Source organism: Drosophila serrata, unplaced genomic scaffold (assembly GCF_035046125.1).
Source record: "Drosophila serrata isolate PLE 108 unplaced genomic scaffold, ASM3504612v1 contig_293, whole genome shotgun sequence".
NCBI lineage: Eukaryota > Metazoa > Arthropoda > Insecta > Diptera > Drosophilidae > Drosophila > Drosophila serrata.
Window position 1 is genome coordinate 329,970 of NW_028257191.1, and position 288,358 is coordinate 618,327.

Genomic DNA, 288,358 nt, shown 5'->3' on the forward strand with positions numbered 1-288,358 from the left:
GCCATACGACTTTTTTGCACACGATTTTTTCGTGCTGGCTTTTGAACTGGCTCCAGGCTCTCTCACATTTCGTTCAAAAGCCAGCGAGAGAGCGCTCTAGAGCCAGCAGCTCTCTCATACGCACACAGCAACATGGCGTGCATTAAAATACCAATTTCGCGACTAAATTTATTACATATTTATACCCTTGCAGGGTATTATAATTTCAGTCAGAAGTTTGCAACGCAGTGAAGGAGGCACCTCCGACCATATAAAGTATATATATTCTTGATCAGGATCACCAGCAGAGTCGATATAGCCATGTCCGTCTGTCCTTCTGTCCGTCTGTCCGTCTGTCCGTTTCTACGCAAACTAGTCTCTCAGTTTTGAATAATATATGATACAGTCGTCCGATCCGGCCCGTTCCGATATATATACGAGTGAGAGTATATAGAAGAATAACTACAAAGTTTCATTCAGATAGCTTCAAAACTGAGAGACTAGTTTGCGTAGAAACGGACAGACAGGCAGACGGACATGGCTAGATCGACTCGGCTGTTGATCCTGATCAAGAATATATATACTTTATATAGTCGGAGGTGCCTCCTTCAGTGCGTTGCAAACTTTTGACTGAAATTATAATACCCTGCAAGGGTATAATAAACAAGGGATAAATGTGTAATAAATATAAAATAAATAAATAATTAATATGAAATACTAAATAAATAAATAAAATACTAAAGCCGATAAAAAATTTAAAAAACTATATATAAATAAATAAATAGTAAAACAGAAACAAAAATTTAAATTTAACCTGAAACCGAGTCGACCCTCTGCCGACTGTGACTTCTACAACGACGCTCTGCCCACGATACAGTTACGGCGGTAGTCTAGACGGCAGTCGTCGGCAGTACCATGGCCCGGCCGTTGAGAAATTTGTTGATGAAACATCGATGAATTGTTGATGAAACATCTATGAATTGTTGATGAATCATCGATGATTTGTTGATAAATTGTTTTGAATTTGTTGATGAATGTTTGATGAATCATCGATTAATTGTTGATGAATTTTTATTGATGACAGCCTAAGATATGCCCATGTTAAATAAATCAACAGTTTGTATGGCCTGTCATCGATGAAAAATCAACAGCACCCCCTTGACTGTTGATGAAACGTTGATGAATTACTGATGACAGGGTTGTTACAAATTTCTATTTAACAGCGGTTCTCATGTACATATGTTCAATGGCGGTTTTCGGAGCACATATGCCTGCAGAAACTCATCGCGGAGATTCTTGTTTATGTTTGAGTTTCCAGGTCTTATATCAGTGGCCACCAAACCGAACCAAGAAAAAAAATGGCTAGAATTATCCCTGCGAGGACTAGGTTTGGTCGAGCCAGGAAATGAGAGCCATGATATTAGGGCTTCACCTTCGGACCACGACCACTCACCTTTTGAGTCTCCTCGAGCTGGCTTCCCGTCCTCGCTGATCCTCTGCACACGTCCAAGTGACTCCCCAGCCTTCCAAAAAACTTATTTCACAACTCAAAGTTCTTTCTGTTGAGCGCAGGCGCACAGAATTATTTCCTTTTCTCCTTAAATTAAATTCTTATTTCAAATTTTATAAAACGCCCACTCACGTAGCTTCACACCAATTAACCGCTCTATCTCCTTGTGATTCGGTTTCTTTTACCTTCTCTGTCTTTTTCTGGTTGAAACCCGTTGTTTCAGGTTCGAGCCATTCCAGGTCAAGAAACTTTTCCCCCATTGGGTGGTGCATGCTACCGATCTGCTTTTAGGGCAGGGTGGCATCAGTGAGCTGACCGTATAACACCCCTATGTGGATATATCGATTGAGTTCTATCGATATTTACTGGGCCTAAAGTGGCCATAACACCACGCTGACAAGCAAAATTGAACAAAACAGGGCCTAATCCGATGCACAAACAGTGCCCAACGAGGGAGACCGCCCACTGATGCCTGGGCCTGATCCCTTCCTTCCGCCAGTTAACTAGACGGAATAATATATTGGTATCCACAACTTTGCGTGAGCTGGTGACCTATGCGTCTTAATCAGATAACCGATCTATACATTCTTCTTTCTTGCAGGTCCTCCTCGATGGATTTCCTTTTCTCCAGGTTCTAGGGTGTTGTCCACTTCCACGGTCGTATCGGTATTGCTTCAGGTCGCTGACATAAAACACTCCGCCCAACAATCCGTTCAAATCCTCCTACGGGCCTCCGAATCCGGCATTTAAAAAATTTTCGTGCGAATTTGGCGTTGAAGATCCTCCCAGAGTCGCTCAGCACACGATTCCTGCGAAACGCCTCTTGTCCGGGCTGAAAGGTTACTTATCGCGTCTGCCGATCAAAGTTCCTAGCGCTGGTTTCATGTGCCTCATGCAGGTTCCGTCTTATGGTGTCCCTCAGCAATGCGAACCTATCTCCTGGCTCTAAGCCCTCGAGCTCGTTGTCCTCCAATGCCCGAAGCTTCCGTGCTAACTGGTAATCCGCCCCATTGGTGTACATGTTCTGCCCAAACAAGTCAAAATACGGTGTTACCCCTATAGCTTGATAAACCGAGCTTCTTAATGCTGCCTCTATTTCCGGATACAAAACCACTCTCGGTGGTCACCCTCCAGGTATGCTCGTATTGCGTTCAGCACAGACTGGTTGACCCTTTTCGCCCCATTTGATTGTGGGGAGTAGACTGCCGTTCTTATGTGGGTGATCCGGTACTGCTCGATCATGTTTTGAAACCGCTTCGCCACGAACTGTTTCCCGTTGTCCGAATGTATGGTCTCTGGAACTCCAAACGTATGAAAAATACCCTTCGTCCTAAACTTGATCACTTCTGCTGTTGTCGAATCCTTCATTGCCTTCACCTTGACCTCGATAAAAATGTAAGCGTGGCCTTTTCTGGAGCGGGAATACTTTCCCAGAAAGTCAATGTAGCCCTTCTGTAACGGACGATACGTGATGGTTTCCCCTCCCAGTCCTGGCCTCGGACCTCCATACGATGTCTTTGTCTCCTTACACACCTTGCAATCCCTTATGAAGTTTCTCACCACCACCCTGCCACCATGCCCGGCAAATGGAACCATTGCCTTAAGCGATGCAGGGTTTTTGCCATTCCTCCATGGGCCTTCGATGGTGGTGTGTGCGCTTGTTCATTCAACGTCTGGCTCAACTACGTTGAAACCCACAACTTCCAGCTACTTTCTTCGAGTTCTGGTTTGCTGTTCGTCCTTACCCGTTAGAATACAAAGCCATCCACCGCCTTAAGATCTGCCCGCTTTTCTTTTTCTGCTTCAACCACGACTAGCAAACTCTACGGTCTGGAATCCCTACATCCAGTCGTCTTCTGCTTCCTGAACTTCTTCCACCATTCTCGAAAGGTTATTACCAATACATTTTCCAATTCTTTTCGGTGTTGGATGTCAAAGTCGTATGCTTGCAGTTTTAGGGACCATCTTTCTAGCCTTCCACTCAAATCCCTCAAGGACATTAGCCACTTCAGACTGCCATGATCCGTAATCACGGTGAATGGCATCAACCCTATGTATGGCCGGCTTGATTGCCACGTCGGCCGCAAAGCATTCCTTCTTCTTAACACTATAGTTCCGTTCGCACTGGTTGAGCTTTTGCGACATAAATGCTATTGGTCGTTCGCCGCAGTCTGCTTCCTCCTGGAATAATACCGCTCCCACTCCGGAATCTGACACATCGCACTGGACAAAGAATCTTCATGAAAAATCCGGGTGTGTCAGTACTGGCGCTGTCATGAGCGCCTTTTTCAGGGATACAATCGCTTGCTCAGCCTCCGGCGTAACGTTGAATTTTTTCCCTTTTTTAAGTGTATCCGTCAGCGGCGCCGCAAGCTCTGCGAAACCCATTATAAATTTCCTGTACCATACCGCTGTGCCTAGGAAGCTTCTCACATCCCGCATACTCTTTGGAATGCCCAGATTCTGGATTGCCTTCACCTTCCTTGGGGCTGTCTTCAATACGCCACCGCCTATGATGAAGCTCAAATATCTGAGTTCCTTAAAATAGAAATGCGACTTCTTCAACCTTATGGTCAAGCCAGCTTCCCTCAAGAATTCTGCTATTTCTCGGAGCGTCTCCAGATGTTTTCGAATTTGAGAGACACGACTAACAAGTCATCGAGATACATAAAAACGGTCTCCCTCAACCTCTGTGGAATCACTTTATCCATGAGGCGTTGCGCCGCATTTGTTGGGCCAAATGGCATCGTACATCGAAATGGTATAAGGGACGTCCCGGCACCTCCGGCTCTTCCCTTTAAGTTCAATCTGCCAGAAAGCATGCTTTGGATCCATATGAACCTGGACGTATTAATACGGCTCAGTATCCCTTCGATGCTTTGTTGTGGATAGGCATCCTTTAATGTGATCTTACTGAGCTTCCTGGCATCTAAACATAGAAAATTTTTCCCGTGTTTCCTTACGAGTATTATTATATTACTTTAGGTGCTGTCACTTTCCTCTATCACGCCTAAACGGAGCATCTCGATAGCGTGCCTCATTTTGCCTGTCCTTCCAAGACCATTCGCTTCAAACGTCAAGGAGGACTTGCAAATACTTTGCAATCTTTCCTTCTGTTCCTTGGTCAGGTTATGGGGCTCGGGTTCTCTCTTCTCTCTTCTTCTCTCCTTCTTGGATTATCTCCTCCTGAATCGACCCTAGATTGAAGACTTCCGGCGCTATCTTGAAACTCTTACAACCTTACAAAACCACTCCTAGGTTCAACTCTAGTTCCAGCGATGGACATAAAAACAAATTCATCACTACCGTGTCCTTTTTGTATGTCATCGGTATTGTGACCTTTCCTAGGATCAGTTGAGTTGCTCCATTCGCCGTTTTAACCTTGGCATAGTACGGTTTCCAGATCCAGAGTTTCGTACAGCTTCCTGCAACCTTTTCCCAGCAAGCTTACAGATGCTCCAGAGTCCAACAGCCCCCTTATGGTCCTTTGGGAAATCGGGATAGCTACATATGGCCTTGGGTCCGTCTCCCTATCCTGTCTTCCTATTACATTAATTTATTGCTGCACTTGGAATCGCTCTTGCTTTTTTCTTCTAAACCGGTCTCTGGCTTTCTTCACCCTTTTCGAGACAAGCGTCATCCCTGCCAGCTGATTCTCCCCGAATATCAGTGCGCGAGTTACCGAACACATTGCCGCCCCCAAACCTCAGCGACAACCAAATGGTCATTAACCCAAACTCTGGACACAAACGCTGAGTTTGGAAACCAACCGAAGTAACAGTTATGCAAAACCATAAACAAACCTACACATCAGATATGGCAAACCTGCCAACTATGCAGATTCTCATTCTCCACTCGAATCTGCTGGATATGCGAATTCCATCATACCATTTCATTCCCACATATTCCACTGTATCCCATAAGTTACTTTTAAGTTTGTAGAACAATAAAAAGATCATTATAATTCTGACCGAGTAAATAAAAAGACCGACAATAAAAAGATCATTATAATTCTGACCGAAGTCAAAGCAAGTTGTCATTTTATTTGAACGCAATATTAAATACATTGAAACCACTCATTGGGTTTAACTGGCAGTATCACTGGCAGATTTTATCCCCCCGGTATCCGCAGATACCGTAATTGGCGCAGCCGGATTCGGACTAAGGAGATCGCAAAATGCTCCAGCTCCTGATCATACTATACCTGTAAGATAGGTAAGTGAACAAATGGTGGTGAAACTAAGAGGACGAAAGAAAAAGAAAGGAAAAATGAAACAAATAAATTGGATAAAAATATAAAGGAAAAGTAGTGGAAAGTGAACCACACCACAAAATGAACCAAATTCATGCATGTGTACAAGTGTTACAAGTGTTAGTGTTCCCTCAACTTGCGGCCGAATACGTGCACATCAAACGCTAATAAGGCACCGGGTCCGCATTATTGAGAAAAATGACAAATTTATAAAATCACATACAACCAAATGCAAAGGAAAACTTCCAATTATACAGATTCGTGACTGAATATGTGCACATTAAACGCTGATAAGGCACCGGGATCACGTAGCTGAAATACAAATTTTGTTTTTCTCTCTCTTCACTTGAGTTGAAACTGCTGCAGTTTTCGCTTGATGTGGTGGAGAGCAAATAAATATCCCCAATTGTACACTAAGCGGGAAATTGGATTCAAACCATTACGTCATATTATACCTCAAGGAAAATAATAAGAAAACAAGAAAGCTAACTTCGGCACGCCGAAGTTTATATACCCTTGCAGATAGAACTTCTATGAATAGGAATCCATACAATATAAATTATATATATTTGTGTTAAAAAACAATGAAGTAATAGCTGCTTTCATTTCATTCACCTATACATATTATATTTGCAGTTTTACATACACAGACTTGCATTTTTCTTCTACATCAAACGATCGTTTGTATGGCACCTATAAGATATAGTCGTCCGATTTTCATAAAATTTGACACAAAATTTAAGACTATAATAAAATAGCTATACCTTAAATTTGATGAAAATCAGCTTAAAACTGAAAAAGTTATAAATTTAATTGTATTAATTTCTCGATCGTTCCTATGGGAGCTATATGATATATTAGTCCGATTTTCATAAAATTTTACACAAAATTGTAGAGTATAGTAAAATGGCTATATCTTAAATTTGATCCAATTCTATTGAAAACTGAAAAAGTTAAAAATTTTGTTGTAAAAATTTTACGATCATTCCTATGGCAGCTATATGATATAGTCGTCCGATCCGGCCCGTTCCGACATATATACGAGTGAGAGTAAATAGAAGGCTAACTACAAAGTTTCATTCAGATAGCTTCAAAACTGAGAGACTAGTTTGCGTAGAAACGGACAGACGGACAGACGGACAGAAGGACAGACGGACAGACGGACAGACGGACAGACGGACATGGCTAGATCGACTCGGCTGTTGATCCTGATCAAGAATATATATACTTTATATAGTCGGAGGTGCCTCCTTCACTGCGTTGCAAACTTCTGACTGAAATTATAATACCCTGCAAGGGTATAAATATATAAACCTCTTTCTTATAGTCGCCATATGTTCACTTGCCTATACTCAATTATATTATCAAATTTTAAACAAATCACTAACTCTATATAAATTAATAAGATGTTGTTCGACGAAGGCTTGCCGTCGGCAATTTCTACTCCGCCACGGATTATTCCTGGAGATATAGAGTTGGGGCAACAGGCCCTTTGGTTTCCTCTAGCCGGCTGGCCGTAGAGTATCTAACAAGGTAGATTAGGTTGAAGGGATGACTGTTACTCTTTATCTGCTGGCCTAGAGACTCAGTCAGATTTACAATGATAAATGTTTTACGACGGATCGTCGGAGTTCCTTGCATGAGCGATGGCTCTTTATTTGTCAAATATCAAATCAGAACTGAACTTAAGAACTAACAAAAGTGAGACTCATAGCGGCCACTCCAATGGGCAGTGCTTGCCGGCTATGCACGAGCTTCCGGCCAGACGCTGGGTCAGCAATTTGGCCGGAGCGAGCTTTCGGACGATCGGTCATTGCCGTCGCCCGGTTAACTTAGTTAACTACTCGCCCCTCAAGATTAAGGCAGCCCTCGGCCGATCCTATTTGAGCAATCACCTCCTTTGCGTGGAGTTCCTGGGCGCAAGATCTTCTCAGCACCAGTTGGCAAAATGTGACCCCTGATGACACGGAGCAGTTTTTTACCGTGTGGATTTCTCCGTCGCAATCTGCTATGACCTTGTCCTCCAGTCTGAGCATTGTGTCGTGATGTGACACGGGAAAAATTATAATTTTGACGCAATCTAACTTAATTTTAGGAAACTTAATAATGAAATGAATAATGTTAGTGGATTGTAAAACTTTAACGGACGCAACGGACAATATATCTTTGATGGGGGTATCTGTGGGCTCCTCTATCCACATACTTTCCAGGTCTGCATGATCTAGAATGCTAGGGCTAACTATATTGATATTGGCGAGCGCTATTGCAAGCAATAAATTTTGCAGCTCCATTGTAATCATCCAATTCCGAGACAATAATATCTCGTATAGGTGTCCCGAATCAATTTGGGATTCTTTAGCCGACCTCAGAATTTGATTGACAGTGCTAGTAATGTTATTTATCTGTTCCTGTAATTTACTGTTAATATTGACCTGTCTATTGTTTGCATTAATGAGTTGGAATTCGGTTAGTTTCAAAATTTTCGGATTTATTGTAGTGTTTTGCAAAATTCAAGAAGCCCACCACCAAACATATAAAATAAAGCGTAGAATAGTTTAAGTAGAAACAATGATAATAACAAATGAAAATAAGAAAACGTATGCCAAGTGGCTAGGAATGAAAAATATAAAAAAGGTGGTAAAAAATTATCAGACGAATCAAGTAAACATGACCATGCTTCGTCTACCTAAGGTTGTCCTTGTGGACCACCCTTCCCTTAATAAGGTCTGTGGTCCCCATGTCCGCTTCAACAACTTTCTCTTCACACAATGGAGAGAGTTTGTTGCCTAGTCGCCTGTTGGATTTTACCAGGACTTTTTCGCCAACTTCGAACACCCTGTTTTGTCGGGAAGCATTTTGCCTGTTCCTGAGCTTATCCTGGGCGATCCTAATCTTATCCTGAACCTCATACAGTGGTTCTTCCGACTGTGTCTGAATCACCTGGCTGTGGCCAGTAAGATTAGCTCGACGGTGTCACTGATGCCTTTATCAATTTTAAGGCATCTGGCGAGCTCCACCAGAGTGCTGTGGAAGCGCTCCACTTGTCCGTTTGAGACACTGTGGAGGGGCGGTGAGTTTGAAACGCTAACCCCGAAATGGTTTTCCAGCATGGTCAAAATGGTGTGCGAGTTTAACGATGGTTCGTTGTCGCAATATATGACCTTGGCTTTAGGGAAAACATTCATCAGGAGTAGTAATGCCGGTTTCAGATCCTCTATGGTTCTAGAGGGAATTGGTTGGGCCATGGCAAAATTCGAGAATTTGTCAATGCACGTAAGGAAATATTTTTTGTCCGTGGAGAAAATGTCTATGTGTAGCATTTCTCCTACATGAGATGGGAGTGGTGTCTCGCCAAGCTCATGCTTTTTGGGGTGTCTGTCATATTTCGCCTTAGCGCATGTCCTACAATTAGCGACTATTTCGCTCGCTAGTTTGGCCATTTTTAGGAAGTAGTATGCTGAAAGTACCTGCTTCACGTTTTCCTGGGCCGATCTGTGAGCCGTGTTGTGCTCAACAGTGAGGACTTCTCGCCTCTCAGCGACTGCAAAAATATCCTTCACGCGGTTTTTGCAGTGCCAAAACTTGGTGGCCGGGAATTGACGAACCAATTCGTCCTGTATCATTGCTAGCGTATGCAAATCGCAATGAATGTCGTTTACGCCTTTAGGAACAATAATATACGCGAGCTCTTCGAGCAATGACTTGTTGCAAGTGAAGTCGATGCTATGTCGTCTCTTGTTTCCAAAGAGTACGAAGCTGCGTTTCGACGGAAAGCGTGCCTCCTCCAGAGTTATCTGGTTTTGAAAGCAATTCAGGGGCTTATCCGTAGTTTCAATTGTGTGGGTGAGCGACAGGTCACTGTGAATTGTGGCTGCGCTAGAAAAAGCTTCTTCCTCTCCCAGAACGTTAAGTTGCTGTCTTGAGAGAGCATCCGCAACGAGGTTTTCTTTGCCGGGCTTGTAAAACATTTTGGCGCCGGACTCGTCAATGCGGGCTTTCCATCGTTTGATTTTCGCATTCGGATTGGATTCCGATACTGCGAATGTCAACGGTTGGTGGTCAGTATAGATATTTATATCTTTTACTGCATATAAGTAATGGCGTAATTTGGCCAGTGCCCAAACTATGGCTAACAGATCACGCTCGTTAGTAGCGTAGCTAACCTCTCGGTCCTTTAGGGTCCTAGATATCATAGTAATGGGTCTTCCCTCTTGGGATAGTACCGCGCCAATGCCAAATGCCTGGGCATCCGTCGTTAGATCGAACGCCTTCTTGTAGTCGGGATAGCTGAGGATGACATCCTCTGAAGCCAGAATGTTACGCAACTTATGGAAAGCAAGCCGTTGCTGCTCGCTAAATTGCACCTGGATATTTTTGGATCTGTGCCTACTGACACTTCCATGCTCCCCTTTAAGAAATTCAGATATAGGCCTAGCTATTGATGCAAAATCTTTTATGAAGCATCGGTAATAACTGGCCAGGCCAAGGAACGATCTCACCTCGAATACATTTTTGGGTTCGGGGAATTCCTGTATGGCCTTGGTTTCAGTTGTGGCACCTTTATTAGTGACAATAAAGCCCAAGAAACTAACGCTCTTTTTAAAGAAACGAGATTTTTGTGCTGACACCCTAATGTTGGCGTCGTGCAGGTTCTTAAGAATCCAATCCACATGCCGTATGTGGGCGTTTTCGTCTTCTGAAAAAACGATGACATCATCAACATAGACATAGCTAAATTTGCCAATCTGCTCTCGCAGTATGTCGTCGATGGTTCTTTGGAAGATGCTGGCAGCATCTTTGGTTTCTTCAAACCAAACGGAAGCCGGTGAAACTCGTACTTTCCTCCGTTAACGGAAAAGGAAGTCTTTTCGCGGTCACGCTCTGCCAGAGTGATCTGGTGGTTGCCTGACTTCAGATCGAGTGTCGTGAAGTATTTGGCTTTACCTAAATTCCCTAGTATCATAGAGATATTTGGCATGGGATAGCGATCGGGTATCGTCCTCTCGTTCAATTTGCGAAACTCCAACACGAGCCGCATTTTGCGGTTGCCCGCTTCGTCAGTGCCCTTTTTGTCTACTACCCATATTGGGTTATTGTAGGGGAACTTTGACTTTTATATTATGCCACTGTTTAGCAGCTCTTGGATTTCGCTGTTGTCAAAATGGGCTCCTCGCTAACCGTCCTGATGGTAGCTCCCACCGACGTGTTGTAAGGCAGGGCCTCGTTGGGGTTCGCAAAGGCTTTCTTTCGTTCGCCAAGCATTTTGATAAAGGCCTCTCTCGGCCCGAGCAATCAATGTTGGTAAAATTGACGTCGGGGCACGATTGGAATTCTAGCTTTTCTACTTCGGAGCCCCATTTGAGGTGGCCGGAAGCTAGACAAAGCGATGCCCTGCCTGTTTTAGCAGGTTAAGGCCAATTATGGCATCAAAGGAGGACAAATCTGGTAATATGAAGAACGTGGCCTTCAAGTTAAATAGAGAAACGTAACACTTTTTGTTGATGGTGGTGACGCCATGGATCGAATGTATCGTGAATGGCGATTCTACCGGGCGGAAGCCTTTCAATCCCTCGTATGGACGGATGAAATTTTTTACCGCGCCCGTATCTATTAAAAGTCTCATATCTACCCCCGCTACTCTTCGTCTGATGACGGGTAGCAGGGATTTTCCCCTAAAAAATTAATTGCGTCCGAATCGTATTCATGGACAGCATCGTCACTGATTTCTTGTGCCGTGCTTGAAGCTGCGGCGGTGTAATCTTCGGTTTTGTTTGGGCCCTGAGTAATGTGGTTCACCCTCTGCCGTTTGTGCGGGCCGGATCGAGCGGATGCGGGCTTTTGCCCGCACTCACTTGGGAGTGCCCTTGATAGGACGTTTGTTGGCGATCTTGCGGCTTTTGGAACTTGCTTCCTGTCCCTATATTCCAGGCTCTTTGCGAACGATGCCGCGAAGGTGTACCTCTCGTGGTTTGATTCCATTTCCTGAGCCAATGCCAACGCAGTTGGCATGTCCTTCGGCTTAGCCGAGAAAAGAACATCGGAGAGGCTGCGCTTGAGGCCCGAAATAAAAATGCGGAGCGCATCATCCCGGAATTTTTCGCACAAAATTCTTGCCGCCGATGCTTCGTACGACATGGTTGCCTTATTAGTAAGCAAGGTGAATTTTTTTTCAACCTCGTCTAAGTATTGCAGGAGCGTGAGGCTTCCCTGTCTGAGGGTACCCATCTCCTGCTCGATGACGTGAATCTGTCGCTAGTCACTATATGTGAAATCGAGGCGGTCTATAATCGCATCAAAATTCAATATTGTGCCGAACGACGATAGCACTGCATCGGCAGGGCCCCTAATCTTACTCCTAATTATGACTACCGCCTGATAATGGCGTCAGCTATTAACATAATTCCTAAAAATGTAATATGCGGCTACTGCCGCTTGCCGCCAAGAGACGTATGTTTCTTGTGCCTCCGTAAGATCAGGCAGGCATTTAACGGCATCTAAAGGCTCGTTGCATTGAACATTGCCTTTGATGTCAATGGGCTCATAAACCTTGATTTTCGGAGCCCTTGCTTGTGTGGGTGCGACTTGCACCGTTGCCACTTGGGCGGCCAACTGATCTATAGCTTGGCGCAATTCTTCTTTTTTGCCGACCCTTTTCGCCAGGGCATGGTTAGCCGCGGCCTGAATTATAGTTTTAAGCTGCTCCGGGTCCATAGTTCCTACTGTGGGGTTAGTACGCGGGGGCCCTTCACTATCAGACTCAGAGTCACTAGCGTATGGTTTGCTTTCCCTGTAATGCTGGAATGGCGAGCTCATATGTGGCCAAGTTAAATCGCACTGTTAGGGGAATGCTTGCTCAAGCTATTCTGCCCATGAAGACAGTTGGCATGGCATGGCCGCCGCTTTAGCAACAAAGTTTCTGAGCTCGTCGAATCGAGCCGGTGCCCTGTCAAGCAGCGATAGGGTCAGGGGTATGCGGGGACTGAGCCTCCGCTATGAGAAACAAAGAAACAAATAACAACAATTTGCCACACAAATGCATATGCAGCAGTATCGGGTTCCCAGCAGTGGAGTGGGGGCAATAAAAAAAATGTCTAAGCAAAAAGACACAACAAATAAATAAATAAATTCACAATTTATGAATATCCAAACGGCAGAATTAAACGCCGATATTTAGTGAAAAATAATTTTAAATAAATTCACGACTAATTTATTTGTTAGCGGCTGCCTAGTGGTTAGGCCGAGATATCTACTATCCGTACTTATTTTTGGCAATAAAATAAAATGCAAACAATACACAGACAGCATAAAACAAATATTATTATCGCACATGTAATTCACCATTAAATTGTCAATCAAATAATGGGTTAATTAATCTTTATTTAATATAAAGTTAACACAAAAATATTAAAGTGGAGCTGCAGAAATTATTCTGGCAGCGATTTATTTCATTTAGTTCGAAGCTAATCTAATGCAGATATAGGAAAGCATATAGTTGTTACAGTGGGTAGGGTACTTTTAGATGTTGGGCGCCAATTAATAAGATGTTGTTCGACGAAGGCTTGCCGTCGGCAATTTCTACTCCGCCACGGATTATTCCTGGAGATATAGAGTTGGGGCAACAGGCCCTTTGGTTTCCTCTAGCCGGCTGGCTGTAGAGTATCCAACAAGGTAGTTAGGTTGGAGGGATGACTGTTACTCTTTATCTGCTGGCCTAGAGACTCAGTCAGATTTACAATGATAAATGTTTTACGACGGATCGTCGGAGTTCCTTGTATGAGCGATGGCTCTTTATTTGTCAAATATAAAATCAGAACTGAACTTAAGAACTAACAAAAGTGAGACTCATAGCGGCCACTCCAATGGGCAGTGCTTGCCGGCTATGCACGAGCTTCCGGCCAGACGCTGGGTCAGCAATTTGGCCGGAGCGAGCTTTCGGACGATCGGTCATTGCCGTCGCCCGGTTAACTTAGTTAACTTATATAGTGAAGTGTCGATATTTACTTGAGTCGAATTAATGTCCCGTCAGTTGACTAAGGACAACGCCATGTTAAATTAATAAAACGAATATTTAGGTTCTTGGTACATAACGGAATTTGTGAATATGTCACTTCCCTCCCCTTAGAAGGGTTGCCTATGTTTGGGCTGGCATTTCAGGGTACAATGCAGGCAACTGGTTTTGTGCCGGTTCTATTTCTTGTTGTGGTTCTTGATTATTTTTGCTTGTTTTCTAAATTTTTTATATAAAAAGGTAAGTGGATTTAGTGTAAACAATTTTGATAGGACAACAAAAATAATAAGAACGATAACTACTAATATTATAATTACGTAAAGTGTGGTATTATTTTCTGAAATTAGTTTTAAAACGTCATTATGTTCTACTATCTTTATCTTAGTTACATTAATCGGTGAATACAAAGCTGTTAAATCAAATTCTGGATTTAACGAATTTTCGCTTAAAATAACATTTCCAATTTTAACTCTACATTGTTTTATTCTAATAATTTTGCTTCTATTTATTTTTATATCGCCATTTAATTCTTGACAATTTTGTTCGATTGTAGTTTCAGTTAGATTCCATGTAAGTATAATATTTGGTTCAATATATTGAATCATTTCCTTTGAAGGAGTTGGTATAAAATTACAAATTGGATTTTTACGCTTAATTATATTTTTAATGCATTCATATTAACTTTTTTATTGTCTTGATTATAAATTTTATTCTTATCTTCAAAATATGATTGTTGATCTGAATGGTCTAACTGATACCCATTATGGTCGGGATAAGGAATTATTTTAATGGTGTTAATGGTTTTGTGGTTAATAGGGATAAGTGAAATAAGTAACATCATCGTACAAAAGGTTCCTGTGGAAGTTTAACGGCATTAGTTTTCTTTTATTTCTTAAATTCTGTTTTGTAGTACAGTCGAATCCCGATAATTCGTACCCCTCTAAATCGAAAATCGCGATAATTCGTAAAAAATTCTGTCCCCTTGAAAAAAACTCGTTAATTCGTAAAAATTCCATACATTTTGGTCCCCTCGTTAATTCGTAGTATTTGGCGCAACGCAAAGAATATTGAACCTCTTATAAATAGTAATTTTGTTTCGAAACGTCTTATAAATCGTAATGCGATGCGAAATATTTTGTTAGATTTTGCAGAAATCAGAACAGAATTCCTCAACTTAAACATTAGTTTTCGACTCATGATGTGCCAAATAGTGTGTGACAACCTAATAGGTTTAGAAAACGCAATGGAAAAAATAAAAGAAAAAAACACGAAACAATAAAAAATTACCAATTATTTTAAAGCTTGAAATTTCGTTTTTAATAATTTAATGTTTCTGCTTAATTTTGTTTGTTAATTTTTTGTTTAATTTTCCTTTAATTTGAAAAACGTACACATGAATGTACATATTTATTATGTTTGTTTAATTTTAATAAAGCTAAACACATATGTAAACATGATGTGAAATGTAAGTACCCCGTTTATTCGACTCTTTCATTTTTGAGCCCCTTTAAATAGAAATCTCGATAAATCGAATTCCCGTCTAATTCGTAAAAAAAGTGATCCCCTTGCCATTTCGAATTATCGGGACTCGACTGTATTGGGTTTCCCTATTTCGATTAGTAATTTTGTAATGGACTTCGTCTATTTTTTCTACATTTTTATTTGCCTTAAATGGATTTTCTAATTTTCCCTTTTGAAGTGGACCTTTTCTGTATCTAGTGTCAATGTTAAATTCCTGTCGATCTTCATTTATTTTATCTATTTTCCTTTCTTTAATATTTTGAGTGTTTGATATTGGATGTCCAGCGTATAAGAATATTTGAGCAGGTGTTTGTCCAGTTGGTTGTATGTTATATGTAAAGAATTGTATCTATCTTGATTAATTGTACTTCTTCATCATCGGATGAGTTAATTTTTCGGTTTTTTTTTTATTTATTGTCTTATGTAGTCTTTCGACGTCTGTCCGTCTCCGTCTCTGTCTGCCTTTAGTAATTTGGGTTTACCTAACCGATTAAAAATGCACATTAGTGCGTTCCTGCATTCTTTTCAATCCTTTGTTTTAATATGTTCAAGTGTAGCGAATTTTGAATAAATGTCAATGCAACTGATGTAATGTTTTCCCTCAGATGAATAAATATCTACCACAAATTTGTCTCGACAATGTTCAGGGTTGGGTGTGATTTTAAAAGGCATTTTGGTATTTCTGTGTTCTGTTTTAGCCAAATTGCATTTGATGCATTCATTTATTATATTCTGAATTAATAGTTGGCTATTTGGAAAAAAGTGATTTTCTTTGAATAATTTAGTCATTTTCTGTATACCTGGACGTAAAAGTTTTTCATGTGATTGAAGTATAATTTCTTTGAATTCGGCGTATGAACAAACATTCTTTAATAAGTGGAGGCTGCGAATTACTTTAGTGTAAGTGGTATTAATAATTTCTCTGTGTGCTCTTTGAATGATTTCAAAATCTACATCGCTTTCAATATGAATGGTAATGTTTCTATGAATAAAATGATCAAGTAAAATTTGTTTGGCCTTGTCGAGTGTCATTACATTATATTGGATTGTTGCAATGGAGTTACCGAATATTGTTGAATACTCTACTTTATTGTTATCGGATTTAATGAAAATTATTTGTTATTATTATTAGGTTGCTATTATCTTCTTCTGCACTATGTTGAGTAACTTCACTGTGGTGATTTTCTTCAATTTTAATTCTTGATAATGCATCGGCAACTGAATTTTCTTTCCCTCTAATATAGTCGAATTTAAATTAGTATTCGTTTAACTTGGCTTTCCATCTTTGTAACTTGGCATTTGGTTCTTTTAAGGTATGCAGCCATCTAAGAGGTTGATGGTCACTACCCTGCAGTACCGCGTGTCATCAATAGCCACTGTCATCAACCCGTCATCAACGCGCCGACTGCGACTTCTATAGAGTCGACGCTCTGCCGACTGCGACTTCTACCGAGTCGACGCTCTGCCGGCTGCGACTTCTATAAAGTCGACGCTCTGCCGACTGCGACTTGTACGGAGCCTACGCTCTAATGCTGCCATGGTGATTGCCTATCTCACTGCCTCACTCACTCTTCAAACGAGTGAGATGAGCCAAAAGCAAATAAGTTAACAATTAAAATCGAACCAACTGTTTCGCACCCTAGAACTTTAGCATTTTTATGTGTATAATATATTATCATTAACAATTATAATGATGGTATTAGGAATAAATATTCTTTAAATATAAAACGCGAATGAAAAAATAATTGCATATCGAACAAAATTGTTTGAGCTGCAATAACATTTTAAGTAACTTGTTGCCTCGTCGGATATATCCTTTATACCCTGTTTACAAGGAAGCAAAACACTCGGACACAAGATAGCCAAACGGGACTTTGTGAAACGAAACGAACAATAAGAGAAAAAAAACGGACTTGAGGATCCGTTTTTCCGGATCGTGGTTCGTTTTGTTGTTGGAGGCACAGTCCTTTTTTTTCTATTGCTTATTCGTGTTTTCACTTGCAGTTAAACAGTGAACTAAGTGAGAAGCGTGCGCACTGCGCAGGCCAAATTAAAAAAAAAAATTTACATACATATGTACATATATAAATATTCTGTTTAGTTTTCAATAATTGAAATTATATATCAGGTGAGTTTTTATGTAAAGATTTAAAAAAAGTTTACTTTCGTATCAATTCTGTCTTCTATTTTGAGTACATCTTCCCGTCCTCCCACTTCGTGTCTGCATGCAGCTATTGTGATACATCGATGGTGCGAAGTGTAAGAAAAGGCTTCGAGACCATAAGAAGTTCTACTCTGCACTCTTAGGTAATTATGTATTTTTTTTTTAGATTTTGATATCAATTTATTTTCCAAATTTTCCTTTTCAGATGCAATAAGTCAAGTTGATGCAACGGAGCCGCTTGCCAACCGTTTAACTAAAAGCCTTCCTTGCGCAAAAAATTTGGAGGCGCAACATAAAAAAAGGAAAAGGGATGAAGACGTGTTAGAATGTGGTCCGAGCGTTTTTCAATACATTAATATTTAATTTTTAATGTTAATTATTATAATTATTATTATTGTATTATTATTTTTTTTTAATTTATTTTGTATTATTATAAGAAATATTTTTAATTTGATTATTTGTATTATTTTATGTATAATTTTAATTTTATTATGTTAGTTTTTAAGAGGATATAATAAAAGTGAATGAATTGAAATATGAAATCCCTTATTTATGTTTTTTAATTAATTTATTATTGATGACACATCGATGAATTGTTGATGAAACATCGATGTTTCATCGATGTTTCATCGATGTATCATCGATGTTTCATCGATGTATCATCGATGTTTCATCGATGTTTCATCGATGTATCATCAATGTTTCATCGATGTTTCATCAATGTTTCATCGATGTGTCATCAACAATACATCGATGAATTGATGATGAATTGTTGATGAAACATCGATGAATTGATGATGAAACATCGATGTTTCATCGATGTGTCATCAACAATACATCGATGAATTGATGATGAATCATCGATTTATTGTTGATGAATTTCTATTGATGACAGCCTAGGACATGCCCATGTTAAATTCATCAACAGTTTGTATGGGCTGTCATCGATGAATCATCAACAGCACCCCCTTCGCTGTTGATGAAACGTTGATGAATTACTGATGACAGGTACTGCAGGGTAGCAATGAGAAAATGTCGTCCTAGTAAATAATGTCGAAAAGTTTTAGTGGCCCAAACATTGGCAAGTAATTTCTTTTCGATAGCACTGTAATTTAATTCATGTTCATTAAGTGTTCTGCTAATAAAGGCTATATGATGACCATTTTGAGAAAGTACGGCTCCAAGGGCTAGATTTCTGGCATCTGTGGTTAAAGTGCATTTTTTTTCGAAATCGGGTAATTGGTTCTCTAATTATTAAAGTTTTAGGTTTTTTTTAATGCTTCTATGTAGTCGAGATTTTGTGTATCTATTTTTGCTCCTTTTTTTAAACATTTGGTCATTGGTTTTGCTATGTCTGCGTAGTTTGGGATAAATTTACGATAATAACCGGTTAATCCAAGGAAAGCTCTGATCTCTTTTATGGATATTATTATTGGATATGAAACTATGGCTTTAACTTTAGGGGGGCTTGGTTTTATACCATTGGGGGTTACGATGTGACCAAGAAAACTAGCTTCCTTTTTTAAGAATTCACATTTGTCTGACTGCAACTTTAAATTTGCTTCTGCAAGTTTGGAAAAAACTAGCTGTAATGAATTTAAATGTTCGGTAAGGGATGTGGAAAAAATTATGATGTCATCTAAATACACTAAACTGTGTTTATTGAGCAACGGTCGAAGGATATTATTCATGCATCTTTGAAAAGTAGCAGGTGCATTTCTAAGGCCAAATGGCATTCGAAGGTATTCGTAATGACCGCTTTTGGTGGAAAATGCAGTTTTAGATATTGATTCTGAGTCAAATTCTATTTGAAATTTGCCAAATAGTTGTAAAATATTGGCATTTACCTAGTTTACCAAGGATTTCGTCCATGTTTGGTATTGGATATCTGTAGGGAATAGTTATTTCATTTAGCTTTCTATAATTGTTCACGTCAGGAGGCCCTTCGCGGCGCCGCCTCTGCCCACCGAGATTCCAAAGTTTGCCGCTCTTGCACTCCCGCAAGTCGGCTCTTGGCGCACTGCTCATCGGGCCAGTCTAAGCGCTCCCGCTCCCACTCTTCGATGTTCGCGAACTCGCGCTCCCGAATTCCCGATCTTCGCTCGCTGCTAAGCGAGCTGAGGGACGGCTAGTTCGCGGGCCTGCTCTCGCACTGTTAAGCTTAGCTTATCGGTCGGGAGCGCAGCCCTTACGTTTAAGCTAATTAGTCTTATGTATGCAGCGAAATAGAGCTGACGATTTTGAATTGCCCACGACGCCCCCGCCTTTACTTTTCGACTTCGCTTGCGACGTGGGAATTTTTCACTGGGCTACGTTTTCCAGGATCTTTAGCGGCAGGATCGCCCCCCTACAAACATTGGTCCTTCGAGCCGGATACGGATATCCTTCCGTCCTTTCACCAGCAGTTCCCGGTGATTTTACCGCTGAGATAAGTATATGCTTGATTCCGTCTTGTTCTCGCTGCCGGTCTTAGACAGTGAGCCGAACATTTAATTTCGGTCGCACCGCTGCAAAATTTATTGTTGTGTTCGTGTCAACTCCCCGTCCGAATTTTCCTGACACCACGGCAGTGAGAAATCCCACTTTCTATTCGCCTCCGAACTTCGAAATTTTCCATCCGTGTCCGTTTTGTGTGCGCCGCCATCCTCCTCGCCGTCTCTTCGATTCCCCGTTGTTCATCCACTTGCCAACGGTCGAGGCCTATGTGCAGCCACATACACACACACGCATTCTAAACTTGTGCTAATATTTCCGTACAAAAAAAGTTCTCCGTGAACAGTGAAAGTGTGTTTCAAAAAGAAAGGCATAATTAATATTGGCCAGCCGGTGTGCGCTTGTTGCGGGAATTCACCCTGATTGCCGAACAGTCTGCCGCTGTCACGATATTTTTGTATGCTGTATCCATACACATTTTTCTGTTCGCACAATTCAATACAGTCCACTTCTCGACGCTCCACTGTGCCAATACAAACCCTAAAGTTTTTCAAGAAACAAATTTCGTGAGCCAAGGATTTAAAATAATCCGAATTTTATAAATCCTATTTTTTATTTATATCAATTTAAGATACATATATTGGGCAAGCTTCGCGCTATTCTGCGCTGAGCATCCAAGTTATTACATACATATATACACACGCCAGCATAAGGGCATACCAAGTAATTTCATTTTTTCGTCTCCTCTTTGTGCCTAGAGCGTGTACAAGCACCTGCACTCATACATTCCACAGCCGCACAGTGCCTACGAGACAAAATCCGCCATCTACAACTTTCAACAACTTCCGTGATCCAAGGATTTAACATTATCCGAAGTTTATAAATCCTATTTTTATTTATATCAATTTTTACATACACTCACCAGAAAAAGTGTGCGTACAAACTTAACGCGCAACTTTGATGTTAAATTAAAATAGTTGTATGGAAGATATTGACTTTATTTTTTTTTTAAATTAACGACACATCTATTATTAAAAATTATAGCCAGTCTTTATTTATTTCCGTTCACAACTTTTTTAATTAAAATTAAAAAACAAAAAATACCCATGTTTTCGGGCAAGAAAAAGTGTGCGTACAAAATTCAATTAAGATAAAAGAAACCATTTATTGTTAAGGCATTGATAAAATTAGTAAGAGGAGGATACCCATTTCTATCTATTGTCCCATTTAAGCGTTTTGGAATTGAATAACCCAATTTTTCGGAGAATTCAGGTGGTATTTTACTCCACTCATCCAAAATCACATAATTCAACGTATCCTTCGATGTAATTGTTCGAAGACGAATCCTGCGCTCCAGAAAAACCCACAGATCCTCTATGGGGCTTAAGTCCTGCGACTGAGGCGGTGAATGCAGTTTATTTTTGGTATAAAAAAGCAACCATAGCTTCAAACTAAGCGAAGTATGCTTGGGGTCATTATCCTGTTGCAACCAAAAATCATCTGCCAGACCCAATCTTGATGCGCTTTGATGCAACTTGTCCTTAAGGACTTTCATATAAGCCTTGTGGTCCATTGTGGGGTCAATAAAGACCAAGTGGCCAACTCTACTTGCTGCCATACACCCCCACACCACCACACTGCCACCACCGTGCTTAACTGTTGGAGCGAGCTTCTGCACATCAAGGGCTGTGCCAGGTTTGCGCCACACAAGTTTTCGCCCTTTTATGGCAGATAGGCAAAATTGGCTCTCATCACTAAAAATAATCATTTTCCCAAAGGCTAAAGGCTCTTGGATGAATTTTTTAGCAAAATCCACGCACTCCTATTTATTGACGGGCAATATGAGAGGCTTCTTCGGCGCAGCACAGGCATGAAATTCCTCCTTTTCAAAATTTTGCGGACTGTGTCATAATTTAAATCCTTCTTCTACTTCTCCTTTATATCCTGGCCAATTTTTGCGGCCGTTAACATAGGATTACGCCCACAGCCCATGATTTTTGGGTGCAACAGGATCGATCTCCACAATTATTTACATTTATACATACATATATGTATATTGGGCAAGCTTCGCGCTATTCTGCGCTGAGCGATCCAAGCTATTACATACATATATGCACGCGCCCGCATAAGGGCAAGTAATTATTTGTAATTTTTTTTCGTCTCCTCTTTGTGCCTAGAGCGTGTACAAGCACCTGCACTTATACATTCCACAGCCGAACAGTGCCTACGAGACAATATCCGCCACCTACAACTTTGGAGAAATTTCGTAAACCAAGGATTTTAAATTATCCGAATTTTATTTATCCCATTTTCTTTTATATCAAGGAAATACCAATTTACACACCTACATCCATACATTTGGCAAGCTTCGCGCTATTCTGCGCTGAGCATTGATTTCCACAATCTACTTACATACATACATATATTGGGCAAGTTTCGCACTATTCTGAGCTGAGCAGCCAAACTCAAACTCAAACGAGAGTGTTTTTTTTGGTTTTAATTGTCTTCAATTTAACCGGAGCAACGGCTGTGTTGTTGTTGCCCCGTAGTTCTTTGGGTCCCCATTCATCCCTGCTTTGCCGACGGCTTATCCCAGTAAGCTCTTTTCCGCGATCAAAAAGCGGATGTTTGTTTTTTAATTCTACCTTCCCGGCGCTTAAATAATTAAACATCTGCTGCTCATAGTTTAACATCCATCCAGATCCAGAATTTAAATTTGATTAATTAATTTAAGTTAATTAATTTTTAATTTAACCTTTTCAACTTAGCAGCCGCAACGGTCGTGTTGTTCTTGCCGCTTAGTTGTTTTGAGTTCCGCACATATTCACTGCTTTGCCGACGGCATGACCCATTGAGTTTTCTCTCAACAAAAGCCAAGGGTTTATTTCGACCATTTCGGATCCGTGATAAATAAATTTGGCAACAATTACTTCCGACCAATACGTTCCTAAATCCGTATTTAATTTATTACGGGATCCATCCACAATTCGTGCCCAATTTTCTGAGCAAAATATGAACACCTCCACGTCCGAAATATATTATATATTCTAAAATACAAAAAACTTTTAATTTCGAATTAAAATTATTTCAATAATTTAATTACGGCCGATTCCGTCAATTCGTTTGGGAAGATCCCAGCCTGCATCTCTGCGACCCTCTCCGCTTAAAACAAAGTCCACTGCTGTCCGCTCAAGAGCAAACAGCTTTAAATACTAGCCCAGCTCCATCACTCACGGACGACCACAAAAATGGCTCAAACCGCCATCGACATTGCGTTTAGGAAGTTTATTGCCTCGACAGATCGTGTGAGTCAATTTGAGGCACAGATCCAAACTCTAGGCGCCCCAGAAATCACCCAGCCCTCTCCGTCCACGTGTAAAGTGCGTCGAGACCAAATCCGGGCTTTGTGGGAAAAGGTGGAGAAGAGTTACGAGAGCTGCTCCGAACTGCTCTTCGTGTGCGACGACGGCGCGGACACTTCAACGGTGTTAGAAGCTAAGTATAGCTACTGCTACTCCGTTTATTCCAGGTGTGTGGCCCAGCTGCAACTCTGGCTTCCAGCAGCGTCCACACACCCCCTTCCACCGGTTGTCGTTTACCACCGGTAGACACCGAGGTGTTTGCGGGCGACTATCTTCGTTGGCCCACGTTCAGAGACCTTTTCACGGCGGTATATATCCACAACCCTCGTTTCACCCCGGTGGAGAAATTGTTCCACCTACTCTCCAAAACAACTGGCGAAGCGCACGCCATTGTTATCAAGGCCCCGCTCACCAATGAAGGTTTCGTCTCGGCGTGGCAAAGCCTCACCGACCGCTTCGAAAATCGAAGATTATTGGTTAACAGCCACTTGAAAATCCTCTTCAACATCCAGGCTGTCCCTCAAGAATCGGGAGTCGCGCTGAAAGAGCTGCAAGGCACCATCCAAAGCTGCCTGACCGCCCTAGAGATGTCCTCCATTCAAGTTCAGGCTTGGGATTGTCTTTTGGTGTATATGGTTTCCTCAAAGCTTCCCAAAGTAAGCCTTTCTCTGTGGGAACAATCCATCCATCAACAAAGACAGAATTCCGACTTGGACCGAGCTAGTCGCGTTTCTGACCGAACGCCATCGTACGCTTGAGGCCATCGATGATGTTACGCCTACCAGCTCACGGCAATTTCCGCCAAAGTTGGCGACTCCTAGGGCCCCAGCGCCCTGGCTACATTCTTCCGACTGCAGGGTGACTCTAACACCCAGAATGTGTGACCTGTGTTCCAGGGAAAACCACCCCCTGCGAAGATGTCCCCGATTCCTCAAAATGACCGTAGTCGAGCGATCAAATGTCGTCCGAAGAAAGAAACTCTGCTTGAATTGTTTGGCACGAGGCCATCAGCAGCGGGATTGCCCCAGTGTCAACTCCTGCCTTACATGCCGCAAACGGCATCACACCCTGCTACATCCCAGAAACTGTTCCTCCAGTGTTCAGATTGCTCCTGAACCTTCCAGCTCAGTAACCGCACAGATCCAAAGGATATCCGCGTTCTCCACGCAAATCACTTCTCCCAATGCCTTAAACTACTGGGTATCCTACGACATCAAGAGCAGACGTTCCCGAGGTAATTTATCCTACCCATGCCGAGTCTGCAGCGGAGTCCATCCGCTTCGAAAATGCCACAAGCTCCTCAGGCTTAATGCTGAGAAGAGGCTCAGCGCGGTGTCCACCAACCGCTACTGTTCGAACTGTTTGGCTCACAAACATTCCCAAGGCAAGTGCCACCGTGGTGACCGATGCAAGACGTGCAATCAACATCACCACACGCTCCTGCATATGCTTGGAAGTCCAGTTCCCGCACCCCGAACGCAGCATCGGATGACTCCGTCCTCCCAATTCGCGTTATTTACTGACCAATCTTTCAAATGATATATTTTTTCCAGTCCGCTTCGAGAAGATGCCACCGCTTCGCACCACGCGAACGCTCTGATCAGAGGTCCAATACAACCGATTCCGAGGTTGCCACCGAACTTCATCCGCTACTGACGTCGACGTCACCTCTAGGAACCTGCGCCTCCCCCCGGTACTCCTCAGCCACTCCACGGCCTTCGTCCACCGATCCTCCGCTGCACTCCGGTGCGGATATGCCGCTAGCCAGGACACCCTGAAGAAAGCGGCAGTGCTAATATGTTGCAACCCGAGTGATTGCATTCGATGTTCGCGAACTCGCGCTCCCGAATTCCCGATCTTCGCTCGCTGCTAAGCGAGCTGAGGGACGGCTAGTTCGCGGGCCTGCTCTCGCACTGTTAAGCTTAGCTTATCGGTCGGGAGCGCAGCCCTTACGTTTAAGCTAATTAGTCTTATTTATTCAGCGAAATAAAGCTGACGATTTTGAATTGCCCACGACGCCCCCGCCTTTACTTTTCGACTTCGCTTGCGACGTGGGAATTTTTCACTGGGCTACGTTTTCCAGGATCTTTAGCGGCAGGATCGCCCCCCTACAAACAATAATCAATTACTACTCTATACTTAATTTTTGCAGATGCATCAGGTTTTTTGGGTACTACCCAGGTAGGACAATTGTATGGTGAACTACTTTCCCTAATTAATCCCTGATTAAGCATTTCCTGTATTTGGTTACCGACTTCAATTTCGTGCGCTTGAGCAAGTGGGTACTGTTTTGAATAAATTGGGGAGTTATGTGTTGTATTTAGTACGTGTTTAATGGTATTTGTAAATGTTAGATTGTCTCCTTCTTCATATTGAAGATTTTTGAATTTATTTAATAAACCTTTCAACCTTGAAGTTTGCTCCTGATTCAGGTAACCTAATCGAAACAATCCAAAATCATTTTTTTTATTGATTCCTGAGGTGATTTTTGAATTGGTTCTATTGGCTTTTGGATATAAAAAATTTGGTTCTTCTCTGATTTTGAAGTTATTAATTTATGTTTTATCAAAAAGGGTAACTGTTCTATTTTTGTAATTTATAATTGATTGTGCATTTTTCAACAATTTTCTGCCAATTAGTATATCATAATTATTAGAAAAATTGTGTACATAAAATTATTCAGTTGTTTTAAAAATACTATTGCTGGGTAACATAATTAAATTGTTCAATGTAATAGGGCCATTTGATGTCAAAACTTCGCATATAGTATTTTGAATAGGAAGACAAAATATATTTTTATTGATCATATTTATTGTGGATCCTGTGTCTATAAGGCAATTGTCTGTGCAACCTTTGTATGCTATTTCTATGTATTGGTGTTGTCCGGGGCTGTTAACCGAAAATTTTCGTTTGGTTCTGAGCTATTTAATTTTTTTGTTCTTCATTATTTTGGGTGTATTGGACCTGTTGTTGCTGTTGTTGTTCATTAATCATCCTATGGTATTGATTGTGGTCATAATACTGTTGTTCATAATAATTAGGTTGTATTTCTTCGTATGCGAGTTCATGTGCGTCTTGAAATCTCAATTCGTCAATAGACATTTTGGTTTGTTCACTGTCCGATGGTCTTAGTCGTTTGGTAACCGGGAAGCTAGTATTTTTAGATGTAGAGGGTTGTTGTTGTTGAGGGTATGTATTTCCTTTAAAATGTGCTGTTTGAGGACTTTGAATTTTATTTGAATATTGTGGAAAAGGATTTTTGTGAGTAAATGGTTGTGTGTTCATGTATTGGTTGGGTCCGAAATGATTTGGCCACATAGTTTGGTTGTTAGGTATCTGTTGTGTATAGGTGGGTCTAAATGATTGCGTGTATTGATTAAAATTAGGTTGGAATGGTTGAGAATATTGTGGGTAACTTGGTCGATATTGGGTTTGTGTATTTGTATTGAATTTGTGTGGTTTAGAATTCTGATTAGGGGTTAAGTTTTTATTACGATTTTCTGGAATTTTATTTAATTCAAAATTAACAGGTTCTTCATATATTCCCTCATTTTATGCGATAGTGATTAATGATCTTAAGTCTTCAATGTTATGATGAGCCAAAATAGTGAATAATTGTATTGGTAATTTTCTGATCAATATTTTAATGGAATCTTTAATCGCCTGAATATAAATAAGAAAATCTGGCTGGTTACCTTCTAGAAGCAATTTCGAAATTAGTACTTGACGTCGTCTTTCTGCTTCTTCGCAGAGTGCTCTCAGATTTCCCTTGTAAGGTGTCTCCCTGAAGTTCTCCAGTAGTTTGTAGTTCGGTGTTTGGGGTTTAAATTCTGCAACTAGTCTCGATCTAAGGGTAGGCCAATCTTCAATTTTCGGAAGGCCCAATGATCGTGTTACGTGTCCGTCCAAGTTTCTTTCGATTGCTCCAAGAAGAATCCTCTGTTGTCGCACATCATTAGTTTGGTAGAGTGAAATTACATAGTCCACTCTGCTTACGAAAGTGTAGAGAGTTTCTGGATCCCCCTTAAATGGCATGATGTCTTTTAGCTGCCGACGAGCTTCAGCAAGTCGCTTAGTGCAACGATTTGGGGTGCGGCGATTACTGGTTGTGCCATTGTTATAGTACATTTGTTGTTATAGTAAAATAAACATTTATTTTAGTTTATTTTTGAGTTCACTTTTTAAAGTTGAAGTGTTTGTTTAAATTAGTTTTCTTAAAATTTATTTGTTGTTATTAACTGTTAGGTGCCGTTGGACTTATTGTGTTTTTGTTTTGTTTTGTTCTTCCACTTTTTGTTGGCCAACGGAATTGGAATTATAATCCAAGTTGAAGGGGTTTAAAATGTTTTGCGTAATTATTGTTCGAGAACTGAATTATAAAATTTAATTTATTTTTCACTCGAGGTTCTTTTTTATACCCTTGCAGGGTATTATAATTTCAGTCAGAAGTTTGCAACGCAGTGAAGGAGGCACCTCCAACTATATAAAGTATAAATATTGTTGATCAGGATCAACAGCCGAGCCGATCTAGCCATGTCCGTCTGTCCGTCTGTCCTTCTGTCCGTCTGTCCGTTTCTACGCAAACTAGTCTCTCAGTTTTTAAACTATCTGATTGAAACTTTGTAGTTAGCCTTCTACATACTTTCACTCGTATATATGTCGGAACGGGCCGGATCGGACGACTATATCATATAGCTGCCATAGGAAAATTAAAAAAAAAAATTTTTAACTTTTTCAGTTTTCAATAGAATTGGATCAAATTTAAGATATAGCCATTTTACTATACTCTACAAATTTGCATAAAATTTTATGAAAATCGGACCACTATATCATTTAGCTACCATAGGAACGATCGAGAAATTAATACAATTAAATGTATAACTTTTTCAGTTTTCAGCTGATTTTCATCAAAACAAATTTGTGTCAAATTTCATGAAAATCGGACGACTATATCATATAGGTGCCATACAAACGGTCGTTAGACGTGGAAAAAAATGCAAATCTGTGAATGTAAAACTGCAAATATAATATGTATATGTGAATAAAATGAAAGCAGGTATTACTTCATTGTTTTTAAACACAAATATATCTAATTTATGTATATTGTATGAATTCCTTGCCATCAAAGTTCTATCTGCAAGGGTATATAAACTTCGGCGTGCCGAAGATAGCTTCCTTTCTTGTTTCGGATACTTTTTGTATCCTACCGGCTGCGCCAGTGAAGTGTTGATATTTATTTGAGTCGAATTAATGTCCCGTCAGTTGACTAAGGACAACGCCAAGTTGAATTAATAAACCGAATATTTAGGTTCACGTCTTTATTCAAATGATCTCAGCTTAAGACTAAATTATTGCCCTTTGTTTACATAAGTTGGGGAGCGAGATCGCCCGCTTGGGATATTGATTGAAGAATTATTTATGTTATTGAGAAGCAGCATTGCCTGCTCCGGATGTGGATTGTTTACATTGGTTGAGCGTGGGATCGCCTAAGCTGCAGATTCAGATTTCTTGGTACATAACGGAATTTGTGAATACGACACAGGGAGCGGATATCAACAAATTATTAATACTAATCATATTATTTATAAAATATAAACATATTATTTTAGAATCATACAATTAAGATAACATCTCTATAACATAAGAAAGTTAACTAAATGTTGAAAAAGGTTAACGCAGCTAGTAGAAGATTAGGTTTGAGAAGTAAAGACAGTTCGTCAGACTTAGGAGAAATTGAGGAAGAAAAACAACATGACCAAATAAATCAACATGATTCAACATGAATCCTTTAGACTCCGGTAACGCATCGGGCTCCATCAGCCCCACAGTTAGTAACTCATTGACTATCATCAACACAACTTTAAACCCGAAAGATATATTGGCGTTTGTACAACATTTACCAACTTACGAAGGCCCCAATAATAATCTGGAATCTTTTATTACTAGTGGAGGAATTACTATTGCTCATTCGATCCATAGATCAGTCGACGTACGGGCAATTGATCCTCAGGTCTATCCGACATAGAATTAAAGGCAGGGCACATGAAGCATTGAACCTTTGTAATACACCACTCATCTGGGACGAAATTAAAGCAAACCTTAATCACTATACACTTGCAAGCAGACAGAAGCTATATTAATCCGAGAAATCCAAACCTATTTTTCGCAATAGCAAAGTTGAAGGGCCAACTGGTGTCATTGACAAAAGATTGGAACCGAGATGCTCAGAGTATCACGGCAAAACACGCCCTATACTCCGACATCTGCCCCAATGCATTTATTGTCGGATTAAACGGCCCATTAAAAACAATAATTAGATCTCGAAATCCGGAATCTTTAGAAAAGGCTTATTAGTTAGCACAGACGGAACAGAATTTTTATTACCAAAACTCTAACGGTAACAACAATAATCGTTACCGTGACAATTTTAATGAACGACAAAATAATAATCGCCGCGAAAACTCTTCTGATCAACAAAATTATCGCCACCGTGGAAATTTGGGCGAACGAAACCGCCCATATCAACGTTACGAACAGAACCAGAAACAATCAGACAACAATAACACTAAAAAGAACCATTCTCAATAAATTTCAAATCCAGGAATATACAGACTCTGTTACCTTCGAACAATTCGATTCAACAAAAGAACCAAAATTCTTTTTATTTGATTTCCACCCACATTTTAACGGTCTATTGGGTATGGACTTTTAAAGTAGCTTAGATGCAAAAATAAACATAGCGGACTCTGTTCTAGAAATAAATAAGGGCTTCCTTACTAATCCTAACAAGCACAAACCCGGTAGACACAACACATACCGTGCCACTAAATACGAAGATCAGATTGTCACTCCCTGTAAACATAATGGAGGGAGATTTCTTATTCGAGACCACGACCCTAAACATTGACTTATCAATCACAGGGGGACTATATGCTGCACTGGATGGCTTCGCACACTTCGAAGTTTGCAACACATCGGACTATGACCAAACACTATTCCTAGAGGAACCTTTACAATCCTCATAACTCATTTACGAGACTACGAGTATTTGAACTGCATGTCCGCGGGGGAAACCCCACAACCCACAGTGTAGTATGCACATATATTGAATACCCACTGTACCGAAAATACTTAAAGGGTACACACTGTAACACTTTGTTGCAGTGTTTACATATTTCAAAATCCCGGTCATAACTCCTAAGTGGCCGAAATATGATCCGATCGTTATGGCTTAGCCCACACACGGTAAATGCTAGCGTCGGCATAATTGCAACGAACGGACAGCATATGCATACCCCTCGCGCCTACACTTGAGAGCGCATAGCAATATACATAAGTATATAGATACGTAGCCGTCTCTCTGCCGCTGCCTGCGAGCAGCGCAGCTATGAGACTTAGCCTTAGTTAGACTTAAAGAATATTGTAAAAAGCAGAGACATTTCGATCGTTGGAGCGGCACCATTGCTGCTCCAATAAACCTAACTCCAATAAACCAAACTCCAATAAAATATACTCCAATAAAATAAACTCCAATAAAATAAAACCAAACGTATTTCATGGCGACCGTGACATGAGTCCTGGAGAACTTAGGAAGATATTCGGAACCAAGGCTAAAAGGAACCAAAGGATGAAAATGCAAAAGGATTTAAAGGAAAAATACAGCAAATGAAGAAAGTACGGCCAAACTAAGGGCATGGAATGGAACAAATTATACACAGAATTATCAAACATTAAAACTAATTTTGACAGATCATATAAGTCACTAACCCAGAATAGACCTATCCAAACGAACACGGTTAGGAAGCATGTTGAAATATTAGTAGAATGCTTTAATGAAGCACGAATGCTAATACATAAACACAGGGAAAGGTTAAATCAAGATCATTGGTCACAGGTATCGAAACTTTTGATTCGACTACGATCTAATTTAATATTTGTTAAACAAAAGTACGGTTTAGAAATATCGGTACCAACCGTTCTAAACACCCCAATAGCAGTTGACACTGCACCTGACTCAGAATCAACAGAAGCGAATGAATCAGAGTCAGAAGAGATTCCCAAAGTAAACCTCAAAATAGAGGATGAAGGTTTGAATAATCTTACTATTCCAGCGGTATACACTGATCTGGACAATTCAACAGATTCAGATACCTCCAGTGTAATAGAAAACAAAATAATTAACTCTGTAACAAAGGCACAATCAAATATTGATTTTATTAATACAGCATCCAAGCTTATACCAGTTTTTGATGGTAAGGCTGAAAATTTAACAAGTTTCATTGATGCTTTACAAATAATAGAATCGATAAAAGGCGAGCACGAAGAATTAGCTGTCACCATAATAAAAACAAAGCTAAAAGGTGTCGCCAGAAATCTAATCGGTAATGAGACAACAATTACTAAAGTGATTTCTAAACTAAGAGGCAACGTCAAGGGCGAAACTGTAGAAGTATTATTAGCGAAGCTGATGAACCTACAGCAGCGCAATAAAACTGCTAACCAATATACACAAGAAATTGAGCAGATGACGAAAGCCTTAGAAGGTGCATATATAACGGATGGTTTACCTTTAGAGCTAGCCAGAAGTTATTCCACGCAGCATGCAGTCAAAGCAATGACTAAAAATTGCACAATCGATAAGGTAAAACTTATCATGCAAGCTGGCAACTTTAGTACTATGAACGATGCTGTTTCCAAATTTGTCAATAGTTGCACCGAAGCAACTGGACAGTCAAATACTGTCCTATATCTCAAGAATTATCCACAGCGCGGCTCAAATCGCGGACGTGGAAATTATAGAGGTAATTCTCGTGGTAATTACAATAACTACAACAACAATTACCAAAATAACAACAAAAACTACAACAACCAAAATAACAGGGGAGGACGAGGCCAATATAGCGGAAACTATAGAGGCGGTGGAAGCTCGTACCAAGGCCTCTATGGCAATAATCAAAGCAATGTCAGAATTGCACAAAATACTAACCAAAACACTTCGGGAAACTCCCAAAGCCCTTTAAATACTCAATAATAAAAGAAGTCAGAGTTCACACCATTAATCTCAGTCAAAATATATTCGTTTCATTTTTCAATGTAGCTACTGGAAAAGAGCTTATCTTTTTAATAGATACAGGTGCAGACATTTCCATTTTAAAAGAAACTTCGGATAACTTCCAAAACATCCAAGATGATCACATCATAGACATAAAAGGCATAAGTCAAGAAATAACCAAATCCAAAGATTTAGTTTCTTTGGAGATACAGACAACTAAATACATAATTCCACACGATTTTCATATTCTAAATTCACATTTCCCAATTCCATGCGATGGAATAATATATATAAAAAAATTCAACTGTCAATTAGACTTCAAGCCATCTGAAGATTGGCTTATAATTAGACCCAATAACTTAAAATTTCCAATTAATGTACCAATAACTCATAGTTCTGGCAATAATTCAATACTTCTGCCAGCAAGATCCCAAGTTATTCGGAAAATTGAGCTTAACTCAAAAGAAGACTGTGTATTTATTCCAAATCAGGAAATTCAGCATGGCATTTATATTGCAAATACCATAGCAACATCTAATAATGCCTTCATAAGACTACTAAACACAACAAATACCGACCAAGTAGTCAGTACTGATAACCTAACATATGAATCACTTTCGAACAACGATGTAGCCAACACAAATTCAGACAATAGAAAAAAATCCGTACTATCACAACTTTCAAAAAACTTCACTTCAGATTTCAAGTCACAGCTTTCTAGCTTATGCACCCAGTATAGCGATATATTCGGATTGGAAACCGAATCAATAACCACAAATAATTTTTATAAACAGAAACTGAGATTAAAAGATGATGAACCCGTATATATAAAGAACTATCGAAGCCCACATAGTCAGGTGAACGAAATACAAAAGCAAGTAGGTAAATTAATCTCTGACGGGATTGTCGAACCGTCAGTATCTGAATACAATAGCCCATTGTTACTTGTTCCTAAGAAATCATCCCCCGGGTCAAATGTTAAGAAATGGCGATTAGTAATTGACTACCGCCAGATAAATAAAAAATTACTATCTGATAAATTCCCATTACCTAGAATTGATGATATTTTAGATCAACTAGGGCGAGCAAAATACTTTTCATGTCTTGACTTAATGTCAGGATTCCATCAAATTGAACTCGAAAAAGGCTCAAGAGATATAACGTCCTTTTCAACGAGCAACGGCTCATATCGTTTCACGCGATTACCCTTTGGATTAAAAATAGCCCCTAATTCGTTTCAGAGAATGATGACTATTGCGTTCTCTGGTCTAGAACCTTCTCAAGCATTCCTTTATATGGATGACTTAATAGTAATTGGCTGTTCCGAAGAGCATATGCTTAAGAACTTAACAGATGTTTTTGAGAAATGTAGAAAGTACAACCTAAAGTTACATCCAGAAAAATGTTAATTTTTTATGCATGAAGTGACTTTTCTAGGTCATAAATGCACTGATAAAGGAATACTTCCAGATGACAAGAAATACGATGTCATTATGAACTACCCAGTTCCGCACGACGCGGACAGTGCTAGACGTTTCGTAGCATTCTGTAACTATTATAGACGTTTTATAAAAAATTTCGCCGATTATTCACGGCACATAACAAGATTATGTAAAAAGAATGTTCCTTTTAAATGGACAGATGAGTGTGAAAATGCATTCCAATACCTAAAAACAAAACTTATGGAACCTACCTTGCTACAATATCCAGATTTCACTAAAGAATTCCGTATAATAACAGATGCAAGTAAGCAAGCATGTGGAGCGGTTTTAACTCAAAATCATAATGGTCTCCAACTTCCCATTGCATACGCATCAAGAGCATTTACAAAAGGTGAAAGTAACAAATGTACTACTGAGCAGGAATTAGCTGCAATTCATTGGGCGATATTACATTTCAGACCATATATATATGGAAAACATTTCTTAATAAAAACAGACCACAGACCTTTAATATACCTCTTCTCAATGATCAATCCCAGTTCTAAACTGACACGTATGAGGCTCGAACTAGAAGAATACGATTTTACAGTCGAATATTTAAAGGGAAAAGATAATTATGTAGCTGATGCTTTATCAAGGATAACCATCAAAGATCTACAAAATATAACTAGAAATATATTGAAAGTCACTACCAGATATCAAAGTAGACAAAAATTCCGCGCGGAAAATCAAAAACAAGAATTGCCTATGCAATCTTCAAATAAAGCTTCTAAGCCCAACGTATACGACGTCATAAACAATGATGAAGTACGTAAAGTAGTGACCTTGCAGATAAAAAATTCGTTATGTTTATTTAAACAAGGCAGAAAAATTACTGCAAGATATAATGTTAGCGATTTATATACTAATGGAGTTATTGACTTAGATCAATTTTTCCAAAGGCTTGAAATGCAAGCCGGTATACATAAAATCAGCCAACTCAAAGTGGCACCGTGGGAAAATATCTTTGAACATACTTCAATAGATAATTTTAAATTAATGGGCAATAAAATCTTGAAAACATTAAGAGTAGCGCTACTCAACCCGGTGACCCAAATAACAAATTTAAAAGAAAAAGAAGCAATTTTGTCTACATTTCATGATTATCCAATTCAAGGAGGTCATACTGGCATATCAAAAACTTTGGCCAAAGTAAAAAGACACTATTACTGGAAAGGCATGTCGAAAGATATAACTGAGTACGTAAAAAAATGTCAAAAATGCCAGAAAGCCAAAATAACTAAACACATAAAGACTCCTTTAACAATTACAGATACACCAATAATCGTTTTCGACAGAGTGATAGTGGACACCATTGGTCCATTGCCAAAATCAGAAAATGGCAATGAGTATGCAGTCACTTTAATATGTGATTTAACTAAGTATTTAGTTGCAATACCTGTTCCGGATAAAAATGCTAATACTGTCGCTAAATCAATATTTGAATCTTTTATCCTGAAGTACGGTCCAATGAAGACGTTCATTACGGACATGGGAACAGAATATAAGAATTCAATTATAGACGATTTATGCAAATATTTAAAGATTGAAAATATTACATCCACAGCACTCCACCACCAGACAGTTGGAACAATAGAAAGAAGTCATAGAACTTTCAATGAGTACATACGATCTTACATATCGGTTGATAAAACTGATTGGGCATATGGCTTCAATATTTTGTCTTTTGTTTCAACACGACCCTCTATGGCACACACTTATTGTCCATATGAGCTAGTATTTGGTAAAACAAGTAATTTACCGAAACATTTTAATAGCATAGATAGTATTAAAGCACTATATAATATAGATGACTATGCTAAGGAGAGTATGTGTAGATTAGAAGTAGCCTATAAAAGAGCTAGAGTTATGTTAGATGCAAATAAGAATAGAAATAAAATACTATATGATCATAAAGTAAGGGATATAGATATATCAGTAGGTGACCAAGTTTTATTAAAAAACGAGACAGGTCATAAGTTAGATCCTAAATATACAGGTCCGTATATAGTAACGGAAATAGGAGATAGAGACAACATTATAATAACAAATAATAAACATAGGAAACAAACAGTTCATAAGGATAGATTAGAAATCTTTATTTCATAAATTTTACTTAGTATGGCCATACAAAGACACACATATATAAATAAATAAATAAACATATTTTTTTAATAATTTCATTTTCTTTAATTCTAATAATATAAAAAAAAAAATGTATTAATTAGAAATTTTTATTATAAAAATAACTTCATTATATTACGTTATTTTTCAAAAGGAGGGAGATGTAGTATGCACATATATTGAATACCCACTGTACCGAAAATACTTAAAGGGTACACACTGTAACACTTTGTTGCAGTGTTTACATATTTCAAAATCCCGGTCATAACTCCTAAGTGGCCGAAATATGATCCGATCGTTATGGCTTAGCCCACACACGGTAAATGCTAGCGTCGGCATAATTGCAACGAACGGACAGCATATGCATACCCCTCGCGCCTACACTTGAGAGCGCATAGCAATATACATAAGTATATAGATACGTAGCCGTCTCTCTGCCGCTGCCTGCGAGCAGCGCAGCTATGAGACTTAGCCTTACTTAGACTTAAAGAATATTGTAAAAAGCAGAGACATTTCGATCGTTGGAGCGGCACCATTGCTGCTCCAATAAACCAAACTCCAATAAACCAAACTCCAATAAAATAAACTACAATAAAATAAACTCCAATAAAATAAAACCAAACGTATTTCAACAGACTTACAGACCAAATTAGATATTCAAACGGGACACTTAAACAACGAAGAAACACAAAATTTACTTAAACTTTGCAAACAATTCAAAAAACTTTTTTACAATGAGAATAACCAACTGACGTTTTCGAACGTTGTCAAACATTCGATTCCCACAGTAGACGACGTTCCCATACACACAAAATGCTACAGATACCATTTCATACACAAGGAAGAAGTTCGGAAACAAATTTCAAAAATGCTTCAACAGAATATCAGAATTTCTCAGAAATAGCCATTCCCCTTGGAGCGTACCTGTATGGTGCCTCTACCCAAGAAAACCGATTCGTCAGGTCAGGAAAAGTGGCGATTGGTAATTGATTTTCGAAAATTAAACGACAAAAACGAAGCCAGAATAGACACCCTACTCCCACACGCTAGAACAAAAAGAGGTTTAATTAACGGCCTAGGGACTATTCTCAAATCAATTTCGGGTAATTTAGACAACAGCGACGGACAAAACATATTCGCAGAAATAAATATCCTAAAAGTTACCTCCCAGACATTAAAAAATGATCAAGATAAACAAGAAAATTTCAATAAACAGGTCATTATTAGACTTAATATTACGAATCATATAAATACGAACAAATTAAAATACAAAAATTTCTAGACACAGCACAGAACACTAGCTTCAAATACCGTAGGGAAGATATGCAAAACATTTTTACACTACAATATATTAATCGAATAAATTTCCATATTGACACCTTGAAAGAACATATTAACAATATAGCTGAGAGCCTTCTGGCCAGCAAAGTGGGCTTAATCCAAAAATTCTTATTTAACAAACAAGAAATAAATACTATAAGAAATATGTTAACCACACAAAATATTACCCTACAATTAGATGAACACATCTATAATATACTTACGCCATCTTGCTTTACTTTTAATAAAAAACTATTGTTTAACGTTAAGATACCAATTTTCGATTCAAAAATTTATAAGTTCACCCAGGGGTATGATCCCCTACCGATAAATAATTCGCATTTCATCATTTCCCCCTAATAACAACAACAATTTATATCAATTTCGTGAAACCTGCCTCAAGGTAGAACAGGAGTTCTTCTGTCAGGGAATCCACGCTGACCCGACGATAAAAAACAACAAGTGCCTGGCAGACATCGTCAATAACGTAAAAGAGACAAAATGTGACATGATAGACACAGATCACGAAATGAATATATTCGAGCCAGAAAAAGGGTTTATTTTCGTTTTCAACGTAAGGAACACCACCCTTAAATCAACCTGCCACAATGAAACACTTTTAAATGGCTCTTTCATAATACGATATAAGAATTGTATCATACGGATAAATGGAATAGAATACAGCTACAAAGAACTAGTGGAACATGACCATTTAACCTTCGTACTTCCACCAGTCTTCAAGATAACCAAGAATCAAACCATCAAATCACTATCACTACACTTAGAAGCCCTTTTGACAACTAGAAAATTCATCAATATGGATAATATAACACACTACAAATTCACCGCCATATATTCAACAATATCATTGACCCTTATCCTGATCGTCATCCTCAGATTATGTCATAAACCACAGACCATCATCCTCCCACACCCGCCGACTGTCAATACTTTGGTGGAGCTGACCATTTCTTCGTTATGGCCCTCTCTCCACTCTAGGGGGGGAGGAGTTACCGCACACATTGCAGCCCCCAAACCAACCAATAGTCATTAACCCAAACACTGGACACAAACGCTGAGTTTGGAAACCAACGGAAGTAACAGCTATGCAAAACCATAAACAAACACATCAGATATGCCAAACCTGCCAACTATGCAGATTCTCATTCTCCACTCGAATCTGCTGGATATGCGAATTCCATCATACCATTTCATTCCCACATATTCCACTGTATCCCATAAGTTACTTTTGAGTTTGTAGAACAATAAAAATATCATTATAATTCTGACCGAAGTCGAAGCAAGTTGTCATTTTATTTGAACGCAATTGTAGTGTGCACATATATTGAATACCCACTGTACCAAGAGTACTTAACGGGTACACACTGTAACACTTTGTGGACGAAATATGAACTGCCCACTTATACATTGGCCCGCACACAAATAGTGCAAGTGTCAGCATAAATGCAACACGAGCGGACCACATGTATGTATGTGCATATACCTCCGCGCTCAGCCTAAGCGAGCATAGCTATGTATTTAAGAATATATAAGCCACGAGCTACGAGACTTAGACTCCTTTAACTGTAAATCCATATTAATGAGATCAGAGGAAAATGTGAGTTCGGAGCGACAAAAAAGGTTGCTCCGGCTTAAAACTGGAAATCAAATTGAATTAAATAAAGAATATAACAAGAAAGGAAGCTAACTTCGGCACGCCGAAGTTTATATACCCTTGCAGATAGAACTTCTATGAATAAAAAACCATAAAATATAAATGATATATATTAGTGTTAAAAAACAGTGAAGTAATGCCTGCTTTCATTGTATTCACCTATACATATTATATTTGCAGTTTTACATTCAAAGATTTGCATTTTTCCTCTACATCAAACAATCGTTTGTATGGCACCGTTATGATATAATAGTCCGATTTTCATGAAATTTGACACAAAATTTAAGACTAATATAAAATGCCTATACCTAAAATTTGATGAAAATCAGTTGAAAACTGAAAAGGTTATAAATTTAATTGTATTAATTTCTCGATCGTTTCTATGGGAGCTATATGATATAGTAGTCCGATTTTCATAAAATTTTATGCAAAATTGTAGAGTATAGTAAAATGGCTATATCTCAAATTTGATCCAATTCTATTGAAAACTGAAAAAGTTAAAAAAATTTTTGTAAAAATTTTCCGATCATTCCTATGGCAGCTATATGATATAGTCGTCCGATCCGGCCCGTTCCGACATATGTACGAGTGAGAGTATATAAAAGGCTAACTACAAAGTTTCATTCAGATAGCTTCAAAACTGAGAGACTAGTTTGCGTAGAAACGGACAGACGGACAGACGGACAGAAGGACAGACGGACAGACGGACATGGCTAGATCGACTCGGCTGTTGATCCTGATCAAGAATATATATACTTTATATAGTCGGAGGTGCCTCCTTCACTGCGTTGCAAACTTCTGACTGAAATTATAATACCCTGCAAGGGTATAAAAACACAAGAAACATACTACGGCTCTTCGATTTAATAATGGAGTTTGCGGGCATCACTTTTATCACATGGCGACCGTGACTATAAAAGGACCTCACATTCGGAAGGATTAAAAACAACAACCTGTACCGGCTGGGAATCATCAAAAAAATTGGATTGAACTGAAAATTTTGAAAAACAGAGGAAAACGGAAAAAGGCAAAAAAGCAGTGAGTAGAGTGTGATGTGCGGAAAAAAGTGGAGTGGTGAAAAAACTAAAGGCCAGAAAGGCTGAACTACTGAAGCTATTGAATAGTGGAAGTAGCTTAGAGTGGACCCACTCGGTCAAATTGCAAGCCGAGGTGGAGTACATTAAAAAAGTACTAAACGACCGAACAAAAAACCCACAAGAAACCACAAATAAACCCACAGTCACCTACGCTGCTATCAGAAACATTGCAAAAACTTACGAAAAATTACCCCCTCCAGAAAGAGCAGAAATTCCGAGATTTAAACAGGAGTGCCCCAAGGATTGCCGTGGACCTCTGGAGAGCCCGTTTTGCGAAAGCGACCTGCTGTAAGCCTGTCCGATGACCGGCACCGGCACCGCCTGAGCCCATAGGCCCAGGACAACAGCAGCAGACTCATCAAGCGTGAGGGGCAGGCCGCCCTTTACGCCAACGAAGGAGCGTCAGCGAAGCCAAGGCCGGCGACGACCAGCTGACGCGGAAGATAGCGGCAAGCAGAATTAATGATAATATCTAACCCTGCGTGGTAAAATTTTTTTACATTGCACTACGATGCATATTTTTATACCCTTGCAGGGTATTATAATTTCAGTCAGAAGTTTGCAACGCAGTGAAGGAGGCACCTCCGACTATATAAAGTATATATATTCTTGATCAGGATCAACAGCCGAGTCGATCTAGCCATGTCCGTCTGTCCGTCTGTCCGTCTGTCCGTCTGTCCGTTTCTACGCAAACTAGTCTCTCAGTTTTGAAGCTATCTGAATGAAACTTTGCAGTTAGTCTTCTATATACTCTCACTCGTACATATGTCGGAACGGGCCGGATCGGACGACTATATCATATAGCTGCCATAGGAATGATCGGAAAATTTTTACAAAAAAATTTTTAACTTTTTCAGTTTTCAATTGAATTGGATCAAATTTGAGATATAGCCATTTTACTATACTCTACAACTTTGCATAAAATTTTATGAAAGTCGGACTACTATATCATATAGCTCCCATAGGAACGATCGAGAAATTAATACAATTAAATTTATAACTTTTTTAGTTTTCAGCTGATTTTCATCAAATTTGAGGTATAGCCATTTTATATAAGTCTTAAACTTTGTGGCAAATTTCATAAAAATCGGACGACTATATCATATAGGTGCCATACAAACGATCGTTTGATGTAGAGGAAAAATGCAAATCTGTGAATGTAAAACTGCAAATATAATATGTATAGGTGAATGAAATGAAAGCAGATATTACTTCATTGTTTTTTAACACAAATATATATAATTTATATTGTATGGATTCCTATTCATAGAAGTTCTCTATCTGCAAGGGTATATAAACTTCGGCGTGCCGAAGTTAGCTTCCTTTCTTGTTTTTACTAATATATGTATAAAAATCTAATGTAAAATTGTGCGACATTAAAGTTGTTCAATTAGCGTGTGGCCTTAAAACCATACAAAAATTAGGCAGGTTAAAATGTATAAACTGATATATAAAAAAATATATATATACATATATATATATATATATATATATATATATATATATAATACCCTTATAGGCCACTAGGGCAAATGAACTAATATATGAGCCAAACCGAATGGCAAATTAATAATAATATAAAAATCACAGTTAATATACTAGAGTACGAAAAAACACCCAAAATGGGTCTAATGGATTTAAAAAATGTAGATTCCACTGCAAATGTAATTAATAAGGTTGAGACACAAAATATTGATTCCAATTTAACAAACATTTTATTATGAATTATTGTTTTCATAACGAGTGCTTACATTTTGTACAAAGCCTACATTTTCCATAATAAATGTATTGCAAAAGAAGCCATAAACAAAAGCCAGGCTAATGACCTGGACAAGATATAATAAGCGCTGACAATGATTGAAAATAAAATGTTTTGAAATAATATCTAAAAAAAAAAAACATATTTGTATAGCCTTGAAAAATACATTAAGAACTACAAAAAATGTATTTACTTATTCTCACACCTATCCTTGAAAACGAAATAAAATAAAATAAAAACACAATTAATATGAATACTAATGAGTGTATAAGAATCACAATTTCTAAGGACCCAAATTTCGAGAATAGGGTGTTAGAGATCATTAGAAATGCAGCAGAGCCCCTGCTAATTGCAGACTTTGAATATGAGTATGTGAATAGATTCAATCAGGATTTTTCACCTCTTTTTCATTGCAGCAATACGGAGAAAGCGATTGTATTGTCTACCGTACGAAACTGCAAAGTGTTCTCGGAAATAGACATACATCCAACACTAGGGCAAATAAACGTGCTAAAACAAAAGGGCACATCTAATAGAAAACAAGTAGGAAAATGTCTAGCGACAAGGCCGATATTCAGAGTACTGACATGAGTCAGGAAATGCAAAAAAGTGCCATTGATTGCGCAAGACAAGCTATTGAAAAGAAAACCACATTTAATCAGACATTGCCAAATACATTAAGAATGATTATGACACAAAGTTCAAACCAAAGTGGCATTGTATTGTTGGCCGTAACTTCGGATCATACGTATCGCATGAGCCGATTCATTTTATATATTTCCATTTGAATAACTTAGCAATTTTATTGTTTAAGAGAGGTACATAAGTTTATATGTATATACAAAAAATAAAATAAAATATAAAACCAACTATTTCACTTGTAATTCTAGCAATGTTCTCAATAAAATTCCATTAAATAATGGAATGGGATGAGCTTTATAAAGAATTAAATAACATAAAAGCTGATTTTGACAAATCATATAAGTCATTATCAAGGACACGGCTAGCACAGCAAAATACTGTGAATAAACACGCCGAAATATTAGTAGACCGCTTCAACGCAGCGCGTATATTAATACACGACCAAAGAGACCGGCTAGACAAAGCCCACTGGTCTCGAGTATCTAAGTTCTTACTAAGATTGAGAGAGAACTTAATATACATACGTAAAACAAAGATATAATTTGGCCATTTCAGTGCCCACTATATTAAACACAGCATTGAAAGTAGAAACTGCACTCATAAAAATATTTTTCTAGATTTAAGAAAAATCGCCCTAAAAAATAATCGCCTTTAAACTAAGAAAAATTTTCTAGAATTAAGAAAAGGTTTTCATACATTTAGTAAATGGCACCATAAAATCAAGACAAGCCGCCATAAACACAATTTTTTAGGGTTAATTTACTTTTTTTTCTAAAATTTAGGGCGATTTTTCCTGATTTTGTTCGTTTGGCGTCTTTCTCAATATACGGGCGAATCGCCCTAGTTTTGACGGTAAATTTTTCGTGTAACCAAGTCGAACTCGCCCTAGAACTACAGGATACAGATGTAAGTTTAAAGGGGAATGCATGAGAATGACAGAGACGGACATATTTTCGGTATTCTTCGGGAGGGCTTCGGGTTTTCAGTTCGTGTAAAGGGTTAGCTTCGGGTTTTCAGTGCGTTTTCAGTTCAAAGAGTGAAGTTGCGTGTAAAAGTCCAGCGATGCAGACATTTAAAAAAAAAATTTGAACGGGGATATGTTGCTCAACATTTTTGAAGGTAAGTTTATTATTATTGTTTACTTAAAGGAATTTATATACATAGATATATAATCTTAATCTTATAGAAGATGAAAAACGGAAATTCACAATTAGTGCAACTTGGGACCAACTTCGAGGGGAAATTCCAACGGAGCTTGTTGGTGTGGCCGTTGAGTTTTATAATCTTGAAAAAACTCAGGCGTAATGTAAGTAATTCAATATAAAACTTATTATTTGTACAAATTAGCAAAAAACAAATATGTACATACATATATGTACATGCATATATACATATATATGTACATGCATATACATACATATATACCTACAAACGTGTTGGTGCATGATTGCATAATCTTTTTTTGACACATGGAACCCTACCCTGCAGTACCTGTCATCAGTAATTCATTATCGTTTCATCAACAGCGAAGGGGGTGCTGTTGATGATTCATCGATGACAGCCCATACAAACTGTTGATGAATTTAACATGGGCATGTCCTAGGCTGTCATCAATAGAAATTCATCAACAATAAATCGATGATTCATCATCAATTCATCGATGTTTCATCAACAATTCAGCATCAATTCATCGATGTTTTGTTGATGACACATCGATGACACATCGATGAAACATCGATGCAACATCAATGAAACATCGATGTGCCATCAACAATTCATCGATGTTTCATCAACAATTCATCGATGTTTCATCAACAATTCATCGATGTTTCATCAACAATTTATCGATGTTTCATCAACAATTCATCGATGTGTCATCAATAATAAATTAATTAAAAAACATAAATAAGGGATTTCATATTTCAATTCATTCACTTTTATTATATCCTCTTAAAAACTAACATAATAAAATTAAAATTATACATAAAATAATACAAATAATCAAATTAAAAATATTTCTTATAATAATACAAAATAAATTAAAAAAAAATAATAATACAATAATAATAATTATAATAATTAACATTAAAAATTAAATATTAATGTATTGAAAAACGCTCGGACCACATTCTAACACGTCTTCATCCCTTTTCCTTTTTTTATGTTGCGCCTCCAAATTTTTTGCGCAAGGAAGGCTTTTAGTTAAACGGTTGGCAGGTGGCTCCGTTGCATCAACTTGACTTGTTGCATCTGAAAAGGAAAATTTGGAAAATAAATTGATATCAAAATCTAAAAAAAAAAAATACATAATTACCTAAGAGTGCAGAGTAGAACTTCTTATGGTCTCGAAGCCTTTTCTTACACTTCGCACCATCGATGTATCACAATAGCTACATGCAGACACAGACACATGCAGATACTCAAAATAGAAGACAGAATTGATACGAAAGTAAACTTTTTTTAAATCTTTACATAAAAACTCACCTGATATATAATTTCAATTATTGAAAACTAAACAGAATATTTATATATAGTGACATATCCACAGTCCCATAGACTTTAGCACATGCCTACTTATTCCACATATATGTACACCCATGAATCATCATCGAATGACCATAAAGTCATTGGACACCACAACTCCACACGAGTTCGACAGTAGAATAAACACAAGTCCCCAGTAGTAGACTAAACAATTTTATTGTCTAAACATCCTTTCCTATTTGTCGCGTTCACACGCTCAAAGTTCGAACCCGTTAGCTCGAAAACAAAATTATCAAATTTCAAAAGAGCACTTGTATCCAAGAGCGAATGCACTTGAATCCAAGAGAAATTAAATAATCAATTAAGCTCTCTCTTAGAATCTTTCGAAATCAATCAAGATCCACAAAAGCTCGAAACCGAGGTTTGATCGTCACCCATCCTAGTTCAATAAGTTGAGTTCAGTTTGAGACACGAAGTTATTCGGTCGGTGTTCTTCATACATACAAATATCTTGTAACTTATTTTGGTTAAATAAAAATAAAATATATTTTTTTTAACTTACAAAATAACAAGTATTTAATTGGCGCAGTCGGTAGGATCAAAAATTAAAATAATCCTTTCAGTACGGTATTGGTCAACTTAAAGGATAAGCTATACAACTAGCTATCCAGACCAACGAATTGAAATAGTGATTAAAAAATTGATCCGCAAAAGAATCTACGTGCAAGTAGTATTCTAAATCGAAAATCCCGTGCGGTCGGAAATAAAGTTCAAACCCGAATTTTTAATTCTGTGACTTTTAATACAACCAAACCAAAATCCCGTGCGGTCAGAAATAAAGTTCAAATCCGAATTTTTAATTCTGTGACTTTAAAACTAAACTAAAAATGGCAACAGTGCAACAACTCTCCGAACTACACCTAAATCAACTGCTGCACCAAATTAAGGAGCTGCATTATTATGATGGCACACCAGGGAAGCTTTCAATATTCATCAACCAGGTGGATCAGCTGCTAACTCTGTACCCAACACAAGATAATCGGCAAGCTCACATAATCTACGGCGCTATAAAACGAGTTATAGTGGACAACGCCTTAGAAGCAGTAATCCAAGCAGGAGCAACAACATGGAGGGAGATCCGAGAAGCCCTTGCTACTTCGTTCAAGGATCATAGGCCATATGTAACACTGATAAAACAACTGGAGGAGACATCATATTCAGGAAGTATCAGTAAGTTTATCCAGATGCTGGAAGCACAGCATCGTAATATCTTCGATAAGCTAGAACTAGAATGTAATCCCGTAATTAAGAGCAATTATTCCGATATGCTAAAATGGACTATCAAGTCTACTATCGATAAGAAATTACCAGATCGAATGTACATGTCGTTGGCTCGCAAGGATATTGACACTATCCCAAAGTTGAAACAAGCCACTATGGAACTTGGTCTTTATGACGCAAATCCTGAAGATATGTATTTTCAAAAATCTCACGATAATAATCGCAGGAATAAGGGAAATAAAAATTTAAATAATAATCAAAGATATTACAATAACAAACATAACATAAATTCTTATTATTCGTCTACGTATCAAAATAATAATCAAGCCAGTAACTCGAATCGAAACACCCAGAATCGAAATCCAAATAACTCTACTATTGTTGACCCACAAGTTTATCACAATTTTAGGAACAAGTTAAATCAAGGTAGGCAGAATAATCCATTAAACCATCAGCCCTCTACTTCACACAACCCGGGTAATAACGGCCCCGTTGAAAGACAAAGAGAAAGTAGTAGTGGACAGACTAAAATGGAGGTAGATGTAAATTTTCATCAAACAGCCTCGGAAATCTCGGACACGGGAGAAGAGGTAGAATCAGTCCATATGTAAGAATTACGTATGAGAACAATCTTTACAAAGGTATGATTGACACAGGTTCGTCCATCAATATCATTAGGGAGAATTTTTCAAATTTGAAGGAAACTAAAGAAAACCTCAAGGTATACACAATTAAGGGTCCAATAATACTAACGAAAAGCATAATGATTAAACCCAATGTAGTATGTCCATTTGAACAAAAGTTCTATGTGCATAATTTTTCTCAAAAATATGATTTCCTGTTAGGTCGTCAATATTTAGAAGATACCAAAGCAAAGATTGATTATGAGAAGGAGACTGTAACCTTAGGTTCAAAAACCTATAAATTCAGATACGAGGATGAGAAGGGCGAGACCGCATCAACTAGATGCCTTGACCCAATCAAAAAGGGCGAGACCGCATCAACTAGATGCCTTGACCCAATCAAAAAGGGCGAGACCGCATCAAAAAGATGCCTTGACCCAATCAAAAAGGGTGAGACCACGCTAAAAAAGTGTCCCAGTCCAAAAGACAAAAAGGTTAATCCCAAAATCAAACAGAAAGTGGAGAAGACCGCACCCCTAAAGTGCCTTACTCCCAAAAACAGTAAAGATGCAAAGGATTCAGATGCAATGCAATCCAATCCTACAACGATTACTGACGAAACAATCAACTTCGCGATCAATAATGAATTACGCGAATGTAACGAGTTTAGGCTCGAACACCTCAATGTTGAAGAAAAGGAATGTTTAAAGAAGGTCCTATACCAATATAGAGACATTCAGTACAGAGAAGGTGAGAATTTGACTTTCACTAGTACCATTAAACACGTTATCCAAACTCAACATGAAGATCCGGTTTATCGCAAACCATACAAATACCCCCAGAGTGTTGATCAGGAGGTAAATAAACAAATTAAGGAAATGATAGAGCAGGGCATTATCCGAAAATCTAAGTCCCCCTATTGTTCACCTATTTGGGTAGTTCCAAAGAAGGCAGACGCCTCAGGTAAACCGAAATTCAGATTAGTAGTCGACTATAGGAATCTTAACGAAATAACAATAAATGATAAATTTCCGATTCCTAGAATGGACGAAATACTTGACAAACTGGGAAGATGTCAGTATTTTACTACTATCGATCTAGCTAAAGGTTTCCATCAAATTCAGATGGAGGAAAAGTCTATTGCAAAAACAGCGTTTTCAACCAAACATGGGCATTACGAATATACCCGCATGCCCTTTGGCCTTAAAAATGCACCGGCAACTTTTCAGAGATGCATGAACAACTTGTTAGAAGATTTAATCTACAAGGATTGTTTGGTATACTTGGATGATATCATAATTTACTCCACTTCATTGGAGGAACATATTTTATCATTGAAGAAAGTCTTTGGAAAATTAAGGGACGCTAACTTAAAATTGCAGTTAGATAAATGTGAGTTCATGAGGAAGGAAACAGAATTCCTAGGACACATTGTCACTACTAACGGAATTCGGCCTAACCCAAACAAAACGAACGCAATCACAAAATTCCCATTACCAAAAACTCCTAAACAAATAAAATCATTTCTAGGATTATTTGGATTCTATCGCAAGTTCATTCCTAACTTTGCTAAGGTAGTTAAACCTATGACCCTAAAGTTGAAAAAAGGAGCGGTAATCGACACCAAATGCAGAGATTATGTAGAGTCATTTGAAAAACTAAAGGTATTGATAACTTCAGACCCGATTTTAATATACCCTGATTTCTCAAAACCCTTTTCCTTAACAACTGACGCTAGCAATATAGCAATTGGAGCTCTTTTGTCACAAAACCATAAGCCCGTATGTTACGCAAGCAGAACGCTAAACGAACACGAAATAAACTATGCTACTATCGAAAAAGAATTGTTAGCTATAGTTTGGGCAACTAAATATTTTAGGTCATATCTATTCGGAAGGCCATTTGAAATTTTGAAATATTAAGTGATCACAAACCATTGGTGTGGCTTAACAACATAAAGGAACCTAACATGAAACTACAAAGGTGGAAAATCAAATTGAATGAATTTGATTACAAAATTAAGTATCTTCCAGGCAAAGAAAATTATGTAGCGGATGCTCTTTCCCGCACAGTAATAGAGGAAGCCATGGTTGGCGAAAATGCTGATAGCATGGATGCAACAATCCATAGCGCTGTAGAAGATAATGTACAACGAAGCAAAATTAACAAGGTTGACCAGCTAAACAAAAACAGACATAATTATGATGTTGATACGAAATACAGGCAATCACCATTAGTCAAAAGTAAGGTGACCAACCCGTTTAAGAAAACAGGTCAGATTAGACAAGTGGATGATAAACACTTCGAGGAAACAAACAGAGGCAGGAAAATCGTACATTACAAGTCCAAGTTCAAAAAACAAAAGAAAATTAACAAAAGTAAATACGATAATTCCAGACCCGTCGAAGAAGATTAAAAGATGCCCCGTATCCCCCATAATGATTATAAGTCTGGCAATCATCGCTCTTATCACCGTAGTCCAAGGCAGTAGCATAGAAGTAAATTCAATAAGTGCTAAAAATGGATACCTATTATTTCAAACAGGAGTTACGGAGATACCCACGAGTTACGAATATCATTACTTAAGCATAAACATAACTAATACCATGTTAATGTTTGAGAACTTGTTGGATGAAGCGAAACATTTTCCTGACGTAATCCAAATAGATTACTTAGTTGAAAAACTAAAAAGGGAAATAAATGGTTTGAGAATAATCAAGAGAACCAAACGAGGTCTAGTAAATATTGTAGGAACAGCATACAAATATTTATTTGGCACACTAGATCAAGACGACAGAGATGAGTTAGAAAGCAAAATTAATAACTTGTCAGAAAATTCCGTTCAGAATCATGATTTGAATATGATTATTGATGTGATTAACAGCGGGATAGATATCATTAACAAATTGGAAATTAAAAACGAAAAACAACACCAGGTAGCAGTACTTATTTTCAATTTACAACAATTCACTGAGTATATTGAAGACATAGAAATGGGTATGCAACTCACGAGACTGGGAATTTTCAATCCGAAATTACTTAAACATGATTATTTAAAACAAGTAAATTCCGAGAAAATGCTAAAGATTAAAACATCCACTTGGCTAAAAACAGATACAAACGAAATTTTAATAATTTCCCATGTTCCTACTGAGATAACAAAAGTCCCAATATTCAATATAGTTCCATATCCTGATGAGTCCAACTACATCCTTACTGAATCCATATTTGATAAGTTTTATATTTACGAAGATAAGGTCTATAATACACACACAGGTAAACCAATTTTCGATAGGTGTTTAATAGGAATTATTAAACAAGAACCTACTGAATGTAAATACACTAAAACACACAAAGATTTCCAAATCAATTATGTTGAACCAAACATATTAGTCACCTGGAACATTCCGGAAACAATTGTTAATCAAAATTGTATCAACAATAGAGTTTCTATACATGGAAACAACATTATTAAAATAAAGAATTGTACTATGCAAATAGATGAATTCATAATTTCAAACAACCTTGCAGATTTTACACAGTCAATTTATATTGTAAACAACATTACCAAAATAGAACCTTTGGCATACATCCAGACAAGAGATATAATTGAATCCCATGTAAAATATTACAGCATGTTTCAAATCATATGTCTTACATCCTTTGTTATTACAATCCTAAGTTTAATATTGTATGTCAGTTATAAATTTAAGAGTATACCTAAGAAACTCATTGTTAAATATAAGAAAGCACAAGAAGAACAACCGATCCCGGAACAAATTGTAAATGATCAGATCATACCGGAAAATAACATTATGATTTATCCCACGTTATCCGCCTGAGGACAGGCTAAATTCAAAGGTTGGGGGAGTGACATATCCACAGTCCCATAGACTTTAGCACATGCCTACTTATTCCACATATATGTACACCCATGAATCATCATCGAAGGACCATAAAGTCATTGGACACCACAACTCCACACGAGTTCGACAGTAGAATAAACACAAGTCCCCAGTAGTAGACTAAACAATTTTATTGTCTAAACATCCTTTCCTATTTGTCGCGTTCACACGCTCAAAGTTCGGACCCGTTAGCTCGAAAACAAAATTATCAAATTTCAAAAGAGCACTTGTATCCAAGAGCGAATGCACTTGAATCCAAGAGAAATTAAATAATCAATTAAGCTCTCTCTTAGAATCTTTCGAAATCAATCAAGATCCACAAAAGCTCGAAACCGAGGTTTGATCGTCACCCATCCTAGTTCAATAAGTTGAGTTCAGTTTGAGACACGAAGTTATTCGGTCGGTGTTCTTCATACATACAAATATCTTGTAACTTATTTTGGTTAAATAAAAATAAAATATATTTTTTTTTAACTTACAAAATAACAAGTATTTAATTATATGTATGTAATTTTTTTTTTTAATTTGGCGTGCGCAGTGCGCAGTCCGCACACTTCTCACTTAGCTCACTGTTTAACTGCAAGTGAAAACACGAATAAGCAATAGAAAAAAAAGGACCGTGCCTCCAACAACAAAACGAACCACGATCCGGAAAAACGGATCCTCAAGTCCTTTTTTCTCTCTCAAAGTCCCGTTTGGCTATCTTGTGTCCGAGTGTTTTGCTTCCTTGTAAACAGGGTATAAAGGATATATCCGACGAGGCAACAAGTTACTTAAAATGTTATTGCAACTCAAACAATTTTGTTCGATATGCAATTATTTTTTCATTTGCGTTTTATATTTAAAGAATATTTATTTCTAATACCATCATTATAATTGTTAATGATAATATATTATACACATACAAATGCTAAATTTCTAGGGTGCGAAACAGTTGGTTCGATTTTAATTGTTAACTTATTTGCTTTTGGCTCATCTCACTCGTTTGAAGCGTGAGTGAGGCAGTGAGAGAGACAATCACCATGGCAGCATTAGAGCGTAGGCTCCGTACAAGTCGCAGTCGGCAGAGCGTCGACTCTAAAGAAGTCGCAGCCGGCAGAGCTTCGACTCGGTAGAAGTCGCAGTCGGCGCGTTGATGATGGGTTGATGACAGTGGCTATTGATGACACGCGGTACTGCAGGGTAACTAAAGACAATAGAATTTAAAATAAGCGCGCGAGTTACCGCACACATTGTTGCGGACACGTCGCCGCCCCCCAAACCCCAGCGTATCGGACGAATGGCCATTAACCCGAGCACTGGCTAACAACGCTGAGTTTGGAAACCAGCGGAAATAACAAACCATCATATCAGCTACGCCAAATCTGCCATCTATGCAGATTCTCACCCGAATCTGCCAGATATGCATATTCCCAATCACACCATTCCATTTCCATTTATTCCATTGTATTCCTCAAGTTACTTTTAGTTTTGCACAAGAATAAAGAATTATTATATTTTTGACCACAGACAAAGAAGGTTGTCTTTCATTGAAGTTCCATTATTACAAATTATATATTGAAACACATTGGATTCGAATGGAAGAACATTGGATTCTACCCCAGTATATACATACATATATACTGTAATTGGCGCAGCCGGTAGGATTAGGAGATCGAAAAATGCTCCAGCGCCTGATAATTCTATACCTGTAAGATAGGTAAGCGAACAAGTGGTGACAAAAATCAAGTGGAAAAATGAAAAGAAAGGAAAATACAAAAAGTAATTAAGTGAAAAATAAATAATAATGAATAAAAAATAAAAAAAAGAGGAAAAAAAGAAAAAAAATCGTGACCGAATATGTGCACATCAAATGCTGATAAGGCACCGGGATCACGTAGTTGAAATACAATTTTTCTTTTTCTCTTGAACTGGAGTTGTCGCATCAGCAGTTTTCGTTTGATGTGGCTTTGCAAATAAATAAATATATCCAACTGTACACTGAGCCGGAAATTGGATCCAAAAAATTACGCCATTATACCTCGCTTGAAAATATTCACCTCTTTATTTTAGTCACCATATGTTCACTTGCCTATAGTAATTATATCACCAAATTTTAAACAAACCACTAACTCTATATACATATATATATATATATATATATATATTACAGTCCACACTAGGAAAACGACACAGGAAATACACACCAACGAGAAAATACACTACAACCAATTACAAGTAACATTTACACAATACCAAACATATTAATAATAAGATATATATATATATTACACTACAATTACATATTAAGATACAATTATAATAAGTAACACCTACACAATACCAAACATATTAATAATAAGATATAAACTTATTACACTACAATTACATATTAAGATACAATTATAACAAGCAACACCTACACAATACCAAACATATTAATAATAAGATATAAACATATTACACTGCAACCACATATTGAGATACATCCTTATAACATAGGGAAGGTAACTAAATGTTAAAGAAAGTTAGTGCAGCTAGTAGAAGGATAGGGTTAAGAAGTAAGGGCAGTTTGTCAGACCTAAGTGTACTTGAAGAAGTAGAGCAGCACGACCAATTAAACAAACTTTCTAATCCCAACATGAACCAATCAGACTCTGGTAACGCTTCGGGTTCTATCAGCCCCACAGTTAGTAATTCCTTGACCATCGTTAACACAAATTTGAGTCCAAAGGATATATTGGCATTTGTACAACATTTGCCAACGTATGAAGGCCCCTCCGATAACTTGGAAACTTTTATTACTAGCGTTGAAGAATTGCTAATACTCATTCGATCCGTAGATCAGACAGCGTATGGACAATTGATCCTCAGGGCTGTTAGGAATAGAGTAAAAGGCAAAGCACACGATGCATTGACCCTGTGTGGTACTCCACTAATCTGGGATGAAATCAAAGCAAATCTTAAACGCCTTTACACTAGCAAGAAGACAGAAGCTATATTGATACGCGAAATTCAAACTTTACCAAGCGGACTCTCCGTTCATAAGTTATTCTTCGCAATAGCAAAATTGAGAGGCCAACTGGTATCATTGAATAATGACCCAAGCCGAGGTGACCAAAACACCACGGAAAAACACGCCCTTTACTCCGACATATGCCTTAATGCATTTATAGTCGGATTAAACGGTCCACTAAGAACAATAATCAGATCGCGAAACCCAGAATCTATAGAAAGGGCTTACGAATTAGCACAAATAGAACAGAATTTTTACTGTCAAAATTCTAATGGGCAACAGAATAATCGCTACCGAGAGGATTCTAACGACCGCCAAAATAATAATCGCCGCGGAAATTCTAATGACCAACAAAGCTATCGTCACCGTGGAAATTCCGGCGAACGTAACCGCCCATACCAACGGTACGACAATAACTACAAACATTCAGATAACAACACTAAAAGAAATGAGACACGACAATCATCCCAAAACCGACAGGAGAGTCATTCATCTAGAGCCCAAAATCCCTTCCGGGGTAATTCTAGATCGAATGACAACACTACTGCTTCTTGCAACATCAATGATGGTGCAAATTTTTCACAAGAAGCCTCGGACAACCCGTCGGCTTCTTAAACAAAAAGTCCCATGGAAAGTCTTTACCATATGTCCTCTTGTCCTCAAAACTTCTTACAACTAACCCACACAAATTTCTAATAGATACCGGTTCCACCTACTCTTTTATAAAACCGGCCCTAATATCAAGAAACCACATTAAGAAACTAAACACTCCCATTAGCATTCATACTGTTCTGAATAATTTTCAAATTGAGGAATATACAGACTCAATTATATTTGAACAATTCAACTCGACAAAAGAACCAAAATTCTTTTTATTCGATTTCCACCCACATTTTAATGGCCTCTTGGGCATGGACTTCCTAACTTCCTTTGACGCAAAAATAAACATAGCGGACTCTGTTCTAGAAATGAAACAGGCGTCTCTATCAATCCTAACAAGCACAAACCCGGTAGATACAACTCATACCGTACCATTAAATACAAAAATTCAATTGTCACTCCCTGTAAATTTAATGGATGGGGATTTCTTGTTCGAAACCACAACCTTAAGTAACGACTTATCAATCACGGGTGGACTTTATACCGCACTGGATGGCTTCGCATACTTTGAAGTGTGCAATACATCCGACATTGACCAAACACTGTTCCTAGAGGAACCATTAAAAGCCGAAATAACTCCTATACGGGATTTTGAGTACTTGTACTGCATGTTCGCGGGGGAAACCCCACAACACACAGACACACACACAAAATTAGACATCCAAACGGGACACTTAAATAGCGAGGAGACGCAAAATTTACTCAAATTATGTAAACAATTTAAAAAACTCTTTTATATCGAAGATAACCAACTTACTTTTCCGAATGTTGTCAAACACTCAATCCCTACAGTAGACGACGTCCCCATACATACAAAATCGTACAGATATCCTTTCATACACAAGGAAGAAGTTCGAAAACAAATTTCGAAGATGCTTCAGCAAAATATTATCAGGAACAGCCATTCCCCTTGGAGCGCACCTGTATGGGTAGTGCCCAAGAAAGCTGACTCGTCAGGAAAAAAAAAAGTGGCGACTGGTAATAGATTTTCGGAAATTAAACGAAAAAACAATTTCGGATAGGTACCCTATCCCTAACATAGCGGACATACTGGATAGTATAGGGAAGACAAAATACTTTACTACAATCGATCTGGCTAGTGGTTTTCATCAAATCGAGATGAATCCACGCGATGCAAGCAAAACAGCGTTCACCGTCGAGAATGGGCATTACGAGTTCACGAGAATGCCTTTCGGTCTCAAAAACGCACCTGCGACATTTCAGCGCGTTATGGATAACGTACTAGGAGACCTAATAGGAAAAGTCTGCCTTGTTTATCTTGACGACATTATCATATTTTCCCCTTCACTGCAAAGTCACTTGACAGACATCAAATCAGTATTCACTAAATTACAAAAAGGCAAATCTGAAAATACAGCCCGCAAAGTGTAATTTCCTAAGAAAGGAGATTGACTTTTTAGGACACATTGTTACCCAAGAGGGGGTAAAACCCAATCCCGATAAAATTCAAGCAATTCAGAATTTTCCCTGCCCAAAAACTGTTAGGGAAATCAAGTCTTTCTTGGGCTTATTAGGTTATTACAGAAAGTTTATAAAAGACTTCGCTGCAATAACCAAACCATTAACTAGACAACTCAAAGGAAAAAATCAATAGTGATAGACGAAGAATTTAAAGAAGCAGTGGCTTATTCTAAAAACCTCCTGTGTAATGACCCAATCCTAGTTTACCCCGACTTTTCGAAACCGTTCACTCTAACCACAGATGCGAGTAACTACGCCATAGGCGCAGTATTATCTCAAGGTCCAAACACCAATCTCATTTGCCAGTAGAACATTATCTGACACCGAAATCAGATATTCTACAATAGAAAAAGAAATGCTTGCGATCGTATGGTCTGTGGGACACTTTAGACCCTACCTTTTCGGGCGCCGATTCAAAATAGTGACCGACCACAAGCCACTAGTCTGGTTGGAAAATCTAAAGGGCCAAAACCCTAAATTACTTCGGTGGAAAACCACCCTGGCCGCCTATGACTACGAAGTGGTCTATAAAAAGGGATCGCAAAACGTCGTCGCTGATGCACTCAGCAGAATAGAACCCAACCTAAATATAAACGAAGACCCAGCAAGAATATCAGTTGTTCAGAAACCACTCAATTACTTTAACATCCAAACAATCTTCCAAATCGGTCCATCAATTCCGGTACAGTTAATTACTCCATTTCCCCACAAAATAAGACGTGTATTTTCCGAACCGGAATACACATTTGACGCAATCACAAAAATTCTCCAGACCATTCTAAAACCAAACAAAACACATGCCATATTGGCACCGGATAACGTCTTTCTTATAATCGAAGAAGCATACAACAACTATTTTACAGGAAACAACCTGTATAACATTTGTCGATGCTCATCACTTCTAACCGACCTTTCCGATTTACAAGAACAAAAGCAAAGGGTCCAGTCATATCATATTAACAGTAACCACAGAGGTATTGACGAAACCCTTAATCATCTTAAAAGAGACATTTATTTTCCACGAATGAAGGAAATTATTACACAAATAATTAAAGATTGTGACATTTGCCTAACACTAAAGTATGATAGACAACCTCACAGACCCTTCTTCCAAACCCCACCGGCACCAACAGGACCCTTGGATGTTATTCACATTGACATTTATGTAATCAACAACACAAATAATTTGACTATCATCGATAAATTCTCTAAATTTGCACAAGCATATCCGTTAACTAATAGAAATTCGATTAAAGTAATAGCAGCACTATCAAGTTTTTTCAGTACCTTTGGCCTACCAAAAAAAATTGTCTTCGACCAGGGTGCAGAATTTTCGGGAAATCTCTTCACCGATTTTTTTGACCCAATATAATATAGAAATTCATATTACTTCTTTCCAACAATCAACGGGTAATGCACCCGTCGAAAGACTCCATTCAACATTCACGGAGCTCTATAGAATTGTCGATAACCGCAGAAAGGAGCTCCAACTCCATTCTGAAAACGCAGAGATATTAACAGAAGCATTGACAACTTACAACAATGCGATACACTCTAGCACTGCCCATACGCCTTTCGAACTTTTTCATGGCAGAACCCACTTATTCGAAGAAACAATGAAATTCGACAGTCATCACGACTATTTGGCAAAACTGAATGAATTTAGGAAGGAATTATACCCCAAAATTCAAGAACAACTAGATAACCAAACAGGAAATAGGTTAAGCAAATTAAACAAAGATAGGGAACCACCTGTACAAGTCGAACCCGATGATGTTATCTTCAGGAAAGAGAATAGGAGAAATAAGATAACGCCTAGATTTTCTCTACACAAGGTTAGGACCGATAAAGGAGTTACACTACTAACAACCAGACAACAAAAACTACACAAGCAGAAAATAAGGAAGATAATCAGAAAAAATAATAACACTCAGTGAACTACTTCATTGCAGAACCACCTATTCCGCTACACAGTCCTTCTCTTTAGAAAGACTCAACGGATCTTCACCCCTCGCTTTCATTCATCTCGGAGATGCTCATATAACACAGAGCTATACAATCCTAACCCATGTCGTAGACGTCCAAGAATTTAAAGTATGCCTTTCCAGAATAAAAGACACATTAAAAGCCCTCAGACTAGATGAAACATTTGACATTTCACTAGGTATTATAAAAGGTAAACTACAACAATTAGAAGCCAGAATAGACACCCTTCTCCCACACAGTCGTACTAAAAGGGGTTTAATTAACGGCTTAGGAACCATCCTCAAGTCAATTTTGGGTAATTTAGACGACAATGACGGGCGAAATATACTCGCAGAAATCAATTCACTAGAAATTACTTCCAACGCATTAAAAGATGCCCAAGAAAAACTGGAAAATTTCGACAAGCAGGTCATTATTAGAATTAATAATATCACAGACCACATAAACAACGAACAAATCAAAATACAAAATTTTCTAAACGTAGCACAAAACTCTATCTTCAAGGAACTTAGGGAAGATAGGGAAAACATTTTTACACTCCAATACATTAATCGAATAAATTTCCACATTGATACTTTGAAGGAACATATTAATAATATAGCCTGTTGGCCAGCAAATTGGGCTTAATCCCAAAATTCTTGTTTAACAAACAAGAAATAAATACTATAAGAAATATGTTAACCACACAAAACATTATCCTACAACTAGATGAACACATCTATAATATACTTACACCACCATGTTTTACTTTTAAGAACAAACTATTGTTTAACGTTAAGATACCAATTTTCGATACACAAACCTATAAGTTCACCCACATCATACCCCTACCAGTAAATAATTCACATTTCATCATTTCCCCCGAATTCTTGGCACACGATAACTACACCTTACATCAATTTCACGAAAGCTGCCTTAAGGTCGAACAAGAGTTCTTTTGTCAAGGAACCCACACGGATTCGACAGCAAAAAACAACAAGTGTCTGTCAGATATCGTCAATAACGCAAAAGAAACAAAATGCGACATGATAGACACAGATCACGAAATGAATATATTCGAGCCAGAAAAAGGGTTTATTTTCGTTTTCAACGTAAGGAACACCACCCTTAAAGCAACCTGCAACGATGAAATTCTTTTAAATGGCTCTTTCGTAATCCGTTATAAGAACTGTACCTTATGGATAAACGGGATAGAATACAGCGACAGAGAACTGGTGGAACAAGATCATTTCACATTTGTACTTCCACCAGTCGGCAAGATAACAAAAAACCAAACGATCAAAACATTATCACTGGAAAGACTACACTTGGAAGCTCTTTCGACAGTTGGAAAAATCACCAAAATGAATAGTATGACACACTACAAATTTACGGCCATATACTCAGCGATATCATTGATCCTTATCCTGATCGTCATTCTCCGATTATGTCATAAACCACGGACCATCTTCCTTTCACACCCGCCGACCGTCACTACCTTGTTCGAGCCGGCCATCCCTTCGTTATGGCCCTCTTTCCACTCTAGGGGGGGAGGAGTTACCGCACACATTGTTGCGGACACGTCGCCGCCCCCCAAACCCCAGCGTATCGGACGAATGGCCATTAACCCGAGCACTGGCTAACAACGCTGAGTTTGGAAACCAGCGGAAATAACAAACCATCATATCAGCTACGCCAAATCTGCCATCTATGCAGATTCTCACCCGAATCTGCCAGATATGCATATTCCCAATCACACCATTCCATTTCCATTTATTCCATTGTATTCCTCAAGTTACTTTTAGTTTTGCACAAGAATAAAGAATTATTATATTTTTGACCACAGACAAAGAAGGTTGTCTTTCATTGAAGTTCCATTATTACAAATTATATATTGAAACACATTGGATTCGAATTGAAGAACATTGGATTCTACCCCAGTATATACATATATACTGTAATTCGCGCGCACACACACAAACACACACATATTCACACACACATGCACACTTGGTCCCCTTATTCAAAGACGTAAAAACTGGAGGAATATACAGTTACATACATACATGTACTTATGTATATATAGTGACATATCCACAGTCCCATAGACTTTAGCACATGCCTACTTATTCCACATATATGTACACCCATGAATCATCATCGAATGACCATAAAGTCATTGGACACCACAACTCCACACGAGTTCGACAGTAGAATAAACACAAGTCCCCAGTAGTAGACTAAACAATTTTATTGTCTAAACATCCTTTCCTATTTGTCGCGTTCACACGCTCAAAGTTCGGACCCGTTAGCTCGAAAACAAAATTATCAAATTTCAAAAGAGCACTTGTATCCAAGAGCGAATGCACTTGAATCCAAGAGAAATTAAATAATCAATTAAGCTCTCTCTTAGAATCTTTCGAAATCAATCAAGATCCACAAAAGCTCGAAACCGAGGTTTGATCGTCACCCATCCTAGTTCAATAAGTAGAGTTCAGTTTGAGACACGAAATTATTCGGTCGGTGTTCTTCATACATACAAATATCTTGTAACTTATTTTGGTTAAATAAAAATAAAATATATTTTTTTTTAACTTACAAAATAACAAGTATTTAATTGGCGCAGTCGGTAGGATCAAAAATTAAAATAATCCTTTCAGTACGGTATTGGTCAACTTAAAGGATAAGCTATACAACTAGCTATCCAGACCAACGAATTGATATAGTGATTAAAAAATTGATCCGCAAAAGAATCTACGTGCAAGTAGTATTCTAAATCGAAAATCCCGTGCGGTCGGAAATAAAGCTCAAACCCGAATTTTTAATTCTGTGACTTTTAATACAACCAAACCAAAATCCCGTGCGGTCAGAAATAAAGTTCAAATCCGAATTTTTAATTCTGTGACTTTAAAATAAAACAAAACCAAAATGGCAACAGTGCAACAACTCTCCGAACTACACCTAAATCAATTGCTACACCAAATTAAGGAGCTGCATTATTATGATGGCACACCAGGGAAGCTTTCAATATTCATCAACCAGGTGGATCAGCTGCTAACTCTGTACCCAACACAAGATAATCGGCAAGCTCACATAATCTACGGCGCTATAAAACGAGTTATAGTGGACAACGCCTTAGAAGCAGTAATCCAAGCAGGAGCAACAACATGGAGGGAGATCCGAGAAGCCCTTTCTACTTCGTTCAAGGATCATAGGCCATATGTAACACTGATGAAACAACTGGAGGAGACATCATATTCAGGAAGTATCAGTAAGTTTATCCAGATGCTGGAAGCACAGCATCGTAATATCTTCGATAAGCTAGAACTAGAATGTAATCCCGTAATTAAGAACAATTATTCCGATATGCTAAAATGGACTATCAAGTCTACTATCGATAAGAAATTACCAGATCGAATGTACATGTCGTTGGCTCGCAAGGATATTGACACTATCCCAAAGTTGAAACAAGCCACTATGGAACTTGGTCTTTATGACGCAAATCCAGAAGATATGTATTTTCAAAAATCTCACGATAATAATCGCAGGAATAAGGGAAATAAAAATTTAAATAATAATCAAAGATATTACAATAACAAACATAACACAAACTCTTATTATTCGTCTACGTATCAAAATAATAATCAAGCCAGTAACTCGAATCGAAACACCCAGAATCGAAATAACTCTACTATTGTTGACCCACAAGTCTATCACAATTTTAGGAACAAGTTAAATCAAGGTAGGCAGAATAATCCACTAAACCATCAGCCCTCTACTTCACACAACCCGAGTAGTAACGGTCCCGTTAAAAGACAAAGAGAAAGTAGTAGTGGACAGACCAAAATGGAGGTAGATGTAAATTTTCATCAAACTGCCTCGGAAACCCCGGACACGGGAGAAGAGGTAGAATCAGTCCATATGTAAGAATTACATATGAGAACAATCTTTACAAAGGTATGATTGACACAGGTTCGTCCATCAATATCATTAGGGAGAATTTTGCAAATTTGAAGGAGACTAAAAAAACCTCAAGGTATACACAATTAAGGGTCCAATAATACTAACGAAAAGCATAATGATTAAACCCAATGTAGTATGTCCGTTTGAACAAAAGTTCTATGTGCATAATTTTTCTCAAAAATATGATTTCCTGTTAGGTCGTCAATACTTAGAAGATACCAAAGCAAAGATTGATTATGAGAAGGAGACTGTAACCTTAGGTTCAAAAACCTATAAATTCAGATACGAGGATGAGAAGGGCGAGACCGCATCAACTAGATGCCTTGACCCAATCAAAAAGGGCGAGACCGCATCAACTAGATGCCTTGACCCAATCAAAAAGGGCGAGACCGCATCAACTAGATGCCTTGACCCAATCAAAAAGGGTGAGACCACACTAAAAAAGTGTCCCAGTCCAAAAGACAAAAAGGTTAACCCCAAAATCAAACAAAAAGTGGAGAAGACCGCACCCCTAAAGTGCCTTACTCCCAAAAGCAGTAAAGATGCTGAGGATTCAGATGCAATGCAATCCAATCCTACATCGATTGCTGACGAAACAATTAACTTCGCGATCAATAATGAATTACGCGAATGTAACGAGTTTAGGCTCGAACACCTCAATGTTGAAGAAAAGGAATGTTTAAAGAAGGTCCTATACCAATATAGAGACATTCAGTACAGAGAAGGTGAGAATTTGACTTTCACTAGTACCATTAAACACGTTATCCAAACTCAACATGAAGATCCGGTTTATCGCAAACCATACAAATACCCCCAGAGTGTTGATCAGGAGGTAAATAAACAAATTAAGGAAATGATAGAGCAGGGCATTATCCGAAAATCTAAGTCCCCCTATTGTTCACCTATTTGGGTAGTTCCAAAGAAGGCAGACGCCTCAGGTAAACCGAAATTCAGATTAGTAGTCGACTATAGGAATCTTAACGAAATAACAATAAATGATAAATTTCCGATTCCTAGAATGGACGAAATACTTGACAAACTGGGAAGATGTCAGTATTTTACTACTATCGATCTAGCTAAAGGTTTCCATCAAATTCAGATGGAGGAAAAGTCTATTGCAAAAACAGCGTTTTCAACCAAACATGGGCATTACGAATATACCCGCATGCCCTTTGGCCTTAAAAATGCACCGGCAACTTTTCAGAGATGCATGAACAACTTGTTAGAAGATTTAATCTACAAGGATTGTTTGGTATACTTGGATGATATCATAATTTACTCCACTTCATTGGAGGAACATATTTTATCATTGAAGAAAGTCTTTGGAAAATTAAGGGACGCTAACTTAAAATTGCAGTTAGATAAATGTGAGTTCATGAGGAAGGAAACAGAATTCCTAGGACACATTGTCACTACTAACGGAATTCGGCCTAACCCAAACAAAACGAACGCAATCACAAAATTCCCATTACCAAAAACTCCTAAACAAATAAAATCATTTCTAGGATTATGTGGATTCTATCGCAAGTTCATTCCTAACTTTGCTAAAGTAGTTAAACCTATGACCCTAAAGTTGAAAAAAGGAGCGGTAATCGACACCAAATGCAGAGATTATGTAGAGTCATTTGAAAAACTAAAGGTATTGATGACTTCAGACCCGATTTTAATCTACCCTGATTTCTCAAAACCCTTTTCTCTAACAACTGACGCTAGCAATATAGCAATTGGTGCTGTTTTGTCACAAAACCATAAGCCCGTATGTTACGCAAGCAGAACGCTAAACGAACACGAAATAAACTATGCTACTATCGAAAAAGAATTGTTAGCTATAGTTTGGGCAACTAAATATTTTAGGTCATATCTATTCGGAAGGCCATTTGAAATATTAAGTGATCACAAACCATTGGTGTGGCTTAACAACATAAAGGAACCTAACATGAAACTACAAAGGTGGAAAATCAAATTGAATGAATTTGATTACAAAATTAAGTATCTTCCAGGCAAAGAAAATTATGTAGCGGATGCTCTTTCCCGCACAGTAATAGAGGAAGCCATGGTTGGCGAAATTGCTGATAGCATGGATGCAACAATTCATAGCGCTGCTGAAGATAACTTAAATTACATTTTTAATGTACAACAAAACAAAATTAACAAAATTGACCAGCTAAACAAAAACAGACATAGTTATGATGTTGATACGAAATACAGGCAATCACCATTAGTCAAAAGTAAGGTGACCAACCCGTTTAAGAAAACAGGTCAGATTAGACAAGTGGATGATAAACACTTCGAGGAAACAGAGGCAGGAAAATCGTACATTACAAGTCCAAGTTCAAAAAACAAAAGAAAATTAACAAAAGTAAATACGATAATTCCAGACCCGTCGAAGAAGATTAAAAGATGCCCCGTATCCCCCATAATGATTATAAGTCTGGCAATCATCGCTCTCATCACCGTAGCCCAAGGCAATAGCATAGAAGTAAACACAATAAGTGCTAAAAATGGATACCTATTATTTCAGACAGGAGTTACGGAGATACCAACGAGTTACGAATATCATTACTTAAGCATAAACATAACTAATACCATGTTAATGTTTGAGAATTTGTTGGATGAAGCGAAACATTTTCCTGACGTAATCCAAATAGATTACTTAGTTGAAAAACTAAAAAGGGAAATAAATGGTTTGAGAATAATCAAGAGAACCAAACGAGGTCTAGTAAATATTGTAGGAACAGCATACAAATATTTATTTGGCACACTAGATCAAGACGACAGAGATGAGTTAGAAAGCAAAATTAATAACTTGTCAGAAAATTCCGTTCAGAATCATGATTTGAATATGATTATTGATGTGATTAACAGCGGGATAGATATCATTAACAAATTGGAAATTGAAAACGAAAAACAACAACAGGTAGCAGTACTTATTTTCAATTTACAACAATTCACTGAGTATATTGAAGACATAGAAATGGGTATGCAACTCACGAGACTGGGAATCTTCAATCCGAAGTTACTTAAACATGATTATTTAAAACAAGTAAATTCTGAGAAAATGCTAAAGATTAAAACATCCACTTGGCTAAAAACAGATACAAACGAAATTCTAATAATTTCCCATGTTCCTACTGAGATAACAAAAGTCCCAATATTCAATATAGTTCCATATCCTGATGAGTCCAACTACATCCTTACTGAATCCATATTTGATAAGTTTTATATTTACGAAGATAAGGTCTATAATACACACACAGGTAAACCTATTTTCGATAAGTGTTTAATAGGAATTATTAAACAAGAACCCACTGAATGTAAATACACTAAAACACACAAAGATTTCCAAATCAATTATGTTGAACCAAATATATTAGTCACTTGGAACATTCCGGAAACAATTGTTAATCAAAATTGTATCAACAATAGAGTTTCTATACATGGAAACAACATTATTAAAATAAAGAATTGTACTATGCAAATAGATGAATTCATAATTTCAAACAACCTTGCAGATTTTACACAGTCAATTTATATTGTAAACAACATTACCAAAATAGAACCTTTGGCATACATTCAGACAAGAGATATAATTGAATCCCATGTAAAATATTACAGCATGTTTCAAATCATATGTCTTACATCCTTTGTTATTACAATCCTAAGTTTAATATTGTATGTCAGTTATAAATTTAAGAGTATACCTAAGAAACTCATTGTTAAATATAAGAAAGCACAAGAAGAACAACCGATCCCGGAACAAATTGTAAATGATCAGATCATACCGGAAAATAACATTATGATTTATCCCACGTTATCCGCCTGAGGACAGGCTAAATTCAAAGGTTAGGGGAGTGACATATCCACAGTCCCATAGACTTTAGCACATGCCTACTTATTCCACATATATGTACACCCATGAATCATCATCGAAGGACCATAAAGTCATTGGACACCACAACTCCACACGAGTTCGACAGTAGAATAAACACAAGTCCTCAGTAGTAGACTAAACAATTTTATTTTCTAAACATCCTTTCCTATTTGTCGCGTTCACACGCTCAAAGTTCGGACCCGTTAGCTCGAAAACAAAATTATCAAATTTCAAAAGAGCACTTGTATCCAAGAGCGAATGCACTTGAATCCAAGAGAAATTAAATAATCAATTAAGCTCTCTCTTAGAATCTTTCGAAATCACCCATCCTAGTTCAATAAGTAGAGTTCAGTTTGAGACACGAAATTATTCGGTCGGTGTTCTTCATACATACAAATATCTTGTAACTTATTTTGGTTAAATAAAAATAAAATATATTTTTTTTAACTTACAAAATAACAAGTATTTAATTATATACATATATATATATAAAATTAAAAAATTTGTTAAGCCAAAAAAGTATTTTAATATTATATATTAACATCTGTACTTAATGTAAATAGCTAAGTGTAAATATCTTTATATAAATATATGTATGTAAATATTAATATAATAAAATACAAATAAAAACAACAGCAACCAAAAAAAAAATGTGTTTTTTTCAAGGCCTTTAAAAATTAAAAATTCACCCCAAAATCAAGAAAATAGATTCTTATATCTCGGGCCAGTTTTCTTAATTCAAGATAGCTTGCCTTTAAATTTAGATAAAAAAAAAAGTCGCATTTTAGTGGTCAAATAACCCTAAAACTAAGAAAAATCTTTCTAAATTTAAGAAAAATGTACCTCTTATTACAGAAAATTTTTCACATACTTAGGGCAAGTCGCCCTAAAAACAAAGACATTTTTTCTACATTTAAGAAAAATCGCCTTAAATCTGAGGAAGTTTCTTTCCCGATTCTAGTGCAAATTTTTCTAAAATTTAGGGCGACTCGCTTTTGGAGCCATTTTCAGGGCGAATTTCTAAATCTACGGGCGAAAAGTGTACTTTTTAGGGCGATTTCGGGTTAACATTTTTATGAGTGTGGAGACGAGCCAGAATCATCAGATTCGCCAGCCCTTGAGCCGGCTGAGATAGATAACCCCGTCTCTACAGATCCCGAAATAGAGGAAAAAGATATAAACAACCTCACTATTTCTGCAGTCCTCATTCAATCTGAATCATCAGATCAGGACCTCACGGACACGGATAATAACGACAGCATTGTAGAAGTAAAACCGACCACAATGGCTGACGAAACTATTGCCCAAAGGGCATACATAAAGGAAGTTTCAAGTGCCATTCCGGAGTTTAACGGACAAAAGCTTCACCTACACTCATTGCCCTTTGGGCAATAGTTTCGTCAGCCATTGTGGTCGGTTTTACTTCTACAATGCTTATTATCGTTATTATCAGTGTCTGTGAGGTCCTGATCTGATGATTCAGATTGAATAAGGACTGCAGAAATAGTGAGGTTGTTTATATCTTTTTCCTCTATTTCGGGATCTGTAGAGACGGGGTTATCTATCTCAGCCGGCTTAAGGGCTGGCGAATCTGATGATTCTGGCTCGTCTCCACACTCATAAAAATGTTAACCCGAAATCGCCCTAAAAAGTACACTTTTCGCCCGTAGATTTAGAAATTCGCTCTAAAAATGGCTCCAAAGGCGAGTCGCCCTAAATTTAAGAAAAATTTGCCCTAAAATCGGGAAAGAATTTTTCTCAATTCTAAGGCGATTTTTCTTAATTGTAGAAAAAATGTCATTGTTTTTAGGGCGATTCGCCCTAAATATGTGAAAATTTTTCTAAAATTAAAGGTACATTTTTCTTAAATGTAGAAAAGTTTTTCTTAGTTTTAGGGTTATTTGACCACTAAAATGCGACTTTTTTTCTAAATTTAAGGGCAAGCTTTCTTGAATTAAGAAAAAATGTAGTTACTTGTAGGGCAAGTAACCATTATAATAAGGGAAATTTGCCATCCTTTTAGGGCTTTCACCGATAAAAATAGTCAAATTTTTCTAAATTTAAGGGCAAGCTGCCTTGAATTAAGAAATGCTGGACCGAGATATAAGAATATATTTTCTTCTTTTCGGGGTGAATTTTCTATTTTTAAAGGCTAGTCGCCTTGAAGACAAACACAATTTTTTTGTTGCTGTTTTTTAATTATATTTTTTTATATTTACATACAAATATTTATATAAAGATATTTACATTTATTACATATATAAATAACTAATATTAAAAATAAAATTTAGGTTTAAACAATTTTTTATTTCCCAGCTTGTGCGTTTCGGTGGGGGGGAATTTGAGATCTTTTAGCTTAACAATTTTTTGCCCTACAGTTCCTAAAAGTTCATAACTTGTGAAGTGGTCATTTAAATTAACTTCCTTTTCATCGCACAAAAAGGATATTTCATTGTAATAGGTACAAATTTCTAAAATTTCGTACACTTGTATATTTGGCAGAAATGTATATACAATCATTTTTTGTTTGTAAATGATATTTTTTTGTTTAATATAAGAATAGCAAGTGACGTTTTCTAAATGTAAAAAAAATGTACCAAGTTCATTTCTATATATAGAACTTGTAGCTAAGCACTTAGACTTGCTTAATATTATGTCTTTAAAATTGAAATTTTGAATAAGGCCTGCAAAATGTAGGGACATTTTTTTGCCAAGGACGTTATTACATTTTTCCGCGAAGTTATATTTTTAGCATAGGTTTTCAATCCTTTGTGCTTGGCCTCAAAAGGAAAAGTCCACAAATCCTTAATTGGCCCTGATTCCTGAATAATGTTATAATAATGTAATAAAAAATGATGTTTTGGCTTGAGATTGTCATTAAATAGAATAGTATATTCTCTGTTGTGATATTTTATTATTTCTTTTAAAAGCTTCAAATCGTTTACTGTATATTCTGAGTATGTTATTATATCAATTAATTTGAGCAGATTTTTAACGAATTTCCAAACATCATCATCGATAGGAACTAAGTCACCGACCATTATTGGGAAGAAAGTTGTAAAGGTAAGCAGCTCACGGGCAGTGGCTTTTATATTACATTTTTTTAAATTATTTAATTGGAAAGGCGGACAAATATTTCCGATTTCAGATGTTCCATATTGAAAATTTGTCTTCCTTAGGTTCAACGTTTCTAAGTCAAATGTTTTTTTACTAATGTAATGCAAAATAATTTTTGAAATATCATATCGTAAAATACCTTCAAATACGTCATGAAGAATATCTACCGAAAAGTTTTTAATGGCTGAAAAGTGAGGGAGTTTGTTGAAGGCACACTCTGATTTTATTCCTGTAAGTGTTACGTCAGATTTTCCTAAGTCCTCTTTGTAATTATCTTCGGTTCGCAATGCTTCAAATTTGACTTCATAAGCTATTGCAGTCTCTACCTTACTCAATTTACAAAACCTACAAAAATAATTGCTAGAAAATGATGTAGTAAAACCTAAAACGCTGTTAAGCCCCAGATTATCCCCCAAAATAAGGCCCAGAACAAAATATAATTTGTGTAGCTCACCGTTAACTGCTACTTCTACCCCATCATTTTCTAGATCTTGTAAGAGCTCTATTAATTTATACAAACACCGTGAGTAGCCTAACGACTTAATATCTGCCGAATTGAATAGTGCAGCGCAAAAAATATTATTATACTCTATTAGAGCTGTGGGAAATGACAAATAAACTCCCTGAATCGGTGCACAATGTGGCCCCAAGGGGTTGTTTATCTCGAAGTCATCGAAATATAGGAAATAGGGTAAAAGAATTCCATTAGGTTTATTGAAATTCAACTTCACCTTTTTCCATAAATAGCCATTGACAAAATTGCAAAAGTTTTTTTGGTTTTCTAATAATTGAAGCCTTTTTACGAAACATTCAAGTACCCTTGGCATTTCAAAGAACTGTTTAATGTGAAACTGTAATGGAATAATCGCGCCTTGTGTTTTTTTAGACTTTAACGTCATTCTGTTCTTAAATCTCTGCGAACTTACTCTGTCAACTATTGTATTTATTAAAGGGTCTTGATATAAATTCTTTTCTTTCAGAATTTTTAATAATTTATGCTCACTGCTCACAGTTTTGAACGGATTTTGACAAAAATTTAAGATGTGCTCAATATTAAAATTTGAAGAATCTTTTAAATTGGAACGAACTGTTTGTAGTTCCCTTACTAACGGCGTTGTAATGTATTTTTTAATTTCACTTTGCAACTTGAATACGTCTTGACGAGGAATACTTAGTTTTGAGCATAGGGATAAGGTAAACTTTTCGGTGTTATTCATCAAATTTGTACTAGTCGGTTTGCAGTTCAAGGGCACATCTGTACTTAAATTGTTTTCTATTTGGAACTCAGAGATCTCATTTATACTCGATTCGGATGATTGGCTTTGCAAATTTGGGATATTTGTAGAAAATTCAAACACATTATTATTATGGAGGCTATTGCAGTGAATGTTTTTGTTCTGAATATGTTTGTGCAACGATTTAATACTGGAAAATGATTGATTGCACGTTGAAAAACAGCAAGGTAAGTTAATGAGGACACTAAGAGTATGAAATTCTCGCATATGGGAAAGAAAATCCTCGCATTCGGAAAAACTTAAGGAGCAAATTTTACACTTCAGTGCCATTTCAATAAAAAAAAGTAAACTAATAGAGAATTAAAAATAAAAACTTAAATCCTAAACTTCAGTGCCATTTCAATCAAAAAAGTAAACTAATAGAGAATTAAAAATAAAAACTTAAAGCCTAAACTTCAGTGCCATTTCAATCAAAAAAGTAAACTAATAGAGAATTAAAAATAAAAACTTAATAAAAAATAAGAATTCAAAATATATGAAAAAACATTAAGCAACGCTGTTCTTTAATACTAAATTATTAAGGTCATTAAGATGCTCTGAAAGCGCCCTGATTTTCAAGTCAGTGCTTAAGTCAATTTCATATATTCCTCTTTGAATAAATGTCCAAAATAGTTGGCATTCTTGTGGATACTCGATATTAAAGCAAAATATATCTTAAAGCATATATCTATACTTTTTTGAAAGCTTGGCAAACAATAAAAAATTCCAGAAACATAAATGTAAAAATTTGTTAAACTAAAAATACCACTTCCGATGCAGCAAATGAAGGGTTGAAGTTTTGTTCCTTCAGCGTAGCAATTTTCTGTTCGCTCTTTTATGTATGTTTGGAGCTCAGCTACAGAAGGCTTCACCACGATGAACGTATTCCTGGAATCGACGATAGTGTGCTTTGCTGCTGTTTTGTTACCTTCCGTTTTTTTCCCTCTTGTGGTCGGTATTAAAACAGCATGAATGCACATCCATATAATTATTTCCTTTAAAGCTATGTGAAAATTAAAATATATAAATAATTCTTATAATAATATTATAATATGAAAATATATACCTTCTGACTGCAACTCTATGCCACTTAAAAGATTTAAACTTTGTAGTTCTCGGACTTTGGACTTCAGCAAGGGCGCGATATTAAACTGAAACGCCTCCCATTTGTCCACAAAATTATGGGTTTTTGAAGGGTATAGCCTGTTAAAATCGTCTTCAATCTTAAAAAATAGTGTCTAAACATGTTACATTTATTACGTTACATTTCAACATTAGATTAAATTACCAGGTCATAACCAAAGGACTCGTTTAGTATCGGGAACTCCTCAAAAACCGTGGCAAGATTTGCTTTCGATTGTATTAAACTGAATCTCCACTGATAAGTTATCCTCCAATAGTTTGCTTCGGGCGTACACAGTTTGCAAGAAAATAGTCCACGATTACACGGCTCAATTCCTTTCTTGTTCGAGCGTTTAGGGTTTTCAGGTCGCGAAAACTATTTAGGATTAGTTTTCCCCTGTCACTCTCGGCAATTATTTTTGTAATTTCCACATGTGATGTAGTCGACTCTAAAGCAAAACTGTTAGCTGCGGGCTGAGGAAAACCGACTTCATCCTGAAAAAAATAAAGTACAAGCCTTTGAATTTGCGCATCAGAAAAGTGCAACAAGCCACCGGAACTACAAGTGCACCCGCGAAATACTCGGTGTATTTGGCTACTGCGTAAAAGGGTGCGAGTGAGTGTTGTGGCACAATGTCACCCGACACACAAGCGAAGATCGGTCGCAGGTCATTTTTTGTATGCATGCAAAATTATGCGTGCGAGCAAGACGGTCTAAGAAAAGAAGGGTGCAAGAAAACACCCAAAAAAAGGTCATATGCGTGTTTTTGTTTTTGCCTGTTTGACGAATCCGAGTTCGACTATAGATACATACATATATGCAATGTATAACTGTACTAATAAGAGTTCGAGACAAAAACACAAGGCCATGGCGTCATAAACACAACGACGCAATTATGCAGCAACACATATATAAGTTAACAACCAACTCCCAGCTTAGGCTGAGCAGGCCAGTTCTTATCTCCTTTATTAATATTAATCATTTATCATGTTTATCATTCTCTAGTATTAATCACTTTTTATTATTATTATTATTATCATTATCATGCATGGTCCACCCTAAAATTAGGTCGGGTTTATTGGCCCTAAAGCTGAGCCAGCACATTGTGCCATTCCGACCCGTGGCTCCCTCTTATTGGCTGACAGCGATCGTATGACTTCTGCAAAATGTGCAAGGTCAGCGGTCTGCCACGGGCAGCCGGATATGCATGAGCTTTTGTTCAATCTTGAGTTTAGTTTTAATTTGGATTTGAAATAAAGAGCACTTGCTCTATCACAAAACTCCGGCCTTAGCCGTTAAATCATTTTAATTATTGAATTTGGTTATCGTGCCGTAAAGGCCGTGACAACGGAGATAAGTATCTCCCACCATATACATACTTCGGAAGAAGCAAGGAGTCGAAGCGACCACCCGACTCCCCAGTGGCTGCCAACCTTGGCGGTCACCAATACTCAACCATCGGCAGTACCATACTGCCAGCCCCTCACGGATATATTACCTACCGGCTCTACTCCTGCCGCGGAGGCTCCGCCAGCCGGACTTGGACAATTAAATAATTGGCGCCCAACGGATTAATATTATTACTAATATTCGAATCCCACCCCTGAAGTTGTACATTATGTAAGTAGCTGAGTGCCGACAATAGCCAAGGTCTACACATACACAACACACAAATACCAGTGCATACAATTTCCTATGCCCAGCAATAGGAATTTTTTACATATACAGAAAAAGTGACTCGATTTTCGATTTCTGATCCAGATTTTTATGAGTGCGAGGCAAAAATAAATAAAATAAATAACTCAAGTTACGTACACTCGTACTGGCGATTTTTATGTGAATAAATTATTCAAATATTTAATTACAAGGTACTTCCATGTTCTGCGTGTTGATTTAATTCTGTTCGATCTGAATTTTTTAAAGTGCATTATAAATAAAAGAAACCGTAGTTCTCAAATAACGCACACTGGTGCCAAGACAATCAACATTTGTATGAATTAATTATGCAAAGGAATATTTTATTTCTCTGTTAAGGTTGGTCTCTATACGCATTCAGAGGTCCCAGTCGTTTTCCCCCTGTGGTTTGCTACAAATTTACCCACTGTGCTTATGTTGAATTTTGTACCAAAGTTATCCAGTGTGTCTGTGCTAATATTACACCCAGTCGAATTGACCTATACTTGTTGTCACCGTTCTGTATTATAGTTTGTTCTTGGGACAAATTAATCCAACATTTTTGTGTTTTAGGTGACGATCTATTGTTTTTCGCTAATTTTTTCGGCTTCACATCACCAAAGTGGCCCGTTGAAACATCTTGTCTTGAACCCAATCGTTAAAATTCTTGTACGCGTCCTTTTAACTGCCAATGAGTTGGGAGTATAGAGAAGTAAAACAGGAAATTGATAGCGACAATAGCGAAGATAGCGAAGAAGTAGGATTTCGCCCCGAAGTTAGGGACACAGATCAACAAGAATTGAACGCAGAGATGATCCAAGCGCTTGTCGCAAATGCGGTCAGCGCCGCCCTTAACGAACAGGAGGAGCGGTTAAGAAGCGATTTCGCCACAGAATTAGAAGCGGTTAGAACATAGGTTAGCGCGCTGTCAGTGCAAGCGCCGCAGGTAGAAGTCTATAAAAGAGTAGTACCAAACCCTGCAGTAAGATGCGATGTCAAGTTAGACATAGTAAAGTCTCTGCCGACGTTCAGTGGAAGCCACGATGAGTATGTTTCGTGGAGACAGGCTGCATCAGATGCCTATGAAGTATTCAAGAAATACGACGGCAGCGAGGCACACTACGAAGCTGTGGTCATAATTAAAAACAAAATTTGCGGACCCGCTCGGTCACTACTCACGTCCCACAGTACAGTGCTAAACTTCGATGCAATTATAGCCAGACTAGATTGCACATATGCGGACAAAACGTCCTTGAGAGTGCTACGGCAAAATTTAGAAATGGTTCGGCAAGGAGACTCCGACCTTATGGCATACTATGATGAGGTCGAGAGGAAACTCACACTTGTCACTAACAAAATAGTCATGTCACATAACTCGGACACAGCAACTATCCTAAATAAGGAAGTTAGGGATGACGCCCTTATTGCATTCATTGCAGGGCTTAAAAGACCACTCAAGTCACTTGTGCTGCCGGCACAACCCAAAGACCTTCCGTCTGCACTAGCGTTTGCGCGAGAGGCAGAGAACAGCATTGAAAGAAGTGCGTTCGCGGCATCCTACGCAAAAGCTATAGAAGACAAGTCTCATTTCAATGAGGGCAACAGGCGCAATAGCAAGGGTCAGGGAAAGCAATGGAGAGGCGAGGATAAAAATCCACACTTTGTCCCTAAACAAAACCAAAGTAAATCTCATGAGAACAATCCCTGGCCAAAGCGCAGGGATCCTGAAACATTAGACCAGAATAAAGTTCAGCCCATGGAGGTAGACCCCTCAACGGCTAAATTTAGACAAGAAACAAACTGGGGAAAGCCTCAAAGTAACAACAATTACAAAAGGCAGAACTCGTCCCAGCGGCAATCAGGCCAAAGACGCCAGCGCGTCAACAATATAGCCCAACCCCAACAGGAGGTGACAGATTATGCCGCCACAGCTGAGGCTGAGGTTGCCACCATCAAGGAAGATAGCGACTCCGCCGAGCTTTACGACCTCCTCCATTTTTTAGGGAGCGTTCCCGACTGCCGTTCGTCGAGCGACAGTTGGCTGGCAAATCAGTAAAAATTCTCATCGACACCGGGGCGGCAAAAAATTACGTGAAGCCCGTAAAGGAGCTAAGAAACGTAATGCCGGTCGAAACCCCTTTTACTGTGAGCTCTATCCACGGCTCCAGTGATGTCAAATACAAGTGCATAATGCGCATTTTTGGACTAGACGTCTCATTTTTCCTCTTGGATACATTGAGCACGTTCGATGCTATAATAGGCTTCGATTCGCTAACGCGAGCAGGAGTAGCATTGGACCTAGGCAACAGCGTAATAAAATACGCAAATGTCACCGAAAAGCTCAAATTTTTTGACTGTCAAAATGTCAACTTCACAAAAATCGATGACATAGTGGTGCCAAGTTCGGCTAAAGCCGAATTCAAAAAAACTATTCTGAAAAGAATTAAGGTGTTTTCAACCTCTAACGAGGCGCTCACCTTCAACACATCGGTCATCGCTACTATTCGAACTACGAGTGACGAACCTGTCTACTCCAAGTTATACCCCTATCCTATGGGGGCAGCAGACTTTGTAAACAATGAAATCAAAGAGCTGCTGCAAAATGGCATAATCAGGCCGTCCAGATCCCCATACAACAGCCCTGCCTGGGTAGTTGACAAAAAAGGGACTGATGATAATGGCAGTAAAAAGAAGCGATTAGTAATCGACTTCAGGAAGCTGAACGAGCGAACAGTCGCCGATCGCTATCCCATGCCGAGCATACCCATGATTCTAGCGAACTTGGGAAAAGCCAAATTTTTTACTACCCTAGACCTGAAGTCAGGGTACCACCAAATATACCTGGCTGAAAAGGTCAGAGAGAAGACTTCGTTCTCAGTTAATGGTGGGAAGTACGAATTCTGCCGACTACCCTTCGGCCTAAAAAATGCAGGGAGTATTTTCCAAAGAGCCATCGACGATGTGCTGCGGGAAGAAATCGGCAAAATATGCTATGTCTACGTTGACGATGTTATCATCTTTTCCGAAAATGAAACGGAACATGTTAAGCATATTGACACGGAATAGGCGCGGTATTATCCCAGAATAAAAGACCTATTACCATGATTTCACGCACACTAAAAGACTGCGAGCTGAACTACGCCACCAACGAAAGAGAATTATTGGCGATAGTCTGGGCAATAGGCAAACTCCAAAATTACCTGTACGGTAACAATGAAATACGGATCTTTACAGACCACCAGCCTCTCACGTATGCGGTATCCGACAAAAATACCAACGCTAAAATCAAGCGATGGAAAGCATTCATTGATGAGAACAACGGGAAAGTATTTGACACACCAGGAAAACAAAACCTGGTAGCTGACGCATTATCGAGGCAACCCCTGAATAACTTAGAGGCTGAAGCCCAGTCTGACGCGGCCACGGTGCATAGTGAGCTTTCGCTCTCATACACCATTGAGACCACAGACAAACCTCTTAACTGCTTTAGGAACCAAATTATTTTGGAAGAAGCGGACCAACCGCTTCGGCGAGATTTCATAGTCTTCGGAATTAGAACTCGCCATATCATCAATTTTAACAACAAAGACTTGCTTGTTGAATCCGTTAGAGAGATCATCAACGCCAACGTTGTGAACGCGATTCACTGCGATTTCCCTACACTGGCTCGCATCCAACATGCCTTGAGGCAGGAATTTCCTGCGACAAAGTTCTGGCATTGCAAAACCTTTGTCAGTGACATAACCAACGCTAATGAACAGTTGAAAATCACTAACACTGAGCACAATCGCGCACATAGAGCTGCCCAGGAGAACGCAAAACAAATTCTCCGGGATTATTACTTCCCGAACATGTCAAAATTAGCTAGCGAAGTGGTCGCAAATTGCTAGGTCTGCAATAAAGCCAAATACGACCGCCATCCCAAGAAACAGGAATTGGGAACTACGCCCATCCCATCATACGTTGGGGAAATGTTGCATATCGACATTTTTTCGACGGACAAAAAAACTTTCTTAACTTGCATCGATAAATTTTCCAAATTCGCTATCGTACAGCCCTTGACTTCTAGGGCAATAATAGATGTGCGAGCACCTATTCTTCAGTTAGTAAATTTTTACTCTAACACCAAGACCATATACTGCGACAATGAGGCCTCCTTTAACTCGGAGACAATCACATCATTGCTGAAAAACCAATACAGCATCGACGTTGTCAATGCGCCACCGCTACACAGCAGCTCCAATGGCCAAATTGAGAGATTTCGCAGTACCCTGGCGGAAATTGCCAGATGCCTCAAAATTGATAAAAAAAATTGAGGACACTGTGGAACTAATATTGAGGTCCACTATAGAATACAACAGGTCGCTACATTCAGTCACAGAGTTTAGGCCGGTAGAGGTCATCCACGCAAGCAGCGAGGAGATGAAGCTGGCAATTAAAGCCAAGATTGACAAAGCACAACAATCCATCCTAGACAGGGTTAATCCTTCTAGGCAAAACAGAGTCTTCGAAGTCGGCGAAAGAGTACACCTTCGCAACAACAAAAGATTAGGGAATAAATTGACACCGCTTTATTCAGAAGAGCGCGTAGAAGCAGATCTGGGAACATCTGTTCTCATTAAGGGGAGGGTGGTCCATAAGGACAACATTAGGTAGGCACTCCACTCGCCACATTCGCCCTTATATTAAAACCCAATCTTTGCTAAATCCCCACAGGCTCTCCATTATATCCATTATACTGCTGTCCACCGCGAGCGCGAGAATCACTGATTTCTCGCACGCTAAATACATTCCGGTGTTAGATGGCAATGTCTTAATATGGGAACAGTACGGCTTGGTCAAGCACTCGAAAAATCTGTCCAAGTTTGCCATCATAATCGACTCCACAATCAGAATGCTGGAACTGTTCCCACAGTCCCATATGAGGAAGCTGCTGGAAGTGGACATTGAGCATGCTCAAAACCTATTGGAGGAACTTAAGATACACCATAGAATGGCCAGGAGCCTTGATTTTTTGGGCTCAGTCCTTAAGGTCGTGGCGGGTACACCCGACGCGGACGACTTAAGCAGAATCAACACCAACCAAGCGTCGCTTATCGAGGCTAATAATAGACAGGTTATAATTAACACAGGGACACAGAAGCACATCAACCTACTCACAGACATAGTAAACAAGATCCTTAGGGAGAAGAGGGACGGACTTGTCGACTCAGGCCATTTGTATGAAACACTCCTTGCCAGGAATAGAATGGTAATATCAGAAATCCAAAATTGCATGATCACCATCACTCTTGCTAAAAATAATATCATCAATCCTACCATTTTCAATCACAATGACCTAAAGGCTATTTTTGACGAACAGCTCACAGAGGTCCCAATAGTTAGCCTTATGGATGTATCTAAGATTAAGGTTCTTCAAAATAATGTTCTTGTTCACGTTATAGTCCAGTATCCTAGAGTTAAGCGTATTTGTAAAAAAGTCCTGCTCTTCCCTGTCGCACACTACCATACTATGCTACAAATAGAAAACAACATCGTGGCGGAATGTGATGACGGAATCCTAGCAGTCTCCGATTGCACTTCTACCAACTTGGCCACATTTTGCAAAAAAGCGTCGCACGACACCTGCGCCAGGCAGTTACATGCAGGCGGGGCGGCTACATGCCGGACGCGGCCCAGCAATCTGGAACCCCTTACAATTGTGGACGACGGAGTAATTATCGTTAATGAGAAACTGACGAGGATTACCATCGATGACGGTCCCTCAACAACCATAATAGGGACCCACCTCATCACCTTTGAGAGAAAGGCGGTGATCAACGACTCCGTATATTTGAACTTCAACCACGCAGTGATTTTGAGCCCGGGTATTGCGGCCTCCCCCTTAATTAACATCACGGGACACGATCACATACTGAGTCTGCCTTTGCTACAGCGGATAAATGAGCATAACCTGCGTTTAATGCAGGAGCTCCGAGATGACGTGTCGAATGGAGGTTCCCCGAGGATTTGGTTCGCCGCAGGAGTTGCCGTCAGCCTCACGCTATGCTGCTTAGTCCTGCTCCAACAACACTGCAGGCGCAAACGAGAGGCAGCCCAATTACAAAAATCCATCGACGAACTGGCTGTCACCGAGGACGGCGTCTAATTTAAGGGGGGAGTAGTTAACAACCAACTCCCAGCTTAGGCTGAGCAGGCCAGTTCTTATCTCCTTTATTAATATTAATCATTTATCATGTTTATCATTATCTAGTATTAATCACTTTTTATTATTATTATTATTATCATTATACTATTCCCTCATGCATGGTCCACCCTAAAATTAGGTCGGGTTTATTGGCCCTAAAGCTGAGCCAGCACATTGTGCCATTCCGACCCGTGGCTCCCTCTTATTGGCTGACAGCGATCGTATGACTTCTGCAAAATGTGCAAGGTCAGCGGTCTGCCACGGGCAGCCGGATATGCATGAGCTTTTGTTCAATCTTGAGTTTAGTTTTAATTTGGATTTGAAATAAAGAGCACTTGCTCTATCACAAAACTCCGGCCTTAGCCGTTAAATCATTTTAATTATTGAATTTGATTATCGTGCCGTAAAGGCCGTGACAACGGAGATAAGCAAGGAGTCGAAGCGACCACCCGACTCCCCAGTGGCTGCCAACCTCGGCGGTCACCAATACTCAACCATCGGCAGTACCATACTGCCAGCCCCTCACGGACATATTACCTACCGGCTCTACTCCTGCCGCGGAGGATCCGCCAGCCGGACTTGGACAATTAAATAATTTATATATACATACATGTGTACATGCATACCCTAACCAAAGACAGAATTTAAAATATGCGCACAAATACTACTTATTGCAAATAATATAGTTAATATTGAATTACTTACATTGCGCCTGAATTTTTCAAGGTTATTGAAAAACTCCACGGCTACACCAACAAGCTCCGTCGGAATTTCCCCACGCAGTTGCTCCCAAGTAAGGCACTTTATTGCATTTATTGTGAATTTCCGGTCTTCATTTTTAATAAGATTAAGATTTTAAATCTACGTAAATACCTTTAAGTAAACAAAAACGTTGAGCAACATGTCTCCGTTTAAACTTTTTAAAAATTGCTCCATGGCTTCACTTTTTCACTTATACACAACGTCACTCATAGATCTGTTTAGATGCACTGAAAACCCGAAGCTAACCCTTTACACGAACTGAAACCCCGAAGCTAACCCTTTACACGAACTGAAAACCGGAAGCCCTCCCGAAGAATACCGAAAATATCTCCTTCTCTGTCATTTTCTTGCATTACCCTTTAAACTTAAATCTGTAACCTGTAGTTCTAGAGAGAATTCGACATGGTTATACGAAAATTTGACCGTCAAAACTAGGGCGATTCGCCCGTATATTGAGAAAGACGCCAAACGAACAAAATCAGAAAAAATCGCCCTAAATTTTAGAAAAAAAAGTATATTAACCCTAAAAAATTGTGTTTATGGCGGCTTGTCTTGATTTTATGGTGCCATTCCCTAAATGTATGAAAACCTTTTCTTAATTCTAGAAAATTTTTCTTAGTTTAAGGGCGATTATTTTTTAGGGCGATTTTTCTTAAATCTAGAAAAATATTTTTATGAGTGTACAAAGGTTCACAACAGCTTTGAGGTTAGTAAACCTAACAAAAGGAACATATGAAAACCTACCTGTAGAAGTGATTAAATCCAAATTTGTAGGATCAACGCTATACAGAGTACAGAATGAGACAACAATAGAAGCAATAATAAAGAAACTGCAATACACTATAGTCGGCGAATCATCTGACGTGTTGAAAGCAAAAATGGCAAAAACAGTCCAGAAAGGCAAAACAGCCGAAAAATTTACAACAGAAATAGACAACCTACGAAAGCTCCTCGAAGCTTCATATATTGACGAAGACCTTTCGGCCGAACACGCTGACAAATTCAGCACGAAGGAAGCCATCACCACAATGGTTAAAAATTGTGAGCATGGCAGACTCAAAACAATATTAGAAGCAGGAAATTTCACAAACATGAATGAGGCCGTCACTAAGTACATACAATGTAGTACTGAAATGTCAGGCAATGCCAATTCAATATTGTACGCCCACCGAGGAAACAATTATCGCGGCAACAATTACAGATACAATTATCGCGGTAGGGGTAATAGCCGAGGTAACTACCGAAGCAATGGCTATAACCAAAATAAAGGTTACAACCGGAATTATAATAATCAAAACAATAATTATTATAGAGGTAATAACCGCGGTGGAAATAACCGTGGCGGAAACAACCGCGGGGCAAGCAATAATCAGAATAATGTCCGAGTAACCCAAGGTAACTCGGGAAACCAGCAGAACCCTTCAGCTATTTAGAGCCCAAAAATGGCTCAGTAAAAACCATCAACCTTAATCTCAGCATCTTTGTAAAAATTAACAATGAAAGAACAGGTAAACCTTATACACTGTTGCTTGACACTGGTGCAGATATATCTATATTAAAAGAAAATGTAGATATATTTGAAAATGTAAATGATAAAATTCATACCCAAATATCGGGGATTGGCGAAGGCACAATCTCTTCAAAAGGCTTAGCCTGTATATTTAGTCGAGCAAAATTTCCCAATACCTAGTGATGGCATACTAGGAATAGATTTCATAAAACAATATAATTGCCAATTAGATTTCACACAGAGTGGCGACTCACTAATTCTTCGCCCAAACAACTTAAATTATCCCATTAAATTACAAATACTTCATACCTGTGAAAATAATGCCACAGTACTCCCAGCTCGTTCCGAAGTTGTCCGTGAAATACAAATTCCCTCAGTAAAAAATCAAATACTGATATTAAATCAAGAAATTGATGAAGGAATTTATATCGCAAATACGATATCCAATCACAAAAATACTTATGTCCGTATTATAAATACAACAAATTCCAATAAGATTGTAAATTTAAATAAAATTAAATATGAAACTCTAAATAATTATGATATAATAAAAGAAACTAACGAAGGAAGAGATGACTTCGTTATGAAAAAGCTTATTAAAAACATTCCGCCCAAGTTCAAAAATGAATTAAAAGATTTATGCACCAGATATACAGACATATTCGGACTGGAAACCGAATCGATAACAACAAATAATTTTTACAAGCAAAAGCTTAGAGTGAAGGATGATGAGCCCGTATACATTAAGAACTGTAGAAGTCCTTACAGCCAAGTACAGGAAATTCAATCCCAAGTCCAAAAATTGGCAGATGACAAAATAGTCGAACCATCAGCCTCAGCTTATAATACCCCCCTTTTATTAGTTCCGAAGAAGTCCCTCCCGGACTCAGACAAGAAAAAATGGCGATTAGTAATCGACTATCGTCAAATAAATAAAAAACTATTGTCCGATAAATTCCCACTACCTAGAATTGATGATAATCTAGATCAACTGTACTATACGCACTTATCGAATCCCTACTGTACTTATATAGAGCACCAAGGCATACATAAATTATATGTATGAATACACTGTGACACTTTGTTGCAGTGTTATTGTAAACATCCCAATTCAAGTGCATGTGTAACATGATCACACATATGCGCTATGAGCTTAAAGTGCTGACCACGCGTTTCCTCGCTGGCCGTCGCACTTTTGTATACATAACAAAAGCGCGCATAACACATTCCTTCAGCCAATATATACATACATATGTATACATAATGCAGCCGCTCCGCTGCTGGCTTTACCGGCAGCGCAGCTACGCGGCTTAGCCTAAGTAGCCTAAGTAAAGATTTTGTAAAAGACAGATATGTCCAACAATTGGAGCGACACACACAGTTGCTCCAAAATAAATAATAACCAAAACTAAACCATTGAAAAGGACTTTATTAAATATGACAGTAAAAGTTCACCACATGGCGACCGTGACAGTGGTCTTGGAAGACCAAGGACAGGAGTAACATCAAGAACAACAGCGACATCGGCAAAGGAAGATGGACAACAAAAGCAATAGAGAAAAACCACATCTGAGTGAGTAGAGATGAGTAATGGGCAAGTGGCTAATATACAAACAATCGCCACCGCCTGCATGGTCTACAGCACAGAAGTTACAAACTGAGCTTGACCATCTTATAGAGACCTTCCGGGTTAAAAAAGAAGCCTCTCACTCTAACTCGCCAGATAATAATCAAATAAAAAACTTGTTAAAACCAAAACCTATCCACATACCAGCGATACTGCCGAAACTAAAGAAGAGATGTCCTGTTGACTGCGAGGGACCACTATTCTCACCACATTGCGTTGCGACGTGCAACCAGAAGGAGCAATAGCCTGTGCCAACCCAGCACCGGCAACGCCGCGCACATCAAGCGGGCCAAGGAACCGACAGTGCCACAGAGGGCACAGAAGCTGGCCGCACTACAAAGAGTGCAGGAAACATGATAAATAATGATAAATGATAAATATAGAACATAAATAGAATACTAATAATATAAAACAAAATTGTAAAATCGTGCGAAACTCTTTTTGCTCGATAGCAGTGCAGCCCGTATAGCTGTAAGAAAATTAGGAAGGAAACTGTCAAACCAAAAAAAATTTTTCAAATGAAAATGTTCAATCAAAATGTAGGTTATGAATAACAACAGTATAAGTAAATATCCAGATTCTCAAATAAGTCAGAAAAAATACCCATATACAAATAAAGTTACATTAAAAGAAATTAATTATCCAACTGATATGGGGTTAATAGACAGTAAAACAGTGTACTCCACTGCAAATGTCATTAACAAAGTTGAAGTTGAGGATAGAGACATGGGTATAATAACCACATTATTGATTATCATCGTAGTAATAATGTGTGCTAATGTATTTTTTAAAATCTATAGATTGCACAATAAATGCCTAAGAAAAAAATATTTAAGCAAGGCAAATGACCTGGATAAAATTTAAGAAAATTTAAAAAAATATAAAACAGCAGCAAAGATTGCATAAAACAAAATGTCAAATATATTTTTGCATTCTAACAATACATATATAAAATTGAATTCAATTTAGAATACTAAATAAATTCGTATCCAATCTATGTTTGTTCTTTCGTTTGACACAATTTATATCGAAGACTCTATAAGCATGAAATGGAATGGCATCTATTGAATGCCGAATTAGTTGAAATCAAATTAAAATTTGATAAATCATACAAATGCTTAACGCAAAATAGGAATAGTACAAACGTGACTATAAGTAAGCACGCAACGATATTAGTTGCCTGTTTCAATCAAGCACGATCATTGATACACGACAACAGAGAAAAACTAAATACTCACCATTGGTCGTATGTATCAAGATTTTTACATAGATTAAAAAATAATCTAAATAATAATAAATAAAAAAAAAATCTTCACTGAATATAACAATACCCTCAATATTAAACACTCCAGCAGTAGTCGAAGAAGATACAAATACAGATATAGAGTCTGTTAGCGATTCCGAAATAGGAAGCGATTCAGAAAATATAATAAAAAAGAAGATCTACATGATCTAACAATACCAGCGGTAATAATTTTACCAGAGCCATCCGAATCTGAATCAGAGTCCGTAATCGAAAAACAGTAAACATGGCTATGACACAATTAGAATATCTAAAGTTAGCCTCATCGATAATACCTGAGTTCGATGGAAAGGCAGAAAACCTAACGAGTTTCATAGACGGTTTGAGTCTAATTGATTCAATGAAAGGTTCTCATGAAACAGTTGCTATTAGTTTAATAAAGACAAAATTAAAAGGCCATGCAAGAAAGTTAATAACAAATGAAGCGACAATTACAGCCATAATTGACAAACTATAGTTTAAAGTAAAAGGAGAATCAGTAGAAGTAATTTCAGCAAAATTACTGAATCTACAACAAGAACAGAAAACGGCTAACCAATATGTACAAGAAGTAGAGAAGTTGACAAAGGTCCTAGAAGGAGCCTATATCGACGATGGACTAACTTCAGAAATAGCTGCTAAATTCAGCACAGCACATGCTGTTAAGGCAATGGTCAAAAATTGCTCAATAAACAGGGTAAAATACATCATGGAAGCTGGCACGTTCAGCACCATGAACGAGGCCACATCGAAATTTGTTAATAGTTGCACAGAAGCAACAGGGCACGCTAACAGCGTCCTGTACTTCAGTGGGCAACAAAACAATAATAGAGGTAGAGGAAGCTACCGAGGAAGGGCCAACTACAACAACAACGGCAATCTCCGATACAATAACAATAATAGAGGCAGAGGACAGTACAGAGGAAATTACAGGGGTCGCGGTAACTCCAGACCAGACACCTTTAGATACACAAAATTAAATAAAAAAGTACACACAATAAACTTTAGTCTGAATATGTTTGTAACCTTCAAGAACATTTCTACAAACAGTACTCTCACATTTCTGCTAGACACAGGAGCAGATATATCACTAATTAAAGAAAACTCAGATGTCTTTAATAACATAAAACTCAGCTCCGGTAATAACTTAATACTATTACCAGCAAGATCTGAAGTTGTTCGAAAGTTAGACATTAACTCAATAGAAGATAATGTCTTAATTCCTAACCAAGAAATTACACCTGAATACAACCAATAATGACCAATTAGTCGACATAAATAATATCAATTATGAACCTCTTTCGAATTATGAAATAATTCAAACAAACCCAAGTTCGAGAACAGAAGAAGTCATAGCTCAATTACAGAAACATTTTCCAAACATTAAAAATTACAGAACACCGCATAGTCACATAGAAGAGATAAAGAAACAAGTAAATAAGCTAATAAAAGGCAATATAGTTGAAGAATCTGTACCCGAGTATAATAGCCCTCTTTTATTACTACCCAAAAAATCACTTCCAGGTTCAGACGTTAAGAAATGGAGATTAGTAATAGACTATCGCCAAATAAATAAAAAATTACTGTCCGATAAATTTCCCCTACCCAGGATCGACGACATTCTAGATCAACTAGGTAGAGCTAAATACTTTTCATGCCTTGACCTTATGTCAGGATTTCATCAAATAGAGCTAGAAGAAAGCTCAAGAAATATAACGTCATTTTCAACAAACAATGGATCATATCGCTTCACGCGATTTCCATTTGGTTTAAAAATAGCACCAAATTCATTTCAGAGAATGATGACAATAGCATTCTCGGGTCTAGAACCATCACAAGCATTCCTTTATATGGACGATCTAATCGTCATTGGATGTTCAGAGCATCATATGATCAAAAACCTAATCAATGTATTTGAACTCTGTGAAAAAATAACCTCAAATTACATCCCCAAAAATGTTCATTCTTTATGCACGAAGTGACATTCCTTGATCGCAAGTGCACACATTATCACCTCATTATCATCTTTCCAAGTAAACGGAAGTGTTTTTTTCTTGCGCTCTCGTTTTGTGTTAAAGTTTCAATCTAACCACCGGGGTTAACTTAAATTTTCTAATTTGTGTTTATAACTTCCCGTTCACTTCGCGTGTGCATGCAGCTATCCTAATTATGTGTATATAATTGGTTTTATTCTCCAATTTAGTTGTGCTGCTAGTGCTAGCTTTTGCATATTTTGAATTCCTTTTTGTGCCTTCTTCGTTTAGCTTTTGTTTGCGCCGTCGCAACAGCTAAACGTTTCATCTATTTATCTCCCACGCTCTCCAACTCTCTCGCTTTAGTTGTACCGCTGCACTTCTTATCTTATCTAATCTATTACGCTCTCCCGCTCTCTCGCTCTCGCTCTCGCTTCTTTCTTCATAGCTCTGTTGTTTTTTTTTCAATTGAAAGTACAGTGGTAAGTCGCTATAATGTCCTCAAATATTGTCTGTTCCGTTAAAACCTGCAAAAAGGCAATTGCTGCAGGTGACCTTACAATCGGCTGCTGGCTGTGCGACAACGTCATGCACGCCAAGTGTATTGGAGTTGCAGCTCGGACGGTGGACGATGTAAGGAAAAACATCGGCCTGCGTTACTGCTGTGAGGCCTGTCGCGATGTAGAAAGGGAAATGACGTCTTTCATGCGGCAAACCAAAAGCGGTTTTAAGGGCATTTTAACGAGTTTTCGTAAAACTCTTTATATGTTCTTGGCGCTGGACACCCAATTTAATAGCCTTACGCTATTAAATGAGTCTCCTAGGCGCAAAAAAACTGCTACTGGTGGGCAGCATGTAGACGAACCCCAACTACCTGCAACGGGCTCTCAGCAGCAGCCTCCCTCGGCACAGCCCTCGACCTCAGCATTAATTCCAAGAGTGCTGAGATCGAGCGCTAGGAAAGATTCGGTATCCGAATGTGCAGCGGGAGTGCCCGTACCGCCGGTGCTTTCTGTTTTATCCCCTGGGGGGTCCCAAATATTGACCCCTCAAAGTCCCGTCCACACAAATATATCTGCCCAGGGTGTTAGGCCCGGAATACCGGCCGACAATGGCACGGCAGATAACCAATCTGCCTTGCCAAAAGCCTTTATAGCTGTTCCACCAACGAGACATATTTTTGTCTCGCGGCTCTCCCCTGACCAAACATCGGAAGATGTTCTCGCCTTTATACAAGGCAAAACCAGAGCCGAAAAAATTAAGATAAAGGTGGAAAAGTTCAAATTTTCTTACGCAAGGGACATTTCATCTTTCAAAATAAATGTCCCTAACGAGCTCTTTAACACTATTTGCTCTCCCAACTTCTGGCTCTTCCCAGGCCTGATGTTACCACTGCGCCTTCTACGTCTTCCAATCCCGACCCAAAAAACTAACCTACTCCTTAGGTATTTCCTATCAGAATGCAAGAGGCTTACGTAGTAAGCTTCCTAACTTGTATTCTGATAGCCTTTCGTTTGCATCTCAGGTTATTGTGCTCACAGAAACCTGGTTAAAGCCGGAGATTCTGAGCTCCGAAGTTTTTCCAACTGTGTTCACGGTATATCGGCTAGATCGCCCTATCAGACGCGGGGGTGGAGTTCTTATAGCGGTGGACTCCTCACTCACGTCAGAATTATTAAGAATAAGAAATAAGAATTACTAAGAATCTTTAAGAATAATTTATCCAATATTCTAAGGGTTACATCTGGTGTCCCGCAAGGAAGCCATTTGGGACCCTTATTGTTTACATTGTTCATAAATGACCTGCCCAAAGTCTTGACTAACTCCAGAGTACTTATGTACGCGGATGACGTCAAGCTTTGCGTGCAATACAATGACGTTGCCTGCCAGTCGGATTTACAAACAGATCTTAATAATTTTCAAACTTGGTGCCGTGTAAACTTATTAAACTTAAATGGCTCGAAATGCAAGCTAATGACATTCTCTCGTGTCGCTCCTAAGCTTGCTACTTACACGCTGAACGGCTGCTCTTTGGAAAGAATTAATACAGTTGACGATTTGGGCGTCCGCTTGGACCCAAAACATGACTTTATTGATCATATTTCGTCTATGGTGAATAGAGCCAGGGGTGTGCTTGGATTTATTAAACGGTGGTCGAAGTAATTCAATGACCCCTATGTTACTAAATTGAGTCGGTTCAAAAGAACTTTTTACTTTTCGCTCTACGCGGTTTAAATTAGGATGCAAACCAAAGATTACCTTCCTACTCTAGAAGACTCCTATTAATAAACTTGCCGTCCTTAGCCAATCGTAGAACGATGCTAGGGATAACCTTTATTTTTAACCTTATCCATGGTGATGTGGAAAGTGCTGACTTGTTGAGTCAGCTTAATTTCCATGTACCATGTAGAACCACTAGATCCTATATCCCATTAGTGTTGCGCCACTGTAGAACCTCCTTTAAACTGCATGAACCTTTTAGAGTGTTATGTGCAAATTATAATGATTTGTACACACTAATCTCTAACGTAGATTCCCTTCCCAAATTAAAATCTTTGATACTAACACACTTAGTAAGCATGCAAGCTAACAATCTGGCAGCACGCCGGTAGTCAATTTTCCTCGTATTCTGTCCTATATTTTCCATCGCGCCTACTAACACCTAACCCAAACAGGCACGTGCCTGGTGTCATACGGGCCACTTGTATGTACTGACCTTAGAGCATCAACGTCCAAGAAAAAAAAAAAAAAAAAAAAAAGGAATACTTCCAGATGACAAAAAGTTTGATGTCATCATGAATTATCCCGTGCCACATGATGCGGACAGTGCTAGACGATTCGTTGCATTCTGCAACTATTATCGACGTTTTATAAACAACTTCGCAGACTATTCACGGCACATAACAAGATTATGTAAAAAGAATGTCCCATTTTTATGGACAGACGAATGCCAAAAAGCATTCCTGTATTTAAAAAAGAAACTTATGGAACCAACCCTGATGCAATACCTCGATATTAGCAAAGAATTTTGCATAATCACTGATGCAAGTAAGCAAGCATGTGGAGCAGTTTTAACCCAAAACTATAACTGACTCCAACTTCCAATTGCATACGCATCGAGAGCGTTCACGAAAGGTGAAAGCAATAAAATTACTACAGAACAGGAATTAGCAGCAATTCACTCGAACTTAACGTGCAAAAAAAAAAAAAATATATATATATATATATAACAAAAATTTTTTGTGATAAATAAAAAAAAATACAAAAAGTCAGCGAAAAGAAGCGAACTAAAAATCAGTCCGATAAGTGAACGTGGTGCAGTGCATAGAAAAGTGCATTGATCAAAGCAAAACCGGACCAAGCAGCGCAACAGCATTAAATCCAACTAAAAATCAGTGGATTAACGCCTGTAGAGATCGAACTAAAATCGACTTAGACAGCGCCAAGAAGGAAATCTACTCAGCCTGGATATAAGAAGGCAGCGAAGGATCGCTTCATACGACAATAACAGGATGGCTCACGATAACGGCCAGATGCCTCAAGCGGATCTTTTGGAACAATTGGCCATAAGGGAAAGACAGCTGGAGCAACTGCAACAAGCGTATGTACAGCTCCAAGGAAATGGAAACAACCCAGCCCAACAAGAGCGGTTGTTCAAAAACATCAATAGTTTGGCAACCTTTATGGGAACCGGGGAAATCTCCATCAACTCCTTCTTCAGTAGCGTGGAGTACCTGTTACAGACGGTAGAGGACCCACAACTCAAGAGAGAAGCCACAAGGACAATATTCTACAGGACAATTCAGGGTCAAGCAAAGGATGCAGTAATAAATATCCCGGAGCCGGACAACTGGAACCTGATAAAAGCCACCTTGAAGTTAAGGTACAGACCAGACACGGAGCCGCACCAAATCAACAAGAGGATATGTCCCCTGAGAGTGAATTCGAAAATACTAACGACGACTAGGTTGCTGGCGACAATACTTATGACAATGGCAATACCAGGAGAACTTATATTACGACCAACAGATAAAAATTCAGTCAATAAAAAATAAGATTGAACATTTGCAGGATAACGTTGCTTCTGCTAGATACAATATATTACATCCCAGCATATTAACAGATCACGAAATAAAAAAATACAATATCGATTTCAACAAACTAAACCATATAAAGTTAGCTACGGCTATGTTCAGAAATAATCTTTTAGTATTCGCAATAGAAATACCAAAAAACTTTATAACAGTAAAAATACAACAGATAATACCGATGCCTAATGAAGAAAACTTTGAAATAGATCAGGAATCAGAATTGATATTTAATTATAAAAATTCAACATACACCTATAAAAGAAATAAAAAATTAAAAGAAATGCGAAAAAGTAAACATTGTGTATTTAAGAAAAATTGCAAACTGATACAAAGAAAGGAAATGCAAATATTAGAACTAGACGAAGAAACCGTAGTAATTAAGAATGCAAAAAAACGAAACATTATATCAAAATTGCAACAGCAATGAAATTAAAATGAAAAAAAAATATTCTAATACACTTTACAAATTGTACAATAGGTATAGAAAATAGTTATTTTACAAATTCATACGAATTAGATAAGAAAAGAATTTTATATGAGAAATCAAACCAAACTCAAAATTTTACTAAACAAATCACTTTTGAGAAAATAATGGAACATAATAATTGGTCGAACATAAGAAAGTTAAAAACACATAAAGACATAAATTATATTTTTAATGCAACCATACTTTTGTCAATAATTGTATTAATTGCGTACATTGTTTTAAAACACAAGAAAATTAAAATTCAGCTCAATAACAATAAAATTCAGGAGAATTCTTATCTAAAAGAGGGAGAAGTTACGTATAACCCCACTTCACTTCCCGCATATGTCCAAAACCCAATTTCTTCTTTACCACCTCTTAATAATAAAGTACAAGAATTGCTTAACTCATTAAATGCTAAATAAACAATATAATAAATAAAGTAATACAGCAAACAGGAAATGCACAGGTTAACGATCTGGCACATGCCAACCAAAATGAGTTCTAAGAAAATATAAAATCCAAATAAGCAATATAACACAGTAAACAGGAAATGCATAGTTCATCGATCGTTATTAAATTCAGGCTATCTAAAGGCCAACGATCTTACACATGTCAATCAGAATAATTCATAAGAAAAACTAATAAGCACTTCTGTAAACCTAAATTAAGTTTTCTTTAAAACATTATCAATAAAGAATATTCAGTTGATTTTTGCCCACCAAACCCGCTTGACGTGTTTTACTCACAAATAATTTATTTTTTTTTAAACTTCGCAACTCCTTAAACAAAATTCATGCGGTTAGAATTAGAAGAATATGACTTTACAGTCGAGTATCTAAAGGGTAAAGCCTACGCTCTATCTAGGATAACAATATCCGAATTAAAAGACATACAAAATAAAATCCTGAAAGTCACTACCAGGTACCAAAGTAGACAGAATTTCTGCGCAGAAAATAAAAAAGTAGAATTGCCAAGGCAATCTACAGAAAATGCTTCTCAGCCCAACGTATACAACGTCATTAATAATTACGAAGTACGTAAAGTAGTGACCTTGCATACAAAAGATATGCTCTGTCTCTTTAGACATGGTAAGAAAATTATAACAAGAATAGATATTGGCGATATATGTATATACAAATGGAAATATTGATTTAGGTCAACTATTCCCAAGGCTTGAAAAAGAAGCCGGTATATTAAAAATAAGCCAATTAAAAATAGCACCGTGGGAAAATATCTTTGAAAAAATTTCAATAGATAATTTCAAAAATTTGGGCAATAAAATATTGAAAACATTAAGAGTAGCGCTACTCAACCCGGTGACTATAATAAATAAAAATAAAGAGAAAGAAGCTATACTGTCTACACTACATGATGATCCAATACAAGGAGGTCACACAGGCATTACAAAAACCTTGGCCAAGGTCAAAAGACATTATTACTGGAAAGGTATGACTCGTGATATAACACAGCATATCCAGAAATGTCAAAAATGCCAGAAATCAAAAATAATAAAACATAATAAGACCCCATTAACCATAACTGAAACACCAGTAAAAGCTTTTGACAGAGTTATAGTGGATACAATTGGTTCATTACCAAAGTCTTATATGTGACTTGACTAAGCATTTAGTAGCTATACCAGTCGCAAACAAAAGTGCAACAACAATAGCAAAAGCAATATTTGAATCTTTTATTCTCAAGTACGGTCCAATGAAGACGTTCATTTCGGACATGGGAACGGAATATAAGAATTCAATTATAAATGATTTGTGCAAATATTTAAAAATACAAAATATAACATCAATTGCACATCATCACCAAACTGTCGGAGCAATAGAAAGAAGCCATCGAACATTTAATGAATATATACGATCCTACATATCAGTTAATAAAACTGACTGGGACGTATGGCTTCAATATTTTGTTTATTGTTTCAACACAACCCCTTCTATGGCACATAGCTATTGTCCATATGAATTAGTATTTGGAAAGACAAGCAGTCTACCAGAATACCTTAATACCATAAGTAGTGTAGTATAGTGTAATAAGTAACATGTAGAGTAGTGTATCCATATATGAGTTCATATTGCACAACATAAATATACAAAAGGGCATTGCCTTTGTCACTCATCGACAGCGTGCCAAGTACCTAAATACGTTTCAAGTGCAAACGTAATACGAGATGCACTTAATGCATTACTCGCATAAGAGCCGAGTCAGCATAGTTCTTACGCTGACCGCTCATATATATATATATATATATATGCATGCGCGACTCTCTCATTTGACTTTACATACTTTACTGATGTATAAGGTAAAACGGCTGCTCTGCCGCTGCGCCGACAGCTAGCAAGCCTTAGTCTAAGATTCAATGAAACATTAGTAAAAGACAAGCCGAACCAATCGGTTCAACAAACAAATCCGTAGTGAAAGTTATTTGAGAAGGAACACACAACATGGCGACCGTGACAAAGTCCTCTGGGACTTAGGACAAGCTGGACAATCCAACAGGAGCAGCAGCAACATAAGCAACAAAATAAATAGCAGCAACACCTAGCTTGGCAGTTTGGCACCGACGACGACGGCAACTACGTGGGAATAATTAAAATCAAAAATAATAAGTCTGAGTGAGTAGAGTGAGCGATGGTACGAGGGGAATAAGAGAATAGCACACATAAAGTGGCTTTTATACGCTCAACCAACGCCGCCCGCATGGTCGACGGCCCAAAAATTGCAAAACGAGCTACATTTTTTAAAATGAAACCCTACTAAACAAAGTACCGAAAGTCGCAACTCACTCAGACAATAAAATACATATTATAAATGGAAAATTAAAATCCAAACCTAATATTCCAAAGCCACTACAGAAACAACCGAAGAGCTGCCCAAACGACTGCCCTGGACCCTTCTATTCAGTAACATGCGATTATGCATGTACAACGAGGAAACTAGCCAAGACCAGTGCGAAGACCAGCACCGGCACCGCCTGAGCCAATAGGCCCCGGACGTCAGTAGCAGAGCGATAGCGAGAGGGGCAAACCGCCACTTCCGCCTACGAAGGAGCGTCAGCGTAGCCAACCGGCGACGACCAGCTGACGCAGAGGATGCAGCAGGCACCACTATATATACATATGATATAAAATAAAACCATCGCTCGGTTAGAAGTATAGCCCGTAAAGCTATACGAAAAATAGGCAGGACGCATGTAAAAAAAAAATACAAATATGACAAATGAAACAAAAAAAAAAAAATAAGCAAGATTAGATGAAAAGTAACGCTATAAGTAAATTCAGTAACGAAGTAAATGATAAGTATAATTATAAAAATAATTTTTGCGAAACCACAATGGGTTTAGTAGACGTTAAGTCAGTGGACTCCACTGCTAACGTAATAAATAAGGTATAATCAAACGAAACTGATATGGAATTTCTAAGTATAATGCTAGTAATAATTGTTGTTATAATGTGCGCCAATTGTTTTTACAAAATATAAAAACTACACAACAGATGCCTAAAGGTATATGAGCCGAGCGAATGACTTGGACAAAATTAAAAAAAAAAAAAATGTTTCTTTATAAATCAGAACAAGCACACATCCAACAATTATTAACTAAGCAAAATATAGCGAAATGTACCTAAATAAGTAACAAAAAAAATAAAAATAAAGAAAATGAAATAAAAATAAATAAATATAATTGAAACATAATATATATGTATGTATGACCACACAAATAGCCAAAAAAAATCAAAAGTAGATAAAGAATAGATAGCACCCAACGTTAGATAGAGTAAATGTTATGATGGTGTCAAAAACTAATTCATAACCATACTATAATGGAATGGAATGAATTAACAAAAGAACTATCAAACATTAGATCAGAATTCGATAAATCATACAAGTCTCTAACACAGAATAGGCTTATACAAAAAAGTACAGTTGAGAAACACGTAGAAGTATTAGTCAAATGCTTCAATGAAGCACGAACACTAATATACGAACATAGAGATAGATTCACTCAAGATCACTGGTCAGAAGTATCAAAGTATTTGATCAGACTACGATCTAATTTAACGGCCATTAGACAAAAGTTTGAGCTTGAAATAACTATACCGAATATTCTCAATACTTCGATTGAAACTGGTGAAGAATCAGAGTCTAAAGAAGTTATTGATATTGACCAACACGGTCTTGACGAGGAAGATATTAACAATCTCACTATCCCAGCTATATTAATGTCTGAATTTGACAAGTCAATAGACTCAGACAGTAGCTCGAGCATAGTTGAAGAAAGTTGAAAAATATATCAATATGAAGTTGAAAAATATATCAATATGGCACAATCAAATATGGATTTTATAAACACTGCATCTAAGCTTATACCACCATTTGATGGTAAAGCAGAAAATTTAACAAGTTTTCTCGATGCACTTGAAATAATAGAATCGATAAAAGGCGAACACGAGCAATTAGCTATTTCAATAATAAAAACAAAGCTAAAAGGTGTCGCCAGAAACTTGGTAGGAAATGAAACAACAATATCAGAACTCATTTCCGGAATAAAAAGCAATGTCAAAGGCGAAACTGTAGAGGTATTAACAGCCAAGTTGATGAACCTACAGCAACGCAATAAAACTGCTAACCAATATACAACAGTGGTTGAGCAGATGACAAAAGCTTTGGAAAGTGCATATATAACGGACGGCCTTCCACTAGCGTTAGCCAGAAGTTATTCCACACAGTCTGCAGTAAAAGCCATATCAAAGAATTGCGCAATTGATAAGGTAAAACTTATCATGCAGGCTGGCACTTTTAACACCATGAATGAAGCCATATCGAAATTTGTCAATAGTTGCACAGAAGCAATTGGACAGCAAAATACTGTCCTATACTATAACAATTACCCACAGCGCGGCGGAAACCGCGGACGTGGAAACTTCAGAGGGAACTATCGTGGTCGTATTAATAATAACTACAACAACTTCAATAGTTCCAATTATAACGATAATAATAGAAGAGGTCGATATATAGGAAACAATCGAGGACGTGGTAACTCAAATCGAGGCCGCAATAATATTAATAATGTGAGAGTAGCCCAAAATACATCGGGAAACTCTCAAGTCCCTTTAAATACCCAGCAGTAGAGAATGTAACGGTTCATGCGATCAATCTCAGTCAGAATATATTTGTCAATTTTATTAATGTAACAACAGGGAAAGAACTGGTGTTTCTAGTAGACACAGGTGCAGACATATCAATACTCAAAGAAACTTCTGATGTCTACAATGACATAAACGTTAACCATATAATAGATATAAAAGGAATAAGTAATGAGATTACAAAATCAAAAGGGTTAACTTCTATTGAGATACAGACAAATAAATATATAATCCCACACGATTTTCATATCGTGGATTTACATTTTGCTATTCCATGTGATGGCATATTAGGAATCGATTTCATAAAGAAATACAACTGCCAATTAGACTTCAAGCCATCTGAAGATTGGCTTATAATAAGACCTGATAACCTTAAATTCCCAATTTATGTTCCAATAACATACAGTTCTGGCAACAGCTCAATACTTCTGCCAGCAAGATCCCAAGTTATCAGAAAAATTCAATTAAATTCCAAAGAAGAGAGTGTACTGATTCCAAATCAAGAAATTAAACATGGTATTTACATAGCTAGTACCATTGTAACAACAAAAAATGCATTCATAAGACTACTTAATACTACATATAAAGATCAAGTAGTCAGTACAAGTAACCTAGCATATGAATCACTTTCGAACTACGAAGTAGTCAAAACCAATAATGGAAACAGAGAAACGACTGTATTATCTCAATTATCAAAGAACTTTCCTTCACAATTCAAGTCACAACTTTCAAGCTTATGCACCAAATACAATGATATATTCGGATTGGAAACAGAACCAATCAGTACAAATAATTTCTACAAACAAAAACTGAGATTAAAAGACGATGAACCAGTATACGTCAAAAATTATAGAAGCCCACACAGTCAGGTGAACGAGATACAAAAGCAAGTCGGAAAATTGATCACCGACGGAATTGTAGAACCTTCTGTATCTGAATATAATAGCCCATTATTACTTGTCCCAAAAAAATCACCTCCCGGTTCACATTCAAAGAAATGGCGATTAGTAATTGACTATCGTCAAATAAATTATGGATGACTTAATAGTTATAGGTTGTTCCGAAAAGCATATGCTTAAAAACCTAACAGACGTTTTTGAGAAATGCAGGAAATACAATCTAAAGTTACATCCAGAAAAATGTTCATTTTTCATGCATGAGGTGACTTTTCTAGGTCATAAATGCACAGACAAAGGAATACTTCCAGATGAAAAGAAATATGACGTCATCATGAATTATCCAGTGCCGCACAATGCGGATAGCGCTAGACGTTTTGTAGCTTTTTGCAACTATTATAGAAGATTCATCAAAAACTTCGCCGAATATTCACGGCACATAACTAGATTATGTAAAAAGAATCTTCCCTTTGAATGGACAGTTGAATGCCAAAACGCATTCGAATATTTAAAAACAAAACTAATGGAACCAACATTATTACAATACCCCGACTTTAATAAAGAATTTTGTATAATTTCGGATGCAAGCAAACAAGCATGTGGAGCGGTTTTAACTCAAAACCATAATGGACTCCAACTTCCCATTGCTTATGCTTCTAGATCATTTACTAAAGGAGAAAGTAATAAGTGTACTACTGAGCAGGAATTAGCTGCAATACACTGGGCAATATTACATTTTAGACCATATATATATGGAAAACATTTCACTATAAAAACAGACCATAGACCCTTAATATATCTTTTTTCCATGATCAATCCTAGTTCTAAACTGACACGTATGAGGCTAGAATTAGAAGAATATGATTTCACAGTTGAATATTTAAAGGGAAAAGACAACTATGTAGCTGATGCGTTATCAAGAATAACCATCAAAGAATTACAAAATATAACTGGAACTATAAATAAAGTCACTACAAGATACCAAAAAAGACAGAAAATCCGCGCGGAAAATAAAGAAAAAGAATTGCAAACGCAATCTTTAAGTACAGCTTCTAGGCCCAAAGTATACGAAGTCATTGCACGTAAAAAATATGTTATGTTCATTTAAACATGGCAAAAAAATTACTGCAAGATACGATGTTAGCGATTTATATACCAATGGAACTCTAGACTTAGGTCAATTTTTCCAACGGCTTGAACTGCAAGCCGGTATAAATGAAATCAGCCAACTCAAAGTGGCACCGTGGGAAAATATCTTTGAATATATTTCAATAGATAATTTCAAATTAATGGGCAATAAAATATTGAAAACACTAAGAGTAGCGCTACTCAACCCGGTGACCCTAATAGATAAACAAAAAGAAAAAGAAGCCATTCTGTCTAATTTTCATGACGATCCCATACAAGGAGGTCATACAGGCATTTCAAAAACTATAGCAAAAATAAAAAGACATTACTTTTGGAAAAATATGACTCGTGATATCACTGAGTACATAAGAAAATGTCAGAAATGCCAGAAAGTCAAAATAACTAAACATAGTAAGGCCCCACTAACAATAACAGATACCCCAATAAATGCTTTCGACAGAGTGATAGTGGACACTATTGGTCCGCTACCAAAATCAGAAAATGGTAACGAGTATGCAGTCACTTTAATATGTGACTTAACTAAATATTTAGTTGCAATACCAGTACCAAATAAAAATGCTAACACTGTCGCTAAAGCAATATTTGAATCTTTTATTCTGAAGTACGGTCCAATGAAGACGTTCATTACGAACATGGGAACAGAATACAAGAATTCAATTATAGACAATTTGTGTAAATATTTAAATATTAAAAATATAACATCAACAGCACACCACCATCAGACCGTTGGAACAATAAAACGAAGTCATAGAACATTTAATGAATACATACGATCTTATATATCGGTTGATAAAACTGATTGGGACGTATGGCTTCAATACTTTGTCTTTTGTTTCAACACAACACCCTCTATGGCACATAATTATTGTCCATATGAATTAGTATTCGGTAAACGAAGTAATTTACCGCAACACTTTAATAGCATAGATAGCATAGAAACAATATATAATATAGACGATTATGCTAAGGAGAGTAAATACAGATTGGAAGCAGCTTATAAAAGAGCTAGAGTAATGATAGAAGATCATAAGAATAAAACGAAAGTACTATATGATCAGAAAGTAAACAATATAGATATATCAGTAGGAAATAAAGTTTTACTAAGAAATGAAACAGGTCATAAGTTAGATTATAAATATACCGGTCCGTATAAAGTAACAGAAATAGGAGATAGAAACAATGTCATAATAGTAAAACAGACAGTTCATAAGGATAGATTAAAACTCTTTATTTCATAATAGCACTTAGTATGGCCATACATATATAATAACATATATAGATAATAATACATATATAATAACATATATAGATAATAATACATATATAATAACATATAACATATATTTTTGGAAGAACCGTTAAGTGTTATAAAATTCAAAACCGAACAACATTTCGAATTAAATAACAGAGAGGGCAGTTAACGGAAGTAAAAGCATACCGTTTCACAGGATTAGAGCAGAAAACTTAAACAGCGAGGAGCTTAAAGAACTCCACAGAATTTGCAGGAAGTGCCCGAAGGTATTCCACGAGGAAGAAGATAAGTTGACTTTTAATAATGCAGTCAAACACCAAATTAGAACGATAATCAATGATGTATTGGGTAGTTTGGGAAGAGCCAAATATTTCTCCACCTTAGATTTGGCGAGTGGATACCACCAAATCGAGGTAAAAGAGGAAGATATCCCGAAAACAGCGTTCTCCGCTGAAAGGGGACATTTCGAATACGTGAGAATGCCTTTCGGTTTGAATAATGCTCCCGCAACCTTTCAAAGGTTGATAAATAATATTTTCGGAGAACTGCTGGGGAAATGTTGCCTTATATACATGGACGACATTTATATCGAAGCGATAAAAAGATTCGAGATTCCCAAGACTTGGAAACAGATCAAGTCATTCCTGGGGCTGTTGGGATACTATAGAAAGTTTATACGAGACTTCGCGGCTATAACAAAGCCAATGACAAGGCAGTTAAAGGACAAGAAAGCCATACCAGTAGACCAAGAGTATAAAGAAGCGTTTGAGGTTTGCAAAACCTTACTATGCAACGACTCAATTTTACAATTCCCCTATCAATTCCCTCGACAAACCATTCATCCTTACAACGGCTGCAAGCAACTTTGCGATTAGCGCCGTGGAAATGGGGGAACGGAAAGACCAATAGCGTATGCGAGTAGAACCTTGTCAGGGTCAGAGGTAAACTATGTCACTATAGATAATGAAATGTTGGACATTATTTGGGCGATAAAGCATTTCAGACACTTTGTATACGGCACAAAGTTCAAGATAGTGACTGATCATAGGCCATTAACCTGGCTGATGAGTGTCATAGAACCAGATTCCAAACTCGTAAGATGGAGACTCCAAATGTTGGAGTACGATTATGAGATTGTGAACAATAAAGGATCTTTAAATGTAGTGGCTGATGAATTGAGCATAATTCGACCCGAGCTCAATATGGTAAAAGTCGCTTCGGAGTTAGCAACGAATGGAGAGACAATTCACTCCGCTGGGGAAGACCTACAATTAGGTTTCCCCATATCAGAAAGACCATTAAACGAATATAATATCCAAGTAGTCATACAGGAAGGGAGAATAGCGGGAGTAGTAAAACAAATTCCATTCAGGAATAAGTTACGAATAATTTGGACGGAGAATACTTTCGATGACGAAACAATTGGCCATAGGCTATGTAAAAGAAATCTTAAAGCCCAAGAGGACGGTAGCATTGTTAATTCCGGATAACTTGGTGATAACAATCCAAGAGGTATACTGCAAATACTTTGCCTATAGTAAGTTGTATAAGGCAATAAGATGTACGGTTTTGTTGCCAGATATAACGAAAAGTTGTGAACAGGAGCGGGTCATTAAAGAATACCACAAAAGAGTAACCATCGGGGAATAGCGGAAAATTTAGCTCACCACAAAAGAAAGGTGTCTTCCTGCACATGAAGCAGACAATCACAAAAACAATAAATAATTGTGATAGCTGCCAAATGTAGAAATATTATAGGAACCCAAACAAGATTAAGTATTACCTCACGGAAACACCAGAAAGACCTATGGAAATAGTACACATTGACTTGTATTTTGTGAACAAGAAAAATGTACTAACCATAATAAACAAATTTTCCAGGTACGCTTGGGGAGTAACCATCCGAGCAAAGAAGAGCGTAAATATAGTCAAGGCAATAAAAAGTTGTATGGCCTTATTTGGAGTACCCAAAAAGATAGTTTGTGATCAGGGGATAGAATTCTCGTCGAACCTCTTCAAAGACTTTTGTAGGCAGTACGAACAAGAACTGCACACAATGTCATTTCAGCAGTCGTCGAGTAACGCCACGGTCGAAAGACTGCACTCCACGATTACAGAAATATACAGGCTAATAATTGAAACTAAAAGGACAAATAGATTAGAAATCAGGCATGAGGAAGTACTGGATGAGGCGTTTATAATAATAATGCTCTTCATTCAGCTACTAAATTAACACCACAAGAATTATTTACGGGAAGAACACATAACTTCTTAAATAACGTGTCTTTTAACAACGAACACGATTATTTGCAAAAGATCAATGCGTTCCAGGCAGAATTGTACCCAAAAATCAACGAAAGGGTAGAGCAGCAAAAGACTAGAAGAATAGAAGTGGCAAACATAGGTAGAACAGAACCGATATGTAGGAAAGAGAACAGGAGAGATAAGCTTACCGCTCGATTTACGAAACACAAGGTGTTGGAAGACAATGGTCTGACACTAACATCAACAAGACCACAGAAGATTCATAAGGAGAAAATCAGAAGACTAGCCAAACATAATAAATAATAATTACAGGTGGTCAAGGACCATGGCGGCGGAAAGGACTATTGAGTTCCGGTCGTTGGAGGGAGGCGAGCCGTAGGCGCAGATAAATCTCGGCTCGGCAAGGATAATACAAACACACAAGATGTTTTTACATATAGTAAGGTTTCAAGAATATCAGAAAGTAATAGAGGAAGTGGAGCAAACGCTCAAAGATATAGTCGAGGAGACAGAGACGATGGACCTAGTGAAAACACTTAGGAACAAATTACAAATGCTAAAGGCAAGGCTAGAAGCCATATGCCCAAAGAGCAGAAAAGCGAGAGGGTTAATAAAAGGCCAAGGGTCAGTTGTCAAGTCCATAACAGGAAATTTAGACGCAGAGGATCTAGAAAGATTAGAAGAAGAATTAAGAAAGATGCAAGAAGAAGAGAGAAGGTTGAGCGAAGACATGTACACACAGGAAAGAACAGGCAGTAAGTTCGTCATAATGTTTAAGAATTTGACAAAATTTATAAATGACGAGCAAAGCAGGGTAACCGCATTTATAAATAATTACAAAAATGGAATGTAAAACATTTTTAGAAAAAGATAATAGGATTTATAGGCTAGAGTACATCGACAGAATTTCAGTAACAATAGACATGCTCAAATTGAATATAAATAATTTAGCCGAAAGTTTGTTATTGGCTAAAGTTGGATTAATTTCAAAACTCACTTTCGGCAAACAAGAAACAGCTAAGTGCATACAGAAACTAGAAGAACAGGGCGTACAGATAACATCAGAAGAACATACATATGTATGTACGAATTTCTAGAATTTAAAGCAATTATGAATAAGACAGATTTAATATTTGCGATAAAATTACCCATTTTTAAAAAAGAAACGTATTCTTTACACTTTATATCACTACCTATGAATAAGACAGAATTTGTAATAACACCGGAATACGTGGTAATTAATAACGAAGAAATATACTACTACCAAAACAAATGTCAGAAAATTCGAAATTTATATATATGTAAGAACAACAAAATTGTAATGAAGATTGTCTACAAAACCTGATCAGCGGAATGGAAGCGGACTGTGAAACAATAGATGCAGGGCTCATAACCAGGATTTTTGAGCCGGAAGAAGGATATATTGCAATTTTCAATAGAGAAAATGTAAAATTGAAAATGGACTGCGGAGAAGACAGAATGGTGAATGGATCGGCATAAATTGCATTTAAGGAATACAGAACCATGGTAAACAACGTCCAGTACGAGGCGGTGGAGACTTGGCACGGCGAAGCTAAAACTGGAGATACCCCAATTCGAAGCTATTAAGAAGAATAGAACTACCCAAGAATTGGGAATACACGAGCTAAAGATGGAAGATATTGAAACGAAGCTACAGATCAACAGAATACAAACTAGAACAGCAATACACACAACAGCGACGTATACAATGTTAACCATGTTACTGATAGTGGTGCTGGCTGTGGCCGGTTGTTCAAAAAGGACGACCACCTTCTCTCTAGAGACACCACTTGCAACCATCACGCCAACTATTGCTCCAACTGCCACCTTCACACCTACCATTGCTCCACTATGGTCGATAGTTCAGTCTGAGGGGGGAGGAGTTACCCCCTCAGCATTGGCCCTCGGCGGTCCCCCGCCGAAACCCCTCCGGCAACCACTTGAGTAGCAGAGCTGGCCGGCACCTTTGTTGCCAAATAAACAAAAACAACTGGGCCGCACCGAGACGGACAACAACATGCTTCCGGTCCGGTTTCACTTTCATTCCGCTAGGTCAGCAGATTGTACGTAGACGATTAGCTTTGAACAAAGAGATAAAAAAAATAAAGAATTTATTCTGATTTGCAAGTCGAAACGAACAAGTACTTTTTTGAAACATTTACTTCTGGTCGGGAAGCTACCCCGGGACACCTCACAAGGAACCTACTGATCATAACTCGTGCAATATATATATATATGCCCAAAAGACTCTTGTACTATGCGCACTTATCGAAACTCCACTGTATCTAAGTACGAGTGTAGAGGCACACATAAATTATATGTTTGTATACACTGTGACACTTTGTCGCAGTGTTCAAGTAAATATTCAAGTTTAAGTGCCTTTGTAACATGATCGCAATTATGCGCTATGCACTTGAAGTGCTGACCACGCGTTTACCCGCTAGCCGTCGCACACATAAGTACATAACAAAGAGCGTGCATTTCGCATTCTCTCTCTGCAACATATGTAATGCATAAGTTACTCATAAGCATATATACATAAGGTAGCTGAGCTGCTGCAGCGCAGCCCCGCTGTTTAGCCTAAGAGTAGCCTTAAGCAATTTTTGTAAAACCAGAAGGGTTTCAGACTTTGAAGCGACATATCTAGTCGCTCCAAGGAAACTAACCAAACTATTCAATAAAAACTCTAAAATCAATTATTACATGGCGACCGTGACGAGAGGTCCTGGAGGACCTCAGGACTAAAGAGGAACAACAAACACAACCATAATACAAATTGCATGGACGATTGGGCAGCAGCAAAAAACTGGAGGAGATAAACAAAACAAAAAAATATCTGAGTGAGTAGAGTTAAGAGATGGGCAAGCGACGCGGTGGTTTTAATAACAAAATAAATAAAAGAATAGCCAAACTAAAGTGGCTAATGTACAAACAAACACCACCGCCCGCATGGTCTACAGCTCAGAAGCTACAAACTGAGCTAGACTTTCTCATTGAGACCCTTAGAGTCAAGAAAGAAAACGCCCCAAGCTCTAACTCACCAGATAATATTAAGCAAATAAGAAATTTACTAAAGAAAACTCCTACTCACCAAACCAAGCTGCCCAAGCCAACTAAGAAATGTCCAGGAGACTGCATGATCAATTGTATGGCCCGTAAAGCCATGCTATAGGTAAAGAACATGTACTAGTTTAAGAAATTTTGTCAGAAGCGATTAACGCATGCACTTCTATGTGAAGTTAAAAGATCTTTACCCCTTTTAAATCAAATGTCGATGCTGCAAGTGTTCAAAAAAAAAAATATATATATATATGAAATATTCTAAAATTAAAATGTTCAATATAAACTATGCGCAGTAATAGTATTAGCAAAGATTATTATACCCAAAGAGACATACAAGAAAATACAGACAAAAGAATAGGACAATACAGAATAATATATAGGAATAATTCATTAACCGACATGGGGTTAATAGACACAAAAACAGTGGACTCCACTGCAAACGTCATTAATAAAGTTGAGATTGAAAATAAAGACATGAGTTTAGTAACCACACTCTTAATAATCATCGTTGTCACTATGTGCGCAAATGTATTCTTCAAAATTTATAAACTGCACAATAAGTGCTTAAGAAAAAAATATATAAGCAAGGCTAATGACCTTGACAAAATTTAAAAAAAAAAATTTTTTATTTTAATATACAAATATGAATACAATTGAAGCCATAAGTAAGACACATGAATATGACACATATATACAAACTAAGACAAATATGCTATAGAATGGCATAAAATAAGTGTGGGATTCGAAATAGGCGGGTTTCCTTCGCGGCGTACTAGAAGCGGGTTAAGCTATCTGGCAACCCATAATTAGTTTCGATATTTAGATAATAACCGATAGTTTTAAGACCTAATAATAAAAGCTAGAAGTAAGAGAGTCGTCGTTTGAGAGAGCTAGTGAGAAGTTGTGAAAAGAAGACGCTGTGTGTGAAAACGAAAAGAAAATGAACTTGTGAACCTAATCTAAGCACTTATGTTTAAACCAATCTTGTAAATAAATTATTGTATGTGAATTATTAAACTAAATTCCCCTACAATTTGGGGGCTCAACCGGGATTGACCCAAACATTAAGTGCAAGACAATTAGAGATTGGCGAAGTGCGTTTTCACACACAAATACATATGAACAAAGATTGCGAATTGTGGTGAAATACCAAAAGCTGGAGGAAACGGCATGAGTACAGTTGCAGATTCCTAAGAAAACGACGGCGAAGAGCAGCAATTCTTGGCATGTGTGAGTGCATGTGAGACGAGCTGGAAAACGTGCAGACAGACGCTTGTAGAAGTAGCGACTGCAGTCCAGGAGGCAGTGAGTCAAAGATCGTCAGAGCGGCAGTCGGAGATCCGGCCGGTCACGGTGAACTAATTTGCAAAGGCTGATCTGTGGAAGGCGTTGGGAGCAGCGTTAGGCAGAGGCGAGCGGAGCAAGTCAGGAGCGTGAGGCGGAGACTGGAAGAGCTGAGGCGAGGTGACGAAATCTGGAGCAGGCTGGAGCAGACGGAGCAAGCAGGCTGGAGCAGGCGGAACAAGCGGAGAAGCAGCAACGGTTACAATCTGGAGGGCACGAAGCCTCCATCAGTGGGCAAGCAAATCTTTGTGGAGAGGCAGTTGGCCAGGAGATCTGGGTAAGCAAGCAGTTTGGAGCAGGCGGATCTTCCTAGAAGAACTGAGGCGAGGTGACGAAATCTGGAGAGCAGATCTACATATATAGTAACCGATATACGATAAGCAGTGCGGTATAAGCAGTGCATCGAAATAGGTGTAAACCGGAACTGAAAACCAATTGGAATTGTCTGGCAAGCAGTCCAAGCAGATTTTACCATTAAGATAATATCAACCATTGTAAACAAAATTTCTCAAAATGCAGCTCGAGGAAATAATGTTAATGAGACGTAGCGATTTGCGCACAAAGCTAGGAGAATTGCATTTAGTCACAACCGGTAGGAAGCGCGATTTACAAGATAGGCTTCTTGCTCATTTTGGCATTCAGGATGACGAAGATAACGATTCTGATGAGGTCGAATCTGTAGTTACCGCTCTCGATCGTAGCGTGCAGGAAAGACGTTCTTTGTTTACACTCAAGGACGTAGAAGGCAGCGTATCAATTTTTGCAGGAACAGGTAGCCCAGATGTAGACCAATGGATAGTGGAGTTAGAGGAATGCGCTTTGACAGTTGAGTGGAACCAGCTTCAAATATTCATTTACGCCAAGCAGTTGCTCAGTGGAGCCGCAAAGTCATTCATTCGTAGTCAGGTTAATATTCGCAACTGGGATTCTCTTAAGGCAGCATTGCGTGAGGAATTTGCCATCAAAATATCGTCTGCTGAGGTGCATCGTAAGCTAGGTCAACGGATGCAAAAGAAAGGAGAAACATTACAAGAATATTTGTATGCTTTAATGGAAATTGCGAAGCCAGTCAAATTAGATGAAGAGAGTTTGATTGAGTACTTTGTGAAGGGAGTGCCGGATGCAAAGGCAAATAAGATAATGTTGTACCAGGCTAAAACCATAAAAGATCTAAAGGAGCAGATGGAAGTCTACAAGAAAGTTCGAGGCACGTACAAGGTATCGTACAAGAATGAAGAGCGTGCAACGGAGACAGAAGGATCAAAAAGTTTGGATTCGAAACCGAGTTTTGTACGTAAATGCTTTAAGTGCGGGGATTCGTCCCACTTAAAGAAAGATTGCAAGAAAAGGGACAACTACAATTGTTTTCGTTGCGGACAGCCAGGTCATCGTGCTGCACAGTGCACGGTCGAGGTGAAACAGGAGAGTAACACCAATGCCGTTCACTTCGAGAGTGAAGCCTCGAAACCAAAGAGCGAGTTTACTGTTTCCGGCCTTGAACTAAAAGTTGTCAAGCATTCCGTCGTCCAATTCAAAGGACTTGTCGACACAGGTGCAGATTTATGTTTACTGCGCAGGAATATCTTCCTTAAGCTGGGCAGCAAACTTCTTACTGGGAAAGAGAAATGCTTGACAGGAATAGGCGAGAGTCAGGTGTTGACGTTTGGAAGTATAATTCTGCCAGTCGAAATAGACAACATACAAATGAATGTAGAATTCCACGTAGTACCGGAGGAAGACATGGGCTTCGAAGCTATATTGGGCAGAACTATTTTGGAGCAAGTGGACATGAAAGTTACCAAAGAAGGCACTGAGTTTCTGCGTCGGATCGAATCGAGAAATATTGACGAGGAGCAGAGCAAAATGGATATAGAGTTTCTGCAGGAGTTTAGGGGCATGTGCGCAGAACAGGTGGCAGTTTCAGATCAGGTTGATTTGTCCCATTTAAATCAATTTCAGAAGGTCGAAGTCAAGAGAGTTATTGAAGAATATGTACCCGAACGAAACGTAAATGCGCCGGTACATATGAAAATAATTCTAAAGGACGAAATACCAGTTTTTCAGCATCCACGTCGTTTGCCAGTCTGTGATCAGAAAACAGTTGATGACCAAGTTAAGGAGTGGCTTGCTGAGAAAATTATCCAACCGAGTACTTCTGAATATGCATCGCCAGTAGTTTTGGTATCGAAGAAGAACGGAAAGAAACGTCTGTGTTGTGACTATCGAAAGTTGAATGAAAAGATTATTCGAGACAATTTTCCGATGGCTCACATGGAGACCGTTTTAGACAAGCTACAAGGGTTCAAAATATTCACGATTTTGGATTTAACCAACGGGTTTTTCCACGTTCCAATTGAACCAGGTTCTCGGAAGTATACGTCATTTGTGACACAGTCAGGACAGTTTGAATTTTTATATGTTCCATTTGGCATATCTAATTCACCGGCAGTTTTCACCAGATTTATCATGGCAGTTCTAAGGGACCTCATCGTCACCAAAATGGTTGTTGTGTATATGGACGACGTAATTTTACCCAGCCAGGACATTGAAGAAGGACCTGTTAAGTTAAAGGAGGTACTAGAAGTTGCTGCTAGAAATGGTTTGCGGATCAACTGGAGTAAGTGCCAACTATTACATAGCAGAGTACAGTTTTTAGGATACATCATCCAAGGTGGAAATATCACTCCAGGTCCCGAGAAGATACAAGCCGTAAAAGATTTTCCCGATCCACGCGATAAAAAAGGTATTCAACGATTCCTAGGTCTGACTTCATATTTCAGAAAATTCATTGAGGGATATGCTACCATTGCCAGGCCTTTGTCGGATTTGTTGAAAGGTGATGCCAAGTTTGAATTCGGGGAAAAACAACGATTGGCGTTTGAAAAGTTGAAGACTGCTCTCATCAGTGAACCAGTCCTCAAGCTATACAATCCAACTTTACAAACTGAGATCCATACAGATGCGTCCAAGTACGGCTTTGGAGCAGTCTTGCTGCAGAAGGATCCCGAAGACAGTTTATTTCATCCGGTTCAATATATGAGCCGAAAGACTTCACCATTTGAGGAGAAATATGACTCGTACGAGCTGGAGGTGTTAGCTATCATTGGAGCTCTAGTGAAGTGGCGTGTTTATGTGTTGGGCATAAATTTCACAATTGTTACGGACTGTAACGCGTTCAAGATGACCATGAACAAGAGGGAAGTTCCTCTTCGCGTAGCTCGTTGGGCTTTATACTTGCAGGATTTTAACTACAAGATTGAGCATCGTTCCGGTACGAAAATGAAACATGCGGATGCTCTGAGTCGAGTCTCGTGTTTCTTTTTATCAGACTCTATAACCCACCGTTTGAAAGAAGCCCAAACTAAGGATGAATGGACACAAGCAGTTAGAAGTCTTGTAGAAAGGGATACATACCAAGATTTCTACATGGAGAATGACGTTCTTTTAAAAGACCCGAATCGCGAACTAGTTGTTGTACCTTCGTCGATGGAAAATGAAATAATTCAAAAAGCGCACAATCAAGGACATTTCTCAGCCAGGAAGACACAAGAACTTATCGAAAAGTCGTATTATATCCCCAAGTTAAAAGAAAAGACAGAGCGAAACGTCGAGAGTTGCATCAGATGTATAATTGTAAACGCCAAAGCGGGTAAAAAGGAAGGGTTTCTTACTTCAATTGACAAAGGTGACCGACCCTTCATAACATACCACATTGATCACGTCGGACCAATGGAGACAACGACCAAGCGCTACAATCATATTCTGGTCGTAGTAGATGGCTTTTCGAAGTACGTTTGGCTCTACCCAACTCGTAGCACGGATGTGAATGAAGTCGTAAGCAGTCTGGAGAAGCAAGCTGTACATTTTGGAAATCCTTGCCGCATAGTGACCGACAGAGGCACTGCTTTTACATCTCAAGCATTCAAGGAGTATTGCGAGTCGAACAATATACAGCATTTGCTCATAGCGACAGGTGTACCGCGCGGAAATGGCCAAGTCGAAAGGATTCACAAGATCGTCGTACCAATGCTTACAAAGTTGAGTTATGAAAGTCCTTTTGCATGGTATAAGCACGTTGGAAGAGTTCAGCAGATTATAAACAGCACCGAGCCAAGAAGTACCAGGATCACGCCTTTTAAGCTTTTGACAGGAGTTGAAATGCGATTGACCGACTGCAGCGAGCTGAAAGATTTGATGCAGGAGTTTGCAGTAAAAGAGTTGGATGGAGAAAGAGAGAAATATCGCCAAACAGCCAGAGAAAGTATCAAACAGTTGCAGGAAGAGAATAAGAAAGCGTTTGATATGAAACGGAAACAGGAAAGAGTTTATAAAGTCAATGACCTAGTAGCGATTAAGAGGACCCAGTACGGAGTAGGGTTAAAGCTTAAGGGAAAGTTCTTAGGGCCATACAAAATAGTTGCTGTCAAAGATCATGGGCGATATGAAGTTGAGCGTATAGGGGACACAGAGGGTCCGTTCAAAACATCAACCGTTTCTGAATTCATGAAGCCATGGCCAGGTCCATTCGGGGCGAATGAACAGTCAGGAGGGCCGAATGTGGGATTCGAAATAGGCGGGTTTCCTTCGCGGCGTACTAGAAGCGGGTTAAGCTATCTGGCAACCCATAATTAGTTTCGATATTTAGATAATAACCGATAGTTTTAAGACCTAATAATAAAAGCTAGAAGTAAGAGAGTCGTCGTTTGAGAGAGCTAGTGAGAAGTTGTGAAAAGAAGACGCTGTGTGTGAAAACGAAAAGAAAATGAACTTGTGAACCTAATCTAAGCACTTATGTTTAAACCAATCTTGTAAATAAATTATTGTATGTGAATTATTAAACTAAATTCCCCTACATAAGTATTGAGCTAACTAATATAAAAACTGAATTCGATAAATCATATAAATGTTTATCGCAAAATAGACAATTACAGACGTGACTATAAGCAGACACGCAACAATACTAGTTGCATGCTTTAACCAAGCACGATCATTAATACACGACAATAGAGAGAAACTCAGTTCTCACCACTGGTCGTACGTATCTAGACTCCTAAACAGGTTAAAGACTAACTTAACCAGTGTCAAGACAAAGTTTTTACTTGACATAACAATACCTTCGATACTTAACACACCTGTAGTAATCGAAGAAGTATTAAACACGGAGACAGAAGTAGCAAGCGACTCCGATATCAGTGACCCTGAACAAGCAATTAAAGAAGAAAATCTACACTATCTAACAATACCTGCGGTAATAACATTACCAGAATATTTAAAGTCAGAGTCACCTGAACCATTAAACATGGACGAATTAACAACTACTCAGCAATTTGTCAAATACGTCTCGTCGACAGTACCAAGCTTTGATGGAAAGAGGGATAACCTTAAAAGTTTCATCAATGCCCTGGAAATAGTCGACTTAACAAAAGGTGAAAATGAGGAAATTGCATTGCGAGTTATTAAATCCAAAATATTAGGAACAACCGCAAATAGAGTAGAAGATGAGATGTCGATAAGAGCTATAATCGAGAAATTAAAATCGACAATAGTGGGTGAAAAATCAAGCAATGTCAAAGCCAAGTTGAAAACAATTCAACAAAAAGGTAAGACATCTACACAATTCACCACTGAGTTAGATAGTTTGAGGAAACAATTAGAATCGGCATATATTGGATGAAGGTATGCCAGCGGCTCATGCAGACAAAGTAAGCACAAACGATGCTATAGAAGTTCTGATCGAAAAAGCCGAATACGAAAGTATAAAAGCAACCCTAGAGTCAGGATCATTCATCACCATGGATGATGCCATAGGTGCATACATACGGACTTGCACCAGATTAACTGGAAGCGTAAATACCGTATTTTATGCAAAAAGAAACCACTATCGCGGAAATACGTACAGAACGAATTTCCGAGGTAGAGGGAACCCAAGATTCAACAATAATTACGGAGGTAACTACAACAACAACTACAATGCTACAAATAGAAGTAATGGAAATAGCAGGGGACGTGGAAATTTTGGACGGGGAAATAATAATAATTACCGACCACGTACCAACACTAGCAATTCAAATGTCAGAGTTACCCACAACACTTCGGGAAACTCCCAAGCTCCCTTAAATACTCAAAATTAGATTATAAAATACACACCATAAACTTTAGTCTCAACATGTTTGTAACACTTAAAAATGTAAGCACCAATAAAAATCTAATATTCTTGCTCGATACAGGAGCAGATATTTCACTGATAAAAGAAAACTCAGATTTTTTTAATAATGTCCAAAAAGAGAACATAATAAATATTCAAGGCATTGGACATGGAGTAATCATGTCCAATGGCCTTACTCAGATTGAACTACAGTCCGATAAGTACATTATTCCATATAAATTTCATTTAGTTTCAGCAGATTTTGCAATACCGTGTGATGGAATAATAGGACTTGACTTCATACAAAAATTCAATTGCAAAATTGATTGCAAACCCTCTAACAATTCTTTCATACTAAGGCCAAATAACCTCAAATATCCAATCAATATCCCGATCGAGTTTAGTCCGGTTAATAATTCAATATTATTACCAGCAAGGTCTGAAGTTGTTCGACAGTTAGAATTAAATACAACAGAGGACTCTGTTTTAATTCCCAACCAAGAAATTGCACCAGACATATACACTGCCAACACAATTTCTACATCCAAAAACACATTTGTCCGTTTGCTAAATACAAATAGCACCAACCAACTAGTTAACGTAAATAATCTAAAGTATGAAAAACTCTCGAATTATGAAATAATAAAAATAAACCCAAATACCAGAAAACAAGAAGTCATAGCCCAATTACAGAAAAATTTTCCAATACAATTCAAGCCACAATTAACTGAATTATGTTCAAAATATAGTGACGTATTCGGACTTGAAACCGAAGCAGTCACGACAAATAACTTTTATAAACAAACATTGAGACTTAAGGATAATGAACCAGTGTATATTAAAAATTACAGATGCCCACATAGTCATGTTGAGGAAATACAGAAACAGGTTGGCAAATTAATAGATAACAATATTGTTGAACCGTCTGTGTCTGAATACAATAGCCCACTCTTATTAGTACCCAAAAAATCGCTCCCAGGTTCAGATGAGAAAAAATGGAGATTAGTAATTGACTATCGCCAAATAAATAAAAAACTACTGTCCGACAAATTTCCGCTACCTAGAATTGATGACATTCTGGATCAACTAGGTAGAGCTAAATATTTTGCATGCCTTGACTTAATGTCAGGTTTCCATCAGATTGAACTTGAGGAAAGTTCAAGAAACATAACGTCATTTTGAATAAACAATGGTTCATATCGCTTTACGCGACTACCCTTTGGACTAAAGATAGCACCCAATTCATTCCAGAGAATGATGACCATAGCATTCTCAGGGCTAGAACCCACTCAAGCCTTCCTCTATATGGATGATTTAATTGTTATTGGATGTTCAGAGAAACACATGATTAAAAATTTAACCAATGTGTTCGAACTATGCAGAAAAAACAATCTAAAATTGCATCCGCAAAAGTGCAAATTTTTCATGCATGAAGTTACATTCCTTGGTCACAAATGCACAGACAAAGGAATTCTTCCCGATGACAAAAAATATGACGTTATAAAAAAGTATCCAGTCCCACATGACGCGGATAGTGCAAGGCGTTTTGTTGCATTTTGCAATTACTATCGACGCTTTATAAAAAACTTCGCCGACTATTCACGGCACATAACTAGTTTATATAAAAAGAACGTTCCTTTCCAATGGACGAGGGAATGCCAAAACGCATTCCAATATCTAAAAACAAAATTATGTGAACCAACTCTGTTACAATACCCAGACTTCACCAAAGAATTTTGCATAATTACCGATGCTAGCAAACAAGCGTGTGGAGCTGTTTTAACTCAAAACCATAATGGACTCCAACTTCCAATTGCATATGCATCAAGAACATTTACCTAAGGTGAAAGTAACAAGAGTACCACAGAGCAAGAGTTAGCTGCGATCCACTGGGCAATACAACATTTTCGACCATATATATATGGCAAACATTTCGTAGTTAAAACAGACCACAGACCCTTGACATATTTATTTTCAATGGTAAATCCAAGTTCCAAATTAACACGTATGCGTCTAGAATTAGAAGAATACGACTTCACAGTAGAGTATTTAAAGGGAAAAGACAATCATGTAGCAGATGCGTTATCACGCATAACAATTGACGAATTAAAAGATATACAAAATAAAGTCCTGAAAGTCACTACCAGGCACCAAAGTAGACAAAAATCCTGCGCAGGAGAAAACATTAAAGTAGATACGCCTAAGCAATCTACAGATAAAGCTTCAAAGCCCAATGTATACGAAGTCATTACTAATGACGAAGTACGCAAAGTAGTGACCTTGCATATGAGCTATTCTGAATGTTTATTTAAACATGGGAAAAGGATTATAGCAAGATATGAAGTTAACGATATATGTATCAATGGAACCTTCGACTTAGGTCAATTCTTCCAAAGGCTTGAACTGCAAGCCGGTATGTATTCAATCAGCGAACTTAAACTGGCACCTTGGGAAAACATCTTTGAACATGTTTCAATTGATGAATTTAAAAATATGGGCAATAAGATATTGAAAACATTGAGAGTAGCGCTACTCAACCCGGTGACCACAATAACAAATAATAAAGAAAAAGAAGCACTATTGTCTACATTACATGATGATCCAATACAAGGAGGTCATACAGGCATTACAAAAACCTTGGCCAAGGTCAAAAGAAATTATTATTGGAAAGGTATGACTCGAGATATTACTGAGTACATACGCAAATGTCAAAAATGCCAAAAATCAAAGATAACAAAACATAATAAGACCCCTATAACTAACTAACTATCACAGACATGGGAACAGAATACAAAAACTCAATAATTAATGACTTGTGCAAATACTTAAAAATTAATAATATAACATCAACTGCACATCATCATCAGACAGTTGGAACAGTAGAAAGAAGCCACAGAACATTTAACGAATATATACGATCCTATATATCAGCAGATAAAACTGATTGGGACGTATGGCTCCAATACTTTGTGTACTGTTTCAACACTACCCCCTCTATGGCACATAATTATGCCCCATACGAACTTGTGTTTGGTAAAACAAGTAATTTACCAAAATACTTTAATACAATAAATAATATAGACACTATATACAACGTTGAAGATTATGCTAAGGAAAATAAATATAGACTAGAAATAGCACATAAACGAGCTAGAAATATAAAAATAAAAATAAAGAATTATATGACTTATAAACTAGAGATATAAAATTATCCGTAGGAGATAAAGTTTTATTAAGAAATGAAGTAGGTCATAAACTAGATTTTAAATATACAGGACCCTATAGAGTAGAACAAATAGAAGATAGAGATAATATAGTCATATCAGGGAATAAGAACAAAAAACAAATAGTGCATAAAAATAGACTTAAACGGTATAATACTTGACAAGAATACTTTCATTTGATAAAAAAAATAATACAAAATTTTTATAACCTGTTCTATTTTTGTTTAAAAAAAATATATATTTTCTTTGAACACTCTGATTATTAAGAATATATACATAAAAAAAAAAAATAAATAAAAAAAAAATTACTTACAAAAATGACTTCACTATGTACATATGTTACGTCATTTTTCAAAAGGAGGGAGATGTACTATGCGCACTTATCGAAGCTCCACTGTATCTAAGTACGAGTGTAGAGGCACACATAAATTATATGTTTGTATACACTGTGACACTTTGTCGCAGTGTTCAAGTAAATATTCAAGTTTAAGTGCCTTTGTAACATGATCGCAATTATGCGCTATGCACTTGAAGTGCTGACCACGCGTTTACCCGCTAGCCGTCGCACACATAAGTACATAACAAAGAGCGTGCATTTCGCATTCTCTCTCTGCAACTTATGTAATGCATAAGTTACTCATAAGCATATATACATAAGGTAGCTGAGCTGCGCAGCCCCGCTGTTTAGCCTAAGAGTAGCCTTAAGCAATTTTTGTAAAACCAGAAGGGTTTCAGACTTTGAAGCGACATATCTAGTCGCTCCAAGGAAACTAACCAAACTATTCAATAAAAACTCTAAAATCAATTATTACACTCTCTCTTCCTTTAACATAATATGTACATATCATATATGTAGGGGAATTTAGTTTAATAATTCACATACAATAATTTATTTACAAGATTGGTTTAAACATAAGTGCTTAGATTAGGTTCACAAGTTCATTTTCTTTCGCTTTTCACACACCGCATCTTCTTTTCTCAACTTCTCATTAGCTCTCTCAAACGACTACTCTCTTACTTCTAGCTTTTTTATTAGGTCTTAAAACTATCGGTTATTATCTAAATATCGAAACTAATTATGGGTTGCCAGATAGCTTAACCCGCTTCTAGTACGCCGCGAAGGAAACCCACCTATTTCGAATCCCACATTCGGCCCTCCTCATTCGCCCTTCCTGACTGTTCATTCGCCCCGAATGGACCTGGCCATGGCTTCATCAATTCAGAAACAGTTGATGTTTTGAACGGACCCTCTGTGTCTCCTATACGCTTTACTTCATATCGCCCATGATCTTTGACAGCAACTATTTTGTATGGCCCCAAGAACTTTCCCTTAAGCTTTAACCCTACTTCGTACTGGGTCCTCTTAATCGCTACTAGGTCATTGACTTTATAAACTCTTTTTTGTTTCCGTTTCAAATCAAACGCTTTCTTATTCTCTTCCTGCAACTGTTTGATACTTTCTCTGGCTGTTTGGCGATATTTCTCTCTTTCTTCATCCAACTCTTTTACTGCAGACTCCTGCATCAAATCTTTCAGCTCGCTGCAGTCGGTCAATCGCATTTCAACTCCTGTCAAAAGCTTAAAAGGGGTGATCCTGGTACTTCTTGGCTCGGTGCTGTTTATAATCTGCTGAACTCTTCCAACGTGCTTATACCATGCAAAAGGACTTTCATAACTCAACTTTGCAAGCATTGGTACGACGATCTTGTGAATGAATCTGTGAATCTTATGCATCTGATGCAACTCCCGACGTTTCGCTCTGTCTTTTCTTTTAACTTGGAAATAAAATACGACTTTTCGATAAGTTCTTGTGTCTTCCTGGCTGAGAAATGTCCTTGATTGTGCGCTTTTTGAATTATTTCATTTTCCATCGACGAAGGTACAAAAACTAGTTCGCGATTCGGGTCTTTTAAAAGAACGTCATTCTCCATGTAGAAATCTTGGTATGTATCCCTTTGTACAAGACTTCTAACTGGTTGTGTCCATTCATCCTTAGTTTGGGCTTCTTTCAAACGGTGGGTTATACAGTCTGATAAAAAGAAACACGAGACTCGACTCAGAGCATCCGCATGTTTCATTTTCGTACCGGAACGATGCTCAATCTTATAGTTGAAATCCTGCAAGTATAAAGCCCAACGAGCTACGCGAAGAGGAACTTCCCTCTTGTTCATGGTCATCTTGAACGCGTTACAGTCCGTAACAATTGTGAAATTTATGCTCAACACATAAACACGCCACTTCACTAGAGCTCCAATGATAGCTAACACCTCCAGCTCGTACGAGTCATATTTCTCCTCAAATGGTGAAGTCTTTCGGCTCATATATTGAACCGGATGAAATAAACTGTCTTCGGAATCCTTCTGCAGCAAGACTGCTCCAAAACCGTACTTGGACGCATCTGTATGGATCTCAGTTTGTAAAGTTGGATTGTATAGCTTGAGGACTGGTTCACTGATGAGAGCAGTCTTCAACTTTTTACACGCCAATCGTTGTTTCTCCCCGAATTCAAACTTGGAATCACCTTTCAACAAATCCGATTAAGGCCTGGCAATGGTAGCGTATCCCTCAATGAATTTTCTGAAATATGAAGTCAGACCTAGGAATCGTTGAATACCTTTCTTGTCGCGTGGATCGGGAAAATCTTTTACGGCTTGTATCTTCTCAGGACCTGGAGTGATGGTTCCACCTTGGATGATGTATCCTAAAAACTGTACTCTGCTATGTAATAGTTGGCACTTACTCCAGTTGATACGCAAACGTTTCTAGCAGCAACTTCTAAGACCTCCTTTAACTTAACAAATCCTTCTTCAATGTCCTGGCTGGGTATAATTACGTCGTCCATATACACAACAACCATTTTGGTGACGATGAGGTCCCTTAGAACTGCCATGATGAATCTGGTAAAAACTGCCGGTGAATATGAAGAAGATATGCCAAATGGAACATATAAAAATTCAAACTGTCCTGACTGTGTCACAAATGACGTATTCTTCCCAGAACCTGGTTCAATTAGAACGTGGAAAAACCCATTGGTTAAATCCAAAGTCGTGAATATTTTGGACCCTTGTAGCTTGTCTAAAACGGTCTCCATGAGAGCCATCGGAAAATTGTCTCGACTAATCTTTTCATTCAATTTTCGATATTCACAACACAGACGTTTCTTTCCATTCTTATTCGATACCAAAACTACTGGCGATGCATATTCAGAAGTACTCGGTTGGATAATTTTCTCAGCAAGCTACTCCTTAACTTGGTCATCAACTGTGCATCAACGACGTGGATGCTGAAAAACTGGTATTTTGTCCTTTAGAATTATTTTCATTTGCACCGGTGCATTTACGTTTCGTTCGGGTACGTATTCTTCAATAACTCTCTTGACTTCGGCCTTCTGAAATTTATTTAAATGGGATAAATCAACCTGATCTGAAACTGCCACCTGTTCTGCGCACATGCCCCTAAACTTCTGCAGAAACTCTATATCCGTGTTGCTCTGCTCCTCGTCAACATTTCTAGATTCGTTCCGACGCAGAAACTCAGTGCCTTCTTTGGTAACTTTCATGTCCACTATCTCCAAAATAGTTCTGCCCAATATAGCTTCGAAGCCCATGTCTTCCTCCGGTACTACGTGGAATTCTACATTCATTTGTATGTTGTCTATTTCGACTGGCAGAGTTATGCTTCCAAACGTCAACAACTGACTCTCGCCTATTCCTGTCAAGTATTTCTCTTTCCCAGTTTGCTGCCCAGCTTAAGGAAGATATTCCTGCGCAGTAAACATAAATCTGCACCTGTGTCGACAAGTCCTTTGAATTGGATGACGGAATGCTTGACAACTTTTAGTTCAAGGCCGGAAACAGTAAACTCGCTCTTTGGTTTCGAGGCTTCACTCTCGAAGTGAACGGCATTGGTGTTACTCTCCTGTTTCACCTCGACCGTGCACTGTGCAGCACGATGACCTGGCTGTCCGCAACGAAAACAGTTGTAGTTGTCCCTTTTCTTGCAATCTTTCTTTAAGTGGGACGAATCCCCGCACTTAAAGAATTTACGTACAAAACTCGGTTTCGAATCCAAACTTTTTGATCCGTCTGTCTCCATTGCACGCTCTTCATTCTTGTACGATACCTTGTACGTGCCCCGAACTTTCTTGTAGACTTCCATCTGCTCCTTTAGATCTTTTATCGTTTTAGCCTGGTACAACATTATCTTATTTGCCTTTGCATCCAGCACTCCCTTCACAAAGTACTCAATCAAACTCTCTTCATCTAATTTGACTGGCTTCGCAATTTCCATTAAAGTATACAAATATTCTTGTAATGTTTCTCCTTTCTTTTGCATCCGTTGACCTAGCTTACGATGCACCTCAGCAGACGATATTTTGATGGCAAATTCCTCACGCAATGCTGCCTTAAGAGAATCCCAGTTGCGAATATTAACCTGACTGAATGATTTTGCGGCTCCACTGAGAAACTGCTTGGCGTAAATGAATATTTGAAGCTGGTTCCACTCAACTGTCAAAGCGCATTCCTCTAACTCCACTATCCATTGGTCTACATCTGGGCTACCTGTTCCTGCAACAATTGATACGCTGCCTTCTACGTCCTTTAGTGTAAACAAAGAACGTCTTTCCTGCACGCTACGATTGAGAGCGGTAACTACAGATTCGACCTCATCAGAATCGTTTCTTCGTCATCCTGAATGCCAAAATGAGCAAGAAGCCTATCTTGTAAATCGCGCTTCCTACCGGTTGTTGCTAAATGCAATTCTCCTAGCTTTGCGCGCAAATCGCTACATCTCATTAACATTATTTCCTCGAGCTGCATTTTGAGAAATTTTGTTTACAATGGTTGATATTATCTTAATGGTAAAATCTGCTTGGACTGCTTGCCAGACAATTCCAAATGGTTTTCAGTTCCGGTTTGCACCTATTTCGATGCACTGCTTATATCGCACTGCTTATCGTATCGAGGTTACTATATAGATCTGCTCTCCAGATTTCGTCACCTCGCCTCAGTTCTTTTAGGAAGATCCGCCTGCTCCAAACTGCTTGCTTACCCAGATCTCCTGGCCAACTGCCTCGCCACAAAGATTTGCTTGCCCACTGATGGAGGCTTCGTGCCCTCCAGATTGTAACCGTTGCTGCTTGTCCTCTTGTTCCGCCTGCTCCAGCCTGCTTGCTCCGTCTGCTCCAGCCTGCTCCAGATTTCGTCACCTTGTCTCAGCTCTTCCAGTCTCCGCCTCACGCTCCTGACTTGCTCCGCTCGCCTCTGCCTAACGCTGCTCCCAACGCCTTCCACAGATCAGCCTTTGCAAATTAGTTCACCGTGACCGGCCGGATCTCCGACTGCCGCTCTGACGATCTTTGACTCACTGCCTCCTGGACTGCAGTCACTACTTCTACAAGCGTCTGTCTGCACGTGTTCCAGCTCGTCTCACATGCACTCACACATGCCAAGAAATGCTGCTCTTCGCCGTCGTTTTCTTAGGAATCTGCAACTGTACTCATGCCGTTTCCTCCAGCTTTTGGTATTTTACCACAATTCGCAATCTTTGTTCATATGTATTTGTGTGTAAAACGCACTTCGCCACTCTCTAATTGTCTTGCACTTAATGTTTGGGCCAATTCCCGGACGAGCCCCCAAATTGTAGGGGAATTTAGTTTAATAATTCACATACAATAATTTATTTACAAGATTGGTTTAAACATAAGTGCTTAGATTAGGATCACAAGTTCATTTTCTTTTGTTTTCACACACAGCGTCTTCTTTTCTCAACTTCTCACTAGCTCTCTCAAACGACGACTAGAGGTGGAGAGCTATCGATGGCACTATCGACACTATCGATGGTTTGGCGCTATCGCACCGCCATCGATGGCAGCCCTGCACTATCGATAGTTTTGCACGCGGCTTATCACATCACAAAGAAAAAATAAAGTTGAAAGTGGAACGCCAAAATATAGTGAAAAGCTAAAGTATAGCTGAAAGTAAAAATCTCCTAATGCTCTTTTTAAAAAAGAATTAGTTTTGTACTTCTTTTCCGCTCGAATACACAGTTCGACGATGTACTTTTTATACAATCCCTAATCAAAAAAATAAATTAATTAATTAATTTTTTATTTTTAAAGAGCTAAAAATATAATAAAGTTTTGTTCGAATTTCATTTTATAGCTTTTTTTACATCTAAAAATTAAAAAGCATAACACTACCGATAGTACTATCGACACTATCGATGGTTTGAGAAAAATAATCGCTCACTATCGATGGCGACGACTATCGATAGTTCTCCACCTCTAACGACGACTCTCTTACTTTTAGCTTTTTTATTAGGTCTTAAAACTATCGGTTATTATCTAAATATCGAAACTAATTATGGGTTGCCAGATAGCTTAACCCGCTTCTAGTACGCCGCGAAGGAAACCCGCCTATTTCGAATCCCACATATATAATAAATATGTATATATATATATAACGGCAGCGCAGTCGCATGCGATTTTTATGTACTTAGGCTAAGTCCACTAAATTATTTTGATAAAGACTATTCTGCAACTGACTACTTATGAGTACAGACGTGCTAATCGATTTTACTAATAAATATATCTACACATGGGGACAGTGACCAATCTCCACACAGTGGGTTCTATCGCTAATTCATTCCTAACTTTGCTAAGGTAGTTAAGCCAATAACCCTAAAGTTGAAAAAATGAGCGGTAATCGATACCAAATGCAGAGATTACATAGAGTCATTTGAAAAATAAAAAGGTACTGATAACTTCAGATCCGATTTTAATCTATCCTGATTTCTCAAAACCCTTTTTCCTAACAACTGACACGAGTAATATAGCACTCGATGCTGTTTTGACACACAATCATAAGCCCGTATGTTATGCAAGTAGAACGCTAAATGAACATGAAATAAATTATGCGAATATCAAAAAAGAACTGTTAGCTATAGTTTGGGCAACTAAATATTTGAGATCATATCTATTTGGAAGGCCGTTTGAAATATTAAGCGATCATAAACCACTGGTGTGGCTTAACAACATAAAAGGCTTCCAGGCTAAGAAAATTATGTAGCGGATGCTCTTTCCCGCACAGTAATAGAAGAAGCCATGGTTGGTGATATTGCGGACAGCATGGATGCAACAATGCATAGTGCTGCTGAAGATAACTTAAACTACATCTCCGTTACCGAAAGACCCCTAAACTATTTCTATAGGCAAATAGAGATAGAAAAAGGAGAAGCAGACACAGTTAGCACGAGTCATTATTTTCGGAAATTAAAAATAAAAATCACATATAAAGAAATGACGATCGAGTTAGCCAAAACTCTCATCAAGGAATATTTGAGCACAAAGAAAAGCACTCTTTACTTCCCAGATGACGACGACTTTCTGATATTCCAAAGGACATATATTAAAATTATAAGATCTTATTGTTTCACAAAATTGTTAAGATGTACTCAAAAGTTAACTGATATTCTGACATATGCAGAAGAAGACTTAATCTTAAAGAAACATAAGGAACTTTTACATTCTGGTATAGAAAAAACTATTAATTGGTTTAGAGAAGAATATTACTATCCTGACAGTCAGAAACTCATTCAATGAATAATCAATGAATGCGAAGTTTGCAATAGACTCCTGCATGAATGCATCCAAAACGGCAAATGAATCACTCAGTCTAAAAGTGGGCACACTTTTTTTCTACACAGTATATTTGGGTGTGAGTGATTAGGGTAGTATTGTCGGTTTCGATTGACAGTGTTCTCACTCATTTCATAGTTGTACAGCTGTTGACGAGTTCATCGAAATTGGTGTACATTAGCAAGGCACTGTACAGTTTTTTGGAGTGCAAGTTAACAACCAACTCCCAGCTTAGACTGAGCAGGCCAGTTCTTATTTCCTTTGTTAATATTAATCATTTATCATGTTTATCATTCTCTAATATTAATCACTTATTATTATTATTATTATCAATACACTTCTCCCTCATGCATGGTCTACCCTAAATTGGGTCCGCCTTATTGGCCCTAGAGCTGAGCCAGCACATTGTGCCATTCCGAGCCGTGGCTCCTTTTGATTGGCTGACAGCGATAGTATGACTTCTGCAAAATGTGCAAGGTACGCGGTCTGCCACGGGCATCCGGCTATGCATGAGCTTTTTTTCAATCTTAAGGTCAGTTTTAATTTGGATTTGAAAAAAAGAGCACCAGCACGATCATAAAACTCCGGCCTTAGCCGTTACATTATTCTGATTATTGAATTTGGTTATCGTGCCGTAAGGGCCGTGACAACGGAGATAAGTACCTCCCACCGTATACTTCGGAAGAAGCAAAGGAGTCGAAGCGACCACCCGACTCCCCAGTGGCTGCCAACCTTGGTGGTCACCAGTATTCAACCAGCGGCAGTACCATACTGCCACCCCCCCACGGATATATTACCTACCGGCTCTACCTCTGCCGCAGAGGATCCGCCAGCCGGCTCGGACAACTAAATGATTGGCGCCCAACGGATTAATATTATTACTAATATTCGAATACCACCCCTGAAGTTGTACATTATGTAAGTAGCTGAGCGCCGACAATAGCCAAGGTCTACACATACACAACACACGAATACCAGTGCATACAATTTCCTATGCCCAGCAATAGGAATTTTTTACGTATACATAAAAAGTGACTCGATTATCGATTTCTAATCCAGATTTTTATGAGTGTGTGGCAAAATTAAAAAAAAAAACATATTACTCTAGTTACGTACACTCGTACTGGCGATTTTTATGTGAGTAAATTATTCAAATATTAAATAACAAGATACTTCCATGTTCTGCGTGTTGATTTAATTTTGTTCGATTGTAAATAAAAGAAACCATACGTCCCAAATAACGCACACTGGTGCCAAGGCAATCAACAATTGTATGAATTAATTATGCAAAGGAATATTTTATTTCTTTGTTAAGGTTGGTCTCTATACGCATTCAGAGGTCCCAGTCGTTTTTCTCCTTGTGTTTTGCTACAAATTTACCCACTGTGCTTATATTGAATTTTGTACCAAAGTTATCCAGTGTGTCTGTGCTAATAATACACCCAATCGAATTGACCTATACTTGTTGTCACCGTTCTGTAATTTAGTTTTGTTCTTGGACAAATTAATACAACATTTTTGTGTTTTAGGTGACGATTTATTATTTTTCGCTAAATTTTTCGGCTTTACATCACCAAAGTGGCCCGTTGAAACCTTTTGTATTGAACCCAATCGTCAAATCCTCGTATCTACCTCCCGCCCTTTAACTGCCAATGAGTTGGGAGTATAAAGAAGTAAAACAGGAAATTGATAGCGACGATAGCGAACAAGTAGGATTTCGCCCCGAAGTTAGGGACACAGATCAACCAGAAATGAATGCAGAAATGATCCAAGCGCTTGTCGCAAATGCGGTCAGCGCCGCTCTTAACGAACAGGAGGAGCGGTTAAGAATCGATTTCGCCACAGAATTAGAAGCGGTTAGAACACAGGTTAGCGCGCTGTCAGTGCAAGCGCCGCAGGTGGAGGTCTATAAAAGAGTAGTACCAAACCCTGCAGTAAGATGCGATGTCAAGTTAGACATAGTAAAGTCTCTGCCGACGTTCAGTGGAAGCCACGATGAGTATGTTTCGTGGAGGCAGGCTGCATCGGATGCCTATGAAGTATTCAAGAAATACGACGGCAGCGAGGCACATTACGAGGCCGTGGTCATAATTAAAAACAAAATTTGCGGACCCGCTCGGTCACTACTCACGTCCCACAATACAGTGCTAAACTTCGATGCAATTATAGCCAGACTAAATTGCACATATGCGGACAAAACGTCCTTGAGAGTGCTACGGCAAAATTTAGAAATGGTTCGGCAAGGAGACTCCGACCTTATGGCATACTATGATGAGGTCGAGAGGAAACTCACACTTGTCACTAACAAAATAGTCATGTCACATAACTCGGACACAGCAACTATCCTAAATAAGGAAGTTAAGGATGACGCCCTTATTGCATTCATTGCAGGGCTTAAAAGACCACTCAAGTCACTCGTGCTGCCAGCACAACCCAAAGACCTTCCGTCTGCGCTAGCGTTAGCGCGAGAGGCCGAGAACAGCATTGAAAGAAGTGTGTTCGCGGCATCCTACGCGAAAATTATAGAAGACAAGTCCCATTTCAATGAGGGCAACAGGCGCAATAGTAAGGGTCAGGGAAAGCAATGGAGAGGCGAGGATAAAAATCCGCACTTTGTCCCTAAACAAAACCAAAATAAATCTCATGAGGACAATCCCTGGCCAAAGCGCAGGGATCCTGAACCATTAGACCAGAATAAAGTTCAGCCCATGGAGGTAGACCCCTCAACGGCTAAATTTAGACAAGAAACAAACTGGGGAAAGCCTCAAAGTAACAACAATTACAAAAGGCAGAACTCGTCCCAGCGGCAATCAGGCCAAAGACGCCAGCGCGTCAACAATATAGCCCAACCCCAACAGGAGGTGACAGATTATGCCGCCACAGCTGAGGCTGAGGTTGCCACCATCGAGGAAGATAGCGACTCCGCCGAGCTTTACGACCTCCTCCATTTTTTAGGGAGCGTTCCCGACTGCCGTTCGTCGAGCGACAGTTGGCTGGCAAATCAATAAAAATTCTTATCGACACCGGGGCGGCAAAAAATTGCGTGAAGCCCGTAAAGGAGCTAAGAAACGTAATGCCGGTCGTAACCCCTTTTACTGTGAGCTCTATTCACGGCTCCAGTGATGTCAAATGTGCATAATGCGCATTTTTGGACTAGACGTCCCATTTTTCCTCTTGGATACATTGAGCACGTTCGATGCTATAATAGGCTTCGATTCGCTAACGCGAGCAGGAGTAGCATTGGACCTAGGCAACAGCGTAATAAAATACACAAATGTCACCGAAAAGCTCAAATTTTTTGACTGTCAAAATGTCAACTTCACAAAAATCGATGACATAGTGGTGCCAAGTTCGGCTAAAGCCGAATTCAAAAAAACTACTATTCTGAAAAGAATTAAGGTGTTTTCAACCTCTAACGAGGCGCTCACCTTCAACACATCGGTCATCGCTACTATTCGAACTACGAGTGACGAGCCTGTCTAATCCAAGTTATACCCCTATCCTATGGGGGCAGCAGACTTTGTAAACAATGAAATCAAAGAGCTGCTGCAAAATGGCATAATCAGGCCGTCCAGATCCCCATACAACAGCCCTGCCTAGGTAGTTGACAAAAAAGGGACTGATGATAATGGCAGTAAAAAGAAGCGATTAGTAATCGACTTCAGGAAGCTGAACGAGCGAACAGTCGCCGATCGCTATCCCATGCCGAGCATAGAGAGACAGAGAGAAGACCTCGTTCTCAGTTAATGGTGGGAAGTACGAATTCTGCCGACTACCCTTCGGCCTAAAAAACGCAGGGAGTATCTTCCAAAGAGCCATCGACGATGTGCTGCGGGAAGAAATCGGCAAAATATGCTACGTCTACGTTGACGATGTTATCATCTTTTCCGAAAATGAAACGGAACATGTCAAGCATATTGACACGGTGCTTAAGCGCCTACTCGATGCCAACATGAGGGTGGCACGAGAAAAAACAAAGTTCTTTAAAGAGAGCGTTGAGTTCCTAGGGTTCATTGTCATCAGAGGAGGGACAAAAACAGACCCAGAAAAGGTTAGGGCAATAAAAGAGTTCCCGGAACCAAAAAATCTGTTTAGCCTCAGGTCCTTCCTAGGCCTGGCGAGCTATTACAACAATTTTGCGTCTATTGCTAGACCCCTAACCGCCATCCTCAAGGGGGAAAACGGGACGGTCAGCAAGAATATGTCGAAAAAAGTAGCTGTCAGGTTCAAAAAAAAAAAAAACAAACAAACAAAAAAATTTTTTTAACTTGCATTGATAAATTTTTCAAATTCGCTATCGTACAGCCTTTGACTTCTAGGGCAATAATAGATGTACGAGCACCTATTCTTCAGTTAGTAAATTTTTACTCTAACACCAAGACCATATACAATGAGGCCTCCTTTAACTCGGAGACAATCACATCATTGCTGAAAAACCAATACAGCATCGACGTTGTCAATGCGCCACCGCTGCACAGTAGCTCCAATGGCCAAGTTGAGAGACTTCACAGTACCCTGGCGGAAATTGCCAGATGCCTCAAAATTGATAAAAAACAAGAAAGGAAGCTAACTTCGGCACGCCGAAGTTTATATACCCTTGCAGATAGAACTTCTATGAATAGGAATCCATACAATATAAATTATATATATTTGTGTTAAAAAACAATGAAGTAATACCTGCTTTCATTTCATTCACCTATACATATTATATTTGCAGTTTTACATTCACAGATTTGCATTTTTCCTCTACATCAAACGATCGTTTGTATGGCACCTATATGATATAGTCGTCCGATTTTTATGAAATTTGCCACAAAATTTAAGACTTATATAAAATGGCTATACCTCAAATTTGATGAAAATCAGCTGAAAACTAAAATAGTTATAAATTTAATTGTATTAATTTCTCGATCGTTCCTATGGGAGCTATATGATATATTAGTCCGATTTTCATAAAATTTTACACAAAATTGTAGAATAATATAAAACGGCTATATCTTAAATTTGATGAAAATCTGTTGAAAACTGAAAATGTTATACTTATTAATTGAATTAATTTCTCGATCGTTCCTATGGGAGCTATATGATATATTAGTCCGATTTTCATAAAATTTTACGCAAAATTGTAGAATAATATGAAATGGCTATATCTCAAATTTGATCAAATTTTGTTGAAAACTAAAAATTTTATAATTTTTTTTGTAAAACTTTTCCGATCATTCCTATGACAGCTATATGATATAGTCGTCCGATCCGGCCCGTTCCGACATATATACGAGTGAGAGTATATAGAAGACTAATTGCAAAGTTTCATTCAGATAGCTTCAAAACTGAGAGACTAGTTTGCGTAGAAACGGACAGACGGACAGACGGACATGGCTAGATCGACTCGGTTGTTGATCCTGATCAAGAATATATATACTTTATATAGTCGGAGGTGCCTCCTTCACTGCGTTGCAAACTTCTGACTGAAATTATAATACCCTGCAAGGGTATAAAAATTGAGGACACTGTGGAACTAATATTGAGGTCTACTATAGAATACAACAGGTCGCTACATTCGGTCACAGAGTTTAGGCCGGTAGAGGTCATCCACGCTAGCAGCGATGAGATGAAGCTGGCAATTAAAGCCAAGATTGACAAAGCACAACAATCCAACTTAGACAGGGTTAATCCTTCTAGACAAAACAGAGTCTTCGAAGTCGGCGAAAGAGTACACCTTCGCAACAACAAAAGATTAGGGAATAAATTAACACCGCTTTATTCAGAAGAGCGCGTAGAAGCAGATCTGGGAACATCTGTTCTCATTAAGGGGAGGGTGGTCCATAAGGACAACATTAGGTAACCCAATCTTTGCTAAATCCCCACAGGCTCTCCATTATATCCATCATACTGCTGTCCACCGCGAGCGCGAGAATCACTGATTTCTCGCACGCTAAATACATCCCGGTGCTAGATGGCAATGTCTTAATATGGGAACAGTACGGCCTGGTCAGGCACTCGACAAATCTGTCCGAGTTTGCCATCATAATCGACTCCACAATCAGAATGCTGGAACTGTTCCCACAGTCCCATATGAAGAAGCTGCTGGAAGTGGACATTAAGCATGCTCAAAACCTATTGGAGGAACTTAAGATACACCATAGAATGGCCAGGAGCCTTGATTTTTTGGGCTCAGTCCTTAAGGTCGTGGCGGGTACACCCGACGCGGACGATTTAAGTAGAATCAACACCAATCAAGCGTCGCTTATCGAGGCTAATAATAGACAGGTTATAATTAACACAGAGACACAGAAGCACATCAACCTACTCACAGACACAGTAAACAAGATCCTCAGGGAGAAGAGGGACGGGCTTGTCGACTCAGGCCATTGGTATGAAACACTCCTTGCCAGGAATAGAATGTTAATATCAGAAATCCAAAATTGTATGATCACCATCACTCTTGCTAAAAATAATATCATCAATCCTACCACTTTCAATCACAATGACTTAAAGGCTATTTTTGACGAACAGCTCACAGAGGTCCCAATAGTTAGCCTTATGGATGTATCTAAGATTAAAATTCTTCAAAATAATGTTCTTGTCCACGTTATAGTCCAGTATCCTAGAGTTAAGCGTATTTGTAAAAAAGTCCTGCTTTTCGCTGTCGCACACTACCATACTATGCTACAAATAGAAAACAACATCGTGGCGGAATGTGATGACGGAATCCTAGCAGTCTCCGATTGCACTTCTACCAACTTGGCCACATTTTGCAAAAAAGCGTCGCACGACACCTGCGCCAGGCAGTTACATGCAGGCGGGGCGGCTACATGCCGGACGCGGCCCAGCAATCTGGAACCCCTTACAATTGTGGACGACGGAGTAATTATCGTTAATGAGAAACTGACGAGGATTACCATCGATGACGGTCCCTCAACAACCATAATAGGGACCCACCTCATCACCTTTGAGAGAAAGGCGGTGATCAACGACTCCGTATATTTGAACTTCAACCACGCAGTGATTTTGAGCCCGGGTATTGCGGCCTCCCCCTTAATTAACATCACGGGACACGATCACATACTGAGTCTGCCTTTGCTACAGCGGATAAATGAGCATAACCTGCGTTTAATGCAGGAGCTCCGAGATGACGTGTCGAATGGAGGTTCCCCGAGGATTTGGTTCGCCGCAGGAGTTGCCGTCAGCCTCACGCTATGCTGCTTAGTCCTGCTCCAACAACACTGCAGGCCCAAACGAGAGGCAGCCCAATTACAAAAATCCATCGACGAACTGGCTGTCACCGAGGACGGCGTCTAATTTAAGGGGGGAGTAGTTAACAACCAACTCCCAGCTTAGGCTGAGCAGGCCAGTTCTTATCTCCTTTATTAATATTAATCATTTATCATGTTTATCATTATCTAGTATTAATTATTATTATCATTATACTATTCCCTCATGCATGGTCCACCCTAAAATGAGGTCGGGTTTATTGGCCCTAAAGCTGAGCCAGCACATTGTGCCATTCCGAGCCGTGGCTCCCTCTTATTGGCTGACAGCGATCGTATGACTTCTGCAAAATGTGCAAGGTCAGCGGTCTGCCACGGGCATCCGGCTATGCATGAGCTTTTTTTCAATCTTAAGGTCAGTTTTAATTTGGATTTGAAAAAAAGAGCACCAGCTCGATCATAAAACTCCGGCCTTAGCCGTTACATTATTCTGATTATTGAATTTGGTTATCGTGCCGTAAGGGCCGTGACAACGGAGATAAGTACCTCCCACCGTATACTTCGGAAGAAGCAAAGGAGTCGAAGCGACCACCCGACTCCCCAGTGGCTGCCAACCTTGGTGGTCACCAATATTCAACCAGCGGCAGTACCATACTGCCACCCCCCCACGGATATATTACTCACCGGCTCTACCCCTGCCGCGGAGGATCCGCCAGCCGGTTTGGACAACTAAATAATTTGCAGTTGACTTACTGTACAGTGAGTGAAACTTCATGACCGGTACATACACACATATAGAGTTCTCGTGTTTATGTATGTCATAGAAAGAATGGTTTGTATTTTCGTTTTAAATGTATTTATTATAAAATAAAGAAATTAGAAATTTAGAAAATAATAATTCTTGAATTATTTTATGTTATTACAGAATTTATATTTAAATTATTAATATTAAAATGGAGAAACATTATTTTATTAACCAAGTGTTCAGTGGTGGCAATTTTAGACCGCTTTTCGCAAATTAAATTCTTGGCAACAGAAAATGCCCTTTCCGATGCTGCACTGCTCGCGGGAGCTGCTAGTATCTTGCAGCTAATTTGACACAGCAAAGGAAAACGGTCTTTATTAATTGACCACCACTGCAGAACATCAAAATCTTCACTGTAAGCTTTATTTATATTTTTATATGTCTGAAGTTCATCCTGAATATATTGCAAAATATTAGTATTTTGAACAGGTTCCGAATAATCGGCAAATATATAATCTAAGATTTGTTCTGGTTTAATTAATTTTTCTATATCATCATTTTGGCTATTTATATGAATATTATTCATCATTTCTTCTACGTCATTAAAATTTTGTTGCTTTTCTAATTCTGAGAATTTAGTTAATTTGTTAGTGGGTGGAAACAAAAACAGGGCAATATTGTGCTATTTTTTAAAATTTTCTATGACTATTGAATCTAAATATTCTAAAAGCGAAAGTTTGAATTTTTTAAAATATTTCGATGTAATTTTCATTTGGTGAGGATTTTTTTTAAGTTGTTAATATGTAGAACAGTCATTGCACGAGCGTCGTTTTCTTTGCAATCCATGTGCATGCACTTATTAAAAAAATACTGCACTCATCTGCACAGCTGTACACAGTAAACTAGCTAGCTGTACAGCTGTTTAAAAAGAGACAAACATAGTACTCACTTACGAAAAGTACAACCATATACTGCTCTCACTCGGAGTGGGTACACTAAAAATGTTGTGCTATATTTTGCTGGCCTACTGAGAATACTGTACAGTAAGAAATGAGTGCAGTATTTTTCAGAACACTACACTACTCTACAGTACTGTTGAGCTGCAAATGAGTACATTCATGCAGAAGTCTAGTTTGCAACATACATAGCTAAAACCAAACATAGGAATACGAAACTTGTATTTGAAACGACACCTGACATCCTAAACGATAGAGAAAAATACGTGATTGATTTTTATCTAACAGGGCATCAAACCTTCCTATCTTGCATAGATATCTATTTGAAATTTTCTACCCTAATTGAAGTAAAAAGTAGAGATTGGCAAGAAGCAAAGAGAGCCCTCATAAAGATATTTAATGACATGGGAAAACCGCAACAATTAAAAGCGGATGAATATTCAGCGTTTATGTGTATAAGTTAACAACCAACTCCCAGCTTAGGCTGAGCAGGCCAGTTCTTATCTCCTTTATTAATATTAATCATTTATCATGTTTATCATTCTCTAGTATTAATCACTTTTTATTATTATTATTATTATCATTATACTTCTCCCTCATGCATGGTCCACCCTAAAATTAGGTCGGGTTTATTGGCCCTAGAGCTGAGCCAGCACATTTTGCCATTCCGAGCCGTGGCTCCTTTTGATTGGCTGACAGCGTTAGTATGACTTCTGCAAAATGTGCAAGGTCAGCGGTCTGCCACGGGCAGCCGGATATGCATGAGCTTTTGTTCAATCTTAAGTTTAGTTTTAATTTGGATTTGAAAAAAAGAGCACCAGCTCGATCATTAAACTCCGGCCTTAGCCGTTACATTATTCTGATTATTGAATTTGGTTATCGTGCCGTAAGAGCCGTGACAACGGAGATAAGTACCTCCCACCGTATACTTCGGAAGAAGCAAAGGAGTCGAAGCGACCACCCGACTCCCCAGTGGCTGCCAACCTTGGTGGTCACCAATATTCAACCAGCGGCAGTACCATACTGCCAGCCCCTCACGGATATATTACCTACCGGCTCTACTCCTGCCGCGGAGGATCCGCCAGCCGGCCCGGACAATTAAATAATTTATAGCATTGCAAAACTTACGACAAGTAAAAATGGTGTATCTGACATTGAAGGGTTTCATAAGACAGTAAACGAGAAGCTCAGAATTATTGGTAGCGAACAAAATATTGAAGATCGATGTACAAAATTTGAAACGATCCTATATGTTTATAATCATAAAACAAAGCACAATACCACTAAAAGAACTCCAGCAGATATTTTTCTATACGCAGGAAGCCCCGATTTTGAAGTACATCAAAATAAAATTAGCAAAGTTGACCATCTAAACAAAAACAGACATAGTTATGAAGTCGATACAAAATATAGGCAATCCCCATTAGTCAAAAGCAAGGTGACCAACGCGTTTAAGAAAACAGGTCAGATTAGACAAGTGGACGATAAACACTTTGAGGAAACAAATAGAGGCAGACAAATCATACATTACAAATCAAAATTCAAGAAACAAAAGAAGACTAACCAAAGTAAATACGATAATTCCAGACCCATCGAAGAAAATTAAGAGATGCCCCGTATTCCCCGTTATGATTGTATGTCTGGCAATCATCACTCTCATCACCGTAGTCCAAGGCAGTAGCATAGAAGTAAACAAAATAAATGCTAAAAATGGATACCTATTATTTCAAACAGGAGTTTCGGAGATACCCACAAGTTACGAATATCACTAAAGCATAAACATAACTAAGACTATGCTAATGTTTGAGAATTTATTGGATGAGGCGAAGTATTTTCCCGATGTAATCCAAATAGATTACTTAGTCAAAAAACTAAAAAGGGAAATAATCGGTTTGAGAATAATTTCTAGAAACAAACGGATCTGTTAAATATTGTAGGAGCAGCGTACAAATATTTATTCGGCATGCTAGATCAGGATGACAGAGATGATTTATAAAGCAAAATCAATAGCTTGGTAGAAAACTCCGTTCAGAATCACGATTTGAATATGATTATAGATGCGATTAATAGCGGAATAGATATCATCAACAAATTCAAAATAGAAAAGGAAAAAGACCAACAGGTAGCAGTGCTTATTTTCAATTTACAACAATTCACTGAATATATTGAGGATATCCGATTTTAATCCGAAATTACTTAAACACGATTATTTGTAACAAGTAAATTCCAAGAAAATGCTAAAAATCAAAACATCCATAAATCAGATACAAATGAAATCTTAATTATTTCCCATGTTCCTAGCGAAATAATGAAAGTCCCAATTTTCAATATAGTCCCATATCCTGACCAGTCCAATTACATCCTTACCGAATCTGTATTTGATAAGTTGTACACTTGCGAAGATCAGGTCTATAACACACATACAGGAAAACCAATTTTCGTCAAATATTTGGTAGGAATTATTATAAAAGTACCTACTGAATGCAAATATACACTAAAGCACATAAAAATTTCCAAATCAATTTTGTAGAACCAAACAAATTAGTCATCTGGAATATTATAGAAACACTTGTTACTCAAAATTGCATCAACAATAGAGTTTCTATACAAGGAAATAACATTATTAAAATAAAGAATTGTACTGTGCAAATAAATGAATTTATAATTTCAAACAACTTTGCAGATTTTACATAGTCAATTTATATTGTTAACAACATAACCAAAATAGAACTTTTGGCATACATTCAAACAAAAGAAATAATTGAATCCTATGTAAAATATTACAGCGTCTTTTAAATCATACATCTTTTGTCATTACAATCCTAAGTTTAATCTTGTATGTCATCTATAAATTTAAGAGTATACCTAAGGAACTCATTGTTAAATATAAGAAAACACAAGAAGAACAACCGATTCCGGAACAAATTGTAAATGATCAGATCATTCCGGAAAATAACATCATGATTTATCCCACATTATCTGCTTAAGGACCTACTTATTCCACATATGTAAACCTATGAATCATCATCGAATGATAACCATACAGTCATCGGACACCACAACTCCACACGAGTCCGATAGTAGAATATATGATACACAAGTCCCTCGGTACTGCTTAACGCCACACTTCGCTGCTTTTCCGAACGCCAAGAAATCGGACCATCCGCTAACAGGTAGATGTAGCAAGTATAAACTTCCTGTCAAGCCTATCGCCTGCCAAATCTGCATCCACGTATCCACAGAATGGCTGACAACATTGCCGATAGTGTTGTTTCATGTCATGGATGAGAGGTACCTAAAGATGTGCTTTATGCCAGCCATGTGTTCAGCATGCGGGTTTTGGTTTCATTGTGCCAATTCGCTCACTATTGTATAAGTTGCTACACTACAGTACTTTACAATAATAAATTCAGTCAAAATGGAAATTGTGCCAATTTTGACACCAAATGCAATATTTCTGGCCTTGTAAGAGCTAGCCACATAAGCTCTTCTACAGCAGACTGATAAAACGAAGGATACACCATTTTGCACTGAGGGCTTGTGCAATATACTTGGAAACCAGGATCCAAAAGTTGCAAAACTCGCTCCCATGGGTATGCAATAAGTCCTTGATATATTGCGTATGTCCCAAAATATTCGCTCGAAGATCGCCGTCTCGTTCGATTTCCATGCCCAGGAAATGGTTCAGCTTACCTTTGTCAACGCACTTGAATGACTGTGAGATGCTGCTTTTGATTTTCAGCAGATCCTTGTGCGATTGGCAAGCTATAAGTATATCGTCAAAATATACAAGGTTTAGTGCAAGATTACCTTCTCCACACTGTTTGTACAAACATGGCTCGTTGTCGCAGGCAACGAATCCCATATTTACCAATACGCCATTCAGCTTCTCATTCCTGGCCCTTCCCGACTGCTTCAAACCGTATATTGCTTTCTTCAGCAGCAATACCTTATCATGATTCGTTTCATGTGAGTACCCTTCCGGCTGCTTCATGTAGACCGTCTCACTCAGATCGCTGTTTAGATACGCGGTATACATGTTAACACTGTTAAGGAGTAATCATAAGTCGATATGTTAACACGGTTAAGGGTAATCATAAGTCGATACAGATCTGGGGTGATAATTAGATCACCCTAGTGTGTAGTTGCAAAATCAGCATAAACATCTTTAGGGGCCGTGCCTGGTTCTTATTGGTGCACAGTATGGTGAGTTATGTTGATTTTGCTAGTGTCAGCACTTTACTGCACGAGCGGTCGGCTTGCCGGCCGCGCATAGCTTACGTAAACTCATATATGTTATCAGTTTTAATTTGGATATTCAATGAAGAGCATTTACTTGAATATAAAACTCCGGCATTGGCCGTCAACATTTATTATATTAATTGAAATTGGTTATCGTGCCTTAAGGGCCGTCAGCAACGGAGTCAGTTACTCCCAACATAGTCTTCCTAAAATAGGAGAGAAGAGAGCCAGCGGCAACCGGCCGGCTCATCCATCAGAACAGCAAATCACGGTGGAAATTACGTTATCACCCTCTTTTTCGGAACTAGCCACGGTGGCTAAGTGTGGACCTATGGCCTTGGCCTTATGAGTTTTCCAGGCCCATACAGGGAAAATAAACGCGAATTTTACAGTGATAGTGAAGAAGAATTAAGCCGAGAGCCCCGTAGACATCAACCAGCACGGGCACAACAACAAAATAACACAGAAACCATAAACGCGGCACAAATAGAGGCGTTAATTCAGGCCGCATTAACTAATCAAGAATTGAGGCTCAGAGCCGAATTCGCGGGTCAGATCAGTGCCGTTAATAAACAGCTTCAGAGTTTGAATATAGAAGCGCCAGAGGTAGAATCTTACCGGAGGGTAGCTTGAGAGCCGGGAGCACCACAGTGCGATATACCATTCCACATAGTGAAGTCAATTCCAGATTTAACTGGTGTGCAAGATGAGTAGGTAGCATGGAGGCAATTCGCCACCGATGCCTACGAATTATTCGAACCTTATCAGGGCAGTTCCGCGCATTACCAAGCCGTTACAAGCCGAACGACTATTGACCCTCGTTACGAACAAAATTGTCATGACATATGACGATGAAAGGGCTTCATTACTCAAAACAGAAGTTAGGGCTGACGCCCTACACATATTAATTTTCGTTCTAAAAAAATCACTAAGGTGCTGTTGTGTTTCCAGCACAGCCAAAATACCTGCCAGCAGCACTGGCATTAGCTAGAGAGGCAGAGGCCAGTATTGAACGAAGTATGTTCGTGGCCACATATGCCAAGGTAGCTGAGCAAAGAAATCAGAATACTGATTTTCACAAGGGCCAACAACGAGCGTCCGAGAAACAAGGGAAAAATTACGGTACCGACCGCGGACCTGAAAAAAACTCAATTTTTTCAAAAAGCCAAACAAGTATCAAAACAACGATTCATGGCGTAAACAGGACAACTGGGTAGATCAGGGTAAACAAAATCAGTCCCCGGAACCTATGGACATTGTGATCCATCATCTTCCAAATTCCGACATACTACGAATTTTAGACAGGGACACAACTCTAAATACAAAAATTACCAGGGCCCAAAAAAGCCAAACTCTTCGGAGAAAATGACTGGCCAAAGGCGCCAGCGGGTTAACAACGTTGAGCAAACCGCAAACGCGGAAGAAACTCAATATTATGAAAACGCGGTCGCAGCCGCATTAAAGGCAATTGATGATGACAGTGACTCATTTGACGGTAACGACCTCGTCAATTTTTTAGAGGAAGGTCCCGCTTGCCCTTCATTGAGCGAGGACTGGCGGGGAGAACTATAAAAATTCTCATAGACACTGGAGCGGCAAAGAGTTATGTAAAGCCACTAAAGGAGCTGAAGAACATTATGCTTGTCGACTCCCCATTCACTGTGAGTTCCATTCATCGCCCCAGTAATATAAAAGAGAAGTGATTTATGCACATATTCGGCCTAAAGGCTCAATTTTTTTTACTTGATACCATTAACTCTTTTGATGCCATAATAGTATTCGCCTTACTAACCCAGGCCGGAGCAGCATTAGATTTACGCGTTATAAGGTATGGAAACATATCTGAACAGCTGAAATACCACGAATGCGATAACGTGAACTTCCCAAATATCGATGTCTTATTAGTCCCAAATTCGGTGAAAGCTGCATTTAAAAAAATGATCCTTAGTAGAGAACAAGTGTTTTCGCACTCTAACGAGGCGCTACCTTTTAATACCTCGATCGTTGCCGCAATTCGTACGGAGACTAACGAACCCGTATATTCCAAGCAACATCCTTACCCCATGGAAGCTGTAGATTTCGTTAACAGCTGTTAAAGGATGGCATTATCCGATCTTCTAGGTCGCCATTTAACAGCCCAACATGGATTGCCGACAAAAAGTAACGTGATGCAGATGGCAACAAGAAAAAACGGCTGGTGATATATTTTAGGAAACTGAATAAACGAACCTTCGCCGACCGTTACCCTATGTCGAGTATTCCTATGATTCTAGCGAACCTAGGCAAAATTTTTTACTACCCTAGACTTAAAATCGAGGTACCACTAGATTTATCTGGCTGAAAAAGACCGTGAAAAACCTGGTTTCTCCATAAACGGAGGAAAGCATGCATTTTGCCGTCTACCCTTTCGATTGAAAAATGCGGGAAGTATCTTTCAAAGGGCGATTGACGACGCACTATGTGAACACATCGGGAAACTTTGTTACGTCTATGTAGACGACGTGAAAATTTTCTCCGAAAATGCTTCTGACCAAGTTATAAACATTGACACAGTCCTAAAACACAAAATTCTTCAAAGAAAGTGTTGAATTTTTAGGTTTATTCGTCACTTCAACCGGAGCCAAAACAGTCCCGGAGAAGATAAAAACCATCCAAGAGTACACTGAACCAAAAAATTTGTTCAGTCTCAGGTCTTTCCTAGGATTGGCCAGCTACTACAGAAGTTTTGTCAAAGACTTCGCTACCATAGCTAGACCACTCACCTCCATACTTAAGGGAGAGAATGGCACTGTGAACAAACACATGTCAAAAAAGGTCGCTTTTGAATTTGATGAGACCCAACGCAGAGCGTTCGAGCGCCTGCGAGACATTTTGACATCAGAAGATGTGATACTAACGTATCCAGACTTCAAACTTCTCTTTGATTTGACCACCGATGCCTTAGCAAGCGGTATCGGTGCGGTACTGTCCCAAAAAGGCAGGCCAATCACAATGATATCTCGCACGTTGAAAGACTGCGAGCTCAATTACGGGACCAACGAAAGAGAATTATTGGCAATTGTTTGGGCTGTAGGAAAATCACAAAATTACCTATACGGCACAAAAGAGATCCGGATTTTTACGGACCATCAACCTCTTACTTTCGCCGTATCCGAGCGAAATACAAATGCCAAAATTAAACGATGGAAAGCTTTCATCGAAGAACATAACGCCAAAGTATTTTACAAACCCGGAAAGGAACATTTTGTGGCTTACGCTCTGTCGCGGCAAAACATAAACGCTATACAAAACGATCCCCAATCTGATGTAGCCACTATTCACAGTGAACTGTCCTTGACCTACACGGTCGAATCCACCGTTAACCCCCTGAACTGCTACAGGAACCAAATAATCCTGGAGGAAGCAGAGCAGCCTTTACGGCGACACTTCATAGTTTTTGGGACTAAAAACCGACACATAATACAATTCAATGACAAGGACTCGCTGTTCGGATTAGTCAAAGAGGTAGTAAACGTAGATGTTGTTAACGCCATTTACTGCGACCTAGCATGCATCCAACATGCCCTGGTGGCCGAATTCCCGGCAACCAAGTTTTGGCATTGCAAAAAATTCGTGAATGACATCACGGATGTAAATGAACAAAAAGAAGTAATTATCTGCGAACACAACCGCGCTCATAGGGCAGCCCAGGAAAATGTTAAACAAGTTCTTCAGGACTACTACTTTCCAAATATGTCAAAACTCACCAACGAAGTGGTTCTAAACTGCAAGACATGCACCAAGGGGAAGTACAATAGACACCCCAAGAAGCAAGAGTTAGGTATCACACCAACCCCCTTATATGCTGGCGAAATGCTGCATATAGACATATACTCTACGGATAAGAGGTTTTTTTTTTAACCTGCGTAGATAAGTTTTCAAAATTCGCTGTAGTACAGCCATTACCTTCTAGGGCCATAGTCAATGTACGCGGCCCCATATTACAACTAATTAATTTTTTCCCAAACATTAAAACAATATATTGTGATAATGAGGCGTCTTTTAATTCGGAGACTATAACTTCATTATTGAAAAATCAATATAACATTGACATTGTGAATGCTCCCCCTCTACACAGCAGCTCAAACGGGCAAGTGGAGCGATTCCACAGTACCCTAACTGAAATAGCTAGGTGCACGAGAATAGACCAAAAGATTGACGATACCGTTGAGCTTATTATGACGATACACTCAGTGACAAGGCTGTCACCCACCTTGCACTCAGCCAATGCAGAACAGAAATTGGCAATAATAAGTAATATTGAAAAGGCACAACAGGCCAATCTAGATAGGTGGAACCCTACAAGACAAAACAGAATTTTTGAGATAGGAGAAAAAGTATATCTCAAAAATAACAAAAGGTTAGGAAATAAACTAACCGCACTGTACACAGAAGAGCGTGTACAAGCAGACATGGGAACGTCTGTCCTTATTAGAGGGATGGTGGTCCACAAGGACAACCTTAGATAAATATACCCCTCAACTAACTTTTAACTTTTTTACTTTATTTCCACACATACTACACCTTAGCTTACTTACTCCATTTTATACACAGTAGATGTAACCTTTCGCCTTCTTACAGGATCGCGGGAATTTTATTGACAACGTTAACTATAGTTAATGCTAGAGTGACGGATTATTCGCATGCTCAGTATATCCCAATTACGGACGGAATTGCGTTGGTATGGGAACATAGAAACTTGCTTCGACATTCAAGTAATTTGTCCGAATTTTCTGTTATAGTAGAAGAAACTACTAGGTTGTCCGATTTATTCCCACAGTCTCATATGAAAACATTGTTAGACTTCGATACCGATAACCGGCAGGCTATAATAAATACGCAGACGCAGAATAAAATTAATGTATGAACAGAGGCCGTTAATAAAATTATCAAGGCAAAACAAAACAATATAGTTGAGACTTCTGACCTATACGAGCTACTTTTGGCAAGAAATAGAATACTAATAACCGAGATTCAAAACGTAATGCCTTCAAAAGCTAACATCATAAACCCAGCAATTTTTAATCAAGATGATTTGAAGTCTGTATTTGTTGATCACCCCACAGATGTCCCCATCATTAGCCTACTAAAAAAAAACAAAGCACACAAACAACAACTCTTAATAAAGCAAAACATGATAAAATGTCATTAAATAAGTAACGATTAGAAAAATAAAGAAAATTTGGAACAAAATATATATGTATGTATGCATATTTAAATATGAATACAGAAAGAACCATAAGAAAGACACATGAAAGAGACCCAGATTTCAGTAGAAGAATTCAGCAGTTAGTATCTGTAACCCCTGTTAGTGTGTACGAGCTAGAAACCCTTTACGTAGCCACATATAACTGTCATGTCTCCATTATTTCACTGCACCGCAACCCGAAAAGGAATAGTACTAACAACCATTCCGGGTGTGCAAGTGGGATCAAGAATAGATGAACATCGAATTCTAGGTAGAGCTATTGTTATGGTGGTTTCTAAGAAATAATAAGCATCCAAAATATAAAATGGAATGGAATGAATTATTAAAAGAACTATCAAACATTAAAGCTGAATTTGACAAATCACATAAATCACTAACACAAAATAGACCAATACAGAAAACAACGGTCAAGAAACACGTAGAAATATTAGTTATGAGCTTTAATGAAGCTCGAGTCCTAATATATGAACACAGAGACAAGTTAAATCAAGATCATTGGTCTCAAGTATCGAAGTTTTTGATCAGACTAAGATCCAATCTAACATCTATTAGAGGAAGGTTCAAACTTGATATTTCAATACCAAATGGTGGTAAACCAGAGTCAAAAAAAGTTATTGACCAACAAGATTTGGTAGAGGAAGAAACAAATAATCTTACTATCCCAGCTATTCTAATGTCTGAATTGGACAATTTTGCAGATTCAGATAATAGCTCGAGCATAGTTGAAGAAAAATTTATTACAATGGCACAATCAAATACTGATTTTATCAACACTGCATCAAAGCTTATATCAGTACTTGATGGTAAAGCTGAAAATTTAACAAGTTTTCTCGATGCATTGGAGATTATAGAATCAATAAAAGGCGAACACGAACAATTAGCTATTTCAATAATAAAAACAGAGCCAAAAGGTGTCGCCAGAAATTTAGTCGGAAATGTAACAACTATATCAGAAGTCATTTCCGGCCTAAAGAGCAATGTCAAAGGCGAAACTGTAGAAGTATTATCAGCTAAACTGATGAATTTACAGCAACGCAACAAAACTGCTAACCAATACACATCAGAGGTTGAGCAAATGACAAAAACTTTAGAAAGTGCGTACATAACGGACGGCCTACCACTTGCGTTAGCCAGAAGTTATTCCACACAGTCTGCAGTTAAGGCAATGAAAAAGAATTGCGCAATTGATAAGGTAAAACTTATCATGCTGGCTGACACTTGGAACACCATGAATGATGCCATATCCAAATTCGTAAACAGTTGCACAGAAGCAACTGGACAGCAAAACACAGTCCTATATTTCAAAAATTATCCACAACGAGGCGGAAACCGCGGACGTGGAAATTATGGAAATAATAGAGGTAGCTTTCGTGGTCGTAACAACAATTACAACTACAACGGTTCCAATTACAACAATAATGGACGAAGCCAATATTGTGTAGTATGCACATATATTGAATACCTACTGTACCGAGAGTACTTAAAGGGTGCACACTGTAACACTTTGTTGCAGTGTTTACATATTTTTAGCATATTTATTTTGATTGCACTACGATGCATATTTTTTTTTAGAATATAATATTCTAAAAAATTGAGCGGAACTTCTTGTGTGTAAGTATGGCCCGTATAGCTGTACAAATAGTAGGTAGGAAAAAGATGTTAGAGAAACACTAAGATTTTTTTAATTTCCTTTTTAATGAGAAGTAATAGCATAAGTAAAACAGATCAAATAAATGATTCTGACTATTACTTCCCAGAAAAATTATATAACATTACAAAATATGACTCAAATGAAAAAAAAATTGAAATTGAAAAAAGACAAATAGATACAATATTTAAAATGGGTTTGGTAGATACAAAAGTTGTAGATTCCACGGCAAATGTCGTTAATAAAATTGAATCCGAAAAAATCGATCTTCAAACAATCACAATATTGTTAATGATAATCGTTATTAGAATGTTGTTTAAATGTTTAAAGAAAAAATTCCAACTAATTTTGACAGATCGTACAAGTCGCTAGCTCAGAATAGACCCATTCAAAAGAACACGGTTAGGAAACACGTTGAAATATTAGTAGAGTGCTTTAATGAAGCGCGAATGCTAATACATGATCATAGGGAAAGATTAAATCAAGATCATTGGTCACAGGTATCGAAACTTTTGATACGACTTTGATCTAATTTAATATTTGTTAAACAAAAGTTCAGTTTAGAAATATCGTTACCAACCGTTCTAAACACTCCAATAGCAGTTGACTCTGCACCTGACTCGGAATCAATAGAAACGAACGAATCTGAGTCAGAAGAACTTCCCAAAGTAAACCCCAAAATAGAAAATGAAGATTTGAATAATCTTACAATTCCGGCGGTATACACTGATCTGGATAATTCTACAGATTCAGATACTTCGAGTGTATTAGAAAACAAAATTACCTATTTTTGTTCCATCACAATGGCACAATCAAATATTGATTTTATTAATACAGCATCTAAGCTTATACCAGTTTTTGACGGTAAGGCTGAAAATTTAACAAGTTTCATTGATGCTTTACAAATAATAGAATCGATAAAAGGCGAGCACGAAGAATTAGCTGTCTCCATAATAAAAACAAAGCTAAAAGGTGTCGCCAGAAATCTAATCGGTAATGACAACAATTACTGAAGTGATTTCTAAACTAAGAGGCAACGTCAAGGGCGAAACTGTAGAAGTATTATTAGCGAAGCTGATGAACCTACAGCAGCGCAATAAAACTGCTAACCAATATACACAAGAAATTGAGCAGATGACGAAAGCCTTAGAAGGTGCATATATAACGGATGGTTTACCTTTAGAGCTAGCCAGAAGTTATTCCACGAAGCATGCAGTCAAAGCAATGACTAAAAATTGCACAATCGATAAGGTAAAACTTATCATGCAAGCGGGCAACTTTAGTACTATGAACGATGCTGTTTCCAAATTTGTCAATAGTTGCACCGAAGCAACTGGACAGTCAAATACTGTCCTATATCTCAAGAATTATCCACAGCGCGGCTCAAATCGCGGACGTGGAAATTATAGAGGTAATTCTCGTGGTAATTACAATAACTACAACAACAATTACCAAAATAACAACAAAAACTACAACAACCAAAATAAGAGGGGAGGACGAGGCCAATATAGCGGAAACTATAGAGGCGGTGGAAGCTCGTACCAAGGCCTCTATGGCAATAATCAAAGCAATGTCAGAATTGCACAAAATACTAACCAAAACACTTCGGGAAACTCCCAAAGCCCTTTAAATACTCAATAATAAAAGAAGTCAGAGTTCACACCATTAATCTCAGTCAAAATATATTCGTTTCATTTTTCAATGTAGCTACTGGAAAAGAGCTTATCTTTTTAATAGATACAGGTGCAGACATTTCCATTTTAAAAGAAACTTCGGATAACTTCCAAAACATCCAAGATGATCACATCATAGACATAAAAGGCATAAGTCAAGAAATAACCAAATCCAAAGATTTAGTTTCTTTGGAGATAAGACAACTAAATACATAATTCCACACGATTTTCATATTCTAAATTCACATTTCCCAATTCCATGCGATGGAATAATAGGCATCGACTTTATAAAAAAATTCAACTGTCAATTAGACTTCAAGCCATCTGAAGATTGGCTTATAATTAGACCCAATAACTTAAAATTTCCAATTAATGTACCAATAACTCATAGTTCTGGCAATAATTCAATACTTCTGCCAGCAAGATCCCAAGTTATTCGGAAAATTGAGCTTAACTCAAAAGAAGACAGTGTATTTATTCCAAATCAGGAAATTCAGCATGGCATTTATATTGCAAATACCATAGCAACATCTAATAATGCCTTCATAAGACTACTAAACACAACAAATACCGACCAAGTAGTCAGTACTGATAACCTAACATATGAATAACTTTCGAACTACGATGTAGCCAACACAAATTCAGACAATAGGAAAAAATCCGTACTATCAGAACTTTCAAAAAACTTCCCTTCACAGTTCAAGTCACAGCTTTCTAGCTTATGCACCCAGTATAGCGATATATTCGGATTGGAAACCGAATCAATAACCACAAATAATTTTTATAAACAGAAACTGAGATTAAAAGATGATGAACCCGTATATATAAAGAACTATCGAAGCCCACATAGTCAGGTGAACGAAATACAAAAGCAAGTAGGTAAATTAATCTCTGACGGGATTGTCGAACCGTCAGTATCTGAATACAATAGCCCATTGTTACTTGTTCCTAAGAAATCATCCCCCGGGTCAAATGTTAAGAAATGGCGATTAGTAATTGACTACCGCCAGATAAATAAAAAATTACTATCTGATAAATTCCCATTACCTAGAATTGATGATATTTTAGATCAACTAGGGCGAGCAAAATACTTTTCATGTCTTGACTTAATGTCAGGATTCCATCAAATTGAACTCGAAAAAGGCTCAAGAGATATAACGTCCTTTTCAACGAGCAACGGCTCATATCGTTTCACGCGATTACCCTTTGGATTAAAAATAGCCCCTAATTCGTTTCAGAGAATGATGACTATTGCGTTCTCTGGTCTAGAACCTTCTCAAGCATTCCTTTATATGGATGACTTAATAGTAATTGGCTGTTCCGAAGAGCATATGCTTAAGAACTTAACAGATGTTTTTGAGAAATGTAGAAAGTACAACCTAAAGTTACATCCAGAAAAATGTTCATTTTTTATGCATGAAGTGACTTTTCTAGGTCATAAATGCACTGATAAAGGAATACTTCCAGATGACAAGAAATACGATGTCATTATGAACTACCCAGTTCCGCACGACGCGGACAGTGCTAGACGTTTCGTAGCATTCTGTAACTATTATAGACGTTTTATAAAAAATTTCGCCGACTATTCACGGCACATAACTAGATTATGTAAAAAGAATGTTCCTTTTAAATGGACGGATGAGTGTGAAAATGCATTTCAATACTTAAAAACAAATCTGATGGAACCTACCCTGCTACAATATCCAGATTTCACTAAAGAATTCTGTATAATAACAGATGCAAGTAAGCAAGCATGTGGAGCGGTTTTAACTCAAAACCATAATGGTCTCCAACTTCCCATTGCATACGCATCAAGAGCATTTACAAAAGGTGAAAGTAACAAATGTACTATTGAGCAGGAATTAGCTGCAATTCATTGGGCGATATTACATTTCAGACCATATATATATGGAAAACATTTCTTAATAAAAACAGACCACAGACCTTTAATATACCTCTTCTCAATGATCAATCCCAGTTCTAAACTGACACGTATGAGGCTCGAACTACAAGAATACGATTTTACAGTCGAATATTTAAAGGGAAAAGATAATTATGTAGCTGATGCTTTATCAAGGATAACCATCAAAGATCTACAAAATATAACTAGAAATATATTGAAAGTCACTACCAGATATCAAAGTAGACAAAAATTCCGCGCGGAAAATCAAAAACAAGAATTGCCTATGCAATCTTCAAATAAAGCTTCTAAGCCCAACGTATACGACGTCATAAACAATGATGAAGTACGTAAAGTAGTGACCTTGCAGATAAAAAATTCGTTATGTTTATTTAAACAAGGCAGAAAAATTACTGCAAGATATAATATTAGCGATTTATATACTAATGGAGTTATTGACTTAGATCAATTTTTCCAAAGGCTTGAAATGCAAGCCGGTATACATAAAATCAGCCAACTCAAAGTGGCACCGTGGGAAAATATCTTTGAACATACTTCAATAGATAATTTTAAATTAATGGGCAATAAAATCTTGAAAACATTAAGAGTAGCGCTACTCAACCCGGTGACCCAAATAACAAATTTAAAAGAAAAAGAAGCAATTTTGTCTACATTTCATGATTATCCAATTCAAGGAGGTCATACTGGCATATCAAAAACTTTGGCCAAAGTAAAAAGACACTATTACTGGAAAAGTATGTCTAATGAAACTGAGTACGTAAGAAAATGTGAAAAATGTCAGAAATCAAAAATTACATCGCATACAAAGACCCCATTAACAATAACTGAAACAACCATAAATGTTTTCGACAGAGTGATAGGTCCACTACCAAAATCAGAAAATGGCAATGAATATGTAATCACGCTAATATGAGACTTAACAAAATATCTAGTTGCCATACCAGTTGCAAATAAGAACGCAAGTACTGTCGCTAAAGCCATTTTTGAATCATTTATTCTGAAGTACGGTCCAATGAAGAATTTCATTACGGATATGGGAACAGAATACAAAAATTCAATCATAAATAACTTGTGCAAATATTTATACATTAAAAATATAACATCTACCGCATTCCACCAACAGACAGTTGGGACAATCGAAAGAAGCCATAGAACTTTTTATGAATATATACGATCCTACATATCGGTTGATAAAACTGATTGGGATGTATGGCTTCAATATTTCGTATTTTGCTTCAACACGACCTCCTCAATGGCACATAACTATTGTCCATATGAGTTAGTATTTGGTGAAACAAATAATTTACCAAAGGAATTTAATAGTATAGATAACATAGAAACCATAAATAATATATATGACTATGCTTAGGAGAGTAAATATAGATTAGAGGTAGCATATAAAAGAGCTAGAGTTATGTTAGAAGAAAATAAGAATAGAAATAAAATACTATATGATCAAAAAGTGAGAAATATAGATATATCAGTAGGAGATAAAGTTTTACTAAAATCGAGACAGGTCATAAGATAGATCCTAAATACACAGGTCCGCATAAAGTAACGGAAATATGAGATAGAGGTAACATCGTAATAACAAATAATAAAAATAAGAAGCAAATAGTTCATAAAGATAGATTAAAAATCTTTATTTCATAGATTGTACTTAGTATGGCCATGCTTAGATACACATATTTTTTTTTTTTTTGTAATTTCATTTTCTTTGTTTCTAATAAATAACTAACACTTTACGGGTACACACTGTACACACTTTGTTGCAAGGTCCCGGTCATAAACCTAAGTGGCCGAAATATGAACCGATCACTGTACATTGGAACGCACACAAGCTGTGCTAGTGTCAGCAAAAATGCAACACGAGCGGACCTCAAGTATGTATGTGCATATACCTCCGTGCTCAGCCTTAGCGAGCATAGCTATGTATTTATGTATTTAAGAATATATAACCCCCCTTATCAATATGTCTTAACAGCTAAAGAAATCTAAGTCTCTCCGCTGCCGCTGTTGGCAGCGCAGCTACGAGACTTAGATTTCTTTAGCTGTTAAGACATATTGATAAGGGGTGATATCCAATCGAGCTCGGAGCGGCAACAACGGCTGCTCCGGAATTAAAAAACCAAAATAAAATAAAAGAAGAAACACAACTATAAACTGAATGAATCTTATTCATTGTGGATTTGGATCGGGAGATAATATTAATTTTAGAGTGCCGTTGATTGCGCAACACAGACTCTTAACGAGTATAGCATCGAACATGATATTGCCAAATACATTAAAACTGAGTTCGACATAAAATTTAAACCCAAATGGCATTGCATTGTCGGCAGTGAATTCGGATCGTATGTGTCACATGAGCCGAACCATTTAATCTATTTCTATTTGGGCGAGTTAGCCATTTTATTGTTCAAGAGAGGTTAAAAATATGTATATAAGTTAACTAAGTTAACCGGGCGACGGCAATGACCGATCGTCCGAAAGCTCGCTCCGGCCAAATTGCTGACCCAGCGTCTGGCCGGAAGCTCGTGCATAGCCGGCAAGCACTGCCCATTGGAGTGGCCGCTATGAATATCACTTTTGTTAGTTCTTAAGTTCAGTTCTGTTTTGACACTTATGAAATAAAGAGCCATCGCTCTCTTACTGTAACTCCGACGATCCGTCGTTAAGCATTTATTATTACAAATCTGACTGAGTCCCTAGGCCAGCAGATAAAGAGGGACAGTCATCCCTCCAACATAATCATCCTAACTAAATATTCTACGGCCAGCCGGCTAAAAGACACCAAAGGGCCTCTCGCCCCGACCTTACATCTCCAGGAACAATCCGTGGCGGAATTGAAATTGTCGACGACGAATCATTACCACCCAACATTATATTAATTTATATGTATATATATATAAGTTATATATATGAGAATGATTCTGGCGATGTCCTCAAAAATATTTCATTATATAATGGAATGGGACGAAATATATAAAGAATTAAATAATATAAAAATTGATTTTGACAAATCCTATAAGTCATTATCAAGAACTAGGCAAGCACAGCAAAATACTGTGAACAAGCGTGCTGAAATATTAGTAGACCGCTTCAACACTGCGCGTATACTGACCAAAGAAACCGGCTAGACAAAGCCCATTGGTCTCGAGTATCTAAGTTCTTGAACAAATTACAAGAGAACTTAATATACACAAAACAAAGGTATAATTTGGCCATTTCAGTGCCAACTATACTAAACACCCCATTAACAATTGAGACAGGTAACGAGTCAAAATTGTTAGATCCACCTGCACTTGAGCAGGCTCAGACAGATGATGAGGAATACATTAAGGAAATATCGGATGCCATCCCGGAGTTTAACGGGCAAAGGATTCACCTTCAGAGATTTGTAACAGCTTTGAAGCTAGTTAACCTTACGAAAGGTACATTCGAGAATTTGGCTGTAGAAGTTATAAAATCCAAAATAACTGGATCAACATTATACAGAGTCTAAAACGATACAACAATAGAAGCTATAATTAAAAAACTACTATAGTCGGAGAAACATCCGACGTAGTTAAAGCCAAAATGGCAAGAACAAGCCAAAAAGGTACAACTGCAGAAAAATTTACCACAGAAATTGACAACCTACGTAAGCTCCTAGAAGCTTCGTACATTGATGAAGGCCTATCGGCCGAACACTCTGACAAATTCAGGACTAAGGAAGCCATCACCACAATGGCCAAAAATTGTGAGCATGGCCGCCTCAAAACAATATTGGAAGCAGGCAATTTTGCAACCATGAATGAAGCCGTCATCAAGTACATAAGTTAACAACCTAGTTTCTAAAATCGTTGACAAAGAAGATGCAAGCTCAGTACATATGGCGCAGAAGTTCAATTTACTACCAACTCAGGAAACTTCCGGATTAGTGTTCCCACGATCGCCACCCAAAAGATGCAAGCTCAACGCGCGTGGCTTACCATATCTAGGGCATCTGCCAATGGGGACATCAATGCATTGACCAAAGGTAATTAGAAGCGGCCAATAGTTACAAATCGTCATAACCAGCTAATGAGAACACAGAACGTCAGCGGAAAAACAAAGAACGTTAGCGGAAGCAATGACGGCGGAAGAGACGGTGACAGCGATGGAGCAACAAGCACCCTTGTTAAGCTTAAGCAATTTCAGTTCTTAATCCAACTCAAATCAATGAAGATTATTTTGTTAATGAAAAATAACTAATAATCTTTAACTGGCGCCCGAGCAGGGACCTGGTTCAAATCCTCGAAAGGTGCAAGTTCAGCGTCTCGCGTCGATCGGTAAAAAAAAATCCCCACGGTTCGGTAAAATAACTCCGCCTAATACGTTAAGAGTGAAATCCAAAAAGCGCGAACCGGAGGAGCGAAAAAAAGACGCTACCCCTAGTTTAAAGGACTTGTACCTGGAGGAAAGACCAGGCCAGTAATTATCGCCGTGATCCCTTTAGTACCCGTTCGGAGGGAACGTGAGAAGAGGTATAGAAAAGAAATTAACACAAAGCAAAATGAAGAATTCTCAACAAAAAGTAAGAAAACAAAATTCGAATTATTCACTAATTATTTAAGATTCAACCTTCGACTTCTGAGTATATAAGAACAAAATCAAAATCTTTTATCAATTGTTCATACATATATCAAAATGACAGAATAAGACTTAGTTGACAGACTCTCAAACCTTACAGGAACTTCTTCAAGCACACTTCTAAACGCACGAATTATGACAGAGAGTGAGATTGACGAAAAAATAAAATAGTTTTGGGAGAAAACCTTTGTAACTTAGTAAAGGAAATACTAATCCTAATAAGGACTTCTCTAAATATGAAGATCAGGAAATTAAGAAAGAGTTGGCACACAATTTAAGTGAGTTAGATAAATTACCAGATATTGTCCGATCGCTTAGAGATTATTCAGGAAACAAAACTGAATATTCATCATGGAAAAAAGCTGTCACCAGGCTATTAAAACTCAATGAAAACAAAATGGTTTCACCTAAATATTACGGAATCTTCTTCGCAATTAGCAATAAAATAATTAGGCTCAGAGCTCGAAAGAAATTCAAAATCAAAAAGTTTTTGCTTTTTTCCCAAAAAATAAAAATACAATTAATACAAGAGGAAATAAATAATATAATAGACGCAATTACATGGGCGAAATCAAACGCAGTAAATTCATTTATATTTACAACCACACCACAATAATGGAAGATATCTTTCAGAAAAGAAAATAACTCATTTTTTAACGTAGAAAATGACTAGAATTTGCTAAGGTCAAATTAGCCACAAACGGTAACAACTTCTTTTACACTATTAGCCAACCAACCATAAAAGCAGACAACTGCAGAACACTAAAAATTAAAGCAATAAAGAAAGCACAATTATAAATGATATGAAACACGAAAATTTTTTAGAATGTAAGAAACAACTATTTGCCAGAACAGAACCATGTGAATACCATAATGATAAGACTATTTGTAACTCAGAAAAATTTTTAGATTTAAGTAACGATAATTGTGTAAATGCACTGCTAAATTTAAGAGAACCCGAATGTTAAATAATTGACAATCAGCACATACTAGATTTTGAGGAGATACGGCCAGGCATTATTGTGATGTGCGCATATTAATATTAACAAAATGTCATACTGGTGTCAAAGAAAAATGGCAAAAAACACACCACTACCTACTCCCACTCTATAAAAAATACACAAACAAACAAAAATACAAAACTTATGTTCGACAATTTTTTTTACTAAATACACAAAAATAATTAAATAAACGGATGTAAAAGAATTAAATACAAGAAAATTAAACTGGTTGATCTAGACGATATTCCGCTTTTAGATAACAAAAATGTTTGAATTAGAAAGCATTTTATTATGAGAGATTCGGATGGAAAACGATGACAATGTCATAGACCTTGACGTGGAACTGGACGATTTACAGCTTATGGATGAAATAATACCAGAAATAGAAACACAAAATTGATTAAAATGATTTTGTTCCTTTCTTAAATATGGAATGGGACCATATAGTAAATAAAATTAACGAAAGTCGAAATAAATTTGATAGATCGTATAAATGCATAAACCGAGATACGGTCATAAAAATTGACACTCTGGTTCATCATTTTAAAATTATAATACAACAATACAATGTTGTTAACAAAAATACTGCGAGGTTGACAGAGGAACACACGAGACAGTGTACAAAACTGTTACTTCGCCTTGGTGGTAGGCTAAATAATATAGCGACTAGACGAAGCATTGTTGTAGATGTTCCGGAAGATTTACCATCGCACGCAAACTTTGAATCCAAACCTACGATAGGTACGAGTTTAGATAGTGAAGAAGAATACTTGGAAGTTCTAACAGTTGATTTACCAATCTTGAAAGAAAATAAAGATGGCATTATCACAGCCAGAATTTTTAAAATTAGTCTCATCAATCTTACCAGATTTTGATGGCAGGGCAGAAACTTTGCAAAGCTTTTAGATGCATTGCAGCTGGTAGATTCGTTCAAGGGAACACATGAACTAAGAGCAGTCATTTTAATTAAGACCAAGTTGAAAGGTCACGCGAGAAATCTCATTAGCAACGATCAAACAGTTGCGGAGATAAGCAATTCACTGAAAACGAACATAAAAGGAGAATCAGTAGACGTAATATCTGCAAAACTCCTAAACCTCCAGCAGAAACAAAAGACAGCCAATCAATATGTGCAGAAAGTGGAAAAACTAACGAAGTCGTTGCAGGGAGCTTACTTGCACGATGGTCTATCCATGGATTTGGTCTCAAAGTACGGCGCTCGCCATAAAGGCAATGACCAAAAACTGTACTATCGATAAGGTTAAGCTTATCATGGAGGCTGGAACATTCAATACCATGGATGATCCCATGTCCAAATTTGTAAACAGTTGCAACCGGCCAGGCACACACAGTCTTGCACTATCAAGGAAGACAAAATAATAGAGGCTGTAGAGGTAACAACCGTGCACGAGGTAATTACCGAAACAACGGTTACAATAATTATTACAACAACGGTTGCAATAATAACAACAACAATAGAGGCCGAAATAATAATAATAACATAAGAGGAAATAATATGAATCGTAATAATTCAGGCCGTAATAATTATAATAACAACAACGGTAATTACAACAATAATGTCAGGGTTACCCAAGGAAATTCGGGAAACTCCCAAGCACCTTAAAAGACTCAAAATTAAACCATAATGTACACACTATAAACTTTGGTCTCAATATGTTTGTGACTTTTCAAAATTCAATTACTGGTAAAAACATTACTTTTCTAATAGATACAGGAGCAGACCTTTCATTGATAAAACCGACAAACCCACATAATTTTCATTTAGTTAACTCAAATTTTGCAATCCCATGTGATGGAATAATAGGCCTTGAATTCATAGAAAACTTTAATTGCAAATTAGAATGTGAACCATCAAACAATTGGTTTATTTTGCGACCTAATAATTTAAACATTTCAATTTATGTCCCGATAGAATTGAGTTCCGGTAACAAAACAATAGTATTGCCGGCAAGGTCCGAGGTTGTCCGAAAATTAAAATTAAACTCGATAGAAGAACATGTTTTAATTCCAAACCAGAGGAATTATACCTGGAATATACGTTTCAAACACCGTCGCAACATCCGAAAACACTTTTGTCCGTTTACTAAACACAACAAGTACCGATAAGCTAATTAATATAAAAAATTTAAAATATAAACCACTTTCGAATTACGAAGTAATTCAAACAAATAAGAATTCACGATAGGAAGAAGTTTTGTCTCAATTAAAAAAGAATTTCCCAGTACAATTCAAATCAGAATTAACTGATTTATGTACAAAATACAGTGATGTGTTTGGACTTAAAACTGAGCCAATAACAACAAATAATTTTTACAAGCAGAATTTGAGGCTTAAGGACGAAGAACCCGTGTACATGTAAAATTATAGATGCCCACAGAGCCACCTTGAAGAAATAAAAAAACAGGTAGATAAACTTATAGAAAACAAAAAAATGGAGCCGTCAGTGTCTGAATATAATAACCCAATGTTGTTAGTGCCTAAAAAATCTCTCCCAGGTTCGGATGAGAAAAAATGGAGATTAGTCATAGATTATCGTCAGATAAATAAAAAACAACTATCAGAAAGTTTCCGCTCCCTAGAATTGCTCTTCCAAAGGCTTGAAAAAGAAGCTGGTGTATAAGTCATTAGTCAACTTAAAGTGGCACCGAGTGGAAAGATATTTGAAACTATTTCAATCGAATCTTTCAAAGTTATGGGCAATAAGATATTGAAATCATTAAGAGTAGCGCTAATCAAGCAGGTGACCATAATATAAAATAAAAAAGATATAGAAGCAATAATGTTTACAAATCATGACGATCCATCCCATACAAGGAGGTCATACAGGAAGTACTTAAACGTTATCAAAAATAAAGCGAGCACATATATTGAATACCCACTGTACCAAGAGTACTTTACGGGTACACACAGTACGCACTTTGTTGCAGTGTTTACATAATTTAAAGTCCCGGTCATAAACCTAAGTGGCCGAAATATGAAACGATCTTCGAACATTGGCCCGCACACAGGCTGTGCTAGTGTCAGCAAAAATGCAACACGAGCGGACCTCAAGTATGTATGTGCATATACCTCCACGCTCAGCCTTAGCGAGCATAGCTATGTATTTATGTATTTAAGAATATATAACCGTCTCTCCGATGTCGCTGTTGGCAGCGCAGCTACGAGACTTAGATTTCTTTAGCTGTTAAAACATATTGATAACGACAGATATATGATCAAGCTCGGAGCGGCAACAACGGCTGCTCCGAAATATAAACCTAAAAGGAAAATTAATAAAGAAAACTCAAAAGCAAATCATATTCTTCTTAATGGGGAGAAACAAATCCGAAATCTAACTGGAAACTATACATGGCGACCGTGAGAGTTATGTGTGACAGCGATGGATCTGGAATAAATAACAATAAGAAGTTATGCGTGACAGTCGCAACAGACTGAGTGAAAACTATTAATTTAATGAGTGAAAATATCAATGACAAGGAAAAATTAGCAGCAGACTACAAAAATAAAGATCGCAGTGAGTGAAGTGTGATGTGTGGTAAACGCAGTGGTGTGGTGAAAAAATTAAAAGCCAGAAGGGCTGAAATACTGAAGCTACTAAATAGCGGAAGTAAATTAAATTGGAACAAGTCGGTAAAATTACATGCCGAACTTGAACATATAAAAAATTTATTAAGTGAAAGAACCACAGCCACACATACATCCACCTACTCTGCAATTAAAAGTCTCGCTAAAGCTAATATAAAAGTACCTCCGACACAGAAGAAGGAAATACCCAAATTAATCTATACCCAATTAAATCTTTACCCAATTAAATCTTTACCCCCCATTGTGACTACACCTGTGCAGCCATGTACATAAGCGACCCGCTCCTCTGCCGACGTTAGCGTCAGCTTCGCGGGCTTAGAATAAGGCCAAGTAACCAAAATTGAAAAGATATAAAATTCAATTAATAAAAAACGCTGAAACGAACAAGAAGTCTTCTAAATCATACTACTGAACGATTTTAATGGACCAATATCGCTGGATGGAAAGGAGCTAAAACTACATGACTCTTTTATCATACAAACTCAACGGTTACTATTAGCGAGGTGACGTACAAAAAGAGAAATCAACATAGCCGAACCCGAACCTCCTGTTTTCCAACTTATGGGAGAAAAAACAAAACTTGAGGAAGTTCTCTCAATTCGACTAGTCAAAAAATTAAACATCAATCAATATCAGCTTCTGTTAGCTATGGATCTATCATCATCCTCCTGATAGTAATAATAGGCAAGAAAAGCCTACACAGCCCGGACCGGTACTCTTTTAAAAAGGGGGAATGTTAACAACCTAGTTTCTAAAATCGTTGACAAAGAAGACGCAAGCTCAGTACATATGGCGCAACCGGGTGAAGAAACCAGAAGTTCAATTTACTACCAACTGAGGAAAATTCTGGATTAGTGGTCCCACGATCGCCACCCAAAAGATGCAAGCTCAGCGCACGTGGCTTACCATATCTAGGGCATCTGCCAATGGGGACATCAATGCATTGACCAATGGTAATTAGAAGCGGCCAATAGTTACAAATTGTCATAACCAGCTAATGAGAACACAGAACGTCAGCGGAAAAACAAAGAACGTCAGCGGAAGCAATGACGGCGGAAGAGACGGTGACAGCGATGGAGCAACAAGCAGCCTATATAAACGATTGTTAAGCTTAAGCAAATACAGTTCTTAATCCAACTCAAAACAATAAAGATTATTTTTTTTTAATAAAAAAATAACTTATAATCTTTAACTCATACAATGTAGTACTGAAATGACAGGCAATGCCAATTCCTTATTGTACACCCAACGTGGAAATAATTATCGCGGTAATAATTATAAAAACAATTATCGCGGTAGAGGTAATAATCGAGGTAATTATAACAATACCAGATATAATCGGGATAACCATATCTAAAATAAGAATACACAAGAAAATAAAAAATTCATTCAATTCATCAACATAAGTGCCCAAAATACGAACCGCTCGCTGTGCCTTGGCCGCAGGCTGAAAGTGCAAGTGTCAGCATAATTGCAACACGAGCGGACCTCATGTAGGTGCATATAGTGACATATTCACAAATTCCGTTATGTACCAAGAAATCAGAATCTGCAGCGTAGGCGATCCCACGCTGAACCAATAAAAACAATCCACATCCGGAGCAGGCGATGCGGCTTCTCAATAACATAAATAATTCTTTAAATGATTAAGTCCCGCTCTCTGAGTGGCACTCTCACTCTCAAATTATTATGTACAATCAATATCCCAAGCGGGCGATCTCGCTCCCCAACTTATGTAAACAAAGAGCAGTAGAAGTAAGATTTTTGTCACAATAATTTAGTCTTAAGCTGAGATCATTTAAATAAAGACGTGAAGCGAAATATTCGTTTTATTAATTCAACTTGGCGTTGTCCTAGTCAACTGACGGGACATTAATTTGACTCAAAAAATATCAACACTTCACTGGCGCAGCCGGTAGGATACAAAAAGTATCCGAAAAAAACAGAACCTCGAGTGAAAAATAAATTAAATTTTATAATTCAGTTCTCGAACAATAATTACGCAAAACATTTTAAACCCCTTCAACTTGGATTATAATTCAAATTCGGTTGTCCAACAAAAAGTGGAAGAACAAAACAAAACAAAAACACAATAAGACAAACGGCACCAAACAGTTAATAACATCAAATAAATTTTAAGAAAATTAATTTAAACAAACACTTCAACTTAAAAAAGTGAAATCAAAAATAAACTAAAATAAATTTTTATTTTACAATAACAACAAATTTACTACAACAATGGCACATCCAGTTATCGCCGCACCCCAAATCGTTGCACTAAGCGACTTGCTGAAGCTCGTCGGCAGCTAAAAGACATAATGCAATTTAAGGGTGATCCAGAAACTCTCTACACTTTCGTAAGCAGAGTGGACTATGTAATTTCACTCTACCAAACTAATGATGTGCGACAACATAGGATTTTTCTTGGAGCAATCGAAAGAAACTTGGACGGACACGTAACACGATCATTGGGCCTTCCGAAAATTGAAGATTGGCCTACCCTTAGATCGAGACTAGTTGCAGAATTTAAACCCCAAACACTGAACAACAAACTACTGGAGAACTTCAGGGAGACACCTTACAAGGGAAATCTGAGAGCATTCTGCGAAGAAGCAGAAAGACGACGTCAAGTACTAATTTCGAAATTGCATCTAGAAGGTAACCAGCCAGATTTTTTTATTTATATTCACGCGATTAAAGATTCCATTAAAATATCGATCAGAAAATTACCAATACAATTATTCACTATTTTGGACATCATAACATTGAAGACTTAAGATCATTAATCACTATCGCACAAAATGAGGTAATATATGAAGAACATGTTAATTTTGAATTAAATAAAATTCCAGAAAATCGTAATAAAAACTTAAACCCTAATCAGAATTCTAAGCCACACAAATTCAACACAAATACACAAACCCAATATCGACCAAGCTACCGACAATATTCTCAACCATTCCAACCTAATTTTAATCAATACACGCAATCATTTAGACCCACTGTCGACGATCGAGCGCGTGTGAGAGTTATAAAAGTGTAAAAATTAAGGTTAAGTTCATTTTTCCGCAGAATAAAACGTACAAACTTCACATCTAATTGTCGGCCTCGGGCCAGGAGGCTTCCCTATTGTTTGGCGGGAACCAGAGATGTGGAGTCGTTAAATGCAAATCCAAGTGAAGCACGACAACTCCCTTTATTCGCAGTCCGATAGAGACTGCTAAAGCAACTTGGGAGCGCAGGCAGCGCCCCACGTGTTGATGGAGAAATCGCAGCCAGCGACAAGGAGACGCGGGCGGCGTCAGTGGTCGCAGCCAGCGACAAGGAGACGCGGGTAGCGTCAGGGGTCGCAGCCAGCGACAAGGAGACGCGGGTAGCGTCAGTGGTCGCAGCCAGCGACAAGGAGACGCGGGTAGCGTCAGTGGTCGCAGCCAGCGACAAGGAGAAGCGGGTAGCGTCAGTGGTCGCAGCCAGCGACAAGGAGAAGCGGGTAGCGTCAGTGGTCGCAGCCAGCGACAAGGAGACGCGGGCGGCGTCAGTTGTCGCAGTCAGCGACAAGGAGGCACAGGTACGCCATTTGAAGTGCGCTAAGTCAGCGCCCTATTGGCATCGGGAAGATGCAGCGCTTACCTAGGAGGAGCGCCCGGCTGAATAGAGGGGAAGCCACCCCTATAACAACACGAGTGGATCAGCAACCAGTGAGTAGTGAAACAGAAACCTGGCCGCTGGTAGACATAACCACGGCAGAGGCTATACCTAGCCCAGCCACTACGGAGATTACATCAGCTCCCCAACATGGAAGCACTGCAGCCTCAACTGCGAACATCAATGCCAGAGAGGATCTCACGTTGGATCTAATGGCGAGGATCGCAGCGCTGGAAAAGGAGCTGCAGCAGGTTAAAGCCCTGGGAAGCGTGGGCACCGCCAATTGTGCGCCAGTCGCAGTTAGCGCGCACAGTGTAGCGACAGGCCGGCCGCCATTTTGGAGCGGTCCGCCATTAGCGACATCGGTTGAGGAGACCTCATGTAAAGGGGTCGGGTCGGCGCCCTATCACAGTGTCGGTGGGTACAGCGCGTCCTGCACGCTGCTGCCACCTTGCAGTGGGCCGCCGTTCACAGCAAGCACTGCGCAGACGGCGCATGGATTCACACTACCGAGTGTGAATATGCGCAACGTGGCATCTGTTTCGCCACTTGTCGGATTCCCCACTATATTGACGTCGAAGGAAATTCAAGGAACATACGGGCCACGAAAGCTCCCAGATCTGCCTATATTTAGAGGGCAGCCAGAGGAGTGACCGATTTTCAGCTGTGCATTCACGGAGACGACAGGGGCGTATAACTGCACGGATTTGGAGCGCTCTTTGATGAAGGACCCTCCATTACGATGATCGACGACGAACTACGGAGGGATCTGGGAATACAAGGAGAGCGCCGACAGCTAAATATCCAATGGTTTGGAGGAAGGGCATCCAGAGAGACCACCAACGTAGTGAGTCTGAAAATAAGTGGAATTGGAAAGTCCACTCGCCATGTACTGAGAAACGTGTATGCCATTTCGAGCTTGAGCCTACTGATGCAGACGTTAAGTCGGCAGGATGTCCAGGGTGTGCATAAGGATGCGCGCCTGCCGATGAAGCCTTACAGCAATGTGGTGCCGAAGTTGCTCATCGGCCTGGATCATGGACACCTGGGATTGCCACTGAGAACTAGGCGATTTGCCAGTGAGGGACCGTATGCAGCTTCCACCGAGCTAGGCTGGGTTGTGTTCGGGCCCGTAAAAGGGCAGTTCACTTCGCCATCATCTAGGTCCTGCCTACTTGCCGTGTCGATGGATGATACGGTGGAAAAAATGGTAGAGGAGAACTTTGGTGTGAAGCTCGTGTCACAGGTCGCAGCAAGCGACGACATGCGGGCACAAAGGATACTCGAAGACACCACGGTGAGAGTGGGGCGTCGCTACCAAACGGGACTACTCTGGAAGGACGACCACGTGAAGCTGCCACAGAACTATGAGATGGCGTACAAACGGCTGGTCAACGTCGAGAAGAAGATGAAGCGTAACGAACAGTTGGCGCTGGAATACTGTCGGATCATCAAGGATTATGTTGCAAAAGGATACGCGAGGCGGTTGGAGCCACATGAGGCCGCGGAGAATAGTGACCGGATATGGTATTTGCCACACTTTTGTGTCGAAAACCCGAACAAGCCCGGTAAGGTCCGGCTTGTGTTCGATGCGGCAGCCAAAATTGGAGAAACGTCTTTAAATTCGGCGTTGGACAAAGGACCTCAGCACTACAAGTCTTTGCCAGCCGTGCTCTTCCTGATGATTACAGCGAAGCTGTTGCTGAGAGAGATTTGGAGGCAGAAGATCCAGTGGGATGAACCACTACCGGAGGAGATTGGCAAGGCCTTTGCGATTTGGCGTAAAGAGATGGATGCCGTAGGACAGTTCCGTTGTCCTCGCCATTCTTTGGGCACGGAGCAGTTAGAGCCATAGAGCTGCACGTGTTCGTGGATGCAAGTCAATCTGCATTCGCGGCGGTGGCCTACTGGAGGGTCACATATGAGGACGATAATGTGCTGGTGAGCTTCGTATGCGCAAAGACGAAGTGTGCCCCTATGAGAACGATGTCGATAGAGCTGCAAGCAGCAGTTCTTAGAACCAGACTAATGAACACTGTCAAGGAGGAGCACAGTGTGGTCATCAACGACGTGGTCTTATGGTCAGACTCGAAGACGGTGCTGAGATGGATTGGCAGCACACACCGCCGGTACAAGCAGTTTGTCGGCAATCGAGTGTCTGAGATTTTGGATTCGTCGAAGGTTTCCCATTGGCGATGGGTACCTACAGCCGAAAATGCGGCGGATGATGGGACTCGGTCGCAAAGAGAAGTGGACCTTAGTCAGGAATCCCGATGGATACGTGGACCTACCTTTTTAAGGCAGCCAGCAAACACCTGGCCGGCGCCTGAAGAGGAGAATAAGCGTGTTCCAGATGCCCCTGATGAAGAGGAGATGCCCAGTGAGTTTGCTTACGAATGATTTTGTTATCTCATTCCAGAGGTTTTCGAGCTTCAGGCGCTTGGTTAGAACCACAGCGTGGGTCTTGAGGTTTACGCGCCGGTGCCGTAAATAGAGAAGCGTGCTCGAGGAATACGGCCTTACAGCAGCAGAATGTCAGGCTCCAGAGAACCTGTTAATCAGACAGGCTCAATTGGAGTCTTTTCCCGACGAGATGAGGTCGATGGGATGCGGAAAGGATGTCGCCATGACGAGCGACATTCGAGGGCTGATGCCCTACGTGGATGTCCACGGAATTCTGCGAGCTTATGGCAGAATTGATGCCGCATTATGCGTTCCGTATAGTGCGAGGAGGCCCGTAATACTGTCGCACAGGCACAATCTTACGGAGATAATCGTCAATCACTTCCACGTCAAAATGAAGCATCAAAACGTGGATGCGACGATTGCGGAGATTCGGACGAGATTCTGGGTCACGAAGATGAGGCGAGTTATGAAAAAAGTGATCTCGTCGTGCAACGATTGCAAGTTGCAGCGAGCCCGGCCGGTGCCGCCGATAATGGGACCCCATCCATAGGATCGACTGGAAGCGGGTGGTTGGCCATTCAAATACACAGGATTGGACTACTTTGGGCCACTGTTGGTGACTGTTTCCCGTCACAAGGAGAAGCGTTGGGTCGCCTTGTTCACGTGCTTGACGACAAGGGCGATCCACCTGCAATTGGCACATGACATGTCGACGGATTCCTGCATCATCGCAATTAGGAATTTCGTCTGCCGTAGAGGACCAGTACACAGACTGCGCAGTGATAACGGCAAGAACTTCGTGGGAGCAGACTGGGAGGCCAGGCGCTTTGGAGACGTATTCGAGATGGAGAAAATTCAGGATGAGCTGTCAAGCAGGACCGTTGACGCCGAATGACCTACTCAAGGGAGTAGCCAATCTGCCGGATACCCCTGGCCTGGGTGCGGAGTTGCCCAAGGAATGCTCTACACGAAAGCACTGGAGGATTGCTCGCCTGTTGAGAGACCGTTTCTGGAAGAGGTGGGTCCTGGAGTACCTACCTACGCTAGTGCGGCGCGAGAAGTGGTACAGGAGGACGGAGCCCATCCGTCAGGGCGAAATGGTCTTCATCTGTGATCCTGCCTTGCCCCGACGAGAGTGGCGCAAGGGCATCGTGGAGGAAGTCTACATCGGAGCTGATGGATTCGCCAGACGCGCTACAGTGCGCATAAACGACAACGGCCTATCTCGGACAATGATGCGACCCGTCTCTAAACTTGCGGTTTTGAATTGAGTGAAGCGGTTCTTCACGGGGTCGGGGATGTCGACGATCGAATATTGTAATCGATAGGCTTAGTTAGTATATTAAGAATAACGTCAAAAATACTGATGGATTTTGAGCCCAAGAGAAAATGGGCATATTTTTATCGCTAAGTTAAACGCCAAAATTGAGCGTGTTATTGTCGTGCGAAAATTAGGAGGACACACTGCGGTAAGCGCGTGTGAGAGTTATAAAAGTCTAAAAATTAAGGTTAAGTTCATTTTTCCGCAGAATAAAACGTACAAACTTCACATCTAATTGTCGGCCTTGGGCCAGGAGGCTTCCCTATTGTTTGACGGGAACCAGAGATGTGGAGTCGTTAAAGGCAAATCCAAGTGAAGCACGACACCCACCTATACACAACAGATACCTAACAACCAAACTACATGTATGTCGCCAAATCATTTCGGACCCAACCAATACATGAACACACAACCATTTACTCACAAAAATCCTTTTCCACAATATTCAAATAAAGTTCAAAATCCTCAAACAGCACATTTTAAAGGAAATACATAGCCTCAACAACAACAACCCTCCACATCTTAAAATACTAACTTCCCGGTTACCAAACGACTAACGACCATCGGACAGTGAACAAACCAAAATGTCTATTGACGAATTGAGATTTCAAGACGCACACGAACACGAATACGAAGAAATACAACCTAATTATTATGAACAATAGTATTATGACCACAATCAATACTGTTCGGAGCAGACCGCTAGCGCCTAATCATGCGCGCATGGATGTATGGCTGCACCTGCTGCGCTCTTAGCTCTTCTCTTTGTTTATCTATTTCTCTCTCTCTTTTTCTTCTGTCGCCTTATCTATGCTAAGCTACATTTTAAGATTATATATGTTGAAGTCAATAATTCGATCGGTAGTTGCAGCTCCGACCAGAGAGAAACGAAAATATACACAGCATTTAATTAACCTATTCGTGCGTTGTAATTATTGCTTAAGGGTGGCAAATTTGTTGTCTTAACTCCCCAATTTATTCAAAACAGTGCCTACTTGCTCAAGCGCACGAAATTAAAATCAATAACCAAGTACAGGAAATGCTTAATCAGGGATTAATTAGGGAAAGTAGTTCACCATACAATTGTCCTACCTGGGTAGTACCCAAAAAACCTGATGCATCTGCAAAAATTAAGTATAGTGTAGTAATTGATTATAGAAAGCTAAATGAAATAACTATTCCCGACAGATATCCAATACCAAACATGGACGAAATCCTTGGTAAAATAGGTAAATGCCAATATTTTACAACTATCAATTTGGCAAATTTCAAATAGAAATTGACTCAGAATCAATATCTAAAACTGAATTTTCCACCAAAAGCGGTCATTACGAATACCTTCGAATGCCATTTGGCCTTAGAAATGCGCCTGCTACTTTTCAAAGGTGCATGAATAATATCCTTCGACCGTTGCTCAAAAAACACTGTTTAGTGTATTTAGATGACATCATAATTTTTTCCACATCCCTTACCGAACATTTAAATTCATTACAGCTAGTTTTTTCCAAACTTGCAGAAGCAAAATTATTAGAATAAAACAATGTAGAGTTAAAATTGGAAATGTTATTTTAAGCGAAAATTCGTTAAGTCCAGAATTTGATTTAACAGCATTGTATTTACTGATTAATGTAACTGAGATAAAGATAGTAGCACATAATGACGTTTTAAAACTAATTTCAGAAAATAATACCACACTTTACGTAATTATAATATTAGTAGTTATCGTTCTTATTATTTTTGTTGTCCTATCAAAATTGTTTACACTAAATCCACTTACCTTTTTATATACAAAATTTAGAAAACAAGCAAAAAATAATCAAGAACCACAACAAGAAATAGAACCGGCACAAAACCAGTTGCATGCATTGTACCCTGAAATGCCAGCCCAAACATAGGCAACCCTTCTAAGGGGAGGAAAGTGACATATTAACAAATTCCGTTATGTACCAAGAAATATAAATCTGCAGCGTAGGCGATCCCACACTGAACCAATGTAAACAATCCACATCCGGATCAGGGAATACTGCTTCTCAATAACATAAATCATTCAATCAATATCCCAAGCGGGCGATCTCGCTCCCCAACTTATGTAAACAAAGGGCAGTATAAGTAAGATTTTTGTCACAATAATTCAGTCTTAAGCCGACATCATCTGAATAAAGACGAGAACCTAAATATTCGTTTATTAATTCAACTTGGCGTTGTCCTTAGTCAACTGACGGGACATTAGTTCGACTCAAATAAATATCAACACTTCACTATATAAACGATTGTTAAGCTTAAGCAAATTCAGCTCTTAATCCAACTCAAATCAATAAAGATTATTTTTTTAATGAAAAATAACTTATAATCTTTAACTCATACAATGTAGTACTGAAATGACAGGCAATGCCAATTCCATATTGTACACCCAACGTGGAAATAATTATAGCGGTAATAATTATAAAAACAATTATCGCGGTAGAGGTAATAATCGAGGTAATTATAACAATACCAGATATAATCAGAATAACCATATCTAAAATAAGAATACACAAGAAAAAAAAAATTCGTACAATTCATCAACATAAGTGCCCGAAATACGAACCGCTCGCTGTGCCTTGGCCCGCACGCTGAAAGTGCAAGTGTCAGCATAATTGCAACACGAGCGGACCTCATGTATGTGCATATACCTCCGCGCTCCAGACTAAGTGAGCATAGCTAAATACTTAAGAATATATAGGAATCCGCTGCCTCTGTTGGCAGCGCCGCTACGAGACTTAGAACTCTTAGCTCCTAAGTAAAATGGGCTCCCAGGAGAACCTCCTTCGAGCTCGAGTGGCAACAACGGTTACTTCGAAACAATCAATAAATTTGTACAACACAAAATATGAAAAGAAATGATAAATTTAAATAAAGAACAAGAACAACAAAACACTATGAACCTATCTTCTTCATGAGCGGAGCGGGAACATTACACAAGCTAGGCAGAACAATCCTTTGAATCAACTCACAACTTCTAATTAGGCAAGTAGCGGTGGACCCGTAAAAAGACAACGTGAAAGTAAGAGCGGGCAAGGCAAGATAGATGGATGCAAATTTTCATCAAATTGGAAAATCCGTAAGCGGAAAATAAAGAATCAATCCCCATGTAAAAATAACTTATAACAATACTCTTTAAAAAGAAATGATTGACACAGGATCCTCCATCAACATTAAGAAATTAAGGAAAATTTCATGAGTTTAGAAGAAAAAGAAGACAATCTAATAGTATACACGATTAAGGGCCCTATAAAATTGAATAAAAGTATAATGTGCATAATGTACCTACTTAGTAGACACTAATCTAGGATTGATTATGTAGTAGAAACTTTAAGTTCAAAGACTTATAAGTTCATATATGTTGGAGACAAGGGCGAGACCGCATACCTAAAATGCCTTGACCCAAAACAAAAGGACAACACAAAAATTTCTCGATCCAGAGAAAAAGGAGACGATTGCACCCACAAAGTGCCTTACTCCTAAACAAAAGAAGGAGAAGACAGCAACCACAAAGTGCCTTACTCCTTAATCAAGCCATGAGAAAGAGGACAAAAACAAAAAATGCATATCGATCCTAAGTCCGTTGACGACGAAATATTCAGCTTCAGAATTAACAATGAATTACTAGAATGCAACGAGTTCAGAATCTATTATATAAATGCTAAAGAAATTGAATGTCTTAAAAAGGTCCTTTCAGTAAAATAAAACATATCATCCAGACTCAACATTTAGATCCGGTTGACCGTAAACCATACAAATACCCCCAAAGCGTTGACCAGGAGATAACAAACAAATCAAAGAAATGGGCACAGTTCGTAAATCGAAATCCCTGTAATATTCATCAATAATGGGTGGTTCCTAAGAAGGCCTCAGGAAAACTAAAACTCTGATTAGTAGTCGACTACAGGAATTATAATGAAATTATTGTCAATGACAAATTCACGATTTCCAGAATGGATGAAATATTAGATAAGCTAGGTAGATGGCAGAAAATGTAATCTGTAGCATGCGTACATATGAATATAAGGTAACTAAGTTCACCGGGCGACGGCAATGACCGATCGTCCGAAAGCTCGCTCCGGCCAAATTGCTGACACAGCGTCTGGCCGGAAGCCCGTGCATAGCCGGCAAGCACTACCCATTGGAGTGGCCGCTATGAGTCCCTTTTTATGTTAGCTTTAAGTTCAGTTCAATTTTGATATTCATCGAATAAAGGGCACAAGCTCATTCAATATAACTCCGGCAACCGCCGTTAACCATCTTATTATTTCTATACTGACTGAGTCTCTAGGCCAGCAGGTTAAGAAGGGAATTCACCCTTCCATCCTAATCTTCGTAATTCACCATTGGAGAGAAATCACTAACTGGACTTCTGTACCGACACAGGGGCAAGGGAATCTCCACTGTGAACTTAAATACTTAGAGGGAAATAACTAACCGGACTTCTACACGAAGACAGCAGCGAGGGAACCTCTACAGTAAAATTATCTAATTGGCGCCCACGTTAAATTACCCATCTAAGTCGGGGAAATCATGTAAGTGAGCACTTCTGTTCCAAAAATTTTCGGGCATCTGCATTGGTAAAATATTTATTGGTGTAATCACAAGTGATATTATTTGTTTTTCATTGTTTGCATTTACAAAAAAAAAAGAAGAAAATTCTTTCAATAAATATCTTGGTCCCGAATATTATCGCCAATATAACTACCAAACTACATATTTAATACCCAGCCTAGACGCAAAGGCGCCGCCGGGAAATAAATTTATTAATTGTGCATTTATTGATATATTTTTATTGGCGACGGACACTATCTCATGTAAATTTGTGCATTTAATTTACCCCTTATATGTAGTCGTCTTTTTGCTTACACCTAAATTCTTTGTGTTAGCTTCGTAACAATCTTGGGTTTGTTTTTGTTTCCATCGCTTACCCACTCCACTACGACACTCGAACTCGACACTCGAACTCGACACTCGAACTCGACACTCGAACTCGACACCGCGACGTTTGTATTCTGATTTTGTTTAGCTTCGCTTCTTTGTATTTCAAAACGGCAGCTTAGCCACCACGGATCTTTACTGTGTCAATTTTTGTTGTTTATATTTTTGTTTGCCATAGCGGAGACCCAGTCCCCGCGATCCCCTTCCCCTTGACATTGCTTGGCAAGGCAACGAGCTCTCGTCCATCGTTACCAAGCGGCATCTCAGCCCCCGCGGCCCCCCGCCATATCCATGGGCAAGACCGCTTGAGCATGCATTAAATCGCTGGGCATTTAGCTTGCGCCGCTCCATATGAGCAACCCATTCCAGCAATATAGGAACAACAGGCAGGTCCCCAGCGACTCTGAATCCGAGACCGAAGGGCCGGCAAGAACTTCTACACCGAAGAGTGTAAACGTCGGCACTCCCTCAGCCAGAAACATGGCATTTAACCCAGATCAAATAAAGGCGGTAGTAGAGGCTGCCGTCAACCATGCCCTACAGGAAGCGGCCATTGACAGCCAGCGCAGGGAGAATGAGTTGCGCCAGACTATTCAACAACTGGCCAACCAAGTGGCGGCGATACAGGTCGCACCCGCCCCAACAGTAACTCCTCAGATTAAAGTTTCTACACCCATAGACATTAATAACACCGTCATTTGTAATGAACCGCTAGATGCTGTCAAATGCCTGCCCGAGTTTTCGGGTGCCCAAGAAACATACGTCTCTTGGCGGCAGGCGGCAGGCGGCAGTAGGCGCATACTATATTTTTAAGGATTTCGTAGGAAGTTCACGCCATTATCAGGCAGTTATTATAATTAGGAGCAAAATAAGGGGCCCGGCCGATGCAGTGCTGTCCTCATTTGGCACAGTGCTTAATTTCGACGCGATTATAAATCGACTCGACTTTACTTATAGTGATAAGCGTACAATGCATGTCATAGAGCAGGAGATGGGCACCCTCAGACAAGGGAATCTCTCGCTTCTACAATATTATGATGAAGTTGAAAGGAAGCTCACCCTCCTCACCAACAAGGCGACCATGTCATACGAAGCCTCGGCTGCACAGGTTTTATGCGAAAAATTCCGAAGAAAAATACACAACCACAGCCTCGAGCGCGGTTCAGGAAATCAATGACGACGCGATTCATGAATATGATTCGGACGTTATTAATTTTTTAGGGGAAAATCCCTGCTACCCATCATCAGACGAAGAGTAGCGGGGATGAATATGAGGCTTTTAATAAATACGGGCGCGTCAAAAAATTTCATCCGTCCATATGAAGGATTGAAAGGCGTCCGCCCAGTAGAATCGCCATTTACGATACATTCTATCCATGGCGTCACCACCATCACCAAGAAGTGCTTAATTTCCCTTTTCAACTTGAAGGCCACGTTCTTCATTTTACCAGACTTGTCCTTCTTTGATGCCATCATCGGTCTCGACCTGTTAAAAGAGGCCGGGGCATCACTTTGTTTAGCTTCCGGCCACCTCAAATGGGGCTCCGAAGAAGAAAAACTAGAGTTCCAATCGTGCCCCGAAGTCAATTTTACTGACATTTACTGCTCGGACGCATCGCCTTTGGTTAGGGACGCCTTCATAAAAATGCTTGGCGAAAGGAAAAAAGCCTTCGCAAGCCCAAATGAGGCCCTCCCTTACAATACGTCGGTGGTAGCTACCATCAGATCGACTAGCGAGGAGCCCATTTATGGCAAGCTTTACCCATACCCAATGGGAGCAGCAGATTTTGTGAACAATGAAATCCAAGAGCTGCTAAAAAATGGCATAATCCAGAAGTCTAAGTCCCCCTACAATAACCCAATATGGGTAGTAGATAAGAAGGGCACTGACGAAACGGCCAACCGCAAGATGCGACTAGTATTGGACTTTCGCAAGTTGAACGAGAGGACAATACCTGATCGCTATCCCATGCCAAATATCTCTATGATACTAGGGAATTTAGGCAAAGCCAAGTACTTCACAACGCTCGATTTGAAGTCTGGCTACCACCAGATCATACTGGCAGAGCGTGATCGTGAAAAATTTCCTTTTCCGTTAATGGAGGAAAGTACGAGTTTCGCAGACTGCCATTCGGATTGAAGAATGCTGCCAGCATCTTTCAAAGAACCATCGACGACATACTGCGAGAGCAGATTGGCAAATTTTGCTATGTCTATGTCGATGATGTAATCGTTTTCTCGGAAGACGAAAATGCCCACATGACGCCAACATGAGGGTGTAAGCACAAAAATCGCGATTTTTCAAAAAAAAAAAAGCGTTAGCTTTTTGGGCTTTATTGTCTCCAACAACGGTGCAACCACCGACCCAGAAAAAATTAAGGCCATTCAAGAATTCCCAGAACCCAAAAATGTTTTTGAGGTTAGATCATTCCTTGGCCTGGCCAGCTATTACCGATGCTTCATTAAGGATTTTGCGTCAATAGCTAGGCCCATCTCCGACATTCTTACCGGGGAACATGGAAGTGTCAGTAGGCACAGGTCCAAAAATATCCAGGTGCAATTTAGTGAACAGCAACAACTTGCTTTCCAAAAATTGCGTAACATTCTAGCTTCAGAGGATGTCATCCTCAGATACCCCGATTATAAAAAGGCATTCGATTTAACGACGGATGCCTCGGCATTTGGCATTGGCGCAGTCCTATCCCAAGAAGGGAGACCCATAACAATGATCTCTAGAACCTTAAAGGACAGGGAAGTTAACTACGCTACCAATGAAAGGGAGCTGTTAGCTAAAGTTTGGGCACTGGCCAAATTACGCCACTATTTATATGCAGTCAAAGATATAAATATCTTTACTGACCACCAACCGTTCACCTTCGCAGTGTCGGAATCCAATCCGAATGCGAAAATCAAGAGGTGGAAAGCCCGCATCGACGAATCCGGCGCTAAAATGTTTTACAAGCCCGGCAAAGATAACCTCGTTGCGGATGCCCTCTCAAGACAGCAACTTAACGTTCTGGAAGAGGAAGACGCTTTTTCTAGCGTGGCCACAATTCACAGTAAGCTGTCACTAACCTATACCTATACAAGCCTTTGAATTGCTTCCTGAACCAGATAACTCTGGAGGAGGCACGCTTTTCGTTAAAACGCAGCTTCGTCCTCTTTGGAAGAAAGAGGCGGCATGTGATTAACTTCCCCTGCAAAGAGTCATTACTTGATGAGCTTGCAGGCATAATCGTTCTTAGGGCGTAAACGCCATTCATTGTGACTTGCACACGCTGGCAATGATACAGGACGAATTGGTTCGGCAGTTTCCAGCCACCAAATTTTGGCATTGCAAAAACCGTGTAACGGATATTTTTGCAGTTCCTGAGAGACGGAAAATCCTCACCGTCGAGCACAACAGGGCTCACATATCGGCCCAAGAAAATGTTAAGCAGATACTCTCCGAGTACTACTTTCCAAAGATGGCCAAGCTAGCCACAGAAATTGTAGCAAACTGCAAAACATGTGCGAAAGCCAAGTACGATAGGCACCCAAAGAAGCATGAGCTAGGCGAGACTCTGATCCCCTCTCATGTGGGAGAACTGCTACATATCGACATCTTTTCCACAGACAAGAAATACTTCCTCACTTGCATCGACAAGTTTTCGAAGTTTGAAGTTGTGCAACATGTCCACTCTAGGACAATCGAGGATCTTAAACCGGCCATACTCCAAATAATGAACTTTTTCCCTAGGGCTCGAGTAGTCTATTGCGATAATGAACCTTCGTTAAACTCGCACACTATCTCAGCCATGCTTGACAACCATTTTAGTGTTAGCATTGCAAATGCCCCACCACTTCATAGCGTCTCAAACGGGCAAGTAGAGCGCTTTCACAGCACCCTCTTGGAGCTTGCTCGTTGCCTAAAAATCGACAAGGGGACCGATACTGTGGAAATTATTTTGGCAACCGCCAAATATAATAAATCAATTCACTCTGTCGTTGACAAACGTCCAGTCGACATCGTGCAAAAGCACCCAGACGACCCACAGACGGACGTCCAGAATAAGATCGTTAGGGCACAAAACACGCTCAGGGCCAGGGAAAATGCCTCCCGACAATGCAGAACGTTCGAAGTCGGCGAGAAAGTCTTGGTTAAGTCAAACCAAAGGCTTGGCAATAAACTCACACCATTGTGTGAGGAAAAAGCTGTCGAAGCGGACCTGGGGACCACGGTCCTCATTAAGGGGAGGGTGGTCCACAAGGACAACATTAGATAATAATTCATTTTTTCTAATGTTTACACCTAGCCACTTGACGTAAGTTTTCTTTTCCACATTTTTTCATCCCTAGCCACTTGGCATAAGTTTTTTCCATATTTTCTCACCCCTATTCACTTGGTATAAGTTTTTGTTTCCCCAGTCACACATGCAGAAACTTTTGAGTGTCGATGTCGCTCATCTGCGTGACCTGCTCGACTCGTTGAGCATCCACCACAGAGTAGCTAGGAGTTTGGATTTCCTAGGAGCGGCGTTAAAGGTAGTGGCGGGAACGCCAGATGCAAAGGATTTCGAGAAAATTAAACTTAATGAATTTCAGTTAATAAATGCAAACAATAGGCAGATAAACATCAATAGTAAAGTACAAGACCAAATTAATAATATTACTACCACCGTCAACCAACTTCTGAGGTCGGCCAAGGGAACCCAAGTTGACACGGGGCATCTTTATGAGATGTTATTATCCCGAAATAGAATGATTAGTATGGAGCTGCAAAACTTATTACTAGCGATAGCTCTAGCTAAGGCCAACATTGTGAGCCCTAGTATACTAGATCATGCAGACCTAGAAGATATATGGATAGAAGAGCCCACAGATACCCCCATCAAAGACTTATTGTCCGTTGCTTCCGTTAAAATATTACAGTCCGCTAACCTCTTGTATTTTGTCATCAAATTTCCAATAATCAAATCGTCGTGTATTAAAATCACTGTTTTTCCCGTGTCCCATCATGACACTATGCTCAGGCTGGAGGACAAAATAATAGCTGATTGCAATGGAGTAATTCACACGGTCAACAATTGCTCCACAACATCTGGAGCCACATTTTGCAAGCTGGCGTTAAGAAGGTCGTGCGCGCAAGAGCTCCACGCTAGAGGCATAGCGCACTGTGACATCCAGCACAGCGATCTACATCCAATTACTCACGTAGATGAAGGCATCATAATTGTAAACGATCGTCCGGCACGTGTGAGTGTGGATAATGGCACTTACATTCATTTACGAGGCACGCATCTCATTACCTTTACTGAGAGTGCCATGGTTAATGAAACCCGATACGTCAACAATGACAGGGCCCAGAAAAGGGTCCCAGTAGTAGCCAGCACGCCCTCCCTGAATATTACTATGGAGCACAACATCCTCAGTCTTCCATACCTTCACCGCTTGAGTGAACGTAACCTGGAACACATCAAGAGAGTCGGGGAGAATATCAACGACTATCATTCACATCAGATAGTACTGGTGGCAGGAGCAATATGCTGCGCGTTGATCTGCGTCGGCTTCACCTATCGGCGAGTCATCCAGGCCAGAAGAACTACGGTCCAGATAGCAGATATGATCGCCCGAATAGGGTCGGCCGAGGGCGGCCTTAATCCTGAGGGGGGAGTAGTTAACTAAGTTCACCGGGCGACGGCAATGACCGTCCGAAAGCTCGCTCCGGCCAAATTGCTGACACAGCGTCTGGCCGGAAGCCCGTGCATAGCCGGCAAGCACTACCCATTGGAGTGGCCGCTATGAGTCCCTTTTTATGTTAGCTTTAAGTTCAGTTCAATTTTGATATTCATCGAATAAAGAGCACAAGCTCATTCAATATAACTCCGGCAACCGCCGTTAACCATCTTATTATTTCTATACTGACTGAGTCTCTAGGCCAGCAGGTTAAGAAGGGCAGTCACCCTTCCATCCTAATCTTCGTAATTCACCATTGGAGAGAAATCACTAACTGGACTTCTGTACCGACACAGCGGCAAGGGAATCTCCACTGTGAACTTAAATACTTAGAGGGAAATAACTAACCGGACTTCTACACGAAGACAGCAGCGAGGGAACCTCTACAGTAAAATTATCTAATTTATACATACATAATAAATAAGGCGGAGCACCAACATTGGATAAGCTTAACGCAGTAGGGTATGTGTGGCAAAAGAGGCGGTGTAGTAACACGTCTAAGAGCCCGAAGGGCTCAACTGTTAAAACTGCTAAACAGCAACGACACGTTACCGTGGAGCACATCTGTAAAGTTACTCGCAGAGCTCGAGCACGTAAAAGTCTGGCTAGCAGAAAGAAAGAACCAAAAGCCTACCCTGCAATTAAAAACATAAGCAAATCTAGCCCAACGTCACAACCACCAGCAGCAAAAAAGATACCAGCCCTGAGGAGGACATGCCCTAACGACTGCGAGGGACCATTAGGCTCACCGCATTGTGAGTACACATGCGCAGCCAGCACCGGTGACCCTACGGAAAAGAAGTAACACTAGCCTGGACCAAATATCAAGAAGTGCGAGTGGCAGTCCGCCCCTTGTGCCAACGATGGTGTAGTATGTACATATATTGAATACCCACTGTACCAAGAGTACTTAACAGGAACACACTGTAACACTTTGTGGACGAAATATGAACTGCCCGCTTATACATTGGCCCGCACACAAATAGTGCAAGTGTCAGCATAAATGCAACACGAGCGGACCACATGTATGTATGTGCATATACCTCCGCGCTCAGCCTAAGCGAGCATAGCTATGTATGTAAGAATATATAAGCCACGAGCTACGAGACTTTGACTCCTTTAACTGTAAATTCATATTAATGAGATCAGAGAAAAATGTGAGTTCGGAGCGACAACAAAGGTTGCTCCGGCTTAAAACTGGAAATCAAATTGAATTAAATAAAGAACATAAAAACACAAGAAACATACAACGGCTCTTCGATTTAATAATGGAGTTTGCGGGCTTCACTTTTATCACAGTAGTTAACAACAAGCTCCCAGAATAAGCTAGGCAGGGCAATTTTATATTTTAGCATCCCATTTTTATATATTTATATTTTATTATTCCATTTTGTATATATTATATATTTTATATATTACCCACGTATGACCACCCTAATGTTATACCACCCTTATGGTGTCTGGGAGCTGAGCCAGCAAAGTGTACCGCTATTGGCCGTGCCTCTGTGCCATTGGTGGCAAGCGATCGTATGACTTTAGCGATTTTGTGCATTGTCAGCGAAGATGCCACGAACATCCGGCCATACGTTTTACTTTTTGTCAACTTAGATTTAGTTCACTTTATGTTCCCAATGAATAAAGAGCCAAAGCTCGATAAATGAAACTCCGGCAACCGCCGTTAAAGATGTACATATTTATTTGATACCCAGTCTGAGTCTCAAGGCCAGCGGAAAATTGAGGGCAGTTACCCTCTCAACCTAATCAACGTATTTCTACAAGTTGAAGCCACGGCCAACCGGCCACATTTTGATATCCACTGCGGATAGGGCCATTCGCTGCAACTACCGTCAGTCGACCCCCCGCCACGGACACACAGCCAGCCGTCTCCACACCTGCCACGGAAGTACAGCCAGCTGGCTCTCCAATTAAATAATTTACATACATATAAATTAACTAAGTTAACCGGGCGATGGCAATGACCGATCGTCCGAAAGCCCGCTCCGGCCAAATTGCTGACCCAGAGTATGGCCGGAAGCTCGTGCATAGCCGGCAAGCACCGCCCATTGCAGTGTCCGCTATGAGTTTCACTTTTGTCCGCTTTTAAGTTCAGTTTTGATTTTATACTTGATTAATAAGGAGCCTTATCAAATTTCAAAAGAGCACTTGTATCCAAGAGCGAATGCACTCGAATCCAAGAGAAATAAAAGAATCAAATCACCACGCTCCAAAATTAAGCTCTCTCTCAGAATCTTCAAAATTAACCAAGATCCACAAAAGCTCGAGACCGAGGCTTGAACGTCAACCCCCCTATTTCAATAAGATAAGTTTAGTTTGAGACACGAAATTAATCGGTCAGTGTTCTTCAATAAAAAATATCTTGTAATAATTCGGTTTAAAATAAAATTAAAATGTTTTTTTATAACTTACGAATAACCAAGTATTTAATTGACGCAGCCAGTAGGATCAAAAGAATCCTTTTAGTACGGTACTGGTCAAATTTAAGAATACGCTGCACAACTAGCTATCTAGACCAGCGAATTAAAACAGTGATTCAAAAAGTTTGATCCGCTAAAGAATCTACGTGCAAGTAGTATTCTAAACGAAAATCCCATGCGATCGGAAACAAAATTCAAATTCGAACTTTTAATTTTGTGACTTTTTTAATAGAACTAAAATGTAACAAGAGTAAAAATGGCAGCAGTGGCACAACTCACCGAGCTTCATTTGAATCAGCTGTTAAACCAAATCTAAGAGGTACAATACTACGATGGCACACCTGGAAAGCTTTCTGTGTTCATCAACCAAGTCGATCAGTTATTGACCCTCTACCCCACACAAGATGCCCGTCAAGCTCACATCATTTACGGCGCTATCAAGCGAGTGATAGTAGACACTGCAATAGAAGCTGCGACTCAGGCAGGAGCAACCACCTGGATTGAGATTTGAGAAGCATTATCCACCTGATTTAAGGACCACAGACCATACGTGACGCTAGTGAAACAACTAGAAGGGACACCATACCCCGGAAGCATCAGTAAGTTCATCCAGATGCTGGAAGCGCAGCATCGTAATATCTTTGATAAATTAGAATTAGAAAGTAGCCCTGTAATTAGGAGTAACTATTCTGAAATGTTAAAATGGACTATCAAATTTACAATTAATAAGAAACTACCAGATAGAATGTACATGTCGTTGGCTCGAGTTACCGCCTCTGCACATTAAGCTCCCCCACCTAAGCCAGTGCGGTTAGCAAGAAACTAGTGGCCAAGCATTTATTGGCAACTAAGTTGCCAACCAAACGAAACATCGGGGCCACTGCAAAGCCGAGCCCTACATATGCATCCGGTCCGGTTTCAATCCATCCCGCTAGGTCAGCAGATTATTGAAAACATTAGGTTTGAACAAAGAAGCATTTAAATAAAGAATTCATTCTAATTTGGATCCGAAACTAACCACGACGAAGACTTATCATTTGTCGGGAAATCAACCAGAATATTTTTTATAACTCTCGCAAAGATATCGACACTATCCCAAAATTAAAACAAGCCACCATGGAACTCAGTCTTTATGATGCAAATCCTGAAGACGTTGATTTACAAAAAATTCACGATCATAATCAAGAACAAGGAAAATAAAACTCAAAGCAACAATCAAAGGTATTACAACAATAGACATAATACAAGTGCTTACTATTCGTCATCCTAATCAGAAGAACAATCAAGCCAATAATGCGAATAGAAATAACCAGAATCGTAATCTAATCAACCCTCCTATTGTTGACCCGCAAGTATTTCACAATTTTAGGAATGGTTTAAATCAAGCTAGGCAGAATAACCCCTTGAATTATCAACCCTCTACTTCGCATAACCCAGGTAATAATGGTCCTGTAAAAAGACAAAGAGAAAGTAGCAGTGGACAGAACAAAATAGAAGTAGATTTAAATTTTCATCAAACTGCCTCGAAAACCTCGGACACGGGAGAAGAGGAAGAGCCAGTCCATATGTAAAAATCACGTATCAGAACAATCTTTACAAATGTATGATTGACACAGGTTCGTCCATCAATATCATTAGAGAAAATTTTGCAAATTTAAAGGAATCTAAAAAAATCTCACGGTATATACAATTAAGGGCCCAATAAAATTAATCAAAAGCATATTGATTAAGCCCAATGTAATATGTGCTTTTGAACGAAAATTCTATGTGCATAAATTCTCTCAAAATTATGGTTTCCTGTTAGGTCGTCAGTATTTAGAAGATAAGAAAAGATTGACTATGAGAAGGAGACTGTAACCTTATGTTCAAAAACATATAAATTCAGGTATAAGGAGGAAAACGTCGAGACCGCATCAACAAGATGCCTTGACCCAAAAAAAAGGATGAGACCTCACTAGCAAAGTGTCTCAGACCAAAAGCAAAAAAGGTTAACATCAAAACAAGACAAAAAATGGAGAAGACCGCACTCTTGAAGTGCCTTACTCCAAAAATCAGTAAAGAGGCAGAGAACGAAGATGCAATGCAATCCGATCCCACATCCATTGCTGATGAAACAATTAACTTCGCGATCAATAACGAATTACGCGAATGTAACGAGTTTTAACTCGAACATCTCAATGTTAAGGAAATTAAATGTTGAAAGAAGGTTCTATACAAAAATAGACCCATTCAGTACACAGAAGGTGAGAATTTGACATTCATTAGTACTATTAAGCATGTTATCCAAACTCATCATGAAGACCCGGTTTATCGCCAAACCATGCAAATACCACCAGAGCGTTGTACAGAAGGTAAACAAACAAATTAAGGTAATGATAGAGCGGGGCATTATCCGAAAATCAAAGTCCTTCTATTGGTCACCTATTGGGGTAGTCCCAAAGAAGGCAGACGCCTAAGGTAAATCAAAATTCAGACCAGTAGTTGACTATAGGAATCTCAATGAAATAACAATAAACGATAAGTTTCCGATTCCTAGAATGAATGAAATACTTGACAAATTGGGAAGATGCCAGTATTTCACTACTATTGATCTAGCTAAAGGTTCCCAGCAATTTCAGATTGAGAAAAAATCTATTGCAAAGACAGCGTTTTCAACCAAACATGGGCACTAAGAATATACCCGCATGCCCCTTGGCCTTAAAAATGTACCGGCAACTTTTCAGAGAAGATTTAATCTACAAGGATTGTTTAGTATACTTGGATGATATTCTAATTTACTCCACTTTATTGGAGGAACACATTTTATCATTAAAGAGAGTCATTGGAAAATTAAGGGACGCTAATTTGAAATTGCAATTGGATAAATTTGAGTTCATGAGGAAAGAAACAGAATTCATAGGACACATTGTCACTACTAATGGAATTCGATCTAACCCAAACAAAAATAAAATCATTTTTGGGATTATGTGGGTTCTATCGCAAATTTATTCCTTACTAAGGTAGTTAAACCAATGACCCTAAAGTTGAAAGAAGGAGCGGTAATTGATTGATAAATGCAGAGATTACATAGAGTCATTTTAAAAATTAAAGGTACCAATAACTTCGGATCTGATTTTAATCTATCCTGATTTCTCAAAACCCTTTTCCCTAACCACGGACGCTAGTAATATAGCAATCGGTGCTGTTTTGTCACAAAATCATAAGCCCGTATGTTATGCAAGCAGAAAGATAAATGAACATGAAATAAATTATGCGACTATCGAAAGAACTGTTAGCTATAGTTTGGGCAACGTAATATTTTAGGTCATATCTATTTGGAAGGCCGTTTGACATATTAAGCGATCATAAACTTCTGGTGTGGCTTAACAACATAAAAGAACCCAACATTAAATTGCATAGGTGGAAAATCAAATTGAATGAATTCGATTACAAAATTAAGTATCTTCCAGGCAAATAAAATTATGTTGCGGTTGCTCTATGCCGCACAGCAATAGAAAAAGCCATGGTTGGCAAAATTATATTAGTGCTGCTGAAGATAACTTAAATTATATCTCCTGTAGTATGCATATAAGTTAACAACCTAGTTGACAACAACAATCGTTGACAAAGAAGATGCAAGCTCAGTACATATGGCGCAACCGGGTGAAGAAACCAGAAGTTCAATTTACTACCAACTCAGGAAACTTCCGGATTAGCGTTCCGCTACCCAAAAGGTGCAAGCTCAGCGCACGTGGCTTACCATATCTGGGGCATCTGCCAATGTGGAAATCAATGCATTGACCAATAGTAATTGGAAGCGGCCAATAGTTACAAATTGTCATAACCGGCTAATGAGAACAAAGAACGTCAGCGGAAGCAATGACGGCGGAAGAGACGGTGACAGCGATGGAGCAACAAGCAGCCTATATAAACGATTGTTAAGCTTAACCAAATTCAGTTCTTGATCCAACTCAAAACAATAAAGATTATTTTTTTTAATAAAAAAATAACCAATAATCTTTAACTGGCGCCCGAACAGGGACCTGGTTTAAATCCTCGAAAGGTGTCAAGTTCCGCGTCTCGCGTCGATCGGTAAAAAAAATCCCGACGTTCGGTATAATAACTCCGCCTAATACGTGATGAGTGAAATCCAAACAACGCGAACCGGAGGAGGACTTGTACCTGGAGGAAAGGCCAGAAATTATCGCCGTGATCCCTTTAGTACCCGTTCGGAGGGAACGTGAGAAAAGGTATAGAGGAGGCCCCCCAGTAGACCCACACTCGAGAGGAATCGCTGCAGAGTGGGACAAAAAGGAATCTGCCAAGTCTATCGTCACGAGAGCACGCCGAGGAATGTTATTATTGTAAGAACAGTTTTAAGTACACTTCGAAAAAATAATAAAACCGAAAAGAAATTAACACAATTAGCAATTAAGAACTCTCAACAAAAATAAGAAAACAAAATTCGAACTATTTACTAACTATTTAAGATCCAACTTTTGATTGTGAGTGAAAACAAAATCAAAATCCTTTATCAATTGTCCATATATCAAAATGACCGAACAAGACTTAGTTGACAGACTCTCAAACCTTACAGGACCTTCTTCAAGCACACGACTAAACGCACGAATTATGACAAAGAGTGAGATTGAGGAAAACATAAAAATAGTTCTAGAGGAAAAACCTCGGTAACTTGGTAAAGGAAATATTAAATTCGAATAAGGACTTCTCTAAATATGAAGATCAGGAAATTAAGAAAGAATTTGCACACAATTTAAGTGAGTTAGATAAATTACCAGATATTGTCCGATCGCTTAGAGATTATTCAGGAAACAAAACTGAATATTCATCATGGAAAAAAGGTGTCACCAGGCTATTAAGCTTCAATGAAGGTTTCACCTAAATATTACGGAACCTTCTTAGCAATTAGCAATAAAACAATTAGGCTCAGAGCTCAGAAGAAATTAAAAATCTAAAAGCTATTGCTTTTTTCCCAATGAAGGTTTCCAGTGAAGGTTTCAATGAAGGTTTCACCTAAATATTACGGAACCTTCTTAGCAATTAGCCATAAAACAATTAGGCTCAGAGCTCAGAAGAAATTAAAAATCTAAAAGCTATTGCTTTTTTCCCAAAAAATAAAATTACAATTAATACCAGAAGAAATAACTAATATAATACACGCAATTACATGGGCAAAATCAAACACAGTAAATTCATGTGTATTTACAACCACAGAAACCACAATAATAGAAGATATCTTCAGAAAAGAAAATAACTTATTTTTGAACGTAGAAGAATTATTAGAGTTTTCTAAGGTCAAATTAGCCACAAATGGTAACGACCTCCTTTACACTATTAGCCTACCAACCATAAAAGCAGACAACTGCAGAACACTTAAAATTAAAGCAATAAAAAAAGCCCAAATTATAAATGAATAAAACACTAACATTTGTTAGAATGTAAGAAACAACCATTTGCAATAACAGAACCATGGGAATCCGAAAATAATAAGACCATTTGTAACATAGAAAATTTATTAGATTTAAGTAAGGATATTTGCGTAAGTGTACTACTAAATCTAAGCGAACCAGAATGTAAGATAATTAACAATAAGCATATACCCGACTTTGAGAAGATACTGGCAGGCACCATACTGCTGAACGATTTCAATGGGCCAGTCTTGCTAGATGGGAAGCAACTAAAATTACATGACTCTTTCATCATACAATACTGTTACTCAATGGTTACTGTTGACGAAGTAACATACAAGGTAGGAGAAATCAACATAGCCGAACCAGAACCTCCAGTTTTCCAACTTATGGGAGAAAAAACCAAACTTGAGGAAGTCCTCTCACTTCGAATGATCAAAGAGTTGAACATCAACAACGCAAAAGTGATTGAGAAACTAAGAAGCAAAGCGACAATATCAGCTTCTGTTAGCTATGGATCTATCATCATCCTCCTGATAGTAATAATAGGCACGGCCACAGAACTCCTACGAAAACGTAAACGGACGGAAAAAATGCAAGAGAAGCCTACACAGCCCGGACCGGTACTCTTTTAAAAAGGGGGAATGTTAACAACCTAGTTTCTAAAATCGTTGACAAAGAAGATGCAAGCTCAGTACATATGGCGCAACCGGGTGAAGAAACCAGAAGTTCAATTTACTACCAACTCAGGAAAATTCTGGATTAGTGGTCCCACGATCGCTACCCAAAAGATGCAAGCTCAGCGCACGTGGCTTACCATATCTAGGGCATCTGCCAATGGGGAACTCAATGCATTGACCAATGGTAATTAGAAGCGGCCAATACTTACAAATCGTCATAACCAGCTATGAGAACACAGAACGTCAGCGGAAGCAATGACGGCGGAAGAGACGGTGACAGCGATGGAGCAACAAGCAGCCTATATAAACGATTGTTAAGCTTAAGCAAATTCAGCTCTTAATCCAACTCAAAACAATAAAGATTATTTTTTTTAATAAAAAAATAACCAATAATCTTTAACTTATATATTGAATACCCACTGTACCAAGAGTACTTTACGGGTACACACTGTACACACTTTGTTGCAGTGTTTACATAATTTAAAGTCCCGGTCATAAACCTAAGTGGCCGAAATATGAAACTATCTTCGAACATTGGCCCGCACACAGGCTGTGCTAGTGTCAGCAAAAATGCAACACGAGCGGACCTCAAGTATGTATGTGCATATACCTCCACGCTCAGCCTTACCGAGCATAGCTATGTATTTATGTATTTAAGAATATATAAGCGCCGCTTAAAATTAAAAAAAAAAAAATAATAAAAAACGGAAGTTACAAGAAATGTGTGACAGCGATGGATTAACAAAAAAAGAAGTTACAAGAAATGTGTGATAGCGATGGATTAAAAATAAAAAGAAGTTATAAGAAATGCGTGACATCGGTGGAACAGAACTAAAACTACATGGCGTGAAAAGAAAGTGCAAAAAGTGCAAGAACTAAATGACAGAATATACATATTAATTGGAATATGGCGAAGAATATAAACTTCATGACAGTGAGTAGAGTGGGATGTGTGCGAGACGCAGTGGTGTGGTGAAGAAATTAAAAGCCAGAAGGGCTGAATTACTGAAGCTTACTAAATAGCGGAAGTAAACTAAATTGGAACTATTCGGTAAAATTACATGCCGAACTTGACCATATAAAAAATATTTTGAGTGAAAGGAAAATCACAGTCACACACACATCAGCCTACTCTGAAATTGAGAATATCGCCAAAGCGAAATTAGAACTGTCTCCACCGGAAGAAATAAAGATCCCAAAATTAAAGAAGAAGTGCCCGATCGACTGCGAGGGACCCCTCTTTACTCCGCATTGTGGCTACACCTGTGCAGCCAGCACCGGTGCCCCATCATAAAAAAACCTGTGCGATGACCGGCACCGGTACCGCCTGAGCCCATAGGCCCATGACATCAGCAGCTGAATTAAAAGTGTGAGGGGCAGGCCGCCCCCTTATGCCAACGAGGGAGCGTCAGCAAAGCCAAGACCGGCGACGACCAGCTGACGCAAAGGACACTGGAAGGAACACCGACAGGATAGCTATTAAAAATTGCACTGCGTTGCATAATTTTTTTGATTGCACTGCGATGCATATTTTTTTATATTATATATATTTTTATATTAAATTATAAATTGTAAAATTGAGCGATATTAAAGTTGCCCAATTAGTGTGTGGCCTGAAAAGCATACAAAAACTAGACAGGTTTTTCCACTGTTAAATTTTATTTTTAATTTCATGAGCCAAAATAAATGGCAAATAAATTATAAATTAAATCACACTCTTATCTTAAGAAATACTACAGAAATTCGAATAAGAACACCCAAAATGGGTTTAGTAGATGTTAAAGAAGTGGACTCCACAGCCAATGTTATCAATAAAATCGAGTCCAAAACTATAAATAAGGAGTTAATAAACATTTTATTGTCAATTATTGTTTTTATTATGTGCGCATTTATTTTGTATACAGCCTATATGTTAAACAATAGGTGCATATCAAAGAAGGCTATAAATAAAAGCCAGGCTACCGACCTGGATAAAATATAAAAGCGCTAACAATAAATACAAAAATATGTTTTAAAAATATTATCCTAATTACAAATATGTATATCTATACAGAAATGTATTAAGAACTAAAACAAAAAAAAAAATACAAAAACAAAAATTACCTATTCCTTGAGATAAAATAAGAATAATTTAAAATAATAAATAAATTTAAAAAAAATCGGCCCAATGTCTAACAGTGAAGCTGACATTAGGAGTACCGACATGAGCGAGGAGATGCAGAAAATTTCCATTGATTGCGCAACACAGGCTCTTAACGAGTACAGCATCGAACATGAGATTGCCGAATACATTAAAAATGGATCTTATGTATCTCATGAACCAAACCATTTTATCTATTTCTGTTTGGACTAGTTAGCCATTCTATTGTTTAAGAGAGGTTAGAAATAGAAAGTTAGTTATGATTCGAGCTTCGTTCACAAAATAATTCCATTAAATAATGGAATGGGACGAATTATATAAGGAATTAAATAATATAAAAATTGATTTTGACAAATCCTATAAGTCATTATCAAGAACTCGGCAAGCACAGCAAAATACTGTGAACAAACATGCTGAAATATTAGTAGACCGCTTTAACACTGCGCGTATACTAATACTTGACCAGAGGGACCGGCTAGACAAAGCCCATTGGTCTCGAGTATCTAAGTTCTTGAACAAATTGCGAGAGAACTTAATATTCGTAAAACATAGGTATAATTTGGCCATTTCAGTGCCAACTATACTAAACACCCCTCTGACAATCGAGACAGGTAACGAGTCAGAATTATCAGATCCACCTGCACTTGAACAGGCTGAGATAAATGATGAGGAAATGGAGGAAAAAGACATCAATAACCTCACTATTCCCGCAAACCTAATTCAATCTGAATTGTCAGATCAGGACTTAACAGACTCTGATACCTACGACAGCATTGTAGAGCTAAAACCTACCACAATGGCTGACGAAACCATTGCCCAAAGGGCATATATTAAGGAGATATCGAATGCCATCCCGGAATTCGACGGGCAAAGGATTCACCTTCAGAGATTTGTAACAGCTTTGAAGTTGGTTAACCTTACGAAAGGAACTTTCGAAAATTTGGCTGTATAAGTTATAAAATCCAAAATAGTTGGATAAACACTATACAGAGTCCAAAATGAAACCACAATAGAATCCATTAATACTCCAAGATACTATAGTCGGAGAAACATCCGACGTAGTTAAAGCCAAAATGGCAAAAACAAGCCAAAAAGGTGCAGAAAAATTCACGACGGAAATTGACAACCTACGTAAGCTCCTACTGATGAAGGCCTATCGGCCGAACATGCTGACAAATTCAGCACAAAGGAAACCATCACAATGGCCACCACAATGGTTAAAAATTGTGAGCATGGCCGCCTTAAAACAATACTGGAAACAGGCAATTTCACAAATATGAATGAAGCCGTCACTAAGTACATAAAATATAGTACTGAAATGACAGGCAACGCCAATTTCATATTGTATACACAACGAGTATATAACTATCGCGGTAAAAATTATAACAACAATTGTCGCGGTAGAAGTAATAATCGTGGTAATTATATCAATACCAGATATTATCAAAATAACGGACATAATCAAAATGGTTATAATAGAAATAATAAAATCCAAAATAATAATTATTACAGAAACAACCGTGGCGGTGGATACTCTACAGTAAATAACATTTATAACATTAAAGTTCACACTTTAAATCTCAGTCAGAATACATTTGTCACATTCGTAAACGTAGCTACAGGAAAATAATTAGTTTTTCAACTGGATACAGGCGCGGAAATATCCATAATTAAGGAAAATTCCGATAATTTTCAAAGTGTTCAAGATAAGCACATTATAAACATACAGGGTATAAGTCAGGAGATAACCAAATCAAAAGGTTTAACTTCTATTGAAATTCAAACTTCTAAGTACATAATTCCACATGATTTCCATATCGTAAATATGCAATTCAGCATGGTGCAGTATGCATTCATATTGAATACCCACTGTACCGAGAGTACTTAAAGGGTACGCACTGTAACACATTGTTGCAGTGTTTACATAATTCAAAGTCCCAGTCATAAACCCTAAATGGCGGAAATATGAACCGATCGCTATGGCTTAGCCCGCACAAAGAAAGTGCTAGCGTCGGCATAATTGTAACACGAACAGACTACATGTGCATATCCCTCGCGCTCCCACTTAAGAGGGCATAGCCTATATACATAAGTATATAAGAAAGCTCGCTCCGGCCAAATTGCTGACCCAGCGTCTGGCCGGAAGCTCGTGCATAGCCGGCAAGCACCGCCCATTGCAGTCTCACTTTTGTTAGTTCTTAAGTTCAGTTCTGATTTTATATTTGACAAATAAAGAGCCATCGCTCATACAAGAAACTCCGACGATCCGTCGTAAAGCATTTATTGTAAATCTGACTGAGCCTCTAGGCCAGCAGATAAAGAGGGACAGTTATCCCTCCAACCTAATCTACTTAACTGGATATTCTACGGCCAGCCGGCCAGAGGAAATCAAAGGGCCTGTTGCCCCAACCTTATATCTCCAGCTTCAAGGAACAATCCGTGGCGGAGTAAAAATTGGCGACGGCAAGTCATCATCTTGTCCGTCGAACAACATTTAATTAAGCCCAACATTGAAAAGTACCCACTGTAACGAATAGGGGAAACATGTAAGTGAGCACCTCCAACTATATGCTTCCCTATATCTGCATTAGAGAAGCTTCGAACTAAATGAAATAAATCGCTGCCAGAATAATTACTGCAGCTCCACTTTAATATTTTTGTGTTAACTTTATATTAAATAAAGATTGATTAACTCATTATTTGATTGACAATTTAATGGTGAATTATATGTGCGATAATAATATTTTTTTATGCTGTCTGTGTATTGTTTGCATTTTATTTTATTGCCAAAAATAAGTACGAGTTGTGGGAGTCAGGCCCGAGTTGGCAGTTCTAAATGCGAGCACCCTCGATTCATTTGATATCGAACCAGTTTAACGAAAATCCATTCACATTAAATTCTCGCTTATTTCTGGCCTCTTCGCGATATATACCGATTCGGCGAAATGAGTTTAGGAAAACTATGGTCACTCTGAGAGTTTCCGGTCTATTTCTTGTCTGGAGGCGATCGAGTGCAGTCAACTTTTGGCACAACTAAATTTTAAATCCGCTGGCATCGTAAAGATAGACCCCGAACTATTTGCAGTAACTACTACCAAACGCTTTATCTTTTTATATATTCCCTACTGCTGGTAAGCTTTCAAGCGCGATCAATCGGAAGTGTAATAAAATGTGTAACAAAGCGTATTTCCAAAAAATGCATGCTGCTCGCCGGAAAGTTGAAGAGTGCATTTCCTATTGGGTGCACAGCCAAGGCTGGACATTAATTTTGGCCGCCAACCCTGCCTCATGGGTCGGTGCTGCTAGAACAGAATAGCAATAGTTCGATCACAACCAAGGCATACACCGCGTGTATCAGGAAGCCCGACGTTCTTTGTTTTGTTGTTTTTTGTTGCGAATGTTGTGAATTGGTGTCCCCTTCTGCGTTTATTGCTGCGATCGAGGAGCCACTCTTACTGAAAGAAAACGTGTCATCTCTTTAGCATCGTCTGATCCCGCCTTCTGTGTCGCACTCACTTATTGGGCGTGATCTCCATGGATCATGGAGAAACCAACCGTTTAGTATCAATGGAATAGATTTAATTCTCATATCTTAAGCAACTTTACTTATAATTATATACGTTCCTAATTTAGCTTATTTTGGGCGGCGAATCTTAAATAATATATATACAACATTTTCTGAAAATAAATTTATCTACAGCAACACCTCATCGTCATCAGGCCGGCTGACATCGAAGGCTACTGCGTAAGTACGGCATAGCCGTCAAAAACAACTACGGGAATATATATCTTTACCAGATAGGCCACAAAGTCCATTACTAAAAAGAATACTATTCGTTTTAAAGATATTATAAGTGAAAATATTGCTTAATCCATGAAAAATTTGATTTAACGTTGTAAAAGGCAAACAAATGTAGTTTAAACTCCCCAATCTTTGCCTTCTTAAGTAATTAGTTTTTCGTATCGAAAGTTTAAAAAAACAAAACAAAATTAGAGAATAAGCAGTCTTTCAAAATTCAATTCTTTCTCTAGTTTAAGGTTAGATTTAGAAAAATGAATCATATTATCGCAGATTATATAGAGAAAGAAATGGATTAAAATGATTTTTTGGGGGGACCTGAGAAATGTGAAGCAACTGTTGTATTTGGGTGAAGCCCGATGGGACTTCACAGGTAGGGTGGGTAAAGACTGAGGCCAATAACATCTGGACCTCATCTTCAATAGGTATGTTTTTCTGTCTGCTTCCTTAACCAATGTGTTATCCCATTTGCCGCTTTATGTCATCTCTGTCTACATAATTTAGTTCTGTATACTCTTGTACATCCTAATACAAAAACCACGCCCATTTTCCCTGAGCCTGCCGGTCAAAGCGTAGACAGAGGTATTGAGGTGGACAACGCTCAAGGAGTGTGTACATTACAGAATATTAGATATCTCGGCCTGAGCGCTAGGCCGCCGCTGACGAACAAATTAGTCGTGAATTTATATAAAATTATTTTTCACTAAGTATCGGCGTTTAATTCTGCCGTTTGAATATTCATAAAATGTGAATTCATTTATATCATTCGTTGTGTCTTTTTGCTTAGACCCTTAATTCTTAGTATTTGCCTCGCAGTAAATTTTTTTATTGCCCCCACTCCACTGCTGGGAACCCGATACTGCTGCATATGCATTTGTGTGGCAAATTGTTGTTCTTCATTTCTTTGTTTCCCATAGCGCAGGCTCAGTCCCCGCATACCCCTGACCCTATCGCTGCTTGACAGGGCACCGGCTCGATTCGACGAGCTCAGATACTTTGTTGCTAAAGCGGCGGCTCCGTCCCCGCACACCCTTTGCCATGCCAACTGTCTTCATGGGCAGAATAGCTTAACAAGCATTTCTTTACCAGTGCGATTTAGCTTGGCCACATATGAGCTCGCCATTCCAGCAGTACAGAGAAAACAAACCATACGCTAGTGACTCAGAGTCTGATAGTGAATGGTCCCCGCGTACTAACCCCACAGTAGGAATTATGGACCCGGAGCAGCTTAAAACTATAATTCAGGCCGCGGTGCAAGTCGCACCCACACAAGCAGGGGCTCCAAAAATCAAGGTTTATGAGCCCATTGACATCAAAGGCAATGTTCAATGCAACGAGCCTTTAGATGCCGTTAAATGCCTGCCTGAACTTACGGAGGCACAAGAAACATACGTCTCTTGGCGGCAAGCGGCAGTAGCCGCATATTACATTTTTAGGAATTATGTTAATAGCTGACGCCATTATCAGGCGGTAGTCATAATTAGGAGTAAGATTAGGGGCCCTGCAGATGCAGTGCTATCCTTGTTCGGCACAATATTGAATTTTGATGCGATTATAGACCGCCTCGATTTTACATATAGTGACAAGCGACAGATTCACGTCATCGAGCAGGAGATGGGTACCCTCAGACAGGGAAGCCTCACGCTCCTGCAATACTTAGACGAGGTTGAAAAAAAATTCACCTTGCTTACTAATAAGGCAACCATGTAGTACAAAGCATCGGCGGCAAGAATTTTGTGCGAAAAATTCCGGGATGATGCGCTCCGCATTTTTATTTCGGGCCCCAAGCGCAGCCTCTCCGATGTTCTTTTCTCGGCTAAGCCGAAGGACATGCCAACTGCGTTGGCATTGGCTCAGGAAGTGGCTCGCAAAGAGCCTGGAGGATAGGGACAGGAAGCAAGTTCCAAAGGCGCAAGATCGCCAACAAACGTCCTATCAAGGGCACTCCCAAGTGAGTGCGGGCAAAAACCCGCATCCGATCGATCCGGCCCACACAAAAGGCAGAGGGTCAACCACATTACTCAGGGCCCAAACGAAACGGAAGATTACACCGCCGCAGCTTCAAGCGCGGCACAAGAAATCAGTGACGATGCTGTCCATGAATACGATTCGGACGCAAATAATTTTTTAGGGGAAAATCCCTGCTACCCGTCATCAGACGAAGAGTAGCGGGGGTAGATATGAGACTTTTAATAGATACGGGCGCGGTAAAAAATTTCATCCGTCCATACGAGGGATTGAAAGGCGTTCCGATACATTCGATGGCCTTGACCTGTTAAAACAGGCAGGGGCATCGCTTTGTCTAGCTTCCGGCCACCTCAAACGGGGCTCCGAAGTAGAAAAGTTGGAATTCTAACTTCGTGCCCCGACGTCAGTTTTACCAACATTGATTGCTTGGACGCGCCGCCTCTAGTTAGAGAGGCCTTTATCAAAATGCTTGGCGAACGAAAGAAAGCCTTTGCAAACCCCAACGAGGCCCTCCCTTACAACACGTCGGTGGTAGCTACCATCATGACGGTTATCGAGGAGCCCATTTATGCCAAGCTTTACCCATACCCAATGGGGGCTGCAGATCTTGTCAACAGCGAAATCCAAGAGCTGCTAAAAAATGGCATAATTCAAAAGTCAAAGTTCCCCTACAATAACCCAATATGGGTAGTAGACAAAAAGGGCACTGACGAAGCGGGCAACCGCAAAATGCGACTCGTGTTGGACTATCGCAAATTTAACGAGAGGACGATACCCGATCGCTATCCCATGCCAAATATCTCTATGATACTAGGGAGTTTAGGTAAAGCCAAATACTTCACGACACTCGATCTGAAGTCAGGCTACCACCAGATCACTCTGGCAGAGCGTGACCGCGAAAAGACTTCCTTTGCCGTTAACGGAGGAAAATACGAGTTTCGCTGGCTTCCGATTGATTTGAAGAATGCTGCCAGCATCTTCCAAAGAACCATCGACGACATACTGCGAGAGCAGATTGGCAAATTTAGCTATGTCTATGTTGATGATGTCATCGTTTTTTCAGAAGACGAAAACGCCCACATACGGCATGTGGGGCATGTAGATTGGGTTCTTAAGAGCCTGCACGACGCCAACATGAGGGTGTCAGAACAAAAATCGCGTTTCTTTAAAAAGAGCGTTAGTTTCTTGGGCTTTATTGTCACTAATAAAGGTGCCACAACTGACCCAGAAAAAACCAAGGCCATACAGGAATTCCCCGAACCCAAAAATGTATTCGAGGTGAGATCGTTCCCTGGCCTGGCCAGTTATTACCGATGCTTCATAAAAGATTTTGCATCAATAGCTAGGCCTATATCTGAATTTCTTAAAGGGGAGCATGGAAGTGTCGTAGGCACAGATCCAAAAATATCGCGTTAGATTCTGGCTTCAGAGGATGTCATCCTCAGCTATCCCGACTACAAGAAGACATTCGATCTTACGACGGATGCCTCGGCATTTGGCATTGGCGCGGTACTATCCCAAGAGGGACGACCCATTACCATGATATCTAGGACCCTAAAGGACCGAGAGGTTAACTACGCTACTAACGAGCGTGAGCTGTTAGCCATAGTTTGGGCACTGGCCAAATTACGCCATTACTTATATGCAGTAAAAGATAAAAATATCTATACTGACCACCAACCGTTGACATTCGCAGTATCGGAATCCAATCCGAATGCGAAAATCAAACGATGAAAAGCCCCCATCGACGAGTCCGGTGCCAAAATGTTTTACAAGCCCGGCAAAGAAAACCTCGCTGCGGATGCCCTCTCAAGACAGCAACTTAACGTTCTGGGAGATGAAGAAGCTTTTTCTAGCGCAGCCACAATTCACAGTGACCTGTCGCTCATCCACACAATTGAAACTACGGATAAGCCCCTGAATTGCTTTCAAAACCAGATAACTCTGGAGGAGGCACGCTTTCCGCCAAAACGCAGCTTCGTACCCTTTGGAAACTAAAGATGACATAGCATCAAATTCACTTGCAAAGAGTCATTGCTCGAAGAGCTCGCGGATATTATCGTTCCTAAAGGCGTAAACGCCATTCATTGCGATTTGCATACGCTAGGAATGATACAGGACGAATTGGTTCGGCAATTCCCGGCCATCAAGTTTTGGCACTGCAAAAACCGCGTGACGGATATTTTTGCAGTCGCTGAGAGGCGAGAAGTCCTCACTGTTGTAGTATGCACATATATTGAATACCCACTGTACCAAGAGTACTTATCGGGTACACACTGTAACACTTTGTTGCAGTGTTTACATAACTCATGAACCTCAAGTGGACGAAATATGATCTGCCCACTTATACATTGGCCCGCACACAAATAGTGCAAGTGTCAGCATAAATGCAACACGAGCGGACCACATGTATGTATGTGCATATATCTCCGCGCTCAGCCTTAAGCGAGCATAGCTATGTATTTATGTATTTCAGAATATATATAACCGTCTCTCTGCCGCCGCCTGCGAGCAGCGCAGCTACGAGACTTAGCCTTACTTAGACTTAAGAAATATTGTAAAAGAACAGATACATTTTGATCGTTGGAGCGGCACCTCAGCTGCTCCTTCAAAATAAAAACTCAACTACAATCAAACCCCTGGAGTTTTATATTATGACATGGCGATTATATTATAACATGGCGACCGTGACATGGTTAAAATATTATCTTCTGGAGAAACGACTGTTCACTGCGGCCAAACTGTACCAGCAGACACCCATCGTTGAGGAAGAAATCAAAGGGAAAAAATAAATTTGAGAGAGTGGAGTGTGATGGACTGGAGTCAATCAAAAATGCAAAAAAAAGAATAGCGCACTTAAAATGAGAGTCTGAGTGAGTAGAGTGAAAGTAATGGGTAATCGCGGAGGAGTTGCGAAAAAAATAAAAAAAAAGAATAGCACACCTGAAGTGGCTACTCTATGTGAATAATCCACCTCCCGCGTGGGCTACGTCCCAAAAACTTCAGAAAGAATTGGATTTTCTGAATGAACAAATAATAAGCAACAAGAATAAACACCCAAAAATTGCTGCCACTCACTCAAGAAAAATTAATGAAAAAATAATAGCAAAACCTACAACACCCAAGCCATTACCAAAACTTGAAAAGACATGCCCGAAGGATTGCCCTGGACCACTGGACAGCCCCCACTGCAACCACACCTGTGCGAGGACCGGCACCGGTAACGCCTGAGCCCAAAAGGCCGCGGACAGCAGCAGCAGCAATTAGAGTGCGGGAAAACCACACCTCCTGCGCCACCGAGGGAACGTCAGCGTAGCCAAACCGGCGACGACCAGCTGATGTAGAGGGAAGAAACGAAACCAACCGAGCTGAAAATTTTTTTTACCAATGCACTGCGTTGCATAATTTTTTTGATTGCACTGCGATGCATATTTTTTTTATATAATATAATATAATTTGTAAAATTGAACGGAACCTTTTCTGCCCAATTAGTCGTATGGCCCGTATAGCTGTACAAATAATAGGTAGGAAAAAGATGTTAGAGAAAAACTAAGTTTTTTTTTAATTTCCTTTTTAATGAGAAGTAATAGCATAAGTAAAACAGATCAAATAAATGATTCTGACTATTACTTCCCAAAAAAATTATATAACATTCAAAATATGACTCAAATGAAAATTAAAGAGAAATTGGAAAAATACAAATAGATAAAATATTCAAAATGGGTCTAGTGGATTTAAAGCATGTGGATTCCACTGCAAATGTAATTAATAAGGTTGAGACACAAAATATTGATTCCAATTTAACAAACATTTTATTGTCAATTATTGTTTTTATTATGTGCGCATTTATTTTGTATAAAGCTTATATGTTCCACAATAGGTGCATATCAAAGAAAGCTATAAATAAAAGCCAGGCTAATGACTAATGGCTAATGAATATAATAAGTGCTGACAATATTTGAAATAAAATGTTTTTGAATTAATATCAAAAAAAAAAAATATATATAAAATAAAAACAAACAAAAAACAAAAAATATGTATGACTATGTAAAATATATTAAGAACTAAAAATAAAAAAAAATATAAGAAATGCATTACATGAAATAAAATAATAATGATTTAAAATAATAAATAATTACAAAAAAAATTAGCACAATGTCTAGTAATAAAGCTGACATTAGGAGTACCGACATGAGCGAGGAGATGCAGAAAATTGCCATTGAATGCGCAACACAGGCTCTTAACGAGAATAGCATCGAACATGAGATTGCCGAATACATTAAAAATCAGTTCGATATACAATTCAAACCTAAATGGCATTGCATTGTCGGCAGTGAATTCGGATCTTATGTATCTCATGAACCAAACCATTTTATCTATTTCTATTTGGACTAGCTAGCCATTCTACTGTTTAAGAGAGGTTAGAAATAGAAAGTTAGTTATGATTCGAGCTTCGTTCACAAAATAATTCCATTAAATAATGGAATGGGACGAATTATATAAGGAATTAAATAATATAAAAATTGATTTTGACAAATCCTATAAGTCATTATCAAGAACTCGGCAAGCACAGCAAAATACTGTGAACAAACATGCTGAAATATTAGTAGACCGCTTTAACACTGCGCGTATACTAATACATGACCAGAGAGACCGGCTAGACAAAGCCCATTGGTCTCGAGTATCAAAGTTCTTGAACAGATTGCGAGAGAACTTAATATTCGTTAAACAAAGGTATAATTTGGCCATTTCAGTGCCAACTATACTAAACACCCCTCTGACAATCGAGACAGGTAACGAGTCAGAATCATGAGATCCACCTGCACTTGAACAGGCTGAGATAGATGATGAGGAAATAGAGGAAAAAGATATCAATAACCTCACTATTCCCGCAGTCCTAATTCAATCTGAATTGTCAGATCAGGACTTAACAGACTCTGATACCTACGACAGCATTGTAGAGCTAAAACCTACCACAATGGCTGACGAAACCATTGCCCAAAGGGCATATATTAAGGAGATATCGAATGCCATCCCGGAATTCGACGGGCAAAGGATTCACCTTCAGAGATTTGTAACAGCTTTGAAGTTGGTTAACCTTACGAAAGGAACTTTCGAAAATTTGGCTGTATAAGTTATAAAATCCAAAATAGTTGGATAAACACTATACAGAGTCCAAAATGAAACCACAATAGAATCCATTAATACTCCAAGATACTATAGTCGGAGAAACATCCGACGTAGTTAAAGCCAAAATGGCAAAAACAAGCCAAAAAGGTGCAGAAAAATTCACGACGGAAATTGACAACCTACGTAAGCTCCTAGAAGCTTCGTATATCGATGAAGGCCTATCGGCCGAACATGCTAACAAATTCAGCACAAAGGAAGCCATCACCACAATGGTTAAAAATTGTGAGCATGGCCGCCTTAAAACAATATTGAAAGCAGGCAATTTCTCAAATATGAATGAAGCCGTCACTAAGTACATACAATGCAGTACTGAAATGACAGGCAGCGCCAATTCCATATTGTATACACAACGAGGAAATAACTATCGCGGTAAAAATTATAACAACAATTATCGCGGTAGAGGTAATAATCGTGGTAATTATAACAATACCAGATATTATCAAAATAATGGACATAATCAAAATGGTTATAACAGAAATAACAATAACCAAAATAATAATTATTACAGAAACAACCGTGGCGGTGGAAGAAACAGCAATGGTGGTAACAACAACAACCACAACAATAATGTTAGAGTAACCCAAACAAATTCGGAAAACTCGCAAACACCTTTAGATACTCGACAGTAAATAACATTAAAGTTCAAGCTCGCAAACACCTTTAGATACTCGACAGTAAATAACATTAAAGTTCACACTTTAAATCTCAGTCAGAATACATTTGTCACATTCATAAACGTAGCTACAGGAAAAGAATTAGTTTTTCTACTGGATACAGGCGCGGAAATATCCATAATTAAGGAAAATTCCGGAAATTTTCAAAGTATTCAAGATAAGCACATTATAAACATACAGGGTATAAGTCAGGAGATAACCAAATCAAAAGGTTTAACTTCTATTGAAATTCAAACTTCTAAGTACATAATTCCACATGATTTCCATATCGTAAATATGCAATTCAGCATGGTGTAGTATGCATTCATATTGAAGACCCACTGTACCGAGTGTACTTAAAGGATACGCACTGTAACACTTTGTTGCAGTGTTTACATAAGTCAAAGTCCCAGTCATAAACCCTGAATGGCCAAAATATGAATCGATCGCTATGGCTTAGCCCGCACAAAGAAAGTGCTAACGTCGGCATAATTGTAACACGAACAGACTACATGTGCATATCCCTCGCGCTCCCACTTAAGAGGGCATAGCCTATATACATAAGTATATAAGTTAACTAAGTTAACCGGGCGACGGCAATGACCGATCGTCCGAAAGCTCGCTCCGGCCAAATTGCTGACCCAGCTTATGGCCGGAAGCTCGTGCATAGCCGGCAAGCACTGCCCATTGGAGTTGCCGCTATGAGTCTCACTTTTGTTAGTTCTTAAGTTCAGTTCTGATTTGATATTTGACAAATAAAGAGTCATCGCTCATGCAAGAAACTCCGACGATCCGTCGTAAAACATTTATCATTGTAAATCTGACTGAGCCTCTAGGGCAGCAGATAAAGAGGGACAGTCATACCTCCAACCTAATCTACTTAACTGGATATTCTACGGCCAGCCGGCCAGAGGAAATCAAAGGGCCTGTTGCCCCAACCTTATATCTCCAGCTTCAAGGAACAATCCGTGGCGGAGTAAAAATTGGCGACGGCAAGTCATCATCTTGTCCGTCGAACAACATTTAATTAATTGGAGCCCAACATTGAAAAGTACCCACTGTAACGAATAGGGGAAACATGTAAGTGAGCACCTCCAACTATATGCTTCCCTATATCTGCATTAGAGAAGCTTCAAATTAAATTAAATAAATCGCTGCCAGAATAATTTCTGCAGCTCCACTTTAATATTTTCGTGTTAACTTTATATTAAATAAAGATTGATTAACTCATTATTTGATTGACAATTTAAATGGTGAATTATATGTGCGATAATAATATTTTTTTATGCTGTCTGTGTATTGTTTGCATTTTATTTTATTGCCAAAAATAAGTACGAATTGTGGGAGTCAGGCCCGAGTTGGCAGTTCTAAATGCGAGCACCCTCGATTCATTTGATATCGAACCAGTTTAACGAAAATCCATTCACAGTAAATTCTCGCTAATTTCTGGCCTCTTCGCGATATATACCGATTCGGCGAAATGAGTTTAGGAAAACTATGGTCACTCTGAGAGTTTCCGGTCTATTTCTTGTCTGGAGGCGATCGAGTGCAGTCAACTTTTGGCACAACTAAATTTTAAATCCGCTGGCATCGTAAAGATAGACCCCGAACTATTTGCAGTAACTACTACCAAACGCTTTATCTTTTTATATATTCCCTACTGCTGGTAAGCTTTCAAGCGCGATTAATCGGAAGTGTAATAAAAAATGCATGCTGCTCGCCGGAAAGTTGAAGAGTGCATTTCCTATTGGGTGCACAGTCAAGGCTGGACATTATTTTTGGCCGCCAACCCTGCCACATGGGTCGGTGCTGCTAGAACAGAATAGCAATAGTTCGATCACAACCAAGGCATACACCGCGTGTATCAGGAAGCCCGACGTTCCATTTTTGTTGCGAATCAAAAGCGATCACCAAGCCCCGTGAATTAGTGTCCCCTTCTGCGTTTATTGCTGCGATCGAGGAGCCACTCTTACTGAAAGAAAACGTGTCATCTCTTTAGCATCGTCTGATCCCGCCTTCTGTGTCGCACTCACTTATTGGGCGTGATCTCCATGGATCATGGAGCAACCAACCGTTTAGTATCAATGGAATAGATTTAATTCTCATATCTTAAGCAACTTTACTTATAATTATATACGTTCCTAATTTAGCTTATTTTGGGCGGCGAATCTTAAATAATATATATACAACATTTTCTGAAAATAAATTTATCTACAGCAACACCTCATCGTCATCAGGCCGGCTGACATCGAAGGCTACTGCGTAAGTACGGCATAGCCGTCAAAAACAACTACGGGAATATATATCTTTACCAGATAGGCCACAAAGTCCATTACTAAAAAGAATACTATTCGTTTTAAAGATATTATAAGTGAAAATATTGCTTAATCCATGAAAAATTTGATTTAACGTTGTAAAAGGCAAACAAATGTAGTTTAAACTCCCCAATCTTTGCCTTCTTAAGTAATTAGTTTTTCGTATCGAAAGTTTAAAAAAACAAAACAAAATTAGAGAATAAGCAGACTTTCAAAATTCAATTCTTTCTCTAGTTTAAGGTTAGATTTAGAAAAATGAATCATATTATCGCAGATTATATAGAGAAAGAAATGGATTAAAATGATTTTTTGGGGGGACCTGAGAAAATGTAAAGCAACTGTTGTATTTGGGTGAAGCCCGATGGGACTTCACAGGTAGGGTGGGTAAAGACTGAGGCCAATAACATCTGGACCTCATCTTCAATAGGTATGTTTTTCTGTCTGCTTTCTTAACCAATGTGTTATCCCATTTGCCGCTTTATGTCATCTCTGTCTACATAATTTAGTTCTGTATACTCTTGTACATCCTAATACAAAAACCACGCCCATTTTCCCTGAGCCTGCCGGTCAAAGCGTAGACAGAGGTATTGAGGTGGACAACGCTCAAGGAGTGTGTACATTACAGAATATTAGATATCTCGGCCTGAGCGCTAGGCCGCCGCTGACGAACAAATTAGTCGTGAATTTATATAAAATTATTTTTCACTAAGTATCGGCGTTTAATTCTGCCGTTTGAATATTCATAAAATGTGAATTCATTTATATCATTCGTTGTGTCTTTTTGCTTAGACCCTTAATTCTTAGTATTTGCCTCGCAGTAAATTTTTTTATTGCCCCCACTCCACTGCTGGGAACCCGATACTGCTGCATATGCATTTGTGTGGCAAATTGTTGTTCTTCATTTCTTTGTTTCCCATAGCGCAGGCTCAGTCCCCGCATACCCCTGACCCTATCGCTGCTTGACAGGGCACCGGCTCGATTCGACGAGCTCAGATACTTTGTTGCTAAAGCGGCGGCTCCGTCCCCGCACACCCTTTGCCATGCCAACTGTCTTCATGGGCAGAATAGCTTAACAAGCATTTCTTTACCAGTGCGATTTAGCTTGGCCACATATGAGCTCGCCATTCCAGCAGTACAGAGAAAACAAACCATACGCTAGTGACTCAGAGTCTGATAGTGAATGGTCCCCGCGTACTAACCCCACAGTAGGAATTATGGACCCGGAGCAGCTTAAAACTATAATTCAGGCCGCGGTGCAAGTCGCACCCACACAAGCAGGGGCTCCAAAAATCAAGGTTTATGAGCCCATTGACATCAAAGGCAATGTTCAATGCAACGAGCCTTTAGATGCCGTTAAATGCCTGCCTGAACTTACGGAGGCACAAGAAACATACGTCTCTTGGCGGCAAGCGGCAGTAGCCGCATATTACATTTTTAGGAATTATGTTAATAGCTGACGCCATTATCAGGCGGTAGTCATAATAAGGAGTAAGATTAGGGGCCCTGCGGATGCAGTGCTATCCTCGTTCGGCACAATATTGAATTTTGATGCGATTATAGACTGCCTCGATTTTACATATAGTGACAAGCGACAGATTCACGTCATCGAGCAGGAGATGGGTACCCTCAGACAGGGAAGCCTCACGCTCCTGCAATACTTAGACGAGGTTGAAAAAAATTCACCTTGCTTACTAATAAGGCAACCATGTAGTACAAAGCATCGGCGGCAAGAATTTTGTGCGAAAAATTCCGGGATGATGCGCTCCGCATTTTTATTTCGGGCCCCAAGCGCAGCCTATCCAATGTTCTTTTCTCGGCTAAGCCGAAGGACATGCCAACTGCGTTGGCATTGGCTCAAGAAGTGGAATCAAACCACGAGAGGTACACCTTCGCTGCATCGTTCGCAAAGAGCCTGGAGGATAGGGACAAGAAGCAAGTTCCAAAGGCGCAAGATCGCCAACAAACGTCCTATCAAGGGCACTCCCAAGTGAGTGCGGGCAAAAACGTGACATGGATGTTGACCCTTCAATGTCTAGGATGCTCAAGCGATCTCAAGCTCCGGCCTACCAGAATAGGTAGCCGGCCGGATCCGACCGATCCGGCCCGCACAAAAGGCAAAGGGTAAACCACATTACTCAGGACCCAAATGAACCCGAAGGTTACACCGCCGCAGCTTCAAGCGCGGCACAAGAAATAAGTGACGATGCTGTCCATCAATACGATTCGGACGCAATTAATTTTTTAGGGGAAAATCCCTGCTACCCGTCATCAGACGAAGAGTAGCGGGGGTAGATATGAGACTTTTAATAGATACGGGCGCGGCAAAAAATTTCATCCGTCCATACGAGGGATTGAAAGGCTTCCGCCCGGTAGAATCGCCATTCACGATACATTCGATCCATGGCGTCACCAATATCACCAAAAAGTGCTACGTTTCCCTATTTAACTTGAAGGCCACGTTCTTCATTTTACCAGATTTGTCCTCCTTTGATGCCATAATTGGTCTTGACCTGTTAAAACAGGCAGGGGCATCGCTTTGTCTAGCTTCCGGCCACCTCAAATGGGGCTCCGAAGTAGAGAAGTTAGAATTCCAATCGTGCCCCGACGTCAATTTTACCAACATTGATTGCTCGGACGCGCCGCCTCTAGTTAGAGAGGCCTTTACCGAAATGCTTGGCGAACGAAAGAAAGCCTTTGCGAACCCCAACGAGGCCCTGCCTTACAACACGTCGGTGGTAGCTACCAAATTTTGCTATGTCTATGTTGATGATGTCATCGTTTTCTCAGAAGACGAAAACGCCCACATACGGCATGTGGATTGGGTTCTTAAGAGCCTGCACGACGCCAACATGAGGGTGTCAGCACAAAAATCGCGTTTCTTTAAAAAGAGCATTAGTTTTTTGGGATTTATTGTCACTAATAAAGGTGCCACAACTGACCCAGAAAAAACCAAGGCCATACAGGAATTCCCCGAACCCAAAAATGTTTTCGAGGTGAGATCGTTCCTTGGCCTGGCCAGTTATTACCGATGCTTCATCAAAGATTTTGCATCAATAGCTAGGCCTATATCGGAAATTCTTAAAGGGGAGCATGGAAGTGTCAGTAGGCACAGATCCAAAAATATCCAGGTGCAATTTAGCGAGCAGCAACGGCTTGCTTTCCATAAGTTGCGTAACATTCTGGCTTCAGAGGATGTCATTCTCAGCTATCCCGACTACAAGAAGGCGTTCGATCTAACGACGGATGCCCCGGCATTTGACATTGGCGCGGTACTATCCCAAGAGGGACGACCCATTACCATGATATCTAGGACCCTAAAGGACCGAGAGGTTATGTAGTATGCACATATATTGAATACCCACTGTACCAAGAGTACTTATCGGGTACACACTGTAACACTTTGTTGCAGTGTTTACATAAGTCATGAACCTCAAGTGGACGAAATATGAACTGCCCACTTATACATTGGCCCGCACACAAATAGTGCAAGTGTCAGCATAAATGCAACACGAGCGGACCACATGTATGTATGTGCATATATCTCCGCGCTCAGCCTTAAGCGAGCATAGCTATGTATTTATGTATTTCAGAATATATATAACCGTCTCTCTGCCGCCGCCTGCGAGCAGCGCAGCTACGAGACTTAGCCTTACTTAGACTTAAGAAATATTGTAAAAGAACAGAATCATTTTGATTGTTGGAGCGGCACCTCAGCTGCTCCTAATAAATAAAACCAAATTATAAATCAAACTTGGAATTATAGTATAACATGGCGACCGTGACATTTCCGAAGATTGCAGTCAAACAAAAATACAACAAAAAGGAGAATAGCGCACTTAAAATGAGTCTGAGTGAGTAGAGTGAAAGCAGTGCCAATAAAAAAAGTTAATGAAAAAATAATAACAAAACCTCCATCGCCCAAGCCATTACCGGAACTCAAAAAGACGTGCCCTGCCGACTGCCCTGGACCGCTGAACAGTGTGCATTGCAAATATACATGCACAAGGAAAGACGATTAGTGCGAGAGGCAATCCGCCCCTTACACCTCCGTGGGAAAAGTTGCCTGTGCGAAGCCAGCACCGGTACCGCCTGAGCCCATAGGCCCAGGACAGCAGCAGCAGACATAAAGCGTGGGAGGCACGACCGCCACCTGCGCCATCGAGGGAACGTCAGCGTAGCCAAACCGGCGACGACCAGCTGACGTGGTCAGAAGCGGCTCAGACCAAAAAAAAAAAAAAAAGGAAGCGCATATATTTTTACCAATGCACTGCGTTGCATAATTTTTTTGATTGCACTGCGATGCATATTTTTTTTTATATAATATAATATAATTTGTAAAATTGAGCGGAACCTTTTCTGCCCAATTAGAAAGTATGGCCCGTATAGCTGTACAAATAATAGGTAGGAAAAAGATGTTAGAGAAAAACTAAGTTTTTTTTTAATTTCCTTTTTAATGAGAAGTAATAGCATAAGTAAAACAGATCAAATAAATGATTCTGACTATTACTTCCCAGAAAAATTATATAACATTCAAAATATGACTCAAATGAAAATAAAAGAGAAATTGGAAAAATACAAATAGATAAAATATTCAAAATGGGTCTAGTGGATTTAAAACATGTGGATTCCACTGCAAATGTAATTAATAAGGTTGAGACACAAAATATTGATTCCAATTTAACAAACATTTTATTGTCAATTATTGTTTTTATTATGTGCGCATTTATTTTGTATAAAGCTTATATGTTCCACAATAGGTGCATATCAAAGAAAGCTATAAATAAAAGCCAGGCTAACGACCTGGATAAAATATAAGAAAGCACTAACAATAAATACAATAAGATGTTTAAAAAAAAAAAATAATAATACCCCAACTACAATACAAATATGTATGACTATGTAAAATGTATTAAGAACTAAAAATAAAAAAAAAATATATATAAGAAATACATTCCTTGAAATAAAATACGAATGATTTAAAATAATAAATAATTAAAAAAAAATCAGCACAATGTCTAGTAATAAAGCTGACATTAGGAGTACCGACATGAGTGAGGAGATGCAGAAAATTGCCATTGATTGCGCAAGACAGGCTCTTAACGAGAATAGCATCGAATATAAGATTGCCGAACACATTAAAAATCAGTTCGATATACAATTCAAACCTAAATGGCATTGCATTGTCGGCAGTGAATTCGGATCTTATGTATCCCATGAGCCAAACCATTTTATATATTTCACTTTGGACAAGCTAGCCATTCTATTGTTTAAGAGAGGTTAGAAATAGAAAGTCGTTCACAAAATAATTCCATTAAATAATGGAATGGGACGAATTATACAAGGAATTAAATTATATAAAAATTGATTTTGACAAATCCTATAAGTCATTATCAAGAACTCGGCAAGCACAGCAAAATACTGTGAACAAACATGCTGAAATATTAGTAAACCGCTTTAACACTGCGCGTATACTGATACATGACCAGAGAGACAGGCTAGACAAAGCCCATTGGTCTCGAGTATCAAAGTTCTTGAACAGATTGCGAGAGAACTTAATATTCGTTAAACAAAGGTATAACTTGGCCATTTCAGTGCCAACTATACTAAACACCCCTTTGACAATAGAGACAGAGTCAGAATTATCAGATTCGCCAGCCCTTGAGCCGGCTGAGATAGATAACCCCGTCTCTACAGACCCCGAAATAGAGGAAAAAGATATAAACAACCTCACTATTCCTGCAGTCCTCATTCAATCTGAATTATCAGATCAGGACCTCACGGACACGGATAATAACGACAGCATTGTAGAAGTAAAACCGACCACAATGGCTGACGAAACCATTGCCCAAAGGGCATATATTAAGGAGATATCCAATGCCATCCCAGAATTCAATGGGCAAAGGATACATCTTCAGAGATTTGTAACAGCTTTGAAGTTGGTTAACCTTACGAAAGGCACTTTCGAAAATTTATCTGTAGAAGTGATTAAATCCAAAATTGTAGGATCAACGCAATACAGAGTACAGAATGAGACAACAATAGAGGCAATAATAAAGAAACTGCAATACACTATAGTCGGCGAATCATCTGACGTGTTGAAAGCAAAAATGGCAAAAACAGTCCAGAAAGGCAAAACAGCCGAAAAATTTACAACAGAAATAGACAACCTACGAAAGCTCCTCGAAGCTTCATATATTGACGAAGACCTTTCGGCCGAACACGCTGACAAATTCAGCACGAAGGAAGCCATCACCACAATGGTTAAAAATTGTGAGCATGGCAGACTCAAAACAATATTAGAAGCAGGAAATTTCACAAACATGAATGAGGCCGTCACTAAGTACATACAATGTAGTACTGAAATGACAGGTAATGCCAATTCAATATTGTACGCCCACCGAGGAAACAACTATCGCGGCAACAATTACAGATACAATTATCGCGGTAGGGGTAATAGCCGAGGTAACTACCGAAGCAATGGCTATAACCAAAATAACGGTTACAACCGGAATTATAATAATCAAAACAATAATTATTATAGAGGTAATAACCGCGGTGGAAATAACCGTGGCGGAAACAACCGCGGGGCAAGCAATAATCAGAATAATGTCCGAGTAACCCAAGGTAACTCGGGAAACCAGCAGAACCCTTCAGCTATTTAGAGCCCAAAAATGGCTCAGTAAAAACCATCAACCTTAATCTCAGCATCTTTGTAAAAATGAACAATGAAAGAACAGGTAAACCTTATACACTGTTGCTTGACACTGGTGCAGATATATCTATATTAAAAGAAAATGTAGATATATTTGAAAATGTAAATGATAAAATTCATACCCAAATATCGGGAATTGGTGAAGGCACAATCTCTTCAAAAGGTTTAGCCTGTATAGAACTCACTACAGGTAAATATATAATTCCGCACGACTTCTATTTAGTCGAGCAAAATTTCCCAATACCTAGTGATGGCATACTAGGAATAGATTTCATAAAACAATATAATTGCCAATTAGATTTCACACAGAGTGGCGACTCACTAATTCTTCGCCCAAACAACTTAAATTATCCCATTAAATTACAAATACTTCATACCTGTGAAAATAATGCCACAGTACTCCCAGCTCGTTCCGAAGTTGTCCGTGAAATACAAATTCCCTCAATAAAAAATCAAATACTGATATTAAATCAAGAAATTGATGAAGGAATTTATATCGCAAATACGATATCCAATCACAAAAATACTTATGTCCGTATTATAAATACAACAAATTCCAATAAGATTGTATTATAAATTACAACAATTATAAATACAACAAATTCCAATAAGATTGTAAATTTAAATAAAATTAAATATAAATAATTATGATATAATAAAAGAAACTAACGAAGGAAGAGATGACTTCGTTATGAAAAAGCTAATTAAAAACTTTCCGACCTTGTTCAAAATGAATTAAAAGAGTTATGCACCAGATATACAGACATATTCGGACTGGAAACCGAATCGATAACAACAAATAATTTTTACAAGCAAAAGCTTAGAGTGAAGGATGATGAGCCTGTATACATTAAGAACTATAGAAGTCCTCACAGCCAAGTACAAGAAATTCAATCCCAAGTGCAAAAATTGATAGATGACAAAATAGTCGAACCATCAACTTCAGCTTATAATAGCCCCCTTTTATTAGTTCCGAAGAAGTCCCTCCCGGACTCTGACAAGAAAAAATGCCGATTAGTAATCGACTATCGTCAAATTAATAAAAAGCTATTGTCCGATAAATTCCCACTACCTAGAATTGATGATATTCTAGATCAACTAGGTAGAGCAAAATATTTTTCATGCCTAGACTTAATGTCTGGCTTTCACCAAATTGAACTTGAAAAAAGTGCCAGGGATATAACGTCTTTTTCAACGAGCAATGGCTCGTATCGCTTTACGCGATTACCATTTGGCTTGAAAATAGCCCCAAATTCATTTCAGAGAATGATGACTATCGCTTTCTCTGGATTAGAGCCTTCGCAAGCATTTCTTTATATGGATGACTTAATAGTCATAGGATGTTCCGAAAAACATATGCTCAAGAACCTTACTGATGTCTTTGAGAAATGTAGGCAACATAACCTAAAGTTACATCCTGAAAAATGTTCATTTTTCATGCATGAAGTCACATTTTTGGGACATAAATGCACAGATAAAGGAACCTTGCCAGACGATAAAAAATACGACGTTATAAAGAACTACCCAGTCCCACATGATGCGGACAGCGCTAGACGATTCGTTGCTTTTTGCAATTACTATAGGCGCTTTATAAAAAAATTTGCCGACTATTCTCGTCACATAACCAGGTTATGTAAAAAAGATGTAAAATTCGAATGGACATCTGAATGCCAGAATGCCTTCGATCATCTTAAAACGGCACTTATAAATCCAACACTGTTACAATATCCAGATTTTTCTAAAGAATTCTGCATAATAACCGATGCAAGTAAGCAAGCGTGTGGAGCGGTTTTAACTCAAAACCATAATGATATCCAACTTCCAATTGCATATGCATCACGATCCTTTACTAAAGGAGAAAGTAACAAAAGTACTACTGAGCAAGAATTAGCTGCTATTCATTGGGCTATAACACATTTTCGACCATATATTTATGGTAACCATTTTACGGTTAAAACAGACCATAGACCACTAACATATTTGTTCTCAATGGTAAATCCTAGCTCTAAATTAACACGTATGAGGCTTGAATTAGAGGAATTCGATTTTACGGTAGAATACCTGAAGGGTAAAGATAACTACGTAGCTGATGCATTATCAAGAATAACCATCAAGGAGTTACAAAACATTACTGGAAATATAAAAAAAGTCACTACAAGAAATCAAAGTAGACAGTAATCCTGAGCAGGAGACAAAGAAACAGAATTGCCTAGGCAATCTGAAGAAAAAGCTTCAAAGCCCAACGTATATGAAGTCATTAATAATGATGAAGTACGTAAAGTAGTGACCTTGCATGTAAATAATAAAATGTGTTTATTCAAACACGGAAAGAAAATTACAGCAAGTTATGATGTTAGCGATTTGTATACTAATGGAACCTTTGACTTAGGTCAATTCTTCCAAAGGCTTGAAAAGCAGGCCGGTATTAACAAAATCAGCCAACTCAAAGTGGCACCGTGGGAAAATATCTTTGAACTAGTTTCAATTGATAATTTTAAAATAATGGGCAATAAAATATTGAAATTATTAAGAGTAGCGCTACTCAACCCGGTGACCGTAATAAAAAATAATAAAGAAAAAGAAGCAATACTGTCTACATTCCATGATGATCCAATACAAGGTGGTCACACAGGCATTACAAAAACCTTGGCCAAGGTCCAGAGACACACGGTCCAATGAAGACGTTCATTACGGACATGGGAACGGAATATTAAAATTCAATTATTGAAGATCTATGTAAATACTTACATATTAAAAACATTACTTCAACTGCACACCATCACCAGACAGTAGGAACCGTGGAGCGAAGCCACAGAACACTTAATGAGTTCATTCGTTCATACATCTCAGTCGACAAAACAGATTGGGATGTATGGCTACAATACTTCGATTATTGTTTTAACACAACCCCCTCTATGGCACATGATTATTGTCCATATGAGCTAGTTTTTGGTAAAACTTCAAATTTGCCAAAACATTTCAATAGCATAGATAGAATAGAACCCCTTTATAATATAGAAGACTATGCTAAGGAATCAAAATTTAGATTAGAACAGGCATATAAGAGAGCTAGAATAATGCTAGATGTTAATAAACAAAAACAAAAAGATAGATACGATAAAAATAGCTTAGACTTTGAATTAAAAATAGGCGATCAGGTTTTATTAAAAAATGAAACTGGCCATAAGCTGGACTTTAAATATACAGGTCCTTATAAGGTAGAAGAAATAGGAGATAGAGATAACATAACTATAACAAACATTAAAAATAAAAAACAAGTAGTACACAAGGATAGATTAAAACCTTTTATTTCATAATTAATTTGGTTCTTTCTATATTTCACGTATGGCCATACATAGCATAAATAGAATAACATAAATACCATACATGAATAAATAAAATAAATAACAATTAATTCTATAATTATAAATAACATACATAGCATAAGTATCATATATACCAAAAAAAAAAAAAAAAAAAACAAGAAAATATATATGCATAAATATACCTAATTATAAAATAAAGGAGGGAGATGTAGTATGCGCATATATTGAATACCCACTGTACCAAGAGTACTTATCGGGTACACACTGTAACACTTTGTTGCAGTGTTTACATAAGTCATGAACCTCAAGTGGACGAAATATGAACTGCCCACTTATACATTGCCCCGCACACAAATAGTGCAAGTGTCAGCATAAATGCAACACGAGCGGACCACATGTATGTATGTGCATATATCTCCGCGCTCAGTTTTAAGCGAGCATAGCTATGTGTTTATGTATTTAAGAATATATATAACCGTCTCTCTGCCGCCGCCTGCGAGCAGCGCAGCTACGAGACTTAGCCTTACTTAGACTTAAGAAATATTGTAAAAGAACAATCATTTTGATTGTTGGAGCGGCACCTCAGCTGCTCCTAATAAATAAAACCAAATTATAAATCAAACTTGGAATTTATATTATAACTTGGAGTTTATGAATGACAATTGGCGATTATAGTATAACAGTTAACTACGCTACTAACGAGCGTGAGCTGTTAGCCATAGTTTGGGCACTGGCCAAATTACGCCATTATTTATATGCAGAAAGAGATATAAATATCTATACTGATCACCAACCGTTGACATTCGCAGTATCGGAATCCAATCCGAATGCGAAAATCAAACGATGGAAAGCCCGCATCGACGAGTCCGGCGCCAAAATGTTTTACAAGCCCGGCAAAGAAAACCTCGTTGCGGATGCCCTCTCAAGACAGCAACTTAACGTTCTGGGAGAGGAAGAAGCTTTTTCCAGCGCAGCCACAATTCACAGTGAGCTGTCGCTCACCCACACAATTAAAACTACGGATAAGCCCCTGAATTGCTTTCAAAACCAGATAACTGTGGAGGAGGCACGCTTTCCGTACTCTTTGGAAACAAGAGACGACATAGCATCGACTTCACTTGCAAAGAGTCATTGCTCGAAGAGCTCGCGGATATTATTGTTCCTAAAGGCGTAAACGCCATTCATTGCGATTTGCATTCGCTAGCAATGATACAGGACGAATTGGTTCGGCAATTCCCGGCCACCAAGTTTTGGCACTGCAAAAAACGCGTGAAGGATATTTTTGCAGTCGCTGAGAGGCGAGAAGTCCTCCCTGTTGAGCACAACACGGCTCACAGATCGGCCCAGGAAAACGTGAAGCAGGTACTTTCAGAATACTACTTCCCAAAAATGGCCAAACTAGCGAGCGAAATCGTCGCTAATTGTAGGACATGCGCTAAGGCGAAATATGACAGACACCCCAAAAAGCATGAGCTTGGCGAGACACCACTCCCATCTCATGTAGGAGAAATGCTACACATAGACATTTTCTCCACGGACAAAAAATATTTCCTTACGAGCATTGACAAATTCTCGAATTTTGCCATGGTCCAACCAATTCCCTCTAGAACCATAGAGGATCTGAAACCGGCATTACTACTCCTGATGAATGTTTTCCCTAAAGCCAAGGTCATATATTGCGACAACGAACCATCGTTAAACTCGCACACCATTTTGACCATGCTGGAAAACCATTTCGGCGTTAGCGTTTCAAACACACCGCCCCTCCACAGTGTCTCAAACGGACAAGTGGAGCGCTTCCACAGCACTCTGGTGAAGCTCGCCAGATGCCTTAAGATTGATAAAGGCATCAGTGACACCGTCGAGCTAATCTTACTGGCCACAGCCAGGTACAATAAATCTATCCATTCGGTCATCGACAAGAGGCCAGCTGACGTGATTCAAACACAGTCAGAAGAACCACTGTATGAGGTTCAGGATAGGATTAGGGTCGCCCAAGATAAGCTCAAGAATAGGGAAAATGCTTCCCGACAAAACAGGGTGTTCGAAGTTGGCGAAAAAGTCCTAGTAAAATCCAACAGGCGACTAGGCAACAAACTCTCTCCATTGTGTGAAGAGAAAGTTGTGGAAGCGGACATGGGGACCACAGTCCTCATTAAGGGGAGGGTGGTCCACAAGGACAACCTTAGGTAGACGAAGCGTGGTCATGTTGACTTGATTCGTCTGATAATTTTTTACCACCTTTTTTCATATTTTTTATTCCTAGCCACTTGGCATAAGGTTTTTTATTTTTATTTTTTATTTGTCATTATCATTATTTTTACTTAAGCTTTTCTGTGCTTTATTTTTATATGTTTGGTGGTGGGCTTCTTGAATTTTGCAAAACACTACAATAAATCCGAAAATTACAGGTTCACTCCTATACCTCTGTGCTCTTTCTGTGCTTTATTTTTATATGTTTGGTGGTGGGCTTCTTGAATTTTGCAAAACACTACAATAAATCCGAAAATTACAGGTTCACTCCTATACCTCTGTTATTCCTTTTGACCCTAACATCGGCACACGTCACGGACTACTCGCAGGCCAATTACATTCCCATCATTGATGGTCGAATATTAATATGGGAAGAATTTGCATTTGTGAAACACACGGCAAATCTCTCAGAATACAGGCGCGTGGTGGAAGAGACTAATGACATGATTCACATGTTTCCCCAGTCGCACATGCAGAAACTTTTGAGCGTAGATGTCGCTCACCTGCGTGACCTGCTCGAGTCACTGAGCATCCACCACAGACTTCTTGGGAGCGGCGTTAAAGGTAGTGGCGGGAACGCCAGACGCGGAGGATTTTGAAAAAATCAGACTAACAGAATTCCAACTCATTAATGCAAACAATAGACAGATCAATATTAACAGTAGAGTACAGGAACAAATAAATAACATTACCATCACTGACAATCAAATTCTGAGGTCGGCTAAAGAATCCCAAATTGATTCGGGACACCTATACGAGATGTTATTGTCTCGGAATAGGATGATTACAATGGAGCTGCAAAATTTATTGCTTACAATAGCGCTCGCCAAAATCAATATAGTTAGCCCTAGCATTCTAGATCATGCAGACCTGGAAAGTATGTGGATATAGGAGCCCACAGATACCCCCATCAAAGATATATTGTCCGTTTCGTCCGTTAAAGTTTTACAATCCATTAACATTATTCATTTCATTATCAAGTTTCCTAAAATTAAGTCAGCCTGCGTTAAAATTACAATTTTTCCCGTGTCACATCACGACACAATGCTCAGACTGGAGGACAAGGTCATAGCGGATTGCGACGGAGAAATCCACACGGTAAAAAACTGCTCCGTGTCATCAGGGGCCACATATTGCCAACTGGCGCTGAAAAGATCTTGCGCCCAGGACAATGTGGACAATGGCACTTACGTCCACTTGCAAGGAACACACCTTATCACCTTAATCGACAGTGCCACGGTTAATGAAACCCGATATATCAATCATGATATGGCCCAGAAGAGGGCACCAGGAGAAGCCAGCTCGTCTTCCCTGAACATTTCTCTGGAGCACAATATACTTAGCCTCCCGAACCTTCACCGCTTGAGTGAACGTAACCTGGAGCATATCAAGAGATTCGGGGACGATGTCAACAACTACCGCTCGCACCAGATAGTGCTAGTCGCGGGAGCAGTTTGCTGCGCTTTGATTTGTATCGGCCTTACTTATCGGCGAGTCACCCAGGCCAGGAGATCCACGGCCCAATTAAAGGAGGTGATTGCCCAAATAGGGTCGGCCGAGGGCGGCCTTAATCTTGAGGGGGGAGTAGTTAACTAAGTTAACCGGGCGACGGCAATGACCGATCGTCCGAAAGCTCGCTCCGGCCAAATTGCTGACCCAGCGTCTGGCCGGAAGCTCGTGCATAGCCGGCAAGCACTGCCCATTGGAGTGGCCGCTATGAGTCCCGCTTTTGTTAGTTCTTAAGTTCAGTTCTGATTTGACATTCATTGAATAAAGAGCCACTGCTCATAAACTTGACTCCGACTAATTGTCGTTAAACTTTATTATTCATTACCTGTCTGAGTCCCTAGGCCAGCGGGTAAAAAGAGGGCAGTCACCCTCTCACCATAATCTTCCTAATTCATCATTGGGAAATCTACGGCCAGCCGGCTAGAAGATACTTAAGGGCCTGTTGGGGTTGGGAGTTGGGGAACTCTACAATACCAAGAATAATCCGTGTTGAAGTGGATATTGCCTACGGCAAACTCTCTCTCTTTTTTCTTTTTTTTTCTAATATAATAATTTTAATGTATAATTCATATTCAATTAAATAATGGAAAGGAGAGTTATACAAGGAGTTAAATAACTCAAAAAGTGAGTTTGACAAATCTTATAGGTTATTAGCAAGAAACAGGCCAGTACAGAAAATCACTTTAGCAAAACATACTGAAATAATAGTAGACCGCTTCAACACAGCCCGTACACTAATGACCAGAGAGACAAGCAAAGCCCATTGATCTCGAGTATGTAAGTTCTTGATCAAATTACGATCTAACTTAATTTCAATAAAACAAAGATACAACTTAAATATTTCTCTACCGAGTATATTAAATGCTCCATTTAGCGTAGAACCTAGAGAGGAAACAGATCCAACAGAGACTGATGACTTTGATTCTACAGGTCCAGAAATAGAGGAAAAAGATATAAATTACCTTACATCCCCGCCGTCCTTGTTCAATCTGAAATATCAGATCAGGACTTAACTGACTCAGATTCAAACGTTAGCGTTATAGAAGAAAAACTAACCACGATGGCCGATGAAACCATTGCCCAGAGGGCATATATAAATAAGATTTCGAATGCCATTCCGGAATTCAACGGACAAAACAGCTTTGAAGTTGGTGGACTTAACATAAACCACATAAGAAAAATTGGCTGTTGAAGTAATTTAATCAAAAATTATAGGATTCACATTATACAAAGTTATCCATAGCTTTGTTCACATGTTTTATGTTGTAGATCTATTTGACCCTGCAATACTATTGCGCGCTTGATTATTTCAATTTGAGTTGAGTGATGGATTTTTTTTACTACGACCCTAAATGCCCTTTCTTGCTTAAACTGAAATGTATGGTAGTTTACTTTACCAGCCTTTAATATTTTCACTAATTCCCCGTGCTTTTCAAATTTCTTTACCATTATGCGTACAGGGCCATCTCTTTGTATAAAGTTCTAAATTCAGTGGGCTCAATATGTAGATTAAGGTATTGCATTAGTCCGTTTATGTCGCATACATTTGAATCAAAAATTTGTGGAGGTTTTTCAATTGTCGGTGTGTCCTTCCGGTGTTGGGTTCTTTCAAGTTTGTCTGGGAGAATTTTCGTGGTCCGGTTCTGCCAGTAAAGCAAAATAATTGGCGTCGTTAGATATAGAAGGTCTAATATCAATAGCCTGTACTTTTTTATCAAATGTGGAGAGGTATCATTATTTCGCTTGGTTAAGCGTGGATTGGTGGGTACGATTTGCCACGAGAAGTTGATGGCTTCGTTTCTGATGCAGAAACTTTTGAGCGTAGATGTCGCTCACCTGCGTGACATGCAAATAAATACTAACAATAAGGTACAATTTCTGAGGTCGGCTAAAGAATCCAAAATTGACTCGGGACATATAAATGTCTCGAAATAGAATGATTGCAATGGAGCTGCAAAATTTATTACTAGCAATAGCTCTTGCTAAAGTCAATATCGTTTGCCGTAGCGTTTCTAGCGGTAAGAAGGTTATGTGACCAGGAGCTCCACACTGGAGTCATAGCGCACTGCGACATCCAACACAGCGATTTGCATGCCATTACTTAAGTAGATGAAGACATTATCGTCGTAAGCGACCACCTGACTCACTTAACTGTGGACAATGGCACTTACGTCCATATACGAGGCATACACATTATCACCTTTGTTGAAAGCTACGGTTAACGAAACCCGGTATGTCAACTATGACACGGCCCAGAAAAGGTCCCCAGGAGTAGCCAGCTTTACCTCCCTGAACATTACCTTAGAACACAACATACTTAGCCTTCCATACCTTCTCCGCTTGAGTAACACAGGCTTGAACAAAAACTACATTCAGAATCAATTAGTACCAAAACCAAAAACAAACGATAAATTTGTCCCTATCAATTCAGAGATAACACACCACGCAATACTTAAACTCCCTAACATTTCGTATACACCCGTGAAATCCTTTTTACTAGATATATTAAAAACCTCAAATGCTAAACTACGCAATCAAATAATGAAGAGTCCAGGAGCACTAATAGATGCCAAGAACGATTAAAATTGATAAATTTCCAACACAAGCAGTAAATGCAACCACAGATAAGCCATATGAGAGTCATAAAAATTAATCGTAAATCGTCCCCTTCAAAGTCATAAAAAATCTCTTCGGAGACCCCAATACAAAACTAGCAAACACAAAAAAAAAAATAGGTAAAATCAAAACGAAACTTGTCAGACTGCCTAGGTTATGGAAAACATAACAGATACTTAACAACTTAATTAGATGCTTAAAGATGGCATTAGAAGGTCCTCAATTTTAACACACAACGCACCTGTCTGGGTGGTCCAGTCAGTCCAAAGAGAAAAGATACAGATTTTTAGAAAGATCGGAAAGCATACCATTAATTTCATATAAGAGCTCAGCCTCTATTAACATACATATAACTTATGAATTATAATTTATCGTAATGAATGAATGTATTATATATATGTTTAAAATTACTTATACGTAAATATAAAAGGGCTTACATAATTAAATTTGACATTTTTTTCTTTACTTGGGTTTATAGATTATATGATTTTGGTTGTTATTAGATATAGATAGCTTTCGTCTTGTCGATAGTCAATAATTTGTTTAAATTTGGGAATTGATTTGCCAACGGCGTTATTTTTTATATATTCGTTATTGAAGTTGGTGTTGTTTACATTGGTCTATTTTGTTAGCCAGCTTCTTAGTTAGTTCTTTTATATCGCTATAAGAAATCAATCCTAGCCTAGCATTGATGGCACTGTGTATCGTGTAACTTTTTTTCAATTTTAGATCTTAAAACATTTTCTTAGATAGTATTTATGTTATTGTTATCAGTATTATTAAGGTGAAGCCTTTCTATATCCGAGTTTTATGTATTGTGTGGTGAAATGGATTTAATTTTTACTTTATCTTGAATATTCTTGTAAACATAATATTTAAAATTCATTGTCTGTGACTATTTTATTAGGTATTTCTAAATATTGTTTTCTAAATTTCATTGCTTTGAAGAACAATATCCATGAGCAAGCTTTTAAACAATGGCATATTCGCATATTTACTTAACTTATTGATTGTATTGAGATACATTTTACATATTTCGTTGAGGATACCACGTAAATAATTTTATTTTGGTTTATCTTTCGTTTCAGTTGGCAATAGGTGTATTTTACAGAATGGCGATTAATTGTGTTAGTTTTCATACATTAGCATTATTTATGTATTTTTTATATTATTTAACAGATTGGAATAACAATATGATTGCTTAACATCTAAAAATATTTATTGTATGCCTCTAGGATTATTGTTTAAATGTTTCATTTCGATAAACCTCAGCAGTTATTCTTTATTTGTGATACCCTCTAAGATGTTAAGTAACTTTATTATTATTAAATTTATATTATTAGAAACATATTATCTATAGAAATTTTAGGTATAAAGTAAAGTCTTTACAGTAAATAGCGACAACTCCCATTTATGGAATTATTTCATGCATTAGTTTTAACAAATTTTTTGGATCACCATTCGATTTAACAATGTGTCTTGCTTTCCTTTTGTACTAAATTTTTATGGTTCGCGATTCATGTCCTGGAACTATTATAATTATTTGTGTCATGAATGGTGTGTCTTATGGCTTCAACTAAAAATGAATCAGAAGCACATCATAAAAATGTTGGCGGTTTCGTCTAAACTGTTTTTGTCATATTCCTACTGAGACCGTATTTTAATGCATTTTCTTTTCTTGCAATATAATATAGATAGAAATCGAATGCAATAAATTGAATTTTCCAGCGTTGCAGCTTCAAATTAGGCTATTTTAGATGGTGATGGTTAGTACAGTATGTATAGTATAGTATGTTAAGTAATTTTTAGCCCAGAGGATTACCAAGAGTTCTGCTTGCATAACAAATGACTTTATCGTTTTGCACTAGAAGAGCTCCTAGTGCAGGGCGAGCGTAAACTCCTTATTAATGTTAGGGTATACAAAAGTCGACTTCCTAATAATTATTACTTTTTATGTTAAAATCAAAGTCGTTATGCTTTCGATTCTAGCAAAATCCTTTACAAAATGTATTAGATATCATGTCAAGTCCAAGTAACTTTTATTCTGTTTTTTTTTTTATTTATTGGCAATTTCATTCTATTTGTGGCATCTACTTTTAATTTGCTATACCTTAAATCGTTTACTTGGTTGTCACTCCTTTTATGGCAAACTTGACTTGTCGATTTTGAGCTTTAGGTTTGTTTGTGTATGCGTATGTGTATGCGGCATAAGGACATCGTATATTAGGCGCTGAAAAGTAACTGGGGCGTTTCTTGGGCTAAGGACATTCGTAGAAATTCATAATACGGAATTCATTTCGATTTGATAAAATCCTTTAGCATGGTCTAAACTTGTGAAGGAGTTGCATCCCTCTAATTTATCAAATACCCCGTCAGTATTCTATATATTCCGATCTTCTAAAGACCCTATGTTGAGTTTCCGTCCACAATTGACAACTAGACGAAGGGGCTGTTAATAGGAGATTTCAAGAGTTATACCGAATTCCGTCGATTTGCTTGTTCACCTCATCTATATGTATTTTGAGGTATCAATAAGACAATATCATATATTGTGCTAATGCTTAATTTTGCTGGTGAAGCTTAGATTTTGAACTTCTCTACAAAGGCGGTGATCGGATTTCAATAAAAGCTGCTCCTATAACGCGCTTGTGTTCTAATTAACATATAAGCTTTTATTTTGTTTTTTGTTTTATTTTGTTCTTCATGTTAATAAAATTTTAATTTGATTCTCAGTTATTTATTTTAATATCCCATAATTGAAATAAAGTCAATAAGAATTAAGCGTTTGAATCTTTCTTTTAGTTCTATATAGGACAGTCGTTTGATCCCTCCATTTCAATATTTATGTCCATTTAATTTGTGGGCTGCTTGTTGTCCCCTATACCTTTAAATTGTACTGTTTGTTGACATTGTTGTATCGGTGCCAGCTGCATAATCTTTAAAACAATGCTGGTTTCTGGCCCCTAAGGTTTCGGTTTCTGTACACCCCGATATTTTTGCCAGCAGGTCTAGGAGTAGTTTGCTTATGGCATTCTATTTTTGTGGAGCGGTTGCTCAGTTGTGTTTTGAGTATCGTCACTGAAATTTGTTTGATACTTTGGTTAATTCTTATGAATTGGCCTAAAAACCGCATAGTTTAGATGTCGTGCGTCTTCAATAATGTTATTGTTTATGTTGTTGTTTTCGGTTCTCTCAGGAGCATCTTGTATTTCGAGGGTTCGGATTTTTTTGGAAACGGTTAAGGTTGTGTCATTATGAAAACGATTTCACTTGTTGGGCTTTAATATATTTCAATTGTGGAATTTATCATTCCTAATTTATCATGCCTAAATTCCCATGACCATCATGATCCCATGATTCGACTGGTCTAGTCAGTCTATTTAATTTATTTCGTTAAAAGCCAAATATTTGTTTTCTTGTGTTATCATCAAACTCATTAATTATTGGTTCAATGGAATTGACCAGGAATATAAAGTCGGACAGTGGGTTGTCATCGGTACCGTCAAAATTCTGTACATTTTCAAGCAGTTCAATGTTAAATTGAAATTCGATTATTGAATTTGGGTTCATGTTTAAATTTGTACTTAAAATTGATAAAGGTTGTTCCAATAATGAAAAGTGTCGCACAATTTACCTTCATCTGACCTTCTACTTATGTTTTTTTTTTTTTTTATTGAGCTGGACTTCATTTGAGATCTTTTGCAATTCTCTTTCCGGTTCCTGTTTGCTTTGACAAATGTACCAAGTATGTACAGTACACGTGATATTGCATTCTCAAAAATAGCTTTTATTGCTTATATCCTCGCCGCCAGTTATGGTTTTACTTTTAGAAATACAATTGTTATTCGATCTTTTATTTTAATGTTCGTTATTAACATCGTGTTGATATATCTCCAATTTATACATGTGTTTATGTATGTATTGTCCTTGAGTCTCCGTTTAAGTCTGCTCGCAAGTCGAGCTTTTTATTTTTAGAAAGTTAACAATAGATCAGAAAACTTACAATAAACTTAATAGGGAAGCTCAGTTTATTTTTTCGTACATTTGACTTATGAATTTTAATTCATAGAAGTGAATTTAAGTATATGTATATGACAACATTTATCGGTATAAGTTTTTAAGAGCGGTTTTCATCAATTACCTCTGAAAGACACGGACATAGGAAAAACAGCATTTACTGTAAATGGGGGAGAGTATAAATTTACTAAATCCCCATTTGGTTTTGACCAAATATAAAGAGAACACACAGGAAACATTTGCTAATTAAGTTGACACACTTAATGAGTAATCGATAAGTGTTATAAGTCTTGGGTGATTATTGAATCATTGATTGAATTGGTTCCCGGTATGGTGATTTATGCTCTCTTTGCTAGTTTCATCACTTTGGCCTGCGACCGTCTGGCTTGCCGGCCACAATTAGCTTGAGTAGAGTTAATAAGTATCAATTTTAATTTTATTGTAATTAAGAGCGCATAGCTCATAAACTCACCTCCAGCTAACGCTGCTTATTACTTTTATATTATATTGGTTATCTGGTCTTAAGGGCAGATAATAACGAATATAAGTTCTCCCACCATATTCTGAACAACTTCAGAAGGAATACCAAGACGGAAACAGCGAGGAAATATAAAGGAAACCCGATACTTAAAATATAATTTGTATACGCAGATGACAACATAGTCTTGAGCAAAAATACGGTAGAAGGTAGATCCCATTCAACCCTAACCGAAAATATATGGTGTCTTAAAAAAAGACAATGGAAGCATGAAAATTGCAGACGAACGTTTTAATACATTTTATGAATAAAATAAATCCATACACTCAGTAAATAGAAATAAATAAAACAAATCCAGAAGGCAAATATGTCAAAGTATAAATGAAAGATTAAAAAAAAAACTAAATAATCTAACACAATAAATTAATTTGTATCATAATATGCGTATATATCAAGGTCACGCTGCACCAACAATACATATAACAGCAACACATTGTTGCATTGCATAAATGAAACCAAATCCAGTGAGCGCGAAATATGATCAGCCATTTCAGAACTACGCTAAGACGTCAATAAGACATTCTTGTCTTTAAATATAAGCATATATATACAAAGGCGAATACCATTTAAACAGATATTGAATAAAATATCCAAAAAAAACTAAACTTAAAGGGCGCAGACGTGCTAGTGATTTGACAATTAATTAATGGAGATCAAAAGACTTTACAATATAAGACCAAACTCCTATCTGTTTTGAATCGGTCAGTCAATATGAAGGGAATAAAGGCTCTGACCAAATCTAGAGATTGATTGGGGAGAGGCTAACGAGGTTGTTCCCCAAACCTTTGAACCCCCAATCGTACCGAATGAAGCGAGTGTTCGAGCCAACATCCGACATCAGGAGCTACCCTTACCCAAAGAACATGTGAGGAAAATTAGAAAACCAGAAACAGAAAACCTGAACGATGAAATAATGAACCCCTCGAAGAGCATAGTATATATCCCCGGTATGGGTAGTTCCAAAATCCCCCGATATAAAATTTACCTTGTCTAGATTGTGACAGGCCAAGCCCTTCACTGTCCTCGACATAACGTTTGGGTTCCCTCAAATTAAAATGAAAGAATCTGAAATACCGAAAACCACATTATCTACCCTGAATGAGAAATACAAACTTTTTGCGTTTGCCAATTGGTTTGTAAAATGCCGCGGCTGTATTTTGGAAACATCGGTAAAATTTAAATACAGGAGGATATTATTGTCTTAGGGCAAAGACTATGAGTCTTACTGAAGCAGCCTTTGCGCTATAAAGAAAATGCCTCCACCCACGAATTTGAAAGAACTTAAGTACGTCCTAGGAATGACTTCCTATTATAGGACAATTATTTGCGACTCAGTTAAAATCGTTAAGCCTCTGACAAACCTCACGAGGGGAAAACATGTTCAGGCTACGGTATCCCAGTCCAAGAACATGTTAACCAATCTCACATCCCAAACTTTTATGAACTTTTCCAATTAATAAGCGATGCTTCTTATTATACCATAAGGGCCATTTTCTTCCAAAGCGAAAACGGCAAAGACCACCCAATCGCCTACATTTCGTGGTCGCGTAACAAAATGGAAAAAATTTAGCGATAGTATGGCCCTTGTAAATCTACGATCCCATCTTTATCGCGCCAATTTGATTACGGTTTACACCGTCTACTGACCGTTAACCTTTTTGTTAGACAATAGGAACTACATATAATGCTAAATTAAAACACGCCTAAAGGAATACAACTGGAAGCCCCTATTACCTTATTTAAGACTCTAATATGATGATAGAATATGCTTGCAAAACCCCACACACGGACTATGTGCGTCCGATTGATTCTATACATGATGTGCAACCTTCTCTAAAGAAATACTTGAAACCATTAAACCGAAAACTATTTACAAAATCTGCAAAAGTGCTGCCGGAAAAACTTTCTGGGGTACAGACTTCGCATTACGAAAAGGATGGTAACAGATCTGGCGGACAAAGAAGAGATAAGTAGGGTAATAAATATAGTGTATTTAAGATCTCCACGGAATACGAAAAAGATAATTCTATTTCCTCAAGATAGCCAGCCGCATAAGGTCACTGCCCTCTTCTTGCCAGGTCTTTAGAATGTTTATCATTATCCAACGAATCTCTTTTCCTACTTACCCATGCGAAATCCTGCGCGTTGACCCTTATGGTGAAAAAGCTCAAATTCTCGAGTAGCATTTATAAATTGTTGAAATTCGTCGAACTATTCACAATAGAGTCAAAGTTGTCAGACCATCGCAGCTATGGGCCAAGGGTTTTCATTATTTTACGGCACCAAATCCAATACTTTCAGATATTGATTGCATGAACTTGAAATTCCTTGGAATATCCGAAAATGAAACGAAAAAAGTGAACGACCAGGTCGAACAATATCATTCAACCATCCTCGAAATCTACAGGTCACTGAAAAACGACAACCAAAACCTCAAAGACACCGAGTTTATTCTTTCCATTCAGTGACAAACCACAAACCACTCTACATTTTTCTTCATCGAATTTCAAGAATAAACTTCCTAGGACGCAGGACATAGGGGTATAAGTCCTGAACAACCAAAAAATTCCATTCGATAGTTTTAATAGAAACAGAACAAACGCTTTAAAATATAATCAGGAAGACACTGTTTCTATCTCCAATAAACAGATCTAAAGCAAAGACAAACAGCGATTCAAACAGCGAGGTAGAGGATATAGGTAGATTCACAGTCGAAATAAAATCAGTAACAATTTATTATTCTCATATAAAAATTAATAGACCACCAATCTAGCTGAAAACGTTTTTAGTGACATATCCATAGCGCATGCCTACTTATAAGCACACATACACTATGAAAACAGCATACCCTATGATATCTAGCAATTGTACAACATACAAACAATACACCCCATGATACCCTATAATCATGCAATGTGAATCCTTACGCCAAGGGTAACGGAATAAACACAAAAGTCCTGACACAGGATGTAACCCAAAACTCCAGACAGTCCCCAGTAGTAGACTAAACATTAATTGCCTAAGCCGTCACCCAATTGTCACGTTCCCACGTTTAAACTCACTTAATATCTAAGAAAGCGAACTCGAGACCGAGGCTGAACGTCAACCAACATAGATCAATAAGTTAAGTTTAAAATTTTTTAATTACTTCGGTTAAAAATAAAATTAAGATCTTTTAACTTACGAATAATTCAAGCATTTAAATGACGCAATAGTTACCGCACACATTGTTGCGGACGCACCGCCACCACCCAAACCTCAGCGACTCAGACAAAGGGTCATTAACCCAAACACTGGGTGCATAAACGCTGAGTTTGGGAACCAACGGAAGTAAGCAGAACCAACATATAACGGCTACGCGAAACCACAAACAAACCAACACATAACAGATACGCTAAACCTGACAACTATGCAGATTCTCATTCTTCACTCCAATCTGCTATATATGCGAATTCCCGATCATGCCATTTCATTCTCATATATTCCACTGTATTCCACAATGTACTTCTGAGTTTGTAGAAGAATTTTGACCGAAGGCAAAGGAGGTTCTCATTTATTACTTAAATATTATCAAACACACTGAAAAGACCCATTGGACTCAATTCAAAGTATACCTAGATACTGAAAGGACATATTGGACCCGACCCCCAGTATACCTAGATACTGTAATTCAGTCGGTAGGATCAACAAAAAGTCCTTTTAATACGGTACTGATCAATTTAATGGATATGCTATACAACTAGCAATCCTGTTCAGCGAATCAATACAGTGGCTCTAAGGGTGATCCGCTAAAGAATGTCATGCTAATAAAATTCAAAACTGAAAATCCCGTGTAGTGTATGCGCATATGAGTTCCTATTACTTAACATAAATATTGACCGGCAACACTTTGTTAGCCGAAGTCACAACACTTTGTTGTTATACAAATAATATACATAGGGCATCACCCTTGTCACTCAGCAACAGCGTGCCAAGTGCCTAAACACATTTCAAGTGCAAATTGCATTGCATTCACCGCTTAGAGCTGAGTCAGCATGGGTCCCATGCTGACCGCTTATATGCATATGTGCATGCATAACTCTCTCCCTCTGCACATTTTACATAATGTTACTTGTTAATATAAATATATAAAACGGCTGCTCTGCCGCTGCCCCGACAGCTAGCAAGCCTTGGTTTAAAAGAACTAAGAATTATTCTAAAATAAAGACTCTATCAGCACAGACGTGCTTAAAACAAATTATACAACGTTTCATCTATTACACCCGTGGTCAGACAAAAAATTTGCAATTGAAAAAATCGCGTGCAGTCGGAAACAAAATTCTTTGAGAATTTTTAATTCTGCAAATTAAATTACAATGTTAACTTCAAGTTCAAACAAACAAGATGACAGTTCCACAATTCTCCGAACTCCACCTTAACCAATTCTTGGCACAAATACAAGAGGTATGTTACTATGATGGTACAACTGGAAAACTATTCGGATTGATCAACCAAGTTGAACAGTTCCTAGGTCTCTATCTAACACAAAAGGAAAGACAAGTGTAGTATGTGCATATATCGGCAACATTAAGTTGCATTAAATTAATAAACAAACTCCAGTGGACGTGAAATAAGATCACCCACTTATGCCAGACGTTAAGTCAGCATTCCCACGCTGATCGAGTGCAATATATATATGCCCATAAGACTCTCTTTGCCTTTAACATAATTTATAATGTATGTATGTATATATTCGGCTGCGCTTCTGAATAAAATACATTCTTAAAATGACTACTTATGAGCACAGACGTGCTAACCAATTTTAATGATAAATATAATTCTACACGGCGACCGTGACAAAGAGCAAAAGCTCTTCGGATCAAATATAATCGGGCAAAAAAAAGAAAAATAAATATATATATATATATAAATATTTAATATATATAATATATAAAATGAAACAATTTAAGAAAACTGCCAAGTGATCTTGTGATCTTGTGAAGTTTGTGAAAGTTTATAAAATTATAGACAACAACATCAAGGTGGCTGCCGGATTAAATTGCTCAGCGCAAGGAAATTAAACATCGAGTTGCTGAAGACGGCAACCAACGAGGAAGACCGACAGCGATACAAAGAGCGCCTTGCAACAATCAACTTCGTGGTGCGAAGTAAAGCGGCGAGCTGCGTTAAACGCCATAGCTCCAACCGCCCCAATATTATTAACGTTGCCAATGCGGTTTCACAGGTACACATCATGTGTGGAGCAATCAGGCGATTAATGGTGGACGTAGCGCTTGAAACAGTCATCCAAGCCGGTACAACACCAGGCTAGAAATGCGACATAAATGAAAAGAACAACCAAAGGTATTATAATAACAAACATTTTAACTCTAGTTCTTATTATGCCACAACTAATCAGAATAACACTCAATCTCAAAATTTTACTCAAAATTCACAAACCTAACCGGCCAGTCACTCGTCTTGCACCGTGGTTAAAAGAAGAATTAACCACAAAACTTTTTCACAGCGCAATCGAAGACACAACGCTGGCAGAAGAATTCCCAACACACAAGAAGATGTCATTGCCGATCCTTCCAACTTTGCTAGAAATGCTATTCATTCTTCCACTAGCGATGGTATAACCAACAAGTGTGACCCAATTCACCAATCAACCTGGAATATTCTATGAACGGCTCGGCACCTCAAGAATGGCAATCTCAGAATTGGACTATAATCGTATATTACGAATTGAAGCCACATTAGAGCGATATGAATATTGTTTACCGGGATAACGGGTATCAAACACAAGTGTTCAGAGATACCGGGTTTACCGGGATAAAGGATGCCAAAAACACGTGTGTTCAGAGTTACGAATAGTCAATGCTTGTAGCTCTATGAAAATTTTCAAACATTTTCAAAAGCCATCAAAATTGGATATAGTCGGAAACGTTCGCGAGCTTGATTCAAAATATGCTCAATACATATCTTAGTTCATAAAAGATTAATATCCAACGACGACGTATTAATGAGGCTATTGAATAATCAAAGCAGCCACCAACGAACGTATTAAAACTCTATAACATCAACTTGAAATTATGAACAGAAAAAGAGGCAAATATCAAGTGGACTGCTTACAACAATGCATTTATGGTGCTAACAGCCCACCTACCTGTAGCGACAACTGGGATGCAGCGAATGCCAAATGAGATAGTCTAAAGCTAGTCTTTCCTAAGCAGTCAAGCAATCAATTAGATTAGATCAATGGCCATAGACATCAATTCATGGAATTGGCTAAGGACGAGTTTGAACAACGTCTAGAGTTGACAAACGATGCGCTAATATGATTTAATCATCAAGCTACCTTTGGCGTGGAGAATTGGTGTGAGTTTTTGTTATTCAACAACAAGACTGAAACACTATGTGAGATTGTTCAATCAAAATCCGATCCAAAACGACAACACGTCTGCGAATCAGACTGGTGCTTGCGACTCACAGTCTTATTGAACTTCTGCCAGGGAATTCCCTCCACAGCACACCTTGCAGGAACGGGGAAAATGTCTCATTTCCGTACATATTTAGTAATATCATACATTAACTCAAATTACTCTGTGCACATTATTTTTGTTGACATAGGCATATTCCACAAACAAGCGTTACTCACATGTATTCCATCAGAGCCTCTCGCTGCGTTTTCAGACCCTCACTTGGAAGCCTTCATTCCACCTAGTTTGAGCGCTAGTTGAGACGCCCACGAACAACAGGCAATGCACTATCTGCCGGGCATATAAGAATCCGCACAAACACCTAGTAATGATAGAATTATATAGAAATTGGCCCCATTAAAAGGAAGAAAGTACGGCTTTATAAAAGGTATAGATATGGTGAATTTCTTATACGAATTTATTAACAATGAACACAAAACTTGAACAAATAATAAAAAAGAAAATGCCATCTTTAATAACCCTTATCAATACCAATAAATATGTACATTGAAAAGCAATGGGAATCTAGACAATCTGAAATTGGATCACTTAATCCAAGAAGAACGAAGAAAATTGAAAGAACACGAAAGGAAGCTATCTTCGGCAAGCCGAAGTTTATATACCCTTGCAGATAGAACTTCGGTGACTAGAAATCCATACAATATAAATTATTTATATTTATGTTAAAAAACAAATTAGTCATGCCTGCTTTCATTTCATTCACCCATACATATTATATTTGCAGTTTTACATTCACAGATTTGCATTTTTGCTCAACCTATATGATATAGTAGTCCGATTTTCATCAAATTTGGCACAAAATTTAAGTCTAATATAAAATGGCTATATCTCAAAATTGATGAAAATCTGTAGAAAACTGGAAAAGTTATAATTTTTAATTGTATTAATTTCTCGATCGTTCCTATGTCAGCTATATGATATAGTAGTCCGATTTTCATAAAATTTTACACTAAATTATAAATTAATATGAATCGGCTATATCTCAAATTGGATGAAAATTTGTTGAAAGCTGAAAAAGTTCTAATTTTTAAATGAATTAATTTCTCGATCGTTCCTATAGGAGCTAAATGATATACTAGTCCGATTTTTCATAAAATTTTACACAAAATTGTAGAATATAATGAAATGGCTAAGCACAAATTTGATTAATTTCTGTTGAAAATTGAAAATGTTATAATTTTTTTTGTAAAAATTTTCCGATCATTCAGCTATATGATATAGTCGTCCGATCCGACCCGTTCCGACATATATACGAGTGAGAGTATATAGAAGACAAACTACAAAGTTTCATTCAAATAGCTTTAAAACTGAAAGACGAGTTTGCGTAGAAACGGACAGACGGACATGGCCAGATCGACTCGGCTATTGATCCTGATCAAGAATATATATACTTTATATGGTCGGAGGTAACTCCTTCACTGCGTTGCAAACTTCTGACTGAAATTATAATTCCCTGCAAGGGTATAAGAATACGAAAATAAACAATAATCTTGAAAATAACTATTCCAACACCGATAAAGAATTTTTGGCAATCCTGTGGAGCATGAAATACTTTTAACTCTATTTGTATGGAAGGAAGTATAAGATACTAACAAATCATCAGACCATCATATTTTACCCAAAAATGAAAAATGGTTATTGAAACTAGTAGATCAACTAAATAAAAGGATTCACAGTCCCGTTGAAATTGTAAACATCAAGTTTCACTACTTGCCATCCAGTTTCGCCGAGCGATGTCCCAGACACAAATCTGTCTTCCGTCCCTCTCGTAATAGATTGCGAGATTAATCCAGTGCTAAATCCCGAACTCGATACTGGCAATAAATCGTCGAGCATATCTCTGTCCAGCGGTTTGATTTGTTGTGAACAATTCGATAATTCCACATCTGTAGGAATAGTTGTGATAGGAGCAGTCGGGGACAAGACGAAGTGATCGTTGTGGTCGCAGACGATTATGTCGTCTCCTTTGTGCTTCTCATGTAATATTCCGTAATCAATCTATTATTAAAATATTTATTGGAAAGAAAAAAACTTCGATTAATTTCTAAAAAATATATTTTAGAAGGTCGTATTAAAATTTGAGACTAATCGGGCAAGCCGTTTTCGAGCAATGTTTGGAATGCACTTTACATAGAGCACTTTGAAACGCCTTTTCAAATTTACTTATAACTCAGGAAACATTCACCGGAACTAAATGAAACGTTCTGTGTATATTCTTAAATATATTTATATTAGGAAAATAAAATAAATAAAAAATAGAATTTTTTTTAAATTCTAACTGTATGTAACCCCTTAAAGTGATGATAATGTAAATAAAAGAAATATATTTATATAGTATTAAGTTGAAATGATCTCTTAGAATATATTAAACCGATCCAACCATGAAATGATCTCTTAGAATATATCAAACCGATCCAACCACGCTTTGTATATTGTACCTACCACTATACCTTTACCTTACCTTCCTTACAAAATTATTATGAAATAAATTTAAAATTCAATCTTATTAATTTATGATTTAAAATACTAGCCCGAAAAAAGCGTTTTCCCTAATTTAAAATTTGGAAAAATTAACACATCAGTTATTACATAACTCATAATAATACATTAATATTAATGTTACTTTATCTTTTATTTAACTCGCACAATTCGTTTCTATCGACCTGCCTAACAAAAACAAGTCTATAATAAAGTCAGAATAAAAACAATCAAGATGTAAAACGAATCCGAAATTCAAATACAGTAATAAATAAAATATAGACAGAAAATGACAAGTAAACTAACAACTATTATTTTTGCATTATTGTTTAATAATACAACAATTTTTTTATTTAGATATATTACGGTAAGTAAATATTTATAAATATTCTATACCCCACAATAGCGGAGAAAAAAATAAAATCCTATTAGCATCAAAGCTCCGCTCGATTAGGATTAAGCTTAATAGATTTATGGATTGCAACTTAAGCGTAGGTTAAATAAATTATCAATTAAACATTTTTAAATTTAGTCAAGATACAAAGATCTCGAAAGTCGATGGAAATACTCGTTACATTTGGTTTTAAAATTATTTTGCGTATGTAAAATGAAACACAAAACTGTTTATTATAAATAAGGGAACTGGAAATTTAAATAAAAACGGATGTTTTACTTCTTGCAAAAATAATGTTCTTGGGTGTTTATAAAAGGTTGTAATGTTATTTAAAGGCTGCAACATACATAAATGCACGACGAGGACTCCGGAAATACATATTTATAATTTCTGAATTTCAGCCTATAGTATTGTTGACTTTTTTAAATCGGTAACAAAAGAAATCCAAGCTAAATAATATATATATTTTTCTCTTTCAAGGTGAACGTGCTGATTAATGAAAACAGACCCAAAAGGATTCAGAAACAAATACTCTGCATGCATTCTTTTTCTTCCCCAACACCTCAAAATCATGAAAGTACTGAAGTTACACTTACTTCTAAACAAAAAAAAAAATGTTTTAAAACCATATAGACAGCGTTGAAGCTGAAACCCAGGAATGTACATATGTATGTTTTTGGGATGCCCCGAGTGGCACATGGAAATTATTTCTTTTAAATTAGAATTGCTACTGTCTCTCTTTTTCAAAAATCGGTCGGACATAAAATAAAATCTTGCACGAAATCTTCCCTTTGGTTATGTAATAGCTCTTACGAAATATATGCCTATATGATTTGGTCTAAACTTTACTTAAAGTAGGAGATGGCTCAGTCGCCACAATAGTTTATGTAGTAATGTAGTAAAAAAGGATAAACTCCCAGGCGAAGCGCATATGCATTCTGCTGACATGAAAAAGTGGAATGCTTTACTAATAAAAAAAAGTAATTGTCTTTACCTCAAGCAAGCATTACTTTGCATTAAGAAAAGCTGTCGTTTTGTCTTCAGACGGTTATTTGGCAAAGCAGTTAATCAAACCAGTTCAAGTGCTAGTTGCAGCGATCACAGGAAATAGTTTTTGCACTATAAGCCAGGCATCTAGACTTTCTCATAAGCAAAGATTATCCGATTCCTAAGAAAATCGAATCAGGGGAAATAATCATTCCATAAAGCCTGGGTACTCTAGAGCTTTTTCGAAAGTTTTCCCAGATTTTAAAAATATTACAAAAGTCAGCTTTAAATGGAAAGGAAGTTTCATATCAATTGATTGCTTCTGTTACTGAGGTAGAATATGGTGTACACTATCCTATTGCATTACTTAGCAACCAGAATCCAGCAGGACTTAAGGTTGAAACATTTATTATTTTGTTAGGAAATTAAAATCCCCCAAAAATTGAAGACATTAATTTTACTGGCTGCTGTATTAACATTACAGGAAACTCAAAAAGAAGTTAGATTCAGATTTAGAATCAGTCATCCTGGCGGAATGGTAGATTAAGCCGTTGCCCAATTTCACACTTACAAAATATAACAAATGGCATCCCGGAAATCAACGGCCAAAAAAGAAGTCATTAAGAATTTATAAGAGCTGTTAAATTGTTAAATTAAAAAAAAAAACGTTCGATGTAACTGAATAAAAAATACATGGAGTATCGGTATACAAGTTCCAAATTGAAATGACAATCAACAAAAATATACAAAAACTATTGTATTATTGTCGGTGAAAAACGCCAAGATTAAGCAGTTACAAAATATAAATTATAGACACTATTTGTGTCTATCCGATTAACAAGTTATGTATTTAACATTAACACTAATTATTAACAAGTATTTAAATAGTATGATCATAAATATATGGGCTGTAATCAAGGCAGATGGTAACTATGAAAACAAATCTTTATAAAGAAGCGGAATTAGATAAAACTTCAATTAAAATTGGATAAAATAGTGAATTAAAAAAACAATTTCCATCTGATAGATAGAATAATTTATACCAAAATATTTCAATGATAATTAATCACAAAATACAACGTAAATAAATAATTTAAAACTTCAAATACATAAAACGCCTGAATTGGATTTAATTGCAGAAAGAAGGGAAGTTTACTTGGGAACACCGAAGTTTGTATACCCTTTCAGATTGCAATTCGATCATTAATAATTAATACAATATAAAACAAGAAAGGAAGCTAACTTAGGCACGCCGAAGTTTATATACCCTTGCAGATAGAACTTCTATAAATAAAAAACCATACAATATAAATGATATATATTTGTGTTAAAAAACAATGAAGTAATACCTGCTTTCATTGTATTCACCTATACATATTATATTTTCAGTTTTACATTCAAAGATTTGCATTTTTCCTCTACATCAAACGATCGTTTGTATGGCACCTATAAGATATAGTCGTCCGATTTTCATAAAATTTGACACAAAATTTAAGACTAATATAAAATAGCTATACCTCAAATTTGATGAAAATCAGTTTAAAACTGAAAAGGTTATAAATTTAATTGTATTAATTTCTCGATCGTTCCTATGGGAGCTATATGATATAGTAGTCCGATTTTCATAAAATTTTATGCAAAATTGTAGAGTATAGTAAAATGGCTCAAATCTCAAATTTGATCCAATTCTATTGAAAACTGAAAAAGTTAAAAATTTTTTTGTAAACATTTTCCGATCATTCCTATGGCAGCTATATGATATAGTCGTCCGATCCGGCCCGTTCCGACATATATACGAGTGAGAGTATATAGAAGGCTAACTACAAAGTTTCATTCAGATAGCTTCAAAACTGAGAGACTAGTTTGCGTAGAAACGGACAGACGGACAGATGGACAGACGGACAGAAGGACAGACGGACAGACGGACAGACGGACATGGCTAGATCGACTCGGCTGTTGATCCTGATCAAGAATATATATACTTTATATAGTCGGAGGTGCCTCCTTCACTGCGTTGCAAACTTCTGACTGAAATTATAATACCCTGCAAGGGTATAAAAATAAATAATAATAAAGATAAAAGAAATGATACGTTTCGAGAGCTTTAAAATTGAGAGAATAGTTTGCGCAGAAACTAACAGACAAGATCAACTCGGCTGTTGATGCTGATCAAGGACATAAATACATATCCTAATAATATTATAAAAGAAAATTTTCAAAAATTCTTGTATTTGTTAAGAAATTTTCGGTGTAAACCCAAAATTGTGAGGCATTTTTCGTTTTGCATAGAATTACTTGACAAACTGTATATACTTTATAGGGTTGGAAATGACTCATTTACTGCGTGACAAACTTTTAAATATAATTATAATACCCTTTAAGGGTATAAAAATAAGCTAAACATACAAAAACAAAATTGAATAAAAAATACCAAGTGAAATGCAGTAAATGACAGGGAAGTCTTGCTGCCCAGAACACATCCGTCGTATTCTCCGAAAAATTGATAGCACGTTAATCAATATTAGAAATCGAGTGTCGTTTAAATTGGCAAAGGAGCACATTAGCAATAACTTGGTTCTGGAAAGATGTATATTTCGCGGATAAGTAAAAATTTAATATATTTGGGTGCAATGGAAATTCTTTCGAATTCCAACCGTTAAGCATGGCGGGGACCATGCTATGGTATGGGCCTACATGTCCTCAGATGAAGTCACAACCCTTATTGAATAAGTATTAATATACATATATGTATGTACACGAAAAAAATGTTTTCCTTAGTATCCTTAAAATAATTTTTTTCCCAAGTGAAAATTAATTAATTTGACATAAATGTTGGAACATTTATTTGCGACTTGCGTGAAAGTGTTTTTCTTCTTGGAACTAAAAGTCATAGCCCTTAATTTGCTCTTCCCATCAACGAGGTGATAACTTTGAAAACAGAAAAATTTACATACTTCAAGACAGTATACCAAGAACAGATGTGCTTCCATTAGATATTCATAGTTCATCAATTTTCATTTGATTATATGCATTCAGTTTGCTTTATATATAGTTTGCTATATAAAAAGTTTGCTAAATGGATGGATTAAAATTAGAGGAGAGAATAACTCCCTATCAGAAGAAAGAATTTTGCATTAAAAAAAGAACTTGTTGTCTCTAAAGATAGATATTTTTAAGAAGTTTGCCAGAAACTCGACAAGTATTTTTGATATGGATTTATGGAAAGCGGTTGAATTCAGACAATTCTTCCAGTAGTTTTGAGGGGAGTTTTTACAGTCAGCTGTTTTGAACACTTTAATCAAACAAACAACGCAATACAAATTCTGTTTAGAGTAATATGTATTGCTTGACTAAAAATGTATATGCCAAAGAACTTATTTGAAGTTTTATAAGCAAATTTCCAGAGTTTTATGACGAAACATTTTGAAAATATAATTTTCATTATTTATCGGAATATTCAGATTTTTCAGATGACTGTATTGTTTTGCTATTGATTGTTGCTTTGAAATAGAATTTATTTATTTATTTACAGATAGAACTTCGATCACTTGAAATTAATAAAATATAAATTATATATATATTTATGTTTAAAACCATTGAAGTAATGCCTGATTTAATTTCTTTAACCTATACATATTATATTTACAGTTTTACAATTCACAGTTATGCCGTTTTCTCTATATCTAACGATCGTTTGTATGGAAATCGTATGATATAGTGGTCCGATTTTCATAAAATTAAAACCGAAATTCTAGAAAAATATAAAAGGGCTATATCTCAAATTTTATGAAAATCTGGTGAAAACCGAAAAAGTTTTTATTTTTAATACTATTAATTTATCGATCGTGTCGTGCATCTTTATGATATAGTAGTCAATTTTTTTTTTTAATTTTAAACAAAATATAAATTTGGCGGTATGTTAAATTTGCTGAAAATCTCTTGAAAACTGAAAAAGTTATAATTTTTTGTACAAATTTTCTGATTTTTATGACATAATCGTCCGATCCGACATATAAACATACAAGTGAGAGTATATAGAAGACCAACTGCAAAGATTCATTCAGATAGCTTTAAAACTGAGAGACTAGTTTGCGTAGAAACGGACAGACGGACATGGCTAGATATATCGACTCGGCTGTTGATGCTGATCAAGTACATATATACATGCATATGTACATACTTTGTATGGTGCGTTGCAAATTTCAGAAATTACAATACACTGCAAGGGTATGAAAACGAATGGTAATGGTTAGAAAAGGATAAAAAATTGCTAATCAAATATATAATCGGACTTTTTGAGACCAATAGTATACATAGACGGAGTAGATTACTAGAACAAATGTTGTGAAAGGATGTCCAGAACGAAACATATCCTCACTTAAAATAAAATACATACATATTTATGTATGTCCGAAAATCCTCCAACTAATATTTACATTCTTGATTCAAAAGTATACCCATGCAGCTTGCAAATCGAACATTAAGAATTAATACATATTAAATTATGTGTACTTATGTCATTAAATTTATCTTTACATATTAAACTTACAGTTTTACATTCCCAGTTTTGCATTGTCCTCTTCATTTAGCGATAGTTTTTTGGCAGCATTTGATCGAGCGGGTCGAACGGGACTGAATTTTTGGTTCGATTGAACTTGAGTCTTCTTTCGTAAGTCTTCGCCTTAAGGGATCTTCGCTTAAGCCCCATTTGCAACGGTCGTATTGAAGTCGGCCCACTCCCGACATGTTCGATGAGGTTTGATAGCGCCCGCTTTGGTTCCTCTTTGGGGCAATCGAACGTACTTCAGATGCAAAAAGAGGTTATTGATGTAGCGCTAAAAACCAAAGGGGAATAAGGTATACATATGTACATACATATGTACATAAATTGTGATAACAGATACGATGGTTCAACAAGCGAAAATCTTCACTTAAATCAGCGGAAACTGTTGGACTTGACAACTAATACAATAGATTATATTAAACTTATCACTTGTCAATTAAATTCTGTCATCTCGTTTAAATATATTAGGTGGGAAGGAATATTTGGTAAATAAAATATGCAAATAAGCATAATAATTATATAGTAATCCGTTTTTTCATAAAATTATTACTGAAATTCAAGAATTCAATTCAATTCCATTTCTCAAATTCGATGAGCGTTGCAAACTTCTGACTAAAATTGTAAAACCCTGCAAGGGGATAATAAAAAAATTAACTGTAAATAAAATAAATGTATATAAAAATAATATATACATATGTATGTGTATACATATATGTATATACATATAAATATTATAACAGCTGACGATGAACATCAATGACTAGGAATCCATACAATATTTATGTTAAAAAACAATGAAGTAATACCTGCTTTCATTTTATTTACATATACATACATATGTACATCTTATATATACAGTTTTACATTCGCAGATTTGCATTTTTATCCCACATCTACCGATCGTTTGTATGGCACCTATGTATATGATATAATCGTCCGATTTTCATAAAATTTGACACAAAATTTGAGACAAATATAAAATGGCTTTATCTCAAATTTCATAAAAAATCTGCTGAAAACTGAAAACGTTATAATTTTTAATTGTATTAATTTCTCGATCGTTCCTATGGGAGCTATATGATATAGTAGTCCGATTTTCATAAAATTTTACACAACAATTTTAGAATAATATGAAATGGCTATATATCAAATTTGATAAAAATCTTTTGAAAACTGAAAATGTTATAATTTTTCTTTTTTTGTAAAAATGTTCCCATCATTCCTATGGCTGCTATATGATATAGTCGTCCGATCCGGCCCGTTCCGACATATATACGAGTGAGAGTATATAGAAGACTAACTGCAAAGTTTCATTCCGATAGCTTCAAAACTGAGAGACTAGTTTGCGTAGAAACGGACATGGCTAGATAGATCAACTCGGCTGTTGATTCTGATCAAGCATATATGTATGTATGTACATATGTACATACATATATACTTTATATGGTCGGAGGTACCTCTTTCACTGCGTTGCAAACTTCTGACTGAAATTATAATACCCTGCAAGGGTATAAATATAAGCATGTTTAAATATTATAAACAAATTTGAAATCAAATAACTTCACTAAGCATGCCTATACAATATTTAAAGCGCTGCATAAGCACTCCTTCAAACTGAGACTCTATGTCGGTAACATAAACATATAAGTCGCCAGAAATGTGATCGCACATAAATATATGTACATACAAACATGATATGTATTATATATGCAGCGGGCAGAGCCCAGTCAGCACACTGCAAAGCCCGCCATACATACATACATACATATGTATAAATGCGCATATTTACTTGTATATTACACTGAGCCAACAGCTGCGTTTCTGACGCTCTGGAAAAATACACATTTATACATTTTACCGAAGCTTGTGTAGAGTTAGCTTACTAGAGATATGTATTAAAAGATATTAAATTAAATAAAGAACCCATTAGTTGATCCAACAAACATAATTCCTAATTGGGACCTTAATATAACTTCAATAAATACAAAATTAGAGATTTTAAAAGTTAGGACTTTAATTTATAGAATCTTAATTTCATCAAAATAATAATAAGATTACTTCTACGAAAAAAATATAATAATACTAAATATCGTTACCTAACCTAGCCTATCCCTACTTTATATGAACACAAAACTCTTTTAGTGTTCAAATGACTATTCTGAAAATTTTCGGTTATTTTTGACAATTAATTAAACGTATTACTAATTAATTATTAAAAATTAATTATTCAAAAATTCATCTCTCAGTGTAGCGAAGTCAAAACAAAAGGCGACCTGAATAATACACTGTTTAATATCAGCAAAGCTGACTAGAGCTTTTAAATTAACATGATTCTTTTAACTTCAAAGCTCAGTGCTCTAACTAAAAACACATAAACAAAGTAAAAATATGTAAAAATGCATTGAGTTTATCAGTTAGCCTTTGGCTATTTTACGTTAACTTAAAATTTTAATACATAGCTCCGGTATACGGCTTGTCTGCTTGGGAAAGCAGAATAAATAAAGGGTATTAAATAACATAGCACTCACAAACATGTCTGCCTGCATCTTCAACGCCGAAAGATATTTGAAGCTGAAACGAATTCGTATTAGGTTCGTATTTACTATATCATATACATAGCTGCCATAGGAATGATCGGAACATTTTTTTAACAAAAAATATATAATTCCTAGTGATCGAATTGCAATCTGCAAGGGTATAAAAACTTCGGCATGCCAAAGTTAGCTTCTTTTCTTTTTTTACATGTTATACACTAAATATTTTTGGAGTTTATTTTTACAGCTTCTTATACTTATTTCACTTTTCATTTCTTCTGCAGGTTTTAGATATTTCTTTTGCCAACTTTAAAGTTTGAAATAGTTACAGAACCAATTTTATAAATGAAAATACGAATACGAAAAATAATTAACCATATTATTTTACTAAACTACTTACCGAAGGTATAATGCAGCGTTAATGTGGTATCTTTTAAGATTATTTAAGTAGGGAATTCAATTGATTTACATATTTATGATTTTATTGCTATTGATGTGGTTAGTCACAGACTGAGGTACCGAAAGTACATACATATGTACATATATATATAGAATAGTTATTCTTTTCACTCGTCTTAATGTTGATTCTCCATATAAACGGTTTCACAATTATAAATATTCGAACGCGGCTTATTTCAGCACTGCTCGAAGGATGGATGGCGCAACTAAATTCGCCGGCGGGTTGGAGACACTGTTGCCGAATTTGCTTTTTTTCCGTCAAATCTAGCTTTTTCTGAATGCCTTTTGCTAGAAAAATTTACAAACAGCGGCAGCGAAAATTCTGCCTTCTTATTTTGTTTAAATGCTTTTCCCGATTTTTTTTGTTGCGTTCAGCAAAACATGATTAACGAATACTAATCCATCAACGAAACCATTGCTACTTAAGAATCAGAACCTAACAACACGAATCGATGAGATCATTAATATATATTTTAATTAAAAATATAATTAAAGAAAAATATCACGGTATGGACACACCGATTTCAAGTAGTTAGAGAGAGCGAGAAGCATACAGTTGAAAACGGCTGTTCGTAAGCGCCGTTCTCAGGCCTGGACAGCGACACGAAACTAAAAATACTAGAAACTTGGATGGCGTTAAGAGATCCCCGACGGCACTTTTAATATTTTGCAAGCGGCAACGAAACCATTGATACTTAAGAATCAGAACCTAACAAGACGAAATATAAAATTAAATATATAAATTAAAAATATAATTAAAGAAAAATATCAGTATTTATCAAGCGGCTTGCAAAAAGAATAAAAATATTTAATAAAACAGACTGTTTGCGACGGTTTGCCTCTCACTCTCACGTGCAGGTTCTTCACATATTTCAAATTATAGATCCCGACAAATTAAAATTGTTACCGTTTTATTTCGTATTTTCCGTTAAATATATTGGGGAATGAAATACTATTTTTTTTATTGTTATTTTATTAAACATTAAATAAATTACAAACTAATATGATAAAAGCAAAAGTATGCTACATGAATTTCGGAGAAAGACTATGCTGTTCGCCGATCCTTGCCCAATTTCGTTTCTGTTGTCTACTTTTGGGCTAGGATGTATTTTTTATGTCTAACCCCAGCACCACGATGCACATTATCTGAATATTCAATATTCTGAATAAGAACGCAGTGATGGAATCATTTCCGAGCCTATAGAATGTATATTATTGATTGATTGATACAGCATTAACAGCTGAGTCGAGCCATCTACGTTTGTCAGATCCGGATCGGACGACTATATCATATAACATTTTAAGAAAAAAACGTATAACTTTTTCAATTTTTTAATATATTTTTTTCTTATTTGAAATATTAAGAATTTTGGTTTTAATTAAAAAAAACCCTTTATCGGGAAATTAACAGAAAAAATTATAACTTCGCGGTTTTTTCAACTAATGTTAATTTTTAAGAAATGAACATTTTTTAGCATTTCAGAAATTAAGATTTAGTTTATGAATGAATGTGAATGTAAATTAATTTAATACATATGTGAATACAAAAGTATACATTTTTTTTTATAACATAAATATATATGAATGTCGGGAATATTCAACTCATACATGATTTACATTGCATTAATTATTAAAGATCCAATTGCAATCTTCAAGGGTATACAAAATTCGGCGAATCGATGTTAGCTTCTTTTCTTGCTTATTTTATTTACCAAATATTCCTTCCCACCTAATACATATGTGTAAACGAAATGACAGAATCTAATTGATAAGTGATAAATAATATTATATTAATTGTCAAAAAGCAAGAGGAGTCAAGTCCAACAGTTTCCGCTGATTTAAGTGAAGATTTTCGCTTGTTGAACCATCGTATCTGTTATCACAATTTATGTACATATGTATGTACATATGTATACCTTATTCCCCTTTGGTTTTTAGCGCTTCATCAATAACCTCTTTTTGCATCTGAAGTACGTTCGATTGCCCCAAAGAGGAACCAAAGCAGGCGCGATCAAACCTCATCGAACATGTCGGGAGTGGGCCGACTTCAATACGACCGTTGCAAATGGGGCTTAAGCGAAGATCCCTTGAGGTGAAGAGTTACAAACGAACTTTTATGTTTGAGTCGGAGAAGACTCAAGTTCAATCGAACCGAAATTCAATATCGTTCGACCCACTCGGCACGCCGAAGTTTATATACCCTTGCAGGTAGAACTTCTATGAATAGGATTCCATACAATATAAATTATATATATTTGTGTTATTGTGTGATTTCATTCACATATACTTATATTTACAGTTTCACATTGACAGATTTGCATTTTTCCTCTATATCTAACGATATGATATAGTAGTAATTTTACACAAAATTGTAGAATAATATGAAATGGCTATAACTTAAATTTGATGAATATCTGTTGAAAACTGAAAAAGTTATAATTTTTAATTGTAGAATATATATATATATATATATATATATATATATATATATATATATATATAGTAGTCCGATTTTGATAAAATTTTACACAAAATTGTAGAATATTATAAAATAATATCTTAAATTTGATAAAATTCTGTTGAAATCTGAAAATGTTATAATTTTTTTGGTAAAAATTTTCCGATCCATCCTATGGCAGCTATATGAAAAAGTCGCCCAGTCCGACCCGTTCCGACATATATACGAGTGAGAGTATATAGAAGACTAAATACAAAGTTTCATTTAGATAGCTTCAAAACTGAGCAACTACCTTGCGTAGAAACAGACAGACGGACATGCCTAGATCAACTCGGCTGTTGATGCTGGTCAAGAATATATATACTTTATATGATCGGATCACTGCGTTGCACACTTCTGACTGAAATTATAATACCCTGCAAGTAAAAAAAAAGTATAAAAAGTAATTGTCTTTACCTCAAGCAAGCATTACTATGCATTAACAAAAGCTGTCGTTTTGTCTTCAGACGGTTATTTGGCAAAGCAGTTAATCAAACCAGTTCAAGTGCTAGTTGCAGCGATCACAGGAAATAGTTTTTGCACTATAAGCCAGGCATCTAGACTTTCTCATAAGCAAAGATTATCCGATTCCTAAGAAAATCGAATCAGGGGAAATAATCATTCCATAAAGCCTGGGTACTCTAGAGCTTTTTCGAAAGTTTTCCCAGATTTTAAAAATATTACAAAAGTCAGCTTTAAATGGAAAGGAAGTTTCATATCAATTGATTGCTTCTGTTACTGAGGTAGAATATGGTGTACACTATCCTATTGCATTACTTAGCAACCAGAATCCAGCAGGACTTAAGGTTGAAACATTTATTATTTTGTTAGGAAATTAAAATCCCCCAAAAATTAAAGACATTAATTTTTCTGGCTGCTGTATTAACATTACAGGAAACTCAAAAAGAAGTTAGATTCAGATTTAGAATCAGTCATCCTGGCGGAATGGTAGATTAAGCCGTTGCCCAATTTCACACTTACAAAATATAACAAATGGCATCCCGGAAATCAACGGCCAAAAAAGAAGTCATTAAGAATTTATAAGAGCTGTTAAATTGTTAAATTAAAAAAAAAAAAAAACGTTCGATGTAACTGAATAAAAAATACATGGAGTATCGGTATACAAGTTCCAAATTGAAATGACAATCAACAAAAATATACAAAAACTATTGTATTATTGTCGGTGAAAAACGCCAAGATTAAGCAGTTACAAAATATAAATTATAGACACTATTTGTGTCTATCCGATTAACAAGTTATGTATTTAACATTAACACTAATTATTAACAAGTATTTAAATAGTATGATCATAAATATATGGGCTGTAATCAAGGCAGATGGTAACTATGAAAACAAATCTTTATAAAGAAGCGGAATTAGATAAAACTTCAATTAAAATTGGATAAAATAGTGAATTAAAAAAACAATTTCCATCTGATAGATAGAATAATTTATACCAAAATATTTCAATGATAATTAATCACAAAATACAACGTAAATAAATAATTTTAAACTTCAAATACATAAAACGCCTGAATTGGATTTAGATGCAGAAATAAGGGAAGTTAACTTGGGAACACCGAAGTTTGAATACCCTTGCATATTGCAATTCGATCCTTAATAATTAATACAATATAAAAAATATAAATAATAATAAAAATAAATAATTTAAAATTGAGAGAATAGTTTGCGCAGACACGAACAGACAAGATCAACTCGGCTGTTGATGCTGATCAAGGACATAAATACATATCCTAATAATATTATAAAAGAAAATTTTCAAAAATTCTTGTATTTGTTAAGAAATTTTCGGTGTAAACCCAAAATTGTGAGGCATTTTTCGTTTTGCATAGAATTACTTGACAAACTGTATATACTTTATAGGGTTGGAAATGACTCATTTACTGCGTGACAAACTTTTAAATATAATTATAATACCCTTTAAGGGTATAAAAATAAGCTAAACATACAAAAAAAAATTGAATAAAAAATACCAAGTGAAATGCAGTAAATGACAGGGAAGTCTTGCTGCCCAGAACACATCCGTCGTATTCTCCGAAAAATTGATAGCACGTTAATAAATATTAGAAATCGAGTGTCGTTTAAATTGGCAAAGGAGCACATTAGCAATAACTTGGTTCTGGAAAGATGTATATTTCGCGGATAAGTAAAAATTTAATATATTTGGGTGCAATGGAAATTCTTTCGAATTCCAACCGTTAAGCATGGCGGGGACCATGCTATGGTATGGGCCTACATGTCCTCAGATGAAGTCACAACCCTTATTGAATAAGTATTAATATACATATATGTATGTACACGAAAAAAATGTTTTCCTTAGTATCCTTAAAATAATTTTTTTCCCAAGTGAAAATTAATTAATTTGACATAAATGTTGGAACATTTATTTGCGACTTGCGTGAAAGTGTTTTTCTTCTTGGAACTAAAAGTCATAGCCCTTAATTTGCTCTTCCCATCAACGAGGTGATAACTTTGAAAACAGAAATATTTACATACTTCAAGACAGTATACCAAGAAGATGTGCTTCCATTAGATATTCATAGTTCATCAATTTTCATTTGATTATATGCATTCAGTTTGCTTTATATATAGTTTGCTATATAAAAAGTTTGCTAAATGGATGGATTAAAATTAGAGGAGAGAATAACTCCCTATCAGAAGAAAGAATTTTGCATTAAAAAAAGAACTTGTTGTCTCTAAAGATAGATATTTTTAAGAAGTTTGCCAGAAACTCGACAAGTATTTTTGATATGGATTTATGGAAAGCGGTTGAATTCAGACAATTCTTCCAGTAGTTTTGAGGGGAGTTTTTACAGTGAACACTTTGAACACTTTAATCAAACAAACATCGCAATACAAATTCTGCTTGACTAAAAATGTATATGCCAAAGAACTTATTCGAAGTTTTATAAGCAAATTTCCAGAGTTTTATGACGAAACATTTTGAAAATATAATTTTCATTATTTATCGGAATATTCAGATTTTTCAGATGATTGTATTGTTTTGCTATTGATTGTTGCTTTGAAATAGAATTTTTTATTTATTTACAGATAGAACTTCGATCACTTGAAATTAATAAAATATAAATTATATATATATTTATGTTTAAAACCATTGAAGTAATGCCTGATTTAATTTCTTTAACCTACACATATTATATTTACAGTTTTACAATTCACAGTTATGCCGTTTTCTCTATATCTAACGATCGTTTGTATGGCAATCGTATGATATAGTGATCCGATTTTCATAAAATTAAAACCGAAATTCTAGAAAAATATAAAAGGGCTATATCTCAAATTTTATGAAAATCTGGTGAAAACCGAAAAAGTTATAATTTTTAATACTATTAATTTATCAATCGTGTCTATTGCAGCTTTATGATATAGTAGTCAGATTTTTTTTAATTTTAAACAAAATATAAAATTGCGGTATGTTAAATATGCTGAAAATCTGTTGAAAACTGAAAAAGTTATAATTTTTTGTACAAATTTTCTGATTTTTATGACATAATCGTCCGATCCGACATATAAACATACAAGTGAGAGTATATAGAAGACCAACTGCAAAGATTCATTCAGATAGCTTTAAAACTGAGAGACTAGTTTGCGTAGAAACGGACAGACGGACATGGCTAGATAGATCGACTCGGCTGTTGATGCTGATCAAGTACATATATACATGCATATGTACATACTTTGTATGGTGCGTTGCAAATTTCAGAAATTACAATACACTGCAAGGGTATAAAAACGAATGGTAATGGTTAGAAAAGGATCAAAAATTGCTAATTAAATATATAATCGGAGTGTTTGAGACCAATAGTATACATAGACGGAGTAGATTACTAGAACAAATGTTGTGAAAGGATGTCCAGAACGAAACATATCCTCACTTAAAATAAAATACATACATATTTATGTATGTCCGAAAATCCTCCAACCAATATTTACATTCTTGATTCAAAAGTATACCCATGCAGCTTGCAAATCGAACATTAAGAATTAATACATATTAAATTATGTGTACTTATGTCATTAAATTTATCTTTACATATTAAACTTACAGTTTTACATTCCCAGTTTTGCATTGTCCTCTTCATTTAGCGATAGTTTTTTGGCAGCATTTGATCGAGCGGGTCGAACGGGACTGAATTTTTGGTTCGATTGAACTTGAGTCTTCTTTCGTAAGTCTTCGCCTTAAGGGATCTTCGCTTAAGCCCCATTTGCAACGGTCGTATTGAAGTCGGCCCACTCCCGACATGTTCGATGAGGTTTGATAGCGCCCGCTTTGGTTCCTCTTTGGGGCAATCGAACGTACTTCAGATGCAAAAAGAGGTTATTGATGTAGCGCTAAAAACCAAAGGGGAATAAGGTATACATATGTACATACATATGTACATAAATTGTGATAACAGATACGATGGTTCAACAAGCGAAAATCTTCACTTGAATCAGCGGAAACTGTTGGACTTGACAACTAATACAATAGATTATATTAAACTTATCACTTGTCAATTAAATTCTGTCATCTCGTTTAAATATATTAGGTGGGAAGGAATATTTGGTAAATAAAATATGCAAATAAGCATAATAATTATAGAGTAATCCGTTTTTTCATAAAATTATTACTGAAATTCAAGAATTCAAGAAAAGCCATATCTCAAATTCGATGAGCGTTGCAAACTTCTGACTAAAATTGTAAAACCCTGCAAGGGGATAATAAAAAAATTAACTGTAAATAACATAAATGTATATAAAAATAATATATACATATGTGTATACATATATGTATATACATATAAATATTATAACAGCTGACGATTAACTTCAATGACTAGGAAGCCATACAATATTTATGTTAAAAAACAATGAAGTAATACCTGCTTTCATTTTATTTACATATACATACATATGTACATCTTATATATACAGTTTTACATTCGCAGATTTGCATTTTTATCCCACATCTACCGATCGTTTGTATGGCACCTATATGATATAATCGTCCGATTTTCATAAAATTTTACACAAAATTTAAGACTAACAACTCAAATTTGAAAATTTGAAAATCTGTTGAAAACTGAAAACGTTATAATATTTAATGGTATTAATTTCTCGATTGTTCCTATGGGAGCTATATGATATAGTAGTCCGATTTTCATAAAATTTTACACAAAAATTGTAGAATAATATAAGATTTCTATACCTACAATTCTATTCACTGCGTTGCAAACTTCTGACTGAAATTATAATACCCTGCAAGGGTATAAATATAAGCATGTTTAAATATTATAAACAAATTTGAAATCAAATAACTTCACTAAGCATGCCTATACACTATTTAAAGCGCTGCATAAGCACTCCTCCAAACGTAAACTCTGTCGGTAACATAAACATATAAGTCGCCAGAAATGTGATCGCACATAAATATATGTACATACAAACATGATATGTATTATATATGCAGCGGGCAGAGCCCAGTCAGCACACTGCAAAGCCCGCCATACATACATACATATGTATAAATGCGCATATGTACTTGTATATTACACTGAGCCAACAGCTGCGTTTCTGACGCTCTGGAAAAATACACATTTATACATTTTACCGAAGCTTGTGTAGAGTTAGCTTACTAGAGATATTACAAGATATTCAATTAAATAAAGAACCCATTAGTTGATCCAACAAACATAATTCCTAATTGGGACCTTAATATAACTTCAATAAATACAAAATTAGAGATTTTAAAAGTTAGTACTTTAATTTATAGAATCTTAATTTCATCAAAATAATAATAAGATTACTCCTACGAAAAAAATATAATAATACTAAATATCGTTACCTAACCTAGCCTATCCCTACTTTATATGAACACAAAACTCTTTTAGTGTTCAAATGACTATTCTGAAAATTTTCGGTTATTTTTGACAATTAATTAAACGTATTACTAATTAATTATTAAAAATTAATTATTCAAAAATTCATCTCTCAGTGTAGCGAAGTCAAAACAAAAGGCGACCTGAATAATACACTGTTTAATATCAGCAAAGCTGACTAGAGCTTTTAAATTAACATGATTCTTTTAACTTCAAAGCTCAGTGCTCTAACTAAAAACACATAAACAAAGTAAAAATATGTAAAAATGCATTGAGTTTATCAGTTAGCCTTTGGCTATTTTACGTTAACTTAAAATTTTAATACATAGCTCCGGTATACGGCTTGTCTGCTTGGGAAAGCAGAATAAATAAAGGGTATTAAATAACATAGCACTCACAAACATGTCTGCCTGCATCTTCAACGCCGAAAGATATTTGAAGCTGAAACGAATTCGTATTAGGTTCGTATTTACTATATCATATACATAGCTGCCATAGGAATGATCGGAACATTTTTTTAACAAAAAATATATAATTCCTAGTGATCGAATTGCAATCTGCAAGGGTATAAAAACTTCGGCATGCCAAAGTTAGCTTCTTTTCTTTTTTTACATGTTATACACTAAATATTTTTGGAGTTTATTTTTACAGCTTCTTATACTTATTTCACTTTTCATTTCTTCTGCAGGTTTTAGATATTTCTTTTGCCAACTTTAAAGTTTGAAATAGTTACAGAACCAATTTTATAAATGAAAATACGAATACGAAAAATAATTAACCATATTATTTTACTAAACTACTTACCGAAGGTATAATGCAGCGTTAATGTGGTATCTTTTAAGATTATTTAAGTAGGGAATTAAATTGATTTACATATTTATCATTTTATTGCTATTGATGTGGTTGGTCACAGACTGAGGCACCGAAAGTACATATGTATATTTATAGAATAGTTATTCTTTTCACTCGTCTCAATGTTGATTCTCCATATAAACGGTTTTCACAATTATAAATATTCGAACGCTGCTTATTTCAGCACTGCTCGAAGGATGGATGGCGCAACTAAATTCGCCGGCGGGTTGGAGACACTGTTGCCGAATTTGCTTTTTTTCCGTCAAATCTAGCTTTTTCTGAATGCCTTTTGCTAGAAAAATTTACAAACAGCGGCAGCGAAAATTCTGCCTTCTTATTTTGTTTAAATGCTTTTCCCGATTTTTTTTGTTGCGTTCAGCAAAACATGATTAACGAATACTAATCCATCAACGAAACCATTGCTACTTAAGAATCAGAACCTAACAACACGAATCGATGAGATCATTAATATATATTTTAATTAAAAATATAATTAAAGAAAAATATCACGGTATGGACACACCGATTTCAAGTAGTTAGAGAGAGCGAGAAGCATACAGTTGAAAACGGCTGTTCGTAAGCGCCGTTCTTAGGCCTGGACAGCGACACGAAACTAAAAATACTAGAAACTTGGATGGCGTTAAGAGATCCCCGACGGCACTTTTAATATTTTGCAAGCGGCAACGAAACCATTGATACTTAAGAATCAGAACCTAACAAGACGAAATATAAAATTAAATATATAAATTAAAAATATAATTAAAGAAAAATATCAGTATTTTTCAAGCGGCTTGCAAAAAGAATAAAAATATTTAATAAAACAGACTGTTTGCGACGGTTTGCCTCTCACTCTCACGTGCAGGTTCTTCACATATTTCAAATTATAGATCCCGACAAATTAAAATTGTTACCGTTTTATTTCGTATTTTCCGTTAAATATATTGGGGAATGAAATACTATTTTTTTTATTGTTATTTTATTAAACATTAAATAAATTACAAACTAATATGATAAAAGCAAAAGTATGCTACATGAATTTCGGAGAAAGACTATGCTGTTCGCCGATCCTTGCCCAATTTCGTTTCTGTTGTCTACTTTTGGGCTAGGATGTATTTTTTATGTCTAACCCCAGCACCACGATGCACATTATCTGAATATTCAATATTCTGAATAAGAACGCAGTGAAGGAATCATTTCCGAGCCTATAGAATGTATATTATTGATTGATTGATACAGCATTAACAGCTGAGTCGAGCCATCTACGTTTGTCAGATCCGGATCGGACGACTATATCATATAACATTTTAAGAAAAAAACGTATAACTTTTTCAATTTTTTAATATATTTTTTTCTTATTTGAAATATTAAGAATTTCGGTTTTAATTTAAAAAAAAAAACCCTTTATCGGGAAATTAACAGAAAAAATTATAACTTCGCGGTTTTTTCAACTAATGTTAATTTTTAAGAAATGAACATTTTTTAGCATTTCAGAAATTAAGATTTAGTTTATGAATGAATGTGAATGTAAATTAATTTAATACATATGTGAATACAGAAGTATACATTTTTTTTTATAACATAAATATATATGAATGTCGGGAATATTCAACTCATACATGATTTACATTGCATTAATTATTAAAGATCCAATTGCAATCTTCAAGGGTATACAAAATTCGGCGAATCGATGTTAGCTTCTTTTCTTGCTTATTTTATTTACCAAATATTCCTTCCCACCTAATACATATGTGTAAACGAAATGACAGAATCTAATTGACAAGTGATAAATAATATTATATTAATTGTCAAAAAGCAAGAGGAGTCAAGTCCAACAGTTTCCGCTGATTTAAGTGAAGATTTTCGCTTGTTGAACCATCGTATCTGTTATCACAATTTATGTACATATGTATGTACATATGTATACCTTATTCCCCTTTGGTTTTTAGCGCTTCATCAATAACCTCTTTTTGCATCTGAAGTACGTTCGATTGCCCCAAAGAGGAACCAAAGCAGGCGCGATCAAACCTCATCGAACATGTCGGGAGTGGGCCGACTTCAATACGACCGTTGCAAATGGGGCTTAAGCGAAGATCCCTTGAGGTGAAGAGTTACAAACGAACTTTTATGTTTGAGTCGGAGAAGACTCAAGTTCAATCGAACCGAAATTCAATATCGTTCGACCCACTCGGCACGCCGAAGTTTATATACCCTTGCAGGTAGAACTTCTATGAATAGGATTCCATACAATATAAATTATATATATTTGTGTTATTGTGTGATTTCATTCACATATACTTATATTTACAGTTTCACATTGACAGATTTGCATTTTTCCTCTATATCTAACGATATGATATAGTAGTAATTTTACACAAAATTGTAGAATAATATGAAATGGCTATAACTTAAATTTGATGAATATCTGTTGAAAACTGAAAAAGTTATAATTTTTAATTGTAGAATATATATATATATATATATATATATATATATATATATATATATATAGTAGTCCGATTTTGATAAAATTTTACACAAAATTGTAGAATATTATAAAATAATATCTTAAATTTGATAAAATTCTGTTGAAATCTGAAAATGTTATAATTTTTTTGGTAAAAATTTTCCGATCAATCCTATGGCAGCTATATGAAAAAGTCGCCCAGTCCGACCCGTTCCGACATATATACGAGTGAGAGTATATAGAAGACTAAATACAAAGTTTCATTTAGATAGCTTCAAAACTGAGCAACTACCTTGCGTAGAAACAGACAGACGGACATGCCTAGATCAACTCGGCTGTTGATGCTGGTCAAGAATATATATACTTTATATGATCGGATCACTGCGTTGCACACTTCTGACTGAAATTATAATACCCTGCAAGTAAAAAAAAAGTATAAAAAGTAATTGTCTTTACCTCAAGCAAGCATTACTATGCATTAACAAAAGCTGTCGTTTTGTCTTCAGACGGTTAATTGGCAAAGCAGTTAATCAAACCAGTTCAAGTGCTAGTTGCAGCGATCACAGGAAATAGTTTTTGCACTATAAGCCAGGCATCTAGACTTTCTCATAAGCAAAGATTATCCGATTCCTAAGAAAATCGAATCAGGGGAAATAATCATTCCATAAAGCCTGGGTACTCTAGAGCTTTTTCGAAAGTTTTCCCAGATTTTAAAAATATTACAAAAGTCAGCTTTAAATGGAAAGGAAGTTTCATATCAATTGATTGCTTCTGTTACTGAGGTAGAATATGGTGTACACTATCCTATTGCATTACTTAGCAACCAGAATCCAGCAGGACTTAAGGTTGAAACATTTATTATTTTGTTAGGAAATTAAAATCCCCCAAAAATTAAAGACATTAATTTTTCTGGCTGCTGTATTAACATTACAGGAAACTCAAAAAGAAGTTAGATTCAGATTTAGAATCAGTCATCCTGGCGGAATGGTAGATTAAGCCGTTGCCCAATTTCACACTTACAAAATATAACAAATGGCATCCCGGAAATCAACGGCCAAAAAAGAAGTCATTAAGAATTTATAAGAGCTGTTAAATTGTTAAATTAAAAAAAAAAAACGTTCGATGTAACTGAATAAAAAATACATGGAGTATCGGTATACAAGTTCCAAATTGAAATGACAATCAACAAAAATATACAAAAACTATTGTATTATTGTCGGTGAAAAACGCCAAGATTAAGCAGTTACAAAATATAAATTATAGACACTATTTGTGTCTATCCGATTAACAAGTTATGTATTTAACATTAACACTAATTATTAACAAGTATTTAAATAGTATGATCATAAATATATGGGCTGTAATCAAGGCAGATGGTAACTATGAAAACAAATCTTTATAAAGAAGCGGAATTAGATAAAACTTCAATTAAAATTGGATAAAATAGTGAATTAAAAAAACAATTTCCATCTGATAGATAGAATAATTTATACCAAAATATTTCAATGATAATTAATCACAAAATACAACGTAAATAAATAATTTAAAACTTCAAATACATAAAACGCCTGAATTGGATTTAGATGCAGAAATAAGGGAAGTTAACTTGGGAACACCGAAGTTTGAATACCCTTGCATATTGCAATTCGATCCTTAATAATTAATACAATATAAAAAATATAAATAATAATAAAAATAAATAATTTAAAATTGAGAGAATAGTTTGCGCAGACACGAACAGACAAGATCAACTCGGCTGTTGATGCTGATCAAGGACATAAATACATATCCTAATAATATTATAAAAGAAAATTTTCAAAAATTCTTGTATTTGTTAAGAAATTTTCGGTGTAAACCCAAAATTGTGAGGCATTTTTCGTTTTGCATAGAATTACTTGACAAACTGTATATACTTTATAGGGTTGGAAATGACTCATTTACTGCGTGACAAACTTTTAAATATAATTATAATACCCTTTAAGGGTATAAAAATAAGCTAAACATACAAAAAAAAAATTGAATAAAAAATACCAAGTGAAATGCAGTAAATGACAGGGAAGTCTTGCTGCCCAGAACACATCCGTCGTATTCTCCGAAAAATTGATAGCACGTTAATCAATATTAGAAATCGAGTGTCGTTTAAATTGGCAAAGGAGCACATTAGCAATAACTTGGTTCTGGAAAGATGTATATTTCGCGGATAAGTAAAAATTTAATATATTTGGGTGCAATGGAAATTCTTTCGAATTCCAACCGTTAAGCATGGCGGGGACCATGCTATGGTATGGGCCTACATGTCCTCAGATGAAGTCACAACCCTTATTGAATAAGTATTAATATACATATATGTATGTACACGAAAAAAATGTTTTCCTTAGTATCCTTAAAATAATTATTTTCCCAAGTGAAAATTAATTAATTTGACATAAATGTTGGAACATTTATTTGCGACTTGCGTGAAAGTGTTTTTCTTCTTGGAACTAAAAGTCATAGCCCTTAATTTGCTCTTCCCATCAACGAGGTGATAACTTTGAAAACAGAAATATTTACATACTTCAAGACAGTAAACGAAGAACAGATGTGCTTCCATTAGATATTTATAGTTCATCAATTTCCATTTGATTATATGCATTCAGTTTGCTTTATATATAGTTTGCTATATAAAAAGTTTGCTAAATGGATGGATTAAAATTAGAGGAGAGAATAACTCCCTATCAGAAGAAAGAATTTTGTTTTAAAAAAAGAACTTGTCTCTAAAGATAGATATTTTTAAGAAGTTTGCCAGAAACTCGACAAGTATTTTTGATATGGATTTATGGAAAGCGGTTGAATTCAGACAATTCTTCCAGTAGTTTTGAGGGGAGTTTTTACAGTGAACACTTTGAACACTTTAATCAAACAAACATCGCAATACAAATTCTGTTTAGAGTAATATGTATTGCTTGACTAAAAATGTATATGCCAAAGAACTTATTTGAAGTTTTATAAGCAAATTTCCAGAGTTTTATGACGAAACATTTTGAAAATATAATTTTCATTATTTATCGGAATATTCAGATTTTTCAGATGATTGTATTGTTTTGCTATTGATTGTTGCTTTGAAATAGAATTTATTTATTTATTTACAGATAGAACTTCGATCACTTGAAATTAATAAAATATAAATAATATATATATTTATGTTTAAAACCATTGAAGTAATGCCTGATTTAATTTCTTTAACCTACACATATTATATTTACAGTTTTACAATTCACAGTTATGCCGTTTTCTCTATATCTAACGATCGTTTGTATGGCAATCGTATGATATAGTGATCCGATTTTCATAAAATTAAAACCGAAATTCTAGAAAAATATAAAAGGGCTATATCTCAAATTTTATGAAAATCTGGTGAAAACCGAAAAAGTTATAATTTTTAATACTATTAATTTATCAATCGTGTCTATTGCAGCTTTATGATATAGTAGTCAGATTTCAAGTAATTTTAAACAAAATATAAAATGGCGGTATGTTAAATTTGCTGAAAATCTGTTGAAAACTGACAAAGTTATAATTTTGTTGTACAAATTTTCTGATTTTTATGACATAGTCGTCCGATCCGACATATAAACATACAAGTGAGAGTATATAGAAGACCAACTGCAAAGATTCATTCAGATAGCTTTAAAACTGAGAGACTAGTTTGCGTAGAAACGGACAGACGGACATGGCTAGATAGATCGACTCGGCTGTTGATGCTGATCAAGTACATATATACATGCATATGTACATACTTTGTATCATATGGTGCGTTGTAAATTTCAGAAATTACAATACACTGCAAGGGTATGAAAACGAATGGTAATGGTTAGAAAAGGATAAAAAATTGCTAATCAAATATATAATCGGACTTTTTGAGACCAATAGTATACATAGATGGAGTAGATTACTAGAACAAATGTTGTGAAAGGATGTCCAGAACGAAACATATCCTCACTTAAAATAAAATACATACATATTTATGTATGTCCGAAAATCCTCCAACCAATATTTACATTCTTGATTCAAAAGTATACCCATGCAGCTTGCAAATCGAACATTAAGAATTAATACATATTAAATTATGTGTACTTATGTCATTAAATTTATCTTTACATATTAAACTTACAGTTTTACATTCCCAGTTTTGCATTGTCCTCTTCATTTAGCGATAGTTTTTTGGCAGCATTTGATCGAGCGGGTCGAACGGGACTGAATTTTTGGTTCGATTGAACTTGAGTCTTCTTTCGTAAGTCTTCGCCTTAAGGGATCTTCGCTTAAGCCCCATTTGCAACGGTCGTATTGAAGTCGGCTCACTCCCGACATGTTCGATGAGGTTTGATAGCGCCCGCTTTGGTTCCTCTTTGGGGCAATCGAACGTACTTCAGATGCAAAAAGAGGTTATTGATGTAGCGCTAAAAACCAAAGGGGAATAAGGTATACATATGTACATACATATGTACATAAATTGTGATAACAGATACGATGGTTCAACAAGCGAAAATCTTCACTTAAATCAGCGGAATCCGTTTTTTCATAAAATTATTACTGAAATTCAAGAATTCAATTCAATTCCATTTCTCAAATTCGATGAGCGTTGCAAACTTCTGACTAAAATTGTAAAACCCTGCAAGGGGATAATAAAAAAATTAACTGTAAATAAAATAAATGTATATAAAAATAATATATACATATGTATGTGTATACATATATGTATATACATATAAATATTATAACAGCTGACGATGAACATCAATGACTAGGAATCCATACAATATTTATGTTAAAAAACAATGAAGTAATACCTGCTTTCATTTTATTTACATATACATACATATGTACATCTTATATATACAGTTTTACATTCGCAGATTTGCATTTTTATCCCACATCTACCGATCGTTTGTATGGCACCTATGTATATGATATAATCGTCCGATTTTCATAAAATTTTACACAAAATTTAAGACTAACATAAAATGGCTTTATCTCAAATTTGATAAAAAATCTGCTGAAAACTGAAAACGTTATAATTTTTAATTGTATTAATTTCTCGATCGTTCCTATGGGAGCTATATGATATAGTAGTCCGATTTTCATAAAATTTTACACAACAATTTTAGAATAATATGAAATGGCTATATATCAAATTTGATAAAAATCTTTTGAAAACTGAAAATGTTATAATTTTTCTTTTTTTGTAAAAATGTTCCCATCATTCCTATGGCTGCTATATGATATAGTCGTCCGATCCGGCCCGTTCCGACATATATACGAGTGAGAGTATATAGAAGACTAACTGCAAAGTTTCATTCCGATAGCTTCAAAACTGAGAGACTAGTTTGCGTAGAAACGGACATGGCTAGATAGATCAACTCGGCTGTTGATTCTGATCAAGCATATATGTATGTATGTACATACATATGTACATACATATATACTTTATATGGTCGGAGGTACCTCTTTCACTGCGTTGCAAACTTCTGACTGAAATTATAATACCCTGCAAGGGTATAAATATAAGCATGTTTAAATATTATAAACAAATTTGAAATCAAATAACTTCACTAAGCATGCCTATACACTATTTAAAGCGCTGCATAAGCACTCCTTCAAACTGAGACTCTATGTCGGTAACATAAACATATAAGTCGCCAGAAATGTGATCGCACATAAATATATGTACATACAAACATGATATGTATTATATATGCAGCGGGCAGAGCCCAGTCAGCACACTGCAAAGCCCGCCATACATACATACATATGTATAAATGCGCATATTTACTTGTATATTACACTGAGCCAACAGCTGCGTTTCTGACGCTCTGGAAAAATACACATTTATACATTTTACCGAAGCTTGTGTAGAGTTAGCTTACTAGAGATATGTATTAAAAGATATTAAATTAAATAAAGAACCCATTAGTTGATCCAACAAACATAATTCCTAATTGGGACCTTAATATAACTTCAATAAATACAAAATTAGAGATTTTAAAAGTTAGGACTTTAATTTATAGAATCTTAATTTCATCAAAATAATAATAAGATTACTTCTACGAAAAAAATATAATAATACTAAATATCGTTACCTAACCTAGCCTATCCCTACTTTATATGAACACAAAACTCTTTTAGTGTTCAAATGACTATTCTGAAAATTTTCGGTTATTTTTGACAATTAATTAAACGTATTACTAATTAATTATTAAAAATTAATTATTCAAAAATTCATCTCTCAGTGTAGCGAAGTCAAAACAAAAGGCGACCTGAATAATACACTGTTTAATATCAGCAAAGCTGACTAGAGCTTTTAAATTAACATGATTCTTTTAACTTCAAAGCTCAGTGCTCTAACTAAAAACACATAAACAAAGTAAAAATATGTAAAAATGCATTAAGTTTATCAGTTAGCCTTTGGCTATTTTACGTTAACTTAAAATTTTAATACATAGCTCTGGTATACGGCTTGTCTGCTTGGGAAAGCAGAATAAATAAAGGGTATTAAATAACATAGCACTCACAAACATGTCTGCCTGCATCTTCAACGCCGAAAGATATTTGGAGCTGAAACGAATTCGTATTAGGTTCGTATTTACTATATCATATACATAGCTGCCATAGGAATGATCGGAACATTTTTTTAACAAAAAATATATAATTCCTAGTGATCGAATTGCAATCTGCAAGGGTATAAAAACTTCGGCATGCCAAAGTTAGCTTCTTTTCTTTTTTTACATGTTATACACTAAATATTTTTGGAGTTTATTTTTACAGCTTCTTATACTTATTTCACTTTTCATTTCTTCTGCAGGTTTTAGATATTTCTTTTGCCAACTTTAAAGTTTGAAATAGTTACAGAACCAATTTTATAAATGAAAATACGAATACGAAAAATAATTAACCATATTATTTTACTAAACTACTTACCGAAGGTATAATGCAGCGTTAATGTGGTATCTTTTAAGATTATTTAAGTAGGGAATTCAATTGATTTACATATTTATGATTTTATTGCTATTGATGTGGTTAGTCACAGACTGAGGTACCGAAAGTACATACATATGTACATATATATATAGAATAGTTATTCTTTTCACTCGTCTTAATGTTGATTCTCCATATAAACGGTTTCACAATTATAAATATTCGAACGCGGCTTATTTCAGCACTGCTCGAAGGATGGATGGCGCAACTAAATTCGCCGGCGGGTTGGAGACACTGTTGCCGAATTTGCTTTTTTTCCGTCAAATCTAGCTTTTTCTGAATGCCTTTTGCTAGAAAAATTTACAAACAGCGGCAGCGAAAATTCTGCCTTCTTATTTTGTTTAAATGCTTTTCCCGATTTTTTTTGTTGCGTTCAGCAAAACATGATTAACGAATACTAATCCATCAACGAAACCATTGCTACTTAAGAATCAGAACCTAACAACACGAATCGATGAGATCATTAATATATATTTTAATTAAAAATATAATTAAAGAAAAATATCACGGTATGGACACACCGATTTCAAGTAGTTAGAGAGAGCGAGAAGCATACAGTTGAAAACGGCTGTTCGTAAGCGCCGTTCTCAGGCCTGGACAGCGACACGAAACTAAAAATACTAGAAACTTGGATGGCGTTAAGAGATCCCCGACGGCACTTTTAATATTTTGCAAGCGGCAACGAAACCATTGATACTTAAGAATCAGAACCTAACAAGACGAAATATAAAATTAAATATATAAATTAAAAATATAATTAAAGAAAAATATCAGTATTTATCAAGCGGCTTGCAAAAAGAATAAAAATATTTAATAAAACAGACTGTTTGCGACGGTTTGCCTCTCACTCTCACGTGCAGGTTCTTCACATATTTCAAATTATAGATCCCGACAAATTAAAATTGTTACCGTTTTATTTCGTATTTTCCGTTAAATATATTGGGGAATGAAATACTATTTTTTTTATTGTTATTTTATTAAACATTAAATAAATTACAAACTAATATGATAAAAGCAAAAGTATGCTACATGAATTTCGGAGAAAGACTATGCTGTTCGCCGATCCTTGCCCAGATTCGTTTCTGTTGTCTACTTTTGGGCTAGGATGTATTTTTTATGTCTAACCCCAGCACCACGATGCACATTATCTGAATATTCAATATTCTGAATAAGAACGCAGTGATGGAATCATTTCCGAGCCTATAGAATGTATATTATTGATTGATTGATACAGCATTAACAGCTGAGTCGAGCCATCTACGTTTGTCAGATCCGGATCGGACGACTATATCATATAACATTTTAAGAAAAAAACGTACAACTTTTTCAATTTTTTAATATATTTTTTTCTTATTTGAATTATTAAGAATTTTGGTTTTAATTAAAAAAAAAAATCCCTTTATCGGGAAATTAACAGAAAAAATTATAACTTCGCGGTTTTTTCAACTAATGTTAATTTTTAAGAAATGAACATTTTTTAGCATTTCAGAAATTAAGATTTAGTTTATGAATGAATGTGAATCTAAATTAATTTAATACATATGTGAATACAAAAGTATACATTTTTTTTTATAACATAAATATATATGAATGTCGGGAATATTCAACTCATACATGATTTACATTGCATTAATTATTAAAGATCCAATTGCAATCTTCAAGGGTATACAAAATTCGGCGAATCGATGTTAGCTTCTTTTCTTGCTTATTTTATTTACCAAATATTCCTTCCCACCTAATACATATGTGTAAACGAAATGACAGAATCTAATTGATAAGTGATAAATAATATTATATTAATTGTCAAAAAGCAAGAGGAGTCAAGTCCAACAGTTTCCGCTGATTTAAGTGAAGATTTTCGCTTGTTGAACCATCGTATCTGTTATCACAATTTATGTACATATGTATGTACATATGTATACCTTATTCCCCTTTGGTTTTTAGCGCTTCATCAATAACCTCTTTTTGCATCTGAAGTACGTTCGATTGCCCCAAAGAGGAACCAAAGCAGGCGCGATCAAACCTCATCGAACATGTCGGGAGTGGGCCGACTTCAATACGACCGTTGCAAATGGGGCTTAAGCGAAGATCCCTTGAGGTGAAGAGTTACAAACGAACTTTTATGTTTGAGTCGGAGAAGACTCAAGTTCAATCGAACCGAAATTCAATATCGTTCGACCCACTCGGCACGCCGAAGTTTATATACCCTTGCAGGTAGAACTTCTATGAATAGGATTCCATACAATATAAATTATATATATTTGTGTTATTGTGTGATTTCATTCACATATACTTATATTTACAGTTTCACATTGACAGATTTGCATTTTTCCTCTATATCTAACGATATGATATAGTAGTAATTTTACACAAAATTGTAGAATAATATGAAATGGCTATAACTTAAATTTGATGAATATCTGTTGAAAACTGAAAAAGTTATAATTTTTAATTGTAGAATATATATATATATATATATATATATATATATAGTAGTCCGATTTTGATAAAATTTTACACAAAATTGTAGAATTATAAAATAATATCTTAAATTTGATAAAATTCTGTTGAAATCTGAAAATGTTATAATTTTTTTGGTAAAAATTTTCCGATCAATCCTATGGCAGCTATATGAAAAAGTCGCCCAGTCCGACCCGTTCCGACATATATACGAGTGAGAGTATATAGAAGACTAAATACAAAGTTTCATTTAGATAGCTTCAAAACTGAGCAACTACCTTGCGTAGAAACAGACAGACGGACATGCCTAGATCAACTCGGCTGTTGATGCTGGTCAAGAATATATATACTTTATATGATCGGATCACTGCGTTGCACACTTCTGACTGAAATTATAATACCCTGCAAGTAAAAAAAAAGTATAAAAAGTAATTGTCTTTACCTCAAGCAAGCATTACTATGCATTAACAAAAGCTGTCGTTTTGTCTTCAGACGGTTAATTGGCAAAGCAGTTAATCAAACCAGTTCAAGTGCTAGTTGCAGCGATCACAGGAAATAGTTTTTGCACTATAAGCCAGGCATCTAGACTTTCTCATAAGCAAAGATTATCCGATTCCTAAGAAAATCGAATCAGGGGAAATAATCATTCCATAAAGCCTGGGTACTCTAGAGCTTTTTCGAAAGTTTTCCCAGATTTTAAAAATATTACAAAAGTCAGCTTTAAATGGAAAGGAAGTTTCATATCAATTGATTGCTTCTGTTACTGAGGTAGAATATGGTGTACACTATCCTATTGCATTACTTAGCAACCAGAATCCAGCAGGACTTAAGGTTGAAACATTTATTATTTTGTTAGGAAATTAAAATCCCCCAAAAATTAAAGACATTAATTTTTCTGGCTGCTGTATTAACATTACAGGAAACTCAAAAAGAAGTTAGATTCAGATTTAGAATCAGTCATCCTGGCGGAATGGTAGATTAAGCCGTTGCCCAATTTCACACTTACAAAATATAACAAATGGCATCCCGGAAATCAACGGCCAAAAAAGAAGTCATTAAGAATTTATAAGAGCTGTTAAATTGTTAAATTAAAAAAAAAAACGTTCGATGTAACTGAATAAAAAATACATGGAGTATCGGTATACAAGTTCCAAATTGAAATGACAATCAACAAAAATATACAAAAACTATTGTATTATTGTCGGTGAAAAACGCCAAGATTAAGCAGTTACAAAATATAAATTATAGACACTATTTGTGTCTATCCGATTAACAAGTTATGTATTTAACATTAACACTAATTATTAACAAGTATTTAAATAGTATGATCATAAATATATGGGCTGTAATCAAGGCAGATAACTATTAAAACAAATCTTTATAAAGAAGCGGAATTAGATAAAACTTCAATTAAAATTGGATAAAATAGTGAATTAAAAAAAACAATTTCCATCTGATAGATATAATAATTTATACCAAAATATTTCAATGATAATTAATCACAAAATACAACGTAAATAAATAATTTAAAACTTCAAATACATAAAACGCCTGAATTGGATTTAGATGCAGAAATAAGGGAAGTTAACTTGGGAACACCGAAGTTTGAATACCCTTGCATATTGCAATTCGATCCTTAATAATTAATACAATATAAAAAATATAAATAATAATAAAAATAAATAATTTAAAATTGAAAGAATAGTTTGCGCAGACACGAACAGACAAGATCAACTCGGCTGTTGATGCTGATCAAGGACATAAATACATATCCTAATAATATTATAAAAGAAAATTTTCAAAAATTCTTGTATTTGTTAAGAAATTTTCGGTGTAAACCCAAAATTGTGAGGCATTTTTCGTTTTGCATAGAATTACTTGACAAACTGTATATACTTTATAGGGTTGGAAATGACTCATTTACTGCGTGACAAACTTTTAAATATAATTATAATACCCTTTAAGGGTATAAAAATAAGCTAAACATACAAAAAAAAATTGAATAAAAAATACCAAGTGAAATGCAGTAAATGACAGGGAAGTCTTGCTGCCCAGAACACATCCGTCGTATTCTCCGAAAAATTGATAGCACGTTAATAAATATTAGAAATCGAGTGTCGTTTAAATTGGCAAAGGAGCACATTAGCAATAACTTGGTTCTGGAAAGATGTATATTTCGCGGATAAGTAAAAATTTAATATATTTGGGTGCAATGGAAATTCTTTCGAATTCCAACCGTTAAGCATGGCGGGGACCATGCTATGGTATGGGCCTACATGTCCTCAGATGAAGTCACAACCCTTATTGAATAAGTATTAATATACATATATGTATGTACACGAAAAAAATGTTTTCCTTAGTATCCTTAAAATAATTTTTTTCCCAAGTGAAAATTAATTAATTTGACATAAATGTTGGAACATTTATTTGCGACTTGCGTGAAAGTGTTTTTCTTCTTGGAACTAAAAGTCATAGCCCTTAATTTGCTCTTCCCATCAACGAGGTGATAACTTTGAAAACAGAAATATTTACATACTTCAAGACAGTAAACGAAGAACAGATGTGCTTCCATTAGATATTTATAGTTCATCAATTTCCATTTGATTATATGCATTCAGTTTGCTTTATATATAGTTTGCTATATAAAAAGTTTGCTAAATGGATGGATTAAAATTAGAGGAGAGAATAACTCCCTATCAGAAGAAAGAATTTTGTTTTAAAAAAAGAACTTGTCTCTAAAGATAGATATTTTTAAGAAGTTTGCCAGAAACTCGACAAGTATTTTTGATATGGATTTATGGAAAGCGGTTGAATTCAGACAATTCTTCCAGTAGTTTTGAGGGGAGTTTTTACAGTGAACACTTTGAACACTTTAATCAAACAAACATCGCAATACAAATTCTGTTTAGAGTAATATGTATTGCTTGACTAAAAATGTATATGCCAAAGAACTTATTTGAAGTTTTATAAGCAAATTTCCAGAGTTTTATGACGAAACATTTTGAAAATATAATTTTCATTATTTATCGGAATATTCAGGTTTTTCAGATGATTGTATTGTTTTGCTATTGATTGTTGCTTTGAAATAGAATTTATTTATTTATGTACAGATAGAACTTCGATCACTTGAAATTAATAAAATATAAATTATATATATATTTATGTTTAAAACCATTGAAGTAATGCCTGATTTAATTTCTTTAACCTACACATATTATATTTACAGTTTTACAATTCACAGTTATGCCGTTTTCTCTATATCTAACGATCGTTTGTATGGCAATCGTATGATATAGTGATCCGATTTTCATAAAATTAAAACCGAAATTCTAGAAAAATACAAAAGGGCTATATCTCAAATTTTATGAAAATCTGGTGAAAACCGAAAAAGTTTTTATTTTTAATACTATTAATTTATCGATCGTGTCTATTGCATCTTTATGATATAGTAGTCAAATTTTTTTTTAATTTTAAACAAAATATAAAATGGCGGTATGTTAAATTTGCTGAAAATCTGTTGAAAACTGAAAAAGTTATAATTTTGTTGTACAAATTTTCTGATTTTTATGATATAGTCGTCCGATCCGACATATAAACATACAAGTGAGAGTATATAGAAGACCAACTGCAAAGATTCATTCAGATAGCTTTAAAACTGAGAGACTAGTTTGCGTAGAAACGGACAGACGGACATGGCTAGATAGATCGACTCGGCTGTTGATTCTGATCAAGCATATACATATGTACATATATACTTTATATGGTCGGAGGTACCTCCTTCACTGCGTTGCAAACTTCTGACTGAAATTATAATACCCTGCAAGGGTATAAATATAAGCATGTTTAAATATTATAAACAAATTTGAAATCAAATAACTTCACTAAGCATGCCTATACACTATTTAAAGCGCTGCATAAGCACTCCTCCAAACGTAAACTCTGTCGGTAACATAAACATATAAGTCGCCAGAAATGTGATCGCACATAAATATATGTACATACAAACATGATATGTATTATATATGCAGCGGGCAGAGCCCAGTCAGCACACTGCAAAGCCCGCCATACATACATACATATGTATGTATAAATGCGCATATGTACTTGTATATTACACTGAGCCAACAGCTGCGTTTCTGACGCTCTGGAAAAATACACATTTATACATTTTACCGAAGCTTGTGTAGAGTTAGCTTACTAGAGATATTACAAGATATTAAATTAAATAAAGAACCCATTAGTTGATCCAACAAACATAATTCCTAATTGGGACCTTAATATAACTTCAATAAATACAAAATTAGAGATTTTAAAAGTTAGTACTTTAATTTATAGAATCTTAATTTCATCAAAATAATAATAAGATTACTTCTACGAAAAAAATATAATAATACTAAATATCGTTACCTAACCTAGCCTATCCCTACTTTATATGAACACAAAACTCTTTTAGTGTTCAAATGACTATTCTGAAAATTTTCGGTTATTTTTGACAATTAATTAAACGTATTACTAATTAATTATTAAAAATTAATTATTCAAAAATTCATCTCTCAGTGTAGTGAAGTCAAAACAAAAGGCGACCCGAATAATACACTGTTTAATATCAGCAAAGCTGACTAGAGCTTTTAAATTAACATGATTCTTTTAACTTCAAAGCTCAGTGCTCTAACTAAAAACACATAAACAAAGTAAAAATATGTAAAAATGCATTAAGTTTATCAGTTAGCCTTTGGCTATTTTACGTTAACTTAAAATTTTAATACATAGCTCTGGTATACGGCTTGTCTGCTTGGGAAAGCAGAATAAATAAAGGGTATTAAATAACATAGCACTCACAAACATGTCTGCCTGCATCTTCAACGCCGAAAGATATTTGGAGCTGAAACGAATTCGTATTAGGTTCGTATTTACTATATCATATACATAGCTGCCATAGGAATGATCGGAACATTTTTTTAACAAAAAATATATAATTCCTAGTGATCGAATTGCAATCTGCAAGGGTATAAAAACTTCGGCATGCCAAAGTTAGCTTCTTTTCTTTTTTTACATGTTATACACTAAATATTTTTGGAGTTTATTTTTACAGCTTCTTATACTTATTTCACTTTTCATTTCTTCTGCAGGTTTTAGATATTTCTTTTGCCAACTTTAAAGTTTGAAATAGTTACAGAACCAATTTTATAAATGAAAATACGAATACGAAAAATAATTAACCATATTATTTTACTAAACTACTTACCGAAGGTATAATGCAGCGTTAATGTGGTATCTTTTAAGATTATTTAAGTAGGGAATTCAATTGATTTACATATTTATGATTTTATTGCTATTGATGTGGTTAGTCACAGACTGAGGTACCGAAAGTACATACATATGTACATATATATATAGAATAGTTATTCTTTTCACTCGTCTTAATGTTGATTCTCCATATAAACGGTTTCACAATTATAAATATTCGAACGCGGCTTATTTCAGCACTGCTCGAAGGATGGATGGCGCAACTAAATTCGCCGGCGGGTTGGAGACACTGTTGCCGAATTTGCTTTTTTTCCGTCAAATCTAGCTTTTTCTGAATGCCTTTTGCTAGAAAAATTTACAAACAGCGGCAGCGAAAATTCTGCCTTCTTATTTTGTTTAAATGCTTTTCCCGATTTTTTTTGTTGCGTTCAGCAAAACATGATTAACGAATACTAATCCATCAACGAAACCATTGCTACTTAAGAATCAGAACCTAACAACACGAATCGATGAGATCATTAATATATATATTAATTAAAAATATAATTAAAGAAAAATATCACGGTATGGACACACCGATTTCAAGTAGTTAGAGAGAGCGAGAAGCATACAGTTGAAAACGGCTGTTCGTAAGCGCCGTTCTCAGGCCTGGACAGCGACACGAAACTAAAAATACTAGAAACTTGGATGGCGTTAAGAGATCCCCGACGGCACTTTTAATATTTTGCAAGCGGCAACGAAACCATTGATACTTAAGAATCAGAACCAAACAAGACGAATCGATGAGATTCTTAATATATATTTTAATTAAAAATATAATTAAAGAAAAATATCAGTATTTTTCAAGCGGCTTGCAAAAAGAATAAAAATATTTAATAAAACAGACTGTTTGCGACGGTTTGCCTCTCGCTCTCACGTGCAGGTTCTTCACATATTTCAAATGATAGATCCCGACATATTAAAATTGTTACCGTTTTATTTATTCGTATTTTCCGTTAAATATATTGGGGAATGAAATACGATTTTTTTTATTGTTATTTTATTAAACATTAAATAAATTACAAACTAATATGATAAAAGCAAAAGTATGCTACATGAATTTCGGAGAATGACTATGCTGTTCGCCTATCCTTGCCCAATTTCGATTCTGTTGTCTACTTTTGGGCTAGGATGTATTTTTTATGTCTAACCCCAGCACCACGATGCACATTATCTTAAAGGTCTTTATTCCATTGCAGGGTATTATATTCTGAATCAGAACGCAGTTAGGGAATCATTTCCGAGCCTATAGAATGTATATTATTGATTAATTGATACAGCATTAACAGCTGAGTCGAGCCATCTACGTTTGTCAGATCCGGATCGGACGACTATATCATATAATATTTTAAGAAAAAAACGGATAACTTTTTCAATTTTTTAATATATTTTTTTCTTATTTGAAATATTAAGAATTTCGGTTTTAATTAAAAAAAAAACCCTTTATCGGGAAATTAACAGAAAAAATTATAACTTCGCGGTTTTTTCAACTAATGTTAATTTTTAAGAAATGAACATTTTTTAGCATTTCAGAAATTAAGATTTAGTTTATGAATGAATGTGAATGTAAATTAATTTAATACATATGTGAATACAGAAGTATACATTTTTTTTTTTAACATAAATATATATGAATGTCGGGAATATTCAACTCATACATGATTTACATTGCATTAATTATTAAAGATCCAATTGCAATCTTCAAGGGTATACAAAATTCGGCGAATCGATGTTAGCTTCTTTTCTTGCTTATTTTATTTACCAAATATTCCTTCCCACCTAATACATATGTGTAAACGAAATGACAGAATCTAATTGACAAGTGATAAATAATATTATATTAATTGTCAAAAAGCAAGAGGAGTCAAGTCCAACAGTTTCCGCTGATTTAAGTGAAGATTTTCGCTTGTTGAACCATCGTATCTGTTATCACAATTTATGTACATATGTACATATGTATGTATGCCTTATTCCCCTTTGGTTTTTAGCGCTTCATCAATAACCTCTTTTTGCATCTGAAGTACGTTCGATTGCCCCAAAGAGGAATCAAAGCAGGCGCGATCAAACCTCATCGAACATGTCGGGAGTGGGCCGACTTCAATACGACCGTTGCAAATGGGGCTTAAGCGAAGATCCCTTGAGGTGAAGAGTTACAAACGAACTTTTATGTTTGAGTCGGAGAAGACTCAAGTTCAATCGAACCGAAATTCAATATCGTTCGCCCCACTCGTATTAAAGTTATGCAAGGAAAATAAACCATATTTATTTTTTCAGAATTGCCTTAAAATCCTCGTTGTTATAGCCAGTCATAATACATATAATAGATATAAATGGGAAAATTAATATTTTGAAGAAAGTGGAAATGGAGATAAAAACAAGCTAGCTAACTTCGCCAGGTCGAAATTTGTATTCCCTTGCAGATTGAAATTCGATAATTATGATTTGATACAATATAAATTATATTTATTTAAGTAAAAAAAAAAAACAATGAAGTATTGCCTCACAGTTTTGCATATATGATATAGGCGTCCGATTTTCATGAAACTTTTTTTTTTTTTTTATAAGTGTAGAAGCAGTACAACAAAATATGTATACTTTGACAACACATGGATGTCTTATATAATGCAGGCCAAACCCTGTATCATCGTACAAGGAATACAACATTTTATTACTATTTCACTGGCGTGTCATGGTCTTGGCGAATCCTTGGCGTTTCAGTCGTCTTAGTGGACGGGCAGGTAGTAATCGTCTTGCGAGTCGGCTCTGATGCCTCGGCAGTCTGTCGCTGTATCGGCTGGTGTGACGACCGATCTGCTCCTTAATGGTATATACGTTTAAGTCCCTGTGTAATGTGGAGCAACGCACATACCAGGGGCAGTCCGTTATTTGCCTAAGTACTCGGTTTTGCAGAGTTTGGATGCGTTTATGGTTAGAGTTAGCCGCAATCCCCCATATTTGTATACCGTATAACCATATTGGAGCTATGCATAGGACATACACAGCCCTTTTAGCCCTAAGTGGCATGGTGCTCCTTTTGTTTAGGAGCCATCGCAGTTGCTGCATTCTTTGGCCACACTTTTTCTTCGTGGCTATAAGGTGTGGACCAAAAGTTAGACGTTTGTCGAGTGTGATACCCAGGTACTTGGCTACATTCGGCTGCTCTAAGGTAACTCCTTCCAGCTGAATAGGGGGCGTGGTCGATCTAAGCGTTTTCAGCGTGAAGCATGGATTTACGGTTTTTAGTGGATTTATCTTTAGATTCCATTTCCTACACCAATCTGCCAGAGTGTCAAGATAGCCCTGCAATCCGTTAGCGGCTTCAACGTGGTTCTTGGAGTTGTACAGGACAGCCACATCGTCCGCGTATGTGGCAATTAATGTTTTTAAGGGCGATTCCATAAAGTCATCATTGGGCGTAGGTATGTCTGCAGTGTAAAGCGAGTATAACAGGGGCCCAAGCACACTGCCTTGCGGCACGCCTGCTCTCATTGAGCAAACTGCCGAGTCTGTGTCTCTGATCCTGACTCTGAAAACCCGCCGTTCCAGATATGATTTAAAGAGTCCATAGTATGGTGCTGGTAATAAGTTTTTTATCTTGCATAACAATCCATCATGCCAAACTCTGTCAAATGCTTGTTGCATGTCGATGAAGACTGCGTTGCAGTATTCCTTGTCATCAAACGCCTGGAGGATATGTAGTGCAAGTCTATGGACCTGCTCCACTGTGCCGTGTCCCTGTCTAAACCCAAACTGGTGGTCCGGAAGTAAATGTTGCTGATTTATGACTTCACGGAGCCGGTTGGCAATGAGTCTCTCCCACACCTTGGATAAAGCAAGGAGAAGACTTATGGGGCGATATGACTCAGGATCTTCCTCCGGTTTACCTGGCTTATGGATCAACAGGATTGACGCCATCTTCCATTGCTTGGGATAAGCCTCCACTCTGATTATTGCGTTAAATATTAGCGCAATGTACAGGAGCGCTTTGGTTGGTAAAGCCTTCAGTGTGGCATGGCAGATCCTGTCTGCACCTGGGGTTTTGTTGTTTGGCAGTGTCTTTGTAATGTCAATAATCTCCTCAATCCTGATAGGGCGAATAGGCATGGACATCTGCAGTGGTGTCAGCAGAGTGTTTCGAGTCTCGCTTATATGCTGGAGTGAAGCAAACTCATGCGGAGTGAATCGATCCTCCAGGTGCTGAGCGAACGCGTTAGCTTGCTCCTCCTCATTTTTTGCCAGTTCTCCGCCTGGGCACCTGATTGGAACTTGTCTAAATGGCTGTCTTTTTAGTGATTTTGTACACTTCCATAGCGAATAGTTTGCGTCGACGGTGTAATCCATGTTAGCCAACTTTTTTTTTTCGAAAAAATCACTTCGAAGTTCCTTCAGGACTTCGCGGAGTTGTTTCGCTGCTCTGTTCCACAGAATGCGATCCCAAGGATCTTGGGATCGAATTGCTCGTCTACGAAGGCGCCTTTTGATTTTGAGGAGCTCTCTGGCTTCTCTTGTGAGCACGATACCATAGTAAGTCTGGGCTGTGGGAGTATTTTTTTTTTTTCATGAAACTAAAACCGAAAATCTGTAGTGTGCAACCATATAGTTTGTCGGGGGTTGGCGAGGATCTGAGCTGCTGGGGCACGCTATAAATTTCCGGCTCTAGCTCGTCGGCTTTGGGGGTGGAGGTCTTGCTCACCTAGATCTCGTTCGACGACTACACATAATTATTAACAAGACAAGAAATTAGCGTGCTGCGACAATAGCTAGAAGATAATCGGAAGAACAATAAACAAAATTCACACTAAGAACAAAAGTCAGAAGAAAAGCGGAAGTAGAGAAAACTGAAGAGAAGACAGAGAGAAAATCAATACATCGCAGAGTCACAGATGTTATTGTGCTCGCTTTATGCCCACGCAACCTATGATCACCTGCCGCAAGAGCATGGCTCTGGTGATCCCTTTAGAACCCTACGACCGAGGAGTCATCCTACGAGTCGGTAAATTACGGTTTTTTTTAAGCTTCCATGATTTCAAAAGTTAAAAAAGGTTTAATAAAATAAATTTAAAACTTAAAGCTAACAAAGAAGGTAAATATAAGCTAAAATAAAAATGTAGAATATAAAAGAGGTGCATGTGTGTATATGTGAGTGTTTAAAAATTGTAAAAAAATGTAAAAGAAATATTTTTTCATCTTAAAAGTTTAAATTAAATCGAAATTGTATGCTTAAGTGTTGTTTTAGCTCATGTTTTTTTTTTTTTTTTTTTTTTTTTTTTTAAACTATCGAAATATATGGACTTCATGTCTTTTAGTTTTGGATTTTTTTTCTTAATTTCAGTTGTTGCCATAGTTTAAGTAGATTTCATTTAGTGTATTTTAAATTAAATTATTTTAAATTGTTTTCGTTTTCAAATATTCTCATTTTTCTTGGCATTTGTATGTTTTTATTCGGATCAATAACTTCTTTTAAAACTCACTCAAGTTATCCTTCGGCGAAGATCGATCTCCCTCGACGATTTGCTGGAAAAGGCGGTTAAAGTTCGAATGGCCCGTTCACCCTATTTTCATTACACTATTATCTTCGCTATGCAACAAGAGAACTCCATTTGTAATTGTAATGGATTGTGAAGACATATAAATTTTAAATAAATGTGTGTAAAATTAAAGTTAAGCATAAAACTAAATTAATTATAAATTAAATTAAAATGTTTGCAATTCAGAATAAATTCACATCATTGGCTTCATTAAATTTTAAGCTAGTCGTAAGCAGAGGTATATGTCGAGCATAAATTTTCCAAATTCAAAAGGCATCAGCAACAGTTTTGGGCCAATAATCTCACTGACTTTCTTTGAGCAAATTGGTCGAACAATTATTCAGAAAAAAGGAAGTAGCCAAAATGGGCTTAATAGTTAAAACCCCATTTAATGTTCTTTTACACTTGCACTAATATACTCTAAGGAGGTTAGATCACAGAGGGCGAATGAAGGTTAACCCGCGTGGTCAAAGTCACTTGGGGTCATTTCCCCGGTTACGTAACAAAATTTCACAAAAAAAATGAATCCTCTCTTCAGACGCGAAGCTGGCCAGACCACTTTTCACTTTTCCACGTTTCTAACCTTTTTGATCTGTACAACAAAAATGGTTATTTACTGTGCCTAAAACTTTGCACTTTTAGCGTCCACTTTACCGAATAAATTCTCAAATACCCAAGTCAAAAAATGTGATTCACTGGCACTTTAGGCTAATATTAGCTCTTGTAAGATCTTATTTACGTGTATGCACTTCCGGATCTCGATTGTGCAGTAGCAGCGAAAAATTTCCTAATTGGATTTCAAGCTCTTCTTCACTAGTGCAACTCTGAGCTCGCTGTTATATTTGACCACTAAGCAAGAAATACATAGAGAAGTCAAACAGTACAAAAAAGTACTATCACAAAAACGGCTGAGCCTGGAGCCCCAGAGCACCCGAACGATATGTCTAGAACAGTGATGCCAATATTAAAAAAAAAGGCAGATTGAGAAAAAAAAAACAGGAAAGATAGGATGAAAATATTATAAAAAGGATAGAAAAAGGACAAAAAGTTTGTTTACAGTAATTTTATAATATTGTTATTAAGATAATAGTTTTAAGGCATCTTCGATTATTTTTCCTTCGTCATTATTGCTGTCCTCATAAGTAGCCATGGAGCCAATTAATTGGAGATACTTTTCAGGCAAGTTATAATTATGACAACATAATTTATGGCGACGCAATCCGAATCTGAAGAAAGAATACATGTACATGAATTTATAACGTAACTTTTAAAAAATATGTATATTTACCTAATCGCCAAAATGGCATTTAATGTATATATGTACCTCTAAACGGTTCCTAATTTTGGTTTTCTCCAAGTTTAATTGGCTGAAAACTCTCTCTACCTCAGCATTTGAACATGGCTATGAAAGCAGGCTGAGAGTGAAATTCACCAGGTCCTCATAGGGGTTGTTGCCTGCAGAATCCCGATACCTCTTCACTTCTGACCAAAATTTTGAAGTATTTTCAATGTTCTCCCAATTTATTAGGTGAATATTGGAATATTGTGAAATTATTTTGCTTTTAATCTCAGGATGTATTGAAAATATATTTAAAATAGGCAGGATTGAGTCCTTTTTGGATTTTAAAATACGATCTACCGAAAATGCGTCTATTTTTTTTAACGTGGAATAATTGTCAGGCAATCTAAAAAACATCCAAAAATTTGTTGTATTTCAAAAATAATATTTATATATAGTAACATATTTACCTTTGCTTTAATTGATTCATCAATTCGATCACAAAATCTGTACAGGTACGCCGAATTTTTAACTCTTGCATCATCAATTGTCCCTTTTAAATTTGACAAACTGGATTCAAATTCATATCCCAAATACAAATCTTGTCTTATATGTTGTTCAAATTTTTTGTCGAGAACGTTAACTTCAACTTCGATCGGTATTATTTTCTATTTGAGGCAATTAATGCTCACAATGAAATCGCCCAGTAATTTGGTTGCGTTTGCGTCTTTGCTTTGGAAATTTTTATTGATTCTTGCCATATCGTCAAGAATTGGCTTCAAAAACAGCAAATATAAATAATTGACGTCATTGTATAATTCAGTCAATATATTTGCTTTGTGGCATTTTTCTGCCAACGCTGCAGTTTGAAAATGCAATTTTAGTTCAATCCACTGAATTATTATACGTTTGACTGCGTTTTTAATAGACAGCCATCTTGTGTCAGCGACTCTGGTGATTTTAAGAGGAGCCTTGTGATGCATAAATTAAAATGAAATATATAATATTAAATGGGATAATGGGCACATAAGTTATGATTGCACATATATGTATATGGTTATATTTTCAATACAAACAACTGGGACAAGTACGAACAACAAACTGCCTATTGCAGTATAGTTAATATTAAAACAAACACAATAGTAATCCATTAAAAATTTGCCTACTTGAACTCTTACAGAACCAAGCGTACGTTTCACTTATAAGAAATTCAAGCCCTTCCGGTAAAACCACCTTGCAAGCAGCATTGACAGCCAATTGGACTGAGTGGCACACACATTTAAGAAGAATCAACGACGGCACGCTTTTCTTTAATAATGTATAAACGCTTTTTTTCTACCCACCATCACACTGGCGTTATCAGTGCCGATTCCTATCATGTTTGATACGGTAATTTTAAGGCGAGACAGCTCATCCAGGAGGCACTTGGAAATGTTAAGTGCGTCTCCACTTTCAATTGACACAAGTGAAAGGAATGTCGATTGAATTTTCTCGCATTGAGCGCTGTAATATATTATAGCAACCCCTGAAAACACAAAAATTTTAATATTGATATAAGGTTACATTAACGACTGTTACTTACCTAGAAGCTTGGTTATACTTATATCGGTAGACTCATCAATTAACAGACTGAACTTTTCGTTGCCCAGGTCAAGACGCAGATCTTCATTAAAGTGCACAGATACTACATTTTTAATAAGGTTAGTGCACTTGGTTCTGTGTAATTTAACCTTCTTCGCTCCAAAATGTGTTTTCAACAATTCACATAGGTGGCCAACCGGCTCAATAGCACGATGCTGGGCTATAAACATAGCTATCACAGCTTCTTGGCGACAAGTTTCTGAAGATTTGACCGGTTTGAAACCAATTTTACTTTGTTTCAATAAACTTGATGTATTTTGTGCATGTTTTTTGGTCGTCATGTGCGCTCTTATTTGGTTAATTTTACAGTTAATACTGCATTTGCAGTATTTGCAATAAGCCTTAACTTAACTTAAATAATTTGTCCCCCAATGTAAGCGCTAGCCGCTCAGTATTGCTGTGACGTCATAAGCAAGTGAGCCACCGCCGCGGCGCACTGGCTGTGGCCGTCCAAAATCTTTGAAAAAGACTGCATGCAGAAATTTGAACACGCATACAAACGTGCGAGCGCTTGTACACATATGTATACACATATGTATACACAGAAACGAGAGCACAGCGCAAAGAAACGTACCCCTGCTCATCGTTCCACGGTCGATCTGCCACTGAAAAGTAGAGCTGGAAAACAATCGATGGCACTATCGATGTTTCTTAAATTTTCTAAACATCGATGGCTCATAGGCCACTATCGATTGTTTTTAATTGTATCTGCGCATTGCAATGCATTGGGGCAACGTGTAAGTAAAATTGGTTTTGTCTCGCATTATTTTGTTTTTTTTTTATTAAATTTATGATTATATATAGTGGACTATTGTATTTTTTAGTAAAATTAATATCAACTGGCAATAAAGAAAATGTATTTGAGGATGACATATAGCAGCATACAAATAAACGCAAAAGGGAAACGTCGCTGGCTTGGCAGGTTTTTAAGAAATGCAAGGAGAGTAATATGGCGATTTGCAACCAGTGCACTATGGGCCAGGAAGTTCATATTTTGGCCAAAACTCTGTAACTTCTAAAATGAATTTTTTAGAGACGTGAAATTTGGCATGCACATTCTCAAAACATTGAATTTTATGTGTTCAAAAATTAGTAATAGAAAATATTTTTTTTTATGAAGTTATGAAGTTGAAAAATATTTCCTTTTATTATGTTTTTCATAAAAAATAAAAAACCAGCAATTCGATTTGGATCTCACTTTACAGAAATGAGTATTTAGATAATATTTATTAGAAAAAAATATATTTGTTGCATTAAATGCAGTCGTTTTTTAGTTTTAAGCCCCTTAAGTTCAAATTTCTAGTCTCAATTACATGAACGTCTTTGAAGCAATCTACCGCAATTTTTGTTTTTTACTTCCAATATGGTCTCTATTACAACAAAAACAAAAAAAAAAATATAAGTTTAAAAATTTAATTTTGGTATAAAAAACCTCAGAGTGCGAATTTGGGACAGCTTATACGTAAAAGCGAAATATTCAAAGTTATTTTTAAGATTTTTTTCAATTTGATCGGAGGTGGTACGTCGAGGTACCCTAAGTTTGAAATCACAATTTGTGAAAAATGGGTTAAAAACTGTGTTCTTTTTAAATTTGTTTGTAAAATAATAAGTGTAATATATAAAAAACATCTTTTTTTTTAATTTTGGGTTCTATTAGTTTCATTAAAAGCATTTCGATGTGACTATAGCTGCCCGCTTGGGGGCAGGAAATTTTTATTTTTGCCAATAAAATGGAAAAATTAAACGCAAATATCCACTTTGATTAGCTGCCATCTCGTACCCATTGAATAGAGAGTAATAAAATTTTGAAGAAAGATAGCTTAATCTATCCTCTTTATAATGCAATTGTTTTTTTTTTCTCATTTTCTTAAAACCATTTTTGACCCTTTTGGCCAAAATCCGGGCCGCCTGGCCCATAGTGCGACGGTGTAATCCATGTTAGCCAACTTTTTTTTTCGAAAAAATCACTTCGAAGTTCCGTCAGGACTTCGCGGAGTTGTTTCGCTGCTCTGTTCCACAGAATGCGATCCCAAGGATCTTGGGATCGAATTGCTCGTCTACGAAGGCGCCTTTTGATTTTGAGGAGCTCTCTGGCTTCTCTTGTGAGCACGATACCATAGTAAGTCTGGGCTGTGGGAGTATTTTTTTTTTTTTTTCATGAAACTAAAACCGAAAATCTGTAGTGTACAACCATATAGTTTGTCGGGGGTTGGCGAGGATCTGAGCTGCTGGGGCACGCTATAAATTTCCGGCTCTAGCTCGTCGGCTTTGGGGGTGGAGGTCTTGATCACCCAGATCTCGGACAACGACTACACATTACTATTAAAAAGACTAGAAATTGAGCGTGCTGCGACAAAAATAAAAGCTAGAACTAAACCGGAAGAAATGATAAACAAAATTCACACCATAAAAAGAAGACAGAAGAAAAGCGGATGTAAAAAAAACTGAAAAGAAGACAGAGAAAATTCAATCATTGCGGAAACACGGATGTTACTGTGCTCGCTTTATGCCCACCCAACCTATGATCACCTGCCGCAAGAGCCTGGCTCTGGTGATCCCCTTTGACCCAATAAGAAATTATAAAATTTAAGAAAAATATATTTATGCATGCTCTTTCAGTTTGAATTAAATTTAAATTTTATCTTTAAATGTTCTTTTAACATTAAAATTTTAAATAATAGAATGGAGTAACTTAATTTTTTTTTTTTGTGCGTTTTAATTCTCTAATTTCAGTTGTTGCGATAGGTTAAGTAGGTCATTTTTAGTTAGTGCATGGCAAATTTGATTTGTTTGTTTTGAATTCGTTTTGATTCGTTACAAATTTTTTTTGTATTCTCGTTTTCTTGGATTTTTCTTTTAAATTCATTATATATCTTCATTCGAAACTACACCATTTTTTGTACAACTCACTCATTTGTTCCATAGGCGAAAGATCGATCTCCCTCGAAGAATAGCTGGAAAAGGTTATAGTTCGAAAGGCCTCTGGCTGTAACCTGTGTTTACTTCATTCTTCATTATTATTTTTTTAAGCAACAAAAGAATTCATTTCCTAATTTTAAATTAAATATTTGGAATAATATAGTATTTTTAAATTTTTTAAAGTTAAATAATTTAAAAATTTATAAAATCGTTAAGTTTAAGATTTAAAGGAAATTGTTTCAAATTCAGCATAATATTCATAGGATTTTTGTGGCTTCATTCATTTTTGTTTAGGCGAGTGTAAGTAGGAAGGCTTTTAAAGGTCGAACATAATTTCCATAATTAAAGCACGAGTTAGCAGCAGTTTGTGTCAAAATTTAGACAAGTATTTCAGAGCAAATTTAGCACAACAAAATCGGGAAAAACGAAGAAGGCAAAATAGGCCTTAGAGGGTTAAAACCCATTTAATGAACGTCTGGCACTAGCACAGATCCTCACTAATGGAGGTTAAAATTTTCACCAGCCGATATGGCGGCTAATCCGCATGGTTGGGGTCACTAGGGGTTATTGCCCTGGTTACATAACCTAGGTTTCCCGCACAACACAAAAAAATCGCCTCTCTAGGCGGCGCCACTGGCCAGCAAATGTGTTGCGCATCCGCGCTGTTGGTCAGCCGTTGCTCAGCGCTGCTCCTCAGGTGCCGCTGCAACTCCCCATCACTTCATGCCCCCTTGCTTAGGGGTGCCCCTTCTTTGGCGTTTTAAATTTCTTGCTGCAGGGCCCAATCTGTAATTTTTAAATTCACACAGTCAGCACTGGATAAAATGAACACGGCATTAAAATGTTTACCCGCTGGCCGAGCCCTGGCACTGACATAAAGTCGTCTCCCTTCCGAGAAAGGCCTTCTCGCCTTTTGACACTGGCCATGAATTTCAACTGCCTTGCTGCCTCCACTTTTAACACCTTCCTGCCCTGGGCAAAAAAAAAGAGTTATTTACTGTGCCAACACTTTGGCATTCATATACTCACTTCAGTATGAGCTTTTAGCTGCCGCTTTAACACTTGGTTTCCGATAATCGCGAGTCACTGACACTGTCTAATTATTAACAATTATGAGCACTAGACACGTCTATGCTCTACCAAGGTCTTGATTTAAAAAGACCCCCCCACGGAAACGGAAAGACTGCTTGAGTTCCGCAACAGATAACCAAAAATTTCCAAATTGGAAAATATGCTCTTCTTCTTCTTCAGAGCAAATGTGAGTTCGCTGTTAAATTTGCCAAAACGCGTTTTGGTGAAATGCAGCTCTACACATTACGGCACGTGCCGGCAAGCTTGCTTAAAGCTTAGTTACGTAGCCGCATAACAGCCTTTACGTTATCGCCAACACTGGCGAAGCTAGGCTTAGGCTTCGCATAAAGTGTAGCATCCTTCTAGGCTGATTTTTCCTTGGCAGGGTCTTCAGTCGCCACTACAAGTATGGCCCTTATTTATACGGGTCTTGTTTTTCTTACGCGGTGTTGAAGTCATTAAGGATCGCGGTAGTTTTTGCGCAGGCAAGTAGTTAACCTGGCGACTTCCTTGAGGCATCTGCTAGTGATGCCAGTACTGCCTGCGTTAGGGCTGGGCATGAGATGCTCCAAGGTTTCGGTTGCCTCAGATTCATCGCATTTCCAGCAGTTGCCGTTGTTGGTGATGCCCAGCCTGAATGCATTGCGGCAGCAAGGCAGTCACTCGTAAGAATTCCCACTAATAGTCTGCAGGATTTTCGGGATAGATGCTGTACGTAGCGGTTGAGTTTGTCATTGCACTCTTTGCACAAGATTTTAGATGTTTTGCAGGTAGCGGAGTTACCTTTCCACCTGCTTTTTGCTATTACGTCCACCCGCCTCTCCAACTCACTTTGGAGCATTCTTAAAGAGACTCTGACGTTTTCTGTTCTATCGATAGCCAGGACGACTCCTTCCTTTGCAAGTTCGTCTGCGTTTTCGTTTCCATTTATGCCCTTGTTGCTGGGAACCCAGTAGATCCACACTGACGTTGTCGTGCTTAGGATATCTAGTGCGGCCCTGCTTGCCAGTACATTTTTGGAACTGACTGCTGACGATTGCATAGATCTAATCGCCGCCTGACTGTCGACGAACAGGTTTACCGCCTCACATGGGCGGGCTATTTCCTGCGCAAGCTCTGCCGCCTTCCGCGAAGACTTCCGCCTGGAATATGCTGCATTGGCTTGGTAGCTTATACGACAGCCTCGTCTCGGGGTCTGTACAGTATTTGCCCGCTCCAACTCATCCTTCCATCTTGGAGCCGTCAGTGTACATGTTGAGGTATTGACCATGGTCCTGAACCGTTTTCCAGTGTTCAGGTCCCATGAATGTTGATGTTTTCACATCAGGGCATGTTCTAGGCGTCATATAGTTAGATACACTGCTCACGGTTCGACCAATTGAACTGAGCCCGTAACCTTTTTCCGACAGCGCTACTAGGCGTTGTGCAGCCTTTCCCGCGGTCTATCGTTTTGAGTAAAAAAGGGGTGAGGCTTATCGGCCTTTGGACTGACGTGTCTGCTCTTCCCTGCTTTAGACAAGAAGACAATCCTGAAAGTCCTTCATTGGATTGGGATATAGCCCGTACAAAGACAGGCTGTGTATATTGCTTATAGCCATGGAGCGATGACTTCTGCAGCATGGCTGGAAATATTCCATCTAGTCCTGGTGCTTTTACCCTCGCGAAGGAGTCTATAGCCCAGTGAACTCTTCTAGAGGATGAGATCATTTGGGAGATGGTCTTCCCTGGTTGGTAGTACCTGGTGCTCGTTAGCATCGGTGATCTCTGTGCAACCTGGGAAGTGCGCGTGCATTAGTGCTGTTAGGGCCTCTTCGCTGCCCTCAATCCACTGTTCGTCGTCGCGTTTGAGCTGACTCTGTATGGTGTGTTGCTTTGAATGCAACTTCCGTAGTCTAGCCGTTTCTGGTGTCGTCTCTAAGTTGGAGCAGAAGTTTCTCCAAGAGCTTTTTTTCCCCTGCGTATTTCCTTCTTGTAGTTCCTTAGCAGGATATTGTATTCCTCGTTGATTATATCATTCTTCGCCTGCTTGGCGAGTTTGAAGAATTCTCTGAGGTTATCGCGTTGGAGCGAGAGGTCCTCGTTCCACCAGAGTGGTCAGGTCCTTTTCTTGCTTCTTGAAATCGGGCATGATGCGCGATATGCGCGTAGTAATTCCATTAAGAGGGTCTCTAAAGACTTTTTATATTTTGGGACCTACAAAGGTGTGTTCCTCACCCACGTTTGCTATATATAAATTTGTAGATAGAATAAACTCTAAAAGTGACTCATCTCTGTCGTTTATGCCGGGGTTTCCCCATACGCTGAGGTGCGCATTGGCGTCTGCACCCACGATCAGTTGCTGGTCCTTTGGGCTGAGTTCTTCTGGACGAGCCTGCCTATCGTGTGCCTTGTACCATTAGGCACTTCTTCTCGCTTTCTAGCAACACCACAGTCAGGTCGTCCGAGCTGTAATGAGACTTAAAATTTAGCTTTGCCTACGAGTCAGACGTGTTTTCCTTTGCTCAACCTTCGCTTTAAGATTTCACCGTGAATATTTATTCTACAAAGCCAAATTTTTAGCAAGTGATCGGTGTTTTGGCGATCTTTATTTACCCAAAACATCTAGATTATCTCATATAAAGACAGTGACTTTAATTTCGAAAAATATTATTTCGCTCTTGTTTTCTTGTGCTGTTCTTTTACCGCTTACTGCTGCATCGGTTTCAGTGTTGTTGTTGCTGCAAGTGATCTGCATACCTCGAACAATCACACAAACTCATATTTTCTTGAGCTTAGATAAAAGCTTATATTTTTCTCTCGCTCTGTTTCTATTACTTGCGAGTGCTTATTGCGATTTATTTTTATTTCAACATAATGTCACCCTGTTGTCACGGATTGTCCACATGGCCGCAAAATTCCTTCGCGGCAAGACACTGTTTATTGTTGGCTGTGCACTAATGCCTCACACCGGGGCTTTCCCGATCTTGGGCACGTTGGCCCGCGCATCGCTGACTACATACTGGATCACGCTGGCTTGGATTGGACGTGCCCCGTGCCTACATATCAAATCTGAAATGCGGATTTTTATGAGACAAACCCATTTGGAGTTTCAATCTTTGGCGGCTGGGTTCAAGGAATTAGAAAGCTGTTTCCAGAAAACGGAATCTTTCTTCAAAACGATGAACCTGATAAGCGTCACACCAAATAGCAATACGGGAACTATTTTTAATAATTGCCTGTTGGAGACCCTGCGAGCCCCTTTTGCTGTTTAGCTTACGTAACCCTCCCAATGGTGATACCAAGGGTGTTGCCGATGACTCAGCTGCCGATGTCGCGGCGTCTGGTCACGTATTGAATGCTGCCTCTTGCACTGGACTAGCCGATATCGTCGCATCTCCGATCTTTCAGCCAGTCAACTTGGATCAGGCAACTACGTCGCACGCTGCTGCCGCAAGCAGAGCCTTGCTGGCCTCGAACCAACTGAGGGATGCTCACTCTGCGATCGGCCGGCGGTCACCATCGCATATCCTCCGATTTCTAGCGTCAGACCACACCATTCACCTATCTCTGGAGTTACCTTAAGGAGTCCGGCGCCTCTTGCTGGCGTTTCCAAAAAAAAGGCTAGTTTTTGTCTCGCCTTAATCCTGCTGCATCTGTGAAAGACGTCCGTATTCACTTGAGCACCAAATTGAGTGTTTCTTGTAATGAATTCTCCCTCTAAAAATTCAATTTTAAGCAGAAACGAAATATTTCTTCATTTAAAAATGCACTTTCTGACATGCTATTGTTCATTAATTCCTTTACAAGAATAACTCTCGGGCTGGAGTGCCTCTGATTTCCTCAACCAGGACTCCAAAAAACTAATCAACTCGTTTTCTTTGCACTATCAGAATGCTCGTAGTCTGTTGGGAAAACTTAGCGAGCTGCACGCTAATAGTGCCTTCTTCGAGGCCAACGTTATTTCTTTCACTGAAACGTGGGTTAACTCCTCTGTTTCTGATTGCGAATTATTCGTTGGCAACTATATTGTCTACAGGCGTGACCGTTTCTTATTGCTGTGAAGTCTGACCTAATTTCTGAACTGGTTCCCATAACCTACTCAGAACTCTACAGAACCTGTCCTTAATCCAGGGAATTCACTCAACTCTGGATGTTAATGACCATTTGATAGCTATGGGCTATTTTAACATTCCTTCCATATCTTGGATGCCATCACCTGACACAAATTTTCTGGTTCCTACTGCACCTCATGACTTAGTCCATGGTCTTATTGACCTTTCTTTGGGCCAATTGAACTACGTTAAGAACTGTGGTGATAAAATCTTAGACCTTATCTTTGCGACCTTATCTCCTGTCCTGAAGAAGCTTATTATTATAATTCTTGAAGCGTCGTTTCCTTTACTTCCTAGTCCAGAAGATGAACCAACAACTTTTCGCTGCTTCCGCAAAGCTAATTTCAATGGCATTAACTCCTATTTATCCCTAGCTGATTTGACTTTTTTTTTATTATCTAGACGACCCCAATATCATGGTTAGGCGCTTTTATGACATTTTATACTCTGCCTTTGACATATATGTCCCATCCTTTCCTTCTCGTCGACTTTCTTACCTTAAAAACTTGAAGTCAAGACTTTACAAGAAATTCACCAGGACTGGGTCACAGGTGGACCTTTCTAGATATTTGACAGCTCGCACAAAATTCACCTTAATCGGTGTAGAAATGAGTTCCAGGCTAATCCTAAGCAACTTTACGCGTTTTTTAATTCATTTTCATGCCCACTCTATGCAAAGACGATGTTTTTCAGAATCTCAAGACACTAAAGCCATCCTTTTCTTCTGGTCCAGATCTCTTTCCTAGCTGTGTTTTGAGACACGGTGCTGGTGCTTTATGCCTACCTCTGTCAATTCTTTTTCAGATGTCTCTTGGGCTTTCATTTTTTCCAGAAAGTTGGAAGGAATCTTTCATCATTCCTCTCCATAAAAAGGGCAGTATATCTGATATCGAAAACTAAAGAGGAATTGTTAAGCTTAGTGCTATTCCCAAGTTATTCGAACTTTTGATTACTTATAATTAGAGTAACCTGTAAAACCTGTATTCCCACAACTTTTGGTTAATAATGATCTTTACAGAAAACAGAATATATGTAGCTCCATTGCACAGTGGGAGAAACAACTGATTTAGCAGCGATAAATTCAGATTTCAACTTTAATCTTGGCGCCAATATCTATCTATAATCGATTATTAATACATCATATAGGACAAAAACACTTAACGATTCGTATTTGTAACGGAACTGCCTTTCCTTGGGCAACGCCAGGCTAGCTCAGTAAGCCCAGGGCTGGGTCCGACCCAATGCCCGCAGTACGCACAATTAAATATCGGAATAAATCGGACGTCTCTGAAAACACTCCTCACGAAACACAACTCTCATCACTAATTACAACAAAAACAGAAAAAAGGTAAATAAACAATTAAATATAGACGGACGGACACGGCTGAGACAAATTGGTGGCATTGGTGTTTCTGCCCAACGCACCCACCCATCCTGTGATGCCTTCTGGTTATCTAGGGGTATCCCCCATCTCCGGCGGACCGGAGCCTATTCTATGCGGTCTGGCGACCGACTCATCTCCCCCAGGTAAACTGGTCTACTCCATTTTCATTATAATATTTTATTTTAATTTATATGTATTTACAAACGTATACTTCTTTTTGCTATGGGTCATCACCTCGCTCCCGGCAAGAGCGTGGCCTTAGCCAGGGATGCGCTTGCGCCAAGGCTGCCTCTTTTGGGGACTCAAAACTCCCGGAGGAGAAGCGCTTCAATGATTCGGCCTCAATCAGCCACAAAATTATGTTTCCCCCTTTTGTCCCTAATCCCTGCTGGAGCTCCAATAAAAATATAGGGGTATGGGTGTTTGCAACAAAAACGCAAAGAAAGAAATACGACCGGCTTCTACTCCGTTCCCCTTTGATCACAGCGCTCGTGTTGCACCAATCCCGGACCCGGGATACGGTCAAGCGGAGGACACGGGTAACGAACGAATGCAACACTAAACACTTAATATTATCCTAATTTAAATAGCAAACTAAATTAACAACTATATGGCCCCCCCTTTTGATGGCCCTTTCCGGAACGGACTCACCGGATTGGCTGGCGGCGCTCTGGGCTTCTGCGGCGGCTCTGGTCACGGCCTCGGCGAATGCAAGGCGGCTCCGGCTACTACGCTACAGTTTAGGCGGTGTTGAGGCGGCGCTTCGGCGGCGGCAAGGCGGCCCTACGGCGGCTCTGACTACGGCTCCGGCTTCTCTGGGGATGGCTCCGGCTGCTCTGGTGATATCTCCGGCTTCGGCTCAAGTGGCGCTACGCGAGGCGGCGGCAAGCGCCGCTCCGGCTACTGCGCTGGCTTAGGCGGTGCAGCGGCTTTCTGGCGGCACTGAGGCGACGGAACTGAGGCGGCGGCACTGAAGCGACGGAACTAAGACGGCTCTGGGCCACGGAATGGAGGCGGCGATCGGTCACGTCGTCCACCTTTTCCTCGTGGTCACGTTCGTTCTTCCCGACTTTTTTCACAAAATCCGTCGCACACGTTTTCATCCACAATTTTTACTGCCGGGTTTTTTCCATTAGCACCTCTATTTATACCCCAGGTTCCTTCCCTCTGTTTCAGAGGTCCAGTCGTTACTTTTCCTATTCCTTCATTGCCTTTGCCGAGAGAAAGGGCAAGAACCCTTTACTCTTGGGCCGCATTCGAACTTCCCGGTTCGCTCATTTTCCTCGCCCCCTCCTGGTCCTACCAATTCTACCTATCCCTATCGATACATCGATAGTCCTTCAGCCCCTTCCCACCCGAAATGCAACACATTTGTTTCTATAGTCGCATAGTAGTAAAGCTTCAAACACAACATATGTATCATCAGCTGCTGCCAACCGTTTTCCTGCTAATTTTGACGACGCGCTGCTATTTGCATAAAATTTTCTTTTTTCACATCGCGATCCAACTTTTATATGAAGAAAGACGTATGTTATTAAAGAAAAAATAAGTGTGTGTGACCTGTGATTGTGTTTTGTTTCAAAATTCAGTACTAATATGTATGCTTTGATGAGATTTTATGGTTACTGATAAACTAATCTTTAGCAGAACTGAACTTTTAAGGTTCGACCCAAATCGATATAAATTTTTTTGTTTAAATTGGTCAACGTTTTGCGCTTTGAAAATTTCCAATTTGAGCCGCATATTACTTTTAAATACATTTTTTCAGGTACAATGTTAGTTTCCAAACGAGTGCATTTTCATTATGGCATATGGAAAAAGATGATTGCAAAAAACTTTTGGCTGTAGAAACATATATCTACAGCAATATTATTGATAAAACTATTTATGGAGATAGTAAATGTGCTAAAATAGCTGTCAAAATAAAAAATGTCATCAAAAAATTGGCGATAAAATGGAAAGAGAATCATCGAATTCTTAAGAATTTTAAAACACGATGGAGTACTTGGCTCATACACTTCTTCTTTTATCAGACCCATTCATAGCGATGCTATCAAAAAGTTCAGTTTCCCCTTCCAAAAAGGATGAGCTAATAGATACAGATATTATCAACCATATATTAAATAAAGACTTAGAGGAAAACTTTTCAGAATACACCTCATCAGATACCGAGTAGAGCTACAATTTCGGAAATTATAAATTTAATTGACTAGATGTTCAATTGAAAAAGTCATTTTTAAAGTTGTTTTTATTCGTGTAATATTCAATTATAAATAAATGTATGCTTCCAGAAAAGACATATTTTTTTCAAAATGTTGGAATATATTTCTGATTATATTTCCTCTTTATCTTTATTCAACTTATATAGTTGTCCAATTCATACCTAATTTTATAAAAATGTATATATGTATATATTTCTCATAGAAAAAAATACATGAAAATTGGTGGAAAAGATTCCTCAGAATCGAGCAAAACAGGCCAGCTATCAAATCGAGCAGTTTTGAACGATATTAGAAAAAAAACTTTCATATACCTACCCTGGAAGAAAAACATATTTCAATAATAATTTTGATTATGGATATATTTATCTACAAAATGAAATTATCCGTACGAAAATAGAATCTATTTTGCGGAATTTATCAATAAATTGCCACTAAATCAGCCGTTTCTCCCACTGTGCATTGTCTTAATTTAATGAGAGATTGAGAAGAAATTCCTTTTAAAGCAGATGAAGTTGACCGATGTCCGCCAAATTAGCGTCGATAAGTTAGCGTAGATATTGAACGGCGGGGAAATGGAACATAGAGGGATTTTTAATTTATTTCGAAATTAGGCACTAATTCGAACAAAATAAAGTTTATAAATGCAAAAAAAAAAAAAAAATACTATTGTTTTTTGTTGGGTTTCAAAGTATTTCACCCTTGGATATATTAAAAAAATATTTTTCGGCTAATTATTTAGACTTTCATCTAAATCCGTTCATTTATTCAGGAGAAATTACCTATTTCGATTCTTTTCAATTATTTTAGTATATACCATAGCGGTATGATTATGAACACCCTCACACACTACGACAAGAAAATCGATGCTAACATTAAAAAAATGTTAATGAGCGTAAATGAAAGCACGGTATCTCAAACGATACGGAAAAATATTCTTTAATTCCGAATTAGATTTTAATTCGATCTAACCGTCAGATTTTGAGAAATTCAAGTCTCTGTTTTCACACCTCATTAATAAACACTGGCTTCATATCGAGAGGAGCGCCTCCCATTCTCTGTCGATGATGACCCCACCAGAAAAAATTCTTATTGACTATTTAAACAATTAGTGCCGCTGACCCGGCGACCTTTGTTCCACCTTAATGGCAATAAATAAGCAGATTGTGTTTTTTTTATTGACAAAAAAAAATATATATATTAAACATCCACTTTAATTATTCATTATTATTTCTGTATTTTGTACATAGGTTGCTTTTCACTTATGAACCTTGTGATACACGACATTTTTGTTTTATTTTCAGTTGCAAACAAAAAAACGCAGATGGTCTTCCGACCCGTGAAAAACATTCCGACGTGGGAAAAACATGAATGTTCTTGATTTAAACCAAAAACTTTTAAGGATAGGCCTTGTGATTTTTTGATGGTCATGGCAAACGCAAGACGTATAGGAAATTTAAGTCTTTTAAATTCAAACGGCATATCGGTTGTCATAAGACTGTCAATAGAGACTGGGGCTATAGGCATATCAGGAAATTTAACAAATAAGAATTTCAATACTGAACAGGAGTGGGCGGATGGTGTCCAAAAATTAGTAGCCGTCGTCAGACCAATATTTCGTCGGCGGCCGCTGGTAGAGATGACTAGGGAGTAGCGAGAGCGAAAGCTCGTGCTCCCACACTGCTGCTCGAAATTAAGCGCCCTCGTGGCGCGAACATTCCTCCCCCCCTTGCGCACGCAATGCCGCGTTAGGCCTCTCGGCACGCTCCAGAGACGGTCCATTCGAACACGGTGCTCTGGGTGACGGGCAACCCATCGTCCAATCTAAGGAACCCCGGTTGGATCAGCTTTGGATACAGATCCGAACCCAACACGAGGGAGATTGTAGCTGGGCGATGGAACAAGGGATTAGCGAGGCGGATGTCATCAAACTTCGCCCGGGCGGCTTCGCTCAGAGTCCGTATGGGATTTCGGATCTTGAGGCTGGGATCGAGCCTCAAAATCACTTCGAGGCTGAAATTGCCGGTCCGGGACCGGATGGTCGCCGAGGAGACCTCGTCCTCTCCTGCTTCCACTGTTGGTATCCTGTACGCCGCCGCTAGCGACCGATCAATGAAGCTGACCGCCATGCAAGGGTCAATCATGGCCCCCATCTCAAAGGTCGTCGTCCCAGTATCCAGCACGACGCAGGCCGTCGGGAGCACATGGACGACCCTTTGGTGCAGCAACGCTGCCACAGACGAGGATGGAGTGGAGGCCGATGGCTGGCGCCGGAGACCTGGAGACAGTCATCGTGGACGCCCGCGGCTCCTCGTGGAATTGTAGCAGCGTGTGCTGGCTCTCGCCACATTTTGCAGCCATCGGTGCTGCGACACGTGCCCTCCGAATGCTGGTGGGCGAGGCAGATCGAGCAGTATTTGTTGATCAGTACTGCTGGAAGGCACTTTTCAGCGCTCAGTTTCAGGAACCTCTTGCACTTCCGAAGAGGATGGATTCCCCTGCAGACTCGGCAACGGTAGGATTGGATACCTCGCGAACGTCTGCTGTCCAAAGTCTCGGCGGTTCGAGGACGCGGCACCATGAATGTTAAATTGTTTTGCGAGGAAACGAAACAAAAAATTGAAATTGGAGGCGCAAATATTTTTCTCGCTGGACACATAGGGGACTTTACTCTCCACAGGGAGACGGATGACCTTGTGGACGGGGCGATTTATTGTGCCGCGCGCCGTACGGATCTCCACCACTCGAACTCGGCCGTCGGCGCCCGGATTATCCTCCTTGACGACTACCATATCGGGTATTTGGAGATTCGTGGTTGGAAATTGCTACTTGTTGCGTTTGTGGAGCTCTTTTAGATACTCCTCTTTCCATCGTGCACTAAACTGCTGGTGTTGGGCCTTCAAATGTTGCCATCGATTTAGTATCGATTTGGCTTCGCCTTTTATCTCAGGCTCAGCCATGGAAAGCAACGGCCCTCCAATAAGGAAATGGCCTGGTGTAAGGGCCAGCAAATCGGATGTATTTTCGGACATGGTTGTAAGATCGGATGCGAGTTCCAAATGGATTGGCCGTTTCTCTCGCAAGCACTTGTGCTCTTGGCCGTATGCTTTACGCTTCGCAATGGAGATCAGCGCTTGAGCGCTAAAGCGCGTGAGTCGTAAAGTGGGCGAAATTGAGCCCTTGCGGCAGAGCTTAAAGAATCGTTGAACATTCGCCGGGACTCGCAACGCTTTGTCCAGCTTAGAGAAGCGTTCCAAAAACTCGTCAGAGGGGGCCTTACTAAAATGCACCCTGACCGCCCGCTGCTCTAGCTCTGTGTTCAGATGCACATCATCGCAAAGCCAAAGCTCTTGTGGCACTTGTAGCCACTCAGGTCCATGCCACCACAGTTGACTGTCCGTTAGCTCGTGTAGGGACACGCCTCGACTAGCTAAATCGGCGGAGTTCTGTTCGGATCGAACGTGTGCCCAGCAGTCGACTGGGATCGCTTGGGTTATCTTAGCAACTCTGTTAGCCACAAACGTGGTCCAGTTGCAAACAGGCTTTCGTAACCAGGCCAGCACGATCGTGGAATCGGTTCAGCAGCGTATGTCGGAACTGGCAGTTGGCACATGTGGAAGAACCGTTGCTATCATGTCGGTCAACAGTACGGCACCACAGAGCTCTAGCCTGGGAAGGGACACGGTCTTTACTGGAGCGACTCGTGTTTTGGCTGTAAGGAGGTGTGAGAAGGTTTCGTGACCAAACCCGTGACGTTTTGGGACGCATCGCAGAAGCCATGGTACTCAACTTTTATATCGGACTTATACCGGACCCATCTCGGAACACGGATCTGGCTGAGGTCGGAATATTCAAGGAGAAACGATCGCCATCTCTGACTCATTTCGCTAGGATGCCTATCGTCCCAGCCCAGATCTTGCAGCAAAATCTCTTGCATGAAAATTTTGGAGAGCACGATGAACGGAGCGAGCCATCCGGCAGGATCAAACAACCTCGCAATTTGGGATAACACCTCTCGTTTGGTGTAGGAGGTTTCCAGTGATATTTACGGAGGAACAAAATAAAATTCATCGGACCTTGCCTTCCAACGAATACCGAGGGTCTTGGCCGTACTTTCGTCATCGATGTCAAGGAACTCGCTATGAAGAAGGTGCTCGACTGGAATATTCTCCAAATTGGACATGTGGTTGGCAGTCCACTTCCTTAACGGGAAACCCGCAGAATTAAGAGCCTCTTGCAACTCTTGGATTGAGGTTTGGGCTTCATTTAGGGAGTTTGCTCCTGCCAAAACCTAATCGACGTACATATTTTGATTTATAATCCAGCTGGCTTTTGGAAATGGCCTTCGGACATCCTCTGCCAGCTGTTTCAGCACTCGAATGGCGAGGAATGGCGCGCAGTTGATCCCGAAGGTAACCGTTTGCAAATTGAAGTCTCGGATATCCCCTTTCTTATTTCGGAAAAAAAATTCTTTGAAAGGGCGTATGCTTCCGATCGACCCAGATTTGACGGTACATTTTTGTAATGTCTGCGCTGA

General features: G+C 37.7%; 2 protein-coding genes, 6 long non-coding RNA genes and 4 pseudogenes across 11 annotated transcripts; 7 read left to right on the forward strand and 5 right to left on the reverse strand.

Annotated features, from left to right (window-relative positions):
- The first annotated feature begins 16,628 nt into the window (after positions 1-16,628).
- Positions 16,629-17,976, forward strand: LOC147643069 (uncharacterized). 2 transcript variants are annotated; one of them, XR_015272533.1, is made up of 3 exons: positions 16,629-17,209; positions 17,275-17,577; positions 17,640-17,976. It is a non-coding gene; the product is annotated as an uncharacterized LOC147643069 (long non-coding RNA). The 2 variants fall into 2 exon arrangements; XR_015272532.1 differs by having other exon boundaries at positions 16,629-17,577.
- A 24,042-nt stretch (positions 17,977-42,018) lies between these two features.
- On the forward strand, positions 42,019-43,223 carry LOC110188797 (dynein light chain 1, cytoplasmic pseudogene; annotated as a pseudogene).
- Positions 43,224-70,457: 27,234 nt separating this feature from the next.
- On the reverse strand, positions 70,458-227,797 carry LOC110187613 (uncharacterized). Of its 3 annotated transcripts, none has more exons than XR_015272535.1 (4): positions 227,518-227,797; positions 71,288-71,616; positions 71,066-71,222; positions 70,458-71,002 (listed from the first exon to the last, which is right to left on the reverse strand). It is a non-coding gene; the product is annotated as an uncharacterized LOC110187613 (long non-coding RNA). The 3 variants fall into 3 exon arrangements; XR_015272537.1 differs by having other exon boundaries at positions 71,066-71,237; XR_015272536.1 differs by lacking the exon at positions 227,518-227,797 and adding an exon at positions 73,976-74,092.
- Positions 89,650-90,192, forward strand: LOC147643070 (uncharacterized). Its single transcript, XM_086836862.1, has one exon. The coding sequence runs from the start codon at positions 89,650-89,652 to the stop codon at positions 90,190-90,192; it is 543 nt and encodes a 180-aa protein (XP_086692988.1).
- Positions 116,018-118,426, reverse strand: LOC147643071 (uncharacterized). The gene is made up of 2 exons (XR_015272593.1): positions 117,953-118,426; positions 116,018-117,898 (listed from the first exon to the last, which is right to left on the reverse strand). It is a non-coding gene; the product is annotated as an uncharacterized LOC147643071 (long non-coding RNA).
- LOC147643072 (uncharacterized) lies at positions 120,945-121,639 on the reverse strand. The gene is made up of 2 exons (XR_015272528.1): positions 121,497-121,639; positions 120,945-120,998 (listed from the first exon to the last, which is right to left on the reverse strand). It is a non-coding gene; the product is annotated as an uncharacterized LOC147643072 (long non-coding RNA).
- On the forward strand, positions 160,101-162,659 carry LOC147643073 (uncharacterized). Its single transcript, XM_086836866.1, is given in 3 exon segments — positions 160,101-161,139; positions 161,202-161,738; positions 161,884-162,659. Coding segments are annotated over 3 exon segments (2,352 nt in total).
- Positions 184,453-184,668, forward strand: LOC110182814 (dynein light chain 1, cytoplasmic pseudogene; annotated as a pseudogene).
- LOC110179919 (dynein light chain 1, cytoplasmic pseudogene) lies at positions 194,348-194,617 on the forward strand (annotated as a pseudogene).
- LOC110179918 (dynein light chain 1, cytoplasmic pseudogene) lies at positions 203,362-203,631 on the forward strand (annotated as a pseudogene).
- A 42,484-nt stretch (positions 227,798-270,281) lies between the features above and the next one.
- On the reverse strand, positions 270,282-271,207 carry LOC147643074 (uncharacterized). Its single transcript, XR_015272596.1, has 3 exons — positions 270,967-271,207; positions 270,506-270,902; positions 270,282-270,443 (listed from the first exon to the last, which is right to left on the reverse strand). It is a non-coding gene; the product is annotated as an uncharacterized LOC147643074 (long non-coding RNA).
- A 3,515-nt stretch (positions 271,208-274,722) lies between these two features.
- LOC147643075 (uncharacterized) lies at positions 274,723-276,328 on the reverse strand. Its single transcript, XR_015272597.1, has 3 exons — positions 276,086-276,328; positions 275,906-276,028; positions 274,723-275,842 (listed from the first exon to the last, which is right to left on the reverse strand). It is a non-coding gene; the product is annotated as an uncharacterized LOC147643075 (long non-coding RNA).
- Between the last annotated feature and the right edge of the window lie 12,030 nt (positions 276,329-288,358).

Excerpts from the sequence above, each read along its gene's own strand:
- LOC147643070 (XM_086836862.1), top strand. The coding sequence starts at position 89,650 with ATGGCTCACGATAACGGCCAGATGCCTCAAGCGGATCTTTTGGAACAA.